A 246,716-nucleotide genomic window follows, 5' to 3' on the forward strand; every position below is an offset into this window, starting at 1 on the left:
ATTTCTTAGCAAGTCTGTAAGGATGTCCCTTATGTTGTAAATCTTGTGTGATCACACAATATTTACTGCTGGTGCAGGATTGTTGGCTACTTACTTTGAACATTAAGCTAGCTGCAATTTTTTAAAGTCACCAAGAGCACTCATTGAGAGTATTGATTTTTTTGCTCATTTTTGCTGAGTACAATTCCTTTAGTTATTGCTGTGGCTCTGGAGTCACTTATTAGCCAGAGAAGTTGAGGATGGCAGATTTCCTTCCCTGAAGGGCATTACTTTTACACTTCTCCAAAATGTACCCACACATCTGATCTTCCATGTCTCTGACTGTTTATGGATCTGTAGTACATTGTGAAATTATATATTTTGGTCCTAGACTCTGCCATGATGGAAGACATCCATTCAGCATTTACCATCAAGCCCCGAAAGAATTCTGTTTGTTTCAAATGGATTAGCTCTCATTCTTCAAAATCTCAGAGTACAGTCCCAGCAGTTTAACCTTTGATCCTAAGACAAGATCAGTTGGAGGTCGAGGTCCTTGTTGGTATCAATGATATGAGACAAGTGCGGAATGAGATCTTGCACCAAGAATTCAGGGAGCTAAGCAGTAGATTAAAAAGCAGGATCGCAAAGTTGTTACATACATAAAGGATATCAATAGGAAATTTGCAGATGGCACCAAGATTGGTTTTGAGTGGTTAGCGAAGATGGTTGTAGGTTACAGTAAGATATAGATAGGTTGGTCAGATGGACAGACCAGTGACTAATGGTATTTAACTCTGAGAAGTGCGAGATGATGCATTGGAAGAAGAAACAAAATGAGGGAATATTAATGAATGGCAGGACACAGAGGAACAGAGTGTTCTTGGGTAATTATTCACAGATCCCACATGGGACACGTACTTTCATCAGTCGTGGCATAGAGTACAACAGGGGGTACAGAGGAGGTTTACCAGGATGCTGTCTCAGTTGGAAAAATTGAGCTATGAAGGAAAGACTAGATAGACTTGGATTGTTTTCTTTTAGAGCAGAAAACACTGAGAAGGGATATGATTGAGGTGTATAAGATTTTGAGGGTATGGACAAGGTGAATAGATAGCAGCTGCTCTCCTTGGTTGAAGGGTCAATCACAAGACAGCATAGTTTTAGTCTAAGTGGCAAGAAATTCATAAGGGATTTAGGAAAAACATTTTCACTCAACTGGTAATGGAAATCTGGAATGCACTGCTGGGGAGTGGAGGCCAGAAACCTTACAACCTTTGAAAAACATTTGAATGAGCACTTCAAATATCATAATACTCAAGGAAATGGGACAAGCGCAGGAAGTTAGGATGAACGCAATTGTAGTTATAGTTATGTCAGTACAGATCTGATGGGCTGAAGGGCTTTTTCTGCAATGTACTAAGCGATGAATCAAGCTTCAGGAAAACAAGGTGTACTTCATGAAATTTCATTCTTGATCAAAAACATGATTTTCTAGATCATCGAAGGCATTCATGTATTTGGTACAGTTCAGATAAAAGGTGTAGTACAATTATTTCATCATACAGCCCATTACACAGTGAAGTGACTTAATTACATTAGTTGACTTGCCATTCACAAAAAGACAGGTGTACAGGTTTTACTTCAAAAACTGGGTAGCTATTTTCAGAAACAGATAGGAGCAGGGACAGCATTGGTAATTGACTAGAACATAAAAGCAGAGGAAAAGAGAACAGACAGATTCCAATCTGCTCATGGGCAATTATTTCCCATGTCCAGATTGCTACCGCACATTGCTGTTTGAGTACATATGTAGTCACACCAACATGTTGGTACCACCAAACAATGCCTTTGCCATTACCACTTTTATTATGTTGGATGAAAGTCATTGGACCAAGTAACTTGTTGACTAATCATAACCAGCCTTTCCCAGCCATTTTTCCTATTGAGTTTCACCAGCTTCACAAATACTGGAAATCTGTTCAAGGGTTCAGCCACCTCTGGAAAGTACTTTGTGCCATATAATCTGATGATGCTTTATCTTGTATTATTGTCTACTAGTTAACAAAATAGCTAAAGGCTAAAGGAGTGCATTGTTGCTCTAACCCTACTATCCCACAGGTCCCAAAAAATTTTCCAGTTACAAAAATGGCAACTCAAGTACATTCTCTGCAATAGTTTAAAAAGCCAGGTATCTTAAACAATTATTGGTTTACCAAAACACAAAACCTATTCAAAACTTATTCAACTGCATCAGTCAGTTGACATTCAGCTATTTGAAAGAGGTAAATGCTCTCAATTTCCAAAACACACATTTTAAGAAATTGCTTTGTGAAATAGAAACAACTTTGGCCAACGGGTTATTCTTGAACGCAAAAACATACAAATGTTTCAAATTCTGTCTCACTGATATCCTGGCATGTGCAGTCCTCACTATCAGCATCCATTTACCTACTTCATATACAAGATATAGAACAATTCTTATGGATTTTGCACATTGACTCCATCACCCAAGTCAATTAAACTCTGACCTTTTCTGACAGCAATAATGAAATTATACTATACAATAGAAAAAAATGTCAACTAGTATCTTTGAATCTAAAGAGAATGAATTTACTTAATATTTGTCCAAAGATAAGTTTTAAGAGGCCAACCAACAATTCATTTGCAGTTTATTTTACAAATGCTTATGTTACTAACTTTTGTACATGAGAGAGCAGCTAAAAAAATCCAAGCCAAAGGCACCCAACTTAAATGAAATTTGTAACCATCTACACAAATTGAAATTTTAAGATGCTTGGAATACATGTGTTTGCAGGATTGCATTGCCTTAAATAAAGTTATCTACAAAATAAATTTCACTTAATTGCAGAAAACTGTACATTTTAAAAAGGTACAATGATCTCAAAACAATACTTTTTCCCCTCAAGTTGTTTCAAAATCCAAAATGCATTTCAAATAAATGCACATCTTGGCTAAATCACTCTTGATGTTTTGGCACAGGGCACTTAGCACTGTTCCATCATCCACTTCCAGTCAAACTGGTCTTGTGTTCAGATTTTTTTTCACAAAAACCAAAACAGCATTAAAAAATAATTAAATACAAACATATATAGCTTCTGTCTAGTGTTTAAAACTTTAGATTTATGCTTTAGACCCAAAAATAACCACTTGAATTCTGGAGGGCAGGGAAAAACCCCAATTTCTTCAGCATCTGGAGTCAATAGCACTTTCCTTCAATTTCCTTTCATGAGACCTTGCCAAACAGAGTCCAAAAAGTACTGAATTTTCAGATTCCTTGAATTTCAGACACCAGTATACAAGGATAAAAAGTAAATATATAGAAGAAATATTGGATATATCAGAAGAGGCTTCTTTGTTTTGAATTCTTCTCCAACCAGTAGGGAAGCAGCACTGTACGCAGCCCAGAATACACCAAATAGCTGAATAAATGAAAAACATGAAAAGATTTAACATGTTTGGATATCTTCAATGTATGACACCAGAAAGATACAAAGGGGTTCGAATTCTCTGTTGACACCTCAACTTCCAAGATGGGAAAGGCACCAAAGGGAAAACCACTTCAAACTTCTACTCTACAAGTCATAGAGGGTAGACCAGCACTCAAGATATACTAAGACACCTTGGAGTGCAGGTCCATAGTTCCTTTAAAGTGGAAGCACATTTTGACAGGGCAATGAAGGCGACATTTGGTATGCTTGCCTTTATTGGTCAGTGCATTAACATAGGAATTGGGATGTCATATTGCAGCTGTACAGGACATTGGTTAGGCCGCTATTGGAATACTTCGCTCAACTCTGGTCTCTCATGAAAATCATGATTTGGAGGTGACTGTGTTGGACTGGCGTGCACAAAGTTAAAAATCACAACACCAGGTTATCGTCCAACAGATTTATTTGGAAGCGCTAGCATTTAGAGCACTACTCCATCAGGTGGTTGGGGAGTATAGGATTGTAAGACAATATATAGTAAGAGTTTACAGTGGTGATGCAACTGAAATTATATATTCATAAGAGCTGGATTGTTTGTTAAATCTCTTATCTCCCAGTGAACTTTAATAATAAGTGCCATGTCAGCTCAGACAATGCATTGAAGATGTGAGGTTGTCTGTGCCCCAATGTTCAGACTGATTCTATTTCTAAAAAAGTTTTACAGAATCTTACATGGATTCATGCAATTTTTAAGCAAAATAAAACAATTCTGTAAGTACAAATTCACCCCACAAATTTGGGTATGTGCCCGCGCATGCGTGCATGTAAAGGGGTAGAAGTCTGAGAGGGGATGCATGAATGGGCGTGTATGGGTCTATAGGAGTGTATGTAGTGGAGTCATGTAGTGCAACCTGAACCCGAGGTCTCAGTTGAGGCCATCCCCATGGGACCAAACTTGGCTATCAGCTCGTGAGCTTTGAGAAGATTTATAGCTCAGGTTGAGGTTCTGGATATAGGTTGCCCTCGGAGCTGGAAGGTTCATTTTCAGACATTTTGTCACCATACTAACATCAGTAAGCCTCCAGATGAAACATTGGTGGTGTGCCTCGCTTTCCATTTGTTTTTAAGTTTCCTTGGGGTGGTAATGTCATTTCCTTTCTTTTTCTCAGGGGTGGTAAATGGGATCCAAGTCAATATGTTTGTTGAGACTGTTCCTGTTGGAATATCATGCTTCTAGGAATTCTCATGCATGTCTCTGTTTGGCTTGTCCTAGGATGGATGTGTTGTCCCTAATCTGCATGTAAGGATACTAGTGAGAGTTGGTCATTTTTTTTGTGGCTTGTTGATACTAGTATATCCTGGTGGCTAGTTTTCTGCCTGTTTGTCCAATGTAGTGTTTGTTACAGTTCTTGCAAGGTATTTTGTAAATAAGCTGCAAATGTGTTGCTGGTCAAAGCACAGCCGGCCAGGCAGCATCTCAGGAATAGAGAATTCGACGTTTCGAGCATAAGCCCTTCATCAGGAATGAGAGAGAGAGAGCCAAGCAGGCTAAGATAAAAGGTAGGGAGGAGGGACTAGGGGGAGGGGCGATGGAGGTGGGATAGGTGGAAGGAGGTCAAGGTGAGGGTGATAGGCCGGAGTGGGGTGGGGGCGGAGAGGTCAGGAAGAGGATTGCAGGTTAGGAGGGCGGTGCTGAGTTGAGGGAACCGACTGAGACAAGGTGGGGGGAGGGGAAATGAGGAAACTGGAGAAATCTGAATTCATACCTTGTGGTTGGAGGGTTCCCAGGCGGAAGATGAGGCGCTCCTCCTCCAGCCGTCGTGTAGTTGTGTTCTGCCGGTGGAGGAGTCCAAGGACCTGCATGTCCTCGGTGGAGTGGGAGGGAGAGTTAAAGTGTTGAGCCACGGGGTGATTGGGTTGGTTGGTTCGGGCGGCCCGGAGGTGTTCTCTGAAGCGTTCCGCAAGTAAGCGGCCTGTCTCACCAATATAGAGGAGGCCACATCGGGTGCAGCGGATGCAATAGATGATGTGTGTGGAGGTACAGGTGAACTTGTGGCGGATATGGAAGGATCCCTTGGGGCCTTGGAGGGAAGTGAGTGTGGAAGTGTGGGCGCAAGTTTTACATTTCCTGCGGTTGCAGGGGAAGGTGCCGGGGGTGGAGGTTGGGTTGGTGGGGGGTGTGGATCTGACGAGGGAGTCACGAAGGGAGTGGTCCTTGCGGAACGCTGATAGGGGAGGGGAGGGAAATATATCCTTGGTGGTGGGGTCCGTTTGGAGGTGGCGGAAATGGCGGCGGATGATACGTTGTATGCGGAGGTTGGTGAGAACCAGTGGGGTTCTGTCTTGGTGGCAGTTGGAGGAGCGGGGCTCAAGGGCGGAGGAGCGGGAAGTGGAGGAGATGCGGTGGAGGGCGTCGTCGATCATGTCTGGGGGGAATCTGCGGTCCTTGAAGAAGGAGGCCATCTGGGCTGTGCGGTGTTGGAATTGGTCCTCCTGGGAGCAGATGCGACGGAGACGAAGGAATTGGGAATATGGGATGGCGTTTTTACAGGGGGCAGGGTGGGAGGAGGTGTAGTCCAGGTAGCTGTGGGAGTCAGTCGGTTTATAATAGATGTCTGTGTTGAGTCGGTCGCCCGAGATAGAAATGGAAAGGTCTAGGAAGGGGAGGGAGGAGTCTGAGACAGTCCAGGTGAATTTCAGGTCGGGATGGAAGGTGTTAGTAAAGTTGATGAACTGTTCAACCTCCTCGTGGGAGCACGAGGCAGCGCCGATACAGTCATCGATGTAGCGGAGGAAAAGGTGGGGGGTGGTGCCAGTGTAGTTGCGGAAGATGGACTGTTCCACATATCCTACGAAGAGGCAGGCATAGCTGGGGCCCATGTGGGTGCCCATGGCAACTCCTTTAGTTTGGAGGAAGTGGGAGGATTGAAAAGAGAAGTTATTCAGGGTGAGGACCAGTTCAGTCAGTCGAAGGAGGGTGTCAGTGGAAGGGTACTGGTTGGTGCGGCGGGAAAGGAAGAAGCGGAGGGCTTTGAGTCCTTCGTGATGGGGGATGGAGGTGTACAGGGACTGGATGTCCATAGTGAAAATAAGGCGTTGGGGACCGGGGAAGCGAAAATCCTGGAGGAGGAGGAGGGCGTGGGTGGTGTCCCGAACGTAGGTGGGGAGTTCTTGGACTAAAGGGGACAGGACCGTGTCGAGGTATTGGGAGATGAGTTCGGTGGGGCAGGAGCAGGCTGAGACAATGGGTCAGCCGGGGCAGGCAGGTTTGTGGATTTTGGGCAGGAGGTAGAAACGGGCGGTGCGGGGTTGTGGGACTATGAGGTTGGAGGCGGTGGATGGGAGATCCCCTGAGGTGATGAGGTCCTGGATGGTCTGGGAGATGATGGTTTGGTGGTGGGAGGTGGGGTCGTGGTCAAGGGGGCGGTAAGAGGAGGCAGCCGCGAGCTGGCGTTTGGCTTCAGCAGTATACAGGTCAGTGCGCCAAACTACCACCGCGGGTTTGATGGTGAGGTTGGGATTGGAGCGGAGGGAGTGGAGGGCTGCACATTCTGAGGGTGAGAGGTTGGAGTGGGTGAGAGGGGTGGACAGGTTGAGTCGGTTAATGTCACGGCGGCAGTTGGCTATAAAGAGGTCGAGGGCGGGTAGGAGGCCAGCACGGGGTGTCCAGGTGGATGGGGTGTGTTGGAGGCGGGAGAAGGGGTCGTCAGAGGGTGGGCGGGAGTCTTGGTTGTGGAAGTAGGCACGGAGGCGAAGGCGGCGGAAGAATTGTTCAATATCTCGCCGCGTGTTGAACTCATTAATCCGAGGGCGTAGGGGAATGAAGGTGAGGCCCCTGCTGAGGACTGATCTTTCATCCTCAGAGAGGGGGAGATCTGGAGGGATGGTGAAAATCCGGCAAGGCTGGGAGCTAGGACCTGGTGTGGGACTGGAGCTGGAGCTGGAGCTGGAGCTGGGGCTGGGTTAGGGGTGGGGACAGAGATCGAAGTTTTACTCGAAGATTTTGTAAATAACATTAGTTTTGCTGGTTGTCTGTATAGGGTCTTACAAATTCATTAGCAGCTGTTTTAGTGTGTTGGTGGGTTTGTAGGCCACCATGACGCCCAGAGGTGCAAGTAGTCTGGCAGTCATTTCTGAGATGTCTTTGATGTAGGGGAGAGCAGCTATGGTTTCTAGACATGTTTTATCTGCTTATTAGGGTTTGCTGCTGAGAAAAATCGGCAGACTGTGTTCATTGGGTACCCCATTCTTTTTGGATACATTGTATTGATGATTTTCTTCATCTTGTCCCCTCCCTGTATGCAACATACTCATGTGACTCAGCCAATGTTGTCTCTCAACGCTGCAGACAAGGATGCCCTGAGGCATGTTACATTGACGAGACCAAGCAGGGGCTACAGCAACGGACGAATGGATATTGCACAATAACCAGCCAGGAGTGTTTCCTCCCAGTTGGAGAACACTTCGGCGGTCCAGGACATTTGACCTCGGATCTTCAGGTGACCATCCTCCAAGACAGACTTCGGGACAGGCAGCAATGCAAAGCAGCAAAGCACAGGCCTCAACTGGGACTTTGGGTTCATGTCACACTACAGGCGACCCCACCACACACACACATACACACACACTCCTAAAGACCCATACACTCATGCAGACCCTCTCTCATATGCTCACACATACACACTCACACCCGCATCCTCTCAGACTTATTCCCCTTTACACTCCCACACCACCCCCCAACACACAAGTTTGTGGGGTGGATTTGTACTTGCAAAGTAACATTTTATTTTATTCAAAAATTGCACAACTTCATCTAAGATTCTGTAAATCCTTTTTTAGGAATAGAATCGGTCTGAACATTGGGAAACAAACAGCCTCACGTAGGGCACCTCACACCTCCAATGCATTATCTGAGCTGACATAGCACCTATTGCTAAAGTTCACAAGAATGTAACTTTTTTTTAGAAAGGTTCTGGGATTTACACATGAAAACTGAAACCACCTTAGTCATTCTAAAAGATGAGAGATTTAAACAATCCAGGTTTTTTTAAATGTATAATTTCAGTTGCATCATGCTTACCTTTCGATACAAGGTCGGTGTCTTACGATCTTGAACTCCACAACCACCTGAAGGAGCAGTGCTCCGAAAGCGAGTGTTTCCAGACAAACCTGTTGGACTATAACCTGGTGTCGTGACTTCTAACTTTGCTAGAGGAAAGATGTTGTTAAAGATGAAAGGGTTGAAAAAAGACTCCTTGATATTACCAGGATTGGCAGGTTTGAGCTCTAGGTTGGGACTATTTTCTTTGCAGCGCCATAGGCTGAGGCATGACTTTATAAAAGTTTATAAAATCTGAGGAGTTTGAACAGAGTGAATAGTCAAGATCTTTTTCCCCAGTCTAGGGGAGTTCAAAACTGGAGGACTTAGGTTTAAGGGGAGAGGCAAAAGATTTAAAACGGGACCAGAGATAACTTTTTCACGCAGAGGGTGGTATGTGTATGGAATGAGCTGCCAGAGGAAATAGTAGAGGCTGGTACAATTACAATATTTAAAAGGCACCTGGATGGGTATACAAGTCAGAAGAGTTGAGGGATATGGGCCAAATGCTGACAAATGGAATTAAAATCAGTTGAGGATATCTGATCAGCATGGACAAGTTAGACTGAAGGGTCTGTTTCTGTGCTACACATTTCTATGACTCTGCATTAGACCCTGTATTTCCAAGTCCAACTTTTCCTAAGTATCTTATTTAATTTCATTGGGAACCGTCATATTCTCCAATTTAAGTGAACATTTTAAGAGAGTCTTAGCATAGAGGAATTGCCCAGTGGAATCCTCACTGTGTCAGGCAATTCCTTTGATGTCTATTGCAATGGGGACTACATAGGATCCCTATGTGCTGCTACCACTTAAGCCAGAATGAAAACTATTTGGCCAGTGGAAAATCCTGGCCATTGTGTTGACCTAAGAGACCTAACTGAAACCAGGGTACTTAATTATTTTGATAAAAATGTTCTAGATAGCTTTTAAATGGTTACCCACCTACAGAATGCTTAAATAGCTCATTCTATTCAGGGGCAGCACAGTGGGTCAGTAGTTAGCACTGCAGTGTCAGGGACCCCGGTTGCTCAAGTGACTGTGTGTGAAGTTTGCAAAGTTCTCCCTATGTCTGTGCAAGTTTCCTCCGGGTGCTCCAGTTTCCTCCCACAGTCCAAAGATTTGCAGACTTCGTGGACTGGCAATGCTAAATTGCCTATAGTGTCCAGGAATATTAGGCTAGGTGGATTAGCCATGGCAAATGCTGGGATCGAGTAAGGGAATGGGTCTGGATGGGATACTCTTTGGAGGGCCAGCGTGGACTTGATGGGTTGAATAGTTTGCTCCCACATTGTAAGGATTTGATTGTCAATGGATAGCATATTCCTGATGGATTGAAAGATGTTTGAACTTAAGTACTGCTCAAGGAAGACATCAAACTATTAAAAATCTAGCTTGAAAAAGCAAGCAAGGTTGATATTTGAGGTCAATATTTTAACTATATTTTGTAAATAGAGGCTGCTGTGATCCCAGGGAGTATCTGATTAAAGAGGATAACTGAATTCAAGCTTCAAAAGATTTCAAGAAATATCAGAAGCGACAACCAGCATGGTCATAATCTAAAGGTATTACAGATAAAAGTAAGATTTAATACAGGTCATGGTAACCATCTCTAGCAGAAAACGCTAATATTTTCAAACAGGGATACTTACCTTTATTGTCGTAGATAAAAGCTCAAAGGATCGAACAACCAGAAGCACTGGAACAATTACAATCAAAGGGAGTAGAGAATACCCAATCACTCCAAGAACCTGACCATATGCAACCTGTAAATTAGAATAGCCAAATTACGAGATTTATATTTGTAATGATAGAGATCTATATAACAATTGCTATCTAGATTTAACAAAACAGCACATATTAAGCAGTACCTACCTCACCACCAAGAACACGAGCCAACAAGAAGATGGTTAATGATCCAAATATCCAAATAGTGATAATCCATGAAACTACCTAAACAATTAATAACAAAATAAAATGTCAGTTTTAAAACAAAATACTGCAGATACTAGAAATGTGAAATAATAGTGTTGGAAATACCGCACAAGTTTGACAGTATTTATGGAGAAAACGTGCTATGTAAGGTCATTGCAACTGTACTTATTCTGAGAGAAAATGAGGACTGTTGATGAGTCAAAATGTGTGGTGCTGGAAAAGCACAGCTGGTCAAGCAGCATCCGAGCAGCAGGAGAATCTACCTCTGACTGAAAAATATTCAAGGTCTCTGCTTTCACTACCTTTCCAGGAAGAGAGTTCCAAAGACTCATGACCTTCAAAATTTCACCTCATCTGTTTTAAATGGGTGATTCCTAGTTCTAGATTTTCCCACAAGAAAAATCAGTCTCTCTACATCTATCCTACCAAGATTTATCAGGATCTTATGACTCCAGAATATACAAGCCTAATATATCCAATCTTTCCTTCATAAGGCAATTCGCCAATTCAGGTATAAGAGTCATAGAGATGTACAGCACGCAAACAGATCCTTCGGTCCAACTCGTCTATGCTGACCAGATAACCCAACCTAGTCTGGTAAACTTTAATGAACTACTTCCAATGTCCTTACATCCTTCCTAAATAGAGAGTGTTCAGTACTGTTCACAGTACCCCCAGATGTGGTCTCATTAGTGCCCTGTATAATGGATAAGTAACAACCCTACTTTAGTATTCAAATTCTCTTGTGATAATTGAAAAAACTTTAATGGCTTTCCTATTATTTTCTGTTCTTGCATACTAATGTTTTGTGGTTCAAGCTCTTGGACACCACAATTCCTCTGCATCTCAAGTCTTTCACATCTGCCTATTGTTTATATATACCTGTGTGTATATCTCTCTATAACATTTCCACAATTTACTTCCTTGTTGTGGTTCTGTTCGCCGAGCTGGGAGTTTTTCTTGCAAACGTTTCGTCCCCTTTCTGGGTGACATCTTCAGTGCTTGGGAGCCTCCTGTGAAGCGCTTCTGTGCTGATTCCTCCAGCATTTATACTGTTATATACCAGTATAAATGCCGGAGGAATCAGCACAGAAGCACTTCACAGCAGGCTCCCAAGCACTGAAGATGTCATCTAGAAAGGGGACGAAACGTTTGCAAGAAAAACTCCCAGCTCGGCGAACAGAACCACAACAACGAGCACCCGAGCTACAAAATCTTCTCAAACTTTGAATTTACTTCCTTACCTGTCTTTGTGATAAAAGCAAACCTGGCACCCGTAACTTTCAGCACTTCATCCAAATATTTTTTTTTTTTTAAGAATTGTGAACAGTGAGGACGCAGCAGCAAGCCCTCCGTTAAGCCACTATTTTCTTCTTGCCAAACTGATGTCGACCCTCTATGCCAACTGTTTGCTTCCTATTTGTCAGCCAAACGTCTACCTCATGCCAACCCCAATACTATGAGCTCTTAGTTACCGCAATAAGCTGTGATGTGACACTCATCTAACATCTAGGAATGCGTGTACGGTCCATTCAGAAGTTATCTTTTATTCATGTTATCTTTTCAAAGCACTCCAACGGATTGATCCAGCATATTTAACCTTTCACAAAACAATCCTGACTTTGCTTAAGTACCTTGAACTTCTTGAAGTGCTTTATACCTTATTAAAATAATAGCTTCTAACATAACTTATCATCTGTCATACAAACTAAGTGGTCCATAGTTTCCTGTTTGTCTGTCTCCCTCCCTTTCTAAGGAGGTTTCATTTAGAATCTTCCAATCTAATGGGACCATAGGTGAATCAAGGGAAATTTACCTGCTTTTGCTCCATTTCCCTTGTAGCACTCTAAAAAAAAAATTCCTCAGTATTGAAAAATTAATCAATCTCTTTTTTTGGGAGTGTTGATTCCACCTTATTTGGCATGCTTTGTGATTTCACACCTAAATGATTTTGCTCTAATTTTAAAGATATTTCCCTCCTTGTTTTTGGATTCCCTCAGAGGAAATAAAAAGTCAAAACCAAAAGAACTGTTGATGCTGTAAATCAGAAACAAAACCAGAAATTGCTGTAAAAGCTCAGCAGGTTTGACAGCATCTGTGAAGAGAAATCAGAGTTAACGTTTCAGGTCTAGTAACACTTTCTCAGTTAGAAATAAGATACAGAGAAGTTATACAATTTATTATTTTGCTCATGCACCTTAATTATTAAAATCTGACTATGCTCTCCACCAAATGGCAGGAAATATACATAGTTCACATCAGTCTTAACTGTTGCGCTACCCTCAATTTACTTACTCTGAATTGTCCATATAGCGAGATCATCGAAAACAAGAGAACCACAGCCAGAGGCCCCCAGAAGTCAGGATTATCCCTCACAACTTGTCTGTTAAAACCCAATGATGGCATTGGCATTAACACGCATCGGATTTTGTAGTAAATATCCTTTAAGTCAATATCCAATTCCTCTCTACAGCATTAAAAAGAAAAGATTTAAGATTTAATAATAGAAATAACAGTTCATGCAAAATATTATGCTAAACATATCTTAAAATCAATACACAACGGAAGATTGATCTGAGGGGACCATGAAAACAATTCAAAAGCTGAGCATCAGGCTTCAAGGGAATCCCTTGGTTTTCCTAACAATTCTGTTGTTAAAGCTGCAATGATGTGAGACTGAACCTCAAACCTTTCTTAGGGGTCTATCCAGTGCATGTTGATCTCAATAGGGTAGCAGCGAGGTTGGTGCATATCTAAAAATTAAATGAGAGGTCAGGCTCTGCTACAACGTTTTGCTTTAACCCAGGTTCTCAAAGCTTGTTGCCATTCATATTCAAGGCTAACAATCAGAAACAGATTGTTAGACAAACTACCAAAATATAACTAAACTCTTCACCAGAATCAGTGCCTTAACAAAAGGGAGTAAACTGAAAACAATACATAAAGGGAGGTTTTCCATTAAATACTCACTCACTCCTATCCCCCAATTTAGTAGCAAGCAAATAGAGGTTTATTTCCAAATGGATAACATCACTGTTTATAACAGAAAATTCAGTTTTAAAGAATACATTTTTAGCTGTCAAAAACTGAATTTCAGATCAAACACAGGCTCCATTTTTAAGAAAAGGACATTCATCAGCACTGAAGCAGAGTTAATTACTTGTTAAATTTATTAGTCACAATCTTTTGTGTCTCTATTCTTAGAGCTGAAGAAAAAATTCTTAACACTAGTTTATAATTTAAATTAAACAGTGTTAAATAATTTTAGATTGCAAGTTATATTTAGAAACTGAATCTTATGATACTATATTTGTACTCTTTAGGTGTTACACAATTTACAGAAGCATTCCCAAATTTTATTAAATGGATTGAGACTTTCAATGCAGGGCTGTCCCCATCAACAAAGTAATGATTTTGTTAACCTATAATATACATGATCAGGGCATCCGTCAATCATTAGGAAAGTTACTTCATTGAAGAATGCCAGAATTTCAGAGGATCTCAAACCGATGCCCAAACAAAACTAGTCTGGCTGAACAGTACGTCCCCTCTCTGCCAGAGAACTTCCCAGCAAAATCAAGGATAATAATGATTATTCAGACAGATAAGCGAAAGGACAGCAGTTATTTTTGACAAATCTAAAATCATTCCATTAAAAAGAGAGAAAGTTTTCCCAATTTTTAGCTTGTGACATGTCTACATTGTGTGTCTAATTATTACTTTGATTCTGTGTAGAGCATTCAGAGGTTTATTTCAATACAGTATTGCACAGCTAGATATACACACAAATGGAGCAATTCTCAGAAAAATAACGCTAAGACATGGACTGAAACTGGTACTGCACATTCCTTTTTTTCATGACAAATGGATGCTTAGTCACAAATGATTTAACATTATTTCAAAATACTTTTTTTTACATATTACAATTGTACATTTTATTATTCATTTAGAAATGCCATTGAATAGGTGGCAGAGGGCCTTCTTAAGCCCTTTGGTGTATGTGGAGAAGATGCCCACAATGCAGGTTTTGTCAATTTCCAGACAATCTCAATCTCCCACACATTATGTCACGCATACACCTCTCAAGGAAATTTAATTATGAGACAGACATACAGGAGTGGTTTGATCTCCTCAGAATCATCCTCCTCAACTTCCAGAAGCCATCCATATCCCCTTTTCCTGAGGAATGCAGTTGCAGAAGCATCTTTTGTAGATTCAGTATCCATATTAACTTTAACCTCTGGAGCAGCCATCGAACCACTCAGATCTAAAGATTAAAACATCAGATGTAATCGAACAAACTTCATGAAGCAGCTCATGGGATTTTAATGTAAAAAGTGAGGTCTGCAGATGCTGGAGATCAGAGCTGAAAATGTATTGCTGGTTAAAGCGCAGCAGGTCAGGCAGCATCCAAGGAACAGGAAATTTGACGTTTCGGGCAAAAGCCCTTCATCAGGAAGGGCTTTTGCCCGAAACGTCGAATTTCCTGTTCCTTGGATGCTGCCTGACCAGCCTCGCTTTAACCAGCAACACATCTTCAGCATGGGATTTTAACGTTTAGTTTCACATTAACTGCTATCTTTTGAAATACATGCTGCACTCCACATTCTTCCGAGCCAAACAGGTTGTATCAATTCAAATTCAAACATTAGAGCAATATTTCAATGAATGTTTGACAGATTATCCCCACAAAAAGAAACTTAAATCAGCTAACATACTTGAAGTACATTGATCGTAGGCTGAAAAGCTAAGTATTAGCTTAGTCGAACCAAAGTGAAGAACACAGTATTCAAAACAAAAGTGAAGAGCAGTATTGAGCATTTCACAATTTTCTTCTCCTGCTGATTTCTGCCATCATATTATGCAGCCATTTCCAGAATTTATTCTGTTGTCGTGGATCTTACTCAGTCTTTTTCACGGGATGCCAAATTTTATAATTCTACAAGTTCATTCACTCCACAAATTCTATTTAATTCTGTTTTTTTCCCTAAATAGGAGTGATTCCTATTCCACATTCTTCAGGGAAACAATTGGAGAATTCTGTCACTTATTTAGAAATGATCATATAATCAAGCAGAGTCACTTGGCAGTTAGGAAAGCAAATGCAAGATTAGCATTTGTTTCAAGGAGGCTAGAATTCAAGAGCAGAAACACACTGCTGATATAAAGCTCTGATTAGAGCGTATTCTGAATGTTGAGAGCAGTCTTGGGCCCATATCTATAGGAGAATGTGCTGGCACTGGAGACAGTCCAGAGGAAATTTATGAGAATGATCCTGGGGATGAAGGGTTTTTCACATGAGCAGTTGAGAATTCTGGATCTGTACTCAGAATATACAAGGGTGGTGGGGAAGAATCTCAGTCTTACAAAATACCAAGGGGGCTGAATAGAGTGGACGTGGAGAAGATGTTTCCATCAGTAGGAGAGCCTTGGACTTGAGGGCACAGCCTCAGAGTGAAGAGACAACTCTTTAGAACAGAGACAAGGAGGATGTTTTTCAGCCAGAGGGTAGTTATCTGTGGAACTCAGCCTACACAGCATTGCGTGGCAATAAATAATTTAATGTATTTAAGACTTTGAGGAGCCAGTGTTGGACCGGGGTGGACAAAGTTAAAAATCACAACACCTGATTATAATCAAACAGGTTTATTTAGAAGTATTGCTTCTTCATCATGTGGTTGTGACCAGAACCATAAGACAATTTATAGCAAAAGCTTAGTGTCATGCGACTGAAATACGATAACAGATTCTTGGTAAGAAAAGAGGATCAAGGATTACGAGGAAAAGGCAGGACAACAGGGTTGAGCGCCATGACTGAATGGCCTAACTCTGCATCTATATCTTAAACGTCTTTATAAGGCCATACAAACAGCAATCATTTTTTAAAGTCATTATAATTGTATCATATCAGATATAAATGTACAAAGCTGCACAAAGCTACGAAGCACTCTAGTACAACATTTAACTCAGTGCTCTACAAAGCATGATAAAACTTGCATAAAACAGTATTGAAAATTTATGCAACAGCATCCTGGTATCTTTTCTTATCCAAGAACCCAGACTATTGATAAAGTTTACTTCAGTATGTATGCAAAACATTTTCACTGTTCCTCTGAAACTAAGACGCTTATAATTCTTGAATTTATCCAAACTTTGGGGAGAATTTTAAGCTTCTGCAACACTGATGATTCAATTAGTCATAAATATCTGATTTTAACAATGGTGCACTCATCACATTTGTTTCAATCTCTCTGCAGCCTTTGGAGGAGTAGATACAGGAAGACGTCATCCTCCAATACCTGAATGGAAATGTCCTTAACCAATTCCAATTGTGGCGAAGGCAAAACAGTAAAACCTTCATTTCCCACCCTTACTTTGTTACTTTTGGATAAGTAGACAAAACCACCATCACACCTCTCACCCACAACCAAATGATCACCTCACACGAGCACGGATAACACCCAGCTGTTAATAGCTCCATCATTTCTCCCATACTTTCAATTATGGGGTCAACTTGTTTGAGACTCAGTCATGAATGAGTTACTTCAGTCAAAACATAGTTAGGCCGAAAGTATCAGCCTCTCCACAAACTCCAAATGTTATTGCCATAAAAGGTACTTAAAGACCATTCAAGACCAAACCATGAAAAACACAACCCAGCAGCATTCACCTGCACATCCACCAATGTAATTTATTGTATCCCGATGCGGTCTCCTTTACGTTGGGGAGACTGGACACGTTCTCGCTTTAGGGAACATTTCTGGGACAACTGTACCAATCAACCCAACTGCCCCATTGCCGAACATTTCAACTCCCCCTCCAACTCAGCCAAGGACATGGAGGTCCTGGGCCTTGTCCACTGCCACTCCCTCACCACCGAACATCTGGAGGAAGAACACCTCATCTTCTGCCTTGGAACTCTTCAACTCCAGGGCATCAATGTGGACTTCACCAGTTCCCTCATTTCCTCTCCCCTCACCTTACCCCAGTTCCAACCTCCTAGCTCAGCACCACCCTCATGACCTGCCCCATCTGGCAATCTTCCTTCCCACTATCTGCTCCACCCTCCTCTGACTTATCACCTTCATCCCCATCTCCATCCACCTATTGTACTCTTGGCTACCTTCTTCCCCAGCCCCACCCACCCCTCCCATTTATCTCTCCATCCCAGAGGCTCCCCGCCTCATTCCTGATGAAGGGCTCCTGCCTGAAACGTCAATTTTCCTGCTCCTTGGATACTGCCTGACCTAGATGCTGCCTAACCTGCTGTGCTTTGACCAGCAACACATTTGCAGCAGTCCTCACTTTCACCAAGCATTCTTTTTGGCCTTGGAGAAAGTGAGGTCTGCAGATGCTGGAGATCAGAGCTGAAAATGTGTTGCTGGAAGAGCACAGCAGGTCAGGCAGCATCCAAGGAGCAGGAGAATCAACGTTTCGGGCATAAGCCCTTTCCTGAAGAAGGGCTTATGCCCGAAACATCAAATCTCCTGTTCCTTGGATGCTGCCTGACCTGCTGCACTTTTCCAGCAACACATTTTCAATTATTTTTGGCCTACCCCACATGAAGCACCATTAGGTGGTCATCCAAATTAAAAAGTACTCTTAACATACAAGTCCCTAGCCCAAGGCAGCATGTTGAGAATGTCACCAGAAGTGAAAATCTACTGAATAGCATTAAAAGCAAATATTGTTGTTTTAATGCTACTAAACAACAAAGTAGGTGAAGTACTGAGTAACAATTTGGGACTTGTGTGCAAATCTTGATTGGACTGACAAGACGAAACTGTGGCCAGTTTAGTAGCTTCAATATCAAGAGTGAGAAATTTTAACAGCCCGGAAAGCGGCTCTTCGGCCCATTTCAAATGATTGAGTACAGGCCGGCAGTATAGGCAGAATTCAGATAGCTCGGAATGCAAACTCCCTTCGCATTATCAGGAATGAAGGTGAGAGGGAGATAAATTTCCCAAGTTGTTGAAGAGCCAATCCTTTTCCCCAAAACAGCCTCGGACTCCACCCACCCGGATTCTCGCTACCACTCCCCCTACAAATCCGCCACCTAAACAGCAACAGTCTGTAAGGGTAGGGCCTACCTTCACTGTCTGGCGAAGAGACGAAGGTGAAGTCCCCGTTGTTGGCACTGAAGTGCTGCCGCGGGAGATCGCTTCCGTGCGGGTTCATGGTGCCGCTGCGGGGGGAGGGTGACCAGGCCGGCTCTCGAGCCCGCACGAGCTTCCACCGCTAACGGTTCAATACTCTCGCGCAACACCACGACCACCCCGAATACGTCACAGGGACAGAGGCACCAGAGAAGGGGATAGGAGGCGCCTGCGCACAACTGTCTTCCGCGGGGCGCGGCCAGTGTAGCGTCACATGATGTTCGCCTCACCCTCCCCCAAAAAACCACAGCCAACCACATTCTAACAAAACCCTCTCCCATTGGATCGTGCCACTAACCAATCGGAATGTACCGTGCCCCCCCCGAACTTTTGGCGGGTAAACATCGATGTGTCTTTAAATGTGTATGACCAGTGACCCTTTGGTGCTTTCGTATGATTCGTTTCCAAAATCGAATAACAGGTGGTGCCAGGAATGGTATAACACAGTTGTGGTCCGTATTGATGAAGTAGGTATCGTGAAAATGTCACAAACAAAATAAACTGGTCGTTTAATCGATTTATGATCCATGTTCGTTCGCCGTCTGTGGATATGAGTCGGTGCCGGCCGGGGTCACGGCTACGAGTATCTCCAGCTTTTGTTTTGCACTAGTAGACATTTCCAACTAATGTTCCTCAACAGGCCGAGTTCTATAGGAGATTGATCAGAACCTCCACCCAACCATTGGTTGTTCAATCCACCAGAGGGGGCCTCTGGCTTCTGCACTCTGGCCGTATGGTTTCTGCTTCGATCATTTCCAACAGCAACTTGCGGGTTACATAAAATTGCCGCGAAAAATGTATCCAAGCGCTTAGCAGGTACTTTACGAACGAAAATCGGACACAGAATGAGATATTAGGGCAGTATGCCAAGAACTAGGTAGAAGAAATAGATTTTAAGGAATGTCGTAAATAGAAAAAAGCTGGGAGGTTCCGAAGGTTAGGGGTGAAGGCACGGCCACTGGTGATGACATAGTTAAAACCTGGGATGCTCGAGTGGTTTGAGTTGGTTTCTGACCGTAGATTGTTTGTTTGTTTTTATCGTCACATTTACTGGTGAAGTCTTGCCTCATTCCAATTATTATCTGGCCCATTTAAAGACTCTTCACAAGCCCACTTGTACTGTGTATTTTAGTTGGCACATTAAAATTTCAGAATAATACAAGAATTTAATGTTGGACAATTGGTGTATTATTGCTAATGCCAGTGAATATATAAAATGGTACAATAACGTGTTAAACAGTGGCTCCGGACTGAAGTAGTTTAATTAATATGTAATATTTAACGCCATTGAAAAAGCGATTATGAGAGCAAAAATGTAAAGTTTAAGAAAACCTTTGGAGAAGCATGTCAAATTTAATTTGGCACTAAATTGGAAAACAAGTAGTCATAATCGCTGTATATAAAGGAGAATTGTAAATAGAAATATAAAATGCTGGACATACACAGCAGGGTAGATCTGAACTGAATAAATGCAAATTACTGTGGATGCTGGAATCCAGCATCTGATATAATTTGCTTTTATCCAGTGTTTAACTCATGCAACCTCTCTTCCAGGAATGCCTACCCTGAATAAGTACTGCTCTCTGACAGGATTTTCGTTTGTCTCTCTTCCCCCTGGCCACCTTCACTGCTTTCCTCTTCTCACTCAGCTTTGACAAAGGGTCAGCTAGACTCGAAATGTCAGCTCTCTTCTCTGCTTACAGATGCTGCCAGACTTGCTGAGATTTTCCAGCATTTTCTCTTTTTTAGATCTGAACTGAAACACAGTTAACTTATTGGCTCAATGATCCTTCTAAAGTCCAGAGGTTTAAGAATAGATGTATAAGTTATGCTTACTGAAACAGCCATGAAATTTAACAAGACAGCCATAAACCTGTGACAATGCCTGGGATCTTAAGTGTTCAGTTCAGAATGTCATTGAGCTGAATTAAACCACAAAAATCAGTTGTCAATTTCAGGGAGTTTAATAGTGGGTTTCGTGTACTACACCTTTCTGGTGCTGTGGTCACGTTTTGGTGGGCTGACAATCATGGAACTAGTTGCAACTTCCACCTGCACCATATTTAAACCCTAGCTGCACACCTGTTCAATCATTGCTAGATGTGAATAGCACTTCCACAGTTGAATTATTTGGGGGTGGTCGTGATCACAGTTACCTAACACAGGCAATTGACAATTGTCTGATGGCTTACAGCTTAAGAAACAGCAGTTTAGATACGATACATATGATACATAAATTAATTAGACAAAGACAGTTAGGAATGGTTTATTGATAATAGAAGACAAAACAGACTGAACGCTTGGAACTGTAAATGAAAATTGTGAAAACAGCATCCTACTTTGTATCTGAGTGTTAAGGAACTCTTCTCTGGGTCATTCTTTTCTTCTTTTAGTCCATCTCCCTTTTGGAGACAACAATTGAGCACCATCTGATGAGGAATGTCTTTACCCCAAGCATTTGCTCATATACACTATATGAGGGAGGGAGCTTATGCTATGTCACTTAATTTCCTGAATCCTTTTGACCATCTTGTCAGATGTCCATTGTCCTCTTGCCCACGTCCATTTGAAGGTTAATTCCTATTTCTCCAAAGAGTCCAACCTTACTTTTGAAAACACATACAAGAGGGTTGTGTGGCATCTGATAAATCGAGTAGACTGTATTTGGATGCGTGTGGCACAAGCCACGTCATACAATTGCAGGAGATTTTAAATGCAGTAAGATTCATGAATACCTCCCATTCACTTGAGAATGGCAGCACTGCATATAAGACCTTATCAGCAAATACTGGGTACTTGCAGTTCAGGGTGAGACAAAATCAGCTATGTAGCTTTATGCAGTTTATGACTGTCTTTATGAATTCTGGCCTGCAAATCATACTTTTCATGCTGCCTGTGTTGACATGGTCAAGATTGCTTGCAGTCAGGATTTGTGTCCCACGTTGTTAGTTGTCACATGTGTTTAACATGGAGAATTCTATGATTGCAGACATCTCTAACCTGTTCTGTGTAAATATATGATTAATGTAATTGCCCCCGAAGAGCTTTGCATTGCTGAGAAGTTGAACCCATGTTCTCAGACTGGAAAACCTGTCCGATGGGAAACCAATCCAGTGGTCGCTATTTTAAAAAAAATTTCTAATGCCCATTTGCCATTTAGATGAAGTTGGAAAGCAATGCTGGTCAACTTCATAGAGTAAGTCATGCTTAGCCTGTTAATCTAGGTGACCAAGATATAAGGTCCCTCAAGAACCCCCCCCATGACATGTTCATGTTCCTTTCTTATTTCATTTCTCATTCCATGTCAATTTCATCATCTGAGCTTTCTCATTTCTGCCCAACTCTTGCAAAGATTTTGCATATGCAAATGTATTGACATTGTCATACATCACACTAAATTAGGTGTACATTTTTGAAGATAAGAACTACTTTTATACGTTCTTTTAAGATAGCACTTTGGTCACAACTACTCCCTAACTCTTCTCTCATGCTTGCTTTTCTTACCTCCTCTGATTTATTTTCCATTTCGAAGTCTGGCAGTATGTCCTTGCAATTTGTGTTAGCAAGGAGTCTTTTAATATCTGTAAATGTTTCACCCCTTTGGCTCGCTCCCTCCCTCTGTCAGTTTATTTGAGGGTAGTTGAAATCCCCATGATTATAATGTGTCTTTTTTTCATGTATTTGCTCATATATTTCTTTCCACAATTTGATTGTCTGTGATGTGATCACCAAATTACTTTTCATATTCTTTGTAATCATTATGCATTCTCTTTATTTCTATGCTAAGTATGCCTGTTTATGCTGATGCTATTGTTGTTTTTTAATTATACAGCTACCCATCACCCTTCTTTATTTCCTGTCTTAGATATTGCACAATGTTATATCAATCTTAACCTGTCTGCAGTCCTGCCTATTATCCTTACTGGAACTTTGGATAAAATTTAGGTGTTTTGCAAAATGGTTACTTAATCAGCATTTGGTCTCCACATTGTAAAAGACACCCATTGTTCATTGAATTGTACAGTGCTTTGCCTAACTATTCATTGTTTCTCTGGACTGTTTTTTTGAGTCTTGAGCAGTGGAATGGCAGTAGATTAATCATTATGTTTTGCATCGGTTGTGAGTGCCCAGGCAATATATCAGGGAGTGATGATTAAATCTGGATTTTTGGGGGAAATGATTCCTTTAAAAAGCTGGTGATCAGAGAAAATTATGTTGCAAGTGGAGGACATGGTTGAAGGTGATTCTTGAATGAAGATAAAGACAATGGCAACTTCATGCCCTGGGATTAGGATAAAGAATGGAGCAATAACATGGGGATTGGCCAACAGTCCTGTCTACTGTGAGTGAGGCAAAAAGGATATTTTGGAAGCTTTGAAAAGTGATACCCTGAGAGTATTTGCTATGCAGGTGGAAATCTGGAAGATGGAACTGGAATCTTTAGAAGTAGCTGGTTAGTAAGAAATATAATTGCAGGAACTGATTGACTTGTAATAAATGACAATAGAAGAAGGAACAAAAAAATGCTAAAGGAAAGGAAGACTCTTTGAACTACATAAAAATAAAAAAGGATAGAAGTTTGAAACTAAATTAATAAAATTCTCTCTAGCAAAGAATGAAACTAGACTTGAAGTGTCAACTCTTTCTCTTTCCACAGCTGCTGCCAGACATCTGGAGTTACTCTATTATTTTCTGTTAATTTCAGATTTCCAGCATCTGCTGATGCTTTTATTTTAATAAAATTCTTTGAACTTGAGCACAAACAGGGAGTAGTACTATCACAGTTATCAGCATAAAAAGAGATTCTACTAAAGATCCAAATAGAACTGGAACAAAGAATATTCAACATGAGCGTTTATTGGGCAGTGTTGTGTTGACTTACATCTAAAAGACTCATCAACGTTGGTTTAAATGTAAATAGTGAAATATGTGCAAGACCAATATTGAAACTGCAACCTTCTGACTCAGAATCAAGAGTTTGATTAACTGATCTAAACGGCTCCTTTTTAATATACTCAAAGCACATTTGAAAATTTGTAAGTAGTACAGAAGGTTCATTTACTTGACTGTTAATTGGGACAGTATTTTGCAACTATGTTTTGTAGTCTCAGTACTTTACCACTATAAACAGCTGTTTATGCTGCAGCCAATTTTAGTATTGTAAAAACCTCAATAACCTGCGCTCAGTTCAAATGAATGATAAAGCACTTATAAGGACTAGATTGGACTTGGTCATAGGTACTTTAACTTTTATTAATATTCAAATTACATGCCATGTATTTTAGCCTATGAGTACTTGTGAAAACTTTAATTCTTCAGAAATAAAAGCAGACCATGGGGATTCAAGGATTGCTGCAGTTTGTTAAGGAAGCCTCAGAACCAATTCATATCAAGAAGTACAAAGGACAGACTGTAGCATTGGATATGTACTGCTGGCTGCACAAAGGAGCTTTTGCATGTGCTGATAAATTAGCACAAGGAGAACATACTGATCAGTAAGTTCCTTCTTGCTTCTTTTTTAAACTCGTGTTATGTTTACTTCCCCATGAAATATTTACAGTAGAATTATTTTCTGCATTTTTTTAGTTTGTTTGATAAATCTAATTGGTTAAAGCCACCCAATGCCATGTGATAAAATGACTAAAAATTGACTTTTGACCATATGCAAATATATGATTTCTAATTGGAGAAATCATTTGTAAATTATTTCCCCTTGAAATGCTAGTCATTCGCAGCTGCAAGGGAACAAAGCTGTCATTTCAAGATTAATGATAAGGGGAGATATGGAATTTATAAACCATCAATTTAACAAAATGCCACGTTATTATTTTAATAAATGTTGTTGAGAGGTAGATTCCTGAGTGCAATATCCCTAAACAGTCTTATTCTAGTTCATAGTAAATCTGTAGCACACAGCTGTCTATATTTCATCATCAAATTGACAATATTACCCAGATAGGTCAGGCAGCATCCAAGGAGCAGGAGAATCGACGTTTCGAGCATGAGCTCTTCTTCAGGAATGAGCCTCATTCCTGAAGAAGGGCTCATGCCCGAAACGTCGATTCTCCTACTCCTTGGATGCTGCGCTTTTCCAGCAACACACTTTCAGCTCTGATCTCCAGCATCTGCAGTCCTCACTTTCTCCTAATATTACCCAGATAAGCAATAACAATAACTGATTTTCTTCCTGTGAATTATTCTGTGTTGTACTTGGCCATAGTGTGCTTTACTTACAGCAATATCTGTTTTTATCAACTAACAGGCCAGACAGCATCCATATGCAGAGAAACAGTTAATATTTTATGTCATTTTGATGAAAAGTCATCAATATGCTTTAAATTGCTTACAAATATATAGATGTATTTCATTCAAACAGCTTGATTTTTGGTTTATTTTGTGATTTTTTTTTCTAATACTTCTAAATTTGTCTTTTGTTTCAGATATGTCAATTATTGTATGAAATTTGTTGAAATGTTGGACTCATTTGGAGTCAAGCCAGTCTTAGTTTTTGATGGATGCACTTTACCTTCTAAAGAAGCAGTTGAAAAGGCTCGAAGATTGTAAGTAGTAAATGTCTGCAGTGAGTTTATGGTTCCTGTGGTTTCAGAGATTTTCTTGGTGTGTTTACTAATGATAACTTGGAGAAAGTAAAGCGCTGGTTCAATGTTTTATTTAATATGCTGCATTAACTAAATGTATAACTGGCTAAACATTTTTCATTTCTTATAAATAACGAAACTCTATTTATTAAAATGTTGTTATTATTTTCAATCAATGTACTATAGAAATAACTTAATATTCCTGAGGGCTAGATTATTGAGCAATAAATCTAGTTAAAGTTTTTTTTTAGTGCTAGCTGCAACATGATGAGTTTCTTGCTCTCAGCAGTAATCTGCTGTTATATACTACTGTTCTAATTTGTGTCACTTATCTGTGCAGGTGTTCATGCATGTGATTAAGACACATTTATGTTTTGGTGGTTTTCTGCCTTACAGACGTAGGCAAGCAAACTTGCAGAAAGGAAAGCAGTACCTTCGCGAAGGGAAGACAAAAGAAGCTAGAGAGTGTTTTACTCGGTCTGTCAACATAACATCTGCCATGGCTTATGAAGTCATAAAAGCAAGTGATTACATGTTTACTTTCTGCTTCTGTAACTTGTGCATAGATCTCAGTTTGTAAGTTCAGATTTTTATTTCTGTCCTCGTGATTTTTCAGGCCATTGTTTAGATCTTTCCAAAATTACTTCACAAATTCACAGCTTTACATTACAAAGAATGTACATCACAGAAATTGGCTGCTCAGCCTACTGGTCCATGTCCGTACTTGTACGTCATTGCAAGCCTCTTCCCTCTCCAAACTAATTTTGATAGCATATTTCTCTAGTCCTTTCTCCCTCATGGGCATATCTAACTTTGCCTTGAAGGCATTCGTGTTCTTCATTATGATAGCATACCTGCTTCATGTGGTAGAACATTACACTATTCATTGCTCTATGGGTCAAGACATTTCTCCTGATTTCATGACTGAATTTATTAAAACATTATAATTTTTTTTAGGGAGTCCATTCCATCCACAAGTCTGACCTGCTGTTTGGGAAGATAATTGGTTTAAGATTTGGTAATGGAGAGGGAATCATCTCAGGTTTCCATTTCAGCTGTTGTCTTTTGGTTTTGCAATAGCATTTTATCTTGTTATTGATTATGGATTGCAGTGCAAAGGGAATTAAATAAGACAACTTGTTTTAAAAGAAAGAACAATTTTGTTCATTTTTTTTGTACCAATACAGGCAGCAAGAATGAGGGGAATGGATTGTATTGTAGCACCTTATGAAGCAGATGCTCAATTGGCTTACTTAAATAAGATTGGCATTGCTCAAGCAGTTATTACAGAAGATTCAGATCTGTTGGCATTTGGATGTAAAAAGGTAAATAAGAAATGTCATAAGCTTTTTTTTGTTTCTTTCAAAGGAATGCTTTTATTAATATAACTTTTTAAATTGAGGCGTAGATTGTTTGACAATGTTCCATGATGTCAGGTCACCAAAATTATTTTTTGAAGTGGAAAGATAGTTGGATTGGTTTTTTTTAGACAGAAATTTTCAGTTTTTTTTAAACAAAATCCCTGCTCTTTCACGACTTTTTTTGAGTATAATTCTTGTTTTTATGCAGAAACTTCCTCCTCTTCAACTGAGATTGGCTGTTTTGATACAGATATGGGATTGTGCATAGCACCTCCTGATAATTTTTTGTCAGATGGGGGATTAAACTGAGATGATCCATTTTAAGCTGTTTCCTGAGTGAGACTGAAGAAATTCTTTGAACTTTATAGTAGGGCAACTCCTACATTAAACTAACTTGTGGTTAAATTAATTTGCAAAGGCCTGTAGTCACAAACAGTGGAAGAGGACTTTCTTCATGTCAGTATTACAACTTAAATACTGGAGTTGAACAAATGGAAAATAACTTGATATTTTCATTGCACTTTTAGGTTGTACTGAAAGTGGACAAGAATGGGAATGGCATAGAAATCGACAGAGCTCAGTTTGGCAGATGTAAACAGCTTGGCAACGTATTCACTGAAGAGAAGTTCAGATATATGTGTATTTTATCAGGATGTGATTATTTGGCATCTATTCATGGAATTGGTTTAGCGAAAGCATGCAAGCTTCTAAGGATTGCAAACAATCCAGATATCATTACGGTGGGTTTTTGGACTTGTGCTTGTTCTACACTTAAGTAACAATACCTACAAGAGAATGAGGAAGCATAAATTACTTAAGGAAAGTTTTCTTTAAGGTTTGTTAAGGCAGAATATTTATTGGAACTTGGACTGTATAACGAAAATAATGACCCTTGTCTAGTCCACGGACTCCAACAGATGTGCCACTAATCACCAAAGATCATTGTAATTCTGGAGGAGAATTTCTTTCTTAAAAATAACAAAATACAGTTCATGCACATTCTCTCGGGGCTTTTGCAGATGTTACAGCAGGAAGTCATAGAACTTCTTCTCCATTCTGCCTGATGGACAAGTTTGCATGGTTTAATGGTGTTTGTTGATATAAGGAGTTCAGTTTACTCTTCTTATTTTGCTATTTTCAAAGTACAAAATGGTGACAGTCTTCAACCTTTATCATCTCTTTTACTGAAGTTTTTTGTTTAATCTTTCATGGGATGTGGGCATCACTGGCTAAGCCAGCAATAATTACCCTGGAGAAGGTGGTGGTGAGCTGCATTCTTGAACTCCTGTGGTTGAGACACCCATAGTTCTGTTATGAAGGGAATTCAAGGATTTTGATGTGGTGACAGTGAAGGACCTGCTATATGCTTCTAAGTCCAGGTGGTGTGTGGCCTGGAGGGACAAGTGCACGTGGTGGTGCTCCAGTGCATCTGCTTCCCTTCACCTTCTAGCTAGTAGTGGGCTCTGGTTTAGAAGGTGTGGTCTGAGGAAGTTTTGCAAATTACAGCTGTACATTTTGTGGATGCCACTGTACATCAGTGGTGAAGAATGAATGTTGAAAGCAGTGGATGGGGTGCTAAACGAGTGTTGTTAGATCTGTACCCATACAAGTAAGTGGACAATACTCCATCTCACACCTGACTTGGGCCTTGCAGTTGATAAACCAGCATTGGGAGACAGACGATGAGTAACTCACAGAAAAAATCCTAACTTCTGATGTGCTCTTTTAGACACCGTATTTATATGGCTGGCCTTGTTTAGTTTCTGGTCAATGGTAACCCTCAGGTTATTGATAGTATAATGCCATTGAACATCAAAGGGTGAAGATTGGGTTCTATCCTGTTGGAGATGGTCTTTGCTTGGCATTTTTATGGAATGAATGTTATTTGCCACTTATTAAACCAAGTTAAGAGCAGTCACTCCTGCTTCACTTCAAGGAAGCGTGTTGGAGAGTATGCCAGGAGCAACTCAAGGCTTACCGTAAAATAAACAAGTCAACCTGCTGAAGCTACAATACAAGACTATGAGCATGTCAAGCAGCATGCAAAAGACTGGCCTAAGCCATCTCACAACCAACAAATCAGATCTAAGATTTGTAGTCTTGCCATATCCAGTAAATAATTTATCAACTTTCTGGAAAAGGAAGCTCCTAAAATATCCCCATCTTCATTGATGGGGGAATTTAGCACATCAGTACAAAAAATAACACTGAAACATTTGCATCCACCTTCAGTCAAAAGTGCCAAATGAATGAACTATACCTGCCTCCTCCAGTGGTCCACAGAATCATAGGTGCCAGATGTCAATCAATTTGATTCACTTATCAAAGCATACCAAATGCCTCCTTCGCTATCCTATCTACCTGCAACTCCACTTTCAAGGACCTGTACTCTAAGTTCTCTTTGTTCAGCAACACTCCCTAGGACCTTACCATTAAGCGTACAGGTCCTGCTTTCCCAAAATACAGCAGCTCACATTTATCTAAATTAAACTCCATCTGCCACTTTTCAGCCCATCTGATCACGATCCCATTGTAATCTGAAATAATCTTCTTCACTGTCCACTGCACCTCCAATTTTGGTGTCATCTGCAAACATACTAACGATACCTCTTATGCTTACATCCAAATCATTTATATAAATGATGAAAAGTAGTGGACCCAGCACTGATCCTTGTGGCACTCCACTGGTTTCAGGCCTCCAGTCTGAAAAACAACCCTTCACTACCACCCTGTGTCTTCTGCCTTTGGGCCAATTCTGTATCCAAATGGCTAGTTCTCCCTGTATTCTATGAGATCTAACCTTGCTAACCAGTCTTCCATGGGGAACCTTGTCGAATGCCTTACTGAAGTCCATATCGACCATGTCTACCCTTCTACCCTGATCAATCCTCTTTGTTACTTCTTCAAAAAACTCAATCAAGTTTGTGAGGCATGATTTCCCACGCACAAAACCATGTTGACTACCCCTAATCAGTCCTTGCCTTTCCAAATACATGTACATCCTGTCCCTCAGGATTCCCTCCAATAACTTGCCTACCACCGATGTCAGGCTCACTGGTTTATAGTTCCCTGGCTTGCCTTTACCACCCTTCTTAAACAGCTGCACCACGTTAGCCAACTTCCAGTCTTCCGGCATTTCACCTGTGACTATGGATGATACAAATATAATAGCAAGAGGCTCAGCAATCACTTCCCTAGCTTCCCATACAGTTCTAGGGTACACCTGATCAGGTCCTGGGGATTTATCCACCTTTACCCGTTTCAAGACATCCAGCAATTCCTCCTCTGTAATATGGACATTTTGCAAAGTGTCACCATCTATTTCTCTACAGTCTATATTTTCCATGTCCTTTTCCACAGTAAATTCCGGTGCAAAATACTTGTTCAGTATCTCCCCTATCTCCTGCGGCTGCCTTGCTGATCTTTGAGGGGCCCTATTTTCTTCCCAGTATCCCTTTTTTCCTTAATGCATTTGTAAAAAACCCTTTGGATTCTCCTTCAGCCTATTTGCCAAAGCTATCTCATGTCCCCTTTTTGCCTTCCTGATTTCTCTCTTAAATATATCCCTACTGCCTTTATACTCTTCTAAGTTGTGATGCAGTAATCTTCCACCAGGATATCCAATCTAATTTATACCAACACAGATCTAACTTTAAATACTGGTTTGCATTGGTTTTTCCTTTGCTTGCTTTGTAATTTGAACTTGCGTTGGCTTTTTCATTGGTTGCTTTGACATCTGGACACTAAAAGTGACAAGTTTTATGATTACTTCAAAGTACTTTTCACAAAGTTTCCTTGTGTTCATTCAATTTAATTTATCATGTAATCTATGTTGTTTTTAATCTAATGTGTGTCTAGTTGCACAACAAATTTAAATACTTTTGCTTATATGTGTAGCTTTTTTTAAATCTATTGCACACTCGAAAATGACAAGGCTTTCTTTCAGTAAAGGTGGGAAATAACAGAGTTCATAACGCCTTTCCATCTGTAGCAATAAAATTAATCTTCAGTTCTACTTTTAAATTCAGTTAGAGTTTATTTATGGGTACAATTTTGGTTCTCAAAATTAATTCTCAAAAATAATACCTGTTTCAATTAAGGGTTATGGTGAGCAGGTGGGTAAGCGGACTGAGTCCACAAAAAGATCAGCCATGATCTGATTGAATGGCAAAGCAGGGTCAAAGGGCCAGATGGCCTACTCCTGCTCCAATTTCTTATGTTTTTATGTTATGTTCTTGTGTTTCTCCCATGCATTCTTCACATCACAGATTATTAAGAAAATGGGGCAATATCTGAAGACAAATCTGACTGTTACAGAAGAATATATAGATGGATTCATTCGGGCAAATAACACATTTCTATACCAATTGGTGTTTGATCCATTGAAACGGAAACTTGTTCCTTTAAATGCTTACTCAGATGATGTTGATCCAGAAGCACTTGACTATGCTGGGCGGTATCCTTTGCATATATCTGTATTTGTTCTAGTTCCCTCACTTATTAATTAGTGTAACCAGTTTTTTTTTAAAAACAGTTTGTCCCACTTTAAAAACTATCATACAAACAGAGGGAGAGGGCATGAAAATACCAAAGGAAAACAAGGGTTGCTCAAAAACATAACTGAAATTAGCAGGTTAAGTCTTTCTGCAGCTGATGGAATGTGGATTTGTCTGTGTCATTTGGTCAATGGGCTGCACAAGGTCTATCTCATTAAGGGATTATGCAGTTCAACCAGGAAGTTTTGCCCAAATAACACTCTTTTTGGCAGTGCAGAGCTTCCTTGCAGTGTTAAATAATCAAATTTAAAATTTAACAATTTTTTTTTAAAAAACTTTTTAAATTTTAAAGTTGACATATAGTAGGAGAATTTATTCACAAACGTTTGCATGGAACAATTTGCTTTTGTTGACTTTGATCAATTGTGAAGTAACTTAATCAATGACTGCCATTTGCAGAGTGCTGCAGCTGCTTGTGAATGTGGTGAAAATAATTTGTAGTGTTGCACATAATGTCACACAACTTGTGTTTCAGGTAAAGACATAAGTCTTGCACTTATTGCACAAAGATCTCTGTTAGCCTAGAAATAAACTAACAGGGTTTAATTTGCCTCACTCTCCATGTTAGTAATTTTAACTTCTCTCCATCAAAGTTTGCAGTGAAAGTGAAGGCAATATTTCAGCAAAAATAATTAATCCATCTTAATTTGCTGCTGACAAGCTACTTCATGAAAGGAATGCAGTGCAATCCCAAATGTCAACCTCAATTTATTCAAATCTGCTGAACTGGCGATATTGATGGGGTGGGAGAATAGAGCAGAGATGTTGATCCAGAAACACTTGATTATGCTGAGCAGTATCCTTTATATAAGTCTGTATTTGTTCTAGCTCCCTTACTTATTAATTAGTGTAACCAGTTTTTTTTTTACAGTTTGTTTGTATGATCCAATTTCTATGTTAGGAAAATTGTCCCTAATTTAGTTAGGGGTGGAGCATAGACCAATGTTTTGTTAAGCAAATGTTCCTACCTCAGATTTAAAGTTAAGGACTGGTCCTGCATCCATTGCCATTTGTGGAAGAGTGTTCCAAACCTCCACCACACTTTTTGTGTGTAGGAATGCTTTCTAACATCTCTCCTGACAATCTGGCCCTAATATTTAGACAATGCCTAGTTCTGGAATAGTAGAAAGTGAGGACTGCAGATGCTGGAGATCAAAGTGAGAGTATGATGCTGGAAAACACAGCAGGTTAGGCAGCATCTGAGGAGCAGGAAAATCGACATTTCAGGCATAAGCCCTTTATCAGAAATGAAGGTTCATTCCTGATGAAGGCCTTATGCCCGAAACATCGATTCTCCTGCTCCTCGGATGCTGCTTGACCTACTGTGCTTTTCCAGCACCCCTCTCTAGTTCTGGAATATTCAAGCAGTGGCAGTAGTTTATGTACCTTATTTTTTTCCTGTTATGTTTAAGGTGTTGATCAGATCATCCCCAAACCTTCTAAATTCTAGAGAAAACAGCTGTAATTTGTATAATCTCTCATAGTGTAATCCCTGAAGTGCAGGCCCATTCTTGTAAACCAATGTTATACTCCCTCAAAGAGCAATGTATCCTTACAAGGACATCTGGTATTGCTCACTTACCTCTGCTGTTGTCAGGGATCCACTTATCCTTGAGCTCACAGAGATTTGGTGGTGGCTTGAGTGTTTAACGGACATTGCATATGTGTCCTGAGCCACCCAGTACCCCTGTTAAGGTTTTCCTGCAGTCTTTTGTTTTGGTGGTCAAGGTTAACTGTTCAGAGGCACTCTATGCTGAATAGAAGAAGTCAGAACTAAAATCTCAGAGAAGGAGGCATTTATTCTCTGGTGGTAATGATTCTGTGGAAATCTTTTATCACAGAAAGCTGTCAAGACTGAGTCATAAAGAACATTGAAGGCGGAGATAGACATTTTTAATTAGCATAGGGAAAAGACAGGAACGTGGAGTCGAGTATTATCAACTCCTCCACAGTCTCATTGAAATGATGGGCTGAATGGCCTACTTCTTCTACATCCTATGAAAATAGCCTCTATGTAAGTCAAATATGCTTCAATACTATACTATATTATCTGTTGAGTTTAATGAAAGACTATTTGTTTTGTACCATTCATTGTGCATTTTATTGGTGCGTCCTTTTATTTGGGAGCTCAAGTAAGTTTACTTATTGGGCATTGTTGGATAAACAATATTGTATTATGGTTTAGATTGGTCTTCTTCCCATTGATGGTTTGTTGTTAATATTTTGCACCTTAACCCAGCTACTCGCAGTCATTTTGGTGATGAGAAGGCTCTTCAAATAGCTCTTGGAAATATAGATGTCAGAACATTGGAGACCAGAGATAATTATAACCCATGTAGTTTCCAGGTAATGTGCAACTGATGTAATGATTTCAAGTTGCATATGTCAATTTTAACAATTTCTACAAAATCAACTATTATGCTGTATAGAGTCTAATGTATTATATATGATATCCTTCATAATTCTCTCACGAGTAAAAGGGAAACATTGTGCAAAGTAACTAAGACAAAATGCCTAGTTTAATTAGCTCCTCTGTCTTCTCCTCCCCACCCCCCTCACAAATATCAAAGGTCTTTTGGACTTCCTTTGCCGAGTATACTTTTTTTGCAAAAGCTGCTTTGGGATAGGTATAGATAATCCCAAAAGTTAGAGCTTGAGACTATTAGAGATGCTAATTTATAAATGTCCATACCAAGAAAAAGGTTGTCAAGTACCTTGCAGTGGCTAGCCAATGTTGAAACTCTCAGTTCAGGTGCATTCAAAATAAGCTTCTAAGTGAATTTTGTTTTTGATCTGGAATGTATTTAAAATGACCATTAATGAAATTCTGTCCCTTTAATTAAGCACTTTTTTCTTATAGATCTGGGTTTCAGTCATTTTAGTTTATGCTGTTAAAGATTACATATCTTTAACTTGAAATAGATGGATCTGTATATACAATTTTCATTTTAGCCAATATTTCTTTCTAAAGCACCCTCATAGAAACAGGGTTGTCTCATTGCTGTTTGGGATTTTGATAACAAATTTTATTAAGAAGTTATGATGGCAATAATTGCACTTCCAAGAATTTTGAAGTTGGTAGTGGGATACTTCGAGGGTGTCCTATTGTCTTGAAATGCACAATATAATCCCTCCTTTGTAAAACAAACAATTAGATGTGACATTTTGTTCTCAGACTCCAGTGAAAATTACTCTTGGGCAAAATGACAAAGCAACGAAGCAGGAACTGCCACACATGCTTAGTATATGGAGTAAAGAGTACAGAACATGTGAAAATCAACTTTCAGTCCCAAAGGCACAAATATCACCAGAAAAACCCTGCACTCGGGGTAAAGAGAAAATTATCAACATCAAAAGATTAAAACTTTCCAATAGAGAGATGATGGCTAAAAGATCAAGAGAAGGTAACAAAGATTTGACTTGTTTCTTTTCCATTTGTAGTAGTATATAAGAATTTGGATTCAATAATAAAGCTCAGCAGGAAAGATCTTATCAAGAAATAAACATATTGGTTAAAAGGGCACTCAGTGGAGGGTAAACTGGCAATCTGTATTGGACAATAAAGATTGGTGCTTTTCATTAATCATATGGTTTCAATATATAAATTCCACATCTGCCAGGACTGTCTTTCCTGTGGATCCTGAGATCTCTGGAGACTTTACAATTTCTTGAATCTAGCCTGTGAGCCACCCTAGCTCTAACCTACTTGCACATTCCTTTGCAGCTTTTAGACTTCAACTCTAGTGACTCCTGTTTCACTTTTCAATGGATCAATAATATCTGACCAGCTCTACATCGTCTCCTAAAATATCTGTTTACTTGGGACCAAAGCTCACATTGTCCCTCATCCTTCTGAATGATTTTATTGATGTTGTTGAAAACCTGACTCTCAGTCGATGATAGCTAGCCCCTGATGAAACTGCTCTTGGCCAAATCACTGGAGTGATGTCATTGACCCTTATCACTAGATAACACTGGGTGTCTCTGGCCACTCCTTTGCCACATTCTCCTCTTTTGAGCACCTTGGGTTATTCCACCTTACTCACATTTAAAATTACATCTTCTCACTGAGCTCCTCATTCAGGAGAAGACCGTGTAGATTACACTATTTCTGGGGATTCTCTAACAAGGGGGCATAATCTGAGAATTAGGGCCAGGCGATTCAGGAGAAATGTTAGGAAGCATTCCTACACACAAAGCATTGTAGAGATTTGGAGCTCTCTTTAACAAATAAACATGGATACAGGATCAGCTGTTTATTTTAAATCTGAGATAGATAAATTTTTGTTAAGCAAAAATATTAAGGGATATGGGCCAAAGGCAGGCAAATGTAGATAAATCAGCCATGATCTTGTTGAATGGTGGAACAGGCTCAAGGGACTGAATAGTCTACTCCTGTTCCTATGAGATAGGCTGCTGGAAGATAGCATATGCTCTGAATGACACTTCATCCTTAATTTCAATTCCCACCAGAACTTGGTTTGCTATTTTGTCTAGTCTCTCTAAGCCTATTGTCCTAATTATGAAGACATCTTGGCACACTTCCCTGGATCCTCATATCATCTTATTTTCTATTTGACTTAGCAGAGTCACTTTCTCCAGAGTTATTATCAGCTGCAGTTTCAATACACAGTTGTGTAACCCTTTTCACCCTCTATTCACCCCAATATTTCTGTAGCTGTACAGAAGTATCCTTCTATCCCTTGCCTTAGCTACCAGAAAAGCATCTTGTTTGTTCCTTGGAACAATCTAAATTTTTGCAGTCTCAAGGAATATTGCAGTGAATATCTGATGTAACCATCATCATTGATTACAGACCCACATGAAGCATCATTGGTCCTTGTTCTGGTTTTTGAAAAGCTATTACAGGATCAGTCTTGGAAAGCAAAGTATATTCCGGGCAGCAGGGTGGGTGAGTGGAATGCTTTCCTCTGAAATTGAAATTTCTGACCTCAAGACTTTAATTGCTTATGTGATAATGCAATTAAATGGGTTTTTCTACAAGTAAAGTTCACTGTTCTGTGATCAGGAAGATTTCTAAGATGAAGCACTGTTATGTTGACATGGCTACAGTAGTATAATATTCCATTGATAGTAGCTGAAGAAATCAGTCACATGCTTGTTTAACAGGCTGATTTCGGGGGGAATCTAAGATGGCGCCGATCTGAGAAGATCACCCTGCAGAGCTTCGCATCACAGCAGGAGCAGGACGGTCCTTTAACCTGCCCAACCCAGGTCATCAGGATTTCTTAGGGCACCGGAAAGATTGTAGAGCCCCAAGGAACATTTAAAAATTGACTTACCTGTATTTTCAGCTGTCCAGAAATGCCTAAAAAGGGAGGAACATCCGAGGCCTGGTCTGCAGCTCCGCGTGCAGCAGCCTCTGAGCCGATTACTCTCCAGGACCTGGTGAACCAGCTCTTGAAATCTCGGGAGGTGCTGGGGAAACAGATTGAAGAGAAGCTGGCTCCAGTCTCTCTCATGCTGCAGAAGCATGAACAGCAGCTGGGAGACCTGGAGAAGAGGACGGATGAGGTGGAGCACAGGGTCACAGTGGTGGAAGCTGATGCCAGTTCATTGAAGGATGAGATCCAAGCCCTGAAACCAGGTTCGTAATTTGCGTGACCAAGTCAATGATCTTGAAAACAGGGGCAGGAAAAAAATCATTCGGATCATCGGTCTGCCTGAGGGTAAGGAAGGTGAGCAGCCTGCGGAATTTGTTGAAGATTGGCTTCCGAAATACCTTGACTTGGAGACTGGCATGAGAGGATTGAAGATAGAGAGGGCTCACCAGGTCGCAGCGCGGAGTGGGGTCTGGGTCAACACCCTTGTCCTTTCCTGGTGCGGTTCCATCATTACTGGGATGAGGAGAGAGTCACGGAGGCTTCCAGACTCTAGGGGAAGGACCCGAAGGCCCTAATTTACGAGAGGTCTAAGATCATGCTTTTTCAGGACTTTTCAGCGGCGGTGATCCAGAAATGAAAATCTTATGATGGTGTCAAGAGAAGACTGAAGGAGCTTGGGATTCAGTACTCCTTGAGATATCCGGCAGTGTTTCGGATCACCTTAGATGGATCCATTGCATCTGTTTGACACATCGGAGAAGGCAAGAGACTTTGTGGACCAACTAACTTAATTTAAACAATTGTAGCATGTATAAATATTGTTGCTTGGGTATGCGTTTATCATTCTTAAAAGAAATGGAGGAAATCTGTTGGAGCTTTGTTTTTTTCCCCCTTTTTTTTTCCTCTGTTGATAATAATTTGGTTCAAACTATGTCTGGCGGTGGTTAAGATGTACATTTTAAATTTCTAAGTTGGGACATACCAAAGGATGGGTGGGGTATTTATTCCCCTTTTTTTTATAAAATAATGTTTTTTTATTCATATTGATATTCTATGAGGTGTTTATTCTTTTTAGCTTGTGCTTGCGATGTGGCTCTAGCTGGAGAAGTGAAGGTGGTTGAGATGGTTAGATGCCTATTTATGGGCAGTTCGGGATGGGTAGTTGCCCCCACCGGGCAGGGGGTGAGTTCCCCTACTCAGCACTATTGGAGCTTTATATGTTGGTTTGTTTTCTGTTTTTTTGTTGTTTTTTATTTTTAATAATTTTGTATGTTTGTTAAATGTATTGGTATTAGTTTATGTAGTTTTTATATTTGGTGGACCATGCGATACTAAGGCTCAGCAATTTGTGGTTCGGGTTCATCCTCTCTGGAATTTAAATGTAATTGCAAAAGATTATGGCTAATGATTTGATTAAATGGTGTACCTGGACTATCAAGGGAAGTCACTAACCAATTAAGAGGAAGAAGGTACTCTTGAGTCTTAGAAAGGAGAAGGTAGATTTTGCTTTGTTACGGGAGACACATTTGGACAACAAGGAGCATCTGAAATTACAGCAGATTGGCTTTGACCGAGTTTATTTTTCATCATTTAATACCAGAAGTAGGGGAGTGGCTATATTGGTTCGGAAAAACCTCTCATTTGAATTGTTGGAATGTGTTAAAGACACACGGGAGGTTTGTAATTCTTAAAGCCTTGATAGATGGGGAAGAATATGGTATTTTAAATGTTTATTGTCCCCCAGCTTATCCTCTTAAATTCTTGGTAGATGCTTTTTCTAAACTGATAAGTCTCAAGTCTCGGCACATCATTATAGGGGGAGATTTTAACTGCCTCATGGACCCCACAGTAGGCAGGTTGCCTCAAGGTCCCTCGATACCCCCTGCACAAACTAAACAGTTATTGGGCTTGTGTGGGGAATTAGGGTTAGAGGATGTCTGGAGGTGTCTCCACCCTACAGATAGGGATTTCACGTTTTTCTCCAATCCACATAGATGTCACACGAGGATTGATTTTTTTTTTCTCTGACCCCTCCAGTAACCCTGAATCTGGTGGCATCCTGTACGATTGGTAATATTGCCATCTCCAGTGTACCTCATGGTTAAGGTTAAGGATGTTATAGTGGATTCAAGGTACTGGCGAATGGACCCCTTTATTCTCATGGACAGTAAGTTTGTGGAGTATTTCTCTAGGGAATTTCGGGCATTCCTAGACATCAACATAGGCTCGGTTGATAGCTCCTCTGTTCTCTGGAAAACTGCCAAAGCTTTTGCCAGGGGGTTAGTTATTTCATATTCCACCAGTAGGAAGCAGCAGAAGGGTGAGCAGCAACGTCTCCTTGAAGCAAGGTTAAAGGCAGCCAAGAAGGCCTATTTTAACAGACCCTCATTGGTCAAACTACAGAGGATTATGGCACTGCATTCTGCACTAAGTTCCGTGCTCACGCAGGTGGCAAAGAAGGAGCTGGCTTTTGCAAAGCAAGGTTATATGAGCATGGTGACAAGCCAGGCAAATACTTAGCATACCTTGCCAGAAAGAGAAGTGCCCCACAAATCATTACACCGATTAGGGAAGAGTCTGAGGACCTAACTTACAATTCTAAAAAGATTAGTGTGGTGTTCCAGAGATTCTACTCTAAATTATATCAGTCTGGGAATTGTGAGGAGGGGCAGGCCAAAATGGAATCTTTTTTAGAGATCTAAAGCTCCCGGGTGTGACTCCTGAACAACAGTCCCTTCTCAATGCCCCATTATCAGAGCAAGAAGTGCAGGAAGCTGTGAGGCAGCTTCAGAGTGGAAAGGCGTCCGGTCCTGACGGACTTCCCAGTGAATTCTATAAGGAATTTATAAGTATACGGTCAGTCCCGATGCTGAATACGTTTAATGATTCATACAGTCATGATTGTCTCCCACCATCTCTGAGAGAGGCCAATATTTCACTTATCCTTAAAAAGGGGAAGGATCTGGAAGACTGTGCTTCATACAGGCCCATCTTGCTCTTAAATATGGACTTTAAGATCCTCTGTAAGGCTCTCGCATTAAGGCTGGAGACTGTATTACTCGCTATTATTAAAGAGGATCAGACTGGTTTCATAAAGGGTCGCAGATCCTTCAATAATGTTAGGAGGCTGCTTAATGTAATTCAGGCATGCCAACAGCAGTTAATAGAGGGATTGGTGATTTCTTCAGTTGCAGAGAAGGCATTTTATCCAAGTTGAGTGGCCGTACCTTTTCTATACTCGAGACTGGTTTGATCTGGGCGAAGTTTTCATAAGATGGGTAAAGGTTCTCTACAGTGTACCTCTCTAGGCGGTCATTACCAACGGGGTACGATCAAGCAATTTTAATATTTCTAGGGGCAGCTGGCAGGGCTGTCCCCTTTCACCATTACTTTTTACGTTGGTGATTGAACTATTGGCAGAGGCCATTTGTGGGGATCTCAATATATCCGCTCTAGAAGTGGGGTCAAAATTACATAAGATCTCGCTGTATGCAGATGATGTTCTTGACAAAACCAGCAGTTTCAGTGCCTTGCCTGATACAATGCATTCACACGTTTGGTGCTTTTTCAGGGTATAAGATTAATTTTGCTAAATCAGAGGCTATGCCTATGGATGGTCTTACAAAAGAGTTGGCTCTTGACAGTGACTATAGATTCCCATTTAGGTGGTCACAGGGGGGTTTTGTGTATTTGAGCATATTCATTATTCCAGTTCTTAAACAAGATCTTAAACAAGATCCCCAAAGATGGGAGGCACTTCCAGTCTCGTGGTTGGGTCGGACAGTGATTATTAAGATGAATATTCTCCCTCGTTTGCTATATCCTATGTGGATGCTCCCCCTGATTTTCAATAAACAAACACTCAGGAGACTGAACGGTTGGTTCAGCTCCTTTATCTGGCACCATAAACGGCCCCTCATTAAATTAGCCAAATTGCAGTTGCCTCCCAGATTGGGAGGAGTAGACCTTCCGGACATTAAAAATTACCACTTAAACTCGCTTTTGACCTACGTGAGTGATTGGGTTTATGGGGACCCTCTTTCAATATGGCAAGATATCAAAGTCTCCCAGGCAAGGTGCCTCCTTACCCGTTTGCTGTTTTTGGACAAGGTGAGGACAGTTAGGGAATATTGCCATAACCCAGTAGTCATCAACACTGTTAAAGCATGGAGGGCAATTCGGCAGAGGGAAGGTAATATTGGCAAAACATCTTTGTTTACACCTTTAGTGGTATGCCGGGTTTTCAATCGGTTATGATAGATTCAGGATTTAAATATTGGTCAGCTAGGGGTGTATCTTGCATGAGTGATTTATTTGAGGGAGAAGTAATGATGTCCTTCGATCAGTTAGTATGGAAGTACTTACCTAACAGAGACCTCTTTCGTTTTTTTCAAGTTGGGGATTTTATTCAAAAAAAGACCACACTTTTGACTGATCCCTACAAATCTGACATAGAAAGAGGGGTACTAAGGGCTAAGAGTACACACTCTGGCAGTACTTTATATCACCAATTGGGGAGTGCCACCTCAGATGAGTCTGATCGACTCTGCAAGATGTGGGAAAGAGAGCTGGGTGTTGAAGTTTCATCAGAGGCATGGGAAGATATTTGGGAGAATGCAAGGAAGATATCAATTTGTAATAGGACCCATGCTTTACAGTTGAAGATTCTCCACAGGGTCCACTTGGCCCCAGACTGTTTGTCAAAAGTTAAACCAGGGGTATCCTCAGCATGTCCCAAGTGCACAGTCTGCACAGGCACTCTTACCCATTGTCTGGTCTTGTGTAAGGTTTCAAACCTATTGGAGCACTGTGGCAGGTGCAATAGAGAGAAATTTAGGTGTAGGGGTGGAGAAGGGCCTTATTTCTCTCCTTTTGGGCCTACCCATTGTATTTCCTGCAGACGTGCATAAGAAAAAACTTTTCGGTATTCTTACATTCTGTGCAAGGAAGAATATCTTGCTAGGTTGGATATCCGAAAAAACCCCAGGCCCCTCAACCCCTCCAGGAAGATTATTATGGAGCATATTCCCCTGGATTTTCTCACAAATATGGTACACCACAAAACTGAGAATTTTTACAAGACATGGCAACCCTTTTTGAAATACCTGGACACAGATTATTCTGCCACACTAACAAGGACTTTTATATAGCTGTAACGATTGTGTTTCATGAGTCCAATATCCAGGGAGGAGGAACTGTGAATGTATGAGTGTTTTGTTTGGCTGGGCTGAGTTATTACTATTTGTTTGTTTGTTGTTAGGTATTTATTTATTTAAACAGCTAGTTTAGTTTTTTTTAATTTTATACTTCTCTACATTCATATAGGAGGGTGAGTTGGGAAATTTTTTTATTATTTGGGTTTAGTTTTGTACTATTTTTGTATTGTTTTGTATTTGTAATATTTAAAAATCTATATTTTTTCTTAATAAAAATATATTATAACAAAAAAGGCTGATTTCCACTTACTGTTTTTTCAGTTTAAATGCACAATCTAGGTGTGTTTATTGAAATCTAAATATACACTAATATTGTCTTAAAGGTGGTTTTGTTTTTGCTCATCAGATGAAGGCATTTCGGATGGAGATTTGTTAAGTCAGTACTCCTTTCCAAGTAGCAAAAAACAAATTGTTGAAAAGTGCCTATCTCCACAATCTCCTTCAGAAGAGGAGGAATCCTCATCAGTGGGCCACTCAGTCAAGGATGAAAATCCAAGGCCTCATTCCAAGATGCGGAATCGGTTTGCTACCATTTTGCAAAAGAGAAATCAGGATTCGGGTGCCATTGTTGTTCCTGGAACCAGAAGCCGGTAAAGTGATTGTTTTCATTTAACACTGGTTTGGTGTCATTAATGCAGAACCAGTCTGATCTTTATGTAGTCAATGCGTTGTCCTGAGAACAGTTCTGTTACAAATATGTTGCAAGTGCAGGTATCTCCCGCTATCCAAAAGTAGAGCGTCCCGATGAAACCTTTCATTAAGCCAAAATGGCATAAAGCAAAGAAGCATTATGAGAAAAACTTTGTCGTTTTTCATAAAAGTCTTCGGATTCACAAAAAAAAAGGTATTATTGTAGGTCTTCTAAAAGCCAAGTGGTGTAAAGCGCACATTCGAAAAGCGGGGGATACCTGTACATTATTCAGAAGTGTGCTTTGGGGCAAGGAAGAACACTGGTTTGCTTTTTTTCTTCAGTGCAGACATCCTCTTTGTGCAATGTTATCTTTGGATGTCACTTAACTCTGCATTTGATTTTTCTTCCATATTTCTTTTGTAGGTTCTTCTGTAGTCCCAAAGAAGCTTGTGTTGTATCTGATCAAAAAACTGGAACCAAAGCATTACCTGATGCAACAGGAAAACACAAGGATTTTAACTCAATTAGTTTTTTTAATAGTGAGGAAAATAACACCTTTACAAATATAAAGAAAAATGAATGTAAGCAATATGAACAGTCCCCTGAACTTTTGAACACTAGTCCTAATGCCAATACAACTCCCTCAGATTTGAATTTAGTGGCCAGAAAACATTTAAGTGCTTTCAGTTGGTCTGGAGGTCTGGAAGAAAAATTGAGGATGCCCAATCCTGCTGCTGATTTATCTGTATTGCAGCAATTCTGCAGAAAGGTGGGATCCTCACCTGTAAGTGGATATAATGAGAGCAAAGTACAAAACAATCAGAATGCAATCCAGAACAAGCCAAGCCTGCTAGAACGATGTGAGGAATCCTTAGATGAAGACTCTGAAATGATGGCCTCCCCACAATCTCCTCTTGGTGTTAGTTCTTCTCTGGACAGTTCATGCAGTGGTTTTGATTCCTTGGGCTCTTCTCAAAAGTCGAGGAATTCTGATTTGGATGTAAGATGCCTTATGCTTACTTTAGCCTATGAATTTTATTGAAGTGAGAAATTGTGTCAGTTTGTTTACTAATGCACTTATCATTGTTCCCTTTTTATGAAAGGAAACTAGTAACAAAACAACATCATGTGATCAAGTTTGCAGTCCTGTCACATTGCCAGAATTATCTGTAACTGTAAAGCACAGGGTAAGTATTCTGTTTCTTTCTTACTTTCCAGACCTTTATAAGCATTTTCTGAAGAACCGGCTTATCCCTCTATTTCCAAATACATATAATTCAAGAATTTGAAAGCTCTTGAAAAGTACTCTACATTGCATATGTTCTCACTAGTGGGAAGGAATGCTAATATCCCATTCCAAAGTCCAATCTTCTAAAGGTGTTCACTCTTGAGTTCTTCAGTCACTTTTTTAGCTGACTATTCCAGTGTCATGAACATTGAACAGATGGTCCTGTTTGATACTCTTTACTTCGGTTTGAGATAGTGTTGGTGAAGTTTAGGCTGAAAACTGATTTTTTTTTTTGTTCTTTTTGAAGGAAAGGTAAAATGTAGTTCTCCTGGAGAGGGGTTTACTTATTTGGTAGCTCTTGCTTAACCAGGTGTATTTTACAATACTTAACATAGCATTTCTTTTAATACAAATCTGTGACCAGTACTGATTTAACTGTATTACTGTAGGATTTTTGAAAAGATTTGGGTTGTGGATGAAGTTGTAGATTTGTTCACCAAGCTGGTGTGGTTTTCTGCAGACATTTCATTGCCTTGCTAGGTGACGCCATCTGTGTCTTCAACACCATATTGGTGGTCTGTCCTGCCTGGTATTTGTGTGTTTTGGTACTTCTGGTTCTGTATCTGAGTGGTTTGTGTACGGGGTCCAGTTCAATGTGTTAATTGATTTGAGTTCCGGGCAAGTGTACACCAGTGCATGATCTATAAACCAACGGTACACCAATGGGGTCGTGGATGTCAGGACTGATAGCAGAAGCAGTAATGCAACGCCTAGAACAGACAGCCCATCCCACCTTTCAACCAAAACTCTGGATCCGGTATGTAGATGATACGTTTGTCATCACTAAATGTACACAACTAAAATAAACCCACCATCGCATCAATAACATCATCACCGGAATAAAGAAGAGGAAGACTACCCTTCCTATTGGTAAACTTCAGACCAGTGTGTACAGGAAGAACACCCATACAGACCAGATACTGAACTTTAACAGCAACCACTCTGGCACCCACAAACAAAGCTGCGTTATTTAAATGAGCAAGGATACGCTGCAGTACCCCAGAACTCAAGAAGGCAGAACAGGAACACAGGGAAAAGAAAGGGATTTAAACAAACAGGGATCCCAAGAGCACTATCCTCTGATACGTACGCAACAAACCTAAAGAAGAAAACACTACACGACCAGCAATGATGGTGACCATTCCATACATCAGAGAAATATCAGAAATGACTACCCGACTACTCAGACCCTGAGGAATCTTAGTGGTCACAAGCCAGTAAACAACTTTCACCAGCGCCTCACAAAAGTTAAAGACCTGACACCTACATCCAACAGGATGAATATTTATTTACAAAGTACCCTGCAAGGATTGTGGAAAACACTACATAAGACAAACAGGAAGAAAACTGACTGTAGAAGTGCACGAGCATCAGCTCGCCGCTGCCAGACACAACCAGTGCACTCTCATTTCCAACTGCACAGATAACGAAGGACACAAATTCCACTGGGACAATGTAACCATCTTAGCATAGGCTAAACAGAGACATGCGAGAGAATTCCTTGAAGTCTGGCACTCCAACTGGGACTTAATCAATAAACACATTGAACTGGACCCCATATACTAACCAATCAAATACAGAACCAGAAGTAGCAAAATCCAGAGACACATAAATACTCGGTAGAACAGACCACCAACACTGTATCCAAGACACACTGACGAAGCAACAAAACGTCTGCAGAAAACCACACCTGGTCAGGGAACAAATCTACGACCTTCTATTACTGTAGATTTACCAAATGCACTTTTTGTTCAGGTACCTGGGTTACAAAAGCTGAGCCCTGGATCTTTAAGCATATCCACTAAACTGAAGCTTCCAGGACCAGCCAAAGCCAGTGGTTTAAACAAAAGATCACTGTCACTACAGAGAAGGACATTTGCCCCAAATAATGAGAACAAGCCTGAACTGCAAGCAACCATCCATGATTTATGGCAGAAATTTGGATTTAAGGGGTAAGTACACCTAGCTGGAATGCTGCTTGTTTCAGGTCATGGCCTGTTTCATTTTGCCTTTCCTGTCTGTTAAGATACATGATACATGATTTGATCTATAGACTTGCATGACAGTCAAGAGTTGTGTGCATCCTATAAAACCTTGATGAAACGAAAACATTAATGGGGCACTTTTCAAAGAGTATTAGAAAATAAGAATTAATAATTGAAGGAGAGACATGCTTTCAAATGGCAGAACTTGCTTTTGTTGAGTGCTTTCCAAGTACTATGGTGGTTTGAGCCTGAGGTTGGTGACTGCTACTTCAGTTTTTTTATTCATTTGGCTCCAATCATTAAGAAGAAAACCATGAATCTGGTGGTAGCCTCTTGCTGTGTCCATTATGTGGATGAGGTGCTTTGATAACAGCATAATATAAATCTTGCATTTAGTTGACAGCCAACATACTTATCATATATCACCATGGTTAGCAGTAACCAATCCTCTCCATTTTATCACGCCAGCAATGTATCCACTCCTAGGCAATGTGGGCCCTGATCCAGCTCGGTGAAATGTATCTAATATGCACTTGGCTTCTTTTGTCCTAAAATTATATAAATTCATCTACAGAACAACCTCAGTCAATTATCCAAATTTTGGATTAGCCGAACAAGATCTCAAGGTCCCATAAAAACGTTATTCGTTATCCAGGCAATCCATTATCTGCACAAAATACTCCCGCCCATCTCATTCGGATAATTGAGGTTGTTCTGTACTCAGCCTGTAGTTTTGGCTGACCTATTGTTGCAAAATATACATCTGTTGTGTTCTCATCCTGCCTGATTTGAGTTAAACTTTGCAGTTGACTGGTTTGGCCCTATATTTCAAACCTGCTGACGAACTTTGTTTGCTTGCTGCAAGAGTCTTCTCTATTGGTTGATAGGGCTATCATGAGTTTTATGATATCAAAGTTTTCTTCTCTTAGCTTTTTGGAAGACTAGTTTTGGAATATGCAAGAATGCTTTATACACCTGGAATATGAAACTATTCCCTTGTATCATTGCTTCTACCCTACACATGCTGAAAATCTACTGTTTGTGTCTGCAACAAAAATGCTCGCTTATTTCATTTATTCCTACTAGCTTGTAAATCATGGTCGTTCAGTAATTTTGAACTGTTTCCCCTTCATTGTCCATTAAATTTCAACATGTCTCCGCTTTCAGGACATTGAAACTGCATGTATCTTTTCCTTTGGAAATGGTGCCATCTTCCAGTCTAATACTTGATTGCAAATACTGAGAAATATTCAAATTCGGGCCATGATAAATTGTTAACAATGTCAAAGTTGTATGTGCATATTTCTTTCTCTGTTTCAGCTACTAACAAAAGACCCTTGTTCTTCATAGGGAGTCCAAGAAGCTTCAATCCAGTCAAAAATCTGACCCAATGTCTCCTGTAAAGGACAACTTACAAATATTGACCCCAGAGACTGATCAAAGTATTTTATTGAAATCCGAATGTAGTTCTGTTCAAAGGGCCATACAGTGGTGAGGAAATCCATGAAGATATTTAAACTTGCTTCAACTTACCTAGGAATATTTAACTATAACGTGTTTCTTTATTTTAGCCAGAATGAAAATATAGAGTAGGTGTGGTGCAAGGTGTTACATACCTGCCACTGATAGAAAATGTGCTTGATGTGTAATGGCAGTTACTAGCATTAAATCTTTTATAATATATTTAATGACCTGAATTGACTTAAAACTTGAATGCTATTGTTTTGAACACATCCTTGTGAAAAGGGGCAATTGGGTGGGAGAGCAGGTGAATCTGTCCAACAGCCTCTCCTAAAGTTACCCCAGTTGAGCCTCTCATTCCCTCCCCACTGAGAGACCCCTTGACTTATCTGGTTCTGGATATAGGGACTGCTCCAAGAGGCTTTGCTGCCACTACAGAGCTGCAGGTTAGTATACCTAAGTAGAGGGCGTTAAGGGTCATATGGCTGAGAGGCAAACATTCTCTGGGGGATGGGTCCCTGTCAACTGTTTGTGCGAAGGTATATGAAACTGTGGCACCCATTAAATTCTGTACTTTAACACATAATCTAGATCGGCATTTCTTGGTGCTTTCCCTGAGGTGGAATGTCAAACCAAGACTTTGTTTACTGTCTTGGGTCAACATAAAATACTTCATAGTACTATTTTGAAGAGTTGCAACCCAATGTTCTGATCAATATTTCTTCCCTCAATCAATATTCTCTAAATGTGATTTTAATTGCTGTCTTGGAAACTTGCTGTGTACCAATTGACTTGGTTGAAGTGTACTAACTGGCAACCACTTTATCTCATACACAACTGTAACTTCAAAAGAACACACCTGGAAAGTGTTTTGATTCAGCCTGAGGTTTTGCAAAATCCACTATATAAATGCAAGTCTTTCTTTCTGCCATAAGGAGCAAGGCAGTTCAACCCAGTCTAGGATATGTTTTTCAAGGTGCCACGGGAAGGGAAAAATTTCCAGTAATACACATAATCTATCACAGTTAATGCTAAATGCTGCTAAGTTGCCAATCCTTGGAATGAGGGATACTTGTAGTTTTCCATAGTCATATTCTCCATTGGTGTCAGTGCTCCAAACTTTTCCCCAGGACACAAATAGATTAGACTCACAACATATACATCCTGATCACATTGCTTCATTTGGAAAAGTTCAACAAAATGACATAAGTTGTTATTTCAATCTAGTTAAAGTGAACATGATCGTGTGAAATAAATCTTTAAATGGATTCATACACAGGACTGCAGTTTTTATCAGAAGGTGACTTTTTTGTATTATCATACAAGGAGTCAGTTTCGTGTCTACAGTATTTCATTGATTGATAAAATATTCTCAAAATAAAACCCTGAAACACGTTGTGATTGATTTTATTACAAACATATGCTGTTCAATCTCTACTTTGTTGTTTTCATCTGACCTTGTACAAGGTATTCTAAGAGATTTCAAAAACTAAATACTGAATAATCATGATTTTCACAGAAGAGTCAACAGTCCCATATTTCAATGTCAAGTTTTTTTTTAGATGAGACTCCCTACAGTGAGGGAACAGGCCCTTCAGCCCAACCAGTCCACACCGACTCTCCAAAGAGTAACCCACCCAGACCCATTTCCTCCTGACTAAAATACCTAACACTATGGGGCAATTTAGCATGGTCAATTCACATAACCTGCACATCTTTGGACTTTGGGAGGAAACCGGAGCATCCAGAGGAAACCCACGCAGACACTGGGAGAATGTGCAAACTCCACACAGACAGTCACCCGAGGCTGGAATAGAACCTGGGACCCTGGTGCTGTGAGGCAGCAGTGCTAACCACTGAGCTATCGTGCCACCCTAAGTCTTGCTAATATTCCTAAACGAGTTAATAACAATAAAATTTAGCCTTTCAATCATTGTAAAATAGCGAATCTGAGGAACCCAATGCTACGGCAGTGAGCAGAGGTCTATAAAAGACCAGTATCAGGAAAAAGTTATTGTGGGGTAAGGGAGGATTCATTTAGGACTGGTGAGCATTTGGATACTGCCTGACAATGTCTGACAGCAAGCACAGAAGTGATAAAAGAATGGGATCCTCTGCGGGATCAGACAAGAGACTTAAGTGAGTTGATCTTTATCTGGGTGGAGAAAGAGAGACCAGCTAGGAGACCAGAGCCTGGACGATGAAAAAAATTATAGGTGAATCTGAGGTAAAGGCAGAAATGGACAATATAATGATGATCAGAGTCTGTATTCTTGTTTTGGACTGCATATGAGGTCAAATTCTCAATATGGGATTGAATAGCATACGGTGATGTTAAACAGAAATTTGGCCTGAGATAAGGTTGGACTTAATGGAAAGGATAGACAGTTGGAGAGGAAGGGTTGAAGACAATGGATTTGGCTTCTATTACATCTAACTGAAAACAATTGTGCTTCATTTTAAGTAAGTTGGTGGATAAGGAATCTCACATGCATGTGAAGTTAGTAGAAGGTAAACTGGCTATACATGTGTTTTCTGGGCACAGTGATTAGATTAGATTCCCTACAGTGTAGAAGCAGGCCCTTCAGACCAACAAGTCCACACCGACCCTCCAAAGAGTAACCCACCAAGACCCATTTCCCTCTGACTAATGCCCCTTAAGCTATGGGCAATTTAGCATAGCCAATTCACCTAACTTGCACATCTTTGGCCTGTGCCAGGAAACTGGAACACCCAGAGGAAACCCACACAGACACCGGGAGAATGTGCAAACTCCACACAGACAGTTGCCTGAGGCTGGAATCAAACCTGGGTCTCTGGTGCTGTGAGGCAGCAGTGCTAACCACTGAGCCACCGTGCCACCCCAAGTGCCTTTTGATGGTTTCACCCTGGGATCACAAATGGGGAAGGGGTCAAGAATTGATGTTTGGAGCGATTCTGTTAGTAATTAGGTGGGAAAGACCATGGTCCTGTTGACCTGGGATTAGTCAAGTTGAAAACTTGGAAAAAAAAGTTGAGGGAAACTTCATCATGGTGAGAAAGGACACTTGTAGCTGATTAAAGCTATTCAGTACTGTTATAAGAAGTTAGAAAGATTTTTACATGAAGTTTCTGGAAAAATGGTTGCAAATTTTAATGGTTGCAACACTCATGTGGTTTGCAAAAAGGGCTAGGATCAATTTCTTGAAGCATGAAAGTATAACGTGAAGGCTTTTTTTTAAATTGCCAACGTGCAAAAGTACTAATTAGAATGGGTGTCTTTTGCCCACTAAATTGTTCTTTGTAAATAGCAATGATAAAATAAACTGCCCAAATAAAAGTTCTCTGTGGAAATGATCTAAAATGATATGAGTTGCAATGTTCATCCTCAAAATGGAAAATGTGAGCAACTCCTACCTTGCCAGCTTCCTGAGGCAATCTAATTTCTTTCAAACTAAACATAAAGTGCAATGGGTGTTGGACAACTGAAATATAAAAAGAGATGGAGAAACTCAGCAGGCTACATTTGTGAATAGAGTTTATCTGCAGATGCTGGATCTGCTGAGCTTCTCCAGTACTTTGGAAGAAATTTAAAATGCTGTGTTGCACTTATTTGAAGATGATCCTCTGCTCTAAATAGAGCCACTTTTTCAGATTCTTTAAAAATTGGAGCAAATGTGATTGTTAATTAATCCTCCTTGTTAATAAACATGGTCAAATGTTTTACGAAAATGCAGATATTTCAAGTTGAGCCTTCCTCTCCTAATTTAAAATTTTTTGCTATAAATTTTAGTTTTATTTCAAATTTGCAACTCATGATGCTTACTTATGTAAAATCTGATGACCAAAAACCTTGGTTAAAGAGCGAGGTTTAGTAACTATCTTAAAGGAGAAAAGTGAGGCAGAGAATAGTATTCCAGAACTTTAAGGCTGAGACACAGCCACCCTGGGCTAAAAACTTAATGCAGATAACTGAGTGGATTTTGGTGCTTGAGATTACAAGAGAGACTGGTAAGTCGAGGCTTTACAAACTTGGATGAAAATGTAACGATTAGAGATGTCGTTTGATCATGAGCCAGTCGAGGTCAGTGAGTACAGGCACTCTGGGGTAACAGGACCTGCTGAGATTTGAGGCAGCAGAATTTTGGATGATCTCCAATGTACAAAGGATAAGACATGGAATACTAGCCAGGGCTGCATTGGAATAATTGGTCTGGAGGTAGAAAAAGCATGAATGTGTTTTTCAACAGCAGATTAGCTAAGACTGGCAATATTTCAGAGGTGGAAATAGGCAGTCTTGATGATAATACAAATGAGAATTCAAAAGCTCACCTCTGATTAAATGTGAGCGGACTAGTTTTATCTGTTATTTACTTGGGAGAAGAATAAATTTGATAGCTAGAAAAGCAGGGACCAAAGCCACACGCAGGATGAAATTTCTGCCCGTATAGTCTTGGATTTCAGATGAAGTCTGATAATTTAGCCACAGTGGAGTTGAGAATTGGCAAGATAGAGCGGAGTTCAATAGCGTAGATTTGAAAGCTCACACCATAGTCTGGATGATGTTGTCCCTTGAACTCAAACTTTGTTTCACTCAACAGATGCTGCCAGAACAACTGACTTTCCCCATGCCTTGTCTTTTTATCTCAGATTTCTAGCATCTGATGTGCTTTGGCAATATCATCCAGAGCTGAAAACGTGCTGCTGGTTAAAGCACAGCAGGTTAGGCAGCATCTCAGGAATAGGGAATTCGACGTTTCGAGCATAAGCCCTTCATCAGGAATGAGAGAGAGTAGCCAAGCAGGCTAAGATAAAAGGTAGGGAGGAGGGACTTGGGGGAGGGGCGATGGAGGTGGGATAGGTGGAAGGAGGTCAAGGTGAGGGTGATAGGCCGGAGTGGGGTGGGGGCGGAGAGGTCAGTAAGGAGATTGCAGGTTAGGAGGGCGGTGCTGAGTTGAGGGAACCGACTGAGACAAGGTGGGGGGAGGGGAAATGAGGAAACTGGAGAAATCTGAATTCATACCTTGTGGTTGGAGGGTTCCCAGGCGGAAGATGAGGCGCTCCTCCTCCAGCCGTCATGTTGTTATGTTCTGCCGGTGGAGGAGTCCAAGGACCTGCATGTCCTCGGTGGAGTGGGAGGGAGAGTTAAAGTGTTGAGCCACGGGGTGGTTGGGTTGGTTGGTCCGGGCGGCCCAGAGCCATAATAAAAGGAAAGGACGGTGGGTGGATGGGAAATAGGAAAGTGGGGCAAGGATACAGTTATTTAATCTAAAATGTTGTTCACAAAAATGCAACAACAGCAGCGCAATCCCATTACCAGGCAGAAGTGTTCCCTCCCAGTTGTGGAGCACTTCAGCGGTCCGGGACATTCGGCCTCACACCTTCGGGTAACCGTCCTTCAGGGCTGACTTTGGGAGAAGCAACAACGCCGAGCGGCTGAGCAGATGCTAATAGCAAAGTTCCGTACCCATGGGAATGGCCTCATCCAGGACCTTGGGTTCATGTCACACTACAGGTCACTCCACTGCATAATACACACACACACGAACTCCTACCTACTTGCACACCCATGCAGACCCACCCTCATACGCATGCTCTCTCTCATATGCATGTATGTACACTCACTGACACACACCCTCTCAAACGTACCCCATCACACCAACACCTACACGCACATTGTATCACATGCATTCACATCCACATACACACTCAATCTGTTGTTCCTGCATGTGCACACACAGAAGCTTATGGGGTGAATTTTTTTTCAGAATTATATTTTATTTTGCTCAAAAACTGCATGAATCCATATAAAACCATACAGAGGTTTGTCAGTCTGACATAGCTTTGGGATACAGACACACATCACACCTATTGTTTAAAAACCTGAGCTATCTTGAGAATGTAATTTTAAAAAAAGTTCAGGGATTTACATATCAAAGAACCGAAACCAGCATATTTTTTAGATTAGACTTACAGTGTGGAAACAGGCCCTTCGGCCCAACAAGCCCACACCGACCCGCCGAAGCGCAACCCACCCATACCCCTACATTTACCCCTTACCTAACACTACGGGCAATTTAGCTTGACCAATTCACCTGACCCGCACATCTTGGTGACTGTGGGAGGAAACCGGAGCACCCGGAGGAAACCCACGCAGACACAGGGAGAACGTGCAAACTCCACACAGTCAGTCGCCTGAGTCGGGAATTGAACCCGGGTCTACAGGCGCTGTGAGGCAGCAGTGCTAACCACTGTGCCACCGTGCCGCCCACATTTTATATCCCATTATAAAAGATGAAAGTTTTAATCTAAGATTGTTTACTGTGTCACATCTCCATGACAGTGAACTCCTTTGACTATAGATTGTGTGAGCATGATCTTAACCTCCACAACCACCTGATGAAGGTGCAGTGCTCCGAAAGCTAGTGCTTCAAATAAACCTGTTGGACGATAACCTGGTGTTGTGTGATTATTAACTTAGTTAACTTTATAGCAGCCGTGATGTGTTCTCTTTTAAAATGCCAGCAGGTGGCGCTGAAATAGTTATTGTAAGATTTGCCTATTAAATATTCCTTAGAGGCACCAATAAATGGTTTGCTGATCTTTGGGCTGTCTGGTCTGCAGCATCACCTGCTGTTGGAAGTGAATATTCAATTCTGAACTTATCAAAATTTGACATTGGATTTTATTTTTGATGTGAAGCAAGTGTGTGTGAACCTTTTATTTCAAAAGGTGCTACCCAAGTGCAAATGTTGTTACTGTACTTGACCAAAGAACAAAGAAAATTTACAACCCAGGAACAGGCCCTTCAGCCCTCCAAGCCTGAGCTGATCTAAATCCACTGTCTAAACCTGTCGCCCAATTCCTAAGCATCTGTATCCCTGTGCTCCCCACCTACTCATGCATCTGTCCAGATGCACCTTAAATTAATCTACTGTATCTGCCTCTACTACCTCTGCTGGCAACGCGTTCCAGGCATCTACCACCTCTGTGTAAAGTACTTGCCCCTATATCCCCCTTAAACGTTATACCTCTCATGTCGAACAAGTGACTTCTCGTTTTTGAATTCCTCACCCTGGGAAAAAGCTTATCTCTAACTACCCTGTCTATGCCCTTCATGATTTTGTAGACGTCAATCAGGTCTACCCTCAATCCCCTTTTTTTCTAATGAAAACAATCCTAACCTACTCAACCTCTCTTCATAGCCAGCACCTTCCATACCAGGCAACATCCTTGTAAACCTTCAATGCCCCTTTCCAAAGCGTCCACATCCTTTAGATAATGTGGCGATCAAAACTGTATGCAAATTTTAAATACGGCCGAACCAAAATCTTGTAAAATTTTAACATGACTTACCAGCTGTTCAATGAAGGCAAGCAAACCATACACCTTCTTGACCACTCTATCCACCTGTGCAGCCACCTTCAGGGTACAATGGACCTGAACTTCCAGATATCTTTGCTCATCAACTTTTCCCAAGGCTCTTCCGTTTACACTATAGTTTGCTTTAGAATTAGACTTCCCAAAATACATCACCTCACATTTGCCTGAATTGAACTCCATCTGCCACTTCTCCACCCAACTCTCCAGCCTATCTATATTATCCTGTACTCTTTGACAGTCCCCTATGCTTTCTGGTACTCCACCAATCTTTGTGTCATCTGCAAACTTACTGATCAGAACAATAATGCATTCTTCCAGATCATTTATGTTACAAACAACAGTGGCCCCAACACTGATCCCCTTTCTCCATTTTGAGAAACTCCCTTCAACTATTACTCTCTGTCTCCTGTTGCTCAACCAGTTCTTCATCCACCTAGCTAGAACGCCCTGCACACCATGTGACTTCACTTTGTCGATTAGTTTACCTTTGGGAACAAAGATCAAGGATGCTGGAGTATTAATTTCCTATCGGACTTCGGAATGTTTTGGTGACCAGGGACCAGTGGGCAACTGCTGGAGTTGAATGAACAGTAGTAAAACAGGCGAAGCAAAACCATATTTGTCAGTACTATATTTTTAGGTTGAGTATGGGCTTGCTTAAATAAGTGTGACTTGACATGCTCTGTATCTATGTAGATGTGTCAAGCCCCAGTGTTGATTAGATAGCCCTTGATAATGTGTTTTGAATTAATCTTTAGCCTCCACATTGTTATGTCACCTTCAAGAATGGAAGGATAAACATTACTATTAAGTTATGTCTATGGTGTATAAACTGACATGAATGTGTTTCTTCATGGACAAATAAACAATAAAGTTACTCCTTCTGCACTAAACTTTGAAATAGCAGCTGACAGATGCCTTTCACCTTAAGAAATGTTTGGTTGCAGCACAAAGCTCAAGTAATGTTTCTTTTAAAAATCAACGTTTTGTCAAAGCTTTTGCACCTTACATTTTATCAGGTCATTTGATATTTAAAAATTAAGAAGGAGTGGTACAGTGGCTCAGTGGTTAGCACTGCTACCTCACAGCACCCGGGTCCCAGGTTTGATTCCAGCCTCGGGTGACTGTCTGTGTGAAGTTTGCACGTTCTCCCGTGTGTCTACGTGTATTTCCTCCGGGTGCTCCAGTTTCCTCCCACAGTCCAAAGATGTGCAGGCCAGGTGAATTGGCCATGCTAAATTGCCCATAGTGTTAGGTGCATTAGTCAGAAGGAAATGGGTCTGGGTGGGTTACTCCTTGAAGGGTTGTTTGGGCTGAAGGGCCTGTTTCCACACTGTAAGGAATGGAATCTAATTGTCCTGAATAGTGCAAGACAGGAAGCTTAGAACAATAGTGAAATGTCCTAAAATTATAGTTATATGTATGTTTAATTATATGATACAGCATGTATGATACAGAGCTCTGCAGTGGTATTATTGCTCCTACCTCTGAGCCAGAAGATTTGAATTCAAGCCACCGTCTCTGGCAAATATCTGAGACTGTAAAAGATTATTTGCAAGTTGGCATCCTAGTCAACCCAGAAATAAGCTTCCAACAATATCATTTCCACCACTTCAAAACCCCAGTTTACTTTACCCCTAACTTTGGCTGTCTTCAGGTAAAAGATGAGGTCTGCAGATGCTGGAGATCACAGTTGAAAATGTGTTGCTGGTTAAAGCACAGCAGGTCAGGCAGCATCCAAGGAATAGGAAATTTGATGTTTCGGGCATAAAGGGCTTATGCCCGAAACGTCGAATTTCCTATTCCTTGGATGCTGCCTGACCTGCTGTGCTATAACCAGCAACACATTTTCAACTTTGGCTGTCTTCAACCTTGCCTCAGCTCATCTATATTCTTGTTACTTATTGACTAATACATTTTACTGCTGACCTGCTATTCTTACCATTTTCCATCTTTCATAAACCTTAGCCCATCCAACACACTGTTGCCAATATCTCTCATGCCCAATTTTCTTTCACCATCACACCTGTAATCCCAGAATATGTGCCTCCAATTAAACTGCACTTTGATTTAAGTTTTCTCATCTTGGTTTTCAAATCCTTCCATTGCTTTTCTCATCCTCATCTCTATAAACTCCTCCAGCTCTACAACCTTCCAAGATATCTATTCTCCTCTAACTATGGTCCCTTGCTCATTCTCTATTACTAGGAATATGAGTAGATTATACAACCTGCGCTGCTATTTAATACAATTATGGGCTGATATATTCAATGCCTGTCATTCAACCATCCCCACCATCCTGTACACCACTGGTAATAAAAAATCTACAATGAACAAAGATGGAGCTTCCATAGCAGTCTCTTGTCACAAGTGGGACAGGTGGTGGTTGTGAGGATGGGATGCCCAGGTTGCCATGCATTCCTTTATCAATGCTTCACTTCAGCTTGCTATTGGTGATAAGACTTGAGGTGCGCAGATTAGTCACGATGCTTTTCTTTGCCTTTGGACGATCTTGGGACAGATTTCCCAAGTGTTGATGGGAAATGCTGTGCTTTTTTCTAGGGGGTTTTGTGGGTGTCTGTAAAGCATTTCCTCTGCCCCACTGTGGCTCACTTGCTGTACTGAAGCCCCATAGAGCATGCTTCAGGAATTTAGATTAGAGTGGTGTGGAAAAGTACAGCAGGTCAGGCAGCATCTGAGGACCAGGAAAATCGACGTTTCGGGCAGAAGCTTCAGGAATGTCAGGTCATGCATATGGACAATGTGCCCTGCCCAGTAGAGCTCATTGAGACTAGTCAATGCTTCACTGTTGGCTCGAGTGAAAATGCTTACATTGGGTGTACCTATCCTGGCAATGAATTTATAGCAGCTTGCAGAGATAACACTGTTGTTACCGCTCCTGGGTTTTGAGGTATCTGCTGTACAAGTCCATGTCTCTAAATCATATAGCAGGGCAGGTGTCAGTGTTGCTGTACAGATCATCAGCTTGGAACCAGGTCTGAGATTCCTGTCTTCAGACACGCCTTCTCAGGTGACTGAAGTCTACACTTATACAGTGAATGCAGTGTTGGACTTTGTTGTCGATAACTGCCTTTTCCCAAGGTATGGAAAGTGATCCCATTTATCTAAGGCCTTTTTATCGTTGGTGATAACTGCAAGGCAGTGCAGTGTGATAACAGCATGTTTTTAGAGTGCATTTGTTTCATGAACATTTAGTGCAATGCCCATGCTTTCATAAGCCTCGATGAAGATGTTGATATGGGCTTGGAATTTGGTGTCTAGATGTAAGCATCATATGCACACTCTGGTTCAGTTACGCAGAACGCCATGATATTGGAACTGGCCTGCAGGTGGCAGAGTTTAAACAAGTTCCCATTTGTTCTGTGGATTAGCTCCACTCCAGTTTAACAAGATTGAGAAGAGTATCCTTGCAGTGACACAGCCTTGCTTGGCCCTGATCCAAATTTGATTGGACCTGTTACATAGGATCACTGCTTACATGTCATCATGGATCAGACACAGGATGGAGACAAACTTTTGGTGCTGCTGAACAGAGGAAGGCAACCCTATCGTCCCTCTCAGTTAACAGTCCTCAGGTGACTGCTCTGGAGAAATGCAAAAATCATTCAAATCTCTAACAAAGACATTACTTAAACTTATTGTTTTCAGTTCTCCGGCTAACCAAACCTGTATTCTCTTGATACTTGACCTTGTAGCTACGTGTGGACAGCCTCTTTGTGTAAATACCTCAGGCAATTTTGCAACTTCAGAATTCCAGCGTTCCAACTACCTTACGAATTTAGTTTCCCCAAAGCTGAAGTTATGTTTCTGCTACATATAAGGCATGAAATTGAATATTTTTTCAAAAGCAGGATTGGAATATATAGCTGAACTTAATTATCTTTGTCCATTCCATTTTTCCAGTACTTGTTATTAAATTCAATTGGTAACAAAGTATAATAACATCATAGCTTCAAATCTGTAGTGTTTGTCATTTAACTAAACTGTAAATGGTTGTCAATTGTAGAAATATATCCAGATTGGGGGAACAGGAAGGTGATTTGCATACAGAAACAAATTATGACGATATTAGGCAAGAACTTTCAAAAGTTGATTGGAGGCAGTTGGAAAATGGGAAGCCTTCAAAAATTAGATAACCAGAGTCCAGAAACAGTTAATTCCTGTTCGGTTGAAAGGAAAGGCTGGTAGGTGTAGGGAATGCTGGATGACTAGAGAAATTGAAATTTTGGTTAAGAAAAAGAAGGAAGCATAGTCAGGTATAGACAAACAAGAATCCTTATAAGAGTATAAAGACAGTAGGAGTATACTTAAGATGGAAATCAGGAGGGCAAAATGGCAACATGAGATAGCTTTGGCAAATAGGGTTAAGGAAAAACCAAAGGGTTTTTATAAATACATTAAGGACAAAAGGGTAACTAGGGAGAGAATAGGGCCCCTCAAAGATCAGCAAGATGAAAGTGGGTACTGCAGTTGCTGAAGATGAGACTCAAGATTAGAGTAGTGCTAGAAAAACACAGCAGGTCAGGCAGCATCTGACGAGCAGGAAAATCAACGATTTGGGCAAAAGCCCTTCATCAAGATACTTGATGAAGGGCTTTTGCCCGAAACGTCAATTTTCCTGCTCCTTGGATGCTGCTTCTCCCCTCAAACAGCAGCAAGGCAGCCTATGTGTGGGGCCGCACGAGATGGGGCGATACTAAATGAGTGTTGCATCAGTGTTTACTGTGGAGAAGGAATTGGAAGATATAGAATGTGAGGAAATAAATGGTGATATCTTGAAAAATGTCCAAATTACACAGGAGATGGTGCTGGATGTCTTGAAATGCATGAAAGTGGACAAATCCCCAGGACCTGATCACATGTACCCTAGAACTCTGTAGAAAGCTAGGGAAGTGATTGCTGGATCTCTTGCTGAGGTATTTATATCATCGATAGTCACAGGTGAAGTGCCCGAAGGCTGGAGGTTGGCTACATGGTGCCACTATTTAAGAAAGGTGCTACGGAAAAGCCAGGGAACTACAGATTGGTAAGCCAGGCATCGTTCATGGGCAAGTTGTTGGAGGGAATCCTGAGAGACAGAATTTACATGTATTTGGAAAGACAAAGGATTGATTAGGCATAGTCAGCATGGCTTTGTGCTTGGGAAATCATGTCTCATGAACTTGATTGAGTTTTTTTTGATTAAATAACAAAGGATTGATGAGGGCAGAGTGGTGGAAGTGATCTATATGGACTTCAGTAAGGCGTTCGACAAGGTTCTCCATGGGAGACTGGTTAGCAAGGTTAGATCTCATGGAATACAAAGAGAACTAGCCATTTGGATACAGAACTGACTCAAAGGTAGAAGACAGAGGGTGGTGGTGGTGGTGGAGGATTGTTTTTCAGACTGGAGGCCTGTGACCAGTGGAGTGCTACAAGGTAGGGTGCTGGGTCCCCTACTTTTTGTCATTTGTATAAATGATTTGGATGGGAAAATAGGAGGTATAGTTAGGAAGTTTGCAGATGATCCCAAAATTGGAGATGTAGTGGACAGCGACGGTTACCTCAGATTATAATGAGATCTTCATAAGATGGGGCAATCCTAAAATGTCGATGTTACTGCTCCTCGGATGCTGCCTGAACTGCTGTGCTCTTCCAACATCACTATTCCAGAATCTGGTTTCCAGCATCTGCAGTCATTGTTTTTACCTTGTTGATTTTAACCCTACTGCGAATCCTCTTGCAAGGATGCCTGCCTTGAAGAAGTTTTCCTCCTCTCTCTACAAGAATCTCAGGGAGTCCCTCTCCCACTGTAACTCCCAGGTCATTTCTACTTTCTCCCCACCCCATCTTCCTCTCACTTATCTCTCCACGCTTCAGGCTGTCTGCCTGTATTCCTGATGAAAGGCTTTTGCCCGAAACGTCGATTTTACTGCTCCTCGGATGCTGCCTGACCTGCTGTGCTCTTCCAGCACCACTAATCCAGAATCTGGTTTCCAGCATCTGCTGTCATTGTTTTTACCTAAGGTCTTTTCCTTGGTTTGAGGGCATCCAGAACCAGAAGGCATAGGATTAGGGTGAAAGGGGAAAGATATAAAAGGGACCCAAAGGGCAACATTTTCACATAGAGGGTGCTGCGTGTGTGGAATGAACTGCCAGAGGAAGTGGTGGAGGGTATTACAATTGCAGCATTTAAAAGGCATCTGAATGGATATATGAATAGGAAGGATTTAGAGGGATATGGGCCAAGTCCTGGCAAATGGGACTAGATTAATTTAGGCTATCTGGTTGACATGGATGAGTTGGACCTGAGAGTCTGCTTCTGTGCTGTACTTCTCTGTGACTATAATATTGACACATCTCACTGTTCAAAGTAAAATTAACTTTAAGTATGAATGCATCATCAACAATCATTGATCTTGAATATAGGTTATGTAAAGTTTCATTCTCAGTTGCACCATCGACATTATTATGATGGTGTAGCTGAAATTTGACTTGCTTATTAATAAACATAGAATTGCTACAGTGTGGAAACAGACCATTCAACCCAACAAGTGCACACTAACCCTCTGAACTGCATCCCACCCAGATCCATACCCCTACCCTATAAATCTGCATTTCCTATAGTTAACACATCTAACCCACACATCCCTGAACGGACGGGGTAATTTAGCATGGCCAATCCACCTAACCTGCGCAGCTTTGGACTGTAGAAGGAAACTTGAGCACCCAACAGAAACCCGCACAGACACTGGAAAAATATTCAAGCTCCACACAGACAGTTGTTCAAGGGTGGAATCAAACCTGTGTCCCTGGTGCTGTGAGGAAGCAGTGCTAACTGCTGAGCCACTGTATTGTCCTTAAATGTGTCATCTGGTCTTGGCCTTGTGTCAAAATATTGGCCTTACAATTAAAAAAAACTTGCATTGTGCTATTGCCTTTAACATATAATAAAACCTGTTTGTGCACTTCATAGAAGTCTTACATTTTATGTGTAGTTGCCTTTGAATCTGAAGTGGTCAAATGTGGATTTGGATATCCATCATTATGGTCTAACTAGAAGAGTCTTTTTGAGTAATCAATATGAAATTTATTGCGTTACTGCCAGTGTTTACAAATTACATGATGATGGCCTTTGTTACAACAAAGATTCTGGAGCACACTCGCCCCAAATCTGTCTCCGAAGGATTTTGCTGACTCTGACGAAATCTCCTCAACATCGTCACAGTAGGTGGTGCTTACTCTGCTCAATAAAGTATTTACCCTTTTAGACCTATATGCAACATTATCAAAATAAAATTTGACACTAAGCCACGTGTTAAGACAGATTACCAAAAGTAATAAATGCTAAACTCTGTTTCCTATCAACCAACTCCATTCCTTCCCCGTAAACAGTGTGAAATTAAGCCAGTCTGTTCACATTTTTGGTGCCACGTGATTCCAACCTTGTAATCAAGTCATCACTAAGACGGCCTATTTCTACCTTTTGCTCATCAATAAACTCTATAATCCATTTCTTAAATTGTAGCTAGATCTATTCTCCTGTCTCCCAGTGCTTACCATTGGTTCCTGATCAAACCATGGTGCCTTCTTGCTTTATGATTCCTTCATGGCCTCACCAGATCATTTCTCTGTAATCTCCTCCAGTCCACAACCTCTCAGATATCTGTTCTCTAATTTTGGTCTCCTCTCCATCCTCAATTTTAATTTTTTTTGTTTGAATCCAAAGCCGGCATGCAACTCTCAGCCACTCTATCATACCTTTCTACTATAAGACATGCTTTAATATCTACCATGTTAACCAAGCTTTAGGTCATCTGATCTAATATCTCTTGTGTGGGTTAGTGGCATATTTTGTTTTGTAATACTTATGCAAAACATGATTGGAGATTACATTATAAAGCTGCTATGTAATTCTAAGTTACTGTTGAGGTAGTTTTGTAAGAATGTCTTCAATGAACAGAAAAGACAGAGCCAGAGAGTTGTCGGGAAGGAATTACAAATTTTAAAGTCTTGGCAGCTGAAGACAGAAACACCAGTGGTGATGAAAATAGGTGATGCACAAAAGATACCAAAATTGTGGGAGTGCAGAATTGTGGGACTGTAAGATTGTGAAGTGCAAGGTCACGGGGACGTGAAAACCAAGATAAAAGTTTTTAAATGATGATGACATCAGATTGAGAGGCAATCAGGAACACTTATTGTAATCGGTGACTGGGGCTAGATGCGAGTCAGAACAAAGACATCAGAGTGTTGGATGAACTCAAGTTTTGGGGGGATGGATGCCAGCCAGAGTGATTTTGGAATTATCAAGTTTACCATTTACAAAGGCATGGATGAAACAGTGCAAGAGTATGACTTTCTTGTAACGGTGAAAATGGACTGTTCCAGTGATGACACAGATGTGAGGTTTAAAGTTCATTTTTGAGTTGAATTGTGAACTTCTGAGTCAGTCTCAGATAATTACCAGAGACTGAGTTGGTGGCGATGATAAAATCATGGCAGGGACCAAAGACAGTGCACGGAAGTTTTAACCAGTAATAGGAGCAGGCAGAGAGTGTTGTGCATTAGCTGGTGTGCAGACTTCCTGTTTCCATCCAGCCCTGCACAATTTTCTGTGAGGTGGCAGGGGATAAATTGGGGTAGCAGGGTTACTGACCCACCGCGGCAGGCTATTGAATGGCTTATTAAGAGAGATTGGTCACAGAAGATCCTCTTAAGTTCTATGAAGTCTCAGCAGGTGGTGGTGTGGGTAACCAACTGGCAGACCCAATGGACCAGCTTTCCAGGTAGACTTGAAGGTTCCCAATGCCTCCTTGGGATGAACTGCTGCCCCAGTTCACCTTAAGAAGTCCCACCAGACTCTGCCAATAATAATGAGCTGGTCCCAACAGCCATTTTTATTTTTGGGTGCATCTTTCCTGGCCTCACCTGTTACAGCATCCTGCTGCAGGATGGCCTCCTATTGGCTCTCCAGATTAAACAGTCCATCCATCAACTTCACCAGCCATTCAAGGAAAATTGCAGGGAGTGACTGTTTTCCTCAGAGTGCATACCTTTGACCATATTTGAGTCTAACAGCATTTGTCCACAAGGAAAATACCCCTGAATAGCTCAAAAGTACGAAGTATTGAATACCTACAGTGTGGAAGCAGGCCATTCAACCTATCAAGTCCACTCCGATCCTCCAAAAAAGCATCCTGCCCAGACCCACCCCCCTACCTTATCCCTGCAAATCTGCATTTACCATGCCTAATCCACTTAGCCTGCATATCTCTGGATACTATGGGCAATTTGGCATGACCAATTCTTTGGACTGTGGGAGGAAATTGGAGCACCCGGAGGAAACCCACCCAGGCACGGGGAGAATGTGCATACTCCATATTCCGAGGCTGGGAATCAAACCCTGGCACTGTGAGGTAGCAGTGCTAACCACTAAGTCACCGTGCCGCCCCAAGAGTAAGGGAGTATAACTTTCATCTGACTCACAGTGAGCTTCATTTCTAGCTGTAATTCCTGCTTATCTTTGTTGCAGCCGGAAAGACCGATGCAGAGTTTGTTGGGCTGGTCTGTTGAGTTTGAACATTCTCTGAGACATTGAAATATAATATATATTGAGGGCTGATCACACTCCATAGAGAGTCAGTTCCTTTCAATCTGTCACAATAGACTGAATTATTGGACCCACCCAATGTCAAGAACAGAAGTGGGAGGGCCCCGAAAATATCAGTGCTGGGCACGATGCCACATTCCAGACACTGATCTAGGTGAAAACAGAAATAAGCAGGGTGGAGAGAGGGTGTGACAGGAATCCCACTCTATTAATGGAAGCTACTTAAAAGCTTGTTAAGAGCTTGTCAAGGTATGAGATGTTAATTTTTTTCAAGGGCTGAACAGGTTCCCCACACCCTCAGAAAGGGAACATCTGGAGAGAGAGAGAGAGAGAGAGAGATGCGGCTACAGTCTCAGGAGCCAGTCAGGGCTGTTCTAGAGTATCAGCTGGGCTCATAAGTGAATGTGCAGGGAAAAGAGGGTCACAGTATTTAGTCAGGCAGTGTGCTTGGAGCTGCCCATGACGGGGACAGTGGGTTCTCAGCACCTGGGATTTGAATGGTGACTGGAATGCAATTGTAAAGGCTGCCAAGGACAGTGAGGTAGCCACATGCCCAAAAGAAGGGTACCAGATGGCAAAAAAGGAACAAATGTCAGATTTTGGGCACAGTGGTGATGAGGGGCAACATCTTCCATAGGAAAGGCAGGATGCTGGACACCAGAAATGCACAGGAGAAGAAAGGAAGGAAGGACAGGAAAGCAACTGAGACCAAACTGTCAATAGAGAATCAACCACCAAATATGGAGATTTCCAGAGATGCCTCAGAACCTGTGTTGCAAGAGACTGCAGCATTACAGGCAGATAGGTGTTCTTTACAGTACGAAGCACAATGCCAGGCTAGGCTGTCAAAGTTACTGTGGCTTTGAATTTCCTCACCTCTGGCTCTTTCCAACAGTCAGCTGCAGACCTTAATAGCATCTCAAAAATAGCTGCACGCCACAACTGATGCCCACTTAGCCAGAGCTAGAAGATACATTCAATTAATGACAGACTTGGCATTGCAGGGTAAGGGGCATTGGGTTATAATGCATCACTGAATTTTCCCAGTGCAGGGTATCATAATCACACCCATGTAGCCACCAAAGCACCTAATAACAGACGAGTGAGATGGCACAATAAGAAAGGCTTCTACTTCCCCAATGTTCAACTGACCTATGACCAAAATCTTCTTCCATATGTGTGCTAAGATTCCTTGTAGCTGTCATGAATCTTTCATCTCCTGTCAATTCAGGCAGCTTCAAATCTTTAACCTGTATGTTAGTGGAACCTAGGGGACAAGAGAATTCCCTTGAAGAGATGTCTATTGACGTCCTGTCTACACCTACTCAGTATGACAACAACATAGAACTTCTGAAGATGTGATTCCCAGGCCAGGACTAGCCATGTGGTACCCGTCCAGGAACCAGGGTGCCAAACTGTTCCAAAGTTTGGAATCATTCGGGAGGCAGAGGTGGTCATAGATCAGAGCTTTAGGGCAGTAGTTACTCCAAAAGTTATAGACAGATGGGTGACAGTGAGGGGGACTGGGAGGAAGCAGCCAGTGCAGGGACCCCCTGCGGTCGTTCCCCTCAATAACAAGTATACCGTTTTGGATACTTGTGGGGGGGGGGACTTACCAGGGGTAAGCAACGAGGTTCAGGCCTCTGGCAAGGAGCCTGTCCCCTTTGCTCAGAAGGGAAGGGCGGAGAAAGGTAGAGCAATAGTTATTGGGGACTCAATAGTGAGGGGCACAGATAGGCGGTTTTGAGGGGGCGACAGAGACTCACGTTTGGTATGTTGCCTCCCAGGTGCAAGGGTGCGTGATGTCTCTGATCGTGTTTTCCGGGTCCTTAAGGGGGAGGGGGAACAGCCCCAGATCGTGGTCCACATTGGAACCAACGACATAGGTAGGAAGAGGGGTGAGGATGTTAGGCAGGCATTCAGGGAGCTAGGTTGGAAGCTCAGAGCTAGAACGAACAGAGTTGTTGTCTCTGGTTTGTTACCCGTGCCACGTGATAGAGAGTCGAGGAATAGGGAGAGAGAACAGTTAAATGCGTGGCTACAGGGATGGTGCAGGAGGGAGGGATTCCGATTTCTGGACAACTGGGGTTCTTTCTGGGGAAGGTGGGACCTCTATAAACAGGATGGTCTCCACCTGAACCTGAGGGGCACCAGCATCCTTGGGGGGAGGTTTGCTAGTGCTCTGGGAGGGTTTAAACTAACTCTGCAGGGGCATGGGAACCTGGACTGTAGCTTTAGGGTACAGGACCTTGAGTGTAGGCAGGTTAGGAACAAGGCATCGATCTCGAAGGAGGGTGCCGGTAAACAGGAAGGTGGCTTGAAGTGTGTATACCTCAATGCCAGAAGTATAAGAAATAAGGTAGGTGAACTTGCAGCGTGGGTTGGTACCTGGGACTTCGATGTTGTGGCCATTACAGAGACGTGGGTAGAACAGGGACAGGAATGGCTATTGCAGGTTCCAGGGTTTAAATGTTTTAGTAGGGTCAGAGGTGGGGGTAAAAGAGGGAGAGGTGTGGCATTGCTTGTCAAGGATAGTATTACAGTGGTGAAAAGGACGATGGAGGAAGACTTGCCATCTGAGGTAGTTTGGGCTGAGGTTAGAAATAGGAAAGGTGAGGTCACCCTGTTAGGAGTTTTCTACAGGCCTCCTAATAGTCCGAGAGACGTAGAGGAAAGTATTGCAAGGATGATTCAGGAGAAGAGTGAAAGTAGTAGGGTGGTTGTTATGGGGGACTTTAACTTCCCAGATATTGACTGGGAAAGCTATAGCTCAAGTTCGTTAGATGGGTCGGTGTTTGTCCAATGTGTGCAGGAGGGTTTCCTGACACAATATGTAGACAGGCCAACAAGAGGTGAGGCCATACTGGATTTGGTTCTAGGTAATGACTTGGAGGTATGTGAGCACTTCGGGGACAGTGACCACAACTCGGTGACTTTTACTCTAGTGATGGAGAGGGATAAGTGTGCACTGCAGGGCAAGGCTTATAGCTGGGGGCAGGGAAATTATGATGCGGTGAGGCATGACTTAGGATGTGTGGATTGGAAAAATAGGCTTCAAGGGAAGGACACAAATGATATGTGGAGCTTGTTCAAGGAGCAGCTATTGGGTGTCCTTGATAAGTATGTACCAGTCAGGCAGGGAGGAAAGGGTCTTGTGAGGGAACCGTGGTTTAATAAGGAATTGGAATCCCTTGTAAAAGAGAAGAGGAGCGGCCTATGTAAAGATGAGGCGTGAAGGTTCAGTTGGGGCGATTGAGAGTTATAAGGTAGCCAGGAAGGATCTAAAGAGAGAGCTAAGAGCAGCGAGAAGGGGACATGAAAAGTCCTTGGTTGGTAGGATTAGGGAAAACCCTAAGGCTATCTATAGGTATGTCAGGAATAAAAGGATGACTAGGGTAGGAATAGGTCCAGTCAAGGATATTAGTGGGAAGTTGTGCGTGGAGGCGGAGGAGATTGGAGAGACACTAAGTCAATACTTTTCGTCAGTATTCACTCAGGAACAGGACATTGATGCTGATGTGAATACTGAGTCACAAGTGATTAGAATGGATGGCTTTGAGGTATGTAGGGAAGAGGTCCGGGGAATACTGGAAAGGGTGAAAATAGATAAGTCCCCTGGGCCTGATGGCGTTTATCCTAGGATCCTCTGGGAAGCTAGGGAGGAGATAGCGGAGCCATTGGCCTTGATTTTTATGTTGTCGTTGTCTACAGGAATAGTGCCGGAAGACTGGAGGATAGCAAATGTGGTCCCCTTGTTCAAGAAGGGGAGTAGGGACAGCCCTAGTAACTATAGGCCAGTGAGTCTCACTTCTGTTGTGTGCAAAGTCTTAGAGAGAATTGTAAGGGATAGGATTGATGAACATCTGGATAGGAATAATGTGATCAAGGAATAGTCAGCATGGTTTTGTGAAGGGCAGGTCGTGCCTCACAAACCTTATTGAGTTCTTTGAGAAGGTGACCAAGGAAGTGGACGAGAGTAAAGCAGTAGATGTGGTGTATATGGATTTTAGCAAGGCGTTCGATAAGGTACCCCATGGTAGGCTAATGCAAAAACTACAGAGGTATGGCATTGAGGGTGCATTAGAGGTTTGGATTAGGAATTGGCTGGCTGGAAGGAGACAGAGGGTAGTAGTTGATGGTAAAGGTTCATCTTGGAGTGCAGTTACTAACGGTGTTCCACAGGATCTGTTTTGGGACCATTGCTGTTTGTCATTTTTATAAATGACCTGGAGGGGGGGCTTGAAGGCTGGGTGAGCAAGTTTGCGGATGATACGAAAGTCGGTGGAGTGGTGGACAGCGAAGAAGGATGTGGCAGGCTACAGCGGGATATAGATAAGTTGCAGAGCTGGGCAGAAAGGTGGCAAATGGAGTTCAATGTAGCTAAGTGTGAAGTCATTCACTTTGGTAGGAGTAACAAGAAGATGGATTATTGGGCTAATGGTAGGCTGTTTGGTAGTGTGGATGAGCAGAGGGATCTTGGTGTCCATGTACACAGATCTCTGAAAGTTGCCACCCAGGTAAATAGTGCTGTGAAGAAGACATATGGCGTACTGGGCTTTATTGGTAGAGGAATTGAGTTCCGGAGTCCTGAGGTCATGTTGCAGTTGTATAAGACTCTGGTGCGGCCTTATCTGGAGTATTGTGTACAGTTTTGGTCGCCATACTATAGGAAGGATGTGGAGGCACTGGAACGAGTGCAGAGGAGGTTTACCAGGATGTTGCCTGGCATGGTAGGAAGATCGTATGAGGAAAGTCTGAGGCACTTGGGGCTGTTCTCATTGGAGAAAAGAAGGTTTAGGGGAGATTTGATAGAGGTGTACAAGATGATTAGGGGTTTAGATAGGGTTGACAGTGAGAACCTTTTTCTGCGTATGGAGTCAGCTGTTATTAGGGGACACAGCTTTAAATTAAGGGGGGTTGGTGTAGGACAGATGTTAGGGGTAGATTCTTTACTCAGCGGGTTGTGAGTTCATAGAATGCCCTGCCAGTAGCAGTGGTGGACTCTCCCTCTTTATGGTCATTCAAGCGGGCATTGGATAAGCATATGGAGGTTATTGGGCTAGTGTAGGTTAGGTAGGCTTCGGTCGGCGCAACATCGAGGGCCGAAGGGCCTGTACTGCGCTGTATTTTTCTATGTTCTATGTTCTATGTTTCTGGGACTGTCCTGTAATTTGATCAATCTCCCTGTGTCAAGCCTTCCTGGGATGTGTTTAGTCCCCAATATCCATATGATCATTTGTCTCTACTGTGCATGAATTGGGCCCACTTATTCCCATGACTGGTGTAAGGTGACTGGGGGTGGGCAAGATTTTGGCCATCACATGGGAGCTTTGGAGTTGGTGGTTAGCTATGGGCCTGTCACCTCCCCCACACTGACCCCTCAGGCAGCAGTTTGCACCTCATCCACCATTCATATGATCCACACAGCACCCACTACTCTTACAGGTAATCTTCCTGTGCTAAAATAAACTCTTTGCTGGAGCTGGTCAACCTACTGTGGACCCTGGGGACGATAAGGGTCTGGATGAAGTTAGCCAATCAGGAGATAAGAGCAGTTGACACTGATTTGGGAGGTACCCCTACTGCATGGCAAGGTGGTCTCCTGCCATCTTCTGGGAAGAGGACTTTCTTCCTTTCCTTCATGGTCTCCAGTGTTAGATGTAGGTCTATATCAATGAAGTGAAGAACCTCCAGGCCCCTGCCTCACCTATGATTATGTCGCTTCCCACTCATAGAATCATCATAGAATCCCTACAGTGTGGAAACAGGCTATTCGCCCCAACAAGTCCACACCGACCCTCAGAAGAATAACCCACCTAGACCCATCTCCTTATTATATTACTCTACATTTACCCTTGACTAATGCACCCAACCTATGCATCCCTGAAAACTATGGGCAATTTAGCATGGCCAATTCACCTAACGTGCATTCTTTGGATTTCATCCAGTGACAAACTTTGGTCAAGCCACAGATCTCCCCTTCAGGCTAACCAATAACATCAGAGATGAGTCACATGCTAAATCTGACCATTTTTGATTCCCCCACACCCACTTCACTGGCACAAAGAAAAGGAGTCCCATCTCCATTGGAACTTAGGATTTCCCCTGATGAAGATCTGAACTTTAATCAGTTTCTCACCAGAAGAGGTTTTTTTTGATCCCAGAACAAATCCAGTTCCTCTTTTCCTGTCTTTGTGGTGAAAATTCAGTTCAATGCTTTGCACTGTCTATTTCAGGAACGTGTTAAAATTCTCTGTGCTGCACTTCTAGGGTCAGGTTCTCCTTGTTCTTCATGAAGTACTGCTATTCTTTCCCAGGAGTCTATTTTTTTCCGTTGTTCTGTGGTGAGTAACCAAATCTCCCTATGTCAGTGGAAACATCTAATGTTAGTTTTGGGTCATGTCTCAGTCTCTTTCTGATTCCAATATGAAACATGCCAATAATTACAGTAACTCTAATATTTATGGGCAGAGTATAGGAGGGATTAAAGACCTCCACAAGGCCCATAGATGGGAAATGCCTACAGAACCTAACGTTGGATTCCATTATCACTTCTTAAATTTGGCTTCCTGCTTGCCAGCTGGTCAAGATGGTTGAGGAATCGGTCTTGGTTGGGTGCTAGAGATTATGAGATTGTGGGATATAACAAAATTATCTGGGATGCAAGGGCACCAATAGCAGTGGTGGGGTATTTAGGGGTGAAATCGACTGATTGGGGAGGGGGCCAAGTTTCTTTGAAGGTTTGATGTGAAGCATTCTTCTTGTTCCTGACCCATAAAGAGTACCAGAAAAAAACATGCAGAGCTAGCAACTGCTGCTATTTTCATTGCCATAGGTCTGGAAAAGAACACAGCAAGAGTGATTTTCAATTAAGGCTCCCAATTGCACTGGGTGCTCAAGTGAACAAGCTCATGCACTTTAATATGTGTTGCCTACGCATGTGTAGTTTGTTGATGACATTTTGTAAGTAGCTTGACACTAAGTTCCTGAAGCATCTTGTCTGTTCAGAACTCAGTCACAGCAGGAGACTCCCAGATGGACAGCAGAAACAATTTAGAGTTGTACTCGAAACAACTCTGAAAACATCAAACATCCCCACTATCTCATGGGACACTGGGATGAAGAAGGTTCATTTGGGATGGCAGAGGACACGTTGAGACATTTCCTTGGAAACGCACAGAGGCAATGCCCTGGTACTGGAGATTGCACCACAAATCCATAAATAACATTTCGATCAACACCATACCCCATATGTGACAGAATCTTCAGGTCATGCATTTGAATTAGCACCAACACTCAGAACCCATTGAAGCAGAGTGGAACCAAATTTTCTTTGATCCCACGAGACTGCTTAAGAAGGAAATATTTAAGTAACTATCCCCCCATCCTGAACTTTTCTCACCATCTTGGAAATGGTGTCATTAATTTGTGGTCAATATACATCTGATTAGATTTCTTTCAAAACTTCACAGTTTCAAATTATAATTAAGAGACACAGTGAATGATTCTGTTGTTTTGATAAGATAAATATTTCACATGTTTAATTCACAACTTCTATTAATTTTAATGAACAATGGTCTTCTTCCTTGCAAAAGCTAGCCTTGCAATTATCCATCCCAGACTAAGGACCCATGAAATATCTTCAAAGCTTCTCTGCCCGTATTGGTAATAATAACTTAGATTAGATTATCCACACCAACCCATTCCCCTACATTTACCCCTTTACCTAACACTACAGGCAGTTTAGCATCGCCAATTCACCTAACCTGCACATTTTTGGACTGTGGGAGGAAACCCCCACAGACACAGGGAGAATGTGCAAACTCACACAGTCAGTCACCAGAGGTAGGAATTGAACCCGAGTCTCTGGCGCTGTGAGGTAGCAGTGCTAACAACTGTGCCACCTTGCATTTGTGCAAAGTCATAATTGCTGCACATTCTCTTAAAACATTTTCTGTTTCAGCTGAATTACTTGTCATCTTTGATTTTATGGGAATGGTAAAATTTGATTAATAACTTTGAAATAATGTAGATTGACTAATCTTTCCTTGGTTAATGTTTTAGTTTGTATTTTATCTATTTTTAATTGTAGTTATCCTAAGGAGCACAATACATAGAACATTACAGCACAGTACAGGCCCTTGAGCCCTTGATGATACGGTTGAACAGAGACTGTATTTTGTCAAATATAAACGAAAAGGATTAGGGATGCTGTAAACCAGAAACAAAAACAGAAATCATGGATAAGCTCAACAGGTCTGACAGCATCTGTGAAGTGAAATTAGAATTAACATCTCGGGTCCAGTGACCCTTTCTCAGGGCCCCTGATCCCAGATCCAATAATGTTAACTCTGATTTCTCTTCATAAATGCTGCCACACCTGCTGAACTTTTCCAGAAATTCCTATATTTTGTCAATTTCAGTTAAATTCATACCTATAATTGCACCACTTGCATTAACTGGGTCTGTTTATTCACATACCTATTGGTACATACACTTATGTATTGATGTAAACCCATTGTGAATCATTCAACTGCCCAAACATTGATATTCAGCTTTAAAAGCAATAGTTTGACCTGAACATTACTGCAAAAGAGTGAAGGGCAAATAGTTAAGTGAGCAGCAGTCACTTTACATGTCTTGACCCAATTTCATGCAAGTTATGGACACAGAAGCACAATCTATGCCCAGAGGTTACTAAATCAGTGAAGAACATTGTACTCAGATGCAAATTTCCAAGCCCTCTGGGAAAGGAAGGCAGGGAAAACAATTGCTTGAATATGTGTGCTCCACATCTTCAACAAACATCTCCCTCTTTTTCTTAGTTGGCCACACGGAATAACAACGTATCAATCTCACCCACATCTTTTTAAAGTGTATTATTTTCGCAGGAAGTTCATACTGTTTGCTAACGCAGCATCCCTAATTGCCCTTGAGAAAGGGATGGACAGGTATCTTTTTAAGCTACCACAAACCGTATTGTGTAGGCACATCCACAGTGCTGTAAGGAATGGAATTCCAGGATTTTAATCCAGCAATGGTGAAGAAACAGCAATGCTGCTCCAAGTCTGTGTGATGTGTGGCTTGAACTGAACTGCTAGCTGTTTGTGTTCCTGTATACCTGCTGCCCTTCTCCTTATCGATGGCAGACACTGTGGGTTTGGTTAGTCCTGTTGAAGAAGGCTTCCCGAGTTGGTGCAATGTATCTTGAATGTGATACACACTGCTGACATTGTTCCTCTGTAGTGAAATGAATGAAACTTTAGGGTAGTGGATAATGTGCCAATCAAGCAGTTGCTTTGTCCTGGATGGTGTTGAAATTCTTAAGTGTTATTGATGCAGTACCCATCCAGACAACTGACATCACATTCCTGACATGTGTCTTGTAGATAGTGAATAGGCTTTGAGGAGTCAAGAGGTGAGTTATTCACTACAAAATTTCCAGCCTTGACCTGCTTTTATAACCACAGTATTTATGTGGCTGGTCCAGGTTTGTAGCGGGGAATTCAGCTATGCTAATGTGAATAAGTGTCAATGGGGAATTGCCATTATCTCTCTTGTTGGAAATGACCATAACCTGACACTTGTGTGATGTAGTAGTAACTTGCTGTGAATCAGCCCAACCCTAAATGTTGTCCAGGTCTTGCTGCACTTGGACTTGGGTTGCTTCAGTATCTGAGGAGTCACAAATGTTTTTGAGCTTTGTGAAATCATCAGTGAAAATACTCACCTGCCCTTACTTTGGAGAGAAAGTCCAAAAAGAAGCAATTGAGGTTGTTGGGCCTGGGATACTACCCTGGGGAACTTCTCAAACAATATCCTAGGACTGACATTATTGGCCTCCAATGATCACAACCAATTTCCTTTATGGTAGGAATGACTCAAAGACTTCAGAGTTATTCTGCTAACCCCCACCCCGACGTGACCCACCAATTCCCATTGACTTCAGTTTTGCTAAGGATTCTTGATGTAACATTTGATCAAATGCTTTGATTTCAAAGATGGATATTTTCACCTCATCTCTATGTTAAATAAAAAGCTCTATTGATGCTATTCATCTTAACTCATTCATGTCACAGCAAATTCTACATTCTAAATGAATGAATGATTTATTTATTGTCACTTATATTTTTACAGTGAATAATACAGTAAACTACAGTGAAAAACCTCAACAGTCATCACAATCCCGCACCATTTTGAATAGTTTAAGAATTTAAAGGACAAATGATGTAATTGAAAGAGAATAGTTTGAGAATAGAAAGGATAAACGATATAGCTGAAAGTGCTCTGAGCTGGCTCAGCAATGATACCTGTGCCTCCATTAATCCTCCACTGCCTTGCGAATATCTGTGCCAGACCCACCAATGGAGGAGTTGCCGCTCTTTCGGTGCCATCTCTTCAATGCTCGGCCCATCTTGTTGATGCCATCGATGCCAGGTCCAATGTTGAACCCACACTCGCCTCCCAAAACCAGGAGTCTCCAGGTCCGCTGCTGCCTTGATGACGTCAGGAGTTCTCGCTCCTTTAATTCTAACTCCAACAGTGAGATTCAAGGATCTTTCACATTATTCTTGTTTTCAGGGTTTCTGCATTCTATTTCAACAGAGTAGACTCTGTCTGCCCTCCCTGAGACTTTTACACTTGAACCAGAGAGCTGCTTCACTTCGCTGCTAGGGTTTAGTTTTTGTATAGGGAAATCATTAAAAAAAAGGACACTTCGTGCTTCATATTCCAAAGGCTGAATCATTGGTTCACCAAATAACCTGGACTAATTTTCCCAATGAAGTGCAGTCAAAGAGAGTGATTCATATCTGCTGCACGTAACTATTTAAAAATACCTATAGCTAACCACCAGATTTTAAAACAGTATTTGTGTTTAAGTACCAAAAACAGAAATTCCTGGAGAAACTCTGTAAGTCTGGCAGCATGTGTGGTGGCAGGAACAGAGTTAACATTTTCGCCGGATGTGAAAAGATCCTCTGGGGCCTTGGACAGAGGTGATGGGGGGAGGTGTGGGCAAGCAAAGGTAGTAGGTGTGGAGGCTGTGTTACTGGGAGGCGTGGACCTAACAAGGGAGTCACAGAGGGAATGGTCTCTGCAAAATGTTGATAGGATTGGGGAGGGAAATGTATCTCTGGTGGTGGGGTCTGACTGTAGGTGGCAGAAATGGTGGAGAATGCGCTGCATCCGGAGATGATTGGAGTGGATGGTGAGGACCAGACGGTTCTATCCTTGTTGCGGTTGGAGGGGTGAGGTTCAAGGGCAGAGGTGTGGAAGTGAAGGAGATGTGCTGGAGGGCATTGTTGACCACATGGGAGGGGAAATTGCAGTCCTTGAAATTGGAGGTTATCTGGGATGTTCTGGAGTGGAATTGCTCCCCCTGGGAGGAGATACGGTAGAGGTGGAAGAATTGGGGGTAAGGTATCACACTTTTACAGGTGTGACAATCAGCGAGTTTGAAATAGATGTTCATGTTGAGCTGGTCACTTGAGATAGAGATGGAGAGGTCCAGAAAGGGGAGGGAGGTGTCAGAGATGGTCAAGGTGGAAGGTGTTGGAAAAGTTGATGAACTGTTCAACATCCCCGTGGGAGCACGAGGTTGCTCCGATACAATCATCAATGTAACGGAGGAAAAGGTGGGGGATGGTGCCAGTGTAACTGCGGAAGATGGACTGTTCCATGTATCCTGTGAAGAGGCAGGCACAGCTGGGCCTATATAGGTGTCGTGGCTACCCCTTTGGTCTGAAGGAAATGGGAAGATTCAAAGGAGATATTGTTGAGGGTGAAGACCAGTCCCACCAATCAAATGAGAGTGTCAGTGAAGGGGTACTAGTTGGGTCGGCAGGAGAGGAAGAAGCAGAGAGCTTGGAGGCCTTCACCATGGCAGTCCTTACTTTCTCCCTTGCTACTACAAACAACCCATTGTCAGCAACTAATGGTCCCCATTAGCAGCTAATGATTCTTCCAGGCTGGTCTTTACCCATTCCTTTATATGCCCAACTGATGCTCTCTTTTTCTAGGCTCCATCTCCATCTAACATTTACCCCCACCATCCCACCACCATCTTCAGCAAATATTCCAACCTCGTCCTGGCTACAATCAGTTCTGAAGAAGGGTCACTGGACTTGAAATGTTGACACTGCTTTTTCTCCACAGATGCTGCCAAACCGGCTGAGTTTTTCCAGTAATTTCTATTTTTGTTTCTGGTTTCCAGCATCCGCAGTTCTTTGGGTTTTTTTCTCTAATGTCATTGTCATAGAGTTATGCATTTTGTAATGCTTTCCTTTAAAAAAGTTTGTTTTCTGTTCCTTTTTTTTAGTTTATATTTATGCCAATTCCAATACAGCTTTTTCTGAGTCTTTCTCTTCAACAACAGACTAAGTGGACCCAATGAAGATATTTAAACAACATAAAAAGAGGAAATGGAATTAAAATTCACAACCTATTGATTCTTAGTATAATCTGATCAAATTCACGGCAAATATTTACAAAGTAGAAATAATTTTCCTGTAACTCTGAAAGCTTATGAAAAGCACCAACTGCATTAGTTCATCACAGTGATAAAAATTAATCTTTGCCTGTCTCAGGTTTCTATTGTATTTTGCCTTGCAAGGCACCACATGCAGAGGCATTAGTGCCAAAGTGTTAGCATTCAAGTTCTACAAAGTTTTTCTCAACAGAAACAGCATCAGTTCAAAATCTCAGACAGTCTAGTCACTTGACTGGATGGGTTTCTGTGCAGATACGAGATAGCTAAGGTGGAATTTAACCAGAGAAATTATATTGAGTACAAAGATCTTTGCATTGTCAAAGGATGGCTGAAGATCAATTTTCATACACATCTGTACATTTTATTTCAAAACATTAGAGATGGGAGTCTTGATTGCTCTTTTTTCTGAATAACCTTGAAGATGTCAGAGATGATCATGGGAGACTTCAATATGCAGGTGGACTGGGTGAATAATGTTCCCGGTGGATCCAAAGAAAGGGAATTCATGGAATGCTTACAGGATGGCTTTTTGGAACAGCTTTGATGGAGCCCACAAGGGAGCAGGCTATTCTGGACTTAGTGCTATGTAATGAGCCAGACTTTATAAAAGATCTTAAAGTAAGGGAACACTTAGGAGACAGCGATCATAATATGATAGAGTTCGGTCTACAGTTTGAAAGAGAGAAGGCAAAATTGGATGTAATGGTGTTACAGTTAAATAAAGGTAACTACAGGGTCATGAGAGAGGAACTGACAAAGATAAACTGGAAGCAGAACCTAGCAGGGAAGACAGTAGAGCAACAATGGCAGGAGTTTCTGGGTGTAATTGAGGACACAGATCAGAGGTTCATTCCAAAGAAAAGGAAGATTATCTGGGGGATGGAAGGGAATTAGACAGCCATGGCTGACAAATGAAGTCAGGAAATGTATCAAAGAAAAAGGGAGAGCCGATAAAGTGGCCAAGAGCACTGGGAAATCAGAAGATTGGGAAGGCTACAAAAACAAACAGAGGATAACAAAGAGAGAAATAAGGCAGGAGAGGATCAAATATGAAGCCAGTAATATTAGAAATTATAGTAAAAGTTTCTTTCAATACATAAGAAACAAACCAAAGGCAAAAGCAGACATTGGGCCACTCCAAATTGATGCAGGAAGGCTAGTGCTGGTAGATAAGGAAATAGCTGAAGAAATTAATAAGTACTTTGCGTCAGTCTTCACAGTGGAAGACAGGAGTAATATCCCAACAGTTAAGGTGAGTCAGCGGCCAGAGTTGAGTATGGTAGCCATTACAAAAGCAAAAGTGCTAAAACCTAAAAGGTCCAAAAATTGATAAATCTCCTGGCCCAGATGAGCTCAGAATTCTGAGAAAGGTAGCTGAGGAAATAGCGGAGGCATTGGTTGTGATCTTTCAAAGGTCATTGGAGTCAGGGAAAGTCCTAGATGATTGGAAAATTGCTGTTGTAACCCTCTTATTCAAGAAAAGATCAAGGATGGAAAATTATAGGCCGATTAGCCTAACCTCAGTTGTTGGTAAAATTCTAGAATCCATAATTAAAGATGAGATTTCTAAATTCTTGGAAGTGCAGAGTCAGATTAAAACAAGTCAGCATGGATTTGGTAAGGGGACGTCATGCCTGACAAACCTGCTAGAAGTCTTTGAAGAGGTAACAAGTAGGTTAGACCAGGGAAACCCAGCAGATGTTATCTTTTTAGACTTCCAAAAGACTTTTGATAAGGTGCCTCACAGGAGGTTGCTGAGTAGGGCGGGGGACCATAGTGTTCAAGGTGAGCTACTGGCATGGATTGAGGATTGGGTGTCTGACAGAAGGCAGAGAGTTGGGATAAATGGCCCTTTGTCGAATGGCAGCCAGTGACAAGTGGTGTCCCGCAGGGTTCAGTGTTGGGGTCCCCAGCTGTTCACTTTATATATTAATGATCTGGATGAAGGGACTGGGGGCATTCTGGTGAGGTTTGCGAATGATACGGAATTATGTGGATAGGCAGGTAGTACTGAGGAAGTGGGGAGGCTGCAGAAAGATTTAGACAGTTTAAGAGAGTGGTCCAGGAAATGGCGAATGAAATTCAACGTGAGCAAATGCTAGGTCTTGCACTTTGGAAAAAAGAATACAGGCATGGAATATTTTCTTAATGACAAGAAAATTCATAAAGCCAAAGTACAAAGGGATCTGGAAGTGCGAGTCCAGGATTCTCTAAAGGTTAACTTGCAGGTTGAGTCCGTGATTAAGAAAGTGAATGCAATGTTGTCAATTATCTCAAGCAGATTGGAATATATAGGCAGCGATGTGCTTCTGAGACTTTATAAAGCTCTAGTTGGGCCCCATTTAGAATACTGTGTCCAATTTTGGGCCCCACACCTCAGGAAGGGCATACTGGCACTGGAGCATGTCCAGCAGAGATTCACACGGATGATCCCTGGAATGGTAGACCTAACATATGATGAACAGTTGAGGATCCTGGGATTGTATTCATTAGAGTATAGAAGGTTGAGGTGAGATCTAATAGAAACATACAAGATAATGCATGGCATAGAAATGGCGGATGCTGGGAAACTGTTTCCATTAGATGGGGAGACTAGGATCTGTGGGCACAGCTTTAGAATTAGAGGGGGTCAATTTAGGATGGAAATGAGGAGACATTTCTTCAGCCAGAGAGTGGTGGGCCTGTGGAATTCATTGCCATGGAGCGCAGTGGAGGCCGGGACGTTAAATATCTTCAAGGCAGAGATTGATAAATTCTTGATCTCACAAGGAATTAAGGGCTACGGGGAGAGTGCGGGTAAGTGGAGTTGAAATGCCCATCAGCCATGATTGAATGGCGGAGTGGACTAGATGGACTGAATGGTCTTACTTCCACTCCTATGTCTCATGTCTTATGGTCTTATGTCGGATCATTTATTTGTGGGTAAGATTACCTCAGATGAGGAGCTCTAATTGTTTTGGGTCAGGGGAAACCTTTGCCAGATTGAAGCTGCAAAAGGTCTTTATGAATTTTTCTTTGGAGAAGAAGTAACAGGTGGTTTTGTTCATTCATGTATTGTGCAGAGTAGAAAAATGCACTTCCATTGATTTATATGACTAATTCTCCTCAACTTCAGTGGTCACGAAGTGCTCTGAAAGGCTGGTCATGGCATTAATCAACACCAGCCTCCCTTCTACTCTTGACCCACTCCAATCTGCCTATCGGACCAACAGATCCACATCAAATGCCGTATCACTTGCCCTGCACTCCTCCCTAGAACATTTTGACACCAAAATCAGCTACGTAAGAATCCTACTCATTGACTGCAGTTCAGCCTTCAATACTATTATACCCTCTAGACTGATTACTAAACTTAGTGATCTCGGACTAAGCCCCACTCTCTGCAACTGGATCCTCAATTTCCTGACCCATAGGCCACAATCAGTGAGGATTGGGGACAATATGCCATCCTCACTAACACTCAACATTGGAGCCTCCCATGGGTGCATACTCAGCCTCCAACTGTACTCACTGTACACAGATGACTTGTGTTGCCAAATACCAGACTAATGCCATTTACAAGTTTGCTGATGACACCACCACAGTGGGTCAAATCTCAGATGGCGACGAAACAGATGGAAGGTGGAAGACCTGGAAAAATGGTGCACTGAGAGTAACCTAGCTCTCAATGCTGGCAAAACCAAGGAATTCATTATTGACTTTCTGCAGAATGTTACTTATGCCCCCCCCATACATTAACAGCACAGAGGTGGGACGAGTGGAGAGCGTCGAGTTCCTGGGAGTGGGGTCATCCACAACAAGCTTTTTTGGACTCTTCATGTGGACGCACTGGTTACAAAGGCCCAACAAAGTCTCTTTTTCCTCAGGCAGCTGAGGAAACTTGGCATGATGGCAACTTTTATAGATGTCTATCAAACTAACTTGGCCTTGCCAACTTTTATAGATGCGCCATCGAGAGTATTCTGTCTGGATGTATCAGTACCTGTTATGGCAACTGTACTATTCAAGATTGGAGATGGTTACAGAGAGTGGTGAACTCGGCCCGGACACTCACAAAGGCCAATCTTCCATCTATAGAATCTAATTACCAGGCCTGCCGTCATGGAAAGGCTGCCAGCATTCTCAAAGATCCATCCCAAACTGGCAATGTTTTTCTACAACCTTCTACCATCGGGGTGAAGATACAGGAGTCTGAACACACGCACCAGCCAGTTTCGTAACAGTTTCTACGCTACTCTTGTTAGAATATTGAATGGCCTGACAAACCCTTAACATTCGCCTGTACCTGTGTTTTTGTTTTTACTGCTGTTTACCTATTATTTACTTATCTATGTTACTTAACTCTGTGATCTGCCTATATTGCTCGCAAGTCAAAGTTTTTCACTGTGCCTCAATACACGTGACAATAGATTCAATTCAATTCAATTAATCTAATAAAAAAACATAATTTATTGCTTCAGATCCCATGGCTTCACCTGGTAAGAATGTACCTGCAATTCATTTTTCAATTGGTAGCATGTAATACATCCAGTAGCTAATTTACAGAGAAATGACTTTTGTACATTCAGTCTCACTTTTACGTAAGATATTAGACAGACGAAATATGTATCCCAAATTGTAAGGGCTATAAGCTTTATTTACAGGACAATTTGTCACAAAACAAAATCAATATTAATGTGACAGCCATGATTTCATTTTTTTTAACAACTAAGAATCCTTACAGTATTGAAGCAGGCTATTTGGCCCATCAAGTCCATGCTGACCTTCAGATGAGCATTCCACCCAGAGCCATACCATCCCTGTAACCCTGTGTTTCCCATGACGAATCCACCTAGGCTGCACATCCCTCGGATTATGGGCAATTTAACATGGCCAATCCGCCTAATCTGCACATCTTTGGACATTGGGAGGAAACCGAAGCATCCAGAGTAGACACAGAAGAATGTGCAAGCTCCACATAGACAGTCACCCAAAGGTGGAATTGAACCTGGGTCCCTGATACTGAGGAGAAAGTGACGACTGCGGATGCTGGAGATCTAAGTCGAAAAGTGTGGTGCTGGAAAAGCACCACTCCCAGCACCTTCCCTTGCCGCTGCAAGAAGTGCAAAACCTGTGCTCACACCTCCCCTCCTCACCTCCGACCAGGGCCTCAAAGGATCCTTCCACATCCGACAGACCTGTACTTCCACAGATGTCATCTACTGTGTCTGTTGCTCTCGATATGGTGTTCTCTACACTGGGGAGACAGGATACCAATTTGAGGAACATTTCAGGGAATATCTCTGGGATACACGCACCAATCAACCCCACTACATTGTGGTCAAATACTTCAACTCCCTCTCCCACTCCATGGAAGTTCTTGGCCTCCTCCACCACCAAACTCTAGCCATCCAACATCTGGAGGAAGAATGCCTCATCTTCTACCTTGGGACCCTCTGACTAATTGGAATCAATGTTGATTTCATCAGTTTCCTCATTTCCCCACCCCCACCTTATCCCAGATTCAACCCTCTAACTTGGCACAGCCCTCTTGGACTGTCCTACCTCTCCATCTCCCTTTCCACCTATCCACTCCAACCTCCTCTCCAAACTATCATCATCAACCCCCACCTTCATCTATCTATCGGATTCCCAGCTACCTTCCTCCCAGCAACTCCCATTCCTGATGAAAAGCTATTGCTTGAAACATTGACTCCCCTGCTCCTTGGATGCTGCCTGACTGGCTGTGCTTTTCCAGCACCACACATTTCATCCCTGATACTATGAGGCAGCTGCGCTGATTACTGAGTCACCATGCCACCCAGAGATGGAAAAAACATTGAACGTGAAGGCTTCTAATACTAGTAGAATTACTTCAATGATCACAATATCATATGCGTAAAAATATTTATATCTGTGTATACAACTGTCTTACAAGACAACTTAACAGCCAACAGAAACTTAACATTAGCTACTGATCTACACAGATTGCTAAATGCGTTGAAGTGAAATAGACATAATAGAGAAACCACAAGAGAGAACATAAGACACAGGATTTAGGCATAGGAGATACATTTTTTCAAACCTCCTCCCCCATTCAATAAAATCATGGCTTATATTATTGTGGTCTCAGCTCCACTTTCCTAACAGCTCCCCAGAACCCTAGACTCCACTGTCTATCAAAAAACTAACTCGGTCTTGAATAAATCCAATGGCACAGTCTCCATTATTTTGGGGAAGAGAATGAGACACAAGCAACTCTTTGGAATAATAATTCTCTAGTTCAAGTTTTAAATGCTACGTCTCATACTTTGTCCCATAACACAAGTCTCTCTCAAAGGGAGAACATTCTCTCAGCATTGTCAAGTTCCCTCAGAGCCTTGTATGTTTTAGTAAGAACTTCAATAGACAAAGGGCCAACCTGTTCAACCTTTCTTCATAAAATAATCTCTTAGCTCCAGAAGTGAGTCAAGTTAACCTTCTATGAGCTTTTTTCTAGCATGTGGGGGCACAAGAAAATGAAAATATAATGAGAAAGATCACAGAAAAATGTTCACAGCTAGTGAACGAGCTTATTGAAGAAAAGTTACAATGCTCCATTGGCAGAAATATAGAACTAGCATATGGAATATAATATGGAAAATTGTGAGATTATCAACTTTGGTAGTAAGAACAGGGCATTTCTTAAATGGTGAGAGGTCAGAAATCATAACTATGTAAAGGGACTTGGTTGTCCTTATCGATAAGTGATGGCTAACACACACATCCAGCAAGCTATTAGCAAGGCAAATGAAATGTTCATCTTTATCACAAGAGGATTTGAGTCCAGGAGTAGTGAAGTATTGCTTCAACTGTATCGGAAATTGGTTAGACTACACCTGGACTACTGTGTGCAGGTTTGGTTTCCTTATCTTGGGAAAGATATTATTACCACAGAGGGTAGGCAACAAAGTTTCAACAGACTTGTTCTTAATCAAATACAAATCAAATGTCCCTGGGACGTGCTACATGTAGACTGCCTCTTTTGTCCAGAAATATCATATGCTTGTAAAGTACAAGGCAAAATAATCTGTTCTCAGCTTGTCAAAAATCTAACCACGGCCAAGTTTCTTTTGGTGTTGTTAACAATGTACCCCTGGAAGTTAAACTGGAGGTTAAAATTTGACAACAAAGACCAAAAAAACAGTAATGAGGTATTCCAATTTACTGCTTAACTTATCCTTTCAGGTCTAATCAGCTCACTCTTCCTCACTATTGTCTCTTCTTGCTGAAAAATATTGTTAATTGAATCAATTGGCCGGTCCAATTTCCTGAACCAATTCTTCATATCCCAAGATCTGCGGCCCCATTGTGAATGCTGGTGCTAATCTGCCAAATTCAAATTGACTATTGCAGGTCCATACACAATCATCAAAGAACTGTTTGTTAAATGTTTGCACCACAACTAGGACACAATCAGTAACTAACTTGTAATCTAATTCTGGTTCTGACCCATCTGGTTTATCAGCATTAACCTGTTTTGGCAGCATAATTTATCCTCCAAAACAGAAAGAAACAACAAATTTTCAGACAGTTCCAACCCAGGTAATGTTCTGGGAAACCAAGTTCGAGTCCTGCTAAGGCAGATGGTTAAATTTGAATTCAATAAAAATCTGGGATTAAGAATCTGATGAAACCATTGTTGATTGTCAGGAAAACCCCATCTGGTTCACAAAGGAAAGGAACTTCCATCCTTACCTGGCCTGGGCCACTTGTGACTACAGACTCACAGCAATGTGGTTAACTCTTAGCCCTCTGTAATGTGCAATAAATGTTGGAGTAGCCAGCGATGCCCTCACTCTGTGAATGAATTTTTAAAAATTTCAGTTTCTTTTATTATTTCCAACACGATTTCATGATGTTTTGTATATCCCAGGCTTTTTCATTTCCAGTTCCTCAGCACTTTTGAAGTATGAAGTAATATTAATGGTGTCCTTTAGCAGAATGATCCAATTCTGACTTCTTGATGAAAATCCTATTTATTCAATTCATTGAATGAGTGTAATATTTCACACATTCATTGCCTGCTCAATGGTAAATTTTATATTTGAATTAGAAAGCACAACTTGTTTGTTTGAACTTGCTAGTAATCCTAATTTCCCAGGAGTCTCACATTTTTCTTGAAAGCTTTGTATCCACTCTGATAGTCAGTACTAGTTTGGGAGGGGTCAAGTGACTGCTGGGATCAAATCCTCATTGAAGAAGTGCATTCCAAACTAGAGTCTTGGTCCAGGCTGTTGGTTTCTTGGTAATGCACTCCCACATGAATGTCATGAACAATCAAAAGAGTTTTCCTGGTCTCTTCCTACAAATGATTTATAATTATTTAAAAGTCTTTTTAATCGTTTCAGCTAATCCATGTATGGCACCCCTAATTCAAATTTCCTTTTTCCTAATTCCGTTGCATAACCACTAGAAATATTTAATCCTTACAGGATCCTGCATTTACTTCTGTCTTCAACTTACCTGCTAAATTCTTAAGCTTAGCTTTAGTTAAAGATTTTAAATAACCTATTGTTATATATTCCACTTCCATAAAACTTTTTGCAACATTCAAAGTCATCTTGAAAAGTCATGCAATTAACTACAACACAACTGAATTATGTCTCAACATCACATCATAGTGGTTAATTCAAAGAATTCAGGCGAGCCCCCAATTATTTTGATCTAATGGCCCCAAAAGTTATGCAGGAAAATATCCTGTACTGGTATCAATTGTATAAGTCAGATTCCCAACAGGAAACTGCTGGATAGATCATAATTTTTTTGCTTTCTTTTTACTGAAACATGATAACACAATGTTGCAGTCTTTGTTTAGTGGAGGTTTATTAACAAGTAGATAAAAGAGAGAAGGTCAGTAGTCTTTATAACAGATTCAAAGATTTTTACACAGTCACAGAGAAGAAATCTGTTGACTCTATAAAATGAACTGAAGCAGCAGCTGTGTCTGAAGCTGCGCATCCTGGTACAGCTACTGTCATTGCTGCCTTTCTCAGAACATCTAACTGTCCAGTTCATCAAGGTGAGAGGGGAAAGGTTTAAAAGGGACCTAAGGGGAAACCTTTTCACGGAATGGGTGGTGCCTGTATGGAATGAGCTGCCTGAGGAAGTGGTGGAGGCTGGTACAATTACAACATTTAAAAGGCATCTGGATGGGTATATGAATAGGAAGTGATGACTTGGAGGTGCTGGTGTTGGACTGGGGTGTACAAAGTTAAAAATCGCACAACACCAGGTGAAAGTTCAACAGGTTTATTCGGAAGCACTAGCTTTCGGAGCGCTGCTCCTTCATCAGGTGGTTGTGGAGTATAAGATCGTAAGACACAGAATTTATAGCAAAAGTTTACAATGTGATGTAATAGAAAGGATTTAGAAGGATATGGGCCAAGTTCTGGCAAGTGGGACTAGATAAATTCAGGATATCTGGTCCACATAAAAGAGTTGGACTGAAAGGTCCGTTTCCGTGCTAAACATTTCTATGACTCCATGTCTCTATTTCCTTGAAGTTGGAAAAATTCTAACTCATCTGCTGAAACAGTAGATACTAGTGCTAGTTTCCTTCCAGTGCTTTGTTTTCTCTGCTGAAACTTAAAAAAAAATGAAGTGTAACTACACTTCTTGGCTATCCTGCTTCACTGTTTTAGTCAGAAGGCAAATATCTCTGGAATTATAATCATTTAACGTAACCACCTGTTCATACCTGGCTTCTGTGCTGAGACTATGACTGGAGTCATGGAGAATGTTGGAACCTTTTTAATAAATATGAAATTGAAAAGAATTCCACTGGTTCCTACAAAGCTGGATTCAGAGTCCAACATGCATTAAGCAGAAAAAGCCCATTTCACACACATACTCAATAATGACAAGTTCACTCAGAGTATCGAGTAGATAGATTGCAAACATTTCTCCCTGTCTGGCATAGGTTCAGTTATTTCATAACTGGCTTCCTGGGTTTTGACCACAAACTGCTGGAAACCTTTTTTTTGTGCTTGTTGCAAATTCCTAACTAGCATAAAGGCAAACGTTTATGACAAAAGTTTAATAGATAATTATAAGGAAAATTAATTTCTTGATTTTAATGTGTACATCTATTGAAGTTTTTCTTTCAAAGTTCTATCAGATATTTTTAAGCAATAAAAGCAGTTTGGTATATTCTGCCTATTACTTGTGTAGGCTTTTACTAGTCAAAAAGTGTGGCACTAGAAAAGCACAGCAGGTCAGGAAGCAGCCAAGAAGCAGTATGTGCTTATGCCCAAAATGTCCACTCTCCTACTCCTCAGATGCTGCCTGACCTGCTGTGCTTTTCTAGCATCACACTTTTCACCTCTGATCTCCAACATCTGCAGTCCTCACTTTCTCTCAGATTTTTACTATAATAGCGAGCTCTGAGCTGATGGATAGGGAGATGTATAGAGCTTAAATAGTTGGCGGATTTTAAGTGGAATCTAGCTGAATTGAAAGCTTTTTTTTTGAAGAATCATTGTACACAACAATAAGTGTTTTAACAGGCTTACATTAACTCTACAAAAGCTACAGTCTGAGCAGACCAAGCCTCAGGTTCTGATCTTAAAAATGTTTTTTCCTTCAATAAACCAAGAAAATAATCATAATTGATATAAAACATGCATTTTACATCCTGCAGGTGCAATGCACAAGACATGAAATACAAAGTGGACTAGTAAGATTCCAGTTCCTGGGTGACGTTCTCTAATTTGTTGTAGTTCCAGAAGAGATAACCCAAATTTTTAAGTTCCTGGGTGAGGAGGGAAGAAGTGGTGCCATTTTGTTATTCATCCATGCCCCCTAGGTTTGTCACACAAGTTTAATTTAGGAAGGGCCCCTCCGTTGTGCATACCTTTGCCCTGACCCAAATGAACTTATGTTTTAAAAAGATTTGATTTAACCAGGATTTTCAAAAACACATAATTATGAATAATAAACATGAGAATGCAATTGTAATGCAATACGTATATAGCATAGACATAAGAGGTCAACCCAAAGAGATAAAAGTTAAGTGAAAGATCAGTTTCTGAATTGTTTGTGAAGAGGCGATAAGACAATGTTCCAGCCTTTATTGGATAGCACTTAAAGCATTGATTTGGGCCTTGGAGCCATTGATTTAAAAATTCTTGGCTTTGCAGGGTGGCAGAAATTCTATTATTCTTACTTCTTTTGACAGTGATTGAATTTCAGTGTTCACAGTATGAGATAGTCTTTCCCTTTGCTTTACCTACAGTGCAGAGTTGTTTAAAATGGTTGTTATCAAATCTATGGATCTTACAGCACTCTATTCATAAAGAAGGACATCTGGCCAATAACACACACACACACACACACACACACACACACACACACACACACGACAATAAGTTTGTATCTTGTATTTGCATATTCCTGGAGGGTAAATAGACATGTTCCAAGAGGTGGCTTTCTGTTGTGAGGGGGAATAGTCAACCTCCTTATTGCCTCTTGTTGCTAAGACTTTTGAAGTTTTCATGACATTTTACAGGTATGATATTCCATGGGTTTCACACAGGATTTTGATAATCACTGAATTTAAATTCATAGGTGTTTTTCTGTAACAGTTCCAATTTTTTCTTTTACAAAAAACGTATTTTGGAATTTAAAATAAAACTGTCTTTAAATATATCACAGTCACGTTAACATGGGTTTGACAGTATTAACAGTTGTAAGGACTCAGAGCACGAACTATTAGGATAGTTCCAGTATAAAATGCCACAGGACTATTTTTCGGGTTAAGTTTCTCACAATACCACAAAATTATTTTTTGTAGATATTTGATAACACCTGAATACTTCTAAGAGTTGCAAAGGGCATTCAATATTAAGGGTTTTTGACTATTCTTGTTTAAACCTAATGAAGATATCTGGATGTAGGAAATTCAACCTCTCAAGGAGAAAGTGAGGACTGCAGATACTGGAAATCAGAGCTGAAAATGTGTTGCTGGAAAAGCGCAGCAGTTCAGGCAGCATCCAAGGCTCAGGAGAATTGATATTTCGGGCATGAGCCCTTCTTCAGGAATTCCAGCAACACATTTTCAATTTCGATTCAACCTCTCAAACCTGGTCCTATATTTAGTTCTTCCATAACTGATCTATCTCACTTAACTATCTTTGTTCCATAAACTCTTCATGGCCAAAATTATTACTGTAGCCTGGTCCCAGAATTTAGTAATGTGCCAGACATCTGACTAAGGCACTAGAAATTGAATCATGACTTACCATCAATGTTAGATAAATGCAGTCATTCCTTTCATTTTCTTAGATTGCTTTCTATACCGATCATTATCTTTTAGTGCCAACATGAATACCCAAACATCTTTGCTCCCTATAATTTCTGGTTTCTCATATTTAAGGAACATTGTTGTTTATCTTACTCAGATCCAAAATTGATAACATCACACCAGTCTGCTTCGAACTTGATTTGCTAAGTTTTGATCACTCAATTAATCAGTCTGTATCTGGAAGGCATTTTGATATTTTGCCTATTTTTGTTATGCGGAAGCATATTTGGGATGCCTTACACTTCTGCCTGTGAATAAAATGTAACCAGTTGTGTTTTGGACCAGGGTGTGGAGATCAACACTGAGTGCAGTAACTGGAAACATCGGGATTAAAGAAATAGACATCATCATTCGGGGTCTTGATTTTGGAGGTGCTGGTGTTGGACTGGGGTGTACAAAGTTAAAAATCACACAGCACCAGGTTACAGTCCAATAGTTTTAATTGGAAGCACTAGCTTTCAGAGTGCTGCTCCTTCATCAGGTAGTTATGGAGTACACGATTGTAAGACACCTGGTGTTGTGTGATTTTTAAATTAATCATTAGGGGTCATATTGAACTTGTTAAAAATAGAGACAGAATCTCTACTGAACAGTGATACACACACAAATGTAACAGGACATCTAACAGTGGCTCACCACCAAAAACTCTTACATAAAATGGCATCTCCGGGTGTGAATGACTTTAGCTAGAAGGATATCATATCCAATGCTGACATGCCACCTGGTGACACACTCTGCTGAAAACAGGAAATGTCATGTGACTAACGTCAGAAAGGGGAATAAAGCCACTGCCCACAAAGATATCATAGATGCTGCCAAGGAAACGTGACAAAAAACATGTATGAAGAATTCATTTGGCAGCTAAGTGATCATCCAGGAACAAGTTCTTAAACACAGACTCTCAATAAATAAATACTGTTGTCAATATATAGCACTGTTTAGTGGGGTAACAAAGGTTTTCAGTTTCTAAAGTTTGTTTTCGGTCAGTATCCAGAGCACAGAGTAAAGAACTTAAGAGGATAGTGACACCTCCCATTTACGAGTCTTACAATTTCTTTGTATCTTTCTTCTCCCAACCACACCACTTACCACAACAAGCCAACTGGAATTTGCATCTTTTACCTCTACTGTGTTTCCTGTCCTGCAGCAAATTTCCAATGGCCTTGAATTCTATGCGGTTTTATATTTTGCTAATAATCTCTCCTACAGCTACTTATCCAAAATCTCCTAGGTAGCTGCATGATGTAAGTGTGCAGATATTCTCCAATCCTTCATGTTAGCGACCTCCTCAAATGTTCAATTGGATTAGTCAGACATGGCATATTCTTCACAAATCTCTAACCAGCTATATTTGTCCATGTGCTCTGAACTAACAATAGATTCTAGCAACTTCCCCATGACTGATATTACCTGGTTTCCCTCTCGCACTCATCTTAAATGATAGCTGTAAATAGTAATGTCTACTCTAATTTCTTTAAAATCCTGCATTGGAATCCATTGGGGTTGAAGGGTTGTCTATTTTAAGTTAATTTTTCATTGCCAATTTACAAAATTTAAATTAATTCATTTATTCTCGTGATTTACTCAGAATTTCCTTTGCTGGTGTTTTACCTACCAAACTGAACATGGCAGCGGAATGATTTCTGGGATGTGACTGCCTTGTCAATATTGAAAGCCAATAGCTGCAGATAATAAGATGTTGGTGCAATGATTGAACACAGTATTTTTGGGGTAACGCAACAACAAAAACAAGTTTTGCTGACAATCTGGGAGGCTTAAGAAATTGGAATGAGGTTCCACAAGAATGTCATTGGGTAGCATCTCATAGGGGCCTGAACATCATGGGATATGTTGAGAAATCTGGGAGAATCGCACAAGCTGTCCAGTGAGATATATATTGACATCAGGAACAAGAAGTTACATTTTCATGGTTCCAGGCACCACGATGAGATTCTCACTAGAGAATCCTACTCAGGGTTTATTGCTTGTAACATCAACACTGACAATGAATTTTGCCTCATTATTATGCAGCTTCCTATTCTACAATCCGCCCCATGGAAACTAGGCATTGACAATTCCTGACATGAAAGTCAAAACTAGCTGCTGAAGACATCAGCTTGTTGCTTGCTCTTCAAGGCTGCTGTCTTGGGCACCTGGTAACATTATCTCAGGGCGCACTGCAGGATGGCCTGCTTCCACACTGTAGGAATTCTATGATTCTATAAACCACTGAGCTACCGTGGAGTTCGAATCCAAGAAGCTGACCAAATGTGCTTTGGATTAGTCAATTCTTTATGTAATAAAGGCGTGGGAATAGGAGATATTAGTGATGATGCGGTTACAAGCTCACTTCATGTATGACACCAGGTTGTGAACAGTCTGATGTGGAATCAATTGCAAAAGAATAATTTGTAATATGTGCTGAAAACAGTGACTTGAAACTCATAGGAAATTTCTGCTTATTCAGTACTGGACGACAAACAAACTATATGATAATGCCGCAGCATTGAAGGTGCAGAGAGTCAGGCAGTGGTAAGGTATTGCTGTGTCATCAGTATACATGTGAACACTAAATGCTGTGTTGTTGGATAATGTTGTTGCTGAGAGGCATCATGAGAGAGAAGGGGTGAGGGAATGATTCTTGGGGGATGGCGGTGTGGGAGTGAGAAAGGAAGCCATTGTAAATGATAGCTTGGCCAAGACCATATAAACAAAAATGGCTCAGCTGGATGGCAGTGGTGAGGTTTAGGAGGAGCATAGTGTGGCCAACCGTGTCAAAACATGCTGACAATTTGTGAATGATGAGAAGGAATAGTTTTGTCTTTGTCTCACAATTTTGATAACTAATTATTTGCAACATCGAAAAAAAAGAATAAAAATACAAATTGGTCCTAATATAATCTTTGAGTCAAATAGTTTCATTGTATTCCTTATAAATGACAGAGTGCCACAGAAATTGTTTTGACATTTTCCACTGTATTTGGTTGCATAATTTGACATTGTAGGGAGCAGCTGATTTTGTTAAGATGTATTATGTGTCTTGGCAACACACAGAACACTCCTTCAGTCTGTATACTTGTCACAGGAATAATATTTTGAAAATGTAAGCTACCTGGTTTCCAAGTAGGACTTTTCTGTTTTTGAACTGATCTGGTTTTGATGAACTGTGAGTAGATCATGTCAAAACAGAGTTGAAGTTCTGCTACAGAATGGGGTGGCACAGCAGTCAGCACTGCTACCTCACAGCACCAAGGACCTGGGTTCAATTCCTGACTTGGGCAACTGTTGGTATGGTGTCTGCACATTCTCCCTGTGTCTGAGTTTTCTTCGGGTGCTCTGGTTTCCTCCCACGGTCCAAAGATGTGCAGGTTAGGTGAATTGGCCATTCTAAATTGCCCATAGTGTTAGGGGAATGGGTCTAGGTGGGTTGCTCTTCAGAGGGTCAGTGTGGACTTGTTGGGTCAATGGGCCTGTTTCCACACAGTAAGTAATCTAATCTAAAACTGGCTAATGTGTTTTTGTAAAATCGTAATAGTCAGGATGGCTAATAACCATCCCATGTATTGATTTTCTTTAACTCTTTAGTTAAAGCCTTAAAGTTCTGCTGAAGGCTGGGTGCAGTAAAGCAGATCCCAGCAAAGGCTAAAGGTCTTGCAATGATTTTGCTTACACAGATCATATCAGTGTTAGGAAGTTAGTATTTATTGAGGAGGATGAGCAATAGATAGGGTTACTGAAGCTTACTTTTCTTGCAGTCTTGTCTGGCACATACAATTGCAAGGTATTAAATTCAAACTGAACACATGATAAGGAATTGGACTCTTGGGTTTTTTAGGAATTAACTATCACTTTGACTATCTCTCATGCTTGAGGAAAAAACAAGTTATGCAGAGCAACAGTTCTGTTGGGAACTATGTGACCGTGAGTTTAAAAGCAATGAAACTTAAGAGGACCTTCTTCCCTTGACGAAAGATATTAGGGAGTGAATAGAACACTTTTGCAATTTTGGTCACATTCTTTTGTTGTGTTTTGTTACAAACACAATTGCCAATGCAAGATTCAAATATTATTTGAATGATCTCATTATACGATGAAATAGAACAGAAGCTTTTACGCCTTAGTACATTCTAATGAAAATGATTTCTACATTCTATTGTGTGTGTGAAATAAATGCAAGAATCTAAGAATTGTAGAAATCAGACAGATCACAGCTTTATAGGTAGAATGTGTTTTGGTTAGTGGTGCAAAACAGGTGACATCAGGTTGTCCATTGTGGAACTGATTATCAACACTGCTTATGATAGGCGGGTGAACACTCCAAGATTACTTCATTCTGAAGAAGGCTCGCTGGACCTGATATATTATCTTTGCTTTACCTCCACAGATGTTGCCAGACTTGCTGAGTTTTTCCAACATTTTCTTATTCTGTTTCCAAGATTTCTTGTTGTGCGTAAGTGTTCCAGATGAATTTCTATCCTTTAATCTGGAACCTTTCAGCCTAAAAACAAAGATTAGAGGCCCTGGCAGGAACTGGGAACTTGTGCTCCTGAACTAGCTATGCCTCAATCAAGCTCTTTCGATTACAGCTACAACACTGGCATTTAACAAACAGCATGGTAAGTTGCTCAGGTATGCTGAGTCCATAAAAAAAGGAACAAATCTAATCCAGCTAATTATCACTTTATCATAACCATCAATAAAGTGTTGGAAGGTGACTTTAATAGTGGCTATCAAGTGGCACTTACAGTGCAATAATGTATTCACTGATACTCAGTTTGATTCCCATCAGGACCATCCGTCTCCTGACCTCACTGCCTTGACCCAAAAGTGTGTGAAGAGCAGAATTCCAGTGCTCATGTGAAAGTGACTGCTGTTGAGCAGTATTTAACTGAGTGTGACATGAAGACTCCCCAACAAAAATGAAGTTAGTAGATCTCAGAAATCTCTCTACAAGGCGTAGTTATACATGGCCTAAAGGAAGGCAGCTATGCTTGTTGCTGACCAATTGTCTTATCTCAGGACATCTCAGCAGGAGTTCCTCAGGTTAGTGTCTTAAGCCCAATTGTCTTCAGCTGCTACATAAATGATGTTCCCTCTATGATAAGGTCAGAAGTCGGGCTGTTTGTTGATAATTGCACAATGTTGTGGACCATTCATGACATCACAGATTATGCATCAATCTGTGGCTACATGCAGAAAAACCTGGATACTAATCTTGGACTAATAAATCTCAAGCAACATTCATAACCACACAAAACCCTCTCCAATGTATGAGCATCTAACCAATGCTCATCAATGACATTACCATCACTGACGCTACATCCATTATCAACATAAAAAGAGGTACCATTGTCCAGAAACTGCACTGGACTAGCCACATAAATAATATGGCAATGACAGCAGGACAGACACTTGGAATTCTACAGTAAGCAGCCTACCTCTTGACTCCCAAAATATATCTACCATCTGCAAGGCACAATTTCAGAGTGAGTGTGATGGAATACTCCCCATTTATCAGGAGGAGAGCAAGTCGAACAAAAATCAAGAAGTTCAACATCATTCAGGTCAAAGCAGCTCACTTCATTGGCACCCTATTCCCTCACTTTAGCTTTCGTCTCTTTACCACCAATGCACAGTGACAGCAGTGTCAACTATCGACAAAACACATTGCAGTAACCCATCAAGGTTAATTTCAATAATACATTCTAGTCCTAAAGCTTACACCACCTAGAAGCTCAAGGAAAGTGAGTCCATGGGAATACTACCAGTTGCAAGATCCCCTCCAAGACATGTCTAATATCACTGTGGATATCAACCCCAAGGAGTGGTTGAAGAAAGCCACTCACTACCACCATCTCAAATATAGTTAGGGATGGGCAACCAATGCTGTCCTTATCAGCAACACCCGCATCCCATGAACGAATCAAAGAAAGAATTGGCTTACTGTATTTTTAGGTTGGGGTTGCATTGCAATTCATGATCCAAGATTCGACAGTAGCCAACAGCATGATGCTCAGTTATAATCTCAGTCATGCCACAGAAGAGCTCCTGAATAGCAATATCCAGGTGGAAATTTCATGTCCTAAGGTTCTCTGTTCTTTGCCTTAATGATTTTCAAACTGGACACTTCCTACGGTCTTGCCCAGGTGGCCATACTTCACAAAACATGAATATTGCTAGGCAATTCGACTTTGATAGCTGCATACTAAGACCCCCCACCAAAATAGGCAGTAAGGAGATGGGTGTAAGTGGAGCATGGCAATGAGGAGATTTATTAGCCAGGAATCCCACAAGTACAGTCATTCCTGGAAGTGGTACATCTCTATCATACTCAGCTGGATTCAAGGCTGACTGCCTGTAGAATATAGAAGCGTCTGCCTCCTGGTTAGGATATTTGGCTTTGGGAGGGAATTAAGTGCTTGAGGTGCTGGGGGAGGGCATTACTGAACAGTGGTTATAGCCAACAGCTTCCACATTCTAAGTCCCAGGACTCCGTAAGTTGGCAGACATGCCAGGTGACAACATGGAAAGTGCAGTGCAGATGGAGGTGTTCGGAAAGTATGGAGCACCAATCTGAGGCAGACCTCAGAGTTTTGGGGGTTCGGGAAGGACACTTGATAGCAAAAGATGCCCCTTGAGGGAGGCTGAGATTGAAGCAAAATGACCTGCTGGTGCTCTCCCTGCCCCTAATCTCCTCTTGACATGGAGACATTCCTCATTGTTCTCCGTGGTAGGAGAACTGAAAGAAAGCCCTCATTATCTTACCCGGACTGTGCAATCTTTGAGACCAAGCCTGGAAGTGAAAGTTGACAGGACACTCAACTATATATGACAGCACACCAGGTTTAGTTAAGTCTGTGGCACATGCACTCATGTAGGCACACACACCTTAGAGCAAAGGTCATTACATGGTCATCAGGGAACCTGGCTTGTACTTGCTTCCACTACGTTGATAAATAAACTCACCTCAGTGCCAAGATTGAACCTTGAAAACTTTTGTCAGAATGGGTCCCTAGCATGTTGGAACTGTTTGCTGTGATGGATTACTGTTTTAATTTCTCACACTAGGAGATTATCGTGTTCTGAATTTTATTTGTTAAATAAACACATCTAAGGTACTGCAACGGCCTACTTTTGAATGTTTTTTAGTGCATTCCGCATGAAATGTCATGTGCCAAAATTCCTTTCTTATCTTATCAGCAACTGACCTGGTTATAACATTGATTTGTTTCAGTCTTAGTGCTTAAGAATGCTTAAGGCGTCTCATGTGGCAAATTAATGGAACAAACATTTCTGGCATCCTGCAATGAGCCACTCCCAGAAACTGTTTATGGAATGAGAAACTCTGTAAGTATTGTATCAAATATCTGCTTTGCCAAATATTAAATCCTATCACTATCTCATCAACCAAACAACCAACCTCAATGTATTATATCTCAGCATTTACGGTAAACTCTCCATGTATAATGTTCAAAACAGGAGACCATAATGATTAGGGTAAAAAATGAGGTCTGCAGATGCTGGAGATCACAGTTGAAAATGTGTTGCTGGTTAAAGCACAGCAGGTTAGGCAGCATCCAAGAAATAGGAAATTCGACGTTTCGGGCATAAGCCCTTCATCAGGAATGAGAAGAGTGTGCCAAACAGGCTAAGATAAAAGGTAGGGAGGAGGGACTTGGGGGAGGGGCGATGGAGATGTGATAGGTGGAAGGAGGTCAAGGTGAGGATGATAGGCCGGAGTGGGGTGGGGGCGGAGAGGTTAGGAAGAAGATTGCAGGTTAGGAGGGCGGTGCTGAGTTGAGGGAACCGACTGAGACAAGGTGGGGGGAGGGGAAATGAGGAAACTGGAGAAATCTGAGTTCATTCCTTGTGGTTGGAGGGTTCCCAGGCGGAAGATGAGGCGGCTCCTCCTCCAGCCGTCGTGTTGTTACGTTCTGCCGGTGGAGGAGTCCAAGGACCTGCATGTCCTCGGTGGAGAGGGAGGGAGAGTTAAAGTGTTGAGCCACGGGGTGGTTGGGTTGGTTGGTCCGGGCGTCCCTGAGGTGTTCTCTGAAGCGTTCCGCAAGTAAGCGGCCCGTCTCCCCAATGTAGAGGAGGCCACATCGGGTGCAGCGGATGCATTGCATCCGCTTACTTGCGGAACGCTTCAGAGAACACCTCAGGGACGCCCGGACCAACCAACCCAACCACCCCGTGGCTCAACACTTTAACTCTCCCTTCCTCTCCACCGAGGACATGCAGGTCCTTGGACTCCTCCACCGGCAGAACGTAACAACACGACGGCTGGAGGAGGAGCGCCTCATCTTCCGCCTGGGAACCCTCCAACCACAAGGGATGAACTCAGATTTCTCCAGTTTCCTCATTTCCCCTCCCCCCACCTTGTCTCAGTCGGTTCCCTCAACTCAGCACCGCCCTCCTAACCTGCAATCTTCTTCCTAATCTCTCCGCCCCCACCCCACTCCGGCCTATCATCCTCACCTTGACCTCCTTCCACCTATCACATCTCCATCGCCCCTCCCCCAAGTCCCTCCACTCTACCTTTTATCTTAGCCTGCTTGGCACACTCTTCTCATTCCAGTTGACTATAATGATTAAGCTAGTCACCAATAATTCCAATTGGAAATAAGAGCAACTTCTTACACCCAGGAAGTGGAATTGGAGTATTGGGAACAAATAGCATTGGTGCACTTAAAAGGAACAGCAAGAATCATAACAACATCATAAAAATTATACAGCACCTTTAACATAATAAAATATTCCAAGGTGCTTTACAAAAGCATTATAAAACAAAACATTCAGCCATGTATGTAGAAATCAGGGCAGATGACAAAAATGTGGTCAAAGAGGTAGGTTTTCAGTTGTGCCTTGAGGAGGAACGTGAGGTAAACAGGCAGAGAGCTATAAGGAGAAAATTCCAGCGTTTACATAACTGGACTTGCAACCACCAACAATGGAGCTCCCAATCAGGATGCTCAAGGTCAAAAATCAAACAGGTGGGGATATCTTAAGGGGTTATTGGACTGGAAATAATTATGAAGAGGGGCAATTTGAGGAATTTGAAAACAATTTATCATTTTTTTTCGGGGGAGGAGATTGCAAGACCTTGTGGCAAATGCGTAGTTAGTTTGTACAGTGAAAACACAAGGGAGTGGCCAATAAATCACAAGTATGTGTTCCAGAAGTAAAAATAAGTCAGGAGTGTGGATGTTCCTTTATTGACTTTTTTTTAATAAGGCTGAGATAGACAGATGTTTAGCCTCTTATAATATACATAAACATCTGGGGGAGAAAGAAATGGAAAGTGATAGGATTCGAAGGCTTGTATGAAGCATAAATGCCTGCATGAACCATTTGGGCCAAATGATTTGCTTCCGTGCTGTTGGTGATGATATATGGTGCTATATGTTAATGATATAGAAGATGGTATCAGCAATAACATTAGCAAATTTGCTGATGATACAAAGCTGGGTGACAGAGTGAAATGTGATGACGATTTTAAGAAGATTACAGGGTGACCTGGACAAGTTAGGTGAGTGGGCAGATGCATGGCAGATGCAGTTTAATGTGGATAAATGTATGGTTATCCACTTTGGTGGCAAGAACAGGAAGGCAGATTACTACCTCAATGGAATTAATTTAGGTAAAGGGGCAGTACAGAGAGATCTGGGTGTTCTTGTACACCAGTCAATGAAGGCAAGCATGCAGGTACAGCAGGTAGTGAAGAAGGCAAATAGCATGCTGGCCTTCATAACAAGAGGGATTGAGTATAGAAGCAAAGAGGTGCTTCTGCAGCTGTACAGGGCCCTGGTGAGACCACACCTGGAGTACTGTGTGCAGTTCTGGTCGCCAAATTTGAGGAAAGACATTCTGGCTATTGAGGGAGTGCAGCGTAGGTTCACGAGGTCAATTCCTGGAATGGAGGGATTACCTTACACTGAAAGACTGAAGCGACTGGGCTTGTATACCTTTGAGTTTGAGAGGGGATCCGATTGAGACGTATAAGATTAATGAAAGGATTGGACACTCTTGCAGCAGGAAACATGTTTCTGCTGATGGGTGAGCGCCGAACCAGAGGACACAGCTTAAAAATACGGGGTAGACCATTTAGGACAGAGATGAGGAGAAACTTCTTCACCCAGAGAGTGGTGGCTGTGTGGAATGCTCTGCCCCAAAGGACAGTGGAGGCCCAGTCTCTGGATTCATTTAAGAAAGAGTTGGATAGAGCTCTCAAAGATAGTGGAATCAAGGGTTATGGAGATAAGGCAGGGAGCGGATACTGATTAGGAATGATCAGCCATGATCATATTGAATGGCGGTGCAGGCTCGAAGGGCTGAATGGCCTACTCCTGCACCTATTGTCTTTTGTCTATTGTGATTGATTAATTAGGTAACTGTGGTTGAATGTACAATGAAGTAGTCCTTTCAGTTGAGGAGAGATGTAGGAGAATCCAGGAGTGTTTCAGGAGCATTCAGATCTATGTGGCAGTAATCTTGCAATCTGCACTGTCATATATGAAGTAAGACCAAACTATAAAAGAAAAGGAACAACTTATTTAATATTCATACAAGTCGAAGCAAAAATTATGAGGTCTTTAAAACTCATTCATGGGATGTTATCACCCATCCCTAATTTGCCCAGAATGCAGTTATGAGCCAACCACATTGCTATGGTCTGGAGTCACATGTAGGCCAGACCAGGTAAGGATGGAGGTTTCTTTCCATAAAGAACATTAGTCAATTTTCCTGATATTGTTTCATCATTAGACTCTTAGTTCCAGATTTTTATTGAATTCAAATTCCACCATCTGCCATGGCAGGATTCAAGTCTGGGTCTCCAGAACATTACCTTGGTCTCTGGATTAACAATTCAACGATAATATGACTAGGCATTACCTCCCCTATACTATTTACTTAAAATTGATTATCGTCCATGCTGTGGAACAAGCTTTAATGTTGTTCTGTACTTTTCTCAGGAAAAGGTATGAGAGCCAGTCTGGGGAAGGGCAGATACCAATGTCCAGCAATACACTCTGTGCCATAATGTGCACATGGTTCCCAGGAGTATTCACTTTTTGGTTTGCTCACATATCTGTAAGAAGCATTATTTGGATGGGGAACTCACCAAATGGCGAAGGTAGATGTACATCATTGGACAGAGATTATATCTAAAGATGCAATTAATTAACTTAAATGCATGCACATTGATATATAAGGTTCTGGATTGTCTGAGAGACCAGCAGAATTATCTTGAGCACTTTCCTTTCTTGCTTAGCCCTGACATTTTCTGGCTGTTTTTGGCTCTTCTGGAGCAAATCAAGACTCCAGGGATGTTACCCATTAAAACTAACAGTTCAAACATCATGGATAGGCACCTGAGACATGGTGCTTCCTTTTCTTACACCACGTGAGAAATTCGAGACACTTCATGTTTCTTGGGTGACCATATATATAGAAGGTGACTCTAGCTGCTCTAGCTCAAACTCAGGACTTCTGACCTTAATGGGCACCAGGCACTGCAGAGTAACGCCAGAGAGGATGAGAGTTTCCTTGAACATAGATTTCTGGATCTCGTTGCCTACCCTCCCAGTGCCCTGGACAGTAAGGGTAGTTAGTGGATGATCTTTCACAATCACAGAATGCTTCAAAGTACTTTACAATCAATTATAGAAAGCAGACAGAGCAGCATCCTAAGAAAGACAACATCCTTCAGCGCTGTGTTCAAGAGTCGGCTTTGACTTTTGTGCTCTAGTCCTAGAATGGAACTTTATCCACAACCTTCTGTCTCAAAGGTGGGAGTCCTACCAACTAAGCTCTTGTTGACACATTGTCTACTACGCACAATTAGATCACAGCTAATTTGAACCTGAACTCCATGTTACAAACTTCATTCCTCCTCTTACATCCTCTACCTAACAAAGAAAATCAATCAATCTCAGTTTTGGAATTTTCAATTGATGTTCAACCCCAATCCTTTTAGGGAAAAGGACCAGCTTTCCATACCACGTTGTATGGAAAACTTCATCCTTAAACAGACTAACTCTAATTTTAAGGCTCAGCCCACTTGTGGATAGAGTTGGTAAAACGTGGAGCTGAAAAAAGCACAGCAGGTCAAGCAGCATCAAAAGAGCAGTAGAGTCGATATTTCGGGCAGGACCTTTCATCAGGACTTCTGCTAGATTCTTGACTGGAGAAAATTTCTCTCTATCTGTTCTAAATATTTTTAATTATCGAAACATCTCAAATAGGTCATCCTTTCATCTCAAAGGGGATGATTTTGTTACTTGTGTGTAAGGCTGACAACATAATCTACCTGCTCTCATCAGTCACCCTTGAGTCTTAATCCTTGTCCTTTTGCTGATCTTTTCAAATTTTGTATTTTCATATATTTACCTCTGTTCTTGCAATAGTTCAGATGGAATTTGCTCCTATCATAATTACGGGATCATAAAATGATTACAACATCAAACAGACCATTTGCCCCATTGTTTCTGTGCTAGCTCTCTGTACGAGCAATTCCCACTTCAATCAATTTGCCTAATTCCAATTTGAATGAATTAAATCTCCTCTGCCCCTACAGACACTGCCTTCGATTCAAGCAGGAGAGACTTTAACCACAATAGTGAGTCTTAAGACTAGAAAATATTAAGAGCAGAAGCAGGCCATTCAGCTCACTGACTTTGTTCTGCCATTCAATAAGATTGCAGCTAATCTGATAATCCTAAACTTCATCTTGCTGCCTTTTCCCTAAGAAATTTGATTTCCTTATTAACTAAAAATCTATTCACCTCAACCTCGAATATACTTAAAGACTTAGCATCGATAGCTCCGTGCAGGAAAAAAATTCACAGATTCACTACCCTCTGAGAGACGAAATTTTCCCTCATCTCTGTCTTAACTGTGTGACCTCTTATTCTGGAGATTATGTCCTCTGGTCCTTGCTTCTCTCACAAGGGAAAACAACCTTTCCGCATACACTCTGCCAAGACCCTTAAGAATCTTATGTGTTTCAATAAGGTCTCCTCTTCTAAATTCCCACCTCCTCAATGTCTTCTCATTAGCCGTCCCTCCATACCTGGTATCAGCTGAGTGAACCTTCTCTAGACTGCCTCCAACGCCGGGATTTCTTTCTTAGATTTTTGTTTTATTCATTCATAGGATGTGGGTATCATAAATACTAGGACAGCATTGATTGCCCATCCGTAATTGCCCAGTTAAGAGTCAAACACGTGGGTTTGAAGTCACATACAGAGCAGACCAGATAAGGATGGCAGATTCTTTCCTTAAAAGACATTTCCTTAGATAAAGTGCCCAAAACTCTTCTCAGTATTCCAGTATGGTCTTGCATAGTTTTAGCAAAATTTCACTACTTTAATATTCCATTCCCTTTGCATTAAAGGCCAACATTCCATTTGCCTTCACTGTCACCCTCTTGAACTTAGATACTAGCTTTTTGTGATTCATGGATGAGGACTCCCAAATCCCTATATCAGTCAAGGTTTAAAACATCCGTTGCCAATACAATTTATTTGTTAAGAACAAACATTACTGTTTCAAAAGTACTTCCTCTGAGCATTTTTGTTAGGTTACATTTCTGTCATGCCAACCCTTACACAATTGCACAACAGTATGAGTTATGTCAGCAGATTTAAATGGTGTGTTTAGATTCTCTGGTGTGTCTAGATTTTCTGGTAAGTTCCTGTTGCTAGGTGGTGGCACTATTAGCATGTATTGTATCTTTATGTATTGTAGCATGGTGGGAGTGAATATATTTGCATCCTATTTGTCTTGATCAAGGCACAAATTTCTGAAATCAATCTTTCTGGAGATAACTTCGGTCCAACTCTTGAAAAACTGCTCTACTCTTAGAAAAAGAGATTTAAAATTAGATGAACCTCGGCGCTGAAGGAGGTTCCTTAACTCATCGTGCCCAGACACAGTCTACTGCAATCATCAGTTCTCTGTTGTTTCCTGCGCTTCAAGAGTACATAACCAATTGTAACCTACTTTGGGATATCTGTCATGAAAGATTCTGTATGAGTGCAAGTCCTTCTTTGCCTGTTCCTTTATCTCTTCATTCCTCTCTTTTCTTCTCTCCCTTTTCTTTCTCACTCTCTTATCTATTCATTCACAAATGATAGGAGTGCAGACTATAAAACTGCTCCACTTTGCTGAAAGCAGAATTTGTAACCTCATTCATGGTTCTCGGATGTAGCCTCCCACGTTTTCACTGGGTAACCTGCATCAATATCTAGTGGCAAGTAACCCCAGGCTCTGGAATGTACGTCAGCTTTGGAAGGAAGATTGGCATGGGCTCTGCGTTAGAAGGTTATATGCCACCCATTTTATTAAAATTGACTTACAGACTCTGACATTCTCTACCTGGAATTCAGAGAGGTTCTCACTTGCGATCCTCAGATCTAATCAATGCCTGCTGTCATTTATTAAAAAATGTGATGCCTTCTCCATGACCCATTTTCTAATACTGGAACAAACAAGCAGGAAGATAAGGACTGGGGAGATATTCCTTTGGAGTTAAGGCAGAAGATACAATTCTTGATGTTGTGTGGAACAGGAAGGGTGACAGGTTTGAATGGGGGGTAGTGTTGCTTTCAAACAACAGTGGGAGCCCTGCTATTGGCCAAATGGATCCTGCATTGCTTTCTCCACCGAAACAAAAACAGAAATTGTTGGGAAAGCTCCACAGGTCTGGCAACATCTGAGGGGGGGAAATCAGTTCTGAATTCCAAGGAAGGCTCACTGGATCCAAAACCTTAACTCTGATTTCTCTCTCACAGATGCTGCAAGACCTGTTGAATTTTTCCAGCAATTTTCCTTTTTTGTTTCTGATTTCCTGCATCCTCAGTTCTTTTAGTTTTTACTTAGTCTTTCTCCACAGATGCTGACAAAGCTGTTGAGGGTTTACAACACTTACTGATTTTACTTTGGATTTCCAGCATCTGCAGTATTTCACTTTTATTTCATTTTGACAAAGCACTGCAAGGAACCAGTATCAGTGGAACAACACATCAGTGTGAGGTGATGCCTTTGGGAGAGAAGGAGAAGAAGTTGGGCACAAGCTCAGTATGTCTTCAATCTAAAGTCCACACGGGAAGAGGAGATGGTCACTGTTAAACATTTCTTCCCTGACTTACCAGTAAATAAAGGATCTGCTACCAGTGGCCATAGGATTGATTACCAAGAAATGTGGATTTAAGATAATTGGAAAATGAATTGGGAAGGCAAGTATATATCAAGGGAAGTATATACGAAAGTAAGTTTATATGATGAAATGTTTTTATACACTGAGTTGTATCTTTAATATATTATTTGAAAAAGAGCTGGAAACTGTCAATGTTAAGGGAATTGAATAAGGAAAAGTTAGCTGGGCAATGAGGAAGGCAGGAAGTGAAATGAATTGGATATCTCTTCCAAAGAACAAGCACATGCAGAATGGGCAGAATTGCCTCTTTCTGTGCCGCGATGTTCTATGATTCTCTGTTAAAACAGCAAACATGGTTATGTGATAAAATTAAACATTGTTGCTTAAGTTAGTGAGCTCTCTGTCTGCTTATACATAGCCTAATGTGGTGCCAGGAGTTTTATGTACTGAAGGACTCCATGCTGCCACCCCTGTATTTCAGCTCTGAGAACTTCAATAGGAATGTTTCCTTCAAAAGCATTATGCAAATGTAAGTCGTCTTTCTCAACAAAGAATTTAATAATTTAGAAATATTTTGAAGTGAATTGTGATAGCCATTTTCTAACTTACCTTATGATGGTTTGAAATATAAATGTGTGGCAGCACAATCATATTTTATCAGTTTGTGGGAACAATCAGTGTGAAAGATTGCATAAAATTGATCATAGGTAGGTCAGTGCAGAGGCCAGGTCAGCATTTCATTAACCTGGATGTTTTACGGATGGCTGAAATTCCTGGCTGAAGGAGACAGGAGCTCCATGAATAAATGGGACTTTGTTGCAGATCTAACCCACTTGATTTGATAACCACAGGATAATGATCCTGCACATGTGCATGAAAGATAGTTTATGCCTCTCCACGTTTGTACTGCCATGTTTTTCAAAGGTTGATAGGCCAAGCTGCACCTGAAAATAACTTAAATAAAAGCAAAATAATGTGAATTCTGGAAATCTGAATTAAAAACAGGAAGTGCTTGAGAAACTCAACTGAGTCTGGCAGCATCAGTGGAGAGAGAAATAGAGTTACTGTTTCGATCTGATATAGTTTCTTTGGAACTGATTCAATTCTGATGAACAAAATAACAGGAGTAGGCCATTCAGTCCCTTGAGCTTGCTCCACCAATGAGATCATGGCTAATCTGTGACCTTACGTCATTTGCCTGCCTTGAACCCATTTCCCTTAATACTATTGCTCAATAAAAACTTGTCTATCTTAGGTTCAAATTTAACAACTGAATTAGCATCCACCACTGTTTGAGAGAAACAATTCCAAACCTCCATTATTGTTTGTGTTTAGAAGTGCTTTCTAATTCTCTCCCGAATGGCCTGGCCCTAATTCTTACACTATGGCCCCTGGTTCGAGAATCTTCAACCAGAGGGAATAGATTATCTTTATCTACCCTGTCTTTCCCTGTTGATGTCTTGAAAATCTTGATTAGATCACCACTTAACTATCAAAATTCTAAAGAATAAAGGTCTAATTTGTCTCATAATCTAACCTCTGAAGTCCAGGTGTCATCCTTGTAAAACCTGTGTTGAACTTCCTCCAGGGCCAAAACATCCTTCCTGGAGAGTGGTGTCCAATTCTGCTCACAGCACTCAAAGTAGGGTCCAACTATGGTTTTGTATAACTACAGCATAACATCTGCATCATTATACTCCAGCCCCTTAGATATGAACACCAGAATTCCGATTGAAGATTTGTAGCTCGGGTATCCGTTGTTGTGGTTCTGCTCGCCGAGCTGGAAGTTTTTGCTGCAAACGTTTCGTTCCCTGGCTAGGGAAACGTTTGCAGCAAAAACTTCCAGCTCGGCGAGCAGAACCACAACACCAGCATTCCATTAACCTCCTTGACTATATTGTGCACACATTCCCGACATTTTAAAGTGTAATAAATCTGAACCCCCAAAACTTGTTGGACACCCACTATATTTAACTTTGGTCCTTCTAAAGAATATCCTGATCTATGGATGTGGATTTGCTCACCGAGCTGGAAGGTTCATTTCCAGACGTTTCGTCACCCTACTAGGTAACATCTTCAGTGGGCCTCAGGCGAAGCACTATACATGATTCCTGCTTTCTATTTATATGTTTGGGTTTCTTTGGGTTGGTGTTAGCATTTTCTGTGGTGACAATCTATCATTTTTGGTCTAAAATGGATATCTTCACGCTTGCTTATAGTAAAATCCACCTGCCATAGCTTTGTCCATTCACCTAATCTATCAGTATCCTGTTGTAATTTTATGGTGTCGGCAATACTGTCCACAATGCTGCCCAATTTAGTGCCAATGGCAGATTTGTGCATTTGACTTCTCATGCCATTATTCAAGTCATTAGTGAATATTGTGAATAATTGACACTCTAAGACAGTTTTCTGTGGGACGCCACTAGTCACGGCCTGCCAATTTGAGTACTTACCCATTATTCCAGTTCTGTTTCCAGCCACTCAAGTAACTTCCTATGCATGGAGCAGGAAAATCAACATTTCGGGCAGGAGCCGAAACGCAATTTTCCTGCTCCTCAGATGCTGCCTGACCTGCTGTGCTTTTCCAACACCACTCTAATCTTGACTCCGATCTCCAGCATCTGCAGTCCTCATTTTCACACAATGTCCTATCCGTGTCAATAATTTGCCCTCGTTCTGTGGGCTTCTACATTAGCTAGCAGTGTCTTATGTGGGACTTCATCACAAGCCTTCTGGAAGTCTATCGGTTTGAAACTTGTGAAACTTGAAAGTGTTCAGAGAAGATTTACAACCATGTTGCTAGGGGTGGAGGGTTTGAGCTATAGAAAGAGGATAAATAGGCTGGGTCTGTTTTCCCTGGAGTATTGGAGACTGAGGGGTGACTTTATAATGGTTTATAAAATCATGAGGGACATGGATAGGCTAAATACTCAGGATCTTTTCCCTGGGGTGGGGTAGTCCAGAACTAGAGGGTATAGGTTTAAGGTGAGGGGGGGAAAGATATATAAGGGACCTAAGGGGCAACTTTTTCATGGAGAGGATGGTTCATGTATGGAATGAGCTGCCAGCTGAAGTGATGGAGGCTGATACAATTACAACATTTAAAAGGCATCTGGATGAGTATATGAATAGGAAGGGTTTAGAGGGATATGGGCCAAATGCTGGTAAATGGGACGAGATTAATTTAGGATGTCTGGTTAGCATGGACTAGTTGAACTGAAGTGTCTGTTTCCGTGATGTACATCTCTATGATTCTATGACTGTGACTTAAAAGAAGCATCATATTGGACTCAAAACATTAAATCTGCTGCTGTCTCCTAAAAATAACTTAACTTGGATCAAAACCTGATGAAGGGCTTATGCCCGAAACGTCGAATTTCCTGTTCCTTGGATGCTGCCTGACCTGCTGCGCTTTTCCAGCAACACATTTTCAGCTCTGATCTCCAGCATCTGCAGACCTCACTTTCTCCTCAAAACAAATATAACCAATTGCCATTACAGTGAGTTAGGAATTTGCTTCAGATCACTTCATGTTTTCCATTCTAGATTTCATTGAATAGTTTTGTACCTTCAAGGATATTTGGAATATATATTTAGTAAGAAAGGTATTGGAGAAAGTATAAACGTTAAAAATGATCAAAATAACAGACTGGCTTGACAGACTCTGTTAACCTGTTAACCTTATCCCTTCCTGTTTTTCTAAGGTTATTGTATTACACATGCAGAATATATTAATAAAGTCTAACCTAAGGTATGCTGCCTTTTATCACAAAGTAAACTGATTTGATGCTTGAAGCTGTGATTCTTTACAAAATCTTTAAAGGAACTTAGTAAACATACCAGCTTACCGCTGAAATCTAACAGTGCAGTCAACAGTTTTCAGTCCTGATCAATTACTTGTGCATTTTCTATAAGGATAGAAAAGTCATAGAAAATGCAAACCTTCAGGTTTTCAGTTATGCCACCCTTGATCAATTGCCAGGAGAACTTGCTGAAGCACTTTCTGGTTTCCCTTATTCTTTCGAAGAAAGGTAATGAAGCTTCTGGTCAATGTCTCCTCCCTCAACATTGATTTAAATTGGGGAACTGAGCAAATAAGGATCTGAAGTCCTAACTGTGCTTCCTCTGAGGCACTGAAGATCGGACTTGTTGCTGATTTCATTTTCTTTTCAACGTGTTTGAAGGCCGGCACAGCAGCGAGGGCTGAGAGGCCTGTACTGTGTTATAATGATCTATATCTAGGTATGTCAATAAATGGTGGTCTCCCATTGCAGTGCGACACATGCGTTCACTTTCTGTGATCCTTTGCACCATTTTCTCTTCTAGTAACCACTTTTGTCTCTGTACAGTTTGTAGATGCCTTGGTTGTAACAGTTGCTCCAAGTTTTGGTACAGTTACCGAATGGAAAATGTATATTTTAATAAAGTCAGTTGTCTCTGATCTACTTAAAGCAGCAAGCTTGTAACATGATAGATAAGAAGTTATTATGAGTGCGATGTTGACATGGTTGTCACTCACATGTAGGGCACAGAGTGCTGATTAGCACTAAACTAAACAAAATGTAAATTGTGTCAATGAAGTTTGATACTTAAAGGTTGGTTTACAATTTAGCCAAATCTCTGTAAAGGTTAGACCTGCCTCTTTACTGCACTTCTACCTAGATAGCTTTTAACCACAGCCAAGGACTTTATTTGCATGGTTTTTCCTTTATTTCTTTATATAACAAATTGATTGTTTTGGTTTTTTTATTGAGAACTCAAATGAAAAGAAAATATTTATCTAACTTTGAAACACACTCCTTTGATAGAATTTACTGTGATATTAAATTGGCTACAAATTAGAAATAGACAGGGTTCTTGAAATATTAGTTTTCTTCTGAAGTACACAGGATATGATTGAAGGATTTAAAATGTTAATGGTTTCAGGTAACTTAGAAGGAAGGGCGTTTATCTTAGAGTGTTGGAATATGAACGTTTTGAACACTGGTTTCTTTCAGGCTTCCCAATGAGCAAAATTAACTATTCCTTGTTATCTGGAAATGTAGATGTTAGGTGAGATAAGGTAATGAAGGGCCAGCGCTCCAAAAGCTTGTGATTTCAAATAAACCTATTGGACTATAACCTGGTGTCATCTGACTTCTGACCTGGTCCACCCCAGTCCAACGCCAACACCAACACGTCCAGGTAATAGAATGGTTATGGCATTGGATTAGTAATCTGGAAGTTTGGGCTAACGATGCAGAGAATGCAGGTTAGCATTAAACCATCACCATTTGAAAATGGAAATACAATTTAAAGCGTTTGAAAGATTGTCATAAAATTCACGATTCTTTATTGTCCTGAACTTTTCTGGTCTTACATCACCATCCATTTCATGCCAAAGTCATAGATCCTTAAATGCAGTCTGAAATAGCCTTGCAAATCACTCCCTTTAAAAGGGCACCTGGGACTGAGCAACAAATGCTAGCTTTTCCAGCCATTCCCATATCCTAAAAAGCAATAAAAATAAAGGGTCTATTTATGATGTGTAACATGATAAATTTGTAGAAAAGATCTGGAAACAGTGTTTTAAATTTTTCTTTTTAAACTTCACTCTTGATGATGTAAAATATTATCAAAATACATTTATGCCGTCTTCTCGTGCTTGCACGTTTAATTTGGCCAAATATGTTCCATTAAGAAATCTGAGGTCTACTTAGTATTGAATCTTACTGTCAACCAGACACCATTTTAACACACAATGGGATGTTGTGTTGTGATAACCATATGGTACTTACCACTTCCAACTTTTATACAGAGCAGCCTGTGTTTTTGTATGTGGCAATACCTGCAATGGTATTTTAATGTCTGCTGTGCACTTACATTTCCACTGAGGATCTCATGGAATGCAAATGAGGCAATAAAAACATGTTGTCCAGAATCCACCAACTGTAGTTCCTCCAACTTCATAGTTTGCATAAACTCACACATATGAAAACAATTTTGCAAACATAGGACAAAGTGAAGTAGAAATTGCTATGTATCTGGCTCAACTCCTAGTCCAAAAATGAGCACCACACAGTCGATGGGTGCAGCGCAATGTCTAAGCATCCACCTGGTTCTCTTCACAAAAATGCAAGCAGCACTAAAATGTGTTAATAAGGGCCAGTTCAGGTCCTGATGAGAAACTGGTGTCCATGCATGCATAAGAAATGTCCAAAACCTGCCTTGCAAATCCTGTGCACAATAATCATGAAGCAGGCCTCATAAATGTTATTTGGAAGGATCCTTACCTTAAGGACTGACATGCTCTTAATTATCAGAATCACAGAGACATATAGCATGGAAACAAACCCTTGGGACCAACTCGTCTGTGCTGACCAGATATTTCAATCTGACCTAGATTTGCTAGCATTTGGCCCATATCCCTCTGAATCCTCCCCATTCATCAAGATGCCTTTTAAATGTAATTGTACTCACCTCCAACACTTCCTTTGGCAGTTCATTCCACACAAATGGCCCTTTTCATGAAAAGTTAGCCCTCAGGTTCTTAAATTTTTCTTCTCTCACCATAAATCAATGCCATCTAGATTTGGACTCACCCACCCAAGCAAAAAGACCATGGCTATTCACTCTATCTTTCCCCCTCGTGATTTTATAAACCTCTATAAAGTCACCCCTCATTCTCTGACACTCCAGGGAGAAAAGGTCCTGACCTATTCGGCTTCTCCCTATAACTCAAACTCTCCAGTCCCAGCAGCATCTGTGTAAATTTATTTCTGCACCCTCTCAAGTTGAACAATGTCCTGTACAGCTGCAACACGATGTCCCAACTCTTTCACTCAATATTCTGATCAATGAAGCCAAGGCAAAGGCTTTCACTACTCTGTCTACTTCTGCCTCTACTTTCTAGGAACATTGCACTGGAACCCTTAGATCTCTGTTCGGCAACACTTCCCAGGGGTCTACCATTAACTGTAAACGTCCTCCCTGGTTTACAACATCTCACATTTATCTAAATAAACGCCACTTGCCACTTCTTGGCCCATTGGCCCATCTAATCAAGGTCCCAGTTGTACTCTGGGACAATCTTCTTCACTGTCCACTATACTACCTATTTTGGTGTCATCTGAAAACTTACCTACCAGGCCTCCTACATTCACATCCAAGTCATTTATAAAAATGGTGAAAAACAATGGATCCCCCGGCACCGATCCTTACGGCACACTGCTAGTCACAGGTCTCCAGTTCGAAAAGCAACCCTCTACCACCATGCTCTATTTCCTTCCTTCAACCAATTTTGTATCCAATTGGCTGGTTCCCCTGGGTCCCATGTGATCTGACTTTACTAACTCATATATCAGAAGGAACTTTGTGGATTGCTTTGCTGAAGTTTGTGTGTATAACCGCTGACTGTCAGGCCAGTGCACTGAGAAAAACTGCCTTGCAGAACCCACGAGAATCCATGATTTAGAGATGCTGGTTGGACTGGGTGTTCAAAGTTAAAAATCACACAACACCAGGCTATAGTCCAACAGGTTTAATTGGAAGCACTAGCTTTCGGAGCGTTGCTCCTTCATCAGCTGGTTGTGGAGTACCCAATTGTAAGACACAGAATTTATAACAAAAGTTTACAGTGTGATGCAACTAAAATTACACATTGAAAAATACCTTGACTGTTTATTAAGTTTCTCATCTGTTAGAATGACCATGTTAGTTTCACTTCCTTCACATGTAACTCACAAAACCTTTTCTAGAAGTTACATTCTCAGGTTAGCTTTAATAATTGGTGTCAGCCCAGATAATATGTTGAAGGTGTTAGCCCGCTGTGTGCTGCTGTCTGTGGCATAATGTTTAGATTGATTCTAATCTAAAAATGAGTTAACAGAGTCTTACATGGACGCATGCAGTTTTTGAGCAAAGTACAATGTAACTCTGCAAGTACAAATTCACCCCACAAACATATATATGTATGTGTGCATGTGCGTGTGTGTGTGCGTCTGTGTAGGCGTGTTTATATAGTGCAATGATGGTCACCTGTAGTGTGACATGAACCCAAGGTCCCGGTTGAGGCCCTCCCTATGGGTACCGAACTTAGCTATCAGCCTCTGCTCGGCCACTTTTTGCTGCTGCCTGTTCCGAAGTCCGCCTTGGAGGATGGTCACCCGAAGGTCGGAGGTTGAATGTCCAGGACCGTTGAATTGTTCTCCACTGGGAAGGAACACTTGAGTGGTTCCTTCCCAGTTGGAGAACATTTCAGCGGGTCAGGATATTCGACTTCGGACCTTCGGGTGATCATCCTCCAAGGAGGACTTCGGAACAGGCAACAGTGAAAAGTGGCCAAGCAGAGGCTGATAGCTAAGTTCAGTACCCATAGGGAGGGCCTCAACCGGGACATGGGTTCATGTCACACCACATGTAACCACCATTGCACTATACGCATACTCAGGCACGCGTGTGTGCACACACAATGCTACAGGCGCACACACTCCCACACTCACACATGCACCCTCTCACAGACTTAGACCCCTTTACACTCGCACACATACATATACACTCTCTCTCACAGACACTCAAAGCCTCCCCCCCCCAGACGGACAGACACATAGTCAAACCCACATGCACACATACACATATATATTTGTGGGGTGAATTTGTACTTGCAGAGTTACATTGTACTTTGCTCAAAAACTGCACACAGGGGGCTAACACCTTCAACATATTATCTGGGTTGACACCAATTGTTAAACCTTTTGTGATTTACATATGAAAGAAGTGAAACTAATGTGGTCATTCTAACAGATGAGAGACTTAACAAACAATCAAGGTATTTTTCAATGTATAATTTCAGTTTTATCACACTGTAAACGTTTGCTATAAATCTGTGTCATACAATTGTGCACTCCACAACCACCTGATGAAGGAGTAGCACTCCAAAAGCTAGTGCTTCCAATTAAACCTGTTGAACTATAACCTGATGTTGTACGATTTTTAACATGAGAATCCATTTCATGTAACTTCAGTGTGTTAACAACTGGGTGGGCAAAACTTCCTTTTTGTGCCAATCCACCATTTCATAGAAATTCCAGTCAAATTCTGATTTCATAGGTGGCCATTTGACATCTTCATTGGCACCCTCTGTGAGCAGGCTTGAATGCCAGCTCTCAATGACAAGCTGATACCTAGCCCTTCTTCACCCCTGCCCTTCATTCTGTGCATTAACACTGGGAGCATCTAATCTAGCCCCCTCCGACCAATCTTCCTGTACTATTGTACCAAACTATGAACTGGAGTCTGTAAATGCAACTCAAGCAATATTTCTGTTGCCATCTCATTCTTCTCTGGGCCTTCACAGCCATATTCCAAGGAGTTTTTGGAACTGACATTGAAGTGACAGATAAGACCCTATATTTTGTGGCATGGGTAAGCAGATGAATGTCTTCTGAAAGAAGAAGGAATTTGTCATGCATTTGAGTGAGACTTAGCCAAAAAGAGAAAAATGGTAAAATAAAACCTCACAGGACTCATTCTCTTTCTTTGCCAGGTGTACCTATTGCCCATGAAATCCATCATCTGTCCTTCCAATGGAAACAAGCACATGAAAGATTGGTGTTATCCAGCTTTGGGTACCTGCTCAACATAATTATTTGCATCATGCCCTGCAGGAAAGAATGGATTGTGTCAATGTTATTTGAGGGTGTGCTTGTCAGGGTCAAGTAGTGTTGCTGGTGTGTGAATTATGGCAGAGGATGCGACAGAGATTATTGCACCAGTGTACCTGTGTGAGCAAGGAGGGTAACTGGTACATGGTGTTGTTATAGGAATGATAGGAGGAGAAGCAAGTGTACGCAGCTATGCAAGAATACCTGGAAAGGGATTAGGTGTGGGGGAATTGGAGATGGAGAATGTCAGAGGGCTGAATGCTGGGGCTTCAGGGCCATATAAAGCTAAGGGAGTAACTAATGAGACATATGAATTAAGAGACTTACTTTACAAAACCTTGTGTAGTTATTGAACCTATCTTTGTTTCACAGCCATGTCCTGAGGGTAATGTTATTGTTGTTCACCTGCTCTGCCACTCTGCCCCATGTAATGGACAATTTGCTTTATTGATGCAGGGTGGAAACAGCATGTTCTCCTGTAGCTCATTGAATATCCCACTTTGAATGCTTGTCATTTTTTCCATCCCTCTAATTGGTGGCTTTGTTTAGTTTGTATCATTCTTGCTTCTGAGTCAAACATTTCAGGTTTACATTCCAGTCCAGATTTTCAGTAAATAATCTAAGTCACACCTGCAGCGTTATGAGGTCAGAGTGAGGTAGTGGGACTGACTAGATTTCTCCACGAATGTGCTGTCATGGACTTGATGAACTGAATGGCCTCCTTCTGTGTTTCTATGACCTATGTGTGACACCAAATGTGTATTGTATTTCTGGACATTACCTTTTCTTCTTACCTGATGTTCAATTAATGACCTTGCTACCTAGCCAAGTGGACATTGGCAGTTATACAATACTTCTGTTTGCATCAAAAACAAATACATGAAAAGGTTAAGCCAAGCTGAGATATTTGCTGCCCAGATCAAACGTGTGCACTTTCCAGGTTTACTGGTAACATTCTTGACAGAGAATGAATCCTTGCTTCTTTTGACCAGAAATGATAGTGTCTGCACTTCCTGAAATCAACTCGAGGGGTTAAACCCAGGCCTTCTTCTGGGCTGAATAACGTATCACTAAAAACTTATGCCTTCAGAATTTTCAGACGTGTATAAGAAGAATTGTTACGAGGAAATATTTCCTTCTCCCCAGTTCACTCCTCTTCTTTTGACCATGAAGACATGATGTCCCTTGCTCAATATACATCCACCAACTCTCTGCTACTTATAAACCAAGTAGCCATTGCTTGCTTGTAAATGTGACCATTTATCAGATCATGGAAGATATTACAACCCTTTGATACTTGATGCCTATGTGCAAACTTCCAAAAATGAGTTCCTGACCAGGAATAGCATGTTGACAGATTGTTGGATCCTATCAATTCTGAGACTTGTCAGGAAACTCAGTGATGACCTGTACATTTTTTTTAAATTTCAAAAATATACTTTATACAGAATAAATATCATTGTATACATTCATAGTCACACATGCAGTTTGGCTCTGTACAGTAGCATGTCAAGGAAACAAAGAACCATTGGAATTTGACTCTATCCAAACAAGCCAAAGAATCTCTTAAACATACAAAACTATATTTACATTCATTTGAGGCACTAAGATGGTCCGATAACTGAATGGACCCCCATGTAACTTCAGCAGGAAAACCTCAGACAGTGGTCTTTCCAGGTGGGCTGTAAACAATCAAGGGAGTGATAAACATTGTTTAAAGAATACATATTTTTGCTGGAAATTTCCACTTAAAACAGTTCTGTGAAGTACAGTCTCAGGCAGTACGACTCCAGCACTTTTTCTAAGTTTTCCAAAGCAAAATAAAACTTTGGAAGAAACAGTTAACTGGAAGGATAAGAATAGTCCAGATTCATGACTGTGCTTTCAGATTCTGCATATCTGACAGAACCTGTGTGTTTGTGTGAGTATTCAGGCCCCTCCCGGAGGGGACTTTTAAAACACACCCACCCCATTCTCTGATAAACCTGCCCGATGACTTTTGGAAACAACAAAAGCAGGAAGGAAGGCAGTGGGTGTTACTGCTTCAGTTCACCTACACAACAGACAGAGAGAGAGAGAGAGAGACAGTACTGTGCTACCACTGTGGTGAACTCCTGAGACAGTCACTGCAGGTAAGAGGCTGACTTGTGCCTGCTATAATTTGTGTTTGAGCCAATGGTGATTCCACATCATAAGGGAAAACTGTGATATGTGACAGGTAAAATATTTGTTATAGAATATCAGTTTTTATCCTCATTTGCTATAGTGTAGTCTTGGATGGGTTCTCTAGCATCAGACTGCCTATGTGGATTACTGAATATCTTGGCATCCAAGCCAGTCTTGATTCCTTTGTCAAGGCAAAGGTGATGGTTTAATATCCGAAAGCACACACTGACCTGTATGTTCTTGTGTCTGAATGGCAACCAACTATTTGTTAGTAATTTGGACAGAAAGGGGAAAAAGTGTGTTTGATATCACAATTGGCACTTTGAACCCAAATGGCAATAGTAAATTTTGTGAAATAGGAATGATTTTGCATTTCATGCTACATATATACCAGTAGAATTGTAATCAATTTGAAAGAAGAAAAAAGTTATACCATTGACAAGTGCAATGTTCATAATATTTTGAAGAAAGGCATTTTAAAGCTTTTTGATATCTGTATTATAGCTCTGAGATTAAAATATAACTATGAATAAGTACAGTCTGCAATAAAAACAGAAAGTACTGGAAGAACTCAGCAGATCTGCCAACATCTGTGTAGAGAGTAACAGAGTTAACATCTCTGATATGACTCCCTTCTTCTTCAAGTCATATTTGTTCTCCATTGTAATGGAAAATGAAGGCAGAGGCATTGAACAGATATTTCACAGAATCACAAATGTGTTCTGACGGAGAAGAAGACCATTCAACCCATCGTGACTTCATCGGCTCATTAAGTTATTAAATTTGTGTCTGCCCTCATGGTAGAAATCAAGGGGCAATGGGGGAGATGGACTTAAAACAATCAACACCACCCGGAAAAAGATGCTGGGAAAACTGTTGGATGTAAAGGCTAACAAATCCTCATGATCAGATGGCCTGCATCCTAGAGTTTTATGGAAATGCCAGCCCAGGTAGTAGATTCATTGTTTATAATCTTACAAAATCTCTTAAAATCTGTAAGGTTGTCAGCAGATTGTAAAATAGCAAATGTAACACCTTTATTCCAGATGGGAAAAATGCAGGAAGCAGGAAATTATAGATTAGTTAGACTAACATCTGTTAGGAAAGGTGCTGGAATCTATTTTTAAGTTGTTAATGACAGGTTACCTTTGAAATTCATGCTGTAATGAGGCAGAGCCAACATGGCTTTGTGAAATGGAAATTGTATTACGATTTCTTACTCAAATGACATTCATGTGGAACCAATAGATGTGGTGTAGTTTGACTTGCAAAATGCATTGGATAAAGCACTATATTAAGGTGTGCAACACAAGACAAAAATGTATGGTGTAGGCAGCATTAGTAAAGTATGGGATAAAGGATTGGTTAACTATCAAAAAGCAAAGAATGGACATAAATGGGTCTTTTATAAGTTGGCAAGATGTAACTAGTGGAGTATCACAGTAATTGTTGCTGGAGGCCTCAGCTATTTACAACCTATACCAATGATTTGAATGAGGAGACAGAAATGTGGCACCTAAATTTGCCAGTGGCATGAAAATAGGTAGGAAAATAAGCTGTCAGGAGGGAGATTGAAAGAGTCTGCAAAGGGATATAGGCAGTTTACATCAGTGGGCAAAAAATTGGCACATGGAGTATGATGGGGGGACATATGAACATGTACATTTTGGCAGAAGGTCTACAGACAAGCAGGAGGCTGGAAGAACACAGCAAGCCAGGCAGCATCAGGAACTGGAGAAGTCAACACTGCAAAGTAAATTCAAAGGATGCCCATTTTGTAGAAGTTCTCTGCCTCCCTTACCTGAAATGTCAACTTCACCTCCTGATGCTGCCTGGCTTACTGTGTTCTTTCAGCCTCCTGCTTGTCTTCCTTGGATTATAGCACCTGCAGTTTTTTCTATCTCTAAGGAAATCTAGAGAAGGAGTGAAGAGAGATTGCAGGAGATAAAGAACTGAGGGATTTGGTGTCGCAGTACATGAATCAGATAAAGCTCGCACACAATTGCAGAAAGCAATTAGAACTCAAATTTTAAAATACTCATTCATTTTATATTCATCCCAGCCATTGACACCTTCATCCCATGAATAAATAACAAAATAAAAATAATTTGGACTGAAACAAGGAGAAATTTCTTCATGTAAAGGGATCGAGAATTCAATGCTCCAGGATTGTTAAATGAAACTTGCCCCTCTATTCTAGATTCCTCAACCAGTTGAAAAAAAAAATCCTCTCAGCATCTACATACCCTCCAATTACTTTTTCTTCTGTACAGATCTCCAAGATCCATGTGTGGCATGTCACCATAGGACAACCCATTCATTCCAGGACGAAGCTAGTGAATATTTCCTGTGCTGCCTCCAAGTGCCAATATATACTTCCTTAACAATTGCACACAGTATTCCAGGTGTGGTCTTAGCAAACCGTCTATAATTGTAGCAAAACTTTCTTATTTCTGAATTCCTATTCCTTTACAATAAAGACCAAGGTGCCACTTGTTTTCTGAATTGTTTGCTGTACTTTAATGCTAGGCTTTTGTTCCTTGCTCAAGTACATCAAAGAATGAAAATGAACCTTTATAAATTTCATTCCTTTTTAAAACATTTGCTCTTCTATCCTTATGATTAAAGTGAATAAACTCAAAATTTTGCCCTATCACCTTGTTGCCCACTCTGTTAACCTGCCAATATCTCTCTGTATTCTCTTTGTGTCTTTCTCATGGTCGCATTCGCACCTAGCTTTGATTCTTTGGCAAATATAGATACATTCCTCTCAACCTCTTTGTCTGGTAGTGATTGTAAATAACTAAGGCCCCTACACTAATCCTTGTGGCACTCCATAGCCTGTCCAATTCTAAAATGCCCCATTTAACCCACTCTCTGCTTGCTGCCCATGAACCAATTCTCTATTCACATTAATATATCTCCCCAACTCTATGTAGTGTATTAACCTTTAGAATAGCACCTTTTTGAAAATTAAAATATACCACCTAATTTGGTTCACCTTTATCTATACTACTTATATTTTCCAAGCACGCTACTAAATTTGTCAAGTGGTATTCATATATCCTGTTGATTGTTTTTCTAATCATACTATGGTTTTCTAAGTGCAAAGATTAGTTCTGCACAATGGTTTTACAGGAAGATATTTGATTCTGGCTAAATCAGTTCTGAGATTAAAATATAAGTATAAAGAATCAAGCAATTGTTTCTGTTCAATTTGATGAGAACATGAAAATATAACAAAAGAGCAGGAGAAGACCATGTTGCTCGTCAAACCTGTTCTGCCATTCGGATTCCAGCACTATCCCAATGACTGATGTCAGGCTAACTAGCCTGTTGTTCCCTCTTTTCTCTCACCCTCTCTTCTTGATCATTGGTGTTGCATTTGCCAACTTCAAATCAGCTGGGACCTTTCTGAATCGATTGAACTTGGGAACATCATAGTCAATGCATCCACTGGGTATAAAGTGCTGTTGAGAAATCTAAGTTGTAAATCAGAAATGTTGAAAGTGAAAGTGGCTCAGTTGCACTATATAAGTAAATCATGACTTTTTAAAAACAAAATCTCTCTTCTCATCCATCATCTCTGACAATTCGCTCTCCCAATTTCGTCCGTTGGATGATAACATTTACTGGGTGATACTGAGTCACATTATAAATACAGCCTTAGATTCTATATGTTCTCAATTTCCAGAACAATCATAAAATAACCCCAGATGTTACAAGAAGTATTGAGTGGAACCCAAATAAAAGCTTATTGGCAACAAGCAAAGGGCCAAGTTTAGAAACTGAAGATGAATGTGTAGATTTTGTAAAATACTGCACAATTTTATTTAGGGTAATTTGCAGAGTTCATTGTCAGATAGATACATGAGTTCTGCTTTAAGAGTTTGCTTGATGAATGAATAGACACCTCTCTTGCCTGTGGAATGGAACCATATATTTTTATTAAACATTTTGCAGTCTGTAGCCTTAATAGTGACTTCAATGATATCCCCAAATGTAGTTTTTTTTCTACAGTAGGTGCTACCAGTGTTCAGATACATGTACTGATACTGGAATTTGAGAGCACTCCATCAAAAATCTGAGCTAACTTTGGAATGTATAGCCAGAACCGTGTAATATTAATCCATACAAAATGTACTCAAACGTTACATTATGGATTCAGTGAGGCAATGCACACATACTTTCAGAAAACATTTGACAACCACAATTAAGAATTAGGGTGTGAGTAGAAAATAGCATTAATACAATTAGAAAGGAGGTACATAAAGTAGGAGTAAAAAGTAGTTTCGCAGTGTTACTGGAATTGGATATAAATGTTTAATGTTGTCCAAAATTTCAGACAATATGAAATTTAGAACCGTGTAACTAATCCAGTGGACCATAGAAGTTGGAAGACAACAAGGTGTTGTCGGCAAGACATTGTGGATGGATTTCAATGGCAGTAATTGAGACGAAAAAAAAGAAATTATTCTACTTTTAATTAGAAAAGTCTTCATAATGTCTAGGGTATAAAAGGTAGAGATATATAGGGCAGAGGTTTTTTAGATGCTAAAAGCAACACAAAATAACAATACCATAAAAATACAAATGTTGTACTGGGTACATGGCAAGAATCCTATATTGGCCTCCTCCAGTGGTTCCCGGCATTACAGATACCAGTCTTCAGCCAGTTCAATTCACTCCATATGATATCAAGAAAAGGCTGAAGGCACTGGATGCTACAAAGGTTATGGGCCTTGGCAACATTCCAGCAATAGTATGAAGATTTGTGCTCCAGAATTTGCCACTCCCCTAACCAAGCTGTTCCAATATAGTTACAATGCTGGCATCTACCCAACAATGCAGAAAATTGCCCAAGCTTATGTCCTACACACAAAAATACGGAGCAAATCCAACTCTGCCAATTACTATCCCATCAGCCTACATTTGGTCCTCAGTAAAGTGATGGAAGGTCTCATCATCAGTGCTATCCAGCAGCACCTACTCAGCTTCTGACCTTGTTACAGCCTTGGTTCAAACATGGACAAAAGAGTTGAATTCCAGAGGTGAGGTGAGAGTGTCAGCCCTTGACATCAAAGCCACATTTGACCGAATGTGGCTTCGGGGAGGTCTAACAAAATTGGAAACAATGGGTATCAAGGGCAAATTCTCCACTGATCACTGTCATACCTGGCACATAGGAGATGGTTGTGGTTATTGGAGGTCAGTCATCTCAGTTCCAGGACATCTATGCAGAAGTTCCTCATGGTAGTGTCCTAGATCTAACTATCTTCAGCTGCTTCATCAATAACATTCCATCCATCATAAGTCAGAAGTGGAGATGATTGCACAATGTTCAACACTATTCAGGATATTGAAGCAGTACATGTTCAAGTGCAACAAGATCTGAACAATATCCAGAGTTGGGCTGACAAATGGCAAGTAACATTCATGCCATACAATGCCATGCAATGACCATTTTCAATAAGAGACAAGCTATCCACTGCCCCTTGACAATCAAAGGGGTTACTGTCACTGAATTCCCCAATATCAACACCTTCAAGGTTAACATTAACTAAAAACTAGACTCAACACGTAAACATAGTGGCTACAAGAGCAGGTCAAAAGCTAGGAATATTGCGGCAAACAATTCACCTCTTGATTCCCCAAAGCCTGTCCACCATCTACAAGGCACAAATCAGGAATGTGATGGAATACTCCCCACTTGCCTGGATGGAATCAGTTCCAACAGCACTTAAGAAGCTTGACACCATTCAGGACAAAGCAACCTGCTTGATTGGCATCACATCCATGAACATCCATTCCTCTAACCCGTGACGATGAATAGTAGCAGCAGTGGTATTATCTACAAAGTGCACTGCAGGCATTCACCAAAGATCCCAAGAAGCATCTTTCAAACCCATGATCACTTCCATCTAGAAGGACAGGGGCATTAGATACCTGGGAACACCACCACATGTAAGTTCCCCTCCAAGCCACTCACCATCCTGGCTTGGAAATATATTGCCATTCCTTCACTGTCACGGGGTCAAATCCTGGAATTGCCTTCCCAGGGGCATTGTGTGTGTCAACGTACAGCATGTGGATAGCAGCGATTCAAAAAGACAGCTCACCACCATCTTCTCAAGGGCAACTAGGAACAGGCAATAAATACCGGCCAGCCAGCAATGCCCACGTCCTACAACTGAATAAAAATAGAATATGAGTGATATGAAACCTTAATTATACCACTGTTGTAATGCACCGTTTTGGACTTCACACTGTGGGCAAGATGTTTGTATTACATCTTGTTTCATTTGCAATGTTCCCGAAAGAAGTACAGACACCTAGAAAGGCTTGCCACAATGGTATAATGAAAGGTTTAGAAAGAAAAGGTTGAAAAATGTTTCAATAAACTATTTTAATGCTGATTCAAGGCATAAGGATGGGAATTTAAGATGCAACTGCATTTGTATTCCAGCTGAGCATAAATATGCATTTCTAAAGTAAGATTTTAACAAGACCATTTTTTATCGCAAACAGTTCTTCTTTGATTATGTTTTGGATTGCAAGTAAAACAGAACATAATGTATAATGAAACAAGAATCCAATAGACCCATTTTACATTCCCATTAATATTTAAAGCAATGACTTGTAATTACATATTTTTATTTTCTCACTTATGGAATGTGGGCATCGCTGGCTGGTGCTACATTTATTGTCTTTCCCTAATTGCCCCCGAGAAGGTAGCAGTGAGCTATTTTTTGAACCACTCCAGTATAGTGTGGGAAAGGGGTGATTGAGTTCCTTATGACCGTACATAGACACATGAATTGGGAGCAGGAGTAGGCCGTTCATCCTATTGAGCCTGGTGCACCACTCAATAAGATCATGGCTGACCTGTTTGTGACCACAAATCTGTTTACCCACATCCCCGTTATAACCTTTTGCTAAAAAAAGAATTTACCTATTTCTACCTTAAATATATTCAAAGACTGTTGTTCTGCCACTTTTTCAGCAGAAACACAGATATCTAAGGACTCATTAATAGAGGCATTTGAGGTCATTACAGGATGGAACAAGAGTAGTTATAAGGAAAATATTTCCTGTGACTGAAGGTTCTGGAATAATAGGGAGAAACATCTTCTCCCAACAATTCCCAGACTTACCATAGGTATGGAACTGGAATCCTGTTGATTAGATTAGATTAGATTAGACTTTGATTAGACTTACAGTGTGGAAACAGGCCCTTCGGCCCAACAAGTCCACACCGACCCGCCGAAGCGCACCCCACCCATACCCCTACATTTACCCCTTACCTAACACTACGGGCAATTTAGCATGGCCAATTCACCTGACCCGCACATCTTTGGACTGTGGGAGGAAACCGGAGCACCCAGAGGAAACCCACGCAGACACGGGGAGAACGTGCAAACTCCACACAGTCAGTCACCTGAGTCGGGAATTGAACCTGGGTCTCAGGCGCTGTGAGGCAGCAGTGCTAACCACTGTGCCACCGTGCCGCCCACGGTGATCAGTGTTGGTGATCAGTATGACCTCTTTGAATGGTCCCTGGGCACAGCTGGTGTTCTTAGTACAATGGTTTGATCTGATATTACAGATGGTCAAATTTTGCGTGGCCTGCACTTTTGGTAAAGTGTTTGTGTTGTGTAGCACATATAGTTGGACATGAAGATAATTCCTCAACCTAATATTGAATGGAGCAGATACAACGACCCTAAAATATTACTTCCAAGTGAGTCAGTTGGTAAGTGGGACTAGAAAAAACGTACTGGAAAATAAAAATAAAACTGATATTAGAGGAAAAAATGCACACAACAGCAAACATTTGAAGTAATCTACCAATTGAGGTGCTGGAATCAAAAATTTCAGTGGTTCAAAGTATAATTGAGAATTTGTTTGGGTGATTTGGAATACTAAAGAGTAAAGCTTATTTCGCTGTTTAATAAAAGAAAGAACTGTGGATGCTGGAAATCTGAATCTAAAACAGAAACTTCTGGAAAAACTCAGCAGGTCTGGCAACATTTGTACAGAGAAAGCAGTTTTAATGTTTCAGGTCCAGTGACCCTTCTTCATAATGTACTTTCTTTTATGTTACCTTCTAACATAGTAATCCAAATGCTGCATTGGTTCAGTCTGTTTACAAGAAAAACAGTTGTGCTCCATGTATGAACAGCTACATGAGAACTTTCAACAGCATGGATGTTAATGTTATCCAGAAATCACAGGTTAAAGCCATTCAGAGATCACCCATAGGTTGATGGCATACTTGTTTTTTTTTAATTTTAGAGTTTTTAAAAACTTTGCTTGTTTATCCAAAGAACAATATGAGTTTCAGTGTAATTGATAGTTAATAGAACAATTGTGAAAACACTGTAAAAGGATAATTAATTTAATAATAAAGGGAGCTGTGAGTCAGTTAATTGATGTTTCTTTCTCTCCACCCTCCATCCACGCCTTAACATGGAATGTCTTTTGAGTGCATTTACTCGACAACTAGTAGCTGGGCAAACACTGGTCCAAATTATTAAACTAAACCTATGCAGATGACAATCCTGCATATAACTCACAAACATGAGACCTTCAGACAGGGAACCAGGCACTTTGCCTTATGTTGAGCCTGAATTTCTCAATTTTAACCAAAGTAGGAATTCCTAATTATCAGGAGTACTCTGAGCACTGATTCCAAAATACCTAATTGATCACTAGTCTGCCTTGATTAAATTGATGGTTTAATGATAAGATTACAAAGAAAAAGTCAAAAAAATTTCCAATAAACTATTTTAATACTGATGCAAGTCATAAGGATAGAAATTCAAGATGTATTTGTATTCCAGCTGAGCAAAAATATGCATTTCTAAAATAAGATTTTAACAAGGCCATTATTTGTTGCTAACAATTCTCCTTTGATTATATTTGGATTAACGTATAGTGAAAGATGAGTCCAACAGACCCATTTTACATTCCCATTAATTTTTTTAAAAATAAATTGCACCTACATATTTTTGTTTGTTCATTCATGGGATGGAGGCATTGCTGGCTGTGGCAGCATTTATTGCTTTCCTCTAATTGCCCTTGAGAAGGTAGCAGTGAGCTGTCATCTTGAACCACTCCAGTACATCAAACCTCTAGAGCCTGGTGCTTTCAATAAGATTGTGGCTGACCTGTTTGTAAACGCAAATCTGTATTCTTATATACCTGTGATACCCCTTTGTTTCTTTGCTTAAAAAGAATCTATGTATTTCTGCCTTAAAAATATTCAGAGACTCTTCTTCTATCACCTTTTCAGGATAAGAATTCCAAAGACTCTTGACCCTCTGAGTGAAGAAAAACTTGATTTATACTATAGTGACTTGTGACTCTAGATTCTTCCATTATGGGAAATATTGCTCTACATCTACCCTGTTAAAAGCCCTCAGGATATTACTTATTTCAACCAAATGACCTTTTACTTTTCTAACTCCAGTGGATACAAGGCCAGGCCCATCCAATCTTGCTTTATTTTGACCCAGTGACGGTGAAGGAACAACAATATATTTTCAAGTCTGGATGGTGAATGGCTTGGAGAGGAAACTGCAAATGTATTCTTCCATGCATCTGTTGCCCTTGTCTTTCTAGTGTTAGAGGGGGATTTGGAAGGTTCGCCCTTAACAGAACCAAATGTCCTAAGATCAACAAAAAAAAGAGATACGCAGCTCAAGGTTACTGAGGCATTTACAAATGTACACGTCTGTTTGTGTGAAACAATCAAGTGGTAAAGGACATTTTTTTCATATCCATCCTATTTTATTTTTTGTCAACAGAATGTAGTTTCCAAGTTAGAAAAATATTAAAACAATTCTTTTGCTAATGTTATAATGTGTTTTTCTAGGGTTTAAGAGCATAGAGGCATAGTTGTTCCAACCTTGAGTTGTACATCAAGGTCAAATTGATGACACAAGGGTTTGTTTTTCCAGATCGATATTAAGAATCCAAAGCAAAATGATTTTAGGCAATCTCAATCCTTTATGAGGAGGCAGTGTATAGAATGATTGGAATTTGTACTAATTAGTATTGAGTGTTTTGATTGGGTGGTTAATATAGTGTTAGAGTAGGAGGATATAATTATGAAGTAGGTTTATTCCCAGATTTCCATCCCTACAATCTAGTTAATACTTTGTGTCCATCGCCACATCTGAACTGAGTCACTTTAATGATATTGAGGTGAGTTTCTGACCCTATGTCCTGTCTATCATTGAGACCATTTACTCCTTTGGTCTGTAACATTGCCCAATTTCACCGTTGTCTTAACACATTTTGAAAACCCCTCAAGCCTTTAATATCTTTAGATTTGACTATTCTAATATATTGCCTCGGATTTTGTGTTTTTCTGTGTGACCTCTGAGCTCTGTGTTTGGCAGCAACTACTGAAACCAGAACTCAGAGCTGGGAATAACATAACCCACCCCCCCCACCCCCCATCAGTGTGTACGGACCCTCAAAGTATCTGTGCAGCCACACAGAGGAAGCATTGTGACCCAGTCACCCTCTTATCTGTGAACTTGGAATATTACAAAATTCTGCTGAGTGCATTCTGACTTGTACTAACTGCAATTCACTTGCAATTCATTTATATTAGCGTCAGGTCTGAAAATGATTTGATTTTAAAATTATCAGTTGTATGTTCAAACCTTTCCATAGATTGGTCTCTCCCTGTCCCTGTAGCCTTTTCAAGCCTTATAACTCTTCTTCACGTCAGTGCTCAAATTCTGGCTTATTGCACATCTCAATTTCGAATTGCTTGGAGAGAAGACCAGGAAATCTCCTTCCCTTTTCTGTAGGTCTTCTGCTTCTTCAATCGAACACAATTGCACTGAAAACTGAGAAGTTGGTGTTGACATTGCCTCCTGCCTGGAAAGATCCTAAGCCACAATGGTGACCTTGAGAGCAACTGGCTGTGCAGTCCTTGCCCTCCTTTATGACCACAGGAAGAGTCAGTTTTAATGATCTGTATCAGTATCTGTGATCATCTCCTTGGTGAATTGTAGCTATCTCAAATTCCGCTGACTAAGGCTGAATTGACAGATGTGGGTCTGGCTGTTTGTTGAGGGCCTTCTTTTTTCATCTGCACATAAGTTCCCCCCTGCTTCTGCCAGTGTTCCACTCTGTGACCTTTAAGAGATTTATAAATTATATTGAACCCATTACAGAAGTCCATTCTCTTTTGAATCTAATAATTTGTGACAATTCTTCAAACAATGCGGTTGACAGTATTCCATGAACTTCACAACAACTAAAGAAAGTCAAAAGTTTCATTCTGATGCATCTAAACAGCATTATGGTTGGAGGGAGGGGGGCTGGGCAGGGGTGGGAGGGAAGTTACTCATGCTTCTGATTCTATGCTCAGCTATGAATGGACAAAAGCAGACTTTCAGAGGACCTGTGAGATGCCAAATGACAGGTTCAGTACCATGTTAGTGTTAGATGCTGACTGATCTCACAATTAGGACCTGACGATGGGCATCCTCCCCAAGTCCCGAACCAGCCTGACCATTCATTGCCAATATTAACCGTCTTCACTCACAAAAGACCATGAGATGTAGGAGCAAGAGTAGGTCACTCAATCCATTGAGTCTGCTCTGCCATTCAATGAGATTGTGGCAGATCTGATAATCATTAACTCCACCTCCTGCCTCTTCCCTATAACCCTCGATTCCCTTACTAATTAAAAATCTGTCTGTCTCAGCCTTGAATGTACTTAATGACTCAGCCTCCAAAGCCATTTGAGTGAGTAATTCCACAGATCTCTACTCTCTGGGAAAAGAAATGCTTCCGCACCTTGGTCTTAAATGTGTGACTCCTTATTTTGGAATTATAGCCTCTGGTTCGAGACTGTCCCACAAGGGGAATCAAACTTTCTACATCTGCCCTGTTACATCCCTAAGAATCTTGCATGTTTCAATAAGGTCAACTCTCATTCTTCTAAATTCCAATGAGTACAAACCTAACTTACTTAACTCTTCTCATAAGACAATCCTTTCATTTCTGGTATCAGCTCTGGTCCCCAGTTTACTTGGCTGGTGTACTCGGGATAACAGAAAATGTTGACCCACTTTCCATACTTAATGTGAACTATTATTTATTACAAATAAATCAATTCTAAACATAGGAAAGCAAAAATATGAATTATCAACATGTATCTCTAGTAGCTGAAACTCACACCCTTCATAAACACCTGATGAAGGGCTTATGCCCGAAATGTCGAATTTCCTATTCCTTGGATGCTGCCTAACCTGCTGTGCTTTAGCCAGCAACACATTTTCAGTACAGACTAATGCAGACTGACATAGACTGCAAACAAACATGGATGTAATGGGAGAAGGAAAAACTATTGGGAACTAAAGTTCAGTAGCACCAGTCCACAGCATTTGGATGAGGCTCCCCTTTGCTTCTTCCAAGTCATTCAAATTTCTAATCTTCATATCCAAGTTCTTTCAGTTTGGATCTAATTTAAAAAAAAACATCTGTCTATCTCCGGGAGAAACTTGCTCCACACATGGGGTGTTTTTGTGTCTCAAAATCTACCGCACTGCCTGAACAAAAGTAACAGCATGAAAGAAAACTCACAATGAGTTCCAGTAACTTGTTTTTAAAAGTGCAGAACTCTTTTCACACTCCTTGGTTTACAGCAGCGTCCTTTTCCCAAGCTGGTCCACAATCTGAAATAAAGAAAACGAAAAACAAAAAAGATGTGGTCTTTACACTATGAACTGAGCTAAACTGAAAATTGAGGTTGCAGCCAGCAGTTCAATTCAGGAAAGTTTCCTATTTTTAAAACCATACTAAAACTACACTGTTTAGAATGATGCTTGACAGTGTTCAGAAAAGGTTTACAAGGATGTTTTAGGGTTTGAGCTATGGGGAGAGGCTGAATAGGCTGGGGCTGTTTTCCCTGGAGTGTGGGAGGCTGAGGAGTTACCTTGTAGAGATTTATATAAAAAAAATGAGGGGCATGGATAGGGTAAATAGACAAGGTATTTTCCCTGGGGTGGGGAGTTCAGAACTAGGGGGCTTAGGCTTAGGGTGAGAAGAGAATGATTTAAAAGGGACTTAAGAGATAACCTTTTCACACAGAGGGTGGTGCGTGTTTGAAATGAGCTGCCAGAAGCAGTGGTGGAGGTTGGTACAATTGTAGCATTCAAAGGCATCTGGATGACGGTATGAATAGAAAGTATTTAGAGGGATATGGGTCATGTGCTGGCAAATGGGGCTGAATTAGTTTAGGAAACTTGATCAGCATCAATAAGTTGGACTGAAGGGTCTGTATATCTCTCTATGACATATATGTTATTATTATATATCCATGGACCAGGCACTTTATCTGCACCTAATATATAGGATCAAACAAAATTTGTTTAGGATCAAAAGAGCAAAAGAATGTGACACTTAGTCCAAGAATAGTGGAAACTAGAAGGAATGATGCAAGCTTCAGTGTTATTTTTCCATGGCCATTATTATTAGATAGTAAGTGTTTATGTCATATTGGCCTGGATTTATTTTACAAGAAATGTAAAGCACAGTGACAGGTCATTCGGCCAAACTAGTCCATGCTTATTAATTTACACAAGTTAATAGTATTTTATCTACTCTCTAGACTGAAGACCTTATGGTTCTTTTAATTCTTTTTTGTGAAACCTGTATTAAATGCTGGCACACTGACAAATTTTTGAAAATAACTCATAAAATACTCGGAGTAGAGGTGGGAGGATTTCCACCTTCTCTTCCAAAGCAAATAACAGATCAGGAACAGAGCTAAAGATGAAGACTCCTTGATCCAGAGTTCCCATTACTGAAATTCAATGAGCAGGACCTACTCTAGCAGTCTTGATTGACACATTCAGTAACATAAGGCACAGACGTCACCACAAGGATTCACGTGGACAGAATGACTTATAAGTGGTCTAAAGCCTCACAGTTAAAATGAAAGTGAGTTTTGTATTGGTCCCCTTGCTCAAAGGCCTAATGGAACAGTGTCAGGTCCACCAATCCTGCTCATGTGGAGTAACTGCAACCAACTAGCCCATGGAAATGAGCACAGGTTTTAAAAGGGATGAACAGTTGGAAAGATTTAAAAATCATAAGTTCCACAGTCTAGAGAGTAAACAAAATACTATTAAATTGCGTAGATTAATAAAAATGGACTAGTTTGGCCGAATGGCCTGTCCCTGTGCTTTGCTTTCCTTGAAAATTAATCCAGGTCAATGTGGGCATAGTTAACCTCAAAGTCAGACCAGATGACATGAAATGGAAGTGAGTGAATTACATGCTTAAAAGCAATACCATGGAAAAGACAAACGAAGTATGATGGGTGTGATTTTCCCCTTCCTAGTAGAAGAATTAGTGAGAATGGGGAAATAATTGGGCGTGTTTGCCCTGGCAAGAAATTCATCCACAAATCAACACCCTTTAATTAAGTGTTGGGTGAGAAAGCTCATGGGCAACTGCATCAATTCACCACCAATTAAGGTCCTAAGTGGTCAATCAATGGCCACTCAAGGACCTCAACTTGCCAGCTCCCCAGTCACCAGCCTCTTTGGTCTGATAGAAAGATAGCTAATTTCCTAACTGAGGTGACCGGTAATGCCTGAAACTGAGGCAATTGGAGGCACTGATGAGCAATAAGGTGGTTGTGTCTGAAAGCCTGACTTTCCTCTTCCCACGACCTTCACCCCTTGAGAAGAAAAGAAGTAACTATTCAAGATCGGATCTCTCAAGACATAGGCCTTGACTGACAGATTTAGGACTCAGAACCTGCTGACCTCTGATTAGCTGGTAGCTTCTGGCAGCCCAAGTCACCAGTGTTGAGGCCTGTGATAGCATGAAATAATAGCCGTCAATTGCCTGTTAGCTCTTAATGGATTCAATGGCCAGAGTTCAGTGGGTTCTCTCACTGGTTAAGATAACTTGCTAAGTGCCACATAACACACTTGCCCCAAGACTTGGGGAGAAAAGGAAAATCATGCCCCATAGCTGATTTGAATGGAGCTGGATCTTTTTTTATTACTTCACAGGATGCGAGCATCACTAGCAAGGCATTGCTTGGCATTTGTTGTCCATCCCTAGTCATAGAGTCATACAGCATGGAAACTGACACTTCGGTCCAACTAGGTGCCCTTGAGAGCATGCTGGTAAGCTACCTTCTTGAATTGTTGCCATCTATCTGGTGTAGCTACTCCCACAATGTGTTAGAAAGGGAATTCCAAGATTTTGATCCTGCAGTGAAGGAACTGAGATATAATTTCAAGTCAGGGTGCTGTGTGGTTTGAAAGGAACTTGTGACCATAAGGTCATAAGAAATAGAAGCAGGAGAAGGCTGTTTGTCCTCCTGAGCCTATTCCGCCATTCAATAGGATTGTGGCTGATCTGAAACTCCGCATGTCCACTTCCCTGCCCTTTCCCTTGATTCCTTAGCTGGTCAAGAATCTATCTATCTCAGCCTTAAATGTACATAAGGACTCTTCCCCCACAGCTTTCTGTGGCAAGGGGTTCAAAACACTCACAACACTTCGAGACAAGAAGTTCCTCCTCACCCCAGTCTTAAATTGCCACCCTTTAGTTCTGAGACTGTGCCCTCTAGACGGAAACTCTCCCAAGAGGGGAAACATCCTGTCAGTATTTTCTCTGTCATGACCCTTAAGAATCCTATATGTTTCAATGAGATCACCTTTCATTCTTCTAAATGCCAATGTGTAGTGTCAAAATCTTCTTAACTTTCGCTGATAAGACAATCCTTCACACCAGTGTCATCCATGTCAATGTTCTTTGAACAGGCTTCAATGAAATAATATACTTTCTCAAATAAGGGGATCAAACCTTCTCGCAATTCTCCAGATGTGGGCTCAACACTACCTTGTACAATTGCACTAAGAATTCCTTACTCTATATTCCAACCCCTTGAAATAAGGGCCACCATTGCACTAGCCTTCCAGATTACTCACTACACACACATGCTGGCTTTCTGTGTCTTATGCGCAAGTACCCCCAAGTCCCTTTGTGTCGCAATTTTGTGCAGTTTTCTCCATTTAAATAAAATTCTATGTAGTGGTGTTCCAATGCCATGCAAAAAAGATTAACATAAAAACAGATGATCTTCCCTAGTTGAATGGTCTTTTCTTATCCTTGAAATACTGTTCCTTTATTGGATCTGTTGAGCGTATCATTCACAGGACTGTGAACAGCAGTCCTTTAATCTCTGCTACCTGATGACGTATTCCAACAGGAGTTCCACATTAAATAGAAGTTTCTTTGCATGTTGAAATAGGGTAGGCAGGAATGCTGTAGATCCCGTTACACTGGCAACATTCTTCTCCCTTAGCAAACAATCTTAGCTCTCTTTCAATAATTCTCAATTGTATGTGCATTTAAATGGTGTTGGTCATACTGTGTACAGATCAGTAAACTGTCAAATAGAAGAGCCGGTTTCTTTTTGACTGAAGCAAACAAATAAAGATAAAATCGGGGGGAAACTGTGAAAGGAAGGCTTATGATTTTGATGATCAATGTAAATTAATACCTTTTCCAAAGCTTTCCTCTGTTTTTCATAATTGACTTATGCAGATTTACATCAAAATGAGCATTCCGTAATTTAATGTGTCATTGTATACAGGAAGAGAACATGCACTTTAAAAGTTTAGAATTTCAGATCTGAACTCATTTAAAAATCTTATATCCCACATTCAATTAAAAAGCAGACAGTGCTTTTGATCCCAAGTTAAGTTATAATTGATATGAGTTATTGCTGGCTGTATCAAAATAAATGGCAAATTTCTATAATCTGAAATAGGTCAGCTGTTCATTGCGAGCTTCTTTGCATATTTAGCTCACAACTTATGTGGAAATATGTGAACTGAGATTATAATAAAAACAATTTTCATTATCAGGTTGAGAATCAGAAGGTTTTTGAGGAAGGTTTTTGTCAGTTGGTACCTTTTGAAGAGAGCTTTTTTTTTGTTTTTATGAGGGAGAGTTAACAACCTTTAAAGAAGGATACAAGATGGCCGTGGTATAGAGTGGAAGGAGTTTCACGATAGAACAATCAAAACATGAACTTTAAATAGAGTAGCATGATGTGATGAACAAACAATTTTCATCTGGAAATTGTTATGCTTTGGTTGAATACATATAATAAAAATAATTTCCTCTAGTATTTGATGTTAAACCTGCCTGGGCTCATTCTTACATTATATGGAGCCATATAGTATATGTATATCTGTAAAATATGAATATATATTGTTTATATATATTCAAATTACAGAATTCTTTGGAGGGCAGAAGGAGATATTGCAATCTTTCATTTCCATGCTGTTTGCCACAGAAATGAAATCCAGTTACCACTACTGCACTTTCTTGCAGTTTATTTCTTTTCAAGCATTTATCCATTTCCTTTTCAAACCAAGATTTCTTGCTTTTTAAGCAATGGAGACAAATTCAAAACGATCCCACAATCCATCCCAGATCACAGCCAGGAAATTCTCTGCAGTTCCCTTGGGTTCATTTGTCAATTACGTTAAATGTGTGCCCTCTGTTTGCCAACCTCTCTGCCAGTGCAAAGCGATTTCTTGTCATTTAATGTATCAAAAAGCCTTAAGAATTTGAATTTCTCTGTTAAGTCTCCCCTGAACTGTGCTGTTCTCAGGTTAACAATTCAGTTTCTCTGGACTTGCAACATAATTTCACTTTGAATTCTGATTAATGGATTTAATTATCAAATCTTAAAACACTCAGACCATGGTGGCTCAGTGGTTAGCACTGCTGCCTCGGGTTCAATTCCCGCCTCTGGTGGCTGTCTGTGTGGATTTTGCACATTCTCCTCGTGTCTGAGTGGGTTTCCTCCGAGTGCTCCAGTTTCCTCCCATAGTCCAAAGATGTGCAGATTAGGTGAATTGGCCATGCTAAATTACCCGTAGTGTTAGGTGCATTAGTCAGGGGTGAATGTAGGGGAATGGGTCTGGGTGGGTTGCTCTTTGGAGGGTCGGTGTGGACTTGTTGGGCTGAAGGGCCTGTTTCCACACTGTAAGGAATCTAATCTAATCTAATCACTACACCAGTTAATTGTATGCAGGTGTGAATTTACTTAAAGTAGAAGTGCTAAATTTCGAACTATATTCTTATCCTCATCATTTTAACGGAACAGGATTAAGATTTTACATATGCAAGTTGACAATGGGAATTTCTAAGGGTTGCTTTTCCAGATGTGCAGTCTGTTACAATATCACCATCACCTCATTACCATTCCACCTCAACTACCAGAAATGCAAATTCAATTATCTCAAAGAACACTTAAGTAACTACCTAACAAACAAATCAAGTGACAGAGGTTATATGCTGGAGAAATTGGGAAATCACCCAAGAAGCAAGTGACTGAAAGCCAGAGTTTAATAACAAATGTGGTGACAGATTTAGTGACATTCTGGCAAGCAAACAAAACATACAAATTAGGAGAATAGTTTGCTAGTTGGCCCCTCCAGCCCTAGCTGATCTGATTGCGCCTTGACTCCACATTCCCACCAACCTGTAAAAACCATAAATTGTGTGCTAATATAAAACAAAGAACTGCAGATGCTGGAGATAAAAACAAACAAATCAGTTCTGAAGGAGGATCACTGAACTTGAAATATTAATTCAGTTTGCTCTTCACAGATACTTCCAGACATGTTGGGTTTGTCCAGCAATTTCTGTTTTCGTTTGTTCCCTAAATTGTGTAGCTCGGATCCACAGCCCAAAGCTGTACACTGTGACAGCAAGTTTATTGATTAATGAACTGACTAATTTTGCTGTGCTAGTGACTAATACCTTCCCCTCCTGAGACAAAAGGAAGTTTTATTATCTTTCCGATGATATCCTTATGAAAGGTAATTTCTTCGACTATTCTTTTTCTGTATTTATTAATTTGGTTTGTTTTTGTACTTTTGCAGTAATTGTACATCCAATTGTTTTAACTTATTACATGTGGTAAGCACTTGCAAGTCAACACAAGTAAGAATATTCAAGTAAAACAATTGTTAATCCTCTGGATCTGAAACTGTATTGGGGTAAATGAACATAACATTGTAATGCCACAGCAGGTTCTGCCTATATATGGACGCGATTGTTAAACAATTGAGGACAATACATCAGAAAAGTAGGAAGCTGTAATATGAACAAATGTTCATTGTGGCTCATATATTCTTGCTCTCAGCTCCTTGTGAGGCAGGTAAACTGTTCTCAGGAATGGTCTAGTTGCTGGGTTTTTCTGTTGTATAGGTTTGGGTTTTTGGTTTTTGAATTTGAGACGTAAAATAGGGCTCGGTGTCTCAAGCAGACTGAAAGTCTGAATTGTTCACCAGAATTTCACCTATTGCATGACCAAATACATATCAACTATTGAAACTCTGCCATTTAATCTCTTGCTTCTTTCAACATTTTCCAACAGCATAGAACATCCTCTGCCAGGTTTGAGGCTAAAACATAATTCTCCAAAATAGTTGTAACCGTGGTGAACATATAAAACTTCTTTCTGATTTTCCAATGGTGGGAATCGTAGCATATTTTTAAATTAAATGAAAAAGAACTTGCAAATTCTATATATTTGAAGTAAAAACTCAATTTACTAGAAGTATACAGCTGCAGATGTAAAGAGGAAGTGTATTGAAACTTTTAGGTTGTGGAAAGTTCTTTATAATTTCCTGCTTAAAATGCTGGGTACTCCACTTACATGGACATACACACTTATACAGTATGTTCACACAGGTTCAATCACAAAGCAGCTACAAAATGGCTGGGAAAAGATAATAATCCACAAAGACAAAAGCAAAGAAATACAAAACTAAGGAGTTGTGTTTACAAAAATAAGTAATATTGATGGAAACTATAGTTATACGTGAGGTATGCAAGAGAATGATTCATGGTGATTTAAATGCTAGTGCCACTGGTTCTACAAACAGCAAGTCTGGTGGGTCTGCAACAAAAAGGCTCTGGCCTATAATTTCCACACCAGAGGTTGTTCTTTGGAGTTAAAATAACCGTCAGCTTCAAATAAGGTTGCTACTAACATGACTCCAATCACAACTTCCGGTTGACCATCCATAAGAGGAGGGGACCTCTCAGTTTGAGAGTTTCTTTGTCCCAGCTTGGGGACCATAGAAGGTCTATCCATTGGGTTTGTGGAAACCCAAATGTGAGCACATATCTGGGCTTTGGCCTTGATCGCTGAAAGATTGGCTGAAAGACTTCTTTGTCCCACCGCTCTTTCTAAGGGCCCTCCCACTGTAGTAAACCAAGGAGTTGGAAACAGTGTAACACCCCTGAGATGGTATGGATGACATGAAATTAATATTGTAAATACTGAGGCACCTCAGAGTGCTACATATGAGAAACCAATCTGTTTTGTACTTGGTATAATGTTAAAGTCGAACTGTTATTTACAAAAGTATATTTTTAGAAACAAAAAGGTTCCTGAAGGAGAAGATTTGGATACCCTCACCCTCTCCTAATCCCTACAATGGGCCGCTGAAGCTGTCCAGTCGCCTGTCTATCTGGCAGTGTCCAATACTCATCTCTGGTATGAGCACCCATCACAAAAATATGAAAGAAGGGAACTTCCTTCAAGAGTGGCTATTGGTGGCTAGGGGACGGTCAGTAGAGAAATTCTGCTTCTGATAATCCCAGATATTACCCTTCAATATTTGCATTTATCACTGGGCCAGAACACCTTTAACTTAGTGCTCAGTAGGAGTGGAATTTGCTTTCAAAACTAAAAATGAATCTGGAAACTATTCATTGCCGTTACCGTATCAACAATTAACAACAGTAACCCGAGCTATGTCAATATGTTACACATACCATACCTTGTATCCTGTCATAATGACATATGGAATGCTACAACTTTCTTGACGTATACCATTTGAATTCACACCAGTTTGTTGACTGTTGAGCTTATAAAACCCCACCCTCGGAGAGGTGGAGGTTTCAGTTTGATTTTACTTTTAATAGCAACACCTTCACGACATGACGTTCTCTGACAAGTTATTGCTATGGAGATGATTGAACTGAGTTAATTAGATTAGCAATACCAAAGAAAACTGAGATGAAAGAAAAGCAATGTGATGCACTGACATGTCAGTTTGCTAATATCATGCTGTAAGTCTGGCAGACGTTGTTTCAAGGAAAGTCAGATATTTACTGGGCATTGGGGACAAACTTAGCTCAAACCAAACTAGAGAAATTGTATTTGTAGCACTTTTGGGCGGATTTGGTGATACTGAATTACCTAACATCATTATTTTAGTATCAGTGTTGACCAGATAGGCTAACAGAGACAGTTAATTAACACCAATCCGGAAGTCTCGGCTAGTGCAATCATAATTTTGATCAATTGGTTCCAATGGTGCTTCATAACTTGGACATCAATGCGTCTTTAATAGGTCAATTAGGGTGCAGTTTCTGTATTACTACAGTCAATGTGTTTATTGATAGAGTTCCGGTTGGAATGCCTGCTTCTAGGAATTCTTGTGCGTGTCTCTGTTTGGCTTGTCCTAGGATGGATGTGTTGTCCCAGTTGAAGTGGTGTCCTTCCCCATCTGTATGTAAAGATACTAGTGAGAGTGGGTCATGTCGTTTTGTGGCTAATTGATGTGGCTAGTTGATCCTTACATACGGATGAGAAAGAACACCACTTCGACTGGGACAACACATCTATCCTAGAACAAGCCAAACAGAGATACGCATGAGAATTCCTAAAAGCATGGCATTCAAAATAGAAATCTTATTGACAAACATATTAAATTTGATCCCATTTACCACCCCCTGAGAAAAAGAACAGGAAATAACATCACCATAGAAAACGATGTCACCACAAGAAATTATATCACCAACCCTAGGAAATTTAAACATATAAATAGAAAGCGGGCTACACCACCAGTGCTTCATTCGGAGGCTCACTGAGGATGTTATCTAGTATGGTGGCAAAACGTCTGAAAATGAACTTTCCAGCTCAGCAAGCAAACGTACATCCTGAATCCTTTCAAGTTTCACAACATCCTTCCGATAGGAAGGATGTCAGAATTGCGCACAATATTCCAAAAGTGGCCTAATCAATGTCCTGTACAGCCACAACATGACCTCTCAACTCCTATACTCAATGCACTGATCAATAAAGGCAAACATAACAAATGCCTTCTTGACTATCTTATCTACCTGCGACTCTACTTTCAAGGAACTATGAACCTGCACTCCAAGGTCTCTTTGTTCAGCAACACTCTCTAGGAACTTACTGTTAAGTGTATAAGTCCTGCAAAGATTTGGTTTTTCCAAAATGCAGCATCTTACATTTATCTAAATTAAACTCCATCTGCCACTCCTCAATCCGTTGGCCCATATGATCAAGATCCTGTTACTCTGAGGTTACCTTCTTCACTGTCCACTACACATTGAATCTTGATGTCATCTGCAAACTGACTAACTGTACCTCTTATGTTCACATCCAAATCATTTATATAAATGACAAAAAGTAATGGGCCCAGCATCGATCTTTGTGACACTCTACTGGTCACAGGCGGTTAGTCTGTAAAGCAACTCTCCACCACCACCCAATGTCTTTTACCTTTTGAGTCAGTTCTGTATTGACATGGCTAGTTCTCCTTATATTGGATGAGATCTAACCTTGCTAACCAGTCTCCCATGAGGAGCCATGTTAAACGCCTTACTGAAGTCCATATAGATCACGTCCATCGCTCTGCCCTCATCAATTCTCTTTGTTACTTCTTCCATTACACTCTCAACACACCTAATCGAATAATCTTTTCAAGTCCTAGGCCCCACTCAAAACCTCAAGCCCTCTGAACAGAGGAAATTGAATTGAGGATTCAAAGTCTAGCTTCAGTGATGGTGACCATGAAACTATCTTTAATTGTCATAAAAACACATTTGATTCACTTATTTTCTTCAGGGAAGGTAAGTTGGTATCCTTATTCAGTCTGACTTACACATGACTCCAGGCCGAGGCAATGTGGTCAACTCTTAACTGTCTTCTGAAATTTCCAAGCAAGCCAAAGACAACTAGGGATGGACAACAAAATGCTGGCCTTGCCAGTGATAGCCATGTCCCATGGAAGAATTAGAAAACTTTTATCCTACTACTTCCCCTCCACCAATAGAGACTAATCAATGAGTAACTGAGGAGAAGAACCATTGAGCTCTACATGAGTTTCTTCAAAACTATTTCAGCTTTCACCTTGCTACTGTCTTCCTGCAAAGGTTTCTAAAACTTCCACCTTCTGAATGATCTCTTAAAACATCAAATTCCATCTGCTCCTCAACGTTCTCCACTATCATTGTAAACTTTATGCATGTTGAAGTGATACTTCTTATAAAGTCCAATTTGTTACTTATAGGGCAGTGAAATATTTTGAAAAGAATATGATTATATTTTCATTTTCAATCGATAATTATTACCAAAACCCATCTTTTCTGAAATCGTTATCCATCTAAGTTAATTGGCAGCAAGCCACTGAGAACGTAAGTAGTATCGTGGTGCCTCCTAGTGGAGCATGAAATATTACATTGTTCCCAGGGAACTTATAGTCAGAGAATCTTCCTTTTGAATCCTCTATTCAGGGATAACATCACATTCTCATTACTGAGAATAAACCAATTGGCTTGGATCTTACCTCAGATCATAAGATCACAGAGTAGCTTTAGATATATTTATCTAGTTGGTACAGCTGTGCAATCTTAACTTCTGTATCCTTTAATTTTCTCTCTCTTTCTCTCTCTCTCTCTCTGTCAGAGATTTTCTCGAGGCTCTGAAAGTGGACCAGTTATTGAAGTAATTGTGACCTTGCCTGCTGATGGTTGGAGAGAAACTCACTGAAATCTGACACTTATTTTTTCTGTAGTAAACCTACTAGAAACTCATTCCAACATCCCATTGTATCTTGCTGGGAGAATTTAAGACTTCAATTAAGAGGGTGGGATGGTGGCTCAGTGGTTAGCACTGCTGTCTAACAGTGCCAGGGGCCTGGGTTTGATTCCAGCCTTGGGTGACTGTCTGTGTGGAGTTTGCACATTCTGCATGGGTTTCCTCCCACAATCCAAAGATGTGCAAATTAGGTGAATTGACCATGCTAAATTGCCCATAATGTTCAGGGATAAATGTACTAGTGCATTAGTCAGGGGTAAATGTAGAGGAATGGGTCTGGGTGAGTTGCTCTTTGGAGGGTGGGTGTTAAGCTGAAGGCCTGTTTCCATGTTGTTGGGATTCGATGATATTAAGGGTTCAACTAAATATTCCCAGGGAAAGAGGATTAGATGGCAGACAATTAAAAATCACTTGAAGAATTGTGACCTATAGGGCTACAGACCAACAGTTAGAAAGAGCGAGGCTGGTTAACTCTTACTTTGGCTGCAAGAACGTGACAGTCTGAAAGACCTTCTGTTGCCATAGACTTTCTCTACTTCTAAATTCCTATGTGAATCGTGCTGTAACAAACTGAGAGACATAGTTTACTTTTTATTAATTCATGGCTCGTGGGTGTCACTGGCCATTTCTTGTCCATAACTGATTGCCCAGAGGGAAGTTAAGAGTCAATTATGTTGCTGTGGGCCTGGTGCCACATGTAGGTGAGACCAGGTAAGGGCAACAGCTTTCTCCCCTAAAGGATATCAGTGAATGGATCATTGAAACATGGAATGATTCTAGGTACATGGATAGGAAAGACTTCAAGGGATATGGGCCAACAGCAATCGAATTGGACCAGTACAAATTAAGAAACCTGATCATCATGGACAAGTTGGGCCAAAAGGCTTGTTTCTGTGCAGTATACCTCTATAACCAGATGGGTTTGTCCCCAACAATCAACACCAGTTTCATGCTCATCATTGGATTCTTAATTCCAGACTTACATTGAATTCAAATTCCTCCACCTGCCATGTTGAACCCAATCCCCAGAACGTTGCCTGGGTCTCTGGATTAATAGTCTAGCAATAGTAGCACTAAATATTGCATCACACTAATGATGTAAATGAAAGCAGATGACATGACTTAAACAGTGGAAGCAAAAGCAAGGGACGTGGCCAGAAATTGGAAGAAGACTCAATCCATCAGTGACAAACTTTCTGCAAAAACATCTTTTGTTATGTCAATTAAAAATGTTTATAAGCTTTGGACATGAGATATTCCCAATTGGTGATAGGTATTGTCTAGGCTCATTGGCAAGGAAAATGGTGCTCTTGACAAAGAGGGTGAGATTTCAAGACAGAATCAAATAAAGTGTAGTGTTATTATTATAGAATGTAACAAACTTTCACTTTGTTTCTCTGCCTGCAGGGATTTCCACTAGAAGAGCAGTGACTGAGGAGACAAAATGGTGGGTACTGATTTTCACAAAACAACCAATTTTGTATGCATGTATAGTAGATTGAAAATTCTGATACTTTCAATGTTTCACCCTTCTCCGATATTATATTGATAGCAAAGTCTCTGGTTTATAAATTCACTGACCTATTAATGTTAGAAATGTATTTTCATACCAATAAGCTTCATGTTTGCAGGTTGTAGTGAGATAATTCTCCAAGATGTTTTTTTGACAGCACCTCCACCACCTAGAAGGACAAGGTTAGTGTCAGAAAGGGAATATAGCACTTTCATGTTCCAGTTTGAGTATTGTGCCATACTGCCTTCAATGCTCCTTTGTTGTCACAGGGTATAAATCTACTCGGAAGCAATTAGAACATTAACTTACCCAGCCAAAATGTGAACATCAATTGGCTGGAAGCAACCACCAATTTCACTCTTTACATTATTGTCAGACTGTTGGAATGGAAAGATGGAAATGAGAGCAGGCATCTTGTCGAGAGTTTTCATCCATAATATCCCAATCTTGCACTCACTGACTTTGTGAATTAGGAAAAACACTTCCCTTTCAATGTAACATAGTAAAAAGCTTTAGAATTAAATCTATCTATTTAATCAAAATCTACAGATGAATTCTAGGCTATGTAAAGAACCTTCCAAGCTCACAGGTGTGATTTTTCTTCTGAAACCAGAACTTCGGCTTTAACAAAACGATGGGAGTTACTCTCCCAGGGAACATTGGGGCTTTGTCGGAAGAACTTACCCTCACCGATACAAATGATGGAAATGTCATTATTGAGGATATTCAAAAAGACTCTCCAGTTGCCAGAGCTGGCACTTTGAAAAAAGGTAACCATTCCATTCTTTTTAATGTGGAGTGATAAATATTAAATACCAGAACTGATACAACCGAAAATCAAAACATGTTATTAGCATGGACAAAACAGTTACAACTCTCTGACTTAGAAATTTGTTGGCACCAGGCTTGTTTTTCAACCATGTAAAGATTACCTAAGTGCCCAATCCAGCTGGCAGTGATGTTGCATGTATTTCCTTCTCCATATACAACATTATTGTTACTTTGTGTGCAACCCATTAACCCTGGCATCTTTAGGAATTAGAATGGCTTCCATTCCCTCAATATACGGCTTATATGCATGTTTGTGGAGGTGACCACTCAACCCATGTTGGGCAGAATAGCTTCCACACTCTATGGAGGCCATGACAGAAATTCAAGCTGTACTCCAAGGTTGGAGCCAAGTTATTACAAGTTGGTTGGCTGATGATCAAGTGCACCTTGACTTTCTTTATGTACATCCACTAACCTTATACAATGGCCTAAGTCCTCAAAGTCAGCATGTATGTCCTGTGAGGCAGAGTTAGTGCATTATCTTGTCCTCTAGTGAGCTGACACGTGCGGTATCCCATTCCCTTGCCTGAGCTCCTGTCACATGTATCACTCATCAGTGTAGATCCTTCCTCAAGCCAAGGAAAAGTAGAGAAAATGTCATCAACCCTGAATGACTACATGCCCCCGTCTTTGCCAGAGATGGTTTCTGTGAACCACAGCAACAATATGAAGCCAATTAAAATTGTTAATCAGCAATTACCAGGCATTTTGTGAGGGAATGGAATTTTCCCATGGTGCATAGGAGTGTCTACAGGAGCCCAGTGCACAGTGGAAGGTAGGACTACTTGAATATAATATGCAATCAGAACTTCGAAGACACAAAATGGCACGGCCAAGGTTATCTATAGGGAGAGGCTTTCAAAACCTTATCCTTGAAGACTGCTTTCTCAGATAGTGTTACCTGGTGAGAACAAAAAATGTTGGAAAGCACAACGGGTCAAGCCGCACCTGTGGAGAGAGTGCAAGCTAACATTTTAAGTCAAGATGACACTTCATCAGAGCTGATGTGAAGTGCGATGTGAAAAGCTGCCTTGTAACTCAATGTCTGCTCCAGTTGTTTCACACCTTTGTTAATTTTTTTCACAACAAGAAGTGTTATCACACAACCAGTTTTTACCACCACCACAGCACCTGTACAAATCTTCACCTGCACCATTAAATCACCTGTATTTCCAAATTGTTCAATTTCAGTGCTGAGCCTATTATGGGTGATATAATAACACCAACAGTGAGGTAAAGGTAGGAAGAGCAGGAGAGGGCTAAATCAAAGTGGAGTTGGATGGAAAATCTCTCCATTTTATCTGAACTCTCTCTCATCCTATTCAACTCAGCAGCCATCTCCCTTCAGGCATAGTGAAGGCTACAAATCACCCACATTCAATTGAGTGTGCTTAATTGCATGGTCATTTCCTTATCTCATTTGCCCATTACCAGTTGGATGTTGGAGCTGATAACACCCTCTCAATAGGCTGCATCTTCAGAGATTGTACCTGCTGTCACACTGCAAAAACAATCAAGTTCATGACCTGAAAATTATCTTGCCACCCAGAAAAACATCTTAACATGCAAAAAATTCAGTCTGATCTGACTCACATTCACTGCCTAGATATCCTGCAATGCAACCCCCAGAGGACCTAAGTGTCTTATCTGGAACTCTGAGAAATCTTTTCCAGTACGGGAAATTTCCTGCTGTCTACAGCCAGAGTACATTACCTTGAAAAAGGTGCTGATTTTTGTCCACTAGTTTGATTTTCTGGCCTACATATAATTGTAACCAATGAATGGCATTTATAACAAAACACAGAGGATGTTGGAGAAAATCAGCAAGTCTGGCAGCATCTATGGAAAGAGAAACAGAGTTAATGTTTTGGGTCCAGTGTGAATTTTTCAGAGGATTCTGAAATCCCGTTGGTACTAGCAAAATAAGTTACAGATATTGGTGAAAGAACTGACTAAAGAGTCTTGACAAGGAATATGTAGAGAGAGTGTTTCCTCTTATGGGAGAAACTAGAATTAGGGCTGTCTTAAAAGTCGGGAATTGCCCATTTAAAACAGACGAGGCAATTATTTTTTCCAAGGGTTGTGAGTCTGTGGAAATCTCTTTTTTTTGAAAGGTAGTGAAAGCAGAGCCTTTGACTATTTTAAAGACAGATTCATGTTAAACAAGAGTGAAAGGTTTTTGGGGTAGGCAAGAATGCAGATTAGAAATTACAATCAAATCAGCCAGGATCTCATTGAATGGTGAAGCAGACGAGATAGACTGACTGGCCTATCTCTTTTCCTGTATCTTCGAGGGAAACAAGAATGCAGATTTGAGGCTCCTGTCAGATCAGCCTTGATCTTATTGAACGTTGAGTAGGCTCAAGGGGCTGAATAGCCTGCTTCTGCCTCTTTATGTTCATGTGATAAATTCACTTAAGACTCTTAAGGTTATAGCCTGTGAAAATATAAATTATGAATGGTGTAAAATGGGTTGCTGATTCACTATCTTTCATTTTTACACTGTTGCACCAAGTCAAAACCTGCCTCTTAATTCCATGACAGCTTATCTTCAATTTCATTTAAGCCTGAGGTACTGCCCTAGATATTACAGAATTCAGAGGTATTAATCTGTCTGAACCATTCCCCTGACCTCTAGTCAGCATTGCCACACTGGAATCAATTTGCCTGGAGGCCTTACATACAACAGAATGTTTGCAGATGTTCCTGGAGCTGCCAGGTGCGTCAAGAATTACTGTATTACTGTGAATTATTCTCTGAAGGGTGTTCTACTCTATTATATTGGAGTCAATCCCAGCTGACTGCTGCATATCTTCTGAGAGTCTGCTACATGTTTCCGCATGTGCCAGCATGCTTATTTTCATGGCAGGATGGCTGAGACTTCAGTCTCTAGAGAACTGACATCTCCTAAATTTCTGTCCAGCAACATCAGGCTTCACTTCGTTGCCTTAACCAAGATTTGCTTCTCAGCAGCACTACTGAGTTGCCTCAAATGTATTTCACTGGGACAGTGAGTGGAAGAGACAGGAAATGAATGAGGGGTCGATGAGTGACCATCAGCATTGCTAGTGGTTGAAGTAGTTGGAATTTTGAAGCAGTTTTGAAGAACCATACTGGACTCAAAATATTTGTTTTGTTACTCTTTGCAGATGCTGCCTGACCTGCTGAGTTTCTCATTTGTTGCTTGAATTTCAGGTTCCAGGATCAACCTTATTTTTCTTTGCTTGGAGTGTTTTTCTGTTCATCTTGTTCTTGAATGCTGAATCTTGGCTCATAACTTGTGGGAAGACTAAGGCAGATACAAAGTTTCCACTCAGTCTCTCACTGTTACTTTTTATTGCCTTTACTTTTGTAACAATAACAAGTTACAATACAGGTATACAGATTGACACTTCAAACTCACTGTGTTCATAAGGCCCCCACTTATAAAACTAAGTTGCAAGGGTGGAGTATGTGTGAAAGGTAACCATCATCCATTTTTATTGTTATCCAGGCTGTGCCTCCCATAGCTCTCTGTTCCCAGTTTTGCAATAATCCCTTTCTGCAGCAGGAAGGTGATGGTCTACTGGTATTATCATTGGACTATTAATCCAGAAACTCAGCTAATGTCCTGCGCACCTGGATTTGAAACCCACCAGATGGTGGAATTTAAATTCAATTGTAAAAAAAAAGTCTGAAATTAAGAATCTACTGAAGACCATCAAACCACTGTTGATTGTCAGAAAAACCTTTAGGGAAGGAAATATGCCATCCTCACCTGTCTGGCCTACATGTGACTCCAGCAGTGTGGTTGACTCAAGTCTCAAGAAAGAAATTGAACAGGACAGACCACCCAGCACAGGAATAGACAATGGCAGAAACAGCCCTGTCAATCCTGAAAAATCCTCTTTACTAACTTCTGGGGGCGAGTGCTAAAATTGGGAGAGTTGTCCCACAGTCTAGACTGATGCAAGTCAAACTTATGGTACAGAAGAAAGTGAAGTCTTCAGATGCTGGAGATCAGAGCTGAAAATGTGTTGCTGGAAAAGCGCAGCAGGTCAGGCAGCATCCAAGGAACAGGAAATTCGACGTTTCAGGCATAAGCCCTTCATCAGGAAGGGCTTATGCCCGAAACGTCGAATTTCCAAACTTATGGGACAGACAATGTCACAGGCACTACCATCCCTGGATATGTTCTGTCCCATTGGCAGGAGTGACCCAGCAGAGGTGGCAGTACAGTGCTATATAGAGAGTTGTCTTCAGATCCTTAATATTAACTCTGGACTCCATGAAATCTCATGGGCAAGGAAACCTCCTGTTGATTTCTGCATACCATGCTCACTTAGCTGATGAATCATTACTCCTCCATGTTGAACAACACTTGGAGAAAGCTCTGAGGATGGTAGGGTGCAAAATGTACTGGGTGGGGGATTTCAGTGTCCTCCACCAAGAGTGGCTTACAAGCAACACTACTGTTTGAGCTGGTCAGGTCTAAAGGACATAGCTGCTCGATTGGGTCTGCAGCAGGTGGGGAGGGAACCACCATGAGGGTAAAACTTCCATGATCTTATTCTTACCAATCTGCAGGCTTCATTGGTAAGGTAAAAGTGACCATAGCACAGTCCAGACAAATCCCACCTTAATATTGGGAATACCCTCCATTGTGGTATGTGATAGACAGGACACAATGACAACCAACAGATCAGACCTCAGCTCTGCAGTCCTGCCACATCCAGTCGTGAATGGTGGTGGATAATTAAAGCACTTATTAGAGGAGGAAGAGGGTCCATAAATATCCCCAGCCTCGATGTTGAAAGTACATAAGATAAGGTTGAAGCATTCTCAGCAATCTTCAGCCAGAATTGTCAGTGGTCCTCAGCATTACAGATACCAGTCTTCAGCCAATTCAATTCACTCCTCGTGATATCAAGAAATGGTTGAAGGCACTGGATATCTCAAAGGTTATGAAGTAAAAAATCACAACACCAGGTTATAGTCCAACAGGTTTAATTGGAAGCATACTAGCTTTCGGAGTGACGCTGCTTCATCAGGTGATAGTAGAGGGCTCAATCCTAACACACAGAATTTATAGCAAAAATTTACAGTGTGATGTAACTGAAATTATACATTGAAAAATTAATTGTCTGTTAAGCCTTTCATCTGTTAGAATACAATAATAGTTTCACTTCTTTCATGTGTAAATCACAAAACCTTTTTTTTAAAAAGTTGCATTCTTGGGTTAGCTGTTAACAATGGTGATAGCTAGACAATATGTTGAAGGTGTTGTGTGTGAAGGTGGCGTCAAAGGTTATGGGTCTTGACAAACACTCCAGCAATAGTACTGAAGACTTGTGCTCAAGAACTTGCCACTCCCCTAGACAAGCTGTTCCAATACAATTACAATACTGGCATCTAACCAATGAAATGAAAAATTATCCAGGTAATTTCTGTGCACAAAAAGCAGGACAAATCCAACTCAGTTAATTAATGCCCCATGGGTCTTCTCTCTATCATTAGTAAAGTGATAGAAAATGTCATCAACAGAGCTATTAGACAGCACCTGCTCAACAGTAATCTGCCCAGTGACATCCAGTTTGGGTTGCATCAGGTTCTCTCACCTCCTGACCTGATTACAGCCTTGGTGCAAACATGGACAAAAGAGTTGAATTCCAGAGATGAAGTTAGAGTGACAGTCCTTGGCATTAAGGCTGAATTTGACAGAGTATTTCATCAAGGAGCCCTCGGAGTTTCGGGGGCAAACTCTCCACTAGTTGGAGACGTACCTAGCATATAGGAAGATGGGCATTGTTGTTGGAGGTCAGTCACCTCAGCTTCAGGACCTTACTACAAAGTTCCTCAGGGTAGCATCCTAAGCTCAACCAATTGCAACTGCTTCATCAATGACCTTCCCTTATCATAAAGTCAGACATTGGGATGTTCGCTGATGATTGCACAATGTTCAGCAACATTCAAATGCAACAAGATCTGGATAATATCCAGACTTGGGCTGACAAGTGACAAGTAATAGTCACACCACACAAATGCCAGGCAATGACCATCATCCTGATGAAGGGTTTTTGCCTGAAACATCGATTTCGATGCACTTTGGATGCTGCCTGAACTGCTGTGCTCTTCCAGCACCACTAATCCAGAATCTGGTTTCCAGCATCTGCAGTCATTGTTTTTACATCATCAATAAGAGACAACCTAATCACCACTCATTAATGTTCCATAGAATACTATGTTAGTGAATCCCTAAAGTGTGGAAGCTGGCCATTCAGCCCAATAAGTCCACACTGACCATCTGAAGAATAACCCCCTCAGACCCACACCCCCTCCCCTACTCTATAGCCCTGCATTTCCCATAACTAATGCACCTAACCTGCACATCGTGAACACTATGGGCAATTTGGCATGGCCAATTCACCTAACTTACATATCTTTGGACTGTGGGAGGAAACCCATACAGACACAGGGAGAATATGCAAATTCCACAAAGACAGCCACCCTAGACTGGAATCAAACCCACATCCTTGGTGCTGTGAGACAGCAGTGCTAACCAGTGAGTCACCGTGTCACCCAGTGTTACCATCACTGAATTCTCAAGATCCTCAGAGTTATCATTGGGCCAGAAACTCAGTGGGACTCATTATATAAACACAATGGCTACAAGAGTAAGTCAGAGGTTAGGAACACTGTGGCGAATCATCATCATCTGACTCCTCAAAGTCTCTCCATGATCTGCAAGGCACAAGTCAGGAGTGAGGTGTACTACTCCCCACTTACCTGGATGAGTGCAACTCCAACAACACTCAAGAAGCTTGGCATCATTCAGAACAAAGCAGCCCACTTGATTGACACCAAATCCACAAGTGACCAGTGCTCCATCACGAATGCTCAAGAGCAACAGTATGCACTATGAACAAGATGCACTGAAGAAATTCACTAAAAATTCTCAGACAGCCTCTTTTAAACCCATGACTGTGGGGATTCTATGACTGATTGATTGACCTCTTCCATCTAGAAGTATAAAGGCAACAGATACATGGAAACAATACTTTTTGCAAGTTTCCCACCAAGCCACTCACCATTCTCACTTGGAAATGTATTCACTAGGTCAAATTCTGCGAACTCCGTTCCTCAGGGCATTGTGAGTCAACCCTCCAGCATGCGGACTGCTGTAGTTCAAGAAGACAGCGCACCATTACCTTCTCAAGGGCAACTAGGGATAGTCAATAAAATGCCTGCAGCCAGCGATGCCCACATCCATGAACGAATTTTAAAAAATGCTTGGCATCAACCTGCTCACAGGACCTCCCCTGCTCTCCGACTCTCTCTGGCTTGCTGACTCACTTCTGCTTCTTGACACCTTGCCTCTTGCCAACTCTGTCCTGCTTGCTCTTGGTCACCAATTCACCTTTGTTCCCCATTTCTGTCACTTGCTGGTTTCGACCCATTCCTTTTACTTCCCATTCCCCATACTCATATTCACTACATCCCTCCTGTTTGGTGTTTCTCTTACTCACCACATCCCTTTTCAAACCTCCCATACACGGTTTCTCTTCGTGGTCCTCCCATTCAAACCTCCTCTAATTCCCTTAATTACCCCCTTCCTCTCAGAGAGCGTGGTAAGTAGGAAGAGTTAGCTTATCCCTTCCATTTTTAAAGTTATTTTGTTTTACAAACACTTTCATTGACAAATACAGCTATATGAATGTATTTCATTTTACTGGTTTAATGCTTAATTGTTTTCTCCAATGAGAAAGGTCCATTTAGAATGTTGCAATGCTTTTAGATACTTTGTAATTATCATGCTCAGAGATGATATTATATATCTCCTGATGCATATGATGACATTGTTTATGTGTATTTGTTGAACAAATTTTATTGCAGCAGATTTTATTCTCTGGAAAAATGTGGTACATTTTAATATAGTACAAATAACTTTAAAACTTATCTTTGTCTATCTTACCTTTATCTTGTCTTGTAGGTGATCAATTGAATGCAGTAACAATACATTTTGACAATCTAACCAGTGAAGAAGTTAGCAAAATACTGAAATATTCGGAACAATACAAAACAAGCTTAAAACTAAATGCAAAAGAAGAACTCAGGAGCCCAGATTTCAGACTGTCCAGTCCTGACATGGTAAAAAAAAATTATTGGTTTATCTAGCTACTTTCAATGAAACAAATAAACTTTCTGGCCATTGCTTGAGATTTCACATTTACTAGTACTGATCATCCTAATTGTTAATTACCTTCATTTTGCTGACCCTCCCTGTCCCTGACTCTCCCTCTCACCAAATATCCCATGCACTGACCTACTTTCCCTCCCACCAACCCTTTATGTCCTCAACTCCTGCTCTCACTAACCCTCCCAGTCCCCAGCCATCTCTCTCACCAAACTTCCCAGTTGCAGGCCCAACCTGTATCTTGCTAATCGTTTTCACATGCCTGACCCTCCCTTTCATTGAATGTCCCAGTCCCTGAATCTTCCTGTATGTGACCCTCCCTCTCACTGAACATCATTGCTCTCTCCCCCTCCACCCCTGTCCCTGATCATCCTAGTCACTGGCTGACCTTTGCTACCACTGACCTTCCTTCTAACCTCCTTTCTGTTTGCCCACCTTCTTGTTGTCTCTCTATTTTGAGGTTTACCTTTATGACCTTGAACTCAAAAGTTTCTCTCACTCCAAAGTTGCTCATCCTGTCTCTTGCTGCTAATCTCCCAGGCCTTCAATTACAACAAGGGAAATGGATGCAGCAAGTGGGAAAGTTGGCCAACAAACGGGAGGGCTGGCAAGCAATGTGAGGATCTGCAACTGGCAAGATTGGAAACCAGGAGGGTTGGGGCCTTGATGAGTTGCATGGGGATTAAGAGATTGGCCAACAAACAGGAAGTTAGCTAGAAACTGGATGATTAGGGAAGCAAAAAGTGCAACGAGCAAGAGATTTGGTAAGCACATTGTGGTGAGGGCTGTGGAGTAGGAAAGGCAATGATTGGGAAGATTGATAAATGTGGAAAGTGGTGTATGGACAGGTACAAACAGAGTAAGCCTTTTGTATTTTTCAATGAATTTTATTTTATAAATTATATCTTTTACAAATATAGGAATTTAACTACATTCCATCTTATAATGTTTTCAACATATATTTTTAAATTTTTTCAAATAAACTCTTCATTTTGTAAACATTCTTTGTGCTGCAAACACCAACATTCTGGCAGAGAATATAATATACAAGAAATCATCAGTTCCATGGAGCTGTTACGTTTAGCTGTTCCAAAATATTAGCAATTCTGCCTAGAAAGAGGGATGGACTTAGTTGCAAGGTTTTCAATAGGTCACTCAGGACAGTTCAAGGGCTATTGAAAAGTAGTTCAAAGTTTACAGGCAGTTGATAAAGTCAGCGAAGATGAGAAAGAGAGAGAAAAAGTAAAAGTAGGTACTGCTATTTAAGCTATACTTGCAGGAAAATAACTGAATTTGCATAGGTTCTGCTGAAGGTACTTAGTGAGAAATCCCGAGAGAAGTTGGATATCCCTGTGTTGTTTGGACTCAAGCAGAAGTTTTAGGAGCTGGTAGGCAGCTAGCAGTTGGAGTTGGGGCTCCAAATAGTCCCAGGCGCAATGGAAACTCAGAATAAGCTGACTGCCAGCTGAAAGTGTGTGTGTGTGTTGGGGGGGGGGGAGTTGAAAAGCACACAAGTAATATTTGCTTAATGCAACTGAATTCATATCAGATCTCAGGGAAGAAAAGCATTCTAGCTTGGTGAAGTTAATGTTGATAAAAACCTAGAATTATGACTGTGAGTAAGTATTGGAGTGCAGTTTCCAAAGTGCAGGGCAAGGAAAGGAAGATTATTAAAATAATAGTAAATAAAAGCAAATTACTGTGGATGCTGGAATCTAAAGCTAAATGAGAAAATGCTGGAAAATCTCAGCAGGTCTGGCAGCATCTGTAAGGAGAGAAAAGAGCTGATGTTTTGAGTCTAACTGACCCTTTGTCAAAGCTGGTTATTGTTGAAAACAGGCACAGTCAGTATGGTGGCTTATTACAGAACAGCTCATTACAGGGTGTTTCAAGATGAGCAAAAGTTAAGATCTGAATCCCTTGTGAAGTTCACTGAAATTTGACAGAACACCATGTCATTAATGTTTGAGAATTGCTGAGCCATTTGGACAACTCAATATATTTGCCATTTGAGGTGTAGTTTCGGGTATTTGACCATAATCCAGGTTTACTACACATTAGTTCTGGGTGTTAGCATTCAAGTTATATAAGTATTGTAGATTGTATTATTGTTGTAACCTTGTGGTAGTAACATTTATTGTTATTTGTTCAAGATCATAGAATCCTGTGGCTTTATTCTCTTAGTAAGTTCCTTAGATCTCAGAACTTGACTACTTAAACTTACAGGTCCTTAGGCAGAATGTAACAAATTTGCTGTCTGGTCCAGGATTATAACCCTGAGGAGAAAGGCCATGTAGGTCCTAGCTATAGTTTTTACATTGGTTGTGTGGGAAAAATCTGATTCACGTAACGTTGTTTCACTTAAGTTATACTTTTAAAGAACACAACTATAATGTTAAGTAAGGACATTCCTCTATATTCAAGGCTGAATCACTGAATCAGTCAAAGTTTTGTCTCTCAAGGAGTCAAGGTTTATGAGGTGTAGGCAGGAAAGTGGAATTAATACCACAATTGGATCAGCTATGATCTTACTGCATGGTGCAGCAGGCTGAGTGGCCCACTCCTGCTCCTATTTCTTATGATCTTCTTAATTAAACATTTATGCCATTTATAAGTCAAAATCAATTGAGCATACATACTTTACAAATTACGTTCTTCTTTGCAGGGTTCTGGTGATCAAGCTTACTTAAAGCTGTACAACAGCAAGATTAAGCCACATCTTAAGCTAGCAAAACCAAACCTGAGTGTTGGAAGCCTAAATGGAGAAGTCAATGTAAAAAATAAAACATCTTTTGGAATAAAAGAGCCCAAGATATATTCTCCTGATATTGACATGAAGCTAAAGGCAACAGAAGGTAAAATTTATACTTTAATCTTCACATTGAATTCACTGTTTGTGATTTCCACATTAATGGCATAAATAAGGATAAAGTTACCACAGTGCAGTTTAACCTGAGGGTCACAGTGCCTCAGATGAGGGAAGAGATTGACAACCCTTCAAGGTAATCTCAGCCAGTGTAGGAATTGAACTCATGCTATTGTTGATGCTTGACATTGATAAACCAGCTGGCCACTCAAGTGAGCTAACTGACCACCAACCAACTGGCTTAAATATGAAACTGATGAAGCCAGTGCACACATGACATTTCCTTTATAATATAAACTTAACAGCTGACTAAGGGTATGGTACGGGCATTGTGGTTATGTCACTGGACTCATAATTCAGAGGTCTGGACATAAAAAAATCAAATTTCACCATTACAATTAGGGAGTTTAAATTTAATTAAATAAATTTGGGGAAAAGGCCATTATTAGTAATACAGATCATGAAACAAGCAAATTTTCATTAAAAATATCATTGGATAACATCTTTTAGAATCCCTACAGTGTGGAAGCAGGCCATTCCACACCGACCCTCCAAACAGCCATTCAATCTAACCTATCCCTGTAATTCTGCATTGTCCATGACTAATCCATCTAATCAGTACATCTGTGGACTCTATGGGCAATTTAGCATGGCCAATCCATCTAACCTGCATATCTTTGGACTGTGGGAGTAAACCAGAGCACCCGGTCTTGTACTAAAATCAAAACTTTAAGGAATAAAGGAGAAATTAAAGTCTCTATAGTTCTATAGAGAAAATAAACATTAAAAAGTGGAATGCAAGGAAACCTAATAATGATTGATTTGAATCTTGAGGTTCCTGATTTCAAATCAACAATATAAATGCTTTTATTCGCATTAAAAATAAACAAACCTTTAATGCCAGATTCTTAGCTCAACTCTGAATTTTAAAGTGGCATTAACAACCTTACCACTTGATGTCAAGGAATCCGAACTTGATACTGGGTGTAAAATTAATTCACGTTGTTTTGATACCAAGGGGGTAGATAGTGTTGCTGTTCACTGTTTGCATAGCTCAGGTTGATTTGTTTCAATTATATGAATGGAAAAATCCAAAGACTGATTCTTCAGTCTGCTCCCAGGCAACTGTTTTACATGGAGGAGAAAGTGAGGACTGTTAATGCTGGAGATCAGAGTCACAAATTCCATCCCCAGTAATCCATATGAGAATTCACTGAATGAAAGATTAAATTGCCATAATTCAATTTGGCAGAAATAAAATGATGACGTCCAAGTATTGGCCTTATCATAAAAGCACCACAAATTTACAGTCCTCAATATTAAATATATTACAATTAATATGAAAGAATATTATCTAGTCAGTTGTACTCCAAATCATAATGTGATTAAGAGGATAGCAAATGTTATTTCCTTGTTTAAGAAGGGAAGTACAACCCTGGAAATTATAGACCTGTGAGCCTTACTTCAGTTGTTGGTAAAGTGTTGAAAAGGGTTATAAGAAATAGGATTTATAATCATCTAGAGATGAATAAGTTGATAAGTCAACACGGTTTTGTGAAGGGTAAGTCGTGCCTCACAAATCTTATTGAGTTCTTTGAGAAGGTGACCAAACAGATGGATGAGGGTAGAGTGGTTGGTGTGGTGTATATGGATTTGAGTAAGGTGTTTGATAAGGTTCCCCACAGTAGGCTATTGCACAAAATACAGAGGCATGGGATTCAGGGTGACTTAATGATTTGGGTCAGAAATTGGCTAGCTGAAAGAAGACAGAGGGTGGTGATTGATGAGAAATATTCATGCTGAGGCTCAGTTACTACTGGGGTACCGCAAGGATATACTTTGGATCCACTGTTGTTTGCCATTTATATAAAAGACTTGGATGTGGGCATAGAAGGATGGGTTAGTAAATTTGCGGATGATACCAAGGTTGGTAGAGTTGTGGATAGCGATGAAGGATGTTGTAGGTTACAGAGAGACAAAGATAAGCTGCAGAGCTGAGCTGAGAGGTGGCAAATGGCATTTAATGTGGAAAAGTGTGAGGTGATTCACTTTGGATGGAGTAACAGGACTGCAGAGTACTGGGCTAATGGTAAGATTCTTGGCAGTGTAGATGAGCAGAAAGATCTTGGTGTCCAGATACGTAGATCCATGAAAGTTGCCACCAGGTTGATAGGGTTGTTAAGAAGGCATACAGTGTGTTAGCTTTTATTGGTAGAGAGATTGAGTTTCAGAACCATGAGGTCATGCTGCAGCTGTACAAAACTCTGGTGCAGCCACATTTGAAGTATTGCGTACAATTCTGGTCTCTGCATTATAGGAAGAATGTGGAAGCTTTGGAAAGGGTTCAGATGTTGCCTGGTATGAAGGGAAGGTCTTACGAGGAAAGGTTGAGGGACTTGAGGCTGTTTTCATTAGAGAGAAGGTTGAGAGGTGACTTAATTGAGACATATAAGAACTCAGAGGGTTAGATAGATTGGACAGTGATGGTGATGACTAGCATGAGGGGACATAACTTTAAATTGAGGGGTGATAGATATAGGACAGATGTCAGAGGCAGTTTCTTTACTCAGAGTAGTAGGGGCATGGAATGCACTGCCTGCAACAGCAGTAGACTCCCCAAATTTAAGTGCATTTAAATGATCATTGGATAGGCATATGGATGAGCATGGAATAGTGTAGATTAGATAGGCTTCAGATTGGTACCACAGGTTGGAGGAACATCGAGGGGTGAAGGGCCTGTATTGTGCTGTAATGTTCTATGTTCTAAGACCCACCTACTATAATTTGAGCCTTGCTATTCCTTGAGTCATATCAATGTTAACTTTTTTTTAACATATGCAAGTAATTTATCTGACTTTCAGATGAAGATTTCTGTACTTGCTTTCAAAACTGAATCCACTCTTTCAAATTGCACATGTTCAAATATTGATAGTGACAATTTTTGATGTTGCACTTAAGCAGACTCTTAAACACAGTTCTTTCTTACTTCAGACTCCAGATTCTATGAAAATGCAAAGATAAAAACACATAGTCTTTACAAAGTTCAGAGGACAGATGTATAATTGAACATGAAAAGTTCCAAATTTGAGAAATTTCAGGAACAAAAGAAAGTAATGTGGATTTAGACAAATATGTAAAATTTCCTATGACTGATAATATCAGCTCTAGCTAGTCAAGCAGAGCTGGGATCTACCAAAGTAAACAATCAAAAAACATAATTATGTAAATTATCTTGAAGTTCGAATACAAAAAAAAGGCATACAGTTAAAAACATATTTTATTAACAAGTCTTTATCAAATATTTTCATTCCAGATAATGGCCTCAAACTGCCAACATCAAATATAGATCTTGAAGCTCCGAACATCCAAGCTAAAGTCAAAAGTCCAACTCTTGATATAGATAGCCCAAGATTTAAAAGCACCAAGCTTGAAGGGAAGATAAAGTCCTCAGGGTATCAAATACCATCGATTTCAATTTCAAGAAACAAATCTAAAATGCCAGAAATGGACGTGTCTGGACCAGATTTAAACACTTCTAATATTGACATTGGTGGTGTAAATATCCCTGAAACAAATTTGAAAATGCCAAAAGTACAAATGTCATCCTTTGATCTATCAGGACCAAAAATACCAGATGTGGATGTTGATGGTTCAGTGAAAAGACCTGGCTTTGATGTGTCTGTTCCAAATGTTAAAGGAAATTTTGCTGCACCAAATGTTGATGTAAGTTTTCCAAAAGGAGATATAAACATTCCAGATACAGATCTTAATAAACAAAAATTCACAATGCCAAAATTTAATATGGCAAGTGCAAATTTGTCAGCTCCAGACGTGAAGGTGAACATGAAAACACCAACTGTGACAAGCGAGTTAGATAGTAAATTGGAGGTTCCGAACATCAAGAAGCCAAGTGTAGACATTTCCGGACTTGAAGGACCCAATGTGAATTTAGACGGCAAAGTAAAACTGCCAAAGGCTGACATACCAAATCCAAAGATTAAAGGTGGGGGAGGATCTGGTCATTTAAACTTCAAAACACCTAGGATCAGTGGAGATTATGATATGCCTGATATGAACCTGGAAGTACCTGATGTAAAACTGAAAAACCCAGGGTTAAAGGCGCCTTCACTCAACCTTTCAGGAAAAAATATTTCTACTTCAGATGTGCATGTCAGTCTACCAACGGGAAATATAGATGTGGCTACTCCAAAAATACAAACTAATGTCAGAAGTCCAAACTTAGATATAAATGCTCCAAAGGTTGATGGCCCTAGTGCACACAAGAAATTTAAGTTCCCAAAATTTAAAAGGCCCATATTTTCAATATCTGGAAACAAACCAAAAATGCCTGAACGTGATGCAACCGCTCCAGATTTGAAGACAGATTTCAAAGGTCCAGAGGTTGATGTTGGGGGATTAAAAGGAAATGTTGATGTTCCTGATGCAAGATGGAAAATGCCATCCCTGAAAGGGCCTTCATTTGGAGTATCAGGACCAAAAGGACCCGATGTGGATGTTGATGGTTCGATAAAAGCACCACGTGTTGATGTTGCTGTTCCAAACGTCAAGGGAAACATTGAGGGTCCAGATGTTGACATCAATGTTCCAAAAGGAGATATAGATGCAAATATCCCAGATGCAAAACTTAAGGGAGGAAATTTCAAATTGCCGGGATTCAAAATGCCAAGTGGCAAACTGTCATTGTCAGGTACTAATACAGGACTGAAGATGCCAAGAGGTCAAGTGGACCTTTCTGCTTCTGATGTTCAGGGAGATATCAGTGGCCCAAGTCTTGACATGAAAGGCCCAAATCTTGATATCAATGCTCCAAGTGTTGATCTTCCTGAAGCAAAATCCAAATGGAGCATGCCAAAATTGGAATTGCCATCCTTTGGTTTATCGACACCAAAAGGACCAGATGTAGATGTTGATGCTTCAGTGAAAGCACCTGGTTTTGATCTATCTGTTCCAAATGTTAAGGGTGATTTTGCTGCACCAAATGTTGATGTGAATCTTCCAAAAGCAGACATAGATGCAAATATTCCAGCTGCTGAACTTAAAGGAGGAAAATTCAAAATGCCAAAGTTTAACATGCCAAGTGCAAATTTGTCAGCTCCTGATTTAAACTTGAACATGAAAACACCAACTGTGGCCAGCGATTTAGATGCTGGATTGAAGGTTCCAAAGCTCAAGAAGCCCAATGTAGACATTTCCGGACCTGATGTGAATTTAGATGGCAAAGTAAAACTGCCAAAGGCTGACATAACAACCCCAGAGATTAAAGGTGGGATAGGATCTGGTGGCTTAGACTTCAAAACACCCAGGATCGGTGGAGATTTCGATATGCCTGACATGAATCTTGAAGTACCTGATATAAAACTTAAAGATCCAGGAACTAAAAAGCCTTCACTTAACATGTCCGCAGGCAACATTTCCATTCCAAATATGGATGTCAGTCTACCAACTGGAAATATAGATGTGGCTGCTCCAAAATTACAAGCTGATGTGAAAACTCCACACTTGGATATAAATGCACCAAATGCTGGTGACTTCAATGCTGAAGGAAAATTTAAGTTGCCAAAATTTAAAAAGCCCACATTTTCAATCTCTGGAAACAAACCAAAAATGCCTGAACTTGATGCAACCGCTCCAGATTTGAAGACTGATTTCAAAGGTCCAGAGATTGGTATTGAGGGATTAAAAGGAAATGTTGATGTTCCTGATGCAAAATGGAAAATGCCATCCCTGAAAGGGCCTTCATTTGGAGTGTCAGGACCAAATGTGGATGTTGATGGTTCGATAAAAGCACCACGTGTTGATGTTGCTGTTCCAAACGTAAAGGGAAACATTGAGGGTCCAGATGTTGATATCAATGTTCCAAAAGGAGATATAGATGCAAATATCCCAGATGCAAAACTTAAAGGAGGAAAATTAAAACTGCCGGAATTCAACATGCCAAGTGGCAAACTGTCATTGTCAGGTACTAATACAGGTCTGAAGATGCCAAAAGGTCAGGTGGACCTTTCTGCTCCTGATGTTCAGGGAGATATCAGTGGCCCAAGTCTTGACATGAAAGGCCCGAATCTTGCTATCAATGCTCCAAGTGTTGATCTTCCTGAAGCAAAATCCAAATGGAGCATGCCAAAATTGGAATTGCCATCCTTTGGTTTGTCGACACCAAAAGGACCAGATGTAGATGTTGATGCTTCAGTGAAAGCACCTGGTTTTGATCTATCTGTTCCAAATGTTAAGGGTGATTTTGCTGCACCAAATGTTGATGTGAATCTTCCAAAAGCAGACATAGATGCAAATATTCCAGCTGCTGAACTTAAAGGAGGAAAATTCAAAATGCCAAAGTTTAACATGCCAAGTGCAAATTTGTCAGCTCCTGATTTAAACTTGAACATGAAAACACCAACTGTGGCCAGCGATTTAGATGCTGGATTGAAGGTTCCGAAGCTCAAGACCCCAAATGTAGACATTTCCGGACCTGATGTGAATTTAGATGGCAAAGTAAAACTGCCAAAGGCTGACATGACAACCCCAGAGATTAAAGGTGGGATAGGATCTGGTGGCTTAGACTTCAAAACACCCAGGATCGGTGGAGATTTCAATATGCCTGACATGAATCTTGAAGTACCAGATATAAAACTTAAAGGTCCCGGAATTAAAAAGCCTTCACTTAACATGTCTGCAGGCAACATTTCCGTTCCAAATATGGATGTCAATGTACCAACGGGAAATATAGATATGGCTTCTCCAAATATACAAGCTGATGCGAAAACTCCACACTTGGATATAAATGCACCAAATGTTGATGACTTCAATGCTGAAGGAAAATTTAAGTTCCCAAAATTTAAATGGCCCACATTTTCAATCTCTGGAAACAAACCAAAAATGCCTGAACTTGATGCAACCGCTCCAGATTTGAAGACAGATTTCAAAGGTCCAGAGGTTGATATTGGGGGATTAAAAGGAAATGTTGATGTTCCTGATGCAAGTTGGAAAATGCCATCCCTGAAAGGGCCTTCATTTGGAGTGTCTGGACCAAATGTGGATGTTGATGGTTCGATAAAAGCACCACGTGTTGATGTTGCTGTTCCAAACGTCAAGGGAAACATTGAGGGTCCAGATGTCGGCATCAATGTTCCAGAAGGAGATATAGATGCAAATATCCCAGATGCAAAACTTAAAGGAGGAAAATTTAAACTGCCAGGTTTCAACATGCCAAGTGGCAAACTGTCATTGTCAGGTACTAATACAGGTCTGAAGATGCCAAAAGGTCAGGTGGACCTTTCTGCTCCTGATGTTCAGGGAGATATCAGTGGCCCAAGTCTTGATATGAAAGGCCCAAATCTTGATATCAATGCTCCAAGTGTTGATCTTCCTGAAGCAAAATCCAAATGGAGCATGCCAAAATTGGAATTGCCATCCTTTGGTTTATCGACACCAAAAGGACCAGATGTAGATGTTGATGGTTCAGTGAAAGCACCTGGTTTTGATCTATCTGTTCCAAATGTTAAGGGTGATTTTGCTGCACCAAATGTTGATGTGAATCTTCCAAAAGCAGACATAGATGCAAATATTCCAGTTGCTGAACTGAAAGGAGGAAAATTCAAAATGCCAAAGTTTAACATGCCAAGTGCAAATTTGTCAGCTCCTGATTTAAACTTGAACATGAAAACACCAACTGTGGCCAGCGATTTAGATGCTGGATTGAAACTTCCAAAGTTCAAGAAGCCCAATGTAGACATTTCCGGACCTGATGTGAATTTAGATGGCAAAGTAAAATTGCCAAAGGCTGACATGACAACCCCAGAGATTAAAGGTGGGATAGGATCTGGTGGCTTAGACTTCAAAACACCCAGGATCGGTGGAGATTATGATATGCCTGACATGAATCTTGAAGTACCTGATATAAAACTTAAAGGTCCAGGAATTAAAAAGCCTTCACTTAACATGTCTGCAGGCAACATTTCCATTCCAAATATGGATGTCAGTCTACCAACGGGAAATATAGATGTGGCTAATCCAAAAATACAAGCTGATGCGAAAACTCCACACTTGGATATAAATGCACCAAACGTTGGCGACTTCAATGCTGAAGGAAAATTTAAGTTCCCAAAATTTAAAAAGCCCGCATTTTCGATATCTGGAAATAAACCAAAAAAGCTTGAACTTGATGCAACCGCTCCAGATTTGAAGACAGATTTCAAAGGTCCAGAGGTTGATATTGGGGGATTAAAAAGAAATGTTGATGTTCCTGATGCAAAATGGAAAATGCCATCCCTGAAAGTGCCTTCATTTGGAGTGTCTGGACCAAATGTGGATGTTGATGGTTCGATAAAAGCACCACGTGTTGATGTTGCTGTTCCAAACGTCAAGGGAAACATTGAGGGTCCAGATGTTGACATCAATGTTCCAAAAGGAGATATAGATGCAAATATCCCAGATGCAAAACTTAAAGGAGGAAAATTTAAACTGCCGGGATTCAACATGCCAAGTGGCAAACTGTCATTGTCAGGTACTAATACAGGACTGAAAATGCCAAAAGGTCAGGTTGACCTTTCTGCTCCTAATGTTCAGGGAGATATCAGTGGCCCAAGTCTTGACATGAAAGGCCCAAATCTTGATATCAATGCTCCAAGTGTTGATCTTCCTGAAGCAAAATCCAAATGGAGCATGCCAAAATTGGAATTGCCATCCTTTGGTTTATCGACACCAAAAGGACCAGATGTAGATGTTGATGCTTCAGTGAAAGCACCTGGTTTTGATCTATCTGTTCCAAATGTTAAGGGTGATTTTGCTGCACCAAATGTTGATGTGAATCTTCCAAAAGCAGACATAGATGCAAATATTCCAGCTGCTGAACTTAAAGGAGGAAAATTCAAAATGCCAAAGTTTAACATGCCAAGTGCAAATTTGTCAGCTCCTGATTTAAACTTGAACATGAAAACACCAACTGTGGCCAGCGATTTAGATGCTGGATTGAAGGTTCCAAAGTTCAAGAAGCCCAATGTAGACATTTCCGGACCTGATGTGAATTTAGATGGCAAAGTAAAACTGCCAAAGGCTAACATAACAGCTCCATCGATTAAAGGTGGAATAGAGCCTGGTGGCTTAAACTTCAAAACACCCAAGATCGGTGGAGATTATGATATGCCTGACATGGATCTTGAAGTACCTGATATAAAACTTAAAGGTCCAGGAATTAAAAAGCCTTCACTTAACATGTCTGCAGGCAACATTTCCATTCCAAATATGGATGTCAGTCTACCAACTGGAAATATAGATGTGGCTGCTCCAAAATTACAAGCTGATGCGAAAACTCCACACTTGGATATAAATGCACCAAACATTGGTGACTTCAATGCTGAAGGAAAATTTAAGTTGCCAAAATTTAAATGGCCCACATTTTCAATCTCTGGAAACAAACCAAAAATGCCTGAACTTGATGCAACCGCTCCAGATTTGAAGACAGATTTCAAAGGTCCAGAGGTTGATATTGGGGGATTAAAAGGAAATGCTGATTTTCCTGATGCAAAATGGAAAATGCCATCCCTGAAAGGGCCTTCATTTGGAGTGTCTGGACCAAATGTGGATGTTGATGGTTCGATAAAAGCACCACGTGTTGATGTTGCTGTTCCAAACGTCAAGGGAAACATTGAGGGTCCAGATGTTGACATCAATGTTCCAAAAGGAGATATAGATGCAAATATCCCAGATGCAAAACTTAAAGGAGGAAAATTTAAACTGCCGGGATTCAACATGCCAAGTGGCAAACTGTCATTGTCAGGTACTAATACAAGACTGAAGATGTCAAAAGGTCAAGTGGACCTTCCTGCTCCTGATGTTCAGGGAGATATCAGTGGCCCAAGTCTTGACATGAAAGGCCCAAATCTTGATATCAATGCTCCAAGTGTTGATCTTCCTGAAGCAAAATCCAAATGGAGCATGCCAAAATTGGAATTGCCATCCTTTGGTTTATCGACACCAAAAGGACCAGATGTAGATGTTGATGCTTCAGTGAAAGCACCTGGTTTTGATCTATCTGTTCCAAATGTTAAGGGTGGTTTTGCTGCACCAAATGTTGATGTGAATCTTCCAAAAGCAGACATAGATGCAAATATTCCAGCTGCTGAACTTAAAGGAGGAAAATTCAAAATGCCAAAGTTTAATATGCCAAGTGCTAATTTGTCAGCTCCTGATTTAAACTTGAACATGAAAACACCAACTGTGGCCAGCGATTTAGATGCTGGATTGAAGGTTCCGAAGCTCAAGAAGCCGAATATAGACATTTCCGGACCTGAAGGACCTGATGTGAATTTAGATGGCAAAGTAAAACTGCCAAAGGCTGACATAACAACCCCAGAGATTAAAGGTGGGATAGGATCTGGTGGCTTAGACTTCAAAACACCCAGGATCGGTGGAGATTACGATATGCCTGACATGGATGTCAGTGTACCAACGGCAAATATAGATGTGGCTACTCCAAAATTACAAGCTGATGTGAAAACTCCACACTTGGATATAAATGCACCAAATGTTGATGACTTCAATGCTGAAGGAAAATTTAAGTCGCCAAAATTTAAAAAGCCCACATTTTCAATCTCTGGAAACAAACCAAAAATGCCTGAACGTGATGCAACCGCTCCAGATTTGAAGACAGATTTCAAAGGTCCAGAGGTTGATGTTGGGGGATTAAAAGGAAATGTTGATGTTCCTGATGCAAGTTGGAAAATGCCATCCCTGAAAGGGCCTTCATTTGGAGTATCAGGTCCAAAAGGACCCGATGTGGATTTTGATGGTTCGATAAAAGCACCACGAGTTGATGTTGATGTTCCAAATGTCAAGGGAAACATTGAGGGTCCAGATGTTGACATAAATGTTCCAAAGGGAAATATAGATGCAAATATCCCAGATGCAAAACTTAAAGGAGAAAATTTCAAACTGCCGGGTTTCAATATGCCAAGTGGCAAACTGTCATTGTCAGGTACTAATACAGGTCTGAAGATGCCAAAAGGTCAGGTGGACCTTTCTGTTCCTGATGTTCAGGGAGATATCAGTGGCCCAAGTCTTGACATGAAAGGCGCAAATATTGACATCAGTGCTTCAAGTGTTGATCTTCCTGAAGCAAAATCCAAATGGAAAATGCCAAATCTGGAAACACCCTCCTTTAATCTATCAGGACCATACAGACCAGACGTGGGCGTTGATGGTTCAGTGAAAACAACTGGTTTGAATGCACCTATCCCAAATACTAAAGGAAGTTTTGCAGCACCAAATGTTGATATAAAGCTTCCAAAAAAGTCTGCGGGTTTGGATGTGAAAATACCCACAATTGCCACCGATTATGATATGTCCATTCCAGACATGGACATCAAGCTACCAAAACACAGTGTAAGAGGAGGTGCAGATATGCACATTCCTAGTGCTGGAACTCAGAAAAAAACAAGGACTGACCCCAACATAGACATGAAGGGGACGGGGTTCAAAGTTAAATCGCCAAATCTACCTGGTGATTTTCGTGAAGTTGGTGTGGATGTGAGCACACCAAACCTTTATGGCCAAGTGAATGCTCCCAGATTAAATGTAAATAGCAATGAGAATATTAACATGCAGAGTAACTTTTCAAGGGAAACATTTAAAATAAGATCATCATCTTTATCTGATCTTGATGATGCACCTACACTGCCTAAAAGTGATTCCAATTTAAAAGCAAGAACGTCCAGTACTCTTCATGTCACCGATGATGATTCAAGTAAAAAAAGTATGTTCAAGTTTGGAAAGCTGTTTAACTTCAAACACAAATCAAAAGGATCTGTTGACTTCACAAAGGCCAAGGCAGCAGCTTCTTCTGGGACATTTACATCAAAGTTCTCATTGCCAGAACTTGAGCTCTCTGTATCTAAAGACTGAAAATGTGCATCAACTGGTTATTAAGCCAAGATGTATCAATGTATCTATATCAGTGACAAATATAAAGTTCCTTCAAATCAATATTTCATATATTATTTGATATATAATTGTAGTAATGTAACTCATTCATGTTGAGGCAAAAACAACCATGTAACCAAACTCAGATTTAAAGATACAAGATAGTAAGCGATCAAGCTTGAATACTGAGTTTGTAACAGACTCAACTAAGGCGTACAATACCAGTTCAATGCTAGAACTTTCAACTTTGTACCTGAATGAAAGGATTTTACTTATATACCTAAATCTCCTAGGAACACCATGAAGAAAAGCTTTGCATAAAACTTGCTACTGGAGTTCTTTGTATTGATTGTCTACTGCTATCAAACATATGGAAATAGCCATTGCATTTGGGGATTGGGAGTTATTCTGAGAGATGTTCCAAATAATTTGCTATAAAAAAATGATAAAATTAAAAATGGACAAATGTTGATATAATTTTTGACAATCTGAATTCTTTCAAAACAAATGTGTTATGAGCTTATATCCTATTAATCTTCTTGAAAATATTTTTCAATTTTGATAACCCCTGAAATCTTTTAAATAATATCATTTGATATTTTTAAAAGTTATTAAATGCTGCATATTCAGTTAAGTCAGGTTATATTTAAAATTTGCTTCATCTATCATACATATAACAGGATTCATTACATCAAAACACAGTTGGTAATATGTTGAAATGTGCTAAATATATTTACTTACATTAGAAATGTAACTCAGGATTGTACAGATTTTCATAATTCTTCAAAGTTAAAGTCAAGTTGTAAAATATTCAGTTTCTTTACTATTTTGAGAATTTAAAACATTTGGAAGATGTTTTACTGAAACATTTTAAACAGTTATTGTACAGTCTCACATGAGGCCTTCAAGTGGTCAAAACCTCAGTCTCCATATTAAATGCTATTGCTTTACACCAATATTAAAGACTTAATTTTTATTGAACATTTATGGAATTAATATATTTCCAGAAATTTGGTAGTAAACACACAACTGTCGTTGTTTGGATAATTCATTTGAAGTATGTCTCTTTGAGTATCAGCTTTTGTGATTCAAATTGTCAACACATTCTACTTTTATCTTAACTGTATATGCATGTAGATTGGAATGTTCTAAGCCAGACAAATTGACTTTGATTGATCAAGACACTGTCTTGAGGAATGGACAAGAGAATGTCAGTTGCCTACTTAGTTAGGTTGAAATAAGCACAATTTGTGTAGGCGTTCTTTCTGTCTGTAAATAAAAGGCACATTTATTAATATTCGTGACTTGCAGCATGCACATAAGTGTGCCACATGCAAGCCTGATTGACAAATTAAATTAGTAGTCAACATAATTCATATACCACTCAAGGTTGTTTGATATAAGTTGTTCATTTGTGAGACCACATCTAATGTTGGATATTACATTTTGAGATCTGCAAGCACTGACTGGTTGGGTATGGTTAGAACCTTGTTTGTTGTGTACAACCAAAGAGACATGGATCTGAGTAGGTGGGACCGATGGTCTATATACATAGTCACACCTGTACTACTATTCATGTACCACTTATTTGTGTGATAAGAGATGGTCTATTTGGCATGATGGTAGCATCCCGGGAACACCATTCACACGCTACCTCTTATTAGCAGCCTTCACGGAAGGATACAATATCTAAAGAATCCATGCAAAATGTGAAGTTGCTTGTTTCACGTTACTTGCTTATCAGCATTTGCTTGCTAATAAGTATGACTGTCTACCAGGAATTTCTGAGCCACCGGTCATGGTTTTTGCATGGCTGCTAAGCCCAATTCTTTAGCTGCATGTCCAATCACACATTTGGCAGTGTTTCTGACAAGTGGAATTGGACTGTGGCCTTGAGATCGCTGACATTCCTTTCTTTCTTTTGCTGAAGAGAGTTTTCAAAGAATTGTGTCCTTTCACAGCATCCCTATGGCACAGAGATAGGCCGGTCTGCCCATCAGATCCAGGCTAACCCTCCGAAGAGCAGCCCACCCAGATCCACCCCACCTTTGTAAGCCTGCATTTCCCATGTTTAATTCTCCTAATCTGCACATCCCTGGAAACTATAGACAATTTAGCATGGCCAATCCAATTAACCTGCACATCTTTGGACTTGGGTGGGCAGGGGAAACCAAAGCACCTAGTGGAAACCTACACAGACATGGGGACAACTTGCAAACTCCACACAGACAGTCACCCAAGGAAGGAATCAAACCCGGGTCCCTGGCACTGTGAGGCAGCAGTGCTAACCACTGAGCCACCATGCTGTCCACTTCAGACAGGAACTTCCTCCAAGTTTCTTCCCATGTGTTGAGATCAATGTTACTGCTCTTGAGAAAAGCCTTTACGTAGCCTTTGAAATGCTTCCTTTGTCTTCCTCTTATTTGGGTGCCTTCCTTAAGCTGGGTGAAAAAGGTTTAATTTGGCAATTGAAACACAGGTATCCTAAGTCAATACTCCAAAGAGTAGCAGTGTGAAGCAACTAACCTCACATATTGCAAAGACTTTTTTCGATATTTTGTTCTTCCATTGTAATCTGAAGTAGACTAGGCATTTTTCTGGGTCTGAAAATGGGGAATTGGACCTGTTCATGAGCTTATGTGATATACAGTGATAAATGATGAGGGTAGCCTTTATTTACTGGATGGCTTTGATGTACCTGATTCCAATATTAAATATGTGCAGTCAGTGAAGTAGGCTTGTGATAGTCAATGGTAGAGAACCGATTGGCGGATTTCGCAACTCGTGCATCAAGGAATAGGAGCTTATTTGACTGTTTCATTTTAAATGTGAATTTGAATATAGGATGGAACACATTGAGATGAGTAGGATATTTTTACATGCAGTTGCTAATTCAAACATAACAAATATATCATCTGCATATTGGAAGTATGTAAAGGCGCTTCCTCCCATTTGTATACTGAGTCAAGCAGAACAGGAAGGTCCTTGTACAATCTGTGATCTCTGCTGATCTCAGCTGCGGGAGTACAGTATTACAGGTATTGCAGTTTCCAAAGCAAACTTGGAGCAGGCAAAACATCAGCTGGGTTTGGACTATTGGTCAGACTTGAGAGGCTTCTGGCTACATCCATCATAGGTGTAAATATCCAGTGCTGATTAAAAGTAATATTTTGTGACAAAACCAATTGACATTGAAAAGTCGCTTTATGTAGCTTAAGAAGGCACTTCCTTCACAAAAGGGTGATCAGCAAACCACTTTATTTTTGGCTTCTGACTATGCAATGCAATGGCAATTTCATCAAGGTACACAGTGTGTTGTCATTGTGATAAGACACATGGCTTTTCTTCATAGAAAAAGGTATGAAGATCTCTGTGAAGCTAGTACTTTTTAACATTGGAATGATTTGTTAGCAAGGAAGTGTATTTCTGGTCAAACAAAGCAATTTGTTGAGATGCTAAACATAATTCACTAGGGTTCAAATAATAGGTGACTGGTGAAGATATAATTAAAAAGATTAGCATGACCATCCAGATTAGGATACACAATCACAATCTAGAATGAATTCTACTTGATCATATTCTACCAGAATTATGAATCCGTTATTGTGTTATACCAGCTATCTTTAATTAAATTAAACTAATGTTCTGACCTCAACCAAAAATGCCAGGCAACTCTTGTTTGCTTGTGAAAACTTGAAGTTCAAACAGCCAGTAGGCTTGTGGTGTATGAAAGCTCTTACACAAATCTAAATGCCCACTGAAAGCTTTAAAAAATCGTTGTGACTGGACTACCTCAGACAGGTTCGGTAATATTCAGATTCATTTGTACAGTTTTTGTACTGTAGCACAAATGGTTTGAGACAAGAATAGATGTAGTTTAGAATGCTGGAATACATTTTTGTAGCCAAAAGAAAAACTCGGATTGCAGTGTTTTATTATGTGAGGTAGTCTTTAGGAGTAAATTGACTCCCATCCCAAAAATACAAGATACTCAATGAAAAAGATCAAAGTTGTGCCATTATGGAGGTGTTTGGGAAGCCTGCCAATTTTCCATAAGCCAGACCATAGTTTTTTTGCCACTTCAGTATGGCCATAAATCACTTTTGAGATAATCTAGTAGTTTAATTAAAAGTCTCTCAAACCTTTGGGTTTTGATTTAAGAAAATCTTAAAAGATAGAATTTGAAATAAAACATAATATTTGATTCCATCAAGATCTAAAAGTTTTCCCAAACAAAAATATTCACCCTTACCAAAATTTCTGTGTTTGAAATGTCCTGCTGTTTCAATGAACTACATGTACAATGAAGAACAAGGCAACTTTCAACTGTGGAGAAAGAGAGAGAGAGAGATAGAAACAGGCACGCATAAATATACACTAATTATTCAACCATTTTAGTGCTTACCCAATTTCTTTCCATTTTGTTGCCCACAAATTTCTCCCAAAACTTAAATCTGCTAAAACTTCAGAACTTTCAGGAGCCCTCTCTCAACCTATGACACAATTTGAACATAAAGTGACAGAAAAGAAATTGAATTGTAAGTGAAATGATTACAACTGGAAATTGTACTACAAATTCTTAATTTTTTCAAGGTTTATTTGATTTTGTATGCCACTGCTTTGGCCACTCTTTCTCCACCCATGTCTCCAGTACTTTTAACACATCCACCCTCTTGTAAAATTTGCACAGGTCAATTAGCTGTGCTACCGTTTGTTCACTGTTCCTCAACAAAAACTCCAAGGTAGGGCTCTGTTGTTTCTGTTCCAAAAAGCAAAGTTCATCATAGGTCATGCCCCACTTGCTGGCAAAGTTCCTCCAGTTTTTGATAGTTGGGTGGTATGGATCCAACTTTAACCTCAGTGTATACAGTAAATCTTCATCGTTCATCAAGTCACCGATACAAGGAGGAGAGATGCACAATGATGAATGTTTATGTGTAGTTTCTGAACAGTCTGTACACGATTTACTGTCTTTCAGATCTGCAACCAAGAAGTGGGGAATTAGCTTTAGTAAATATATTGTAATTTAGCTTCCCATGAAGTTTGATCCCATTTTCACCTTTAACATCTTTATGTTACTGCATCCAAATTAATAGCAGTTACAACAAAAGTTCCATAGTTTTTTGGGAGTGTGTGGCCCCTCTAAAGTTTTTTGCCCAATCAATATGCAATCATTGTTAGAGCTGACTTGTGTGCTGCTTGCATGGGTACTTAGAGGGAAGATAACCAACAATATTAGTTGCAGCATTGTAAACTAAACTCTCCGTAGGCATTCAGGCCCTGTAAAGAAATGTTTTCCACCAGCACCTCTGTGAAGTAGTATTTATATTTATCATTAGAGGCACTCTAAATAAAGATAAACTATTTGCTTTGGTTGGAGATTCTAAAACCAGGGGGCCTAGTGTGAGAATTTGGGCCGGACAGTTCAGGAGAGATGTTAGGAAGCACTCCTATACAGAAAGGGCTGTAGATGTCTGGAACTGTCTTCCATAAATGGAAGTGGATGGTGGATCAGTTGTTAATGTTAAATCTGAGATAGATTTATTTGTTAAGCAAAGACAGAAAGGGACATGGGCCAAAGGTAGATATATCAAGTTAGGCCACAGATCATCCATGATCTCACTGAATGGTGGAACATGCTTGTGGGACTGAATGGCTTACTTCTGTTCCTATGTTCGACTACAACAGAGACAAAAATCCAAGTTTTCCCAATCCTGATCAACATCTTATTACACCTGCTGGAAAATGTATTCATGTAGTTATCGGACGAGAATTAAATCAACAACTCAGATTTTATGATCCAATATTGGCAGATGTTGAGTTATTTGCTGATATTGAGGATTGAAATGGAACCATAGATTCTGGGAAGTCGACATACAATCAAGTTTTGAAGTTGTGGTTTGCCTGAATATTTATCTTAATATTTATGCTGACTTATTTGGAGCTGTTCCTAATGGTTGCAGACCCTGCCCAGGCATGTCGTCCTTTGAGTCAGTAGGGGTGTCAAAAACACTCCCACACCAGCATCACATCCCAGCTCTGCATACACTCCCCAACACTGGTATGCCTGGCTCCTCAGTTCCTTTGTTGTTGGAGAAGAACTGGGGTTGCAAATGAGGTGGTAGCAGGTCTGGATGGGTGTGGTGGTGTTGTGGAAGGGAAGCTGGGCAGGGTGCAGGAAGCGTGTGGGTAAGGAATTAATTTTTTAAAAACTCTTTCATAGGATGTTGCAAGCATTAGCAAGGCCATTGCTTGATGCTCATCCCCAACTGCTCTTGAATTGAGTGGCTTACCAAGCGATTTCAGAAGGCAGTCATGAGTTAACCACATCAAAAATAGTTAAGGCCAGTAATGTCACCAACCATTAGTGAACATATATTTTTAGAGAAGTCAATCATAGTTGTCATGGTCACCATTACCGAGAGCAGCTTAATTGTTAAATTAATTTAATTTAAATTTCACCAGCTGCCATTGTGAGATTTGAACCCATGGCCTAGGCTCTAGTTTACGAGTCTAACGATATTGTCACCACATTGCCACTACTCCCTACTCAGCAATAAAGTGGGATGGGACTCAGAATTGAAAATAGATATAAAGAAGATTTAAAAATGCCAAAAATTACTTCTGACGTGGAAGTGCCAGTGTTGGACTGGGGTGGACAAAGATAAAAATCACACAATGCCAGATTATAGTCCAACAGGGTTATGTGCCGCCTCACTACACTGTCACCCTAATTGATAACTTTCATGCTGCAGCTGGGACTTCAAGTTCCCACAATAGTCTACAAAATAAGATAAGAATGTATTTTTAAATGCAGTCAGTGACACACACGTTTGTTTTGTTGCTGACAGGTCAAGTGCTTGGCTGCAATAAGTTTCAATTTGAACTAACAGGTACTCACAGTCTAGATCCACATTTAAGGAACAATAAGTTGGAGTACCCATCTAACACGTGGGAGGGAGGTCTTTTGAACCAAGGCTTCAATAAACCTGCAGTACTTTGGTGTAGAGCTTCTGAAAATTAATGCTGCTTTCTGCTAGTTTTAGTAAAGCCGTGTCATTCAGAGTGATTGCAATTTCACCATCAGCCTTTTAATGCAGAAGAATCTCCTCATGCCAAGCAAAGAATCAGCGATACCACTCACAGAGAACACACCAGTTTTTCTGTCATTCAGTACCTATGGGTGCAAATAGGTGCAACAGATATGATATATATTCCTCCCTTACAAGAGGTTACAAAACACCTGTTCCTCCATGGATAATCATTTTATAGGCCTGCCCCTGAAAGTACCCAAATGCACAAGGCAACTTGAAAAGGATCCCACTGGATTTGAATTTTAAAATGTGTAATCTCTATTTAAAATAGAATCCCTACAGTGTATAAAGAGGACATTTGGCTTATCATATCTTCGCTGACCCTCTGATGAACATTTCACCCCCAATATCCCTGTAACCCCACATTTCCCACAGCTAATCCACTAGCCTGCACATCCCTGGACATTATGGGCAATTTAGCATGGCCAATCCGCCTAACATGCACATCTTTAGACTGGGGGAGGAAACTGGAGCATCTGGAGGAAACCCATGCAGATACAAGGAGAATATGCAAACACCACACAGATAGGCACCCGAGGGTGGAATCAAACCTGGGTTCCTGGTGCTGACTTGAGTCACTGTGCCATCACAACTCAGATTGTTCTCTTTATAAAAACTCACCAAGAAACTCTACATCTGGAGAAAATATTCCAAATATTTCTTAAAAACTAAGAATTTGGTAAAAAAAAATTCCACTCAATGTAGGATTGTCAACATGTTATTTTTGTTGAGGACACAGCTGGCAGCTTGAAAGAAAAGCAAACAAGGAGGAAGTAAATGGACTACACTTAAATTTAAAGAGATAAAATTCATGAATAAAATTCAATCTTATTATCATTCACCATTAAAGGTAAGTGTAACAATGAAATTGACATGTACCTTAAATGCCTTTTTGGTTTATGCATACATGCAGAGGAATGATAGGTAGAAACCGTGAGGACGAAGGGAGCAATGTTAAAAATCTCTCAGCCTTGAAGAAGGGTTATAACCAAAATGTTGACTTCATCTCCTGATGCTGCGTGGCTTGCTGTGTTCTTCCAGCCTCCTGCTTGTCTACCTTGGCAACAATAGCAACCAAACCGATCTTTGTAGGATTAATTTTCTTGACCCACCCTTTTCCTCAATGAAAAATGATACAGCCTGCCTCCCTAGCAAGGCTGCACAACTGTGGGCCTTGGGGTTCCTAAGTCCTAATCAGGGCTTCCGGTGAAAGAGTAGGTCATATGTCCTGTCAGTCTAGGTTTCACGGACTCACTGAAAGGTTACAGCAAAGGTAGAGGCCTTTCTGTGTATTTGTGTTTGTGTTGACTCACTGTAAGAACAACTCAGCTAGTCCCTTCCCTGAAGCTATGCAATTTTTTTATCTTCAAATAATTATCCAATTTATATTTGAAAGCCACAACCTCAGTTAATGCTTTCTAAATCCTAATCAAATGCTGCATACAAATGCTTGTCTTCATGTCACCTTTGGTTCTTTTACCATGCACCTTAAATCGGTGTCCTCTATTTTTCTTTTCTTCCATTAATAGCAATGGTTTCTCCCTATTTATTCCATACTCATGATTTCAAACATCTTTGTCAAATCTCCTAATAACCTTCTCTTCCTTAAAGAGATCAAACCAACTTCTCCAATTTATCCATATAACCATAAGATTATAAGATAAAAGTTTAGAATCAGGCCATTCAGCCCATGAAATTTGCTCTGCCAGTTGATCATGGTTGATTTTTTCTCAGCCCTATTGTCCTGCCTTCTTCCCACAACCCTTGATCCCTTTACTAATCAAGAACCTATTTGCCTCTGTCTTAAACACATTCAATAACTTGGCCACCACAGCCTTCTTCAGCAATGAGTTCCACAGATTAACCACCGTTTGGCTGAAGAAATTCCTCCTCATCTCAGTTCTAAAAGGTCTTCCCTTCACTCTAAGGCTGTGCCCTCATGAGCTCGTCTCACTTGCTGGTGGAAATATCTCCTTCACGTCAATTCAATCCAGGCCTCTCAATATTCTGTAAGTTTCAATGAGATCCTCCATTATGTACAGACCCAGAGTCCTCAACCACTTCTCACATGACAAGACCTTCATACCCATGATCATTCTTGTAAGCCTTCTCTGGACTCCCTCCAAAGCCAGTACATCCTTCCTCAGACACAGGGCCCAAAACTGCTCACAGTATTCCAAACGCAGTCGGACCCGAGCATTATACATCCTTGAGCAGAAAGTGAGGACTGCAGGTGCTGGAGGGCTTATGCCCGAAACGTCGATTCTCCTGCTCCTTTGATGCTGCCTGACCTGCTGCGCTTTTCCAGCAACACATTTTTCAGATTATACATCCTCAGCAATACATCTCTGCTCTTGTATTCTAGTCCTCTCAAATACTAACATTGCATTTGCCTTCCTAACTGCCAATGGAACTGCATGTTAACCTTAAGAGCATCTTGAACTAGGACCCCCAAGTCCCTTTGTGCTTCAGATTTCTGAAGTCTTTCCCCATTTAGAAAATAGTCTGCGCCTGTTTTCTTCACACCAAAGTGCATAAACTTATACTTTCCCACATTATCTTCTACCTGCCACTTCCTTCCCCAGTCTCCTAATCTGTCCATGCTCTTCTGCATCCTCCCTAATTCTTCAACACTACCTGTCACTCCACCTATGTGTCATCTACAAACTTATCAACAATGCCCTCAGTTCTTCCATCCAGATCATATGCATAATGTGAATAGTTTTGATCCCAAAACTGACCCCTGTGGAACTCCACTACTAGCTGGCTGCTATCCTGAAAAAGACTCCTTTATTTCTGTTTTTCAGCGACAGTAGAAACTCGAAAGGCGGGAGCTTGGACCATGGGCCTGCTGGTAGCGGTGAGTCACTGGTTTGAACCTTTAAAAGCTTAGCTCGAGCACGGGACTCCTACATTGCTGTTTTTCAGTGGCAGCAGAAACTTGAAGGGCAGGATCTTGGATCGGGGGCTTCCAGGAGTGGTGAGTCACTGATTTGAGCTTTTATATTTGAAATCAGAGAGCAGAGGTTGCTGGGAAAGGAGGGACTTCTTTTTATTTCCGTCCAGCTATATAAGTCAGTGTTTTCTCAACCCGAGACCTACCTTTGTAGGGCCTCCCACCCAACCACCTCCTCTAACCTTAAAGACCAGGGACACATCAGATAAGCGTCTCTTCATTTTTACTTTGTGATAATGGGACTAGCAGGGATGGCAATGCAGGGAGAACAATGTTCCTCCTGCATGATGTTTGAGGTGAGGGACGCCATTGGTGTCCCATCTAAGTACATTTGCAGGAAGTGCACCCAACTCTCGCTCCTCCAAGACCGTGTTAGGGAACTGGAGCAGGAGTGGATGAACTTAGGATCATTCGGGAGGCAGAGACTGGGATAGAAAAGAATTATAGAGAAGTAGTTACTCCTAGGCATGAAGAAAGCTGAGTTAGAGTGGTACTGAAAAGGACAGCAAGTCAGGCAGCATCCGAGGAGCAGGAAAATCGACATTTCGGGCAAAAGCCCTTCATCAGGAATACAGGCAGAGTGCCTGCAGAGCCTGACCTGCTGTGCTTTTCCAGCACCACTCTCATCTAGACTCTGGTTTCCAGCATCTGCAGTCCTTGCTTGTACCATGAAGAAAACTGGGTGACTGTTCGAAGGGGGAGAAAACAGTCAGTCGAGGGATCCCCTGTTGTTGTTCCCCTGAAAAACATGTATATCGTTTTGGATACTGTTGAGGGGGACGACTTACCAGTATGCAGTGGGGCCCAAGTCTCTGGCACAGAGCCTGTCCCCGTTGCACAGAAGGGAAGGAGGGAAGGGAGGAGAGTGTTAGTCACTGGGGACTCAATAGTTAGAGGGTCAGATAGAAGGTTTGTTGGGAATGGAAGAGACTCACGGTTGGTGTGTTGCCTCCCTGGTGTTGGGGTCCGTGATGTCTCAGGTCGTATCTTTGGGGTCCTGAAAGGAGAGGGTGACCAGCCTCAAGTTGTGGTCCACGTAGGTACCAACGACATAGGCAGAAAGAGGGATAGGGATGTAAGGCAGGATTTTAGGGAGCAAGGGTGGAAACTGAGAGCAAGAACAAACAGAGTTGTTATCTCTGGTTTGTTACCTGTGCCACGTGATAGCGAGGGAAGGGATAGGGAGAGATATCAGCTGAACAAGTGGCTGCAAGGATGGTGCAGGAGGGTTTCAGGTACTTGGATAATTGGGGCTCATTCTGGGGAAGGTAAGACCTCTACAAACAGGACGGTCTTCACTTGAACCAGAGGGGTACTAACATCCTGCGTGGGAAATTTGCTGGTGCTATTTGGGTGGGGTTAAACTGGCTCAGCAGGGGGATGGGTATCTGAGGTGTAGTTGCAGTGCAGAGGAGAATGAGAGTAGGGACAGAATTTCAGGTTCACATTAATGTGCTGGCATACAGCAAGCTGGTTTGAAGTGTGTCTACTTCAACACCAGAAGTATCCAAAATAAGGCAGGTGAGCTTGCAGCATGGATAGGTACCTGGGACTCCGATGTTGTGGCCATTTCAGAGACATAGATAGAGCAGGGTGAGGAATGGATGTTGCAGGTTCCAGGGTATAGATCTTTTATTAAGAACAGGCAAGGTGGTAAAAGAGAGAGAGGTGTGGCCTTGTTAGTCAAGGATAATAACAGTGGCTGAAAGAACTTTTGAAGAGGACTCGTCTACTGAGGTAGTGTGGGTTGAGGTTAGAAGCAGGAGAGGAGAGGTCACACTGCTTGGAATTTTTTATAGGCCTCCACAGAGTTCCAGGGAGGTGGAAGAGAGGATTGGCAAAATTATTCTGGACAGGAGTGAAAGGAATAGGATGGTCATTATGGTGGACTTTAACTTCCCCAACATTGACTGGAAATGCTATAACTCTAATACATTGAATGGATCAGTTTTTGTTCAATGTGTATAGAAGGGTTTCCTGACACAGTATTTCGAAGGGCCAACAAGAGGGGAGGCCACAGTGGATCTGGTGCTTGGTAATGAACTAGGCCAGGTGTTTGATTTCGTTGTAAGTGAGCACTTTGGAGAGAGTGACCATAATTTAGATTACTTACAGATTAGATTACTTACAGTGTGGAAACAGGCCCTTCGGCCCAACAAGTCCACACCGACCCGCCGAAGCGCAACCCACCCATACCCCTATATTTACCCCTTACCTAACACTACGGGCAATTTAGCATGGCCAATTCACCTGACCCGCACATCTTTGTGACTGTGGGAGGAAACCGGAGCACCCGGAGGAAACCCACGCAGACACGGGGAGAACGTGCAAACTCCACACAGTCAGTCGCCTGAGTCGGGAATTGAACCCGGGTCTCTGGTGCTGTGAGGCAGCAGTGCTAACTGCTGTGCCACCGTTTAGTTACAGCTCAAGAGTTACCGATGGGGCAAGGGCAATTATAATGCGATTAGGCAAGAATTAGGATGCATAGAATGGGGTAGCAAAATGCGAGGGATGCAGACAATGGAAATGTGGGGCTGGTTTAAGGAACAGATATTGCGTGTCCTTGATAAGTCCCTCTCAGGCAGGGAGGAAATGAGAAGGTAAGGGAACCGTGGTTTACTACAGAAATTGCATCTCTTGTTAAGAAGAAGAAGGAGGCTTATGTGTTGATGAGGCAAGATGGTACAGATGAGGCGATGGAGAGTTACAGATCAGCCAGGCAGGATTTGAAGAGAGAGTTAAAAAGAGCAAAGAGAGGACACGAGCAGTCTTTAGCAAATAGAATAAAGGAGAAAGAGAATGACTTGGATAGGAATAGGGCCAGTCAAAGACAGAAGTGGGAAGTTGAAGGTGGACCCTGTGGAGATCGGAGAGATGCTAAACGAACATTTCTCATCAGTTTTCACTCAGGAAAAGGAGAATATTGTAGAGGAGAAGAATGAGGTACGAGCTATTAGGCTAGAAAGGATCAAGGTTAGTTACGAACAGGTGTTATCAATTCTAGAAGGAGTGAAAGTAGACAAGTCCCCTGGGCCAGATGAGATTTATCCGAGGATTCTCTGGAAAGCTAGGGAGGAGATAGCAGAGCCTTTGGCTTTGACATTTGAGTCATCATTGTCTACAGGTTTAGTACCAGAGGGCTAGAGGATTGCAAATGTTGTGCCCTTGTTCAAGAAGGGAAGTAGAGATGACCCAGGTAATTACAACTTGATTTCAGACAGTCAACATGGTTTCGTCAAGGGCAGGTCGTATCTCACAAACCTCATTTTTGAGAAGGTGACCAAGTATGTAGATGAAAGTAGGGCAGTTGACGTGATATACATGGACTTCAGTAAAGCCTTTGATAAGGTTCCACATGGGTAATTTAGCAGTTTGAATTAGAAACTGGCTTTTTGAAAGAAAGCAGCGAGTGGTGGTTGATGGAAAATATTCAGCCTGGAGCCCGGTTACTAGTGGTGTTGCACAACGATCTGTTTTGGGACCACTGCTGTTTGTCATTTTAATAAATGAGTTAGATGCAGTCATTGGTCAATGGATTAGTAAATTTGCAGATGACACTAAAGTCGATGGAATAGTGGACAGTTTGGAAGAATGTTACAGATTGCAGGGGGACTTAGATAAACAGCAGAATTGGGCTGAGAGGTGGCAAATGGAGTTCAATGCAGCTAAATGTGAGGTGATGCATTTTGGAAAGAAAAATAGGAAGGCAGAGTACTGGGTCAATGGAGAGATTCTTGGTAGTGTGGATATGCAGAGGGATCTTGGAGTCCATGTACATAGATTCCTGAAAGTTGCCACCCAGGTTAATAGTGCTGTTAAGAAGGCATACAGTGTGTTAGGTTTCATTTGTAGAGGGATTGAGTTCCAGAGCCGCAATATTATGCTGCAACTATACAAAACACTGGTGTGGCCACACTTGGAATACTATGTAAAGTTCTGGTCGCCATATTTTGGGAAGGATGTGGAAGCATTGAAAAAGGTGCAGAGGAGATTTACGAGGATGTTGCCTAGTTTGGAGGGAAGGTCTTATGAGGAAAGGCTGAGACTTGCGTTTGTTCTCATTGCAAAGAAGGCTAAGAGGGGATTTGATAGAGACATACAAGATGATCAGAGGACTAGATAGGGTAGACAGTGAAAGTCTTTTTCCTAGGATAATGATGTCACCTTGTATGAGGGGGCATAACTACAAATTGAGGGGTGATAGATTTAAGACAAATGTCAGAGGCAGGTTCTTTACTCAGAGAGTGGTAAGGGCGTGGAATGCCCTACCTGCCAATGTGGTTAACTCAGTTACATTAGGGAGATTTAAACAATCCTTGGATAAGCACATGGATGGTGATGAGATAGTGTAGGGGGACGAGCTGAGAATAGTTCACTGGTCGGCGCAACAGGGTGGGCTGAAATGCCTGTTCTGCACTGTATTGTTCTATGTTCTATCTATGTTCTGTCCCCACTCTCTGCTTTGTGCCAGTCAGCCAATCCTCTATCCATGCAAGTAACTTGTCCCTGACACTATGGTCTCTTGCATTATTTAGCAACATCCTGTGCAACACTTCATCAAAGACCTTCTGGAAATCCAAGTGGATCACATCCACTGCCTCTCCTTTGTTTGTTACCTACTCAAAGGAGTCTAACTGATTTGTCATGCATGACGAAGCCGTGTTGACTCAAACCTGTTTTGCCATGCACCTTCAATTACTCTGCAATCTCATTGTTAATAATGGACTCTAAAAAGGTTCCTCATCCTTGAACCTCTCATAAATCTCTTCACATCTTTCACATTATTCCTAACCTTCCTAAAATGTAATGTCCAGAATTGGACATAATTCTAGAGCAAAATCTAAGCTAATGATTTATAGATATTTACCACAACAGCCTTCCTTTTCTACCCTTTTTCATTATTTATAAAGCCCAGGATCCTTGGCACTTTATCTACTGCTCTTTCAGCTTGTATGCCATATTAATTGATTTGTGCACAATATATATGCAGGTCCTACAGATTTTCCAGTCCTTTAAGAATTCTTTTGGCTCTCCTTGTTATTCTTCCCCAAATTTATTACTTCACACTAGTCTGCATTAAATTTCATCTGCCACATGTCTGGTTATTCCACTTGTCTGTCCATATCCCCACAGTTCACAATATTTCTATGTTTAGTGTGATACAACATTTTGAAATTTTCTGTTGTACACACAAGTAATCTAGGCCTTCAAGAAAAGCAGTGGTCCTAACAATGGTATCTAAGCAATCCTAGTGTTCATCTTCTCCAGTTACTCACAACTTCGATTAACAAGCAATGAAATTTAAAATGGGACTTGAACACATGCTGCCCAAAGTTCATGTAGCTGGAAATCTTTATTCTACTAGCACCATGTCTTCACAAATAGGGAAAGAAATTAAGGATAACCAAATACTAAATACACAAAATACAATGAATGACTGTATGGATTATAATGGACATAGGAATTCCTTTGTCTGTCTCTTTCCTTTTCCAATTGCTCTCTCTCTACCATGAAGCTTTTCCTGTTGGGGAGAGTCTAGGACCAGAGAATATCTGATCACCCATTTAAGATAGAGGTGAAAAGGAATTTCTTTTCTCATAGGGTAGTCGATCTGTGCAATTTATTACCACAGAGGGCTGTCAAGTCTTCAACCCGTGAAATTCACATTTCAGAAGAATACTCTGGCACCGATTGGAAAGTCAGTCCTGTCAATCTTATGTTAAGTCAATGTTTTTCTTTTCAGCATTTCCCTCTCATTGTCAGCTTTAATGTCTGGCTTAGCATTGTGCAATGCTCAGCTATCCACCTGTTGACCTAGTCATCCTCATCGAAAACTGCGGTGAACCTGGGAAATAGTCACCAGAAAGAGCTGACTCTTTCCTAAAGAAGAGGTACTGTGAGAATACTTGGTGGATGAGTGTGAGGTGCCTTACAGGCATTAACTAGCTCTGCTATGTACTCAGGCACTTTCATTTACTCTCAGAAGATAAGATGCACAGACTGTCATACAAGTACAGTTGAATTGTTTGCAGAACAGCATGTATGAACTTAGTGAAAATATTTGTGAGCACAAGAACATGTCAATCCCATTACTACTAGGGTCAATTACCATAAAATCTATTTTAAGTACCTCCACAGCAGTCTCAAGGCATAATTCAATAAGACAAACAATGCCACATCTCATCCACATGCAGTTTAATTGATTGCTCATAAATATCACATTTACTTGCATTTACTAATGGTTACAGCCTTACTAGAGAGGTTTTTGTAACAGTGCATACAAGTTAAAAAAGATCAAAAGAATTAATGTTTCAAATCAGCTGGGAGAAATCCATCATCTTTGACTGCCTGTACAGATACATTTTCAAGATCTGCTCAATTTAACTATTTCTAATTATTCCTGAACAATGGACCAGAGCAAAACACAATGTAGAGAAAACTGTAATTTACTGGGTTAGTGGTAAGCCTGGGCCTGCCGGTGTGCACAGAGCATTTTGATCCAAGGTGAAATTGATGAGAGGTTCAATTGCAAATCTTGCTCCAACTTCTCTTGTAGTGCTTTGAGAAGTTTGTGCTATAGATGGTGTCTTAACATATTTGGCGCCATCACAATATTTGCCAACGTCTCTCTGCTGATGAGACATTCAAGTAAGGGGCAAGCAGTATCTCCTGTCCATGAAAAGCCAAAGGCAAGATAGTTCTCTTTTTTTGTGACTGAACAGTTCTTGCTTCTTTTCTCTTTGGGTTCAGATGTTTCAGCAACTGAATTAATAGAAGAATCACCTGTTTTGGCAAGAGACTTAGCCTTGGCAGCACAGCGCTCAGTGGTTAGCACTGCTGCCTCGCATCGCCAGGGACCCAGCTTTGATTCCAGCCTTGGGTTACTGTCTGCGTGGAGTTTGCATATTCCCCCTGTGTCTGTATGGGTTTCCTCCCACAGTCCAAAGATGTGTGGGTCAGATGAATTGGCCATACTAAATTGCCCATAGTGATAGGTGCATTAGTAGGGAGTAGGTGAATGAGTCTGGGTGGGTTATTCTTTGGAGGGTCAGTGTAGACTTGTTGGGCTGAAGGGCTTGTTTCCGCACTGTAAGGAATCTAATCATTTCTTCTTAGACTCTCAGACTTAGATAAGTGACGTAAGTAAAAATAAATTCCAAAAATATTCACCTTAAACTTTGCAATAATGTGCCCAGACAAGCAAGTTTAACAGCCATTTCAATTGTATGTCTCTTTATTGCATATGCATAGTTTCTTCTCACAATGAATGTTTGGTCCTACATATATGCAGATGCCAAATGTCTGTGCATTCATGGCATTAGGCAAAGCATCAATACTTCTAAGAATTTCATGGAACTCATCTGACTATTCATTTTGGTCCTGTTGGGCACACCAGTTGTAAAACCTCTGCTACAGAGGTCTTGTGGCGACCAAGGATCCCATGCTGGACTGAAGTGGCTTCTTTACTTTGGCCAAAGTATACTTCTCATAATTGTGACAATAGTTATCAATATCATTACCAATTCCAGACCAGTAACACAGTTCTCTGGTCAAGACAGTTGTCTTTCTTGTTGCTTTGTGTCTTGAAGTGCTCCATTTAACACTTGGAGGCTATTGAGGAGGATGAGTTGCTTCACCTTGTTTTCCTTGTCATGAACCAGCCAACACAGGGCTCCATCCTCTTCTCTGATCATCTTCCAGCACCTCAACTTGGACTCCCGCATCAGGCACTGTTGGGTTGGTGGATGTGGGCCCTTGAAATGGGACAGTCTACCAGCTATCTGAGGTCCCGTTTTGAAATAGATGGTAAAGGTGAATGTATGCCTGACTCTGCCAATCTTCACATGGTTTGGATCTCACTCATGAGCACATCAATGACACTGCTGAATCTTAGTTTGAATGTCATATGGAATTGAGGTCAGAATGATGTCTTTGATTTGAGGCATGAGCATGATGCCAGGCACAGCACCTTCCAGCCTGGAAGGCGAGGAACCCTCCTGTGGTCAATATTCTGAATAAGGGCATTAGCATTTGCATTATTTTTGCCTGACTGACAATGGTTCTGGAATCAACACCGCACAAGTTCAGTGTCTCAGTGAGTTTCTGTTGTTCACAGCTTGGTGGAAATTTGCAAGTAGCTGAGTGGGTTGTTGTGTGTAAACATTTCAAGCTTTTCATCTACCAGAATGTCTCCGAACTTCTGGGAAATAGCCCACCTCAAGGCGTGCTTTAAGCTTCATACTGGAATAATTCTCCATATTCCTCCCATTTGGCTTGAGACTCCAATTGGTCTAAGTAATAACCATTTTTTTCTGTCCTGAAGCTGTGACAGCACCACTCGTTGGCCAAGGAAACTTGCTCCAGTTTTGAAATAATTCCACAGAGGTTGGTATCCCATCACCAAGTTACTCTCTATTAATACATGAAGAGTCCTTGACACTGATCCAACTCCCTCAGAATTCAGCTCTGACAGTGAACAGAACCTTTGACACTCCTGTTCTTATCTGTCAGGACTCACTGATTGGACCAGATTAACAGCCCCAAACAGGGAATCCATATTCTTTGAGGTCAACCTGGCTGGCCTTGTTATAATCACTACAGGTTTCAAATATGAAAGGGTATTGGAAATCTGGTTAGCCGAGGACAAGTATTGATATACTCTGCTGAAAGGGGCAAAAACAGTCTTCTTATGCTGGGCTCCAATTCCTTGTGACGTTCTGTGAAGTATCACATCATGTACATCCCAACTGCTCCTTCAGCATTCTCTGATATCATCAGCAAATTGTGGAGTGGGATGGCCAACTGTGAAAAACCTTGGACAAATCACCTACAAAAACAAGCAAAGCCAAAGAAACCACCTGGTTCCCTTGCTGTCTTAGGCCTGGCCCACTCCTCTTCCACTCAGGTTTTCTCATTGTCTGGAGTAATGATTTCCTTGGGAACAAAGTGGCCTAGATACTGTACTTGTATTTGAAACGTTGGCACTTCTCTAGTTGACTCTGAAGTTAGAAGCAACAAGTGGGCTAACATGGTATATAGTCTTGCAACAGTCTCCTTCAATGTTGAGTCAAAGATGAGCATCTTGTCCATATAACCACAAGGGACTAGAAATTAAAGTCACTGAAAGCTTTATCCAACACACATAAAAGTGGCAGGAGCATTAAAGAACCAAATCAATCTTTTTGTGTATTCATAAAGTCCTCTGGCATCCATCTGAAATGTCATCTTTTCAATGTCTTGTTTAGCAATGAATAGCTGGTTTGTATAGGGTAGGCCAAATTAAGAATACAGAAATACTCTGCACCTTTGAAAAATTGCAATGCTTTCTCAATCCTAGGTAGATAGCAAGCATCCTTATAAGTCTTTATGTTAAGTGTGACAGGATCAAAAGAGATACTCAGGTTTCTTTCTTCCTAATGAGAACTATGAGGGAGACATGCAGACCTGATGACTCTTGAATGACACCTATTCCAAAAACTTCTGCAGGTAGTCCTAGAATTCCTCCCAGTGATGGGATGGGATCTTATAGTAAGAAATCTTTACAGAATGGTCATGTTTAATCACAATCTTGTGACTTACCAGGTCACCATCATTTTTACTGAAAGTGATCTTACACTTGATGAGAATCGAAACAAGTTGACTCCTCTATGTCTCCTCCAATCCATCCCTGTCCATCTTCGAAATGTGGTTGGAGATATATCCTCCAGTCGATTTACTGTCCATGACAGTAGCAATTTGAAGGCCAGCAACAGACATTTTTAAAATAAAAGAACTATGGTGTTGGAAATCTGACACAAAAACAGAAATTGTTGGAGAAATGTAGTAGGTCTGGCAGCATTTGTGGAGAGAAAGCAGAGTTTCGGTCCAGTGACCCTTCTTCTGAAGCTTTCTCTTCAGAGATGCGTATAAGCATTCTTAGTTGGACACATGCATCTCTGTCACTGAAATTGGCAAGCAGCATGCACACCCAACTCTTTTCTCCCATGGTGACCAGGGGAGCTCCCAGAGTTAGACCAAGTGGAAGTTCTAATAAATGTGAGACAGGATGACACTCTAGCAAGGCCTGATGTTGACTAGTCGATGGTGGTTGGCATAAGGTTTCAACAACAGTGATGATTCAGTTGGTAAAAGAGCAGCCTGACTTGCTGCTACTCAAACAGTTCTAGAATCCCACGCAGGCTGGAACACTAAGCAAGGTCCTGTGCACATCTGTCAACTTCATAATGTGCTGTTTTCTGAGCAGTCATCATACATGTTTTCCAAGGATGCCCAGATATCGCTTAATACAGAGGAACCTTGATTATCCGAACAAGATGGGCGGGCACTATTTTGTTCGGATTGATTATTCGGTTAATTGATTCAATGCCTTTCCTCTGGCTCTTTGAGTTTTCTGTTAAGTCTGCTCCCCATTCAGGAGACCAGGTAGCAGCACATCGCGCACGAGCCCCCACCCCCACTGTCTGCTCCCACCCGCTCCCAACCCCGTCCAACACTGCCCCCCCTACCCTGTTCGCCTCCCACCCGCCACCCACCATCTGCCCCTGCCCCCTCTCCGGGGCAGCTAGACTGGACACCAACAGCAAGACTGCTGCTGCTACCTTTTGGAGGGTGAATCTCCAAATACCGCGCACACATACACACAACTTTTTGACAGGTTCCACCTTTGCCCTGTACAGGACAATGTTAGAGAGATGATCTGGGGAAGGGGGTTTAGGGTACACGCCTGTGTAGAACTGCAGGGAAAATTTTGGGAGAGGGAGAGGGCTGGAGTTCAGTTATTTGGAGACATTTGCCTGTAATCCAACTCCTATGAAGCAGAGACCTGGATGAAGGAACAGATATCTATCAGCTCAGACTCCTCAGCCAGATGCTCATTGAAAAACTGGTGGTTAATGGCTGACACCTCAACTCCTGTGCCAATTAGGTTTGTCTACTTTGCCAAATTTCCCACAATTTCAAGTCCGTATCACTCTACATAAGACTGAACCTCTTCCTGAAGGAACCTCATCCTGTGCTTGGCTCATGCTGAGAGGCCCATCTTGAGAACAGAAGGCCATTGCACCAAATGGAATCTCTGCATCTGACAGCAGTGATAGCAGAGCTCATTGAGGGCAGTCCCATTTGAAGTAACCAACCCTGTAACAATTCCAAAACCTCTTTACAGCATCCCTTGAACTGATTCGGACATGGAGCCTACTGTGGAGATCGGACAAGGTCTGGATCTGAGCATTCTGTGCAGCAATATGTTTCTCCTATCTTTTCAGCTTGAGATCCACCTTCCCATCTATGCCAACCATCACCTCCTTGATGTTAGCCTTTTCTCAGTCTTAGTAGTCCAATCTTTCTCCATGATCTAAATGATGTGATTCCATATTTCAAAGAAAGACAACTGAAGTCTGCCACTATTAAACTTCTTCAACACTATTTGGATGGTCCCATCCCTCACTGCTTCTGCTAAATGGTTCTCCAGTATCCTGTTGCTGGCGGATTGAAAAGAGGGATCGGGAAGATGATACAATCAAGAAATGTAACTTGTTTCAGGAATTGGAAAGCAGATTCCTTTCTTTGAGTTGATTGCAAGGATAAAATCTCTGCCGGAATTGTGTCAGGCTACTAGAATCCCTAAAAACTTTGTCATTATCTCAGATATCTACTGCAGATTTCATTGAATATCTGCACATCTTTCCAGTATTTCTTGAAGAGCTTCCCCATACAGATGTTCAATCACGAACTGCTCAGTCATGTTGAGGCTCCCAGATGCTATGAGCATTCATCCAGTCTTCAATTGCTGTATCATCAGATGTTTCTGGTCTTCCCCTGAATCTGTTCAACTTCCTATTCATCAGTTGGTAGAAAATCTGACTAGGAGTATCATCTCCTTTCTCCACAGTATCAAGATAATGCGCACTGCTGTGAACTTGATTGGTTTGGCCTATAACGTCCAATTCCCCCTGTCAATATCTGAGCGTCCAATGATCCTGCAGCTACGTCAACCTTCGTCATGGACTTTGCCAAATTCAACTTCTCCATCATCTGCTCAATCTTGGTCAGGTGCCCAATAAACTTATCAGCCACAACTTGATATCTGTGGAAAGCTTGTCAACAATATCTGAAATGTCACGAGATTTAGAGTCATAGAGTCATACAGCACAGAGACAGACCCTTCAGTCCAAATCATGCATGCTGACTAGGTATCCTAAACTGAACAAGACCCATTTGCCTGCATTTGGCCCATTTCCCTCTAAACCTTTCCTATTCATGACTTATCCAAATATATTTTAAATATTGTAATTGTGCCCACCTCTACCACTTCTGGCAGCTCATTCTATAAATACAGTACCCTTTGTGTGACAAAGTTTCCCCTGAGGTCCCCTTTAAATCTTTTCCCTCTCACCTTAAACCTATACCATGTAGTTTTGAACTCCCCTATTCTTGAAAAAATACCTTGGCTATTTATCTTATTTATGCCCCTCATGATTTTATAAACCTCTTTCAGGTCACTTCTCAGTCTGATGCTCCAGGTAAAATGACCTTGACTATCTGGCCTCTCCTTATAATTCAAACCCTGCAATCCAGGCAACATCCTTGTAAATATTTTATGGAACCTTTCTAGTTTAAACATTTTTTCTATACCCAAAGATCATGAAAGCAGATTCTTTATTCCACTGGCGTCATAAGAACATAAGAACTAGGAGCAGGAGTAGGCCATCTAGCCCTTCAAGACCATTCTGCCATTCAATAAGATCATGGCTGATTTTTTCATGCCTCAGCTCCACTTTCTCACCCTCTTTCCACAACCCTTAATTCCTTTACTGTTCAAAAAAGCATTTATCTTAGCTTTAAAAACATTTACTGTGGAAGCCTCAACTACTTCACTAGGCAGGGAATTGCACTGATTCACATCCCTCTGGGTGAAGAAATTCCTTCTTAATTCAGACCTAAATCTGCTCCCCCTAATGTTGAGGCTATGCCCTCTTATCCTAGTTTCACTGGCTAGTGGAAACATTATCTCTACCTCTATTTTATCTATTCCCTTCATAATTTTATATATTTCTATAAGATCCTCCATCATTCTTCTAAATTCAGACCTCACAGCTGCAGGTCTGAGATGGGGGATGTGATGTTCGCTCCTACCTGTTCTTCAAGCCATTGCTGGATCTGCAAATGAACTATTCTGTCCAAGGGAAATTCTAGAAATTGTGAAGCAACATTAAGAAGCAGAGTCTTTGTATATGGTATTGCCATATTTCTCTTGATTTAAGAGGAATGGTTAAGAAAATCAGAACACTGGTTAGTGTAAGAGATCTATGAATGAGTACTCAAATCTAGATCGAAAGAAACAAAACTGCAGGATAACTAAACATTAAAAGGCTGTTGGTTCAAAAAGAATTGCACTTTTACATTTAATATTTGTCAAATAATATTTGATAAGACTGACCTGTAATTTAGCCCAAATAACACCATCTTTTGTAGTTATGATAATTAACTGTAGAAATGGCGCATTTTACCTTCTTCTGATAAACATTCTTCTTCAGTGTGCCGGCTGTCATTCTCTTCAGGCTGCATGGCAATTACAATATAGTACATTTCAGTGAGGGTAACATCACAGTAAAACATATTAATTTGGACTTAAAGCAAGAAGAAAATACTTTTGAACAAAAATACAAAGCTAATAGCTTTTAAACTAAAGTCTTATTTTCAGCAGGCTTGCTTCAAGATCAGAACAATTGCATCTTTTTCTTCCCCACTGTTATCTGACTTATGAACAGATCTCCCACATATTAGAGATGATTTTGCTCTGCGACTTTTCTGTAGCTGTAACACTACATTTTGCATTCTGTTCTATTACCCTGATGTACTAATGTAAGGTATGATTTGTCTGGATAGCATGCAAGACAATACTTTTCATTGTATCTTGGTGCATGTAACAATAATAAATCAAATTAAACCATTCAGGTTATTGCAAACAAACTCACTTATAATTATCACCTGGGATTAACTCCACCTTGAAATGCAAGAGGCCCTTCTCCATATGTCTCTGGATCAGTAGGGGAGATCCTCCAAGGCACGTCAGGTAAATTAAATGCATACAAGCAATTATAGTTTAATGCAATAATACCTTATGACTGGCTCTTTATCCCTATTTAAACTTATTCCACAAATGTTCTGCACTGAAACGAGCAATTTTATTTGTCTTCATCTCAAGCCACAAAAAGATTTGACCTTTTCCTTTGATGCCTTATAAACATTGCCTGATACTAACAATTGATTTCTGCCATGTGTAACAAGACAAAACTTCTAATCTACTTCTTTGGTGCAATGGTCTCATAAAATAAATGTTATAAAATATACATCAGTCTGTTTCATGATTTTCTTTTTGCTTTACATGATCATGCTGCAGATGGTCTTGACATGAGTGGGTAGCAGACTAAAGGGAAGTTGGAAATAATAAATTCATAAAAAGATTCAGGTCAAGAAACTGATCACTTCGCCCTGTGCTTTCCCTTGTGTGAATCACGCTAATCACTCCCATTTTCCTGGTTGTTGCAGAACAATGGCAGAATTCCTACTTTGAGCCGGGGACAGGCCTGCAAGTCTAATCTGCTTCAGATACCTATCATAAAAAGTCTGGACAAGCTGATTTAAAGCCCTCTTGTGCCACAGTGGTAATGTCTCTACCCCTGGACTGGGAAGCCTGGATTCAAGTCACACCTGCTCTAGAGGTGTGTAATACCATCCATGAAGAGGTTGATTAGAAAAAGAGGTTAATATTTTTTAAAAATCACATTTTCCTTTTCCCTTATCATACTACTTGCTATTCATCTTTTTCAAGTGACCATCTAAAACAAAAATTAATGTACACTGCTTCAAGAACAGCTTGTGGCAGAGAATTCCACATTTTAACTATCCTCTCTGTAATATCACTTTTACTATGCTCCCATCTAAATATTTTTGTTAATGTGTACTGTCATTATTGCCTCACCAGCCAGATTTGATTGCCAATAGCACATTTCTCTGTTGGAATATTTCACAATTCTAGCCATAGTTAAACAATTTATAAACTTGAAGAACTCCATCATTACAACACTTGGTTGTTATAGAGTCATAGAGATGTGCAGCATGGAAACAGACCCTTCGGTCCAACCTGTCCATGCCGACCAGATATCCCAACCCAATCTAGTCCCACCTGCCAGCATTTGGCCCATATCCCTCCAAACCCTTCCTATTCATATACCCATCCAAATGCCTTTTAAATGTTGCAATTGTACCAGCCTCCACCACTTCCTCCAGCAGCACATTCCATTCACATACCACCCTCTGTGTGAAAAAGTTGCCCCTTAGGTCCCTTTTATATCTTTCCGCTCTCACCTTAAACCTATGCCCTCTAGTTCTGGACTCCCCCACCCCAGGAAAAAGACTTTGTCTATTTATCCTATCCATGCCCCTCATAATTTTGTAAATCTCTGTAAAGTCACCCCTCAGCCTCCGATGCTCCAGCGAAAACAACTCCAGTCTGTTCAGCCTTTCCTTATAGCTCAAATCCTCCAACCCTGGCAACATCCTTGTAAATCTTTTCTGAACCCTTTCAAGTTTCACAACATCTTTCCAATTGGAAAGAGACCAGATTGCACACAATATTCGAACAGTGGCTTAACCAATGTCCTGTGCTCAATACTCTGACCAATAAAAGAAAATATACCAAACGCCTTCTTCACTATCTTATCTACCAGCGACTCCATATTCAAGGAGCTATGAACCTGCACTCCAAGGTCTCTTTGTTCAGCAACACTGTCTAGAACTTTACCAAATAGTGTGTAAGTCTTGCTAAGATTTGTTTTCCAAAATGCAGCACCTTGCATTATCTGAATTAAACTCCATCTGCCACTTCTCAGTCCATTGGCCCATCTGATCAAGATCCTGTTGTCATCTGAGGTCACCTTCTTTGCTGTCCACTACACCTCCAATTGTGGTGTCACCTGCAAACTTACTAGCTGTACCTCTCATGCTTGCATCCAAATCATTCATATAATTGACAAAAAGTAGAGGACTCAGCACCGATCCTTGTGACACTCCACTGGTCACAGGTTTCCAGTCTGAAAAACAACCCTCCACCACCACCCTCTGTCTTCTACCTTTGAGCCAAATCTGTATCCAAATGGTTAGTTCTCCCTTTATTCCGTGAGATCTAACCTTGCTAACCAGTTTCCCATGGGGAACCTTGTCAAACGCCTCACTGAATCCATATAGGTCACATCTACTGCTCTGCCCTCATCAATCCTCTTTGTTATTTCTTCAAAAAACTCCATCAAGTTTGTGAGACATGATTTCCCATGCACAAAGCCATGTTGATTATCCCTAATCAGTCCTTGCCTTTCCAGATATATGACATCCTGTCCCTCAGGATTCCCTCTAACAACTTGCCCACCACCAACATCAGGCTTACTGATCTATAGTTCCCTGGCTTGTTCTTACTACCCTTCTTAAAGAAGGCACCATTATAGCCAACCTCCAGTCTTCTGGCACTTCACCAGATGATACAAAGATCTCAGCAAGAGGCCCAGCAATCACTTCTCTAGCTTCCCACAGAGTTCTAGGATACATCTGATCAGGTTCTGGGAATATATTCACCTTTATGCTTTTCAAGACATCCTGCACTTCCTCCTCTGTAATATTGACATTTTGCAAGGTGACACCATCTATTTCACTACTTTCTTTATCTTACATATCCTTTTCTAATGTAAATACTGATGCAAAATACTCGTTTAGTATCTCGTCCATCTCCTGCGGTTCTACATAAAGGCCACCTTGCTGATCTTTGAGGGGCCCTAATCTCTACCTAGTTACCCTTTTGTCCTTAATGTATTTGTAAAAACCCTTTGGATTCTCCTTAATTCTATTTTCCAAAGCTATCTCATGTCCCCTTTTGGCCCTCCTGATTTTCCTCTTAAGTGTATTCCTACTTCCTTTATACTCTTCTAAGGATTCACTCGATCTATCCTGTCTATACTTTACATATGCTTCCTTCTTTTTCTTAACCAAACCTTCAATTTCTTTAGTCAGCCTCACAGGAATATACTTTTTCTGGATTCTCGTTTTCTCATTTCTGAAGGCTTCTCATTTTCCAGCCATCCCTTTACCTGCGGACATTTGCCTCCAATTAGCTTTTGAAAGTTCTTGCCTAATACCATCAAAATTGGCCTTTCTCCAATTTAGAACTTCAACTTTTAGATCTGGTCTATCCTTTCCCATCACTATTTTAAATCTAATATAATTATGGTCGCTGGCCCCAAAGTGCTCCCCCACTGACACCTCAGTCACCTGCCCTGCCTTATTTCCCAAGAGTAGGTCAAGTTTTGCACCTTCTCTCGTAGGTACATCCATATACTGAATCAGAAAATTGTTTTGTACACACTTAACAAATTCCTCTCCATCTAAACCCTTAACACTATGGCAGTCCCAGTCTATGTTCAGAAAGTTAAAATCCCCTACCATAACCAACCTATTATTCTTACAGATGGCTGAGATCTCCTTACAAGTTTGTTTCTCAATTTTCCTCTGACTATTAGGGGTCTATAATACAATCCCAATAAGGTGATTATCCCTTTCTTATTTCTCACTTCCACCCAAATAACTTCCCTGGATGTATTTCCAGGAATATCCTCCCTCAGCACAGCTGTAATGCTATCCCTTATCAAAAACGCCACTCCCCCTCCTCTCTTTTCTCCCTCTCTATCCATCCTGTCGCATTTGTATCCTGGAACATTCAGCTGCCAGTCCTGCCCATCGCTGATCCATGTTTCTGTAATTGCTATGATATCCCAGTTCCATGTTCCTAACCATGCCCTGAGTTCATCTGCCTTCCCTGTTGGTCCCTTGCATTGAAATAAATGCAGTTTAATTTATTAGTCCTACCTTGTCCCTTCTTGCCCTGACTGTTTGACTCGCTTCTGTTCTCAACTGTACCAGTCTCAGACTGATCTCTTTCCTCACTATCTCCCTGGGTCTCACCCCCCACCTTACTAGTTTAAATCCTCCCAAGCAGCTCCAGCGAATCTCTCAAACAGTATATTAGTCCCCTTCCAATTTAGGTGCAATGCGTCCTTCTTGCACAGGTCACTTCTACCCCAAAAGAGATTTCAATGATCCAAAAATGTGAAACCTTCTCCCATACACCAGCTCCTCAGCCATGCATTCATCTGCTCTATCCTCCTATTCCTGCCCTCACTAGCTTGTAGCACCAAGAGTAATCCAGATATTACTACTCTCGAGGACCTCCTTTTTAAGTTCTCGCCTAACTCTCTGTAATCTCCCTTCAGAATTTCAACCTTTTCCCTTCCTATGTCATTGGTTCCAATATAGGCAATGGCCTCTTGCTGGCCCCTCACCCCCTTGAGAACATTCTGCACCCCCTCTGAAACACACAATTTTGATTTCTCGCTGCTGACCACAGAAACGTCAGTCTGTACCTTGAACTAGAGAGTCCCCAAACACAATTGATCTCTTGGAACCCGATGTACTACTCACTGCATTAGAGTCAGTCTCAATACTAGAAACTTGGCTGTTCATGCTATGTTCCCCAGAGAATCCATCACCCCCTACATTTTCCAAAATAGCATACTTGTTTGAAATGGGTACAGCCACAGAAGGCTCCCTCACTAGTTGCCTACCTCTCTTACCTTTCCTGGAGTTAACCCATCTATGTGACTGTATCTGAGACTTTCCCCCTTCGTATAACTGCCATCCATCACATACTGTTGCTGTTGCAAATTCCTCATTGCTTTTAATTGTCTCTCCAACCGATCCATTTGATCTGATAAGATTCACAACCAACAGCATTTATTGCAGGTATAATCTGCAGTAACCCTTAAATGCTCTTTATACTCCCACATGACAAGAAGCGCCTAGCACTCTACTAAAGGCCATTTTTGCTCCTTCACAATCTACAGACCCAGAAAATAACACCGTCTTATTCCTCTACAAAACACTTCTCCAGGTTAAATTAATAATTTTGGCTTACATTTTAAGTTTAATCAAGAAACATATCTCAAAAAACATATAATCACGAAAGAACCCACACTACTCACTACTGCAGACTTTCTGTTGGCCCCACTTAAAAACAATATACACTTATTTGCTTCTGTGCTGTGAACTTCACCCAAACAGTTCCTCCAAAATCAATTTTGAATTTCACTGTTTTTTAATTTTCCCAGACGCACTCCAATGTCCAGTGATACATGAATTCAAACAGCAAAGGCAGTAACTGTGCAGGTTCACTGCTATGTCAGTTTCTTTCTCTCTCTCTCTCTCCTGCACTGACCTCACCATGTGTTTCCTTTGTCTGTTCTTCTCCCTTTTAAAACTGCTGTGGTTTTGACTTTTTTTTCCAAAGTTTCAAAACAATGCAACAGCATATAAAACAGTAATTGCTGCTCCTGGAATTTGAGGAAATCACTTCCAACACTTAAAATACCTCAATAAAGGAGCAGCTGTTACAGCCAGAAATTTTTCCTGTCCTCCAACTTGGATTACCCAGAATCTTTGTGAAAAGGCACTGTCATGTCATATTACTTTTCTTAACTGTATCCCCGTACCTTTACTAACATCTTGATGAATGCAGATTGCACTTTTGAAAACTGATCTTACATTTTTCCTGATCTGTTGGTGTCATGCTTGGCCATTAGAAATCATGTGCTGTTGTAATATCCTAAACACTAGTCAGTATTTTGTGTAATTCTGAAGCTCAGTCTGACCCCAGGCCTACAGTGAAAACAGATGGAACCGACCCTTGCCGGCACTTGATCCATCACACACTGACCATTTCCTTGAACTCACCACATTTTCTGAAGTGGATGGCCAGGCCAATGAGTGTATAAGCAAGCATCATACATAGCTAAGCCAGGCATTCAAGATAGTGCCCAAGGGGATTGAGAAAGAATCACTGAAAAGAAAAGCATTGATCGATCTCAAGACTGTCACAACTGACCTTCATTGAGTGCAAGAGCATTCCTCTGAAATCAGAATATTAGGGGTCACAATAAGATACAAACCCTAAGGAGTCTTCTTGCTGCTGGACACGGGTGGCCACAGGTATATTGTCAAACCATTAGCTGAGAATTAATCTCCTTGGTTCTGCAACACTACTGAGTGCATTGTTTGCCTCTCATCGTACACTGAACTCTTGTTCTCAACCATGTGCCTACTGTGGATCATTTTCCAGACTTCAGTTGCCAATCATCAAGTGTTTTCAGTTCTTCTGATAAATCTATTCAGCTGACTATTCGCTAGCAAGTATAATATCTGACCAAGTGTATTGTTTCCTTCCTCCATAGCCTCAAGAGAACACAGACTTGACTTGATTTGGCGTAACGTTCTAATTCCCTCTGCTAATATATGAGCCTCCAATGATCTGGAGCATCCTTAACTTCCCTCGTGGGCATTATTAGTTTCAACTTCTCTACATCCATTCCATATTTCCCAGGTGCCTTTCAACCTCATCTGTCATGATTTGATGCTTACGTTGTAGAAGTCTAACAAGTACTCCAGGGAAATAACATGGCATTTCAACACATGGAAGGCCCAAAGATCATGAGCAAGGATTCTTTATTCCACTAGCATGGGTCATTTCAAGCATGAAGGGAATTAAGGATAAATAAGGAAGTATTTACGTTATGCACAGGAAAGAAATGTGTGGGTTACATTGGGCTAAGAAATTCTTTTGCAAGCTCTCCTTTCCCATTCATCCTCTTTTCACCAAAGACAGTCTTTCCTCTCCAGTGACAGTCCATTCAATTGCTCCAGTTGACCTCTCTCATTATCACTACCTAATGCTGGAGGTCCTATTACCAGAAAACAGAAGAAACTGATGGGATGATCCAGATTGTGCAACTTTGAACATTATTGTCATTTTTATCGGCTGTCACAAATTGAAAATAGGTTTAAGCAGAGTATTTCCTTCTTCTATTCCTCTTGAAGATTGGATTCCACTTTCTTTCTTAATTTTTTTGCATCAAAGACAAAGAGCATTGGATTCCTAAATTCTACTCTGTTCAGAAATTGCAAAAAGGCAGTTCAAGGAGTCCACCATTCAACTTTGCATTCTCTCTTGCTATGCCACAGCATGCTGAAGTGTTAAAGGGCCTTTAATGAGCTGAATAAGCTATTTTAAAATTCTCAGCACAAAGCTGTTTTGAAGTCAGCTATTTTTTAATAACTCACTTCAGAGGGCTGAAGGAGGTGGCATTCTTATGAGATCCTAGATGTGATTGTGGTTACAGGGAGAGAATTTTTTTAAAGATGCTGCTTAAACAGAGAACAGAATACTTTGAAACTTAATCTCTACAAAAGCTCACAACCAAATCAGGGAATAAAGTTGAAATGAACTTGTTTCTACCTGTCTTGTCGTTTGAAGAGTTGAAGTTAAATGTTCCAGGTTAACAGTTGTCGTATCCTGTATTAGGAGATCTGAAACACCTGTCAGCATAAATAATTGAGCTTTAGTAGGTATTGATAGATGTCAGTGCTTAATAACTGAAAGAAAGTTACTATAAAGCACTCAATACCTTAATTATCCTAAAAGGGTAATGGACATTCCCTCATAAGTGATAATATTCACCAAATAATATACAGAAGTAGTAAATGACACCACAATGCAATAGATAATGCTTGTGAGCTACATTTCTTTGCATTGCTCCAAGGCAGGCAGCATTTGGTTCAGCACTTTTAGAACTTTAATGTACAGAACTATAGTGTAGCAGTTTACAAGTGGCGGTATAGGTGAATGATCTAAAGCAAATCAACAGGGTAGGAAAATAAAATAGCTAATCAAGATGATAGCCATTCAGGAATTAATAGAATCAAGGAATGTGGGAGAAAATGGAAACATAGCATTGAGGTAGAGATCTAATCTCCAGAGAATATTGAATGGTGGAGCAGGCCTGAAGGGCTGAATGGCCTACAGCTACTCTAAGTTTCCATGTTTCTAAATGGAACATTTTCATCTTTTGTACCAAGGTTCAACATCGGGCTCACCTAAATCAGCTACTCCAAACGTTAAACAAACATTGTAATATCCTTCTAGCTTGGTAGAGAAGCAATGCCCAACTCCACCCCTGAAATGCCATGATGACCTTTCTATTTCTCAAAATTTGTGGCTTCTCCTTATAAGTAAGATTGCTACTCATGAAATTCACTAATTTATTAAACAAAGCAGCACACATTATCTGGAGCTCTTCTATAATGCAAAACATTTGTTCCCTCAACTCCACTAATACATTATTTTTACTGCAGATTATCTATTGGATACATTGCAGTAATATCCCAAGCCTACAACTTCCTCACCAAATCACACACCATCAAAATTTGGACATATATCACTATTTCTCCATTGTCACTGAATAAAAACTCTTAAACTCCCTACCTTACAATACTGTGAGAACACCTTCACTACATGTGCAGAAGCAGCTCACGAAAGTGGTTCTCAAGGCAACTAGGGAAGAGCAAGAAATGGTGGGTTTATCAATGGCACCCATGTCTCGAGAATGATTTTTTAAAAATCCTGCCACAGTAAGAGTGGGCTTGAGTTGCATCAATTGAGAACTCTGTTGAAACACAGTCATTTTGCCCCTAACAGACAGCATCCTTTATTTACATCATTATCTTGTCTGAATTGTCAACCTGGGTCTCAGAGATGAAAGAATAGCTGCCACCAGATTCAATATAAACGAACCTGCCTGTGTCCTATCCAAAATCAATGTCAGTTGTGGCTTAGGTAGTAGCATTTGTCAATTAAATTACACTCCAAAGACCTGAGTATAAAAATCTATTCTGACAAACCAGTTTAGTTGTGAAGGAGTCTTTTCGAGTAAATTTTAAATCATTACTGCCGGTTCTTTCAGGTGGAGATAAAAGATCCTTCGACATGATTTTGAAGAAGAGAATAGAAATTATTCCTTATGTACTGGTCAATATTTATTTCACATTCAACACCTTAAAAACAGATTGTCTGGCCATTATTACATTGCTGCTGTAAAGAACTTACTTTGTGAAAATGGGCTGCTGCATTTCCTAGCTGAAAAATGTGTTGCTGGAAAAGCGCAGCAGGTCAGGCAGCATCCAAGGAGTAGGAGAATTGACATTTCTGGCATAAGCCCTTCTTCAGGAATCCTGAAGAAGGGCTTATGCCAGAAACGTCGATTCTCCTGCTCCTTGGATGCTGCCTGACCTGCTGCGCTTTTCCAGCAACATATTTTTCAGCTCTGATCTCCAGCATCTGCAGTCCTCACTTTCTCCCTGCTGCATTTCCTACACTACGACAGTGTCTATACTTCATTTGTACTTTATTAGCCATACAGCACTTTGAGGCATCCCATGGTCATGAAAGAAGAAATGTAGAAACATGGAAACTACAAGCTGGAGTAGGTAATTCAACTCTTTGAGCCTGTTTTGCCATTCAATATGATCACAGCTGATCTTCTATCCCAAAGTCACATTCCTGCTTTCTCTCTATACCCCATGATGCCCTTACTATCTAAACATTGACCAATCACTTACTGTGATAGCAAATTGTACAAAGTGACCACCCTCTGAGTCAAGAAATGTTTCCTCAACTCATCCTAAAAGGCCTACACCGTATCTTGAAACTGTGAAGTCTGGTTCTGGAGTCCCTTACCAGGGAAAGTATCCTCTCTTCATCTCGTCTGTCTAGACCTGGAAGAATATTCTATGTTTCAATCAGATCCCCTCTCATTATTCTAACTGCCAGTGAATACAGACTCATTTAAACCAATAACTTTTCATACTATAATTCTGCCATCCTTGTATCAGCTGGGTGAACCTTCACTTCATTCCCTCTATGAAAGTATACCCTCATAGATCTACCCTTATCTGCACACAATACTCCAGGAAAGTGTCACCAAGTCCTGATTAACTGCAGTAAAACACCCCTATTTCTGAACTCAGATCCCCTTGCAATGAAGGCAAACATACCATTTGTCTTCTTAATTGCTTGCTGCACCTGTCTGTTTACTTTCATTGACTGGTGTACAAGGGCACCCAGGTCCACTCATACATCCACATTTCCCAATATGAAACATTTAAATAATACTCTGCCTTGGTGTATTTCACACTGACGTGTATAACTTACATTTGTCCAAGTTGTAAAGCATCTGACATGTGTTTTGCTCACACACTTACTTTGTCCAGGTCACCCTGAAGCTTCCTTGCATCCTCCACAAAACATATAATCCTGCCCAGTTTTATGTTGACAGCAAACTTGGAAACATTGCATTTGGCTCCCTCATTCAAGTCTTTTATGAATATTGTGAATAACTGGGGCCCAGGTACTGATACCTGTGGTACACCACTAATCACTGCTGGCCATTCAGGAAAATAGCCATTTATTCCCATTGTTTTCAGTCTGTCAAGCAATTCTGTACCACCAAACTGTTAACTACTTAAAAAAAAAGCCTGTACTTCTATACCTGCATCGAGAAGTATCTAGGCTCACTGGCTTTTCTAAGAAATAAAATAAAAACTTACATTAAATGTATTGCTACTCTGGCATCTTCTAAGATCATAATGAAAATACACTATCAATATTCATCTTTTAGATTTTCATGGTGTTTAAAAGAACACTGATGACCTTAATGGATGCTGTGATTACCTGACAACACCAGGCAACTAACATGGAGTAGAGACAAAATGTCTCTTGTAATTCTGGTTTTGGTCAAGAAACACCGATACTCAGTTTTGAATCGCAAAATGAGTAGATTTTGTTTTATTCATATTTGCATGACAACTTCGCAGGCTGGAGATGAAATGGAACCTGTAAAATGTGCAGTTTGAAAAAGATAGTGGAGCTGGACTTGAAATATACAAATGAAGTGTATTTCAATAGCTTGTTTTAAGCAATTAAAAAAAAGAGAAAGCAACCTAGATTGAATGAAGCAAGGATACGAAAAGCTCTTTTTCACTCTCCCTAAATCTCAATAGAGAGTCAGTGAAAAAACATTAACACAGTAAAACCTCAGGTGACTGAGAAATCAAGAGTATCTGTACTCCCCCACTACTGAGGATACTGGATAGCAGCTAAACAATTGGGATGCCACTTTCACAACTTAAATACCAGAACAATTACCTTTCTTGTCTATCTGTACTAGTTATCCCTCCACCTCTGGCTTCTTTGTAAGCTCATTTCCTGTGCTTGGTGATCATTTTTCTTTTCAGGTAATAAAAGTTCACTGTCTTATTCAAATTGACCTTCGAATGGCTCTCTTTCATTTTGAATCTCGTTAACTAAGTTTGACTGAAGAATGATAACTACATTTTATAAAGGAAGAAAATGAAAAGTACTTGTTGTCACAAACCAACACAAGATTAAAAAAGAAGGAAGCGTGACCCTCCCTCACGTGTCCGAGTAAATCGCATACGTTTGGATTCTGCCTGCAGTACCACCCGTCTGCCCCACGTTATCAGGGTGAAATAGGGAATAGCGTCTGCATATCTTCTCAAAGAAAGGGAGGAGAAAACTTTAGGTTTTCCCTGAGCTATTCTCTAACACTTGTTAGGACTGGCCCAAAGATACATCATTAAGGGCAACTTAATGATGGAAAGACTGGACACTACTGAAGATGAAATCTGTAGATAATTATTAGTAAGCTTGTTACTGCACTTGTATGAATTTTTTTGTCTACTTCCTTAATAATAAGTTAATATCTTCATTAAAAGGACAGCTAATGAAATTTCAGACAAACATGCTCATGCATTTACTACATATTCAAGGTTAGCAATATAAAAACACTTAAAATGTTTTGGCCTTTGTACCAAATTTTCTGCAGATACCAGGTTGTTAATGCAAATTTATATGGTATTGTATATGATAGTCATCATTCAAAAATTGGCAGCTTTAGTTCCGACAAAAAGTACAACACAGGATACACTATAGTTGTCTCAGTCTTGTATTCTGTCCAATGTGTATTCTAGGGTCAGAAAATTTATACCTTTAGTGGAAACACTGTGATCTGTAGCTTGAATAGGATATTTTTCAATCTGTGAAAGCAGAAAATAGGACATTAATTCACACACATTTGACACATATACAGTCTATCGGTAATAATAAAAGGCTTTTTATGCTCAAAATATAGGAGGAAAAAGAAACACTCCAGACGATTAAATTTTATGGGTAACATTTTACAATTGCCTTCTGGCAGGTTTGCAGGTGGGACGGCTCATAAAAGTTCGCAGGTGTCCTTCCTTCTACCTGCCCTTGACCTATCTGCAATTTTGCATGGAGTGGGCAAGACTGGCTTGCCTGTCCACACCCAAATGAGATCTTAATGTCATAAATTATCAGCCAATTCAGGGCCACTTCCTGCCTGCCCTCAATCTTGAGGTTGATGGGCATAGGGGATCTTATCACTGGACTGTTAATTCAGAGGTTCAGGTAACATTCTGGTGACCTGGGTTCAAATCGCCACAGCAGATGGTGGAAATTGAATTCAATCAAAATCTGGAATTAGGAGTTTAATAATGATCATGAATCAATTATCGATTGTTGGGAAATCTATCTCATTCACTGCTGTCTTTTAGGTAAAGAAACTGCCATCCTTATCTGGTCTGACCTTGATGTGACTCCAGACCACATGGCAATGTGGTTGACTCTTAACTGACCTCTGGACAATTAAGGATCGACAATGAATGCTGGCCTGACCAGTGACACCCTCATCCAATGAATGATTAAAACAAAAGTTCAGGGAAAGGATCACTGGGTCACCCTGCTCTAGTCTTGCACCAGAATGGCACTCCCTGATGATACTCTTTCTATATGTCTAAATCTACCACACCTAAAGCCTAGCCCTTATGATGCTCACTTCCTCCGTGGTCTCCCCATCAGGTCTTCAATACTACATCTCCCTAAAACCCAGTTCTTATCTCACTCCCCTGCTATAAGACGCAACCCCAACACACTTATTTGGTCCGAGACGCTGAGACTTAAAATCTGAGGACTTCTCATTGTCCAAACCCTAGTCACTGCGAGCACTGCTGCTGCTGAAGAACAATCAGCTAATCACCTGATAGTTTCCAGCAAATTGAAACTCCTGGGTGTGTTAAATCGTGGTGAAGCATATGCAATCTTCAGCGACATGTTCCCCATCAACTCCTTGGGTGGCGGAGGTGTGGAAATGAATCTTGTGGAAATTTCTTCCTTATTAAAACAGTAGTTAAGGTTTTACCATAAAAGTACTAACTATAGATTTGTCAACACACTGGGTTAAGCAGTGTTGAAATGGCAAGGCTTGAACTGTAGGGCAAACGTTCCCATAGTCAGGGACAATGGATACATTACATGGATAGAAACAAAATGTGAATTTGCCCAATCACACCTCCTCCTCAGTAGTAACATATTAATCCTCTGTAGGCTGCTTATGGATTTTGAGAGGAAAAGTCAAATTAATTCTGTCTTTCAAATCACTCATCTCTTACAATGCACATATTCTTAAAACACAAAGCTTCTGCTGCAATGGATTTAATGGTCCAAGCAACAAGTCTTCAAAGAGAAGAGGAATCTGATGAAAGGACATGCTGCAAATAGATGAAAATTGGGAATAAGAGTCTTGTGTAGTAATGAAGAATTTTCATGGGTATGGGATCTTTCATATTCTTAAGTTGTTATCAAAACATTCTACACACTCTTGAAGTGGTCATTGTTGTTTTATAGCAAACCTAGCTGCCAAATTGCATACAACAAAGCTTGAACAAAGTCAGGTTCAACTACCCATTCACACCCCTTAATTTCTGAACTGATCTGTGCTACTGTAGAAACTTGCTGTATATGTTCATAAAAGATGAAGGGGAAAAATCATGGACCACTCAGTCATGTTGTTATTTATTATTACATCCAGCAGCAGTCTTACACACAACCATCACCAATCACCTGTGTTATTATTTTTCATTTATTAACAACCACCAGTAAATCATCCATGTTTTCCAACTGATTAATTTACCTGCAAGGACAATGCAGACCATCAAATGTGAGGGACAGGTAGGGAGTGGGAGAGGGAGCTAAAACAAAATGAACATGGTTATTGTCACATAGTTCCTCAGAATCAGCTGAAGATACATCTGGCAAAAGCTGGATGCATTATATCTGGATGAAGTGAAAAAGGTGAATGTAGGAAGAATCCCAATTTTGTTAAGAAGAGTAAAAACTATGCTGCCTGACTGTGGATTGTTATCACATCAAGCATTCAAAATGCATTTAAAAACCAAATGTTGCACCATTGATTTTAGATAATGATAATGCTCACCATTGCACAATGGTAGGAATATACTATTCATACTCTTGCTTCACAAGTGTAAAACTGCACGTGAAACAACTACATTATTCTATATGTAAATTAAATTTTAAAATATATGTAATATTTACTATAAAAATGAAAGAAAATAAGGATTCAAAATCAGAGTGAGTAAATGAAGTAAGGAAAACAATCATGATTCATAAAATGTGTCATGCAAGGCAATAGTCATACCGTTTCTGAAGGAACACTAGGATCTGTATCCTCAACGGGAGTTCTGGGACCTTCTTCTGTTAAAAGCAAAAGTACAACTAATTTTTGATAAAAAAATTAAAGACTTACACAATATTACAATAAATGAGACATCGTAAGATGAAAATTATAATAGAACAAATGCATGTAATTCATGTACATTTCGTCAGGGCAATATTTTGAAATTGAGCTTGTTACTAAGCACACCCACTCAGCCATAGGAGATGGTTATAGTAGCTAACTAACTTTTCCACAGGGAGTGGACAAAGACCCAAGAATACAATCTCTATTGGCTACTGTTATCATAACTTTGATGGAGGGGTGAAGCAGGCCCTTCAGCTGACTTGGGGCTGGCCCATGGTGCAGAAGAACTGGAAGAGGACACAAATTAAAAATAAACATAACAGAGCTTTCATAGATATAATAGATCATCTTTCTTTGAAAAACAAATCAATGTATCTTCTAAACTGAACTATGGAGGAGTAGAAATTTAGAGGTTCAAACACAGAAATCAGTAAAAGCTACTGCAAGGCACAAAAATAACTGAAAAGCTAGTGGAATATTGGCCTTTATCTCAAGAAGGCTGGAGCACAAAACGTGGAAGTTATGTTGCAGTTATGTCAAGATTTGATTGGGTGATATCTAGAAGACCGCATTTAGCCCTGGACATCATATTTCAGGAAAGATATATTGATCTTGGAATGAGCACAGATTCACCAGAATGATAATGGTGGTAAAATAATTAAGTACGAGGGCAGGCTGAATAAACTTTACATGTGCACTCCTGAGTTTGGCAAATTAAGAAATTAAGTTATGTATTTAAGATACTGGATAGAGTTGATAGTTTAGATAGAAATAAACTATTTCTTCTATTATGAAGTTCAGAGCAAAGCAACATTAATGTTAACATTGACTTTAAGCCTTTCAAGAGTGATATAGAAAGTACTTCTTCACTAAAAGGGTATTATAAACTCAGAACTCTCTCCCACTGTAAGCTGTTGAGTTGGGTTAATTGAACATTTTAAAACAATATAGTTTTAAATATATACGCTGAAAGTATTAATGTTTGCAAAACAGAGACATGTCAATGGAGTTAAGTTACAAATCAGCAATGATCGAAATGAATGTCAAAACAGGCAGGAGTTGAATTGTCTACTCTGTTCAATTGGACAGAATTTTACCAGAAAACAGCAAAGTGTCAATTTTGGTGAGATTCATGGGGGGCTTCTTTCTGTGAATGCTAATGAGACTTTTCAAATTATTCTCTGCAACTCACTTCATTACCTAAGCATCATCTGTCTATGGTGTCCCGCTCTTCATATCTTCTTCTTGCTAGAGATAAAAGTCCTCATCAGTGCCAGGACCTCCCAAGAGTCCCAGTGATGGCATTTTCAAAGCCCAGCAGCATATTAGGTCAAACACTGCCATCTATGAGTTCCCTTCACCAGTCATTTAGTGAGAGGGGAAACCAAAATAAATTATTTTCAGGGTGCAAGAGTGGCACGGCTCACATGTCATTGCAAATTCATAAATATATTGCTATTTAGGAACTAAGCTTCACAGGTTACCCAATCTTAGCCTCTTCACATTTTAGAGCCTTGTCTAAGGGATTGCTACTCTTCCCCAATGCTCAGTGTAGCCTACAGCTTAGTCATGACAACCATTGAGCTGTACTGTTCCAATGTTGTAGCTTTGGTGTTTGTGACCACTGATGCTCCCTTTCCTACAGTAACCCATGTCCTCCAATGCACTGACAACTCCCCTATATATCGAGTTTCCCCTCTTACAAATATTGTTCCCTGAATCTACAACTAACTTCTCCACCATAGCTGTAGCCTCTTATAACCCCCCTTGACTATCTCTGTCCTAACCGATGACTGACCAGACCCCTGATATGTGCGCAATCCCTGACTAATTTATCACAAATCCCAGTCTGATTCTCCTGGACTTGCATGCTGGCCATGGCCTACACTCTAGACAGTAGAGATAAGCACCTCTGAGCCTGACACAGCAACTCTCAGACATGTACTCTCAGGACCCCCTGACTAAAAGCTGCTTCCCTTGGTTTGATTGAGAACTACTCCTCATAGAATTTGCTATATGACCATTTGGTTCAAGTACATGAAGTGTGTTTGCCGCATATGTTGCATATTTTAGTGCCGTTTAGCAATATGTTCACGCTTTGACTGATTATTACTGACAATTACTGCCCTGTGGAATTCTGTTCCCTGGACAGCAGTGGAAGCTGAGTCATTAAACATTTTTAAGGCTGAATTGGGTGGTTGGTTGCCAAGGGGAACAAAGGGCATTGATAGTACACAGGAAATTAAAGTTAAGGCCATGTGGTGAAGCAAGCTTGATTTGTTTAGTGCTTAGCTTCTTATAAACTGGTTATAATATGACATTATCATTGAGATGCAATGTCTAGCTTAACACAAATATTTTGGTCATTCATTCGCAATTCACTTGTCCATTCCACCTCATCTCCTATGAATCACATCTTGAAACATTATCTAATGAAGATAAGTTTAACTTGACTTTGCAATACAAAGAGTAGTAATAATGTAATAATGTAGCAAATCTTTCGAAACACTCTCAAAGGAAGATTTTCCACAAATTCCTATTTCTAAATGTTTCATGTTGATTTAGTAATTTTTTTTTCCCACAATTATTGAGTGTTCTTGAAATCAAAGTTTAGTCACACCAAGTATTCCTTTTGGTTTAATGGAACCAGGATCCATTTAGCTATCAGGCACATTGCCCACTCTTGAGTTAATCAAACTGTTTGTCAGGTTTACAATGCCAAATTTTCACACACACAGTTTGTATTAAATGAGGGGGAAGTTAACCTCACAAAAATAATTATAGGGGAGCAAACATGCAGGGATAAGGAGATGTCATGCCCATTCACACCAGATATGCCCTTTAAAAATAACAAGACTTAAGAGTTGTAAAAATAAATTACTGACATCCTCTTTTAATTGTAACTGAGCCAACATCCATGAAACCAATACAAGTAGCTTTTCATCCCACAACCTGAAGGTTTTTACATAAGGATTTTGCAGTTCATCTTATTGAAAGGGAAAGGTGATTAATGTTCACTCCAGGTTAATCCTGATTAGTTGAAATTTCCATTTTCTGAAAATACAGGGTTAATAAATGTGTGGAACTGTTCCACAGAATTATTTTATAACTCTTCTTTATGACTGATGTTGTGCTGTGCTGTCAAAGTGATGAATTAAACCTTCAGGGCAAGACATTTGAGAACTCTGAGTTTTGCACTAAGAACATTACAAAAATTTAATCTACCAGCCATATTATTGTATGGGATTGAGCCATCTGAGTGTAAGTACACATCCTGTAAAAATGCCTGAATTATCAGAAAGTTTTATTGAATTGTAGCTGTCACCCATTTAAGCAGAAATAAGCAGTTTAAACAAGTAAATTTCTCTTGCATTTTCTGTGCAATGCTTAAAATATACACTGGAACAGTGTCTAAAAAGAAATATGTTTTTGATAAAAATCATCAGAACAGCTTCATCATACCCACATTCATAATCACCCTGGGTTCCCATCCCACACTCTTAGCAAAATTCATCTTTCAAGAAGAACTCTAGCTAGAATAGTGATCAGCTAATTTTGGATCCAGTGTGTCGCTTTGCTTTGGATCTCATAGGATGTTATTTTCTTTACAGATGTGACCTGTGGGATCTAATCAAAAACCTGGCTAAAGTCCACGTAAACCATGGCAAATGTCTTGGAAAATGTGATGATGAGCTGCCTACTTGAACTGTTGCAGTCATTGAAGTGTGGGGACACCCTACTGCTGCTAGAATGCGAGTTCAAGTTCTTTGACTCAGTGAAGGAAAGGTGATATACTTCAAAAGCAGGCTTGTGTGTGGCCGCATTTATTGCCATCTCTCATTGCTACTTGAACTGACTGGCTTGCTAGAGCCAGTTCAGAGTCAACCACTTTGTTGTGGGCCTGAAGTAATATGTGGGCTAGATCAGGTATGAAGAACAATTTCCTTCCCTAAAAGATTTTAGTGAAACAGATGGGTTTTTACAACAACTGACAGTGGTTACATGGTCACTATTAAGTTAGCCTTTAATTCCAGATTTTCATTCATTCAAATTTCACCACCTGCCACGCCAGAGCATTAGCCTGGGTTTCTGGATTACTATCCAGTGATGATACCATTACATCACCGTCTCCCTAGGTAGGGGAACTTCTGGGTGGTGGTTTTCCCATGCATCTGCTGCCCTTGTTAAATTCTAGAGGTTGTGAACTTGGAAGTTCCACCCAAGAAAGCCTGGTGAGTTACGATAGTACATCTTGTAAATGCACACTTACTGCCATTATGCTCTGATGGAATAGAGACATTTTGTTGAAGGTGGTGGGTGAGGTGCCAATCAAGTGGGATGCTTTGTCCAGGATGATGTCAAGTCATTGAGTGTTGCTGGAGTTGCATCCATCCATCACACTCCCGACTTGTGCCTTGCAAGATGGTGACAGATATTGGGCAGTCAGAAATGAATTAGTTGCTGCAGAATTCATAGCCTCTGACATGTAGTCACAGTTATGAAATGGCTGGCCGAGTTCAGTTTCTGGTTAGTAGCAACTCCAGCATGTTGATAGTAGAGAATGCGGTGATAGTAATGCCATTTATGGTCAAGGGATGCTGCTCGGCTTCTCACTTATTAGAGATGGTCATTGCCTGATAATGAGTGGCACGTATTCTACTCGGTACTTATCAGCTCAAGGCTGGAGGTTGTTCAGTTCTTTCAGCTTATGAACTGAATTACTTTGGTATTTGTGGAATCATGGATGGTTCTAAACATTGTGAAATCTTTTGATCGCTAGATGGAAGTAAGTCATTGATGAAGAAGCTGAAGGCTATTGGGCCTAGGACACTACTCTAGGAACTCCTGCAGAGATACCCTTGGACTGATATGTTCAATCTCCAACAATCATAAACATTTTCTTTTGTGCTAATTATGACCTTATGGATTTTTGCACACTATGTGCACTTGGCTTCCACCTGGGCCTGTTGGAGAAGCTTAAAATAGTTAGTATCTTGCAATATGTTTGCACACATACTGGGTCTGTGACTGGATCTCCTGATGAAGATCATCACATCAGTGTAACCTGTAACCAGTTGCTAACATGCAATTCTGTCTTGTTAACTACAAGAGATTTTCATAACTCGACCATGAAATGATTTTCCTCTACCTCAACAGATCAAACAAGCTTATAGTTTCCTATACATAAAGATGATGGTGACAGCAACTTTCATCATGAGCAGTAGCTTATACACCACAATGAGCTGGCATGCTCATACAACAAACAGTACTTTACTTATTCTACAGTATCTACACCATCAGTACTTGCATAGTGTACTGAATTTCTTTTTGGGGTGACCGTGGTCAAGTAGGGAAAGGAGATAAAAACGAATTAACTAATTACAAAATCTGTGATCATGAAACATATTCCTCACCATCAATTAAAATTTATTGCAAATGTATAAAGGAAAAAGTTAACAGATCCTTTGGCTTTATTCATGTTCTAACGACACTCTATGGATTAACATGTTATAGTTGAAAGCTTTCTTATTACAAGTTTCCACACGCCAAGATCTTTGAAGTGAGGAACTTTAAATGTGAAGAAATCTTTTTGCTTAACTTCTTCTATTATCTGTAGCTGTCAAATGACTGTTTAACTCTTTGAATACTGGGTTATTTTTGCAATAAAACATAATTTTCTGAGGCATAGGCCTACAGAAAACTAAGCTTTGTAGATTTAAAAAAACGATATACAGATTATATGAGAAAATTCAAACGAGATTTATTAGACTTTTAGCTAAAGTAACAGTAGATCAGGTGTTAATTTTGGAAAGATTTAATTCATAAATTTTGATTTTTTTAATTTATTAGAAAATATACACCAAGAAAATTGGGTTCTTTTTGAGTCTCATATCTTGGAATTTATTTGCAACACTAACTATTTACATAACTACCATGCCACAGCTCTACAGACATAGCCTGAGTTCTCTGATTACTTATGTTACTACACATTACACAAATATACTGGCTGACCACACTGACTCCATTACACAAAAGGACTGAAAGCAAGGTGAGCATATGTACACTGAATTACATGTTATGATGTCATATAACTGTCTTAAAGGTACAGGCCTAGAATCTGTGCCATAACACAACTCCCTTCCAACCCTGTTTTCTTTCTCAAGAATGGAACCCCTTTTTGATACATCCAGATAGTGCAATGATGGAAGAATGATAAAATACCAAAATAACACTACGTGGTAGTGTACCTTCAACCTGTCGTGCGCTACCTATTACAGATGGATGTGTATCAATTGTTGTTCGTGTGTAATTGCTTCTAGCATGATATCTTCAGTGTCCAAGTCATCATCCTGTATGACAGGTGGCTGATGATATGCCATTTAGATATGATGTTTATATCCCTGTAGGAATTGATCATTGTTCATTACATCATCATGTGATCTAGGCTGGACACAATGCCTTAATTTATTTCCAATAATCCATTTGCACATATGAAAATCTTGAACTCTTACAGTTTGTCCTTGGTTCAGCCTGGGATGACCCAATTACCAAGGTGATATGCCATTTTCTCCCTTCTTGCCAACAATGCACCATGCATATGTGGTTGGGTAATGAGAGTGTGAGTGAGAAATTTCCCAAAATGTAAGCTGCCAGTGAGGCTAAACCATTGTTTTGAGGAGACATAGATATCTGAAAGTCTTAGCAAGAAACTTTACATTAAATGATCATAGATTTAATAGTACGAACAGTGCATTCTATGACACCATTTGACTGAGGGTAGTTGGGAAAAGGAAGCAAAATATTGAATGGCCCATTACCTGCACATATGTTGGAAAAAAGCATTAGTGTACTGTGAGTTGTTGCCAGACATAAATGAGATATATCAATCGTACTGAATATAGCAGTCAATTATCAAAAGCTGTTGCACTATTGGTACCTTTGGTCTGTAATATGAAAAGTAATTTGCTGAAATTGTCAGTCACCAGAATGCAATCACATCTTTAGACATGGAAAATATCAGGTGCAATCTTATTCTGTAGCTCTGAAAGAAACCTGTGTACACCCATGTGATCTACATATATGCCCTATATATGGCCTACCATGTCTTGACATAGAGCTTGCAGAATCACAAATTACTTAGCTTTGAAGATTTCATTCTTGGAGTGTCCTTGTTTATCGTTGAATGACCATAAAGAACATTAGCACAAGTACTTGTCGGATGCAGTCAGGCCACTATGCTATATGACTCTGTGACCTGCTGATGATATTTTTGAGCTATTGCAGGTGGTCATCATCTGATGTAGCTTGCTGAATCTACACTGCTTGACTGTGACCAAAATAAATGAAATCATGTTGTAGTCTGCAGTCCTTGGAGTTGAAACAGACTCGTCTCACTTAACTCCTCTCACTCTTCAGGCCAAAGTTGTGGCCAAGGGTCCACATGGCCCCCAGTCATGGCTGCTTCTTTGTGGAGAATGTGGAACATTCCATGTTCCAGACCTACTCAGGGTCCCACCCACAACTCCTTCTCTGATACATTGATGACATCATATTTGCTGCTTCTGTCTCTCATCCAGAATCGTAAATGTTTATCAATTTTGTTTCCAATTTCCACCTTGCTCTCTCCTTCACTTGGTCCATTTCTGACTTCTCCTTTCCCTTCCTTTGAATCTCTGTTTCCATTTCTGGGGAAACACTGGTCACCAATATCCACTACAAATCCACTGACTCCCACAGTTACCTTGACTGTACATCCTCACACCCAGCTTCCTGAAAAGACTTTATTCTATTCTCCCAGTTTCTTTGTATCTATCACATCTGCTTCTACAGAGAAGCCTCTGAAATGTCCACCTTCTTCCTCAACCAAGATTCCCCATTTCTGAGGTCAAAAGGACTGTCAGCCATGTCCCACCCATCTCCCGCATCCTTTCTCTTCCATTCCACAATAGCAATAGGGTTCACCTGGAACTCACTTCCACCTCATCAGCATCCATATCCAAAGGATCATCAGCTGCCATTTCTGCCAGCACCAGCGGGATGCTATCACCAGTCCCTTCCCTTGTCAGCCTTCTGCAGGGGCAGTGCCATCCAGGACACCATGGTTCACTTCTCCATTCACAACACCTCTTCACACCTCTATGGTACCTTCCTTTACAATTGCAGAAGGTGTAACACCTGCCCTTTTTGTCCTCTCTCCTTACGATCCAATGCCACGGACACACCTTCCAAGTGAAGCAGCAATTTACCTGCACTTCACTCAATCTGGTCTACTGTATTCATGCTCTACGTTGGGGGGACAAAACACAGATTCGGTGAACGTTTGGAATAACACTTACGTTATTTCTGGAAAACTGACCCTGACCTGTCTGCTGCCTGCCACTCTAACATACCACCATGTTTCCCTGCCAACATTTCTGTCTCAGGCTTGCTTCAGTGCTCCAGTAAACCTTAATTCAAGCTGGAAGAACAGCATCTCATATTTGTTTGGGGACCTATAGCTTTTAGGACTCAATATCAAGTTTAATACTTATAGGACCTAAGCACCTACTCCTATGTCTTTACCCAAAGTCCCCACACCAGGTCTTGTCATCACATGGTTGCCACAACAAACAACCCATTGTCAGCCACAATGATCCCATTAGCAGTTATCACTTCTCCTGGGTTGACCTTTATCCATTTCTTTGTCTGCCCAACAATTGTTCTTTCTCTATTTGGGCTTTATTTTTGCCTATTGTTTACTCCTCTCTCCCTCTCCACCTCATCTTCAGCATATGTACTAACCTTGTTCTAGCTACAACCAGTTCTGAAGAAGGGTCACTGGACCCGAATGTTTTAACTCTGCTTTTTCTCCACAGATGCTGCCAGACCTGCTATGTTTTTCCATAAATTTCTGTTTGTTATTCGATAGCACTACAGGAGTTCCTCAAGCCCAACTTTCAACTGCTTCATCAGTCAGATTCGCTCCACCATCAGGTTAGAAGTGGAGATACTCTCTGTTGATTGTAATGTTTAAGTTCATTTGCAACTCTCAGGTAATGAAGCAATCTGTGCACTCATGCAGCAAGACATGATGATATTCAGTTTTGGAACAATACAATGGCATGTAACATTTGCATCATGAATGCACGAGCCAATAATCCCACCATCAACATCCTGGGCATGGGGTGGGGGAGAGGGGCAGTCACTATTTATCTGGAACTTGCTGGAACTTGACTGGGCCAGCTACATAAATGTTGTAAGTACAAGAGCAGTTCAGAAGCTGGGCATTCTGTGACAAGGGACTCACCAACTAAGTCTTTCCGTCAGCATGGTAAGAGTTAAGATTATGATGGAAAACTCTCCGTGTGCCTGGATGAACACAGTTCCAAAAGGCAGTGCAAGAATAGAGGCAATTGAAGCTACATGTGCAGTGGTAGGTTGAGAAAATGATTACAAAGGCATTTTGGATCCCTAGCTCTACAAGTTAAGTTATGGAGTACAAAAGCAAATGAGTTATGATGAAGATTGATAAGACATTGGTCTGGTCTAAATATGCCTGATTCTAGGGTGTGAAGGATTTAGACAGTGAGAGCAGAAAGATTAACAAGGATGATCCCAGGGTTGAGGACTGAGGGATTTCACTTATGAAGACAATGGGGAGATGTTAGAGCTTCTCAGAGAATAGAAGGTCGAGAAGAGATTTGATAGAGGTATTCAGAAACAAGAGGAACTTCAACAAAGCAAATACCTGTACAAAGAATCTATTCCATTGGCACAAGGATCAGAGGTTACTAAGTTAAGCTAGTTGACAAAAAAAATGTTTCTCTTTTACAGGAATTTATGGCCTGGGTGGTAGCGGCAGTTGACTTGTGACTTTCAAACAGATATTGATTGAGCAGCTGAAGTTAAAATATCACTTTCAGGGTTACGGGGAAAGGGCAAGGTTTGGGGGACTAGCTGAATTGTTGCTGCAGAGAGTTGGATGGACCAAATGCCTTCTGTTTTGTAACTCTCCTCTAATTCCTAATACCGTAAACTCAGCGTTATCCTGGATAAATCAATTGATTTGAGTAGGATCCACCACCTTAAACATTTACTTCCTCTAACACTCTATGGTTGCACTGTAACACCTTCTTTGACACATTTTCCAAGTTCATGAGTTCTTCCACCTAGGACAAAACCAACAGTTGCACAGGAACACCAGCACCTCCAAGTAAACTTCCAAATGACACATCAGCTTTAATTTTGAAATGTATGACTATTTCATCTTATCGTTGGGCAAAAATCCTTATATTGCCCCTTTTCTCTTAACAGCACAATGGAATACTCTCACCACAAACAGAGGAGTGATTCAGAAAATGGTTTTCTGCCACCTTGTTTCAGGCAATTAGGGATGAGCAATAAATATTGGCCTTTCCAGTGACACCCAAATCAGATGAATTAATTTCAAAAAAGGTTGGACTATCCAACATATTTAAGAAAGAACATTTGCAGCTAGCTCAGAAGTCTCCTATCCCATTCTTTTATGGGCTTCACATTCAGTTTCTGGAAGTGAAAATAGAGTTTCTTATCTTATAGAACAACTCATTTCTCTTCATACCTTCAATTATGACCCTGAAACTATTAACTGAACAACTTCAGAATATTCAAACTGAAGAAAAGAAACTTGTGTCTATTGATAGTTATTCCACAAAGTATTTCCAAAGAAGACCCCAAGCAAAAGTGTAATGAATTCGTAAAATAAAGAGGACATTGGTTAGGCTACTTTTGGAATATTGCGCACAATTCTGATCTCCTTCCTATTGGAAGGATGTTGTGAAACTTGAAAGGGTTCAGGAAAGATTTACAAGGATGTTGCCAGGATTGGAGGATTTGAGTTATCGGGAGAGGTCGAATAGGCTAGGGCTGTTTTCCCTGGAGCATCGGAGGCTGAGGGGTGACCTTATAGAGGTTTATAAAATCATGAGGGGCATGGATAGGGTAAATAGACAAGGTCTTTTCCCTGGGGTAGTGAAGTCCAGAACTAAAGAGGTTTAAGGTGAGAGGATAAAGATATAAAAGAGACCTAATAGGCAACTTTTTCACGCAGAGAGTGATGAGTGTGTGGATTGGGCTGACAGAGGACGTGGTGGAGGCTTGTACAATTGCAACATTTAAAAGCCATCTGGGTGGGTATATGAACAGGAAGGGTTTGGAAAGATATGGGCCGGGTGCTGGCAAGTAGGACTAGATTGGGTTGGGATATCTGGTCAGCTTGGATGTGTTGGATCGAAGGGTCTGTTTCTATGCTGTACATCTGTATGACTCTGTTAGAAAGGCTGGAAGTACACAACAGATGTTGCAGCAATTGTGGAGACAGTTATGATTGAGTCACATATGACTCAGAACAAAAATTTCAGACTTATTTATTTCAGATGTGCAGCACCTGCAGTATTTTCTTTTAAAATTAGGATTATTCATGATTGAAATAGTAAGGAGGAAAGGTATGACATTAAAGTAACCAACAAAATTTCATAGAAAAAGACAAAGACCATTAATTTCATATATGTATGAGAAGAAATAGATTATTGTTGATTACCTCAAACTTTGCACTTTAGTGTAGATGAGAGAATGAGGACACCAAAAAAATATGAAGTAGATATTTCAGGAAACTGAAGGGGAAAAAAAATCACAGTAAGCTATCAGTACAGAAATGCAGAAGATAATCTAGCTTTAAAGCAAGAAAAAGGGCAGAAATAAAGATGAAATCTACACAAAAGAACAAAATGCTACAGAAGATAAATTAAAAGCAGCCAAAATAAGTCTGGTCTCAAAGGTATTGCATACAACAGGACAATGTTGTGCAGAGTTTTGAGCAAAGAAGTAAGAATATTCAAATTAACTGTGTTAAATCAATTCTTCGCAAGATTTTGACAGAAGCTAAGTATAAGTTCCACTCAGTTCTTTTTTCAAATACATTTCTGGAGCCATTACTTATGAACAGAGAACAATTAACAGTCAAAATCTTTTTTAAGTGCAAGCTCAACAGACAAATTCCTGTAACAGTAAGTGAAGTGTTTCAACAAGCTTTCCTGAGAATCAAAAGCTGGATATACATGATAGGAATAACTCTTTAGCCATTTTATTTCACAGTACATTTCAGCAATTTAATGCATATATATATTTATTATTGTGGTTTGTAGATTGTGCAACTTCAGATTGAATTCTTGGTTGATCCAAATCCTAGCCTCAATTACTTTCAATGAGGTGATCACAGTGGCCTAGCAACTTGAAGAATGACTCATTAATAAGTATTTTGTAATATTTTAAAAGATTACTTTGATCTCTTTGAATTTTCTTTTTCTGTCTCTTTCTTCCTGTAATTCTCTTTGAATCTGATTTTAAGTGCCCCCCATTGGAGAGATGCTTATGGTAAAAGGGCAACTTAATTCCACAATAGTTCTTCCTTTCTGTCAGGTACCTATATTAAACTCTTTATGTGGGCCTCGCTTGTTCTCAAGTAAAAAATGAGGTCTGCAGATGCTGGAGATCACAGCTGCAAATGTGTTGCTGGTTAAAGCACAGCAGGCCAGGCAGCATCTCAGGAATAGAGAATTCGACGTTTCGAGCATAAGCCCTTCATCAGGAATGATGAAGGGCTTATGCTCGAAACGTCGAATTCTCTATTCCTGAGATGCTGCCTGGCCTGCTGTGCTTTAACCAGCAACACATTTGCAGCTCGCTTGTTCTCAACTAACAATCTCCCTTAATCATAGTCCTATAGTCAAGAACCAGAACCACTATACTATTACGCACTGACTCACATCTCACCAACAACAGATGAGCAATAACCACAATTGTAAGATTGAAGTCAACTTCATTTGATTCTTGCTCATCCAATTACTTTTATCTTTCCTGGTAGCTTTGTTTGACCCTTTAGCAAGCTTCAAATTCTACATTTGATCCAATATCAAGGTTATCTGTTACTACATCTGCCATGTTTGGCTAGAACACCTGCCAACACTGCTGAAGTCCTGGTCGATCTCATTCAAACTTAATTTCCCCAAGCCTTCCTCACTAGTTTTGCTGGCTCATACAATTCATCCAAACATATAACCATTTGCTCATCTATTTCTTCTTTTCTTGGCAACACAATGTCCATCCTTCAATGCAGTAATTTAAAAATGCTATATTACTCTTCCAAAGGCATCCCTTCAGTCCATGTCTTTAAGGTCATCCAAAGCCACAACCTAGTTCATACACTTCACACTTTTATCTCTCAGCAAATGAACATATTCCTTCCCATCTGCTCCATTGTTGACAGCAGAGGTTTTAGCCATTAAGACTTGGCATTCTTCAATTCACTTCCTAAACACCTTTAAGCCTGCTACTGTTCCTCATTTTCAAACCTCTTTCTTAATAGTGCCTTTTACATATCTTTTAAATCTTCTCTCCATACCTGCTCATTGTCAGACTTTGCTACTCTCTTGTGAAGTGCAATAGGATGTGTGTTACAACTGCTATATAAATTTGGCAGGCAGTTTAGGACTGTTTAGAGACAGTGTAGGTAAAACAGATTTAACACAATCATCAGTATTTTTATCATTTCATATATTGTGCTGACAAGAAACCTAGCTCAGTACTTCTTTTTATGATGGGTGCAGCACTTTCAATATTAATTAGGGATTCCAAAACCAAAAGGTTGTCTTGGAGTACTTTAATCCAACCAGTCCATGCTGAGCATAATCCCAAACTAAACCTGTCCTATCTGCCTGCTCCTGGCCGATACTTCTACAAACCCTTCCTATTCATGTACTTATGTAAGTGCCTTTTAAATTATGTAACTGTGCCCGCATCCACCACTTCCTCAGAAAGTTCATCCCACACGCGAACCACCCACTGTGTAAAGAATTTGCCCCTTATGTCTTTTTGAACTTTCTCTCCTCTCACCTTAAAAATATTTGTCCTAGTCTTGAAATCCCTCACCTGAGGGGAAAAACACCTACTATTAATCTTATCTACACTCCTCATGACTTTCCAACCTCCATAAGGTCACTTCTTAACCTCCTACACTCCAGTTAAAAAAGTCCCAGCCTATCTAGCCTTTCTTTACAACTCAAACCTTCTATACCCGGCAACATCCTGGTAAATCTGAATCCCTCCCCATTCTTCCTTGGATGCTCACTTTTTGTGATCTCACAGTTTTGTAGTTTTCTGCAGTCTTTCTCCATGTAAATAATATTCAGCTTCTCTATTCTTCCTGTCAAAGTGCACAACTTCACATGTTCCCACATTATATGTCATTTGCCAAGTTTTTGCCCATTTGCTGAACCTATCTATATTCCTGTATGGACTCTTTGTCATCCTCACTACTTGCCTTCCCACCTCTTTTTGTGTTATTGGCAAACCTGGGACTTTTATTCCAAATTTTTCTAAATTGAAATTTCTTTACTCTAAAAAGGTAATAAGGCTATAAGGTAATAACCCGGAGTTTTGTCTTGGTTGGGGGTTGTGCGATTCTGATTATGTAATTTATCCAAGAATGAATAACAATGCAAAATGCCAGAAAATGTAAAATTTAAAAACCCAAGTTGCCATGATTTTTTCCAATAGTTTTAAAGACACTAAACTGGAAGCAGGTTCAACCCAGAAAACTTGCCATTCTGTTGAGATGTAATAAGTGCTATTTGGAATTCTGCCCTTGTCAAATCTTTGATGATGGTCTAAAAATTAAGATGGTTATTTTTGGTGCAAGAACACTAAAAGGAGCATTTTATAAAGTTTATGAATGTAACATACAAAGAAATAGACCACTGTACCTCAATACAATGAGGCAATGATTATGTGTATTTTCTAAAAGAGAATTCTATTAAGTTTATGTATGAGATTGTAGATTTTACAAGTTCAGGTTGGACAGCTAAGTCATAGCACTGTATTATTTGTTGGATTGCCTTGAATCCCTTGGCAAAGATTCATCACTATCCTCATGACTACTCCCACCGTTTACCTTTACCTCCGTCATTTTAAATTGACCTTCACTTTTCAGTTAGGAGAAAATGAGGACTGCAGATGCTGGAGATCAGAGCTTAAAAATGTGTTGCTGGAAAAGTGCAGCAGGTCAGGCAGCATCAAAGGAACAGGAGAATGACGTTTTGGGCATAAGCCCTTCTTCAGGAAATGTAAAATTTCGGGCTTATGCCCGAAACGTCGATTCTCCTGTTCCTTTGATGCTGCCTGACCTGCTGCGCTTTTCCAGCAACACATTTTTAGTTCACTTTTCAGTTCCAACTTCCAAAGTTCAAAATCTCTCTTTCTCCCAACCTTCTCTCTCTTTATCCTTCTGTTTTTAATCATAACTCAAATTGTTTCATTTCCCTTTAATATTCAAACTATTTTACTGCTTTTGCTTTTGTCTCTAATTCAAGCTACTCCATTTGCAATTAAATTTTAGCCATTTCCAATTATTCCAATTGCATTTCTGGCAATTGTAGTTGCTGAGCTATTGCTGCAATTATCTGCCCTTTCTTCATAGACACAGGCAACCCCAACTTTAGCTTGTTTGCCAATTCCAAAAGCTTTTCCTTCCTCACCTTCTGTAAACCATCCCAAGTGAGTGCTTCCACACTCAGGAAACTCTTAGCCTCTTAGACCAGAGCCCCAAATTTGCTATGGACCAGACCAGACACCCTCAAAATATATCAAGGAGACAGCCTAGATCCTAACTTTTATCTTATTTAAAGGCAAGTGTAAGGTACTCTGTTCCAGGTGTAATTTGACTGGTGACACTACTAGGCTTTAAGCAAAACACACTTTATTCTTATCTTACAGTTAAAGTACAAACAAAAGAAAGAAGAACTGGTATAACTTTAACTGTATTGGAAAACTTAAAAGAATAACAAATTATTTAACTACTAAATAGCAACTGTTCCAATACAGTTAGATCCTATAAATACACCATTCACAAAGTAAAATTTAGTAAAATAGATTGTCTTACATGTGTTGTTTTTACAATCCAGGAAAAACGAACACCAAGGGAAAATTCTGATAGAGAAAGAGGTATGGCAGCTTCCACAACCAACTTCAATCCTCAACAACTGAAAACTAAATTAAAACCCTGGTTCTGTGGGAGCCTAACTCCACCCATTTATGCTGCTTCCATTGTTCCAATTTAAAAAAAAACAAGGCCTGACAAGCTGTTTATTAGGTTGGAAGAGACAGCTCAGTATCTATGGCTCAAACCTCCTTTCAAAAACCAAGAACAAAATACACCCCTTAAAGCCATAGTATCATCACATATTGTGATGGAGTCAATATGAGGTTATCCACTTTGGTAGCAAAAACAGGAATGTAGACTGAAGGGTGAGAGATTGAGAGAGGGGGAGGGGCCAAAATCACAAGTCATTGTAAGTAAGCATATCAGTGCATCATGTAGTAAAGAAGATAAATAGCATGCTAGCCTTCACAATTCAAGACAGGATTCAAATACAGAAGCAGGGATGTCTTATTGCGATTGTTCAGAATATTGCTGAGACCACATCTGGGGCCAGTGTGTGCAGTTTTGGTCCCTTTATCAGAGGAAGATGTTCTAGCTATGGAGGGTGTGCAACAAAGGTTTTGCAGACTGATTCCTGGGATGATAGGCCTGAAGTGAGACGGAATCACTTAGGACAATCTTCACTGAAGTTTAAAACAGTGTGAAGGCATTTCATGGAAATCTGTAAAATTTTAACAGGACTAGGCAGGGTAAATGCAACAAGGATGTTCCCAATGACCAGGGAGTGCAGAATCAGACATCACAGTTTAATGATATGGGGTAGGTCTTTTAGGACTACGAAGCGGAGAAATGCCTTCACTCAGAGGGTGGTGAATCTCTTTAATTCTCTGCCACAGGATTGTTTGAGGCCATAACATTGAATGTTTTCAGGAAGTAGTTATATAAAAGTTAAAGGTAGTTAAATAGATGGTTAACTAAAAGATACTACAGATGTTGAAGATCTGAAACAAACACAGAATTCTGAAGAAACTTAGCAGGTGTGGAAGCTTGTGAGGAGAGAGAAACAGAGTTTATATTTCAAGTCCAGTGTGACTTTTATTCAGAAGATGTTTGACCACAATCATTTTTGTTAAATATAGTTCTTAGGACAATGATCATACTGAATTGTTGAACAGGCTCAAAGGGCTGAATGGCTTACTCCTGCCCTTATTTTCTATGTTTCTGTGTAATTAATCAAATGAATTAATGTGACTGAATCCTTGACAACTATATAACAATACTGTTTAAGATTCAGAAAGAAGTGGAAAAAAATGAGGAGTGCAATAGCAAGCTCACTGAATTGGAATAGACCAGATCTCAGGGAGACAAAGGGTGATCTAGCATAAATGAGAGGGAAATGAAAATTGCATTGCTTAATTTATAGAATAAACACAAACAATTACAAAACGAAACTATTTCATATTTCAAGATAACCAAAGTGGTTAGAAACAAAAAACAATTGACACATGGATCCTATAGCTATGATTTTTAATGTTGATTTGATTTAATTCATTATTGTCACATGTAATGAGGCATAGTGAAAAATATTGTTTTGCGTGCAATTCCGGCCTATCATACCTAATGTACGTACATCAGGGTAATAGAACAGAATGCAGAATATAATGTTACAGCTACAGAGAAGGTACAGATAAAGAGTAATTCTGACATAAAATTGAGATTTAAAAGAGTGGAACGATTATAATATTTAAATTGGTGACACAAGAATGTGAGAAAAGAAGTTGACAGGGAGTAACAGGAATCTAAAAAATAACTGCAAATATATGAGTAAAAAAGATAACTAATGAATGTGAGGTGCATCTCCATCAGCAAAAGGCGACAGCGAATTAGTTTTAAGATACACTGAAATTTACGTAAATACTTAATGAGTATTTTGCTTTAATCACCTCGAAGAGTGAAAAGAACACGGTAGAAAAATTAAAAGGACATCTGATTGCAGGGGATTGCAGGGGTATTTTCAAAGAGCCTGATGGAAATGGGGAAGTAATATCCAAGGCCAAGACATTATTTCAAGGTTTCCTCAATAGTTGATGCATACCAGAAGACAAAAGTGGCCACTGTACTGCTCACATTCATAAAGGGGAACAGAGCTAATACAGGTGATTGTAGACCAGTTAGTCTAACATCTATGATATCAAATCTTTACATGAAAAAAAAATTATTAAATATCTGGATGAACAGAAAACTGACTTTAATTTCCAGCAAGGTAGTCCTAATTGCTCATGTAACTTCAGCAATAAATCTGTGGAAATACTGGAAAGATGTTGATTTTGATGAAGTTTCCATGAGTGTGCTATGTGGTTTCAATGAATGATGGAGAATACCCTTGGGAATCCAACTTTAATCCGAATAACTAAAAGCTATTAATATAACATTGAGAAAGGAAGGTATTCCTGTTATCTTGTAAGTATAGCAAGCTGCAAGTACAAATAGATTTTACTATTACAATTTAGGTTTTTTTTCTCTAGGATAACAGCACGAAGAATGGCCCTTTCCAAACTTACAAACCCACAAAATTCAAACTTGACAATAAAGGAAATTAGAACTGAACTGACTTTGTGCACCAGAGTGCAAGCATCTGCAGTGCAGGTTTGTAGGCCATAATTTGCACATCTTCTAAAATTTTAAACTAGAATTATAGTAAATAACTAGAGTCACATATTTGTTTAATTTTAATAACAGAAAACAGCACTTTTTTGTAGTAACAGAAATCAGCAAAGAACAGTCAATCAGCTTCTTTCACACTACTCAAACTACAAGTTTACTTAATGTTTTTGTCTGGTAAAATGGATGACATTCCATTAATGTACGAAGGGATCACTATATCTTTTTAACTCAGGCTTCTTTGCACAGAGTCCTTTGGCCTTCTTCAATAATCATGGAACAACCCTACCTGGACCATGATTAGCCTCTTTGCTTCCATTATATGCTGGGAGTCTGTAGAGGGCTGTTAACACCAAATTCCCACTTCTCATGTCGGACACATAGTAAATTTGACTAAGTGTTGATCAGGAACTAATTATTAATTCGGCCCTATTGTTAATATGAGCAGGGCCTTCATGAGCTAGAATTTGGCGATGCTGCTGCTTTATGGTTTGTGCAGATTGTTCCTGACCCCTTTATGAAATCAAGGAGATAGTTACTAATGAAGTAAAACATAAATACCTCCTCATAGTCACTGAGTTTCCCCTTGTCTCTTTGATTTTGAGTTAACGATTCCTCCAGTTCTTCGTGACAAATTTCAAGTTGAGCCAATAAACAAATAATAGAAAAATGTGGCTGAATAAATACTATAGAAGACAGCCATAATAAAACTTATAAGCAGTAGTTGTTAATGGTAATATTAATGGTTATAACTCATGGATGTTTAAAATCAGTCAGAAAAAAAGTGTAATAGTTTGGTGTGTACGTCTACGCTCAGCAAACAAAATTATGTTGAGATACTCATGTATTATAGTAGATAGTGGTTTCAAGGAAGATCACTCTCTTGACTGGCATAGAAGATGCCAAGGGTGTAACATGGGGAGGTCAGCTACCATTGCATAATCACCTCCTTTGGAATCCAGCTTTGGTGACCTTCGCAGCTGTTAGGTATGATTTGTTGAAGTGATTACGTTCCTGGATATTGTCATCGACATTGTATTATTGGTTTTCCTGGAGTGTAAAATTATGAAGAGTGCAGCATAGAAACATCGCCACAGGAGCAGGCCTTTTTGCCTCTTAAGCCAAGTAATTCAATTAGATCATGGTTAATTTGTATCTTAACTATATTTCCCAGCCATGATTCCAAGAAATCATACACGCAATCAGAATCCATGCTTGCTTTTGGGTTAAGTAATGAAGTACTCTGCCAGGTCTGCCCAGACAATGAAGTATATTCTTTGCATCTCGATGCTCCTTTTCAGGATAGGCTTTCTTACTGCTACAACCAGGATGTATCTGCCTGAGGTTTCAGTGGGATTATGAGCCAAGGTTTTGTTTCCTAGGATCCATCCATTCACATGATCATGCTCATGGAAAAGTTGTAAAAAATAAATTCATCATTTGTAATTCCACTGCATGCTAGATTGTAACCAGCAGGATTTTCTGGTTGGTATCACAAACAAACTGTATCTTGGGTAAATGGAATCTTTTTAATGTATGGCAATGACTTGTGGGCGGCACGGTGGCACAGCAGTTAGCACTGCTGCCTCACAGCGCCTGAGACCCGGGTTCAATTCCTGCCTCAGGCGACTGACTGTGTGGAGTTTGCACGTTCTCCCCATGTCTGCGTGGGTTTCCTCCAGGTACTCCGGTTTCCTCCCACAGTCCAAAGATGTGCGGGTCAGGTGAATTGGCCATGCTAAATTGCCTGTAGTGTTAGGTAAGGGGTAAATGCAGGGGTATGGGTGGGTTGCGCTTCGCCGGGTCGGTGTGGACTTGTTGGGCCAAAGGGCCTATTTCCACACTGTAAGTAATCTAATCTAATCTCTGTTGGTGTCTTCTGAGCCATCCTTGAGCCAATTATGGCATTCTGCATCCAGAATTCAGATTGCTGATAGAACTCACTCACTTTCTTTAACCTTGATGATTTGTTCCTTTGAAGGGTATCATCATTACCTTGTCACATAGCTGCCATAATTGTACTCTACCTGATGATACAGAGATTTACACTGGCAGCTTGAAAAGAATGTGAAGCCAAAATAAAGGAAAATAACTTCCATGCTTACAAAAACTTTAACATAGTAAAGTAACCCATGGCAATAGTTATATTCACAACCACAGATTAATTCTGATAGTTGAGTCAAGCTGATTTTAATAGTTACACAATTTCACAAAGGGAGCCTTAACAGATCACACCTTTTAACACAAGTTCATCAGAGATCTTATGATACAGTACAGCCTATATTTCTGAACCAGAAACTCTAAGTTCAAGTTCCATTCCAGGAAACTGAGCCTGATTTCAATTCTGTGAAAGGGGCATGGGTTTGAAATTAGATAAAATCTTGCCCACTTTAAATATAAGGATTAAATTACAAAACTGTAGGCGTAAGGGAAGATTGTGTCGTTGTAGGGATCTGGGGGGAAAATGTCTGAAATCTGCAAGCATAGCTTGGGGGCTCTTTAAATCTCTCAAACTTCCAACTTCAGTGGGAGTTGTGGGAAAGAGGAACATATTTATATGGTGAAAGCTACTCAAAGTGCAATTGTAGCGCAAAAGCGGGAAATTCTCATCCCGACTGCCATTAGGTGAGGTAAAAAAAAATGACTGCAGATGCTGGAAACCAGATTCTGGATTAGTGGTGCTGAAAGAGCACAGCAGTTCAGGCCGAAACGTCGATTTTACTGCTCCCCGGATGCTGCCTGAACTGCTATGCCATTAGGTGAGTCGCACGCCTAAACAGAACTAACAGAGTCCGGAACTTGAGTGGACGGACAATACAGACAATTTAAATGGTCTTTCACGTTTAACTATAATTGTGCCAAAATGCATTTCGTTTGTTTTATTAGACAATCACGGCGAATTAACAGAATAAGTGCTAGCTGGCAAGCATATTCTGAGAAAAAAAATCTATGAACATTTAATAAAGAAACGAATGTGAAGCAAATAGTTTAGTATTTCTAAGGATGAAATAGGAAGACGAAGTTAAAACGAAGTCGAAAAGATGTTTTAGTTATATATTTTAATCGTACGCTTTATAACTAAACGTACGGCAGCAGAATTCTACAGAAGTCACAGCTAACTTCAGCAGCTAATTGAGGTTTAAAAGTACCACTGGCGTGATGCACCAAATTCCCAGAGTTAAAACTGATCATACCCGATGCTGAGTTCTCCAATTTTCATCGAACACCCATACTTGAGTGAAGTAAAGCAAAGATGGAAGCACAAATGTCAGTCTGCATGGCTGGAAACTACAACATAAAAAATGCACTGCTGTGTAGTTACAACTTGGGGAGATAAGACAAAAAAAGCCCAAAATTACTTGTGAAAGTTTACAGTACCTTCGGGCATCTGGCCGTTTTCTGGTTGAAGGGTCGCCATTGGGGGTACACTCTGATGGCGTGGGCTGAAATGGATACTGTAAGCGCAAAGACGTAAATGAAACAAAGTAACAGTGGAAATCAGGACACCCCGGGAAGTGGGAATCTACTTCCTGGCAGTTGATGCTTTGGGCAGGTCACCATGTTCTCAGGCAAAGGGAATCTGGTACATGGGCGCTCCCTACAGGAGTGAACTAACTGCAGCTGTCAATTCGGGGCAATAGGTGACATGGGGGGGGGGGTCTCCAGAGAGCAACTCTAAAATTGTTGCTCGCACTCTGCCAATTTGTACAGTACATTGAAAAAGAAGCGTGCAAAGCCCTGCGTGCATTGTGCAAGTTTGCATTTTTCGTGTAAAGAATTTCCATCGCTTGTCCATTTGATTGTTTTCGGTTGTTTCCCTTGCTCTCTCCCTCGAGATGGAAATCTCGATCGGTTTAGATCAACAGTTTTGAGGAAAAAAAACGTGGCCGGAGTACCTTGAATATATTCGTTTGAATATATTCAGAAATATTCCACAGATCAGTCCAACGTTGTTTTTTGTCCATGTTGTCCAAAGTAGAGAGGCTCCTACATTTCCTTCTAGGCATTTTCCTCCAAAGGTCCGAATCCCGGAGGACCAATGCAGCTGAAAGTGGAACCCAGAGGCTTCTCTGTTAAATTGGTCTGAGCGGCAATTGAAAGGTAACATTTATTGTCCATTCTTAATTGCCTGAGAAGGTGGTAGTTCACTTTCTTCAATGGTGCCTTTGCTGCAGTTTGTTGGGTCGTGCTTCTTTGAAATTAGGTTTAGAATGATATAATTAGGATATTTAATACTGGTATTAAAATGGACAAGTAGATAGGCTGCAGTTCTTCTCTCCATTATGGTAATCCAGAACAAGAGTATGTAGTAACATTATTAAACTAGTTCATATCAAGGAGAAAGTGAGGACTACAGATGCCTGAGATCAGAATCCAGAGTGTGGTTGCTGGAAAAGCACAGCAGGTCAGGCATCATCCCAGGAGCAGAAGAATCAGTGTTTTGGGCCAGAGCCCTTCATCAGTTCAAAGCAAGCTAAGGAAAAGTTGATCTCACAAAGCTTCATAATTATGCTATATCCCAGAAGTTAAAAATCACACAACACCAGGTTATAGTCATACAGGTTTATTTGGAAGCACTAGCTTTCGGAGCACTGCTCCTTCATCAGGTGGTTGTGTACAAATCAGTACCTTCTGGGATATGATTTGGAGGTGCCAGTGTTGGACTGGGGTGTACAAAGTTAAAAATCAAGAGGTTGTGTACCTCTTGATTTTTAACTTTGTACATCCCAGTCCAACACTGGCACCTCCAAATCATATCCCAGAAGGTACTGATTCAGAACCAGGACATAATTAAAAAGAAATGAGACAGTTGAGAAATAATTGTGCTAAGGCATGTGCAAACCACATTAATAAAGGGAACAAAATGGTAGAAAACACTCAGTGAGTGACTCTTCTATCCCATTCCTCTGATCTGTACAGCCTTTGTTTACTGAAAGGAATGCCACAATTGTTTGAAATCTGTTAGCAAAAAGAAACTGCACATTTATTTAGTGATTTATCCTTAGGGTTACATCCAATGAATTTTGCTCAATAAGGTAAATGTTTTGAAGTCGATATTCTTACCATGTGATGCAGTTATGGCTGGCATATATTGTTGATTTTCAATGCCCAAGCAATAGTTTGATGAACTTGACTGGCTTCACTACTTCAGACAGCACTTAATGATGGACCGCATTGATGTGTCCCACATAGGCCAGATTAAAATGGCATGTTTTCTCTAAAGTAAGAATTTGAACAGACATTAGTGACTCAGTTGGACATTACACAACAATGAATAATGATCACTTTTCATGACATCAGTTTCAATTTCCATTTCCCAAAACAGAATTTAAACTGCCATGATAGGATCTTAATTTCCATTTGCTTATTTATTATGTAGATTACTAGTCCAGAAACAAACCCTCTGCCTTAATTTGCGATTTGCTATTTCTCATATACAAATCAGCTAAAATTTAGGTAATCCTTATTTTAATTCAGTTTTGTCTCTGCTAGGCATTTAGAATTGGCAATAAGTTTTGATCTCTGGACAATTGTTTGATTAGTTTTATGGATTTATTTTGGAATAATAAATGTAATGGATTGAACATCACAGTATAAATATGCATATACCAAATGCTACAAAGATTTAACAAATTTTCTTCATTAAATATTTAAAATGTAATTTATGGAAAATGTTCTACAGTATTTGCAGAGTTGATAAATGCTACTAGAGTTGCCAAACTTTTACAAAGTAATTCATAATCATACGTTACTAACATCTGTTTCTTATTCTCATTCTGTAAATAACTTTATGTTCATTACAGCTACTCCCATCAAAGATTATAGTTCTACTTAAAATAAATAAAGCACTGTTGAACTTTATTCACTTTCATAATTAATCACTAAGTTATAACAGACAATATATGTTCAACCAATGCATTTAAGAAATAATTGTATCAGACAGTCAACATACTTTAATGAAAAGGAAATTTGTTTGACAAATTTATTACAGTTTTTTGATGATGAAGTGAGATAAAGGAACCAAACATATAGTATTTTGGAATTTCCAAAAAGCCTTGAATAAGGGGTCAAACAATAGCTTAATGCACAAGGCTCACAGAGTTTAGGGCAATATATTAGTATGGATGGAGAATTGGTTAACTGACAACAAGTAAAATTCAGGGATAAACAGGACACCCTCAAGTGGCATGTTGGAATGAGTGGAGTGCTGCAAGAGCAGCCCTGGGATGTCAGCCATTTACAAACATATTAAAGGAAGAGACTAAGACTAATATGTCCAAGATTGCTGATGATGCAATGAATGCTAGGTGGAATATAAGGAGGACTCAAAGAGGCTGCAATTAAATACAGATAGTTTAAACGTGCAGCAAGGTGACAGATGGAAGATAATGTGGGAAATTATGTGGTCCTTCACTTTTGTATAAGAATAGAAAAGCTTAAAATGTTTTAAAAGCTGTGGAACCTCTAAATGTTGATGTTCAGACAAACTTGGGTGTTCTCATACAAAGAATAACTTAGCATGCAGGTACAGCAAGCAATTAGGAAGACATATGGTATGTTGGTTTGACAAGAAGTTGTTTCCACTGCTGGGGAACTGAGTACGATGGGGCACAGTCTCAGGACAAGAAATTGTTCATTTGGGACTGAGATGAGGAGAGGTTTCTTCACACTGAGGGTATAAATCTTTGAAATTCTCTACTTCAAAGGGCTTTAAATGCTCTATCATTGAGCATGCTCAAGGCAGAGAGATTTTTCATATCTAGAAGATCACCCATGATTAAATCAAATGGCAGTGCTGGCTTGAAAAGTTGTATGCTGAAAATGTGTTGCTGGAAAAGCGCAGCAGGTCAGGCAGCATCCCAGGAGCAGGAGAATCGACGTTTCGGGCATGAGCCCTGAAGAAGGGCTCATGCCCGAAACGTCGATTCTCCTGCTCCTGGGATTCTCCTGCTCCTGGGATGCTGCCTGACCTGCTGCGCTTTTCCAGCAACACATTTTCAGCTCTGATCTCCAGCATCTGCAGTCCTCACTTTCTCCTTGAAAAGTCGTATGGTCTATTGCTATTTTTAAGCTCTTTTAAAAGCAATGGCCATATATTTAACTTAATATATTATTTAAAGTTGCTACAGTTGGTTTGAAATAATGTAAATTTACCAATAAAGTAGTCAGATCTGTAGGTTTTATCTTTTGCATTTGACTGAAATCATTTCAAAGCTAATTGAACAGAGGTATCAACAAATTAAATGATAAAAGCTTGTAACTAATGTATTTACCCTATCTATCCAACAGTGTTTGCTCTCCAAATTGTGGTCTCAATAATATTGATAAAGAACATGTAAATACTTGATTCTATGAAGGACTGAAAATTTTATAAATTATTCTTTTATTCTTGTTTGCAGTGACAACGATGGAGAGACCACAAAATACAAATGGAATTCTAATCAACTGTTATACCATCAATTTTACCTGATTGATCTCTAACAATTAATAGAATGAAATGAGTTTCAAATCATCTCTTAAGATCAAACCTTCCTTCGCTTATTTTAGCTAATAATCATTGTTGTACAATCAGCAGAACAATTCTGAGTCCCATAGCTCCTTCACGTCAGTTCTCTCCACTCCATGTCCTGCAAGGATTCCATTCCATTCTCCCAGTTGCTTTTTCCAAAGTCGTATCTGTTTGGATGATGCCACCTTTCAAAACAGTACTGTTGACATGGCTTCCTTCTTTCCTAATGGTGGTCTCCTGCCCACTGTGGTTGACAGGGATCTCAACCGCATCTAATTTATTATCCATGTTTCCACCCTTGTCCCTTCTCATCACTCACAACAACCTGTTCAGGTCCCATGTTCTCACTTTTAACCCACCAGCCTTCACATTCAAAGGATCATTCTCTGCCATTTCAGCCAACTCCAGCAGAATGCCACCACCAAACACATCTTCCCCTCACTTGCCCTGTTCTGCATTTGCAGGATTGCTCTCTCCAGTACACCTAGTACATTCCTTGATCACTGACACCACCCTCCTTCCCACGGTATCTTCCCATGTATTCGCAGAAAGTGCAACCTCCTCCCTGCTCACTACTCAAGGGCCTAAATAGTCTTTTCAGGTGAAGCAGCATTTCACCTGCACCTCCTCAAATCTTGTGTATTGTATTCGCTGCACCTACTTTGCATTGGAGAAACCAAACACAGATTGGTTGACCGCTTGGAAAACACTTCTGGTCTGTGCACAAGCATGACCTGGAACTTTCTGTAGCCAGGTCATTTTAAGGCAGCATATTGTTCACATGGTAAAAACAATGACTGCAGATGCTGGAAAACAGATTCTGGATTAGTAATGCTGGAAGAGCACAGCAGTTCAGGCAGCATCCGAGGAGCAGTAAAATCAATGTTTCAGACAAAAGCCCTTCATCAGGAATAAAGGCAGAGAGCCTGAAACGTGGAGAGATAAGCTAGAGGAGGGTGGGGGTGGGGAGAAAGTAGCATAGAGACCAATATGTGAGTGGGGGAGGGGATGAAGGTGATAGGTCAGGGAGGTGGGTGGAGTGGATAGGTGGAAAAAGAAGATAGGCAGGTAGGACATGTCATGGGGACAGTGCTGAGCTGGAAGTTTGGAACTAGGGTGAGGTGGGGGAAGGGGAAATGAGGAAACAGTTGAAGTCCACATTGAACTGTTGAAATCCACAGGGGAAGGTGCCAGGATGGGAGGGTGGGTTGTAGGGGGCCGTGGACCTCACCAGGTAGTCACGGAGGGAACGGTCTTTGCGGATTTTTCGGCAAAGAGCGTTCCCTCCGTGACTACCTGGTGAGGTCCATGCCCCCCTAGAACCCATCCTCTCATCCTGGCACCTTCCCCTGCCACCGCAGGAACTGCAAAACCTCCTCCCTCACACCTCCTCCCTCACCTCCATCCAAGGCCCTAAAGGAGCCTTCCACATCCATCAAAGTTTTACCTGCACATCCACTAATATCATTTACTGTATCCGTTGCTCCCAATGCAGTCTCCTCTACATTGGGGAGACTGGGCGCCTCCTAGCAGAGCGCTTTAGGGAACATCTCTGGAACACCAGCACCAATCAACCACACCGCACTGTGGCCCAACATTTCAACTCCCCCTCCCACTCTGCCGAGGACATGGAGGTCCTGAGCCTCCTTCACCGCCGCTCCCTCACCACCAGATGTCTGGAGGAAGAATGCCTCATCTTCCGCCTCAGAAAACACTTCAACCCCAGGGCATCAATGTGGACTTCAACAGTTTCCTCATTTCCCCTTCCCCCACCTCACCCTAGTTCCAAACTTCCAGCTCAGCACTGTCCCCATGACTTGTCCTACCTGCCTATCTTCTTTTCCACCTATCCACTCCACCCCCCGACCTATCACCTTCATCCCCTCCCCCACTCACCTATTGTACTCTATGCCCACCTCCACCCTCCTCTAGCTTATCTCTCCACGCTTCAGGCTCTCTGCCTTTATTCCTGATGAAGAGCTTTTGCCCAAAACATCGATTTTACTGCTCCTCGGATGCTGGCTGAACTGCTGTGCTCTTCCAGCACCACTAATCCAGATATTGTTCACATGCCCACTTGTCTGTTCTCGGCATACTGCAATGCTCCAGTGAACCATAGCACAACTGCAGGACCATAAGACATAGGAGAGGAAGTAAGGCCATTCGGCCCATCGAGTCCACTCCGCATTCAATCATGGCTGATGGACATTTCAACTCCACTTACCCGCATTCTCCCCGTAGCCCTTAATTCCTCGAGACATCAAGAATCTATCAATCTCTGCCTTGAAGACATTTAGCGTCCCGGCCTCCACTGCACTCTGCGACAATGAATTCCACAGGCCCACCACTCTCTAACTGAAGAAATGTCTCTGCATTTCTGTTCTGAATTGACCCCCTCCAATATTAAGACTGTGTCCACGGGTCCTAGTCTCCTCATCTAACGGAAAAAATTTCCTAGCGTCCACCCTTTCCAAGCCATGTATTATCTTGTAAGTTTCTATTAAGTCTCCCCTTAATCTTCTAAACTCCAATGAATACAATCCCAGGATCCTCAGCCGTTCCTCGTATGTTAGACCAACCATTACAGGGATCATCTGTGTGAATCTCCGCTGGACACGTTCCAGTTCCAGTATGTCCTTCCTGAGGTGTGGGGACCAAAACTGGACACAGTACTCCAAATGGGGCCTAACCAGAGCTTTTTAAAGTCTCAGTAGCACAATGGTGCTTTTATATTCCAACCTTCTTGAGATAAGTGATAACATTGCATTCACTTTCTTAATCACGGACTCAACCTGCATGTTTACCTTTAGAGAATCCTCGACTAGCACTCCCAGATCCCTTTGTACTTTGGCTTTACGAATTTTCTCACTGTTTAGAAAATAGTCTATGCTTTTATTCTTTTTGCCAAAGTGCAAGACCTCACATTTGCTCACGTTGAATTCCATCAGCCATTTCCTGGACCACTCTCCCAAACTGTCTAGATCAATCTGCAGCCTCCCCACTTCCTCAGTACTACCTGCCTGTCCACCTAACTTCGTATCATCGGCAAACTTCGCGAGAATGCCCCCAGTCCCTTCATCTAGATCATTAATATATAATGTGAACAGCTGTGGCCCCAACACTGAACCCTGCGGGACACCGCTTGTCACCGGCTGCCATTCTGATAAAGAACCTTTTATCCCAACTCTCTGCCTCCTGTCAGACAGCCAATCCTCAATCCATACCAGTAGATCACCTCAAACACCATGGGCCCTCACCTTACTCAGCAGCCTCCCGTGTGGCACCTTATCAAAGGCCTTTTGGAAGTCTAGATAGACCACATCCACTGGGTTTCCCTGGTCTAACCTACTTGTCACCTCTTCAAAGAATTCCAACAGGTTTGTCAGGCATGACCTTCCTTACTAAATCCGTGTTGACTTGTTCTAATCAGACTCTGCTCTTCCAAGAATTTAGAAACCTCATCCATCTTTTGTCTTGATCCTTTCTTGAACAAGGGGGTTACAACAGCGATCTTCCAATCATCCGGGACTTTCCCTGACTCCAATGACTCTTGAAAGATCTCAACCAATGCCTCTGCTATTTCCGCAGCCACCTCTCTCAGAAGTCTAGGATGTATCCCATCGGGGCCAGGAGATTTATCAATTTTAAGACCTTTTAGCTTTTCTAGCACTTTTTCTTTTTTAACGGCAACCATACTCAACTCAGCCCCCTGGCTCCCTTTCATTGTTGGGATATTACTCATGTCTTCCACTGCGAAAACTGATGCAAAGTACTAGTTAAGTTCTCCTGCTATTTCCTTATCTTCCATCACTGGCTTCCAGCATCAGTTTGAAGTGGCCCAATGTCTAATTTTGCCTGTTGTTTGTTTCTCATGTATTGAAAGAAACTTTTACTATAATTTCTAATATTACTGGCTAGCCTACCTTCATATTTGATCCTCTCTTTCCTTACTTCTCTCTTTGTTATCCTCTGTTTGTTTTTGTATCCTTCCCAATCTTCTGATTTGCCACTGCTCTTGACCATTTTATATGATCTCTCTTTTTCTTTAATACATTTCCTGACTTCCTTTGTCTAATCCCTCCCCAGATAATCTTTCTTTTCTTGGGGATGAACCTCTATACAGTGTCCTCAATTATACCCACAAACTCCTGTCTTTTTTGCTCTACTGTCTTCCCCGCTAGGCTCTGCTTCCAGTCTATTTTTGTCAGTTCCTCTCTCATGCCCTCATAATTACCTTTATTTAACTGTAACACCATTACATCTGATTTTGCCTTCTCTCTTTCAAACTGCAGACTGAACTCTACCATATTATGATCGCTACTTCCTAAAGGTTCCCTTACTTTAAGATCTTTTATAAAGTTTGGTTCATTACAAAGCACTAGGTCCAGAATAGCCTGCTACCTTGTGGGCTCCATGACAAGCTGTTCCAAAAAGCCATCCTGTAAGCATTCCATGAATTCCCTTTCTTTGGATCCACTGGCAGCATTATTTACCCAGTCCACCTGCATATTGAAGTCTCCCATGATCACTGTGATCTTGCCTTTCTGAGGAGTGACATCTCATCTACAAACTAGGCAGTTTCTGGGCTCAATATTGAGTTTAACACCTTTAAATTATGAACCCATTCCTTCTCTTTCTTTTAGCTTTTCTTGTTACATTTTCTGTCACCCTATCTCCCCTCTCCCCACTCCTGTGGGTCTGTCTTTTCTTTCCTGTCTGGCAACTACACATACCACCGTTCTGTCATTTTCACATTCTGATCACTTAATCTGAACTATCAACGTGACTTCTCCCCCAGCATTCCAACCCACCCCTCCTACTGTTGCATTAATGCTGCCCCCTCCCCACTTCACTTCAGCTCTGATGAAGAATCACCTCAATTTGAAATGTTAGCTTGCTTTCTCTCCATGGATGCTGCCTGATTGCTATGATCTCCAGCATTTTTTGTTTTCAATTCAGATTCCAACATCTGCAGTAATTTGCTCCAGCATAACCATTAGTTTTTTTGAATAGTTTTCTTTCAGATTGAGATGAGAGAAGTTACACTTGGTGTCAGAAGTGAAATGTGGAACCAAGTGGTTCTGGCAATAGTCAAACTAGGTACTGGAGAGGTCAGTGGTCAACAGTAATTAGCAGAGAGTTTCCTTACAAAGTTTGTCCATACCTTAAGTTAATGTTGAGAGGGACATGATAAATCCAGGCTTGTTTTGCTGATAGTTCTTTCAGCAGACTGTACTTCTATGGAACCAACCTCACAACTTTGACACTAGCATCCAAGTGTTAGAGATTGTGACATTTCAGAGTTGACAGGGCTGGATATGCCATGTTTTAAATGTCATATTGTGTCTAAATCATAGATAGGTTATTCCCTCTTTATTATTCTAGTTCCTGATTTTAGTGTTTTGATACAACTAAGTAACTTGTTAGGCTATTTCATATAAGTCAGTTGGAAACCAAAGACAATGATGTGGGAGTTATATATGGGCTAGACTTATTATGCATTTGATGGTCAGCTGACATATAACTTATCTCAGAGCGATGCAGAGATGACTTTCGTGAGGTTTTTCACACAGGGCAGAATCTTCTAGGCTTGCGAAACTGAGTTGAGTAATCGTTACAATTGTTATCTGTTATCTTCCTCCCTCTGTGCTAGTAAGCTGAGTGGGAAGGCCACGGGTGACCTATCTGCCCCACCACCAATTGATGACCTAATGTCTCTTCCTATTGAGCTGCAATATTCCTGCTCCGAGCAGTACAGTGACAGGTGGCTTATGTGACAGATAAACATGTGTAACTTGCATATTAGTTTGAAGGAAGAAAGAGTTCCCTGGATTTACAATAATTTCTGCACTATCCTGAGCATAGACATAGCATGACAGCAACACCTTTCCCCTTGTTTCTGAGCGCCATAGCCTCTTTCTCACTGCCCATAAGACCCTGACCAAAATACATCTTCCTCCTAGGTTGCTCCTCAATCCTAGAAATCCAGAGTTGCTGCATCAACTCTTCCATGGAGCTGGGTCTTAGAATTATAGAGTTGTACAGCATGGAAACGGGTCCTTCAGTCCAACTCATCCATGACAACCAGGTTTCCCAAACTAAACTAGTCTCATTTCCTGAGATCACATGGAGGCTAAAGACCTACCTCTCACCCCTTATGGAAACCAGCTGAGGGCAACTCCTCTTGAGAATTGGTTTCATTCCTTTCTTTAGAATGTGCAGCTGTTTGATACAATTCAGAGCTTGCTAGACCATTTCAGAGGGCAGTTAAGAATCAAATGCATTGCTGTAGATCCGGCGTCAAGTACCTTTTTCAATCACTTCCTCTTTAACAGATTTTCTTGTTCTGGATGAATAAATCTGCAGCATTTTGCTCTTTTTACTCAAGTCATTTTCTAGTCTGTTCCAGTGATGTGCCATTGCCCACATTCATTTTCTTCCAGCTGGTTCCTCAAAAGTGAAGACATAATTTCCACTTCTTACATAATTTCCAACACACATTTGTATTACTTTCCCATAGAGTCATAAAGTCATAGAGTCTTACAGCACAGAGACAAGCCCTTTGGCCCAAACTGATCCATGCTGACCAAAATGTTCATCCACGCTAACCCCACTTCCCTGCACTTAGCCCACATCCTTCTAATCCTTTCCTATCCATGTATTTATTCAAATGCCTTTTTAATATTGTTAATGTCCTTGCCTCAACCACTTCCCCTGGCAGCTCATTCCATATACGTACCACCCTCGGTGTAAAAAAAGTTGCCTCTCAGGTTCCCTTTTATTCTTTTCCCTGTAACTTTAAAGTGATGCCCTTAGTCCTTGATTGAAAAAGACTGAGTACATTCATCCTTTCTAGGCCTCTCATGATCTTATACACCCATATAAGGTCCCCCCTCAGTCTCCTTTGCTCTTAAAAAAAGTCCTAGCTTATCCAACCTCTCCCTATAACTCAGACCATTGATTCCAAGCAACATCCTTATAAATTTCTTCTGGACTTTTTCTAGTTTAATTACATTCTTTCTATAACAAGGTGACCAAAACTTAACACAATACTCCAAGTGCGGCCCCACCAACATTATGTATAACTGCAACATAACTTCCCAATCTCTATATTCAATGCCCTGACTGATGAAGCCTTAAGCCTTATTCACTGTCCTGTCTACCTGTGACTCCACTTTCAGAGAACAATGAATCTGAACTCCAAGATCCCTCTGTTGTACTACACTCCTTAAGGCCCTACCATTCACTATGAATCTCCTACCTTGATTTGACTTTCCAAAATACAAGATCTCACACTTACCTATATTAAATTCCATTTGCCATTTCTTACCCCACTTGCGCAGCTAATCAAGGTCTTGTTACAATTTCTGATAATCTTCCTCACTATCCACGATACTCCCTATTTTAGTGTCATCAACAAACTTATTAATCATGCCTTGTCCATTCTCATCCAAATCATTGATATAGATAACAAACAGTAATGGGCCCAATACCAACTCCTGAGGCACTCCACTAGCCACAGGCCTCCAGTCCAACAAGTATCCTTCCACTATTACCCTCTGCTTCCTACTATCAAGCCAATTTTGTATCCAATTTGCCAGGTTGGCCTGGATTCCATTGGAATCTAGCCTTCCAGAGCAGCCTACCATATGGAACCCGTCAAAGGCCTTACTGAAATCCATATAGACTACGTCTACCACCTTCCCCTCGTCAACTTTCCTGGTCACTTATTCAAAGAAGTCTAGCAAATTTGTGAGGCATGACCTCCCATTCACAAAGCTGACTATTCCTAATCAAATCCTGTCTTTCCAAATGTATGTATATCTTATCCTCAGAATCTTCTCAAGTAACATACCTACCACAGATGTTAAGCTTACTGGTCTATAGTTCTTAAGCTTTTCTTTGCAGCCCTTCTTGAAAATGGCACAACATTCACTACCCTCCAGTCTTCTGGGACCTCATCTGAGGCTAATGATGATGCAGAAATGCTACAGACCCCTGCAATTTCTTCTCTGGCCTCTTACAGTGTTCTGGTTGGGATATACCTGGTCAGGACCTGAAGATTTATCCACTTTTATACATTCTAATACCTTCTCTGCTGTGATATGGACTGTTCCCAAGATATCACCGCTGACTTCTCCAAGTTCCTAAGTCTTCATGTCTTTCTCCATGGTAAACACAGGGCAGAAATACTCATTGAGAACCTCGCCCATCTCGTGCAGTTCTACACATACATGTCTACTTTGGTCATTGAGGGGCCCTATTCTCTCTCTCGCTATTCTGCCTCCTTTAATATATTGAAAGTACCTTTTTGATTCACCCTAATCTATCTCGTGCCCCCTTTTCACCCTCCTGATTTCCTTCTTCAGTAAACTCCTGCATTCCCTGTATACCTTCAAGGTTTCTCTTGGTCCCAGCTCTCTACCTGAGCCACGCCTCCTTTTTTCTGGTCAAAGCCTCAATATATCTTGCCACCCAGGGTTCCCTATTCCTGCCAACTTTGCCCTTCACCCTCACAGGAGCATATAGATCTTGAACTCTAGCTATCTCACGTTTAAAGGCCTCTCACTTGCCAGAAATCCCTTTACCTGCAAACAAACTAGTCCAATCAACACGTGCAAGCTCCTATCTAACTCCATCAAACTTGTCTTGCCCCAAGTTAGAACTCGAACTTGTGGACCAATTTTATCCCTCTCTATAACTATTTTAAAATTAATAGTGTGACATTGCTGCTCCTTTAACAAGGTTTTATTGTCCTTGGGTTTTATTTCACAGAAGCCATAAAAGACACAGACTCCAAAAAGTCCAAGTTGAAGGGTTTTAGGGCTAATTTAGTTATAGCTAACAGATACTGCCTCAGGGAAAGCTTTCAAGTTTAAAAAAAACATTTGTACAGTGAAAGGGGAGTGGCGAGTTCTCCCAGCTCAGCTTTTCGCTGGTTTGATTTGGTGTTTTTTTGGCAGTGTGGCTATTCACTGAAAGAAGTCAGGCAGTTTTGAAGCTGCTGGACCCAAACAAACAGGTCCATGCTGGTACTCTCTCTCTGTCTGGCATCTCTCCTGTAAGACCCTGTGCTTGACTTTAACTTTTGTGCCAAATGGGTTTATGGGGATTGTTTCAAGTATTGTGAACTTCATCATTAAGTTGGGATAATCTGTTGGTTTTCAGATAGCTTAAGTTATTCAGTATTCTGTTTTTTTTTGTGTTTCATTTAATGATCTTGTAAATAAATTTTGTTTTGTTTAAAACTAAGTGGTTTGACCAGCTGCATCACTCCTTGAATATCCAAGTTACACATAATTAAAACAACTAGCAAAGTTATGATCGGGGCTACTTTCTTGAAATGTTTTGAGGGGGTCTGGCTTGATCCATAACAAATAGAACTATGGTCATTGGTCCCAAAGTGCTTCCCCATTGTCACCTCCGTCACCTTTCCTGCCTTATTTCCCAACAGTAGGTCGAGTTTTGCCCCTTCCCAAATAGGACCTTGTGTATGCTGCTTGAGGAAACTTTCCTGCATGCACTTAACAAATTCCACCCCATCTAAATCCTTAACACTCTGGCAGTCCCTGTCTATGTTAGGAAAATTAAAATCCCCTACTATGACAACCCTATTACTCCTGCAAGTCTCCCCCGTCTCCATGCATATTTGTTCCTCTAATTCCCGTTGACTATTTGGGGACCTATAGGACAACCCCAAAAATGACACCATCCCCTTCTTATTTCTTAGCTCCACCCACAAAGACTCACTGGATGATCCTTCAGTTACTTCATCTCTGATTACTGCTGTGATACTCATGGTCCAATTCCTTTTCAGGTTTGATCTTTTCCTTCAGTTTTATCAGTTCAGTTGTCTGTGTTTCAGATTCATGCATGGAACTCTTACACAAAGTTTGACAACTTTACATTGGCGTTCTAACTCAAAATTTTCCCACCATTGGTTACTGATTGCTCCTTAAATCTTGCAATTAACTCATCAGATTCACATTCTCCTCCTTAGATTTTTCTATAGCTGCTTTTAAAAAAGTTCTGTGAAGCAATAACAAATGCTATGGAAAAGGGCAGCCTGTAGACATTCTTTATTTGGACTTCTTGATGGCATGTAATGAGGTACAGGTGCCATAGTCCTACCGGACCATATAATCTCTCTCTCATTAGAGAGAAATAACTGATGATGGTTTAACCTAAGGGTCACCATGTCTTGGGTGGGGGAGGGGTTGAGAGGAAAATCCTTCATACACGCCAAGGATTTGTGTATGACATCTTGTGGCTTTTGACGGTAACATATTAGCATAGGTAGAAGATTGGCTGGCTGACAGGAAACAGAGACAATGCACTAATGTGTCTTTTTCAGACTTGGCAGGATATGATGAGTGGGAATCTGCAGGGGTCTGTGCTGTTGTCTCAACTTTTTGTAATTTATCAATGGCCGAGATGAGGGCAGTGAAGACATTGGAAGCTAAATTTACAGATGACACAAAGGTAAGTAGGAAAGTATGTTATGAGGAGAATATACAGAGGATGCAGACTGATATATATAGGTTGAGTGATTGGGCAAAATCTGCCAGATGGAATGTAATGTGGGAAGATATGAAGCCTCCTGCTTGTCTAAGTTGATCCCTTTGGCAGGAAAAATTTTTTAACAATTATTTGAACAGAGAATGAGTGCAGAATTCTAAGGTACTAGGTGTTCCAGTGCATGAGTCATAGAGGTTAGTGTACAGGTACAGCAAATAAAAGGCTAATGGAATGCAATCATTTACATTGCGAGAATTGAACATAAACATTGGTAAGGCCACAGTTGGAGTACTGTGTGTAGTTCTGGTCACCACACTATAGGAAAGATGTGATTACATTGTTTGGGGGGTGGGCGGAGGGGTGGAGTGCAGTGGAGATTCATCAGGATGTTGCCTAGGTTAGAGCTTTGCAGCTATGAAAATAGGCTGGATAGGTTTGGATTGTTTTCTTTGGAGCAGAGAAGGCTGAGGGGGCACCTGATTAAGGCATATAGGTTATGAGGGGCATGGACAGGGTGGATAGGAACAAAAACAAAATCTGAAATTGCTGGAGAAACTCAGCAGGTCTGGCACCAATTCTAAGGAAGTCACCGGACTCGAAATGTTAACTCTACTTCCTCTCGACAGATGCTGCCAGACCCACAGTTTTTGCAGCAATTTTTGTTTTTTGTTTCAGATTTCCAATATATTCAGTCTTTTGTTTTTATACATATAATGAGAGAGAAAGACACAATTGTGAATAGACTTCTAAAAGAATATATATAGGTGAGACAAAAAAACACGGTTTTGAATAGACTTTTTTCCCACCACCAGGAAAATACCTGTGTGGCCAACTGTATATTAACAAGCAAAGCCTGTTAAGGTCATGCTGACATAAAAAACAGTGATGGGTGGGGGTAGGGAGAGAAGTAAGGCACCATACTCTTTCCTTTGTTTTATTTATGGATAGGAAGTCACTATTCCCTTTAGATGAAGAGTCAATGACAGGCATAACTTTAAGGTGAATGGCAGGAGGTTTAGATGGGATTGAGGAAAGCCTTTTTCATCTACAGGTTGGTCAGAATCAGGAATGCATTGCTTGGAAGGGTCATAGAGTTGGGAAACTTCACAACCTTAAAAAAATGTGGATGAGCATTTAAAATATCATAACATTCAAGACCATGGGCCAAGTTCTGGAAAGTGGGATTAGTGTAGATAGGTCAGTGCAAACTTGTTTGATTCTACAAAAATATGCAAAGCTTCAGTTATATCAGGCATTGGTGAGACTACATCTTGAAAATGTGTAAAGTTGTGAGAAAGGCAGTTTGAAGAAGGGTTACTAGAGTAATACCTGGAAAGAATGGGTGGGCTCATGAGGAAAAGACTTGGCTTGTTTCTACTGGATTTTAGAAGGGGTGACTTGACTGAAGTATATAAGATTCTGAACTATCCTGTGAGTATGTCGAGGATATTTTGTCTTGTGGGTGAGTTCACAACATGGGGGTACAGTTTAAAATTTAGGTGTGGCTCTTTTAGGACAGAGATAAGTAAATTTGTTTTTCTCTCAGAGGGTTATTTGCCTTTGGAATTCTATCCCTCAAATGACAGCAACAACTTTCAGCAACAACTGAAAGTTAAACTAAAATCCTGGTTCTGTGGGAGCTTGACCCCATGCCTTCATCCTGCTTCTAGTGTTTCAACTTCAACAAAAAAACCCAAAGTCTCACAAACTGTTTACTGCATTGGCTTGGAACAGACCACTTGATAATTTTGTCTCAACCTCTTAAAACAAACCAGGACAAAATACACCTCTTAAAGTCATAGTATCATCACAGGCATAATTCTCCTCCAATTTAATTCATGACTCAATGCAAACACGATGGTCCCTTCCTCTTCATTCAGTAAGATTTACCAAAGTGCAGCGTCACACACAAACTGTAGTGGTAACTTTCGGTTGAAATAATTTCACACTTCTAACATTTTTAAGCTTGCTTCACATGCTAGTAAGACTGCTCAGGTTCTAGGATTGATTTCCAATGGCCACTGTTTTCCTAGAAACTGATGGAAGGGTTTTAGCACGGTTGCCAGATCCAAAACGAGCTCGCCTTAGTCACAAGAATTATGTCAATTGAGTCACATTCTCTCATCCAAGAGTTTTCATGATGGTCTCCACCTTCTTGGCATCATTGTGTAATCCCTTACTTTTGATTACATGGCCCAGGTACTGAATGAAGTCGTTAAGAAAACTCATTTCTCCATTTTTACTAGAAACGCATGCTACTGTGACCATTTTAGGGTTTCTACTAGGTTTCTCAAAAGCTGTTCTTTGGAGGTGTTAGCGACCAAAATATTAAGACAGGACTTTTGGCAATCCACTTAAAATCTAGTTCATGACCCTCTGGAATAGAGTCAGCACTGATCTGGTGCCAAAGGAACTCACATGCAGTGCAAAAGTGTGTCACTGTCATCAACAGCAGCTGAGGCTCCTTCACAACCCTGTAAGTAGGCCTTTTTCTTCTTTTCCCCTTGCCAGTCCACTGAATAGGTCTTCTAGGAGTGAAAATGGATATTGATCTGCACTCAGGGCTGTGTTGACTTTGATCTTAATGACACCACAATCATCATGCACAATGCAACTTTAACTTTTATATCCAAGAGCTTCAGAACAATCCATGATATTGGTCTTTGAGTACATATAATTTTCTGCATTCTAGTCCTTTAACAGTACTTTCATCCTTCGTAGGGTGAAATAGCCTTTCAGTGGCATCACTTTTTCTATGTATGTCCAGAGTGTAATCTTTGCACCTTTCAATGGTAGTGCCCTTCACTTCTCGCTGTTGAGTGACTTGGGAATCAGAGACACCCCTATGCCCATATCCACTTACATCTTTACTGTCTTCCCTTCTAATTTGGGAAGAACCCAAAAACATTTGCTTCACCCTGTACCAACATAAGGTTAACCAAGACTCTGCTGACTCTAGATCTTATGCTTCTTCTGCAGTCCCAGCTGACTCCCTGTATACTCCCTGGCTGACAACATGTACCTTATGCCTTGTCCACAGAATTGTTTCTTTTTGACTTCTCTTTCTTGTTTGGGTTGTAACCTGCAATTTTATGCAATTTGGCCGAGTTTTTTTTTTACATTTTCAGCACTAGATTTCTCCAGTCCAATATAGTGACTCCTTGTAGCCAAACCTGCCACATCAACACATTTGCTGGTTGGTAGCACACGCTGCCAAACTTCCATTACTTTATGCACTAGGGCACTGTTACCGAACTGTGCTTCGCTAGCTACCAACTCCATCATGTTCTCTCTTTGTTATGCGCTCTGTTGATTGCCTTCATGTTGGAGGCCTCAAACCTCAGTCCCACAAGGCATCCTGGAAGAACCATCTGAATTCATGATTTTCTGCTAACTCTTTTTTTTATAGATATTTTTATTAGAAATTTAACATTTTAACAAATTTACAAAAATAAACAAAACTCTCAAATACAAACATTGATATAAAAATAAATCTTAAATATACAATAATCAAAATTTAACAAAGGAAAAATACTGAGAGAGAAAAAAGAAAAAAAAGCAAAACTCAATTAACTACTAATCATTAGGCAGAGTGTATAATTAAGTCATTTACATCTTTCAAATAAGAAAACATGAGAGAAAAAAAAGGAAGTGGGGGAGAAAAAAAAACCCCCAACGGTTAACATAGAAGTTGGATATTAAAATACTTGCTCGGAATGTGTTAACATCATATATAACAAAACCCGTATTCGTGCAGGATTCCCCTCCCAAGGGGCCCCGGATCAGCCATGTTTATAATCTCAATTAAATAAAGGCCCTTGTTAGGGTAACCAAAATATCTATGTAAAAGGGCTGCCATATTTTATAAAATAATTCGGTCTTTCTGTGCAACATATTTATAAGGAAGTCAAAGGAAATACATTCCATGATTAATCTGTGCTAATTTGGAAATCCAGGGGAACCTTCAGCCACCCAGTTTACCAAAATATTTTTCCCTATTTGGAAAGACAGAACAGAAAATAGTCTCTTCCTATTTGACATTCCAGGTGCACCACTTAACCGATTAATCAACCATAGTCATCCGGGTAAATCCGAGACCCCTCGGGAGGGGAAACCCTATCTAAAACATCCCGAGCATAGAGCATATAGAATTTACAAAAATAAAGGTTCTCTGATACACTCATAACAGTATAATAAAAAGGAAACTAATTCTAAATAATAAAAAAAATATAAAACATATTTGAATGGAGATTATCCCCCTTGTTCCCAGGGGGTATCACTTCTTTTCCAACGATCCATCATAACCTCTTCCAACCAGTGCCCCACCCTTGACCCAGGCGCTCCTTAATAGAATGAGGAGAATTCAGATATAATACAGAGCTAGAGTTAACAGTGAGCACCCTATCCCCACCCCCCCCCCCCACCCCTACCCACACCTGAGTATATTTGGCAGTATTAGTACCATATACAAACATATATAACTATAAACTTACAACTTCAACAAATTATAATTAAATATAATTATATAAAGTAGCAAGGGAAAATAACCCCGCTCCTAGAGACAAAAGTAAAATAGAATAAAGTAACCACCTCTCCCCACTAAAATTAACTAAACCCCCCCGGCTTATATATATACCTATATACACATACATGCATACACACATATGTATATACACACATACATACGTATAATAATAAAATAAAAGAACCCTATGGGGGGGGGAGAAAGTCGTTAAATAGAGAGCAAATAAATAATTCCCTCTTCCCCTCCCCCCCCCGCAAGATAGTAATAAACCGTAAGATAAGGAAATGAAAAAAAAGGGGAGATATAAATCGAAGTGGGGAAAAGGCACGCCAACATACATTGTCTCTTACTATTTATTTAAGAGAGTCCAAAAATTCCTTAGCCTTTTCTGGAGAACTGAAATTATACCCGGATCCTTCACGGTTAAAAGATAGCGTCGCTGGGTAGCGTAGGGAGTATTGAATATTTAAGTCCCTTAAACATTTCTTCACCTCATCGAACGCCTTCCTCCTTCGAGCCAGAGCCGGGGAGAAGTCCTGAAATAACATGATCCTGGATCCCTTATAAATCATGGCCTTGGGATCTTTTCCAAGATTTCTAGAGGCATCCAGGAGTATCTGCCTCTCCCTGTAGCTCTGCAGCTGGAACAGGACCGGGCGTGGGCACTGGTTCGAGCCAGGCCCGTGTATTGCGACCCGGTAGGCCCATTCTACCCATACCTGGCCCGATCCAGCCTCCAGATCCAAAAATTGTGGCAACCACTGTTCCAAGAATGCTGTGAGCTGGCCTTTCTCTTCCTTATCGAGGTCGTCAATATGATTTTCTAAGGCCCGGACTCGCAGCCGATTGAGCTGCCGTCTCCGAGGTCACGGCCTTTAACTCTGACCGTCCGAGTCGGCGCTCGAGTTCCTGGATATCTCGGCCATGCTTCTGCAGCTCGGCCGAGAGTGATTCCCAACGATGTCGGGACTCCTCGATGAAGGCATCAATCTTCGCGTCCAGCTTGGTAATCATCTCCATAAGGCTCGTTATTGTCGGTAAGTCCCCCGGGGCGGCTGTGGATGCCTCTGCTGCAGCTGGAGAGGGTGGGGGAGGGGTCCCTGCTTGCTGAGAGCTGTGGGCTCTCCTCCCTTTAGTCATCTTTCCTAAGAGATTGGATTATTTAAATTTAATACCAACACTACCAAACAACTAGTTATATTAAATAAAAGCTATTTTAAATGATTTGGTGAGTGTGGTGGGGGTGGGTGATCCACTTTGCCCAAGTCTCGGGAGGAGCACTGTGGACTCAGACTTGCTGAGTCACCGCCATCTTGAATCTCTCTGCTAACTCTTTTAAGGCATCAATGAATTAGGCAATGGACCCTCCTTCCTGTTGTACCCTTTATAAATATAGAAACATTCCACAATAATCAGTGGTTTTTGTGTAAAAGGTCTTTCCAACATTTTACATAATTCTTTACAGGTCTTCCCCTGCTATTTGCAGCAGACTCCTTAAAATTGCCAAGGTCTTGTTCCTGATGATGCTCAACAAAACCAGTTCTATTAAATTTTTAGCCACTTTGTTTGCCCTGAAGTATTCATTAAAACATTTGGTGTACAGAATCCAACTTTCTGTCTCTTCTGTAGTATTTCCATTGCTACAAATTGGCTTGCCATTTTGATTTCCCGATTGTGGAATGTTTCCCATTACTCAAGTCCAAGTCCAAGAGGTAGACTGTCACAACTGAGTCCCCTCTGTAAATGCTCTCTGCAACGCTGTCGGTAAGCTCTTCAATGGAGTACTCCCCTT

The 246,716-nt window shown here is 40.6% G+C and overlaps 4 protein-coding genes across 10 annotated transcripts; 2 read left to right on the forward strand and 2 right to left on the reverse strand.

The window, feature by feature from the left end:
- Positions 1–1,487: 1,487 nt before the first annotated feature.
- On the reverse strand, positions 1,488–18,804 carry yipf4 (Yip1 domain family, member 4). The gene is made up of 6 exons (XM_060830830.1): positions 18,552–18,804; positions 14,575–14,728; positions 12,757–12,928; positions 10,402–10,479; positions 10,179–10,292; positions 1,488–3,419 (listed from the first exon to the last, which is right to left on the reverse strand). Exons 1-6 carry the CDS (start codon positions 18,637–18,639, stop codon positions 3,282–3,284), a joined length of 744 nt encoding a protein of 247 aa, XP_060686813.1. The 5' UTR covers positions 18,640–18,804; the 3' UTR covers positions 1,488–3,281.
- Positions 18,805–18,921: 117 nt separating this feature from the next.
- On the forward strand, positions 18,922–48,356 carry exo1 (exonuclease 1). Of its 4 annotated transcripts, none has more exons than XM_060830831.1 (14): positions 18,922–19,084; positions 23,937–24,112; positions 25,058–25,177; positions 25,613–25,740; positions 26,408–26,541; positions 27,105–27,317; positions 30,846–31,033; positions 33,383–33,479; positions 34,309–34,537; positions 42,041–42,284; positions 42,749–43,325; positions 43,429–43,512; positions 45,369–45,565; positions 46,949–48,356. In XM_060830831.1, the coding sequence occupies exons 2-14, from the start codon at positions 23,952–23,954 to the stop codon at positions 47,091–47,093; spliced, it is 2,517 nt and encodes an 838-aa protein (XP_060686814.1). In that variant the 5' UTR covers positions 18,922–19,084; positions 23,937–23,951; the 3' UTR covers positions 47,094–48,356. The 4 variants fall into 4 exon arrangements, with proteins under 4 accessions (XP_060686814.1, XP_060686816.1, XP_060686817.1 ...); XM_060830832.1 differs by lacking the exon at positions 18,922–19,084 and adding an exon at positions 19,376–19,433; XM_060830833.1 differs by lacking the exon at positions 23,937–24,112.
- Positions 48,357–115,702: 67,346 nt separating this feature from the next.
- On the forward strand, positions 115,703–166,034 carry si:ch211-125o16.4 (neuroblast differentiation-associated protein AHNAK). 2 transcript variants are annotated; one of them, XM_060831333.1, is made up of 6 exons: positions 115,703–115,782; positions 141,165–141,204; positions 141,884–142,040; positions 150,071–150,228; positions 152,940–153,129; positions 156,454–166,034. In XM_060831333.1, exons 2-6 carry the CDS (start codon positions 141,202–141,204, stop codon positions 165,057–165,059), a joined length of 9,114 nt encoding a protein of 3,037 aa, XP_060687316.1. In that variant the 5' UTR covers positions 115,703–115,782; positions 141,165–141,201; the 3' UTR covers positions 165,060–166,034. The 2 variants fall into 2 exon arrangements, with proteins under 2 accessions (XP_060687316.1, XP_060687317.1); XM_060831334.1 differs by lacking the exon at positions 115,703–115,782 and adding an exon at positions 115,815–115,868.
- A 3,295-nt stretch (positions 166,035–169,329) lies between these two features.
- edaradd (EDAR-associated death domain) lies at positions 169,330–227,513 on the reverse strand. 3 transcript variants are annotated; one of them, XM_060830836.1, is made up of 6 exons: positions 227,436–227,507; positions 203,657–203,712; positions 201,128–201,176; positions 196,522–196,601; positions 188,639–188,690; positions 169,330–170,057 (listed from the first exon to the last, which is right to left on the reverse strand). In XM_060830836.1, exons 1-6 carry the CDS (start codon positions 227,458–227,460, stop codon positions 169,666–169,668), a joined length of 654 nt encoding a protein of 217 aa, XP_060686819.1. In that variant the 5' UTR covers positions 227,461–227,507; the 3' UTR covers positions 169,330–169,665. The 3 variants fall into 3 exon arrangements, with proteins under 3 accessions (XP_060686819.1, XP_060686818.1, XP_060686820.1); XM_060830835.1 differs by lacking the exon at positions 227,436–227,507 and adding an exon at positions 225,750–225,870; XM_060830837.1 differs by lacking the exon at positions 196,522–196,601 and having other exon boundaries at positions 227,436–227,513.
- Between the last annotated feature and the right edge of the window lie 19,203 nt (positions 227,514–246,716).

The sequence above is a fragment of the Hemiscyllium ocellatum genome, chromosome 10 (assembly GCF_020745735.1).
Source record: "Hemiscyllium ocellatum isolate sHemOce1 chromosome 10, sHemOce1.pat.X.cur, whole genome shotgun sequence".
In the NCBI taxonomy this organism is placed as follows: domain Eukaryota; kingdom Metazoa; phylum Chordata; class Chondrichthyes; order Orectolobiformes; family Hemiscylliidae; genus Hemiscyllium; species Hemiscyllium ocellatum.

What these genes read in the sequence shown, in the direction of transcription:
- exo1 (XM_060830831.1), top strand. Translation starts at nt 23,952, where the DNA reads ATGGGGATTCAAGGATTGCTGCAGTTTGTTAAGGAAGCCTCAGAACCA. An exon ending in GGCTAAAAGATCAAGAGAAG is followed by an intron (nt 34,538 to 42,040) that starts GTAACAAAGATT and finishes TTTGCTCATCAG; the next exon opens with ATGAAGGCATTTCGGATGGA. An exon ending in CAGAAATTTGGATTTAAGGG is followed by an intron (nt 45,566 to 46,948) that starts GTAAGTACACCT and finishes TGTTCTTCATAG; the next exon opens with GGAGTCCAAGAAGCTTCAAT.
- edaradd (XM_060830835.1), bottom strand. Translation starts at nt 225,789, where the DNA reads ATGGCGACCCTTCAACCAGAAAACGGCCAGATGCCCGAAG. An exon ending in CTAGTGTTCCTTCAGAAACG is followed by an intron (nt 201,177 to 203,656) that starts GTATGACTATTG and finishes CTGCTTTCACAG; the next exon opens with ATTGAAAAATATCCTATTCA. An exon ending in TCACAGTGTTTCCACTAAAG is followed by an intron (nt 196,602 to 201,127) that starts GTATAAATTTTC and finishes TTATGCTGACAG; the next exon opens with GTGTTTCAGATCTCCTAATA.
- si:ch211-125o16.4 (XM_060831333.1), top strand. An exon ending in AGCTGGCACTTTGAAAAAAG is followed by an intron (nt 142,041 to 150,070) that starts GTAACCATTCCA and finishes CTTGTCTTGTAG; the next exon opens with GTGATCAATTGAATGCAGTA. An exon ending in GAAGCTAAAGGCAACAGAAG is followed by an intron (nt 153,130 to 156,453) that starts GTAAAATTTATA and finishes TTTTCATTCCAG; the next exon opens with ATAATGGCCTCAAACTGCCA.
- yipf4 (XM_060830830.1), bottom strand. Translation starts at nt 18,639, where the DNA reads ATGAACCCGCACGGAAGCGATCTCCCGCGGCAGCACTTCAGTGCCAAC. An exon ending in CTCTTCGCCAGACAGTGAAG is followed by an intron (nt 14,729 to 18,551) that starts GTAGGCCCTACC and finishes TTTAATCTTTAG; the next exon opens with ATCTGAGTGGTTCGATGGCT. An exon ending in TTTTATCTACGACAATAAAG is followed by an intron (nt 3,420 to 10,178) that starts GTAAGTATCCCT and finishes TCATTTATTCAG; the next exon opens with CTATTTGGTGTATTCTGGGC.